At 45.9% G+C, this 259,042-nt stretch overlaps 1 protein-coding gene and 1 pseudogene across 2 annotated transcripts; one reads left to right on the top strand and one right to left on the bottom strand.

The window, feature by feature from the left end:
* Positions 1–18,258: 18,258 nt before the first annotated feature.
* NPEPPS (aminopeptidase puromycin sensitive) lies at positions 18,259–235,939 on the bottom strand. The gene is made up of 23 exons (XM_082271865.1): positions 235,693–235,939; positions 187,140–187,224; positions 149,130–149,207; positions 129,826–129,947; positions 129,600–129,707; positions 117,397–117,597; positions 117,211–117,307; positions 117,088–117,121; positions 100,318–100,432; positions 93,348–93,512; positions 81,909–82,013; positions 78,101–78,161; positions 77,857–77,966; positions 77,670–77,733; positions 77,235–77,374; positions 74,100–74,234; positions 73,560–73,779; positions 72,906–73,048; positions 72,752–72,808; positions 56,290–56,397; positions 32,430–32,585; positions 32,295–32,342; positions 18,259–19,415 (listed from the first exon to the last, which is right to left on the bottom strand). The coding sequence occupies exons 1-23, from the start codon at positions 235,813–235,815 to the stop codon at positions 19,263–19,265; spliced, it is 2,628 nt and encodes an 875-aa protein (XP_082127991.1). The 5' UTR covers positions 235,816–235,939; the 3' UTR covers positions 18,259–19,262.
* LOC309566647 (activated RNA polymerase II transcriptional coactivator p15-like) lies at positions 56,460–56,902 on the top strand (annotated as a pseudogene). Its single transcript has one exon. The product of its transcript is annotated as an activated RNA polymerase II transcriptional coactivator p15-like (transcript).
* Positions 235,940–259,042: the final 23,103 nt, after the last annotated feature.

The raw sequence follows: 259,042 nt of genomic DNA, 5'->3' as shown, positions 1-259,042 counted from the left end.
GTATTGACCCTACCATGTCATATCCTCATTTAAAGTCCCAATTTTTGTCCCCCTGTTTGTCCCAATATTGATATAGGGATGGAAATACGCAGACACCTGTCCACCTTGACCCAGTTATTTTTTCTTTTATAATATCCAGTGTTGTTTCTTTCTTTCTTTCTTTCCCCCTTTTTTTATTTTTTATACCTGCTATCTCTTTCCCATCTTTTTCTTTATCTTTCTCCCTTCATTCTCTCCATTTATTTTCTCTTTTTCCTCCTCCCGCTTCCACCCTTAGTGTACGGACATTACCAATTTATACCTATTTTTCATTATTTTTACTATATTACCATGGTTGTCTGTGGTCTCTTTATCCGGGAGCTGCGATGCGCTTCCGGGGCTCCTCCCCTCCCCCTCAGCCATCCGGCGCCAGGGGTCGGGCGGATACCAGTGGCGCATCGACGCCACGCTCTACACTCGGTATGCGTGACGTCTGGTGACGCCGCACGCCGAGATGTTATTTTTCCACCGGCGTCCATGTGGGGAAGCCAGTTGGCGCCATTTGCCGTTCGGCATGGTTGTCCTACAGTCTCTCCCCTATCCTTATGGACGCATGCGTGACGTTGGGGGGTCGGTTGGTCGTATCTCCATCACTGCCAGCACACCACGGTGGATCTATTTATCACTCCTATGGTTCTGTTTTATCCTGGTCTATCGCACTCCTCTAACTATGCCTCATACTGTATTATTTAAAGGTACTACTTCTCTTATCCTCATTAATTCTCTCTCACCCTATTTTGATTATTTATTTTTCCACTTTTTCACGTATTTAACTTCCATCTTGGGATATTACGTCCTCACTTATGTACCTACCCCCACTCCTTTGCCCCAGTCACTTTTTCACCCACATTTCGTTGCCCATTTTACCCATGGTGCACATTTATATTTATCAATTCAAATCTTCCCCCTTTCACTCTACTCCCAGGCACTACCACAAACCCCATGATTTACCTTGCTGTCAGAGTTTGGGCTACTCCCACGTACCCTATTACCACAGCTCCCGGAAAAGACGTCCCCCAGGCACCAGTAATATTCAAAACTGTATACGGATACTTTGGATACCTTTATAGCTCTGTAAGTATGAGGAGGCTTACAAACTTGTCTTACGTTTCCTTTTCAGCCTGTTTCTTCCCCCCCCCCCCTCTTCTTTTTGTTCTTCACTGTACTACTGGCATATTTATTCAACGAGCTCTTATTTTGTTATAGATAATACATCTACATAATTCGCATCTGCTCCTGATGAGTGAACTTATTCACGAAACGCGTAGAGCTACTTTAGATGCTACATGATATCTATCATACAATCTATTTATATGAATTCGTTACCAATATTTATTGTTTATTATGTATTTATGAATTAATTTTTCATTATGTCCCTCCTCGTTGTATTACTGATAGCTATATGGGTCATTTTATATGTGCAATCATGTTACTCTGTGTCAATCATGTCATTTAGTATGTATTTTGTGGTATCAGTGGTTTTGATCATGTTTACCAATATTACTGTACTATTTACTATACATTTTTTATGTGAATAAATATTGTTTATCTATAAACATTATGGTTCATTATGCTATTATCTTATACACATTTTTACCAGCATATACATATCTGGATACATTTTTATTAATTTCCCTAGATTGCACCTGCGTTTTCATTTAAAGTCCCAAACTCCCTTAGAATTATTCAATTGATTTAGGGATGGAGGTATTGACCCTACCATGTCATATCCTCATTTAAAGTCCCAATTTTTGTCCCCCTGTTTGTCCCAATATTGATGCTTCCTTTGGCCGCAGGGTTCTAAGTGCGGCAGTACCTTAGGGTCCCTTGTTTTGGGCCTTTGGCTGTTTGGGATAGCGTTTTATCCCTGAGTTATTTGTTTTTTCCTGGGTTGTTGCTCCTGTTGAGCAATTTTTTTCATGCTACCCGGCTGGGTTCCTTCCCTTGGTAAGGTTCCTTTCTCTGTTGTGGAGACGGCGTTGCCTTGGGCGCGGCTGCGTTTCCCACCCCTCATGTTTACACTGCTATGGGACGTCCCCATTGGTGATGAATATGAAGGGGCGGCGACTGTCGGAGGACGTAAGAGAAAACTGAATTTTTGTAAAATCTTACCTGTAAAATTCCTTTCTCTGAGTCCTCCGACAGTCGCCGCCCCCGCCCCTCTTTTGGGGTTTGATTATATACTCTACTGCTATTCCACTGAAACTGAGGTATGGACACAGGAAGTAGGAGGGTATTGACTGAGGGGACCACCCCCGTGGGGGTGGGATATGTTAAAAGCCTTAATATTAACATATTCTGTTGCCTAGCTACTCCTACGGAGAGGGTCATTAACCTCCATTGGTGATGAATATGAAGGGGCGGCGACTGTCAGAGGACTCAGAGAAAGGAATTTTACAGGTAAGATTTTACAAAAATTCCATTTTTTTTTTTTCAAAATTTTCAGCCTTTTTTTGTTTGTTCAGCATACAAAAAAAAAAAACCCAGTAGTGATTAAATACCACAAAAAGTAAGCTCTATTTGTTTGAAAAAAAAAATATACAAATTTAGTTTGGGTACAGTGTTACATGATTGTGCAATTGTCTTCCAAAGTGCGACAGCGCTGAAAGCTGAGAATTGGCCTGGGAAGGAAGGGGGTTTAAGTGCCCAGTAGGCAAGTGGTTAAAGCGGAGTTCCGGGCAGAGAAACGATTTTTTTCTTAACATACCCCCGGGACAGTCAGGGCTAGCACATTCCACAATGGCTAGCCTCTGATCTGTCCCGGTTCGCACTTACCTGTAAGAAGAAATACTTACTTAGAAATTTTCTTCCACAGCGTTTCCATCTCGGTTGTGGGCAGCTGAAGCCGGCGCGGTCCTCTTCTCTGTCTTCTTCCGCGTCTTTGTGTCCCAGAATGCACTGCACCGGCCCCTCTCGTCACTTCCGGTGCGGCGCCGCATTCCTAAACAGCTTCTGGGCATGCCCAGAAGCTGTTTAGCAGGGGAATGCGGCGTCGCCCGGAAATGACGAGCGGGGCCGGTGCGGCGCATTGATTCCTGGGAGCTATGACGTTTAGCTCCCAGGAATCATCGCGAGGCAGGAAGTGACGGGGTGAGCCTCGGCGCTGGAGGAGGAAGCTGTCAGAGGTGAGTATTTACGATCTTCAATAAAAAGGTGAGTAAACAAAAAAAAATAAAATAACTATCCAATTCCTTTTCAGGTGAGGCATACCTAGCGGAGGGGCACAAAAAAAAAAAAATCTTTTTTGTGCCCGGAACTCCGCTTTAAGTCTCTTACCATTGTTTTCGAGTTTTTGTCCTGTGTATGCTGCCTATCCTCCACTGATGCACCTCGCTGCTTCCAGTGTAGTGTGAGCAGTGCTGATATTTCTTTTCCAAGAATTTTATTGATTTTTAATACAAAAATACAGTATTCACTGATTTGACAATTTTCACTGATGTAAAAATCAATTACAGGGTACATTGTATCCATGCATACTAAGAACATGACAGGGAACGTGAAAATGTCTTGAAGTGCCAAGAGGAGAGGGAAATACATTAAAGGGTAACTCCACTTTTGTCTGGAAAAATATCAAATAAAGAAAAAATAATAAAGTATATACAATTGCAAGTCATATTGTAATTTAATTATATTAAAAATCTGCAGCCGTTGCAATTTTCTGGAAATGCAATGCAATATGGCTACCTGGAGGTGTTCTGTACACAGAATGTGTACTGACCACACCCCAGAAAAATCATTTCCCACTTGTTTGATTGGCTCCCAATAGGAACAAATCTAAGGGATGCAGACCCAGCAGATTTTTGCATTAGTGCTCGGTAGGTGCATAGCTGATTGATAATCATGAAACCATTCTTATTCGACACAGAGGAACAAACAGTGATTTCTTCAGAATAACAAAAGGTAGGGATCTGCAACAAAGGGCGTTATAATCCTTGCAATGTACAGAGATCACCCAGAGGGGAATGTTTGTTTCTCAACTAAAGTGGAATTATGCTTCAATGCAAGAAAATGACAGCAATCATTACATAAACAATGAGATTTCAAAGGAATATACCAATAGTAGAAAGTAGGATTAGGTATGTAATAGAAACAAGCTCCTGGTCTGAGTACAAAAAATTACAAAAACTCAGCTTAATTTGTTATCTGGAGTTATCGGAATAAGGGCTGCTGTATATATGAAGAAGAAGGGTATTATAAGGCTGAGGAGCCCAATGGGAGGAAAGAAGGGAGATGGGGTGGTAAGACAAGAAATTTGTTAAAGAAGGATGTTGTAAACAGTGGCGTCACTAGGGGGGGGGGGTGCAGAGGGGGAAACGGACCCCCCCAAAATAATGATGCTTTTTTAATTTTATTAAGCACAAAACTTGCAAGACTCGGATTCCCGCAGCCACCGCCGCGCCGCGGTGAAACGCTCCCTTACGGCGCCGCCTTCACAAGTTCAATCAGGGACAGCCAGGCCAGCGACAGAAGGGCTTTCCTGAATCCTGAGTGATGAGGGAATGTCCTGACGAAGTGTGCGCACACGTGGTGCCCGCCCTTCCACCCCTGTGCCTCAAGCCTCCACCTCCACTTGAGGACCTGCCCACACCGGATTGGATCTCGGGGACATGTGAGAAGGATGCGACCCGGCGTCCCTACTAGCGCATACTCTGCATGGAAAGTTGTATTGAGCCTTCCCAGCACGGAGTGACTGCCACCCTGGGAAACATAGGAGACTCGTCCGTCCTGACCCAGCGCCAGCACGCCCAGACTATGGATGGTAAGCGATATTAAAGGTTTACACCTAATGCTTGATGGACATTATCTCAGTCCAATAGCTACATCTCCCCAAACCGTGAGCGGCGCTTTAAGAACACAAATTGGTACGGGACTGTCAAAAGGACTTGAGCCCTCCATTGCTCTGTCTGCAGCCCTCCACAAGATTCCATCACCCTTGTTTCTATGCATAAAGATCCAATCTTTAAGGATCTACTGAGAACAAATTCTTTTGCAGGTGGTGTCCCCCCCTTCCCCACTGTCACTAACACGCTGTCCCTACTATTAGACAATGTTTAGACCTGATTGGTCACCTCCATGATTTCCGAGACTGGGATGCAGTGTGCAAACTTGGCTTATATACAAACTGTTTAATCTATTTCATTGGTCTGACCTTCATATATGGTCCATCACTGAACAGTTCACAAAGAGTGTTGATGGTCAAGTATTTTTTTTAAGTACACCATGTCATCTACATAGACTGTCTGTTTTCTGGATGACTCCGGGGTTATACATCAGGCCTGTCCTGCCATTTAAGAATACAGCCAGCAGGGACTACAGGTTCTGTTCTGTCCATAATGAGCCACTACTGCAATTTTTTGCCTATGCAAGTTATTTTTTGTTATGATTTAAATGCACAGCCTGCAGCAGCACAATTTTTTAGGGCAGGGGTGCAGGGCACAGTGTCAGGGCCCCTTTATGTGTGCATGTGAGTTTGAGTGATATTGTTTGTAGCAGCAAGTCCACAGACTGGTATTGCCACCAGCTGTAGATTTTTTAGCCTGGCATACTGTTTGTCAATCAATTTGTCAATAAAGTTTGTCTTTTTTGCTTTCTTAACCTGACTTGAGCCTTTTTTTGCAACCTTTTCCAGGGGTGATCCATGGTCTTTATATGGCACCCCAACAATTTTTTGGTTTGCTAGTTTTCAGGTTGCTGAGGCTCCCCACTCTTCAATTGACTGTATGGTAAGAAATATCTGTGGAAGTACCAACCTCCAGTACACATGGCTGGATGGCGGTGAGTATTTCAGGATCTACTTTTATGTTTTTTGATGGAGGAGGTGTGCCAGGCCAGCGGCAGACAGCGGGGCAACGTCACAAGAGTTGCAGGCGCCTGCGCTGTGTGACAGCAGAACAGGTGAAGGGAGGAGCCAGCTAGAGCAGAGCAGAGGAGGACACACGAGGCCGAGGAGCGGCAGCAGCAGGCCAATGAATGGATGGATGCCGCCCAGGCAGACTCAGAGGTCAGGTCACCAGTGCACCAGCCTGAGCCCAGGTCTGCTTAGCATACAGAGCCGCGGAAGGTGAAGAGGAGGAGCCAGGCAAGCCAGAGCAGAGCACACAGCACAGGACACGAGGAGCAGCAGCAGGCCAGCATCCATTTTAGAGGTCAGGTCACTGAGGTCAGTCATGGACTACCAGTCTGGTGAAGAGGAGGAGCCAGGCCAGCCACTGAGCCACAGCCAGACAGCACAGGACACGAGGAGCAGCGGGCCCAGGGCATCCATTTTAGAGCGAGGTCAGCCAGATCATGGACCAGTCTGGCTGTGAAGACTGAGGGCACTGCACCAGCCCAGCCCAGCAGACAGAGTGCCGCGGAAGGTGAAGAGGAGGAGACAGCCACTGAGCCACAGCCAGAGCACAGGACATGAGGAGCAGCAGGCCCGGGGCATCCATTGCAGAGGTCACGGTGGCACTGGTGCTGGCGGGAGAGTCCACTACAAATGACAATCTCATATGATTTTACAGCTGTACATATCAAACTTACTGACATGTATTATAGATGTTTGCCATGTTCAGCTGTAAAATTCTGTGAGAGTGTGTGTCAGCCCACATTGTCCTTTGCAGGGTGAGGGTGGGTGATATGACTCATTTCTCCCTCACCCTGCAAAGGACAATGTGGACTGACACACACTCTGACAGAATTGTACAGCTGAACATGGCAAACATCTATAATACATGTCAGTAAGTTTGATATGTACAGCTGTAAAATTCTGTCAGGAATAGTTCATATATATGCGTTTGATGCCCATTGTTTCTTGACAGTGGGCATCAAACACATAAACATGAAATATTCCTGACAAATTCTCAGGATTATTTCATATTTATGTGTTTGATGCCAATTGTCAGGAATATTTCATGTTCATGCCCATTGTTTCTTCTTGACAGTGGGCATAAAATGCATAAACATGAAATATTCCTGACAATTGGCATTAAACACATAAATATGAAATATTACTGACAATGGGCATCAGTTAGGAATATTTCATGTTTCTGCGTTTCATGCCCAGCCCATTGTCACAAATATTAAATTTTTATGCGTTTAATGCCCATTTTCAGCAATATTCATCTAAAGACTTCAATTTGCATTATGAAGGGCCAACTCTTCTTGGTAGTCTTATAGGACAAGCTAGTTCATTAGAGTTGGCCCTTCATAATGCAAATTTCTGTCTATAGGTCATCTTAAAGGGACTCTCCAGCTTCCTTCTCGGAAGTACGCCATAGGGGCTTTTTAGCATCTTGATGAAAGTCTCTAGTCAGATTGAAAAGTTGACGCTCATGTGTATTGTATATTGCACAAATTAAGCAAAGGTGAATTTGTAACAAGACCTCTGGAGTGCATTCTATTATTGAAATATACAGTATATATATATATATATATATATATATATATATAATCACATTTTATAGTCGACCCCCCTACTTTTGTCCCTGTCCCCCATGTGCCCCCCTAAAAATGAAAGCTGGAGCCGCCACTGGTTGTAAACATCATAAGATAAAGGGAAAATGGGGCATTAGGAGGGGAATGGAGCTATTTATGAGTATCGATAATCTAAGATATATTGGTCTGGTGACACTTAGTGCAGGAGAGGTGATATCAGGTATATTTGTTGGGGTTAGGGACATTTGACAAAATAATGAGTGTAGAGGTTCTCCATCTCACAGGTATCAGGATCAGATGAAAATAATAGTCAATTAGGATCTGATGGTAAGGTTAGGGTTGTGAGGTTGAGAATTCTTGTACCTACAGGCCCAGGTTCTGGTGAATTTGGAAGGGTTGTCTTTTGCTATGCTTATCAGTTCCTCCATGCCTGCCCTTTGGTGTATATAACGGTACTGGTCTGTGAGTGTGGGTGGTGTTGAAGTCCTCCATTTCACAGGGTGCTGTTTTTTCATGTCACATGCTCTTCTTAATGCGTACTACAATTCACATACAGTACAACTGAAGGGGTCTGCACATACATTGGAAGTGTTGTCCATCGTAGGAGCAAGCAGTCCATCTTGGGGGGCAAAAGCAGGAGAGGGTGGCTATGTTCACATACACAAGGGTGGGCACGGAGAATGAACAATACAGGAAGACTGCAAACAGCAAAAAAAAAAAAAAAAAAAAAAAAAAAAAAAGCTTGCAGAGAGATGGAAAGGAACAGAGAGAAAGTACATTATAGTTATATTTAGACATATTGCATTTGTTTTATTATATAAAAAGTGGGTTCAGTGTCACTTTAAGAGTGAGATGGGTATTTGACCTGTCAGATCAACAACATAATAGCAGCACAGTGGCTTAAAGTAAACTTTTTTTGTTTTGTTGTGGATAGAGTGGACGGATTAAAATCTCTGTCAGTTTTTATTGCTGTCTGTGTCTCTATTTGTCCTGTTTCCCATTACCATTGCAAGTAAAAGAAAATTCCAAATTTTGGTTTGTCCCCAGAAAAGAGTGAAGAAGGTGTCCCCAGAGAAAAGAATGTACCAGAAAAAAAAAAACACCCTCAAGAGGCAGTGGACTCTGCCACAGCAGCCTGCAAAACTTGGCAAACCTGGACCACTGACGCCTGATGCCGAAAGGCCCAGGAGGTAATAAGCGCCCTTGTGGAATGCGCCTTAGCAGGGAAAGGAAGGACCTGACCCCTAATTGAATAGGCCTGCACCACTGTTTGCCTGATCCATCTGGTAATGGTCACGGCCGGTGCAGCCTGCCCCTTACGAGGGCCATCCATAAGGATAAACAAGGAATCAGATTTTCGAAAAGACTCAGTCGCCATCAAGTAAACCCTGATGGCTCGAACCACATCCAAAGAATGCAAGGCAACCTCTTTTGGATGCCTTGGCTTAGGACATAATGAAGGCAACACAATGTCTTCATTTAAATGAAACCCCAAAACAACCTTAGGGAGGAACGACTGACAGGGACGTAGCACCATTTTGTTCCTGTGTACCACCAGGTAGGATGACCGACAGGACAACGCAGCCTGCTCAGAAACCCTGTGTGCAGAAGTAATAGCCACCCAAAAAGCCACTTTCTGTGACAAGTTAGGCAAGGGAATATCACAAATATTCTAAAATGGCGGTCTTTGAAGGACCGACAGCACCAGGGTAAGGTACGGAGGTACCAGGGACCGCACCGGTGGGACCAGATAGCGAACCGCCTGCACAAAAGTGTGAACCAAGGAATTTTTGTTTTGAACTGTATTGTCTTCCCTCACACTGTAAAGCGCTGCGCAAACTGTTGGCGCTATATAAATCCTGTATAGTAATAAAATAATAATAATTCTCAGCCAATGGCTTTTGGAAAAAAAATTGCCAAGGTTGAAATCTGGCCCTTAAATGGTACCCAGAGCCAAACGCTGATCTACACCTCTCTAGAGAAACTCCAGTAGACACGATACCGAAAAGGCACAGGGGGAAATCCCCTTAGACTCACACCAAGTAATATACGCTTTCCAAAGTTGATAGTAAATCTTCTGAGATGTAGATTTCTTAGCTTTTAACAGAGTAGGAATCACCGATTCTGACAACCCCCCCCCCCCCTCCTTCAACACCTGGCTTTCGATAGCCAGGCCGTTAAAGCCAGCGAACGTGAAGCAGGATAGAAGATTGGTCCTTGGGACAGAAGATCTTCTCTGAGAGGAAGCCAACAAGGGGTATCGGCTACCAGTCTTACCAGGCCCGCGTACCAGGATCGACGAGGCCAGGCCGGAGCCACCAGAGACACCGGAACCCCTTCTGCCTCGATTCTATTGTATATGTAAAAGGCATAAATCAGACGATACCAAACCCAAGGGGACACCAGAGCGTCTGCCAGAGGATCCAGAGACCGCACAACGAATCTCAGAACCTTCCGGTTGAGACGAGAGCCCAACAGGTCCACATCGGGGGTCCCCCATCAGAGACACAGTTGTAGGAACACTTCCGGATGAAGGGATCATTCGCCCGATCACAGATCCTGACGACTGAGGTAGTCCGCCTGACAATTTTCCACCCCTGGAATGTGCACAGCAGAGACCGCTGGAACAAAGCGTTCTGTACCGACCACTTCTTTGGCCGCTAGGGCACTTCTCGTGCCTCCTTGACGATTGATGTATGCCACAGCCATGACGTTGTCCGATTGAATCCTCACTAGACACCCCTGCAGACGATCCGTCCACTGGGACAGACACAACCTGATCGCTCGAATTTCCAGGATGTTGATCGGCAGACTGGATTCCTCCCTGGACCAGAACCCCTGGGTCGTAGCCAAGCCCAGAAACCCTCCCCACCCGGACAGGCTGGCATCCGTGGTTACCACTGTCCAGAACAGGGGAAGAAAGGATATTCCTTGTAGGAGCGCTGAGGAGCAGGGCCACCAAAGCAGCGATCCTCTCACACCCCAACTCAACAGGATAAACTTGTCCAGAGACTGAAGATCCTTGTCCCATTTGGTTAGAATCTCTTTTAGCGAGAGTCTGGTATGGAACTGTGCAAACAAAACAGCTTTTAAAAAAAAAAAAAAAAAAAAGGTAGAAACCATCAGGCCCAGCACTTGCATGCAATTTCTGAGAGACGACTGACGGTTGGACAGCAGGAGCCAAATCACACTTTGCAATTTTAAGAGTTTTGTTTCTGGGAGGAAAACCCGGGCCGAGGCTGAATCCAGTCAGCCCCAGGAAGTCCAACTTGGTGGACGGAATCAAGGCTGACTTTCAAAAATTCTGAGTTCTTACTGTGATGTCCAGATCCTCCTGCAGGACAGAAGATGAGTCCGCCCTCAGAAGATGATCATCCAGGTACTCTAATAACAAAATCCCCCGCTGTCTGGGCAAGGCTGGCACCAGGGCTAACACCTTCGTGAAAACCCAAGGAGCGGAAGCAAGACCAAAAGGGCAACGCCACAACCTGATAGTGCTTCTCGCCTATGGCAAAACGCAGAAAACGTTGATTCCTGTTGTATATTGTGACATAAGGGTAAGCGTCCTTGGTGTCGATGGAGGCCAGAAAGTCCCCTTGATGAAGAGAAGCCACCACTGTAATGATAGATTCTATTCTGAATTTCTGAACCCACACAAAGTGGTTCAGGGCCTTGAGGTCCAGGATTGGCTGAACCTTCCCCTCCTTCCTGGTCACCGTGAAGAGATTTGAATAAAACCCCTGAAACTATTCTGACAGTGGAACCCGGGACTATTACCCCTTGTGCAAACAGTTCCTGCACCTCTCTCAGAAAGCCTTGAAGCCGGTCGGCGGACAGACTCAGATTGGAGGGGGGAAGAACCTTGCCCTGAGCAAGGATCAAAATTAGATTTTGTAAACTGACCGAATCAACACAAGCACCCACTTGTCCTGGATAAACTAGCTCCATGGGCCCGGAAAGAAACAAAGACGCGTGCCCCCCCCCCACCCCTACAACGGGTGACTGCGTCTCTTCAGGCGGAGGAGGGCTTGTATGCGGGGCCGGAAGGACCCGCTTTGGGCTCATCAGCCCAGGGTCTTTTGGAAACCCCTGATAAGGGACAAGAAGATCTCAACCCTTTGACCTGCGACCCCGTGTGGTACTTTTTATAAACCGAAGAGTTGTATGGATGAGAAATGGTGTAGGTTAGTGCAAAGGTATAGTTTTAGGTTTAATGTTAGGGTAAGATTAAAAGTTAAGGATTAATGTTGAATTTTAGGTAGGAGCTAATGTGTTACAATATGGGTCGGGCTACATTTTAAAGTTCAGGTGAGGAGAGCGTTAACTGAAAAGGGAGGCCTAAGGTTAGGGGTCAAGGAGTTTTTTTACCTTTGGTTTTTGGGCTTAAACCATCAAGTAGACCCCTACCAGGAGTTGGCCTTATAGCACTGAAAACTCAGGACAAGAGAATAATTTCTACTGGTTGAGCTATTGCCTTGCCTTCAATGCCTTAACACTCACTCCTCTCAACCTACTTAAAAGCAGTAGTAAATGCCATTTGTGAGCTTTACATACAGGTAAGCCCAAAATGAGGCTTAACTGTATGTAGAGTGAATGACTCCTAAACTTGCAGTGTTTCAAGGAAAAGAAGGTAGCGCGTATGCCTGGATATGGCAATACGTATGCTCTGAAACGCGTTGCCTCCCCCCTCTTGGTGACATCCTACATATGCCCTGTTCCTCCGTGGTTCCTGACGGGAAGACACTGGCTTTCTCCCATGAGCTGCTGCCGGTCGAAACACAGTTTTTGTCCCTGCTACTATATAGGGGAGCCTTTTTTGTATTTTAACCTCTTCCGGGCTGTCCACCATACATTTACTGCGGCTGGGCGGCCCGGCTGCGCAAAGCGTCGTACCTGTACACCACTTCTTCTTGGTTTGGGGAGCACTGCTGGCGACCCACTACCACTGTGATTGGACATCACCGATCTTTCCCAAGAGAGGCAGATATCTTGTTTACATAGGCAGATTGCCGCTGTCGGGAAAAAAAAAAGAAATCTTGTGTTCCTGCTAACCAGGAACACAAATCTGTCTTCCCCCAGTCAGAGCAGGGCAGTGATGGCGAACCTTGGCACCCCAGATGTTTTGGAACTACATTTCCCATGATGCTCATGTACTCGGCAGTGGAGTTGAGCATCATGGGAAATGTAGTTCCAAAACATCTGGGGTGCCAAGGTTTGCCATCACTGCCCTAGGGAAACATTACTCCCTCTGATCGCCCCTGTTAACCCCTTTCCTGCCAGTGTCAGTACAGCAACAGTGCATTTCGTTTAGCACTGATCACTGTAATCTCCTTGGGAAGGAACGGTCTTGGACACTCACTTTATGCGGTCTTTCAAAGACTGAAACTCCTATGTCTGCTACTGCTGGTTCTGCAGAAACTGCAAAGGAGGCTTTCAATAAAGATTCCAACCTTTTATCCACCGGATCTTTAAAAACCGGGGCATTATCTACAGGACAGGTTACATTCTTGTTAATCGAAGAAATAGCTGCATCCACAGTGGGAATTTTCCATCTCTTAGAAAACGTATTCTCCTATAACAATGTCTCTAAGGGCGGAAGTTTAAACTCAGCCCGAACCACCCCCGCAAGAGACTGAATAAACAATCTCTGGGATTAAGAGGCTGATAAAGATTCCTCTGACTCCCCAGAAGTGGAAATTTCAGCTTGACCTCCCTTAGGGTCACCCTAAGCTACATCTTCCACATCCTCTGTCCAATCCTGAACTGAATAAGGGGGCGGCTCAGGAAAGGGGGCTCTAACCAGCTTCTTTCCTCCATGTGGTACTGCAATCATGTCAGCAATCTTACCATCTAATGCCAAATCGTCCTTGGTAACATAAGCTGTGGCAGAAGTACACGGAGTAACTACTATGCCTGACAACCATAATGGCTCAGATTGGCTAGATGCCTCTGGCTTATCAGGAGGAGTAGACACAGTGGAAGCGCAACCCAGCTGCTGCTGCTGCTCTGTGTCCCCCTCAGCCTCTGACAGAGGCTAGCGCATTGCTAACAGTTCCTTTAAATCCACGCCTTTTTATTCTGAATCGCGTCCACGTGCATGCCATTACGTTTGAACCCGCCTTCCTATGCATCGTACGCCTGTTTATAAAAAGCAATGATTCCTGCGCATAAACAATCCTTCCCCACAGACATGGCAGGAAGCGGGTGGCGAACATGCGGACGCTTAAACGCCAAGGCGCAAACAGCAAACAGGGGATGAGAGCAGCTTAGGCTGAATCTGGTTAGCCACAGCTGATACCTTTCAGGTGATCAGCTCAGGGTAAAAAAAACAGTGTAACAATATGCTTTAAACATACTTTGCATACACCTGCTACCATAAATGTAATTACAAGTAGAAATACACTTGGCACAAGTCTCTGTAATCTTATTAAAGTGAACAGTGCATAAAATATTTACAATTTCACCCTTTTAAGGTTTGTTTGCTGTGTAAATATTTAAAATGGTCTCACCAGTCCTGCCTCAGGAATCTGCTATAAGCAAGAATCCAATCTTCACCCGCCAAGGTCCGGATCCCAGGGTCCAGCACCTAAAAAGGACAAAGTTACAGGCAAAACCTCTTATCTGCTTCCCGAGGCTCGGATACCATCTTTTTAGTCCATTGACTGTTTTAGATGGATCCAATAGCTAACCCCTTAGATCCAGTGATCTTTATTTGGGGTATGTTAGCATAATCGTCTTCTTTGAAACAAACTTGTGGAGCACCTCTCCACAGCGACCTTCACCTTTTAGACACTGGAGAAAAAAAACGGAGGTACATCCTGTGTGGGAGGGGCTATATAGGGGGTCAACAATTCTGATTGGTTGCCAGTGTCCTTCACCTATAGGTGGCTATATAACACATATGCTAGGTTTTATGGCTCTGTGTCCCCATGATGTACAAAAAGAAATAGGAATTGATTGGAGGGAAGTTCTCCATACTAATGATTGTGTATGGGGGGATGTAATGTATCTGGCTGTAATCCTGTGTGTATGGGGGATGTAATGTATCTGGCTGTAATCCTGTGTGTATGGGGGATGTAATGTATCTGGCTGTAATCGGTGTGAATGGGGGGGATGCTCGGATGAGCAGGGCAAAGAGGGTGGGGGGCAGAGCAAAGGGGATTGGGTCAGGGACGGAACCAAGGGGAGCAGCGAAATGACATTTCGCCTAGGGTGCCAAAAATCGTTGCACCAGCCCTGCTTACAGAGCCTTTTATTGTCCCCAACAGAGAATTGCAATGCCCCTGAAAGAGCCTTTTAATGTTCCCTAGCAGAGAATTGCAATGCCCCCGACAGAGCCTTTTAATATCCCTAGCAGAGAGTTTCAATGCCCCTGACAGAGCCTTTTAATGTTCCTAACAGAATTGCAATGCCCCTGATAGAGCCTTTTTGTCCCTAACAGAGAATTTCAATGCTCCTGACAGAGCCTTTTATTGTCCCTAGCGGAGAATTGCAATGTCACTGACAGAGCCTTTTTTTTTTTAAATATACTTTATTAAAGTTTTCAGCACATTAACAAGTATAGTAACCATTGAGACAATACATATTGATCATCAGAAAGAAAAACCAGTAGATCAACATGTCAACAGGTGAGATACGGTTAACTACAGATCAAGCCTCATGACAAAGAACAGTGTTCAAGCAAGTAGTGTTTGAGGCGATGCAGGGAGGCCTGTAGCAGTATTAGCGAACAACTTCATGTTGGGGGGGGTAAAGGGGGGGGGGTGGGTGTGACTCCACCTGATAGGATCTGTAGACCAATTGGTTGGGTGGCATGGACTCTTAGCTTAGGAGACGTGGATGCAACTAGGGATGTTAAAAAGGCCATTGGAGAAAAGGAGCTAGGCCTGGTGTCCCCAAGATTAAGTATCGAGTAGGGATGTCACATAAAGGAAGATCACACAGCAATTGGGTTAACATCTCAGTGGACGGTCAAGTGATAGAGTCATGCCAAAGGCAGCTATGTGGACCTAATATGGTGTAGAGTCATACTATCAAAGCATGTAGTAGAAGTTAGTAATGCTGTAGCTCAAAGGCCCGTTGATCTGTGGCATAAGGGATAGGATTCTTGGTCATCCACTAAGATTCACATCGGATTGTGAGTGTAGGAAAGCATCCCATTTGCGGTTGAATTTAGTATAATTGGGTGAGGACAGGGATTTAAGATCAAGGACTTCTCTGGCGTGCAGTTGGCGTAGGCCTGTGGTCACTTCAGACAGAGAGGGGGGGGGGGGGGGGGAGTATTGTGAATCCAATTGGCCAAAATCGCCCTTCTTGCAATCATGAAACAAGTTGACAACCAAATTTTATGTGCTTGGAGCAAGAGACGTTGGTCCTTCGGCAGGACGTTGAGGGGTTTGTCCAAGTTTCCGAACAGGAGCGGGTATGGATCACGCAGAGGTTTCAACCCCGTGATGGAATATGCATAAGTTTCGACAGAGCCTTTTAATGTCCCTAGCAGAGAATTTAAATGCCCTTGACAGAGCCTTTTATTGTCCCTAGCGGAGAATTGCAATGTCACTGACAGAGCCTTTTAATGTCCCTAGCAGAGAATTTCAATGCCCCTGAAAGAGCCTTTTATTGTTCCTAACAGAATTGCAATGCCCCTGATAGAGCCTTTTAATGTCCCTAACAGGGAATTTTAATGTTCCTTACAGAGAATTTCCATGTCCCTACCTAACAGAGCTTTCCATGTCCCTGCCTAACAGAGCTTTCTATCAGACGATAGCAGAGCTTTAACTATTAGCTCCACTCTCTATCACTCCTCTACCACGAGTGATCGAAAATGGCTGATGGCAGGGCTGACGGCTGGGCGGTCTCTCTCACAGACGAGCTAAGTGGTTAGCTGATGGCAGGGCGGGCTCTCTCACAGACGAGCTAAGTGGTTGGCTGATGGCAGGGCAGGCTCTGACAGCAGGGCAGGATTAAGATCACACTCCCGCGATCAGTTGTGAGATTACGGTTGCGCGATCTCTGCTGTTTCCGACCTTCCGAGAACAGCAGGTAGCGGCGGCCATCTTGGATGTGGTGAAATACCGCAAAATACCAATGGGGAAACGCTGCTCTAATTCATGCTGGAATGTGGCAATATCCTAGGATGGGAAACCTTTCTGCAGCCAGATGTTTCAATCAGCAGACCAAAGAGTATATATGTTGCCCTGGTCACAGACTTTTTACACCATATGTACATAATAGATCCTTATTACCTTCTCGTGGTCAAAAGGCTTATAAGCAGATACCTCCACATAGTTATGGTTCTTGCTCTATTATGACATTAGCACCATCCCTTGTAGTTGCGGGAAATTACATTAGGGCATATAAGGTACCAATGAGTCATCTAGAGGACCCCCATCACCCCATGGCTGTATGAAAACGTAAAGCTGTATTTAATACTGGAGATAAAATATGGGCATGGTTTCCAGCAATACTAGGGGGAGGTATAAATATAGTAGACAAAATGGAAAAAGCTCTTTATAATTATAGTTCATCGGTTGACCAGATGTTTAATGAAACTGAAAGTGCAATCAGGGAAATAGCTGCAGACCCAAGATTACTACACAAGCGTACCATGCAAATTAAATTGGCCTTAGATTTCATATTAGCCAAACAGGGAGGCCTATGTGTGCTTCCCAATAAAACTGCTTGCTGTACCTGGTTTGAAAGCCCGAGACAAGACATGATATAAGCCCATCTTCAGATGGTAAAACTGAGGAAGCAGGACATTGATCTCGCCACCCCTGAAAAGGGTAGTAATTAGAATCCATTTGCTGGCTGGAATATCAGTGGGTGGATGGGCTCATGGGTTCAAATTATTTTCGTCCTTGTAGGAATTATTGTCATAGGATTGCTTGCTTATTTGTTTTTCAGGTGTGCTAAATGTGGAATACTAAATATTATTACAATGACAGGACTAAGAAAGATGACCAAGGAAGAGATAGAGTGTTACCAGATAGTCAATTTAGCAGATACATATGATACCAAGATGAGTGATACGAATGAGTAAAGTCTAGTATCCACATACATCCTAAGAAGAACTTTACACCATTTAGCAGTGAAGTAGCACAGTGGACCCTTGGTGTTGTATTAGTTAGGGAAAATAAGGTAGTGACCCCACCATAGGGATCAAGAGGAGGGAATTGAGTAAATATATGGGGGTCTGATAAATGTGTTCTATATACCACATATACTGTCACTTCTGCTTTTTCACTGTCAATTCAATTCAAGAGCTAATGTACACATTTCTGGGAACTGTAGGAAACAAAAGTCTGAACCTGTGATGACAATCCCCACCTGATGAAAACCAACCACCTACCTTCCTGTTTTGATCAACGCATAGACATTTGTGGTCCAAACCAGTTTGAACCAATAACGGTCATGGTGAACTGCTGCTAGTTCCCTTTTTGTGTCAGCCACATGATGTTAACGCCCATTTAACTATTGGCTTGCCATTCAGAAGATATGGACAGTGATTGGATTGATTATATGACCACACCTAGAACACGCCTATGTCTTATGCATATTAATTACTATACTTTAGTTAGCCTAATGTTGTTAGCTAGACGATATACTTCTGCCTTTGCCCAGTTAACTTCAAACTGAGCTTTGTAAGACTATCCTCCCACTGCAATGAATAAATGCACCATTTCTTTCATCAATTTGGACTATCTCATCTTGAAGGTCTTGTTTGAAGACTCCCTAACCGAAATTAACAGTAGTTATAAATTAATATACAGAAACCATAATTCACAAAGACAAGACCACTTTTGTTACACTCACATTTTATCTTTATTAACGCCAACTGTTTTATTTTTTATAGTTTTTATTTTTGTGATTTAAAACAATAGCACAAAAGAGGAATCCGGTAAGCAAGTCTGAGAACCAAGGCCCATGGCCCTGCCACTATGCTTCACAATCCCCCAATCTGGGAAACCTAGAAATTATGAAGGAAAAGGAGAGGACAGGCAGAGAACAGATGTTAAGAACAGGAGCACAAGGCAGTTCACCTTGTTCTTCTTTAGCATAGTTAAATCTAAATTAAGGACAAGTCCATCAGCACCAAACAGGCTGCCACTGCACAAGGCTTTTCAGTACTGAAGGGATTAATGGTCCAGGCCACTGAAAAGTTGGGAGTCCTGGGCATGAGAATGTATTGAGCTCAGACCCCCAAGATTAAATATTCCTTCCAGAACAATGGGTTAAACTCCAAAACAGACAACAGGAAACCAACAGTTACAGTATTCTTATGATGGGAAATACAAGAGGTAATTAAGGGAGCAAACAAGAGGGGATGGCCCTCATCAAAAATAAAGAAGTCTATATACCCAGCCATTTTCCAAACCTGGTCTTGGCTAATTCACACTCTGTAATAACTTGTCAGGTTGCGCTCCCTTTTCTCATAGATAACCACCTACAGTGGTGCCAGATATATCTGCCTCACATAAGCCAATATAAAAGTCCCTCTCCTGGTCTACTCGGAGGCAGAATTTCCTCTGAAGAGCTTTATGGCGATTCACAGTTAGCAGCTTGATGCTGTTTTTTTTCCCATATGTACAGACTGACAGAGCAATTTAATAAAATCCCTAAGGAGGTTGGTTGGGGACTAAGCAGGAGCTGACATGGGTTTCTGTTTTCTGACCAGCTCCCCAGTAGGTGGAAGGGTGTTGAGGGATGAGGGAGGACAAGTACAGAGCCTCCCATGGAGGGGGCCTAGGGTCTAGCCTGTTGGGGCGGTGAGACAGCAGGCGGATGGGAATGACTGTGCACATTCACACAGCAGATGAAGGTGACTTGCGCAGCAGTAGATATTGGTGCATGGCATCACCATCTCTCTTCAGCCAGGCAGCATTCAAGACTATATTTTCACAGCACTGTTGCACCGTTCGCTCTGCAGAGGGCGCTGGATGAGCTTCAAAAAATGCCTAGTGTAAAAGAAAAGCAGAAAAGTAATATGCGCACAAAAACATCTCAAACTATTCAAAGCCCAACACAAACCAAACCTGCAATGAAAACAGACGAGGAGCTGGTAACCTGAAAACAAAATCAAATAGTAATACATATTCCTCTCAAGGTCCCGCCAAACCCACTATGTTGTATGGCTGCACAGCATGAAGTGGGCAAGGAGCTATTTGTAGGCAATTTGTAATTCCAGGGCAGGCCCTGATGCAGAAAAGCCTGGTACGTTTGATAAACAGAAGAGTTGTATGGCTGAGAAATGGTGTTCGTTAGTGTAAAGGTAAAGTTTTAGGTTTAATGTTAGAGTAAATTTAAAAGTTAAGGATTGATGTTGAATTTTAGGTAGGAGCTAATGTGTTACAATATGGGTTAGGCTACATTTTAGAGTTCAGGTGAGGCGAGAGTTAACTCAAAAGGGAGGCCTAAGGTTAGAGGTCAAGAATGTTTTTTGGGCCTAAACCATCAAGTAGACACCTACCAGGAGTTGGCCTTTTAGCGCTGAAAACTCAGGACAAGAGAACAATTTCTACTGGTTGAGCTATTGCCTTGCCTTCAATGCCTTAACACTCACTCCTCTCAACCTACCTACCTAAAGCAGTAGTAAACGCAGTTTGTAAACTTTACATACAGGTAAGCCCAAAATGATGATTAACTGTATGTAGAGTGAATGTCTCCTAAACTTGCAGTGTTTCAAGGAAAAGATGGTAGCGCGTATGCCTGGTTATGGCAATGCGTATGCTCTGAAACGCGTTGCCTCCCCTCGCTTAGTGACATCCTACATATGCCATGTTCCTCTGTGGTTCCTGATGGGAAGACAATGGCTTTCTCCTGTGAGCTGCTGCCAGTGGAAACACTGCTTTTGTCCCAGCCAGTATACAGGTCCCTCTCAAAAAATTAGCATATTGTGATAAAGTTGATTATTTTCTGTAATGTACTAATAAACATTAGACTTTCATATATTTTAGATTCATTACACACAACTGAAGTAGTGCAAGCCTTTTATTGTTTTAATATTGATGATTTTGGCATACAGCTCATGAAAACCCAAAATTCCTATCTAAAAAAATTATGAAAAGGTTCTCTAAACGAGCTATTAACCTAATCATCTGAATCAACTAATTAACTCTAAACACCTGCAAAAGATTCCTGAGGCTTTTAAAAACTCCCAGCCTGGTTCATTACTCAAAACCGCAATCATGGGTAAGACTGCCGACCTGACTGCTCTCCAGAAGGCCATCATTGACACCCTCAAGCAAGAGGGTAAGACACAAAGAAATTTCTGAACGAATAGGCTGTTCCCAGAGTGCTGTATCAAGGCACCTCAGTGGGAAGTCTGTGGGAAGGAAAAAGTGTGGCAGAAAACGCTGCACAATGAGAAGAGGTGACCGGACCCTGAGGAAGATTGTGGAGAAGGACCGATTCCAGACCTTGGGGGACCTGCGGAAGCAGTGGACTGAGTCTGGAGTAGAAACATCTAGAGCCACCGTGTACAGGCGTGTGCAGGAAATGGGCTACAGGTGCCGCATTCCCCAGGTCAAGCCACTTTTGAACCAGAAACAGTGGGAGAAGCGCCTGACCTGGGCTACAGAGAAGCAGCACTGGACTGTTGCTCAGTGGTCCAAAGTACTTTTTCGGATGAAAGAAAATTGTGCATGTCATTCGTAAATCAAGGTGCCAGAGTCTGGAGGAAGACTGGGGAGAGGGAAATGCCAAAATGCCTGAAGTCCAGTGTCAAGTACCCACAGTCAGTGATGGTCTTGGGTGCCATGTCAGCTGCTGGTGTTGGTCCACTGTGTTTTATCAAGGGCAGGGTCAATGCAGCTAGCTATCAGGAGATTTTAGAGCACTTCATGCTTCCATCTGCTGAAAAGCTTTATGGAGATGAAGATTTCATTTTTTAGCACGACCTGGCACCTGCTCACAGTGCCAAAACCACTGGTAAATGGTTTACTGACCATGGTATTACTGTGCTCAATTGGCCTGCCAACTCTCCTGACCTGAACCCCATAGAGAATCTGTGGGATGTTGTGAAGAGAAAGTTGAGAGACGCAAGACCCAACACTCTGGATGAGCTCAAGGCCGCTATCGAAGCATCCTGGGCCTCCATAACACCTCAGCAGTGCCACAGGCTGATTGCCTCCATGCCACGCCACATTGAAGCAATCATTTCTGCAAAAGGATTCCAGACCAAGTATTGAGTGCATAACTGAACATAATTATTTGAAGGTTGACTTTTTTTGTATTAAAAAAACACTTTTTTTTATTGGTCGGATGAAATATGCTAATTTTTTTAGATAGGAATTTTGGGTTTTCATGAGCTGTATGCCAAAATCATCAATATTAAAACAATAAAAGGCTTGCACTACTTCAGTTGTGTGTAATGAATCTAAAATATATGAAAGTCTAATGTTTATCAGTACATTACAGAAAATAATTAACTTTATCACAATATGCTAATTTTTTGAGAGGGACCTGTATAGGGGAGCCTTTTTTGTATTTTAACCACTTACCAACCTCCCGCCAGTTTTACGTTGGTCCTTTGACGCTAAATACCGGGGTTATGAATGCAGATAGCTGCCATAACCCCGGTATTTTTGAAAATGGCAGGCGATCGGCTTTCAGATAAGGGTGGTCCCAGTGGCAGATTCGCCGCGGGATTACCCTTACGGTGCGGCGGAAAAGGTGCCCCCCCTTGTCCCGGATCCTCAGAGACAGGAAGTCGAGTGAGGGCAAGATGGCCCTAACTCAACTCTATGGTCTTGGAGGACCGGAGCAATGTCCAACATCGTTGCCTAGCAAGCGGTTTAAAGGGCAGATTTCTTTTCAACCTTTTTTTTTTTTTGTCTTTTTTAGTGTAGTTGTGAGGTCGGAGGACTTTTTGACCCCAGATCTCACAATAAAGAATACCTGTCATGCCGATTTCTATGTCAAGGGAAGTTTACATTCCTTGTAATAGGAATAAAAATCTATTTTTTTTTTAAACTGTAAAAAAATAAATAAATAAATAGGAAAAAAAAAAAGTAAAGCGCCCTGTCCCTCGCGCGCAGAAGCGAACGCATACGGAAGTCCTGCCCACATATGTAAACGGTGTTCAAACCACACGTGTGAGGTATCACCGTAATCGTTGGAGTGAATGCAATAATTTGAGCCCTAGAACTCCTGTAACTATAAGCTGGTAAAAAAACAAACAAACTGATTTTAGCTTGTAAACACCAAGTGTCAAAAATAGGCCCGGTCTTAAAGTGGTTAACCGCTTCCGGACCGCCCATCACACATTTACTGCCGCTGGGCGGCCAAGCTGCGCAAAGCGTCGTACCTGTACGTCACTTCTTCCTGGTCTGGGGCACAAATGCGCGCCGCCGGCGACCCACTACCGCTGTGATTAGACACCATTGATCTTTCCCGAGAAGCGCAGATATGTTGTTTAGAAAATAAAAATCTTGTATTCCTGCTAAACGGGTTTAACACTTTGATCACCCCTGATGTTAACCCCTTCCCCTTCCCTGCCAGTGTCATTAGTACAGCAACAATGCATATTTTTTAGCACTGATCACTGTAATAAGGTCACTGGTCCCAAAAAAAGTGTCAGTTGTGTGTCCGATTTGTCCGCTGCAATGTCGCAAGTCCTGCTAAAAATCGCTGCCATTACTAGTAAAAAACGGAATTTTTGTAAAATCTTACCGTAAAATTCCTTTCTCTGAGTCCTCAGACAGTCGCCGCCACTTCATAATCTTCACTAATGGGGTAATTGACCTTTGCTCCGCAGGAGTAGCTAGGCAACAAGATTTGTTAATATCAAAGCTTTTAGCATATCACACCCCTAGGGGGTGGTCCCCTTAGTCAATACCTCCCTGCTTCCAGCATTCTCAACTCAGTTTCAGTAGCATAGCAGTAGAGTACATAAACAAACCCCAAAAAGAGGGGCGGGGGCGGCGACTGTCCGAGGACTCAGAGAAAGGAATTTTACGGTAAGATTTTACAAAAATTCAGTTTTCTCTTACGTCCTCCGACAGTCGCCGCCACTTCATAATCTTCACTAATGGGGACGTCCCAAAGCAGTGTAGACATGAGGGGTGGGAAAAAACGCAGCCGCGCATAAAGCAACGCAGTACCCACATCAGAGAAAGGAACCTTACCAAAGTAAGAGAACCAACAACCCAGGAAGAACAAGTAACCCAGGGGTAAAAACACCCCAACAGCCAAGGGCCCAAACAAGGGACCCTAAGGCACTGCCGCACTAAGAACTTTACGGCCAAAGGAAGCATCTGCCGATGCCTGAACATCCACTTTGTAAAATTTTGAGAAGGTGTGAACGGACGACCAAGTCGCCGCCTTACACACCTGGGCCACAGAAGCCTGATGACAATAGGCCCAAGACGTACTCAGAGATCTGGTAGAGTGCGCCCTCACAGGGAAAGGAGGAACCTTCCCCCTCAAAGCATAGGCTTGCACAATCGTCTGTCTGATCCATTTGGCGATGGTAGCAGCCGACGCCGCCATGCCCTTCCGAGGTCCCTCTGGGAGGACGAATAGGGAATCTGACTTGCGAAAGGACTTAGTCGATGACAGGTAAACCCTGATCGCCCGAACAACATCCAAGGCATGCAAAGCCACCTCCTTCGGATGCTTAGGCTTCGCGCAAAGCGAAGGCAAGACAATGTCCTCATTCAGGTGAAACTCCGAGATCCGTTTCGGAAGAAAAGATGGGTTAGGTCGCAAGACCACCTTATCCAAGTGAATCACCAAGTAGGGAGAGCTGCAGGACAAAGCCGCCAGCTCCGACACCCTGCGAGCCGAAGTGATCGCCACCAAAAAGGCAACCTTTTTGGACAACAGAGACAACGAGATCTCCCTGATCTTTTCAAAGGGGGCCCATTGTAACACGGACAGAACCAAGTTCAAGTCCCATGGAGGCAAAGGTTCCCTCCTAGGAGGGGCCAAATGTCGCACCCCCTGAACAAAGGTGCTAATCAATGAATTAGACGCCACTGGGCGCTGAAAAAGAACGCAGAAATCTGACCCTTAATTGTGGCCAGCGCCAAACGCTGGTCCACCCCAGATTGGAGGAAAGCCAATACTCTCAACACAGAGTATGAGCGAGGGGAATACCCCCTGGACTCACACCAGGCAAAGTACGCTTTCCAAGTACGGTAGTAAATTTTTCCCGAAGAGGCTTTTCTAGCCTTAAGTGGGAATGACCTCAGGAGAGAGACCCCTATCCTTCAGGACCTGGCTTTCAACAGCCAGGCCGTTAAAGCCAGAGACTGTAAAGCAGGATGGAATATCGGCCCTTGAGACAGAAGGTCGTCCCGAAGCGGCAGACGCCACGGAGCGTCGACTGCCAGATTTACGAGGTCCGCGTACCAAGACCGGCGAGGCCAGTCCGGTGCCACCAGAATCCCCGCGTGCGGTTCCGAGGCCAATCTGCGAAGCAGCCTGGACAGCAGCTGAATCGGTGGAAAGGCATACATCAGACGATACTGATGCCAGGGCGCCACTAACGTGTCTGAGGCGTCTGCCCGAGGATCGCGCGTCCTTGCCACGAACCTTTCTGCCTTGTTGTTCAGACGAGACGCGAACAGGTCCACATCCGGAAGACCCCACTTCTCGCACAACATGTGGAAGACATCCGGGTGAAGGGACCATTTCCCCTGGTCCAGGGTCTGGCGACTCATAGTCCGCCTGCCAGTTCTCCACCCCCGGAATGTGTACAGCCGTTATCGCCGGGACGTGCGTCTCGGCCCATGACAGAATGCTGTTTACTTCCCGAGCAGCACGGGCACTCCTGGTGCCCCCTTGATGGTTGATGTAGGCCACCGATGTGGCATTGTCCGTCTGAACCCGAACCGGACGGCCCTGAAGCCGTTCCGACCAATGCAGAAGGCAAAGTTTTATCGCTCGCAATTCCAGAATGTTGATCGGAAGGGAGGATTCCTCCTCCGACCAAGTTCCCTGGGCGGAGAGAACGCCCAGACCACCACCACCCCAGCCCGACAGGCTGGCATCCGTGGTGATCACCGTCCACGACAAGGGACGAAAGGACTTGCCCCCCGACACCGTCGGAGACTGGAGCCACCACAAAAGACCCCTTCGGGTGTGGCAGCTCAACGAAAGCTGCCGATCCAGAGATTGTGGACGCCCGTCCCACTTGGCCAAGATCTCCGCCTGAAGACCCCGCGTGTGAAACTGGGCGAAGGGAATCGCCTCGAAAGTCGAGACCATTAGACCTAGACATCTCATACATGTCCGGAGGGACGAGCACTGAGTGTCCCTGAGGGACCTGACCTCGTCCTGAAGTGTCCGGAGCTTGTCTTCCGGCAGGAAGACCTTCGCTTAAGCAGAGTCCAGGATCATCCCCAGGTAGGGAAGACGAACCGACGGACACAACGTCGATTTTGGAAAATTTATCGTCCAACCAAACTCCTGCAGAGTCTGCATCGTGGTGGACAGGTCGTTCACCAGGCCCTGACTGGTCGCAGACCGAAGCAAGATATCGTCCAGATATCCCAAGACAGACGCCCTGGGCTCTCAATAAAGCCAGGACCGGCGCAAGCACCTTGGTGAAAACCCGCGGAGCCGAAGCGAGACCGAAGGGTAACGCCACAAATTGGTAATGATCCTCCACAATGGCGAATCGAAGGTACCTCTGGTGACCCTCGAAAATGGGGATGTGAAGGTACGCATCCTTCAGATCGATGGAGGCCATGAATTCCCCCGGACTCAGGGCAGCCACCACTGAGCGCAGGGATTCAATGCGGAACTTGCGAACCCGCACAAAGCGGTTCAGAGCTTTCAAGTCCAGAATCGGACGCACTTTGCCCTCCTTTCTGGGCAAAGTGAACAGATTGGAATAGAACCCCCGAAACCTGTCCCGATGAGGCACCGGAACCACCACTCCCTGGGCCCGCAGATCCCGCACCGCCAGGTGCAGATCCCGCAAACGCTCCGGAGACAGCTGAAGATTTGAGGGAAAAAATCTGCTCGCCGGCCAAGAGAGAAACTCGATCTTGTATCCAGATCGAACGATTTCCTGAACCCACCTGTCCCGAATGCGGGCCAGCCAGGGTTGAAGAAAACCGAGCAAACGTCCCCCCACCCCAGAACCGGGTGAGGGCGCCCCTTCAGGCCGAATTGGTATGGGAAGCGGACCCGGACTGGCCGGACTTCTGCTTACCTGCCCACGGCTTCTTCTGGGAGCCTTGGCCCTTGAAGGGCTTGCCCTTGTATTGCGACCGAAAGGCATGAAAGGACCCCTGAGAGGGCCTAATCGAGGTATTCTTCTTACCGCGAACAAACTTATTCTTGTGAGTTTGGGGTAAGAGTGCTCTTACCCCCGGAAGTTCCCTTTATCAGAGAATCCAAAGACTCGCCAAAAAAGGCGAGATCCCGCGTAGGGAAGATTAGCTAGAGTCTTGCGAGAAGATTGGTCAACCGACCAACATTTCAGCCATATCAGGCGACGGTTCAACACCGCTACACTGGAGAGGCGCGCAGCCAAAGGGACTTAATCCAAGTCCGCATCACACAAATACATGACACCCTGATGAATTTGATCTACCATAGCCAATGTTGTCGGCGGAGCAGAGTCAGCCACCAGGGTGCGCCTGAGCACCTGCGTCCAATCTGCAATAGCTTGGGCTGCCATAATGAAAGCAAAAATAGGCTTCAGCATAGAACCAGCAACCGTATAAGTATGACAGGCCAGAGACTCCAATCTCCTGTCCGTAGGGTCCCGGGAACACCGGGGTATCCTCAGCAGGAATCGCAGTAGATTTATTCAAAACTGCCACGGCGTGATCCACCTGAGGCGGCACACATCAACGCTCATCAGTGGTGGGTGTAAATGATTAACGCAGCTTGAACTTACTTGGCACAGTAAAAGGCTTCTTTAAATTGCGCCATTGCTCATCAACAGCGCGCTGAAATTCCGCAGGGCAGGGAAAAACCTGCGCTGATTTGCGTTTCCTTTTCGTCCCATAATAGGACATCAAAGCAGGAGGACACCGTTCATCCTGCAGATGCAGTGTTTCCTTGATAGAAGTAATCAACTCATCCATGAGTGCAAGCTCTTCAGGCGAGCCGGGGGGAGAAGTATCAACTCCTTCTACCTCAGCCTCCCCCTCAGACCCCACAAGGTCCAGAGATGAACGAAACCCTGAGAAGGGCACTCCAGCCATAGCAGCCCCATCGCCCTCTGAATCAGAGGAAATAGATAACCTGGGCCGTTTTGCAGATCGATCAGCCATTAGCATCTGCACCTGAGAAGCCAAATTCGCTACAACAGCAGCCAGATCAGCCCCCTCGGGGGATGCAGCAGCCCCTTGGCCCCCCACCAAGGTGGGAGGAAACTTGCAATCCTGAGAATCCATGCCCCAGTATCAACTGAAAATAAAGTACTGCCCCTTTAAGACCGCGGCGAGCGCAGCCCACCGCACACTACTGTATGTACCGACCCCCGCAGGGATAAGGAGCACTGAGCAAGGAAATACAGGATAAGGGAGGCAAAAACCTGGAGAGAGCACACAGCTGCTGCCACCGATCGCTGTTCCAGTGAAAAAGGAAGTGATGCAATGACCGCCCTATATAGCCTATGAAGGCTTCACAAACATGGCCGCTCGGCTGAGGGAATCAAGGCAATAAGAAAATGGCGCCGACATGCGCTTGCAGGAGCGATCGCCGCCAAAATGGCGGCGTTTGGCGCCAAAACACCACGCTGTAACACACAGGGCCGGTCACCAGTTTGCCGAGAAAAATGGCGGGCCGCATCAGCGGTCGCCGCATAGCATGTCTGAGCCCAGTCTGCCCCATACATCTCACACAGCAGAGCGGGAGAGCCCCCCCCCCGCAGCCCACAGAAAGGCAGCTATTCCACGCAGGAATCTGACAGGGAGCTCAGCACTTACACAGACATGCAGGGTCACACAGTCACAGACTGACACCCAAACAGACAGGTCCCCACATAGAAATTTACTTACCAGTTCGTATGGCGTGGGGAGCCTTCTCTAGCGACCAAACCGCTGTACTGAGGACAGGGAGTGTCGCAGCCAGGACGCAGTGGACTGCGGTGCGAAACCGCAAATGGCGTGCGGTGAGGTAGCCACCTCACAGGCAGCATCCCTGCAGCGAACAGGGATGGGTCGTTCAATATGTCAGGGAAACCTGAGCTGAACGTTCGATGGCAGGCTGGGGAAACCCCTGGCTCTCAGCCCTGGGATCCAGGGTGGCCAGACCGAGACCCAGCTCAGCATGATCATCTTCATCCGAAGAAAACTAAACTAATGCTGAGAAAAAAACAGCTAAGTAAAGGAAAGAGAAAAACACTTGAAATAAAATCAAAAAGAGGATAGAAGGCTGAGACTGAAAGCCCCAGCACAGGAACAGCCAGCCACTCCTAAGCTAGGCAATTGAAAACTGAGTTGAGAATGCTGGAAGCAGGGAGGTATTGACTGAGGGGACCACCCCCTAGGGGTGTGATATGCTAAAAGCTTTGATATTAACAAATCTTGTTGCCTAGCTACTCCTGCGGAGCAAAGGTCAATTACCCCATTAGTGAAGATTATGAAGTGGCGGCGACTGTCGGAGGACGTAAGAGAAATTGGATTTTGTCTTACCGTAAAATCCTTTCCTCCGAGTTCATTGACGGACGCAGTCTCTGATCTTCATATCAGTAGGGTTATACTGCCCCCTACAGGAGTAGGACACTAGGCAAAAAAAAGTTCTGGCTATGCCTATGGGCAGTCCCAGGGGGGTATACCCTCTCTCCCATAGGATGCAAGTTTTGTATCAAAGCAGTGTCAGAGAAAATACCAATCCAACTCAAATAAAGGGGCGGGTATTGCGTCCGTCAATGAACTCAGAGAAAAGGATTTTACGGTAAGACATAAATCCAATTTTCTCTATCGTTCATTGACGGACACAGTCTCTGATCTTCATATCAGTAGGGACGTCCCAAAGCAGTGCCATGAAAATAAGGCGTGGGAATAGCAAAAAAAATATTCCCCAAGGCTAAACCATAGCCATCCAGGCAACATAGGGCTCATCGGAACAAGATAAGACCCACCTGAAAAAAACTTAAACACCCTCACGGGAGGCTAAAACACTCTTAAAAACGGCAGCCTGCAAATCGCGGTATTCGGGGGCCCTTTGGGGGACCCCCCAAACACTCATCCGCACCATCCACTTCAGAAGAACACCAGCAAGCCCCCCCCCCCCCGATCATTGAGCACCGCGGACAGCGCACACTCGGCCGGCCCTCAATGCGGCCTGCACACTAGGCCCCAGGCTCAGGTAGGCCCAAACAGTCCCCCACGTGGGGGGGTCAGGGGGGTGGACAGGAGGGGGGGTCACAATAGGACAGAGGGAAACCCAGGAGTGCGAGGGTCCGGCCATCCCAGGGAGAGGGCCCGCGTCCACCCCAAAATCTGCCAGGGGGGGAGGGGGGGGGGGGACATTTACTCACCATACCCGGAACACAGGCGGGCGCCATCTCTTGACAGGACCCCACGCCACCGGAGTAGGGGGGCTGTCAGCCAAATAGGAACGCTGCGACATCAGCCTAGACCCTGTTGTGTGCGTCCTGGCGAGACGTTTAACTCGCAGGGCCAGTCCCCGTCCAGTGGGACTATGTCGCGGCCGACCCAGCGCGGAGCTAAGGCCTGCACGCGCTCGCTGGCCAGACTGGGATGACCACTGGATATGGGGGTCCAGTCTGTCGCCCAGCCCGGCATTATTGCTTGAAGATCCCACAGGAAAAAAAGTTCCGGAGAAAAAAAGGCTAGCTAAAAAAATACTTTATATGCCAGGACCAGAGATCCCAGCAAGGAACTAGGTCCTCACTCCTGACTAGGCAGATTAAAACTGACATCCTATGCAGGAAGAGAGAGGGTGTACCCTCTGGGACTGCCCATAGCCGTAGCCAGAACTTTTTCCTGCCTAGTGTCCTACTCCTGTAGGGGGCAGTATAACCCTACTGATATGAATCAGAGAGAACTGGGTCCGTCAATGAACGATAGAGAAATTGTATTTCAGTACAGCGTTGCATGAACTCCCAATTGTCAGTTAAAATAACCCAATGCCATATTGCAAAAATGACCTGGTCATTAAGGGGGCAAAACCTTCCGGGCTGAAGCTTTTAAACATGTGAGTGGTCCATTTTGGGTCTAATAATAGTGATCAGTCCTACTACACTTCGAGGCGCTTTTTCTCTTTCTTTATTGTGCATACAAAGCCTGCTTCTGCTCTTGGAACAGCTTTGCCCAACTGAATGGATTTCTTTTTATTGGACTTTACATTTAAACTTTTTATTTTTGGGTGGAGGCCAACTTACCCGTGTATGCCTATCTATTTAGTGTTTTAAATTCCCAAATGCTTCCCCCTCCTCATCAAGCTATGTCAGCTCCAGCATCATGACAAGTCTGCATTGGGAGACCGGAGCAGCTACCACAATGCATGGCATATAGGTGGGGAGAGGCGAGCTCCCTCCAGCTGACTGGTTGTTAACCCCCCCCTTAAGTGCTCAGCACTAGATTTCTTCATGCAGAATGAATAAAACACTGAGTATTATTATTGCGGTTCTTGGCGCCAGAGTGTAACCAAACATCTGCTAAAAGCAGAAAGTAACAGATGAGCCCTTTTTTTTACAAAATTTGCAGGACTACAGGGGCATGGCATGATGTATTGTGGCTCTGTTTTAACTTTAACCACTGCATCTTTTAGCTGCATATATAGTTAGATGCTGTGTAGTGTTGACTCCTAATTCCGGATGAGATTTTTCTGGGCCTCGCTTAAAAACTAAACCTAAACCAAAGAAACAATATATCTCACTTACAAGTCCAGATGCACTGGCTGCATTTATATTTCATTTGATTTCACCTTTTTATCTTGTCTAATACTTTCAGTCCTAGGCTGACGTCGTCACTGACAGAGCTACAGAACACCCTCCACCCTCGTCTCTTTTTTACAACATTGGGGACAGAAGTGTTCTGTAGCTGGGAACATTGTGGATAACAGTCAGAGACAAAGAACACAGGAGGTTGGCTCACAGATTTATGGCAGAATCAACAAGTAGGGAGATCTTACCTGTTGAGCTCCCTACCTTGTTCAATGAGTGAACACACTATTTCAAGGTGTTTTGTGAATAGCAACAGTGCTGAGTGACTGACTCCATGTGGTCACTAGCAAAAAAGGAAGCCACTCAGAAACCATAAGATTGTGACTATCACTCTAATAGTGGTGATTATTACAGTGATAGTCACCTTCCCCAGTGGTCCCTCAGGTATAAAATATACATACTTCCATTGGTCCAAGGTGGAACAGTGGTATTTCACTTATTTTCAGATTATTAAATGTATAGTAAATTAATGTTCAACTGCTTCCAAAAGGGGGAGAAGCACAGTTCTATACGTTTTCCCTTTTCAGCTCTCACCAGAATTTTAGCTGGAGTTAGAATGTTAACCGTGTTTTTAAAATTATGTTTAGCCAGTTACAAGCCTCAGAGGTTCTATGAATCTACAGAGGCTTGCCAGTAAGGAATATATCTAGTGTATTTTTAACCTGGAATGACATTAACAGCAAACAGCTAAGCATTTGCACAAAGAATTGCCATTTGGTTGAATGTATGATATAGAACTACTGGGCTATGCAGAGATAGAAAGTATTTATTTTAGATGTGCTAAAGAATATCCTAAAAACAATATGAACCAGTGACAAAGTAAATTAGTCTATGGTGGGAAACGACTGCACTATAGAACTTGTAGGCATGCAACACAGTAAAGCACACTGGTCACAAATGTAGACTACTATTCAGAGAAACACCTTAACCAAGAAGCAACACTTAACCTCCTCACCTTAACTTCTGCAGCCATTTTTTCACTTGCAAAACCATCCACGGAAAGCTGAAAGTAGAAATAATAACAACATCAACCCAAACCACAAGCTTTAGCACTTGTAAATAATAAAACGCAATTGTCTGATCATCTTACTTTTATCAGTCGGGAGATGAGGAAACCACCTTGGTACCGGTTATGTAGTTCTTCCCAGTTTTCCTTCACAAAAGTCCATGCTGCCTTTCTGCCTTGCTTACTAGCCCCTGCAACTCCTCCAATTACAGATACTGTATCTTGTGGGCGTACCTCTTCCTACGGAGCCAAAATAAAATCCTTAGGAACGTGCACAACAACAAATGATTTAGTAGCTCAAGTTTAAGCTGTAAAAAGTCTTAACTATTAATACTGAGGCACGCATCCATGCTAAGACATACCCATAAAATCCTGTGCTTCTATTGTGACCATGAATGGACTGTTGTCACCGTTTGTTTTTCCAGAGTCTTTTTTTTCCCCGGGAGGACAGGAACGAACAGGTAAAAATGATCAGCGCCCTCACAAGGGCTGTGAATAATGAAACTACATAACACATTGATACGTGGCTATTTTAAATGCAAAAAGGCATACAAGAGCCATTAATAGCATATATTAGGCAGATGTATATTTGGGTCAACTGGAATGATAGTCTGTCCTGTTTACTTGTTGGCCTGTTGATGGTGGGGGTAGAGGTCTCCATGAGAGAAAGAATGAGGGATGGTTAACTTGTATACCCATATTTTTCAGGACTATTACATAGTTAGCTTGGCAGCAAGAAAGGGATTGGACACTAGCTTTTGTTAGTTAGCTGGTAGGCAGTTGGTTGTGTTGTGCAGTAAAGCAATCCAAGGATTATTACTATTTTTGGTCTCCGGGTCCAAATTCATTCCATACAAAACTATGTACAAAGTAGCACATCGGGTAAAAAAATAGAATTTTTGTAAGAACTTACCGTAAAATTATTTTCTCTGAAGTTCGACAGACGCAGCTCCATCTAGTCAGAGACTATAGGGTTATGGTCCTCCTATCAGGAATAGGCACTAGGCAGGAAAAAAGCTTAACCACACCTATGGGAGTTGTCCCTGCAGGCATAACCCCACACACACTGCTATCATCAATTTGCAAACAGTGTTTAGAATAGAAAAAAACACATTCACTCAGAAGTAGAGGGGCGGGTGCTGCGTCTGACGAAACTTTAGAGAAAAGGATTTTAGGGTAAGTTCTTACAAAAATCCAGTTTTCTCTATTGTTCATCAACAGACGCAGCTCCATCTGGTCAAAGACTATAGGGATGTCCCAACGCAGTACATTCATGAGGGGTGGGAAGACAACTCAAACGTAACTCCCCAAAGTCTAAACTTAGCCAACCAGGTAACATGGAGCTCAACCAGGAACACCACCTCCGGGTGCAGGGACCACTCCCCTTGATCCAACACCTGACAACTCGGGTAATCCGTTTGCCAGTTCTCCACACCTGGAATGTGTACAGCAGAGGGGGCTGGAATACATTTTTCTGACCAGGCCAGAATCTCAGCCACCTCTTTGGCTGCAAAGACACTCTTGGTGCCCCCCTGGTGATTGATGCAAGCCACAGCCGTGGTGTTGTTGGATTGAATCTGAACTGGACAATCTTGTAGGCAAGTAGTCCAATGGCTCAGACAAAACTTTATTGCTCTGAGCTCCAAAATATCAGTGGTTTTGATTCTTCCATCGTCCAAGTACCATGGGCACAGAGCTTCCCCAGCACCGCGCCCCAGCCTGATAGGCTTGTGTCCGTGGTCACCACCGTCCAAAACAATGGAAGGAAGGACTTGCCCTGACATAGTGCTGGAGACTGGATCAACCACAACAGAGCAGTCCATGTGTTGTGGCTTAACCGAATCAAAGAGTCCAAGGACTTTGGATCCTTGTTCCATTTGACAAGAATCTCCCTTTGCAAAGGTCTGGTATGGAGCTGAGCAAACGGAACTGCCTCGAAGGTTGATACCATCAGACCCAAAGCCCGCATGCAAACTCGAAGAGAGGACAGATTGTTCGCCAACAACCACCGAATCGCCTCCTGCAACGTTTGCAGCTTGACCGGCGGAAGAAAAACCTTGGGCAAGGCTGAATTCAGAGTCAAGCCCAGATAATCCAGTCTCAAGACAGGTGTCAGCACGGATTTCTTGAAATGGATGTTCCAACCGAAATCCTGCAGTGACAGTCAGATCTCCCAACAAGACTGAAGGAGAGTCCGCTCTCAAAAGGAGATCGTCTAGGTACCCCAGTACTGCAATTCCCCCGCTGGTGCAGCAATGCCAATACCGGTGTGAAGACCTTGGTAATAACTCTGGGAACTGAGGCTAGACCAAAGGGTAACGCCACTAATTGATAATGCTTCTCAGCGACCGCAAAGGGAAGAAACCGTTGGTGTCCAGCATAAATAGGGATGTGTAGATATGATTCCTTGATATCTATGGAGGCCAAGAAGTGTCCCTGGTGCAGAGACGCCACCACCGTGGGGCTAGTGTCCATCCGAAACTTCTGTACCCACATGAAGCGGTTCAGGGCCTTGAGATCCAGGATGGGACGCACCTTGCCTTCCTTCCTTCCTTCCTGGGCACGGTGAAGAGGTTCGAATAAAACCCTTGAAAACGTTCCTGAAAAGGAACCAGTACAATCACTCCTTGCGATAGCAAATCGTGTTTTGCCCCTCGCAAGTTCCTTAACCGGACTTGGGATAGTTGAAGATTGGACAGGAAGAACCTGTCCGACGGGCGATACCGTAATTTGATCTTGTACCCATATCAGATCAGTTTGTGAACCCATTTGTCCTGAATCAAGGAGGTCCAGGGTTCCAGAAAGAAACAAACAAAGACCTCCCCCCATCCCAGAATCAGGGGAGGGCGCCCCTTCATGCAGACGAGAACTTGTCTGCAGGACCAGATTGGCCGGTCTTTGCTTTCCCCGACCTCGGCTTCTTGGAACCCCCAGAAGACCTGAATGATTTACCTTTTTCTTGCGACCCAGAGACACCAAAAAGTCATTTATGAGCATTAAAAGGAAGGCCCCCGCCTAGGACGTGGCGCCTTGCCCTTAGCAGATTGGGGAAGAGGAGTGCTCTTACCCCCCGTGATACCTTTGATCAACTCGTCCAGAGAGGATCCAAACAGCTTCTCCCCTAAGAAGGGAAGATCAGTCAAGGCTTTTTTAGAAGCCTGGTCCGCCGACCAGCTTATCAGCCACACCATGCCCCTAATAGCAACCTCCACTACTGATGCCCTGGCCACCAATGGGGCTGAATCCAGGGACGTATCACACATGAACACCAGGGCTTGAGCCAACTGGTCCAGTAGTTCCAACACCGCAGGGTCGAGCCGTTCAGCTTTGAAGTTACTTTTAAGTAACTTCACCCATTCTGTAGCAGTCTGCGCTACCAAAACATTCACAAAAGGTAGTCTTTATTATGTGACCTGCTACCAAGCGTAAATGGTGGGACAAGGATTCCACCCGTCTATCCACGAGATCTGCAAAAGTTGGAGACTCTTCCACCGGTACCAGAGTCCCTTTATTCTACATGGACACCGGGGGATCCACTTTTGAAGGGTACAGTCCACCTAATGGACACTGCCTCCGCAAAGGGGTAACAGCGTGCAAAACGCTTAAGCACCACTAACATGTGCCTAACATGTGCCTAATGCACCGCCATTGTTCATCCACAATAGTATGAAACAATTTTGGGCAAGGGAAAACCTTGCCCAATTTACGGGAGCCAAGACGCCTGTGTACCCAGTGCTGTGGGTTCATCAGCGCAACTATCGGAGCTTTCACCTAAGCGCGTTCCTGCACGGGGGCTGAGGACAGGTCCTCTTCACTGTCAGAATGCAACGACACAGCCCCTCAGGGTGGTCTGCGTCTGCGGCGGCCATGTCTATCTCAAGAGTCCAAAGACCCTGCAGATGGAGGCGAGGCGTTTGCAGCTGGCAGAACTAGCAATGACAAAATCTACCTTCGACATCGAATTTTGCAAAAAACTGCAAACTCTGGCTGAGACTGAGAACCAGAAGGTCCCGCAATCGCTTCCAGGGGGTCTGCAAGTGAAATATTATCCTGGGACTCCATGTTACACTTTTTTAAATAATTGGGCAGTGTCTCTTTAAGACCGCCCTAAAATGCAGTCCCACAATCCCTGGTTATTATAAAATAGAGTTTAGAAAAACCCACAGGGAAACCCAGGAAAACTTTACCAGACCACAGAGGAGACTTTGAGCACGATCTGTGCAAAAACGAAACTGACACTGACTGTACAGGAAGAGGAAACTCAGCCTCTATATTTTAATAAACCATGCCGCATGCCTGTCCAGCCTATGGACCTCAGGAAAATGGCCGCTCATGCATTCTCAATGGGGAATTATAAAAAATGGCTGCCCATATAAACTAATGGGAATATAAAAATCATGACTCACAGCAAAATGGCGGCCCCCACAGCACAAGCTGTCTCCAGGATCCCCAAAAGGGAGCCCAGAACAATAGGCATCAGAAGGTCCCTGCCCAGGGGCCCACACAGGACAAAACTTCCCCCTTAAATAAGCGCAACAGCTGCATTATCCCCCCCCCCAAAGGTAAAAACCTGCTAGGTGAATGCCGAGGGGTACAAAGGACTAGTCCCCTGAGGTGGCAGGGGAACCAAGGGAGTCCCTAAGGTCTGACTATTCCAGGGAAGGGCCCAAGTCCGCCCTGACCACGGTACCAGGTGGGCAACATTTCAAAACAGATCACCTCCCACCCGGGATGGGGGTGCTGTCAGCAAAGGGGAAGCTGCGACTCAGGGCGTTCCAACTTGTGTGCGTCCCAGCAAGGCGGTCCACTCGCAGGCTCATCCCCATCCGTCGGGGCACGGTCATGGTGAAGCCTAGTTCTGGACTATAACCTGCTTACGCTCGCAGGCCAGGCTGGGAGACCTTAAGGATCTAGATTATCCAGTGCGAAACCTCAGCTGGCTGTTGCTTGTAGTTCCTCTGGATCTTGGTCCTCAGGAACTTACTAATGAAAATAAAAAATCACAAACTAACAAACTTTCCTATAATAGCTAGGACCGAAGTCCCAGCAGGAAGCTAGGTCCTATTCTTTAAACTAGGCAGAAGCTAACTGTTTGATGATAGCAGGGTGTGGGGTGGGTTATGCCTGCAGGGACAGCCCCCGTTGGTGTGGTTAAGCTTTCTTCCTGCCTAGTGCCTATTCCTGATAGGAGGAGAATAATCCTATAGTCTCTGACTAGATGGAGCTTCGTCTGTCGATGAACGATAGAGAAAGTTTTTTTTTTTTTTCTCTCCTGGTCCACAATATAACAAGGCTGTAGACTGCTGGGGGCTTTGGTAACGGGATCAAATATTAGTCCACTTTCAAAGTGGAGTAACCTTTTCAAAAGATCTGAAGCACACAGGTAGGTTCTGTCACTAATATAAAAAAAAAAACAAAAAAAAAAAAACTGCAATTTAAAAAAAAAAAAACGTTTGGGATTTTGGCAAAGTATGCATATAGGAATTACCTGTAAATTCCTTTTCTTGGACTATAGATGGTAATAAGACATTTGATTAGTCTTAGACTACAGGGTGATATGCAGCTACATTTGGGTGACTGGACACTGCCAGCAAAGTGGTTAGGACAGTCCTGTATAAGCACGCCCACTCCCAGTTTTATTTTTTTAACATGCAATAAAGGAGTGAAACATAGAAACATAAGGGGACCTGTGTCCTCTATTGTACTTCAAGACACAGTGTATTTAGGTTACTACTTTGACGTTAAATACCGGAATTATGGCAGCAGATAGCTGCCATAACCTTGGTATTTTCTTACATGGCGGGCGGTCCGCTTTAACGTAAAAGTGCTCCCATCGCCAGATTCGCCACGGGATCACTTTTCGGGGTCGTTTTCCTCGCTTACTGGAGCCGTCTGTAGCAGGGAAAAACGATCAGATCCACTCCTCTGATGGGCAGGAAGTCGAGTGAGGGCAAAATGGCCCCCACTCGACTCCATGCCTTTGGAGGACCAGAGTGACGTCAAACGTCACTCCCGACCAACGCCCTTAAAGGGCCAGTTTTTTTTTTTTTTTTTTAATTGCTTTTAAGTGTAAATGTGAGATCGGAAGCCTTTTTAACCCCAGATCTCACATTAAGGAGGACTTGTTCTGTTTGTATTAGAAAGGATGTTTACATTTCTTGTACTAGGAATAAAAGTGATCACATTTTTTTTTTCTAACCACTTACGGACCCTGCCCACCGTGTATTTACGTCGGTACTTTGACGTTAAATACCGGGGTTATGGCAGCAGATAGCTGCCACAACCCCGGTATTTTTTTAAACGGCGGGCGGTCCGCTTTGACATAAAGGTGGTCCCAGCGGTGGATTCGCTGCGGGATCACCCTTATGGGCGGCGGGAGAAGTGCTGTATTCGGTACGCTGTACTCTCAGGTAGTTGAGTGAGGGCAAGATGGCCCTTACTCGACTATGGCCTTGGAGGACTGGAGCAACGTCATACGTCACTTCCTAGCAATGGTTTTAAATAGCCCATTTTTTTTCATCATTTTTTTTTTTTTCTTTAGTGTAGATGTGAGATCTGAAGTCTTTTTGACCCTGGATCTCACATTTTAGATGTCCTGTCATGCTTATTCTATTACAAGGGATGTTTACATTTCTTGCAATAGGAAGAAAAGTGATCAAAAAAATTTTTTTTTTTAAAAAAAGGACAATGTAAAAATAAAAAATAAAAGATACAATAAATAGCTCGCGTGCAGAGCAATAATTTGAGCCCTAGACCTACTCTGTACCTCCCAAACTGGTAACCTGTAGAAATTTTTAAAATGTCGCCTATGGAGATTTTCAAGTACCAATATTTGTCGCCATTCCACGAGCGTGCGCAATTTTGAAGCATGACATGTTGGGTATCTATTTACTCGGAGTATCATTATCTTTCACATTATAGAAAGAATTGGGCTAACTTTACTGTTTTCTTATTTTTTTATTAAAAAAATGTATTTATTCCAAACAAATTGTGTTTGTTAGACCTCTGCGCAAATACAGTGTGATAAAAAATATTGCAATGATCTCTATTTTATTCTCTAGGGTCTCTGTAATGTTCTAATTAAAAAAACTGATTTTAACTTGTAAACAAAGTGTCAGAATAAGGCCGGTCCAGAAGTGGTTAAAGGGACCATGTAAAAATCAAAAGTAAAATAAAAACAAAAAAAAAAATTTAAAGCGCCCCCTCCCTCCAAGCTCGCGCACAGAAGCGAACGCATACGCAAATCGCGCCCACATATGTAAACTGTGTTCGAACCACACGTGAGGCATCCCCACAATCGTTCGAGTGAGAGCAATAATTCTAGCACTAGAATTATCCTCCTCCAACTCTAAACTGGTAACCTGTAGAAAATATTTAAAGCGTCCCCTATGGAGATTTTTAAGTACCAAAGTTTGTCGCCATTCCACAAGCGTGCACAACTTTGAAGCGTGACGTGTTCAGTATCAATTTACTCGGCGTATCATTATCTTTCACATTATAGAAAAGAATAGGGCTAACTTTACTATTTACTTATTTTTTAAGTAAACAAAGTGCATTTTTTCCACAAAAATTGCATTTGGAAGACTGCTGTGCAAATACGGTGTGTGAATAATAGTGTTTTATTTTATTCTCTAGGATCCCTGCTAAGAAAAAAAAAAATTTGATATATATATATATATATATATATATATATATATATATATATATATATATATATATATATATATATATATATATATTAAATGTTTTGGGGTTCCAAGTAGATTTCACGCAAACAATACTGATTTTAACTTGTAAACAACAAGTGTCAGAAATAGGCCTGGTTAATCTTAGACGAAAGGGACATCAGAAGCCATTCCAACTGAAAAGTGGGTAACACAGCAAACACAGACCAAAAGGCCCACGAAACAAAGTCAAGAACTCAAAGAGCAGCTTGAATCACATTGCGGCTGAAGCTGCCATCAGAGAAGGCCTGAACATCCACCAAATAAAAACAGAACAGAAGACCAGGTGGCAGTCTTGTAAACCTGAGAAATAGGCTCTGGGGCCGAAAAGTCCATGAAGCACAAACAGATCTGGCCTTAGTTCTGGAAGCACCCACCAAGGGTCTGCCAGAAGTCCAAGTATGATTGAGTACTGCATCCTCCTTGGCCAGTATGCAATGCGGATCACCAGAATTCCCTCCATTGTGATTCAGAAAAAAAAAAAATCACAGATCCCACCAAAGCATCCACTGCATAGGTCCAAGGATCCCTGTTCCTGGTGACAAATCTGGCAAGTTTGTTAAACATGCATGATGGAAGGCCCATGCCCGGCAGTCCCCACCTGAAATGGAGGTTTTAAAATACTCCTGGATGGGGATCCAGATGTTGAGGACTGAGAAAGTTAGTCAGCCGATCTTCCACGCCTGAGATGTGAACAGAGGTCAGAGCCAGAACGTGAAGTTCTGCTCAAACCAGAATAAGATGTGCTTCTCTTTGAGCTGCGTGAATTCTGGTGTTCCTCTGAAGGTTGATGTAGGCCACTGCTGTGGTATTAGTCATGGGCTGATCCAAAGGCAGGGTCTGATTGCCCCAAGCTGCCAGATTATGGAGGTGTAATATCCTGGCATGAAACTGGTCATACAAAACTGCCTCGGAAGCTGCCACCATCAGCCCCAGAACCTTCATGCAAAAGCAAATGAAGGGATGGCTCTTGCACTGAAGGGTCTGAACAGCAAACAGATAGACGCTTCTCCTGAGGCGATAAGCTGGATCCAACACATACTAAAGGATGAGGACCCAGTCAGTTTCTCAGAATCTGCACCGTCCACTAACATTGGAAGATCGGTCCTGGACTAAGTTTTTTTTTTTTTATATAAACAGATAAACAGATCGCCCAGATACCCCACAATGTGGATACCATGAGATCGTGGAAGAAGAACAAGAACAGGGGCTAATACATTTGTGAAGACCAGAGGATCTGCGGACAGCTCATAGGTAAACACAAGACAGCAAAACGTAAGCAGCATTGGTGGAAGTTGGGGGTTGCACTACAGAGGGATTGGAAAAGGGTATAGAGTATGTGGTTATCAGCACTGTCTCTGCTGATTCACAGTCAGGAGCTGGCCACATCTAGCCCTGCGTGTCACTACTTTGGGAATTGACAGCACTGCCTTCGTTGCTGAAACCCTCCCATTGTGGGCTGCAGTGTGAGAAGGGAAAAGTGAATACGTAAGGCTACTTTTACACTGGCGGATCTGCCTGCTCAGCAGGGGATCCCTCTGCTGAGCAGGCGGATAACAGGTCTGCTTTGCATCATCGGAGCGGACATGGACACAGCCTGCTGTCCTCTATGGGCTGTCGTATGGAAACAGACTGCCTATCCGATCTGCCAGACAGATGGGAGACGGATTGGAAGTCCGCAGGTGTAAACTGACACGTCCATCAACATCTGCCACTCCATAGAGAGCAATGTATGGTCCGTTTTTCAGGCGGACCTGATTGATCCATCCGTGTGAAAAACGGAATTTTTGTAAAATCTTACCTGTAAAATTCCTTTCTCTGAGTCCTCCGACAGTCGCCGCCTCTTCATATTCGTCACATATGGGGTATTAGACTTTGCTCCGAAGGAGTAGCTAGGCAACAGAATATGTTAACAACAAAGCTTTAACATATCCCACCCTCAAGGGGTGGTCCCCTCAGTCAATACCCTCCTACTTCCTGCAACCATATCTCAGTTTTAGTGGAATAGCAGTAGAGTATACATTCAAACCCCAAAAGAGGGGCGGGGGCGGCTACTGTCGGAGGACTCAGAGAAAGGAATTTTACAGGTAAGATTTTACAAAAATTCCGTTTTCTCTTACGTCCTCCGACAGTCGCCGCCTCTTCATATTCGTCACATATGGGGACGTCCCAAAGCAGTGCAAACATGAGGGGTGGGAAACGCATCCGCGCCGAAAGGCAACGCAGTCTCCACATCAAAGAAAGGAACCTTACCAAAGGAAGGAAACCAGCTGGGCAACAGCAAAAATAAGTGCTCAACAGGAGCAACAACCCAGGAAAAGACAAAAAACCCAGGGGATACAAAAAACTATCCCAACAGCCAGGAGTCCCCAACAAGGGACCCTAGGGAACAGCCGCACTAAGAACCTTGCGGCCAAAGGAAGCATCCGCCGATGCCTGAACATCTACTTTGTAGAATTTTGTGAAAGTGTGCACGGTCGACCAAGTCGCCGCCTTACACACCTGGGCTACAGAAGCCCCATGACGGCAGGCCCAAGACGTACTCAGAGATCTAGTAGAGTGCGCCTTCACAGGCACAGGGGGAACCTTCCCCTGCAAGGCATAGGCCTGTTCAATGGTCTGCCTGATCCATTTGGCGATGGTAGAGGCCGAAGCCGCCATGCCCTTCCGAGGACCCTCTGGAAGAACAAACAAGGAGTCCGTCTTACGAAAAGACTCAGTCGATTTAAGGTAAACCCTTATCGCCCGAACAACATCCAGAGAGTGCAATCTCATCTCCTTTGGATGTTTAGGCTTCGTGCACAACGAAGGCAAAACAATATCCTCGTTAAGATGGAATTCCGAAACTCGTTTCGGCAGAAAAGAAGGATTAGGTCGCAAGACCACCTTATCCAAATGAACAACCAGGTACGGAGACTTGCAGGACAAAGCCGCCAGTTCCGACACTCTGCGAGCCGAAGTGATCGCCACCAAAAAGGCGACCTTTTTGGACAACATAGACAACGAGATCTCCCTGATCTGTTCAAAAGGAGCACGTTGTAACAGATAGAACGAGATTCAAGTCCCAAGGGGGCAAAGGATCCCTCCTAGGAGGAACCAGATGCCGCACACCCTGAATAAAGGTGCCAACCAAGGAGTTGGAAGCCACGGGACGTTGAAACAGAACGGCCAGCGCAGACACCTGACCCTTTATCGTAGCCAGCGCCAAACGCTGATCGACACCCGTCTGAAGGAAAGACAGCACACGGGAAACCGAGTACGTGCGGGGTGAAAACCCCCTGGACTCACACCAGGCAAAATAGGCCTTCCAAGTACGGTAATAAACCTTCCCCGAGGAAGACTTCCTCGCGTTGATCAAAGTATGAACGACCTCTGGAGAGAGACCCTTCTCCTTCAGGACCTCGGTCTCAACAGCCAGGCCGTCAAAGCCAGCGACTGTAAAGCAGGATGGTAAATCGGTCCTTGAGACAGTAGATCGTCTCGAAGAGGCAGACGCCAAGGGGCGTCGACCGCCAGATTCACGAGGTCTGCGTACCAGGACCGGCGAGGCCAGTCCGGTGCCACAAGAATCACCGTGCTGCGTTCCGAGTGTAACCTGCGAAGGAACCTGGACAGCAACTGAATCGGTGGAAACGCGTACATCAGCCTGTACTGATGCCACGGGGCCACTAACGCGTCCGACGCGTCTGCCCGAGGGTCGCGCGTCCTTGCCACGAACCTCTTCACCTTGTTGTTGAGGCGAGACGCGAACAGGTCCACATCTGGAAGACCCCACTTCGCGCACAACATCTGGAAGACAGCCGGGTGGAGAGACCATTCCCCCTGATCCAGGGTCTGGCGACTCAGATAGTCCGCCTGCCAGTTCTCCACTCCCGGAATGTGAACCGCCGTTATCGCCGGGACATGAGTCTCGGCCCAAGATAGAATGTCGGCCACTTCTCGAGCCGCTCGGGCACTCCTGGTGCCCCCTTGGTGGTTGATGTAGGCCACCGCCGTGGCATTGTCCGTCTGCACCCGAACCGGGCAGCCCTGCAGCCGGTCCGTCCAGCGATGAAGACAGAGCCTTATCGCACGCAATTCCAGAATGTTGATCGGGAGGGAAGACTCCCCCTCCGACCAGGTCCCCTGGGTGGACAGAACGCCCAGAACACCACCCCAGCCCGACAGGCTGGCATCCGTGGTGATTACCGTCCACGAGATCGGACGAAACGACTTGCCCCCGGACACCAACGGGGACTGGAGCCACCACAGAAGGTTTTCCCTGGTGCGATGACTCAACGAGATCTGAAGATCCAGAGATTGAGGTCGCCCGTCCCACCTGGACAGGATCTCCGCTTGGAGACCCCGCGTGTGAAACTGCGCGAAAGGAATCGCCTCGAAGGCCGAGACCATCAATCCCAGACATCTCATACACGTCCGCAGAGACGAGTGTGGAACGTCCCTGAGGGACCTGACTTCCTCCTGAAGAGTCCTGAGTTTGTCTTCCGGCAGGAAGACCTTCGCCTGCACCGAGTCCAGTAGCATTCCCAGATAGGGGAGACGAACCGACGGACTCAGTGTCGACTTTGGAATATTTATCGTCCAACCAAACTCCTGCAGAGTTTGCATTGTGACAGACAGGTCCTCCTCCAGACCCTGTCTGGTCGCAGACCGAACCAGAATGTCGTCCAGATACCCCAGGACAGAAATGCCCTGGGCCCTCAATAATGCCAGAACCGGTGCAAGCACCTTGGTGAAGACCCGCGGAGCCGAGGCGAGACCAAAGGGCAACGCCACGAACTGGTAGTGATCCTCCGCAATGGCAAATCGAAGGTATCTCTGATGACCCTCGAATATGGGGATGTGAAGGTACGCATCCTTCAAATCGATGGAGGCCATGAATTCCCCCGGAACGAGGGCAGCCACCACCGAGCGCAGGGATTCCATGCGGAACTTGCGAACCCGCACAGAGCGGTTCAGAGCCTTCAAGTCCAGAATCGGACGAACCTTGCCCTCCTTCCTGGGCACGGTGAACAGATTGGAATAAAACCCCCGAAATCTGTCCCGATGAGGCACCGGAACCACCACTCCCTGAGCCCTCAGGTCCCGCACCGCCAGGTGCAGATCCCGCAGGCGCTCTGGAGACAGTTGAAGATTTGAGGGAAAAAATCTGCTCTCCGGCCGAGAAAGAAACTCGATCTTGTAACCAGATCGAACGATTTCCAGAACCCATCTGTCCCGCACACGGGCCAACCAGGGCTGAAGAAAACCGAGCAAGCGTCCCCCCACCCCAAAACTGGGTGAGGGCGCCCCTTCAGGCCGAACTGTTATGGGCTGCAGGTCCGGATTGGCCGGACTTCTGTTTCCCAGACCAGGGCTTCTTCTGAGAGCCTTGGCCTTTGAACGGTTTGCCCTTGTAGTGCGGCCGAAAGGCACGAAAGGACCCCTGAGGGGGCCGAAAGTTTGCATGCTTCTTCCCAGAAGCCCCCTTAGCCTTGGGGAAATGGGGCAAGAGAGTGCTCTTACCCCCGGTGATCCCCTTAATCAACACATCCAGGGACTCCCCAAAAAGGCGAGACCCATCATAAGGCAGATTGGCTAAAGTCTTACGTGAAGATTGGTCCACCGACCAACATTTCAACCAAACCAGGCGGCGAGACAACACCGCCACGCTGTGCACACGTGCAGCCAACGGAATCAGGTCCAGGTCCGCATCACACAGATACATGACACCCTGGTGGATCTGATCCACCATATCCAGGGTCGCCGCCGAGGCCGAATCGGCCACTAGGACGCGCCTAAGCATCTGCGTCCAACTTGCGATCGCCTGGGCCGCCATGAGAGAAGCAAACAGAGCCTTAAGCATAGAACCCGTAACAGAATAAGTATGACGGGCAAGAGACTCCAGTCTCCTATCCGTGGCATCACGGAAAACAGGGGAACCCTCTGCAGGAATCGCAGTGGCTTTGTTCAAAACCGCAATTGCATGATCCACTGGCGGAGGCACACACCACCGTTCATCAGTGGCAGGCGAGAAAGGATAACGCAGCTTGAATTTACTTGGTACCGCAAAAGGCTTGCGCAGATCGCGCCATTGATCCTTAACAGCGCGCTGAAAATCAGCATTGCAGGGAAAAACCTGCGGCGTCCTGCGTTTCCTCTGCGTCCCATAAGCCGCCAAGGCAGCGGGGGGACACACTTCGTCCTGCAAACGTAGCGTCTGCTTAATGGAAGCAATCAACTCATCCATGATTGCAAGCTCTTCAGGCGAGCCAGGGGGAGAATTATCAACCCCCTCAACTTCAGCCTCTACCTCAGACCCCACTAGATCAAGAGAGGAGCGGGACCCCGATAAGGAGGTCCCTGCCAGAACAGCCCCATCACCTTCACCCTCAGAATCAGAGGACAGAGCAACTCTGGGACGTTTAGTAGATTGAGCAGCCACCAGCATTTGCACCTGGGCAGCAAGGCCAGCCACAATAGTGGCTAAATCCCCCCCTGGGGGGGAAACAGCAGTCCCCTGGCTTTCCACCAATACTGTAGGAAACTTGCCCTCCTGAGAATCCATTGCCCCTGTAATGCCAGACAACCAAGGGTTAACTGCCCCCTTTTAGCAAGCGCGGCAAGCGCAGCCCACCGCACCACACTCAGGCACAATGAGACCCCCACAGGGAATATACAAACTGAATACAGGCAATGGATAGCAAGAACAGAAGGATAAAACCTGAGGAGACCCCGCTGCTGCTGCTGCCTCGATCGGTGTTCCTGGAAAGAGGAAGTGATGCTGCCAGGGCGCTCTATGTAAGCCTATGGAGGCTACAAGAAAATGGCCGCCGTGCATGTAAACCATGCGGCCGGAGCGGGCGCCGGTAAAATGGCGTCGTTTGGCGCCGAAAACGCCGCTCCACAGTGCATAAAAACACACACATTACATCCCAATATAAGGATACATGTAAGATCGCCGCAGCGATCGCTGTATATGCCCAAGCATGCCAAGAAAAAACATGCCCCACAGCACACAGCTTCTCACACTGCCCAGCCTGACACACACAGTGTCATACAGCTCCCCCCCCCCCCTGCAGCCCACAGCATGCAGCCGAGAGATAGGGAGACAAGCAGTGTGATTAAAGGCAGGTTACACAGTCCCAGACTGAGACCCCCCCAGACAGACAGGTCCCCACATAAATACACTTACCTCACATGGCGTGGGGAACCCGCACAGGCGAACAAGCCGCTGCACATGAGGCAGGGAGAGTCGCAATTCAAGACGCACACAATGGAGGTTAAGAAACCGCACAGCGTCCGGTGAGGTAGCCACCTCACCAATCATCCCTGCACCGAACAGGGATGGGTCGTTGAATTTGCCAGGAGCGTTACCTGGCTGAACGCTCGATGGCAGACTGGGAAGCCACTGACCCACGACCTGCGACCAGGGGGATCAGCCCGAGACCCAGTCCGCATGATCCTCTTCGTCCGAAGAACTAACTAATGCTGACAAAAATAACAGCTAAGTAAAGATAGAGAGAAAACTCAAACAAAATATCAAAAAGAAGAAAGAGTCTGGGACAGAAAGTCCCAGCACAGAGAGAGCCAGCCACTCCTGACAAGCTAGACATTAAAAAAAAAAAAAAACTGAGATATGGTTGCAGGAAGTAGGAGGGTATTGACTGAGGGGACCACCCCTTGAGGGTGGGATATGTTAAAGCTTTGTTGTTAACATATTCTGTTGCCTAGCTACTCCTTCGGAGCAAAGTCTAATACCCCATATGTGACGAATATGAAGAGGCGGCGACTGTCGGAGGACGTAAGAGAAATGGGATTTTTGACTTACTGTAAAATCCATTTCTCTGATGTTCATTGACTGACAGCTCCTGATTTTCTTAACCATTGGGTTATACTGCCCCCTACAGAAGTAGGACACTAGGCAGAAAATAATTAATGGGCAGTTTCAGGGGGAATACTCTCTCTCTGCTATAGCCACTCAGTTTTGTTACAAGCAGTGTCAGGAGAATTTTAACTCCACAGAGGGGTAGGGGCTGTGTCCCGTCAATAAACAAAAGCGAAAACGGGATTTTTGACTTGCCATAAAATCCTAAAATCCATTTCTCTGATGTTCATTGACAAACACAGCTCCTGATCTTCCTAACCAATGGGATGTTCCAAAGAAGTGTTCAACGTGAGGGATGTTGAACAAAAAAAAATACACAATACACCCTCAAAAAGGAGCAGGTTCTCTTAAACAGGCAGCCTTCAAAACCTTGTGGCCAAAAGAAGCACCTGCAGATGCCAACACAGCCACTTTATAAAACTATGTAAAAGTGTGCACCGACGACCAGGTGGCCGCCTTCCAAACCTGCGTCACTGACGCCTGACGGAAAGCCTGGGAGGCACTAAGCGCCCCAGTAGAGTGCGCCTTGAAAGGGAAAGGAGGAACCTGACCCCTGACAGAAAAGGTCTGAGCCACCGTCTGTCTGATTTATCTGGAAATGGTCACAGAGGAAGCGGACAACCTTTTTCGAGGCCCATCTGTGAACACAGAGGGACTTCCTGAAAGACTCTATAGCTGCCAGGTACAACCTAATTGCCCAGACCACATCCAAGGCATGTAAGGCAATTTCCTTTAAATATCTTTGAATTTCCTTCTGATGTTTAGGCCTGGGACACAGGGAAGGCAACACAATGTTTTAATTCAAATGAAAATCAGAGAGGCAACCTTTGAAAAATGACGGACAGGTGCAAAGAACCACCTTATCCCTGTGAATCACCAGGTAAGGTGGACAGGATAACGCCGCCAGTTCTGACACCCTGCGTGCAGAGGTGATAGCCAAAAAAAAGGCCACCTTCTGGGACAGCATAAGCAGAGGAATCTCCAGAAAATTTTCAAAGGAAGGCTTTTGTAGAGCTTAAAGCATCAAGTTAAGACCCCAAGGCGACAACAGTGCCTGCACTGGAGGAACCAAATGTTGGACACCCTGAAGAAAGGTACGCAACAGGGAGTAAGTGGTCAAAGGTCGTTGGAAGACCGCCAAAGCCGACACCTAGCCCTTGATGGTACTCAAGGCCAATTTTTGTTCAACCCCCCGTTGAAGGAAGGTCAAGATTCAGGCCACTGAGAAGGAGCGAGGAAGAACCCTAAGAGACTCACACCATGCAGTGTACGTCTTCAACGTAAGATGGTAGATCTTCCTAGAGGTAGATTTCCTAGCTTTCAACAATGTAGGAATTACCGACTCAGATAAACCCCTATCCTTCAGCACCTCGCGTTCAACAGCCAAGCAGTCAAAGCCAGTGACTGGAAAGCAGGATGGAAGGTCGGTCTTTGGGACAGCAGATCCTCCCTGAAAGGAAGCTGCCAAGGAAGGTTGGCGACCAGCCGAACCAGATCAGCGCCACTAAGATGACCAGGATCCCTTCTGCCTCGATCCTGCATATAAGACTTGGCAGAAGCTTGAGAGGAGGGAAGGTTTAAATCAGATACTGCCCCCATGGGGCCACCGGCGCATCTGTGGCATTCGCTAGAGGATCCCTTGACCGAGCCACAAACCTCTGCACCTCTGGATAAAAAGGGACCACTCCACATGGTCCAATCCCTGCCGACTGGGGTTATCCGCCTGCCAATTTACCACCCCGAGAATGTGTATGGCGGAGAGGGCTGGAACGAACGGTTCTGCCCACCTTAGAATGCTGGCTACCTCCACTTCTTGTGCCCCCTTGGTGACTGACCTAAGCCACGGCTATGGCATTGTCCGATTGAATGCACACTGGACAACCCTGAAGACAATCCGTCCAATGATCCAGACACAGTCTGCTCACTTGGAGTTCCAAGACATTGATCAGGAGTCTGGGCAGAAAACCAGTGTCCAACTCCCCTGAGCAAAATGCTTGCCGAGAGCGTCTCCCCAATCGGACAGGCTGGCATCCGTGGTGACCACTGTCCAATACAAGGATTGTCCCAGCTGAAGTGCCAGAGAACGAACGAAGCCACCATAGGAGGGACTCCTTCATGCCCGACTGAGCCGGATCTGATTGTCTAGAGACTGCGGAGTCTTGTCCCATTTGGTAACAATTTCCCTTTGCAGGGACCTGTGCAAATGGAACCGCCTCAAAAAAGGTAGACACCATTAGGCCCAGCACCCGCATGCAAGTCCGGAGGGATGACCATTTGTTGGACAGCAGGAGGGAATTGCAGCCTGCAATTTCTGACGTTTGTCCAGAGGAAGGAGCACTATGGCTAAGGCCGAGTCCAGAGTCAGGCCCAGATAGTCCAGCTTTGTGGACAGAACCACAGCAGACTTTTCAGAATCCAGCCAAACTTCCACAGAGTTCGTATTGTGATCTTCAGGTTCTCCACCTGAGCAGAGGGAGACTCCGCTTGCAGCAGGAGATCGTCCAAGTAGCCCAGTACCACAATCCCCTGGGGCTAACACTAGCCCTGGGGCTAACACTTTTGTGAAGACCCGAGGAGCAGATGCAAGACCAAAGGGTAATGCCACTAAACTGATAATGGTCCTCCCCCCACAGTAAAGCGGAGAAAACGCTGGTGACTGGCACAAATTGGAAGGTGGCATCCTTGATATCGATAGAGGCCAGTAAATCCCCCTCACGCAGGGATGCCACCACCGTTCGAATGGACTCCATTCTGAACCCGCACAAAGCAGTTTAGCGCCTTGAAGGTCTAGGATTAGACGCACTTTACCTTCCATCCTGGGAACTGTAAACTGGTTTGAGTAAAAACCCTGAGAACGTTCCGAGGTCAGAACTGGGAAAGTCACCCCTTGAAGGAACAGGTCTTGTACCGCCCCAAACAGGCTCTGTAAGCGATCTGGGGACAGGCGCAAGTTGGAAGAAAAAAAACCTTGCCGGGGGACAAGAGCTAAACTCGATCTTGTAGCCGGATCAAATGACTTTGTTTGGACCCACTTGTCTTGCACCCAGGAAATTCACGGGTCCGGAAAGACATCCCCCCACCCCTGATAAGGGTGAGTGCGCACCTACATGCAGAAGGAGCCCTGTCCCCTGGTCTGGAGAAGCCAGATCTTGGCTTTCCTGACAAGGTTGATTTGGACCCTCCAGAAGAGGCCCTGAAAGGCTTCGAGCCCTTGTCAGTCCACCCTGAGGGAGGAAAAAAGCCTCTGCAAATGCAGCCTGCAAAACTGGCTAGAATGACTAGAATCCCTTCTACCTTGATTCTGCATCCGAAGATGCAAGTACATTCCCCTTATAAAACTTTGTGAATGTGTGTACAGACGACCAAGTAGCCGCCTTGCACACCAGAACCACTGACGCCTGATGATGGAAGGCCCAGGAAGCACTAAGTGCCCTCATAGAATGCGCTTTAACCACTTGCCTACTGGGCACTTAAACCCCCTTCCTGCCCAGGCCAATTCTCAGCTTTCAGCGCTGTCACACTTTGAATGACAATTGCGCAGCCATGCAACACTGTACCCATATTAAATTTTTATCATTTTTTCAAACAAACAGAGCTTTCTTTTGGTGGCATTTAATCACTACTGGGATTTTTATTTTTTGCTGAATAAAAAAACCCTAAAAAATTTTCAAAACTGTTTTTATAGTCGATTATAAAATTTAACAAAAAGGTAATTTTTCTTCTTCATTGATGTGCGCTGATGAGGCGGCCCTGATAGGCACCAGTAGGTGGCACTGAAGGGCACTAATAGGCACTGGTAGGTGACACTGATTCAGCACTAATGAATGGGCACTGATGAGTGGCACTCGTGGGCACTGGCAGGTTTCACTGACCTGCACTGGTAGGTGGTACTGGAGCACAGATAATCCTCTCCTCTTCAGGACCGATGTCCCTCTAACAGCAGCCGGGGATCGGCTTTTTTTTTTATGGCGAACTCCTTGCAAAAAGTGTGAATCAAGGATTTTACCAACAGCCTTTGGAAAAATATAGCCAAAGCGGAAATCTGGCCTTTGATGGTGCCCAGAGCCAAACACTGATTTACACCTAGTTGTAGAAACTCCAACAGGCGAGACACAGAAAAGGAACAGGGAGAACCCCATCCCCAAGACTCACACCAAGTAATGTCTGCCTTCCAGACTCTGATAAACCTTCCTAGAGGTAATTTCCTAGCTTTTAATTACGTAGGAATCACCAACTCCGACAGCCCTCTGTCCTTCAGCACCTGACTTTCAAAAGCCAGGCTGTTAAAGCCAGCGACCATAAAGCAGGATGGAAGATTGGCCCCTGAGACAGAAGATCTTCCCTGAGATGAAGTTTCCAAAGGAGGTCTGCTACCAGCCTCTTCAGGCCTGCGTCCCAAGACCGGCGAGGTCAGTCTGGTGCCACCAGAATGACTAGAATCCCTTCTACCTTGATTCTGCATAGCAGCCTCGACAGAAGTTGTATTGGAGGAAAGGCGTAAATCAGACGATACTGACCCTAAGGGGCCACCAGGGCATTTGCAGTGTCGGCCAGAGGATCCAGAGACCTTGAAACGAACCTCTGCACCTTCCTGTTGAGACAGGAAGCCAGCAGGTCCACATCAGAAGTCCCCCACCGAAGGCACAGTTGATGAAATACCTCCAGGTGAAGAGACCATTCTCCCGGATCCAACGTCTGCCGACAGATAGTCCGCTTGCCACTTCTCTACCCCGGAAAGTGCACATCAGAGAGGGCCAGAACATAACGTTCTGCCCACCTCAACATGCCAGCCTCCATGGCACTCTTCGTGCCCCCTTGATGATTGACATTTGCCATAGCCGTAGCATTGTCCGATTGTATCCGCAGAGGGCGCCCCTGCAGACGATCTGTCTATTGCGACAAAGTCTGATTGCCCGAATTTCCAGGATGTTGATCTGCAACCTGGACTCCTCCCGAGTTCAGACACCTTGGGCCAAACACACTCACCCCCCCGTGCACCGCTGGGGCACCACAAGAATCAGCGCACCCGCGGAGCTGTATACAGCAGAAGAAGGACAGTGTACCCCCAGAGACTCCCCACCTGAGCTGGAGAGTGCCAAAACGGTCTGCCACACTGCTAGAAAGAGGAAATGCAGACCTGACACTAGAGGCCCCTGCAGTTCAGCACTGCATCAGAATACAAGAAAATGGCTGCTGTTAAACTCTATGGGGAAACCAAAAAAACATGGCTGCTGGACTAGACAAACATGGCAGCAGAAGCGGGGAATCCAGAATCCACTGCAAAATGGAGGCACCACGTGGCGCCGCACAGGACCCTGGACTCCAGGGAAGAACACAGACCCGTGGAGGGGGAACTCCCCAGGTATGGACACCCCCACCAGGGGGCTGGCAGCAGCCTTACCCACTACTTCCCAGGCTTGGCACCATACAAGCACCCCCAACCAAAAGCACCCATTCCCCCTAGAGGGGGGTCGATGAGCGCACCTACACAGGTGAAACCCCGCTAAGGATAAGGGGGAAAGTATGAGGTGGGAGGAAGGACACAGGAGGGGCCTACCATCCCCAGGGAGGGCCTGCGACCACCCTAACAATTCTGTAAGAAAGGAGGGGGGACACTACTCACCATACCACAGTCACCAGGCGGGCACGACTCCCAGCAGTCCACTGCACCTTGAAATGGGGGTGCTGTGGCCTGAGATACGCTGTGACTCTGATCATGATTTCTGTTGTGACCAGGGCTTTGCGACCTCACGAGGTGTTTCACTTGCCGGCCAGCCCCCGTCCGGTGAGGCTATGTCACGGCCAACCCAACGCGGAGCTAATCGTTAATAGTTGGGTAGCGTTCGCAGGCCAAACTGGGAAGACCGTAAGGGTCTAGGATATCCAGTGCGTCACCCAGTCCGGCTGTTGACTGTAGTTTGAACAGGAACAGATGATTGAAGTTCATACAGGAACAAAAATAAAAAGTAAAAATTCCATTTAAAAAGGAAAAAATGCCAGGACTGCAGATCCCAGCAGAGAGCCAGGTCCTTACTCCTGACTAGGCAGAAAAACTGGAGTCCTACAGCAGGAAGTGATGGTATACCCTCTGGGACTGCCCCAGGGGCATAACCAAAAAGGTTTCCGCCTAGTCCTACTCATAAAAAGAGAAAGCATTAAGCCCAATGGTCTGAAGACTTGAAGCTTGTCCGTTCGTGAACGAAAGAGAAAACTCCTTATGAGCTGAGAAGGAAGGCCCACGTCTTCGACGAGGTTCCTTGCCCTTAGTAGCCTGCGGAGGTCATCCAGGGCAGCTCCAAACAGGCGATCTCCTTTAAAAGGAATATCAGTCAAGGTCTTTTTTGAAGTTTGATCCGCAGACCAGCACTTGAGCCAAAAACACGCCGAAGGACTACTGTCAAAACAAAGGGCCGAACCATCAGGGGAGCCGCATCCAAAGAGGCATCACAGAAACTGCAGCCCCTGGACCAGCTGGTCCGCCATCTCGGCAGGGGGGAGCTTGTTCACCCTCCAGGTCACAGTGTAGGTGCTTACCTGACTCGGTCAGTTTGTAACACTAGGGCAATGGTAAATACCGGCCTCATTGCCAAACCAGAGTGTACACAGTGCAGGCCACATCCTCTGCCTTCCCGGTCAGCCGGATCCCTAAAGGCCGGGGACTCTTCAACCGGAATCATAGTTGCCCTGTTTAACCTAGAAACCGGAGGGTCCACCACCAGTGGAACAGTCCACTTCTTAAGAGGGAAAATGCCTAGTAGAGCGCTTAGGGATCCCACAGGGACGCTTTGGTTGTCCCCACTCTTTAGCGACGATTCTGTCAAAATAGGCAGGGAAAGGAAACCCCTTTGCCACTTTGGATGGCTTGGGAGTGCCAAAGGGCACCTGCACGTTGCAGCTTCAGCTGCGTCCTCCATCTTCAGGGTCTCACGCACAGATACAATCAATGCATCCACCAGCGCCTTTTCGTGCACCAATCGATCCTCAGCAGAGAGGGAGAGGACCCCACCAGACTCATCACCCATAGAAACAGGCACCTGCAGTCACCAGGAGAATCTGCACTACACGTGCGGCGATCAGGAAATAAAATGGAGTCAGCATCAGGGGATGAGGAGGGGCTCCCACCGCCGAAACCACCGCAGCCATTTCCAATAGAAATAAACCACAAGAAAATGGCTGCCAGACTACACAAACAAGGCCGCCGTGTATAGGAATAAACAGGCTATAACAAAATGGCGGCCCCACGAGGCTTACAGGGACCCAGGCAGGACGGGGGGCTGTGGTAAAAGCCCCCACCAGGTACAATCCCCCCCCCCCGTACAATCGATTGTCTGGTTGCCGGCGGCGCACCCCCCCAACCTCCATTGCCAGTTAGCGCTCTGCCCTCATCCCAGGAAAGTGGCCAGACCACCCAAATAGCCTAAGTGTAAAATGAGCGACTTGGCAAGGGGGGTTGCCTGCAGGAATGAGGGGAACCTAGGGGTCTGACCATCCCAAGGAGGGGCCCACATCCACACCAAAATCCTACAGGGGAAAGAGGGGGGAAGGCTACTCACCATATCAGGAACCAGGCAGGCACCGCTCCAGACAGAACCCCTCTCCATCTAAATGGGGGGCTGTTGGCCAGGAGGAACGCTGCGACTTGGGCCGAGAACCGGTCGTATGCAACCTTGCAAGGTGTTTAACTTGCAGACCAGCCCCAGTCCAGTGGGGCTATGTCACGGCCGACCTAGTGCAAAGCGGAGGTCTGCGCACGCTCGCTGGTCAGACTGGGGTGACCACTAGATCTAGGTTATCCAGCCCGTAGCCCAGTCTGGCATTTGACTGTAGATCTTGCAGGAAAAATCCATGAGAAAAAAATAATGTTGCCAGGACCAAAGAATCCCAGCAAGGAAATAGGCCTTTACTCCTGACTAGGCAGAAAAAAAACTGAGTGGCTATAGCAGAGGGAGTATACCCCCCTGGGACTGCCCATGGGTGTAGCCAAAATTATTTCCTGCTTAGTGTCCTACTCCTGTAGGGGGGCAGCATAACCCAATGGTTATGAATATCAGGAGCTGTGGCAGTCAATGAACAAAAGAGAGAGGGGACTTAGGGAGGATTTGGTTCAGTGAGGGAAAAGTAAGGAAGTTTTTTTATTTACTTTACAAGGTCTTTGCATCAAGTCTGAATGGGATTTCAGACCTGTTTAGACTGTCATTCAGAACCCTTTAAAAGTACTTTAAGGCCAAGTAGAACAAGAAAGAAATAATTATTCCAATAATGGTTTAACCAGAGCCAATGTTTGCCATAACATCTCTACACACATTCTTTAAAAGATTAACATAAAAATGTAATTAAAACGATGAAAACTCACCGATAGGGAAAAACTTAACACCTTCTGGATTAATTCTGGGGAACAAATGGCTCCTAGAACCCGCTCAATCCTATTTCTTTCTTCTTGCATGTCCGCTTGTTTGTGGAGCTGAAAAGAAAGGACGACTAACTTTAGTAAGAAGGCATGTTAAACAATGCTAACCGAGCAAAGTGTGAGCAGGAACAGCATGCCTAAATCAAAGGAGTTGGTTTCCTCAAGCTCATCTGGAAGCGAGTCAGATAGTGAGGCTGACCAAAAGGCAAAGAGAAAAAAGCAACCTCCTCCACCAGAGAAGGAGAAGCCAACAAAGAAACGATCCAGATGACAACATGCATTGATCCAGATGACATGTTTCAGATTGGTAAAATGAGATATGTCAGCGTTCGGGACTTCAAAGGAAAAGTTCTAATCGATATTCGAGAATATTTAATGGAGCAGCAAGGAGAAATGAAGACTGGTAGAAAAAGGTATCTCATTTAATCTGGAGCAGTGGAGCCAGCTGAAGGAACAGATGTCTGACATTGACAATGCAATAAGAAAATTGTAACCTCCATCCACTGGCACCACAACCTCATGTGTTAGTTTTAAGCACTCTTTTTACATTTGCGGTTTTTATTTTTGTTTTACAAGCTCTTGTGCAGTTTGGATTGCAAAGCAATTTGTAAGATGACATTTTTATGGTCATTAAAATTGGTCCGATTTAAAAAAACAAACAAAAAAAAAAATGCTAACCAAAGGGTGAGTTGGGTAAATCACATACAGAAGTTTTTAAAGCAAAGACTAAAAAGCATAAAAATGGCAATGAGCCCCTTCCCCTAAACTTATTAAAAAGTGTACAGATTCTATGCCACTGCTTAATCTCTCGCCTGGTATTTGGAGTACTAAGAACCACCATATTGGCAGAACCCATCCTTAACTGCCTTCCTCTGAATGTTCATTTGAAGTATATGTAAGATGTGATCACTAAAGTTTCATAAAAGCTTTAACAGGTTAATGTAATTTCAGGTCATCAATATTTTTAAATCTGCAGTTTTGAATACCTTCAGATGTTGCCATGAAAGTCGTTGTGCCGGCAATTCTAGTTATAGGATTACAAAGCTCTGTCTGTGTCTTCAAACTGTTCTAGTGTGCTGTCACTGCATCACACTCCCTCAACGCAGACTACAAATAGCTGTGCCAACACACTGCGTCCACTTATCAGAAAACCTTCATTGAAAAATCAAATGCAGCCGTTGAAAAGAGGCTGAAGGAGATCAACAGTACTCATATGTATCAAAGGATAAATTGTCCTTCAGTTGGGGTTTAAATATACTATTATGTTGAAACTATTTTTTTTTTTATTTTAGATTAGGTAGGGCAGGATTATAACCCCTGTAGGGTTTACAACTGCCATCTGTGTCCCATTAGGGAGATTTCCCTTCACTGCCAGGTCCCGTAGCTAAAAGGAAGGGAGAAAATCCCTCTAAAGTGAGGGAATACCTGGTTTTCTCCAGGATAACCAGGACTAGTGTCCCCATTGGAAGATATGCTCAATATTTATGTTATGTGCACAACTCAATTTTTTTACTTTCACTTTCAATGATTATGGTAAACAAGAGAAATGGAAAGAGTATCTGCCTAACAGGGACACAGACCATAATTAAAATACTGGCAGGTGTCCTAATCCCCCTCAACTCTGTCAAAAACGAAAAAAAAGTTTGGACTTTAGGTACACTTTAACCACCTCATTACCAGGCTATTGTCAAAAGAAGTCCTCAGTAGGAGGTGCAACTGGGGTTATGGCTTGCGCAATATGCCATTTTTTCACCCGGAGATTCTCAAACTGATAAAAGTGGTCCGAGTGGTGGATTTCCTTCTGGATCACTTTTAGAGGCGGTGGGAGGGGGTGACCTGGGCTTCCCGGGCAGATTAGGAAGCCCAAAAACTGATCCAGCGGTTGCAGCTGCTGGTCAGAGGTGAGCGGAGGAAAGATGGCTTCCGCTCATCTCTATAGTCTAGGAGAACCAGAGTGACAAAACAAAAATAAAATAGTAAAAAAACACGCAAACGTAGGTCATGCCTACATATATAAACAGTGTTCAAACCACACCATGTGAGGTATCGCCGCGAATGTCAGAGTGAGAGCAATAATTTTAGCACTAGATCTCCTCTAACTCTAAAATGGAAACCTGTACCTGTAGTCAAGTACCGTAGTTTGGCTATTTCACGACTGTGCGCAATTTTAAAGCATGCCATGTTGGGTGTCTATTTACTCGGCATAACCTCTTTCTTAATCACAAAAAATTGGGTTATATATTGGGTTTTGTTCTTTTTTTAATTCATTAAAGTGTATTTTTTCCAAAAAAAAAGAAAATCGCATTTGAAAAAACGTCTGAATATTGAAGGGAGGCTCCTGTAGAACTGAAAGCACCAAGTTCAAATCCCAAGGCAGTAGCGGAGAACGCACCAGTGAAGTCAGAGATCGAACCCCTTGAATAAAAAGGTATGCACGAGGGAGTGCGTGGCCAGGGGTCGCTGAAAGAAGAACGCCAAGGCCAACACCTGGAATGAGGGTGAACACCAATCGACTCACTATGAAATGGATGCTTTCCACGTACAATGGTAGATCTTCCTACAGGTAGACTTCCTAGCCTTCAGCAGTGCCGGAATCACCGAAAGTATGAGAGGAGGAAAGGCGTAAATCAGACGATACTGACCCCACGTGGCCACAGGAGTGTCTGCAGTGTCCGCCAGAGGATCCTTTGACTATGCCACAAACCTCAGTACCTTTCTGTTGAGCTGGGGCGCCAACAGATACACCTCAGGACTGCCCCACCGGAGACATATCTGATGAAACACATCTGGATGAAGGGACCACTCCCCTTGGTGCAACGCCTGCCGACAGAGAGTCAACTGCCAGTTTTTCACTCCTGGAATGTGTACGGCGCAGAGGGCCAGAATGAAGCGTTCTGCCCACCGGAGGATGTCGGCTACTTCCAGGGCTGCTAACACACTCTCTGTATCACCCTTGACATTGGCCACCGCCGTGGCATTGCCAGACACCCCCGGAGTCGATCCGTCCAGCGATCCAGGAACAGCCTGATCGCCCGAAGTTCAAAGACATTGATCAGTAGTCTGGACAGTTCCAGCACCCAACAACCCTGAGCGGAGCTTAGTCCCAGGACATCGCCCCATCCGGACAGACTGGTATTCGCAGTGACCACTGGGGACAAGAAAAAAGACCAACTGGAGAGAAGTGGGCACAATGCCAACAAGGCAGAGTGCAATGGCAGATGTACCGTATCATACAGGCATTAACTGTCAAGAAAAGCAAACAGTCAACAACCAAATTTTGTGATATTTACTGGTGTCGGGTACAAATGTAGTACCGACGGAAGGACTCCCAATCAGTACTAGTGCAAATAGCAAGCTCCGAACCAAGGAGTTAGACAAAAAAAAAAAACTTATAGGGAGTAGACGGGAAGGCCCCAAGTAGCAGGGACAGAGTTTGAAGTATACACAGAGGGGACAACGAGAAAAGGTTTAGAGTATAACATGAGGGGGAGAAGACAAGAAAAGGAAGAAGCAGTGGCAGGGAGAAGAGAACGTGTGAAGGAGGAACAGAGAGAGAAAGCAGTAGCAGTGCCCGGGCCCCCAGACCCACGCCCCCGCCTGAAGCAGTCCCATGTCCCCCATTTGTCCTGTAAAGCACTCTCCCACTTGTACAAAGTGGCCGACAAGTCCTCCATGTCCCGGAGCTCCTTAACTCTGGAGAACCACAGAGACCTCACAGGTGGGACAGTCGATTTCCAACAGAGGGGGATACAGACTTTGGCAGCATTCAATAGTTGAAAAGTCAAGATGCTTTGTATTTTTTAGCTGGCCTTCGGGAGAGATGCAGTAGGCACGCCGCAGGGTCATCCGCCATGTCAACATTAGTAAGCTGTTCGATGGGGTCAGTCACTGCTTGCCAAAAAGGTTCAATCAGTGGGCATTTCTGGAAAATATGAAACATCGTCCCTTTAGTGCCATCACAGCGCCAGCATCTATCCGATACATGGGGGGGAAAGCGGTGCAGCAAGGAAGGTACCCTATACCGCCGCGTGAGGATCTTGCAACCTGTCTCCTGTATCTTGGAGGCAATAGACGATTTTTGCGCAAAGAGAAGGATCTTATCCTTTTGGGCATTCGTGAATGTGGTATTCAGGGGTTAATCAAGGCTGCATAGGTGACAGAGGCTGTGCGGGTCGGTTCTCATCTATGGTATATACGCTCAGTCAGCTGGCGGGAGATGCCGGGAAGGCGAAGGACACCCATGGAGGAAATGCCGAAGCTGGAGACCACTCCAAAAATCCAGCAGAGGGTCCACAGACCTAGACAAAGCCCCCACGAAGATGCCACCATCGCTCCCCAGAAAGTCCACAAGATGGAGATGGCCTGCAGCAGTTAGTCCACGAAACCTGCCACCATCAAGACCTGGGGGAAATCCGGGTTGCCCACCACAGGTACCATCGGCGAAGGGCGCGGGGAGACCATGCGGGGAGACCACAGAGTGCAGGAAAGCGTCCCCGACAACCCAGAGTAGGATGAACATTTAAAGTCCTAGGAAGAGGCGTGGAGATCCACAGCCAGCTTTTTGCCGTGCCACCCGAGTCCTCCAACTCCATATCAACCCACAGCTTTGCTCCGGCACGGTAATGCCAGTCAATTAGTCTGGTCAGGTGGGCCGCTCTGCAGTAGGCTTTGATATTCGGCAAACTGAGAGCACCCCGAGTCTTAGAGAGAGAGGAGCGGAAGTTTGATGCGGGGCCTGAGATGGGACCAGACAAACTCCCGAAAAAGAGAGTCCACCCATTTGAAAAAGCTGGACAGGAGGCGTACAGGGAGAGCCTGTATCAGGTATAGAATCCTAGGTAGAGTAGTCATTTTAAGGGCGCTTCACCTACCGAACCACGTCAGGGTGAGGGAATGCCAGTGTATCAGATCAGTCTTAATTTGCGCGAGAAGGGGAGTAAAGTTTGCCTCGTAAAGAGCCGCAGGGTCAGGTGTGATATTTACGCCTAGGTAACGAATGGAGTCCGTAGCCCACCGGAAGGAGCCAACCGTCCGCAGGCTCTCTATCGTGGCCCTATCGATGGCGATGGGAATAGAAAAAGACTTTGTAAAATTTATGCGGAAAAAGGGCAAGTCACCATAACGCTGAAGGGCCCGTATCAAGGCAGGGAGGGAGGTCAGGGGGACGTGAGAAAAAAAGATCAGATCGTCGGCAAATGCAGCAACCTTATGGGTTTCGGAGGTTTTTTGGAAGCTCGCGACTTCAGACTCCCCTCTAATAGTGCAGAGGAATGGTTTCAGGGTAAGGATGAAAATCAGGGGAGAAAGGAGACATCCCTGGTGGGTCACATTGGCGATCTCGAAGAAATCAGAACAGGTGTCAGTAATTTGATTGCTGCCGAAGGGCATGAATAGAGGGAGAGGATCCAGGACAACCTGGAGGGCCCCAGCCTAATGTTATCCAGTACAGTCCAGATAAACTGCCAGTTGACCCTTTCAAAGGCCTTCTCCGCATCCGTAGATAGCAGGAGATGGGGGGACCTAAAGGATCTGGCTGCATGGATCAAATGGAGGACCCGGATGGTGTTGTCACCCGGCTCCCTAAAAGGGACAAAACCCGCCTGGTCATTGTGAATCAGAGAAGGGATAAGCTGGCTAAGTCTTTTAGCCAGGATTCTGGCGAACAATTTAAGATCCATATTCAGGAGCGCTGGTTACAGCACTGGGTTAGGTCCTTACCATCCTTAGGAATCAAAGAAATATGTGCCCTCAGTGAGTCAACCGGCATGGGTTGGCCTTGACTGCATTGAGGGCAGAGAGCAAGTGAGGGGAGAGAACGTCAGAAAAGGTTTTAGGGGCACTAGCCCAGTCCAAACCCAGGGCCTTCCTGGGTTTGGACTGGGCTAGTACCAAGTCAAGTTCTACAACCCCGCCACCTAAGGCAATAACGACGGCATGCCCGATGCCAGGATATATGATTGGATAGAGGCCATAGTCGGGCAGGTAGGCATCAAGGCAGTCCCCCTCCCTATACCATAAATTCTGTGGCCATGTCTCGCGAGGTAGTCAATTTCCTCCCCCCGGCCAACACAATGGAGGGAATAAAGGTGTTGGTGGGAGAGTCTCTCAAGGCCCTGGCCAGCAATGCGCCAAGCTTGTTCGAAAATTCAAACATAGTCCTGCGAGCCCACACCAACTTCCGTTTCGTTTTATGAAAACAAGTGAGAGCGCAGTTCCTCCCACACCATGACCAGCTCCTGATAAGTAGAGCGTTCCAGAGAGGCCTTATGGGCACCTTCCAGCGTCTGCAAATGAGTAAAAAGATAGTCTGCGAGCTTGGAGCGCTCCCGCTTCAAATGCACTGCGATGCGAATGAGCAGTCCCCTCACCGCTGTCTTGTGGGCTTCCCACACCACCAATGGATTGCCAACGGAGTCACTGTTAGTGGTAAAGTAATCCGAGCGCGCAAACCGAAGTGCGGTACAGGTGTCTGGCGACTGCAGGAGAGCTTCGTTAAGGCACCATGAGGGGGGATTCGGGTGAGATGGGTCAAGGCGAATAGACAAGTGGATTGGAGCATGGTCAAGACAGGTATATGGCATCAATCTGGGCAGATACTACCCAAGCGAGATCTGTGTGTGGAAGCAAAAAGGTAGTCTAGTCGGGAGTAGGTATGATGAACCTGGGAAAAATAGGAATGCTCACGATCTTGGGGATGCAACAGTCTCCAGGGATCAATGGGGTGAAGGAATGCGAGCTCGGACTTTAGCCCCCTCAGACAGGCATAAGAAAGATAGGAGGAACCTCTAGAGACATCCAGCTGGGGGTCCATCGCGAAATTGAAGTCTACCCCAAAAATGAGCAGCCCCTCCGTAAATTCCAAGAGAAACGGGAGCAGGTCCCACAAGAATTGCGCATGACCAGAATTGTGAAAGTAAAAGTTGGCAAGAGTGACCTGGACATCCATGATCCGCCCCTTGAGGAGAAACCTACCCTGCTCATCCGACCGCACCGCACTCAAGGCACGGATTTAGCAATAAGGATGCTGACCCCTTTAGCTTTAGAGATAGGAGATGAGCTGTGGTACACTAATGGAAAGTCTCTGTTGGAAAGCCTGGGGACATTGTCGCTGCGGAAATGCGTTTCCTGTAGGAAAGCAAGTTGCAGCGTAAATCTGCCAGAAGACGGGATCGCGTTTCTGGGACATTCAAGCCCCTTGCGCTAAGAGGTGATCTTCAGCACCCCCATATGGAAGTAATGCACAGGGATAACGGGACACTGCAAAGAATAGGGAGAGGGGCAGGAGGGGCCGGCTGGGGAGCCCAGCAGCACAGAGGCCAAGCCCGAGGGGCCAGCCAAGGAAGGAAGGGGGGGGGGTAGAGAGAAGTAGGAGCTAGAGAGAGCAGAGAAGAGAAACAAGAGGGAAAAGAGAGAGGGAGAATACTAACAGCAATCAAGCGAAAAAGGTCCCCTTGCTGGGTGTTAAAATAAAAAAGCCAGGCAGGGAAACCGCCATAACAGGGGGGGGTGGTAATTAGTGAAAAACTTAGAAAGTAGAAACAGAGATGCATCAGGCCAGGAACAGTGGGACCAGGGAACACCTCATAATATGGTACACATTGCAATAGACAAAATATATATAGGCAGGGTCGTGAGACCAAATACACAAAAAACAGAGCATCCCTGCAAGGTGGCAGCAGAGTTATTCCCCAGCCATCCCCGGCGAGGCCCCAGGAGGGGATTTCAGTCCCCCCATCCCAACCACCACTGGGCACCGCAACCCCGGACCCGATATACAGTCAGGTGCAGGGGCCAGCAAACTTAACCGCATCTGCGGTGCCACATGACCGGCCAAGGGGGAAGGGAAAGAGTGAAAGCCCCCCCCAAACGGACAGGGGGCGCCCCGATATCCATAAGTCAATGTAGTAAGAAAAGGAGTAAAGCCCAGCAGGCAGCTCCATGAGGGCCAGCAGAGCCCAAAGCCACCATATGTTCAGAGTGATGCGGCCGCAGTCCATCTGGCGAAAGGAGTCAGAAATGAAATGCCAAACACCACAGGCTCAGATGTACCTGAAACCACTGGTCTATCAGGAGATGGGGACACCGCCAGATCACTGAACCTGAGAGCGACGCACCTGCCTCCGCCCACTCCTTCTCCCTTCTCGAGCCATTTTAGCTGGCTTAACAGGTAAAACATGTAGCAACTATATTACCCAAAACCTAATACAAAGTCCCCCAAGGATGCAGGCCTAAAACAACGTTGGTCTGCTGCTATGCAACCTCGTAGGTGTGCAAGTATGCCGGTACCCAGATATGCTGTTATGTAGGCACCTAGGTATGCCAACATGCAGGTGATGGGGACAAGGGAACAGCCATTTTATTTATCAAACATGTATTTATGATTAAGCAGATACATTGGATGTATAGGTTGTGAGAAGTCATTGTACAACAGCTGTTGTGTTCAAAAGCCATTTACACCTCCAGCTGTTAGATTGCTATCTAGACATTTGAAGACCTGTTCAGCAAACAAGCTTTGGAAGTGATGTGAATGACCATCCGCATATCAATGAATGTCACCAAATACTCCAATGGGACTTCAAAAGATTTTAGTTAGCTAGGTGCCACCCACTTCAGAATGTATAAATTGTATTAGGTGTCCTAGCCAGCTAGGGCAAATGTTTTCAATCCAACAGAATGTAATCTGACTGAATTGCTCTCCAAACATGTCTGTCTACCTACATGTTTGTCTAATAAATAATTTTCAATCAGGCTTCAACAGTCAAAATGTTACTAAAACCCAAGAGTTTTGGGGTTTCCCTTACACAGGTATACAAGTATTTTTGCTGTTCATGCATTTATCTATGCAATTCAAGGCACATAAGCATACATGTATGCAGTTCAAGGCAAATAAGCATTTACAGTAGCTCACAAAAGTGAGTACACCCCTCACATTTTTGTAATTATTTTATTATATCTTTTCATGTGACAACACTGAAGAAATTACACTTTGCTACAATGTAAAGTAGTGAGTGTACAGCTTGTATAACAGTGTAAATTTGCTGTCCCCTCAAAATAACACACAGCTATTAATGCCTAAACCGCTGGCAACAAAAGTGAGTACACTCCTAAGTGAACATGTCCAAACTGGACCCAATTAGTCAATCCCCAATTCGCCAATTCACAGGTGCGAATGGGGAGCAGGTGTGTTAAAATTTGGTGTTAACGCTCTCACACTGGTCACTGGAAGTTCAATATGGCACCCCACGGCAAAGGAGGATCTGAAAAAAAAAAAAAAAAAGAACTGTTGCTCTACATAAAGATGGCCTAGGCTATAAGAAGATTGCCAATACCCTGAAACTGAGCTGCAGCAAGACCATACAGAGGTTTAACAGGACAAGTTCCACTCAGAACAGGCCTCGCTATGGTCGACCAAAGAGATTGAGTGCACGTACTCAGCGTCATATCCAGAGGGTTTCTTTGGGAAATAGACGCATAGATGGTTGGGACTGGAGGGCCCACAGCCTTAGAGAGGGGATCAGGTGGGGAAATGTGTTCCAGGGACTCCATTAGAGAAGAGGACGACCCACACACACAAAAAAAAAGGGTATAATACTGCTAGAGGCAACCCCACCATGCAGGCGGTACCACAGGGTCCAGCACAGAGCACTACCGCTGCTATAGCAGAGAGGGAGAGAAAACCTCACTAAAAAAAACTCAAAACCACCAATCAGGCACTTAAAGCACCAGGCAAATTGGTCAGGAATAGAAAGATCCAGGAGTCAGCACTAGGGGATGAGGAGGGGCTCCCACCACCAAAATCACCGCCCATAGCTTCAAAAAACATGGCCGCTGCCATTTTCAATGCAAAACCAAAATAAAATGGCTGCCGAGGCTACACAAACATGGCCACCGATCACAGCAAAAAAAAAAAAAAAAAAGGTCTCAAGAAAATGGCAGCGCCATGAGGCTCCCGGGGGGATCCCAGGAGCACCAAACACAAGCACAGAAGGAAGAGGGGCCCTGGCAGGAGCCCCCACCAGGTACAGCCCCCTCCCAGAAATCGAACGTTCGGTCGCCAGTGGCACGCTCCCCCTCGCATCGCTAGCTCAACACCCCAGACCGACCTAAAAAGGTATGGCCCCATCGGGGGGGAGTGTAGGCAGATGGAGGGTAACAAGTCCGCAGAGGACCCCGAAAAGGGGGAGGGGACTGCATGGGAAGGAGGGGAGTCCGAGCGTCCCAGGGAGGGGCCCCCGTCTAACCCAAAAACCTCCAGTGTTAGAGGGGGGGGGGGCAGCTACTTACCATACCAGGAACAGGGTGGGGTGGGTACAGCTCCAGACAGACCGACCACCACTCCATTGGAATAGGGGAGGCTGCCGGCCAGGAGGAACACTGCGACTCAGGCCAAGGCCAGGTCGTACACACCCTCGGGAGATGTTTAACTCGCAGGCCACCCCCATCCGGTAGGGCCACGTCGTGGCCAACCTAGCGTGGAGCTGAAGCCTGCGAGCGCTCGCTGGCCAGACGGGGGGGACCCTCTGGATCTAGATTATCCAGTCTGTCGCCCAGTCTGGCAGCTGATAGATTCTCACAGGAATAAAATAACAAAGATAAGAAAAAAATAGATTTTTGACTTACCGTAAAACCCTTTTCTCTGAAGTTCGACAGACGCAGCTCCATATTCTTCTTAACCACTGGGTTATGCTGCCCCCTACAGGAATAGGACACTAGGCAGGAAAACAAAAAAAACTTTACAACGCTTATGGGGCAGTACCTGAAGGCATACACCCACTCACTCTGCTAAAGGATTCAGTTTTGTTGCAAGTAAAAAAAAAAAAACTAACCCACTCAGAAATAGAGGGGCAGGTGCTGCGTCTGTCAATGAACTTCAGAGAAAAGGATTTTACGGTTTTAGGGTAAGTCAAAAATCCAGTTCCCTCTATCGTTCATTGACACCGCTCCATATTCTTCTTAACCATTGGGACATCCCAAAAAAGCATTTGCATGAGGGGTGGGAAAACAACGCAGAGAAAGACCGTAATTCCCCAAAGGCTAAACTTAGCTAAGCAGGAGACATGGAGCTCAACCAGGAACAACTAGAGCTCACCTAGAAACAACATACACCCTTAAAGAGAAAAAATTGCTCTTTTAAAAACAGTAGCCTGCAAAACCTTGCGGCCAAAACAAGCATCAGAGGATGCCAACACATCTACTTTGTAGAATTTAGAGAACGTGTGCAAAGACTACCGATTTGGCGCCTTGCATACTTGTTTTACTGACGCCTGATGGCAAAAGGCCCAAGAGGCACTCATCGCCCTAGCAAAATGCGCCTTCACAGGGAAAGGTGGAACCTGACATTTAGGTGAATACACCTGTACCACCGTCTGCCTGATCCATCTGGATATGGTCGCAGCAGATGCAGCTAATCCCTTCCGAGGTACTTCCGTGAGGACAAAACGGAGAGTCTGATTTCCTGAAAAACTCAGTAACCGCCAGGCAAACACTAATTGCCCGAACCACAGCCAAAGAATGCAAGGCATTTTCCTTGGGATGCTTGGGCTTAGGACAGAGTGAAGGCAGCACAATGTCTTCATTCACTGGAAATCAGAAACCACCTTCGGAAGAAACGACTGATTAGGTCGTAGTACCGCTTAATCTCTGTGTACCACCAGAGAAGAACGGCAGGACAGCGCCGCCAATTCAGATACTCTGATGGCAGCGGTAATAGCCACCAAAAAGGCTACCTCCTGAGACAGTGCAAGCAGAGGAATCTCCCTAAGTTTTCAAAGGGAGGTTTATGAAGAACAAACAGTACCAAGTTAAGATCCCACGGAGGAAACGGGGACCATATTGGAGGAGCCACATGACGAACTCCCTGGATAAAAAAAAAGTGTGAATCAAAGAGTGTGTAGCTAAAGGGTGTTGAAAAAACACAGCCAAAGCCGACACCTGGCCTTTAATAGTACCCAAGGCCAACCTCTGCGCAACCCCTCTTTGGAGGAAAGCCATTGAAAAGGAGCGTGGATGCACCTTAAATCGATTCACACCATGCATTGTACGATTTCCACGTACGATGATAAATCTTCCTGGAGGTAGATTTTCTAGCCTTCAACAATGTAGGAATCACAGAGTCAGAAAGACCCCTATACCGGAGGGGGGGGGGGGCGGGGATGGAGGGCGGAGTCCCATCCGCTGCTCTATCACCCCGGTCAGCAGCTCAAACAGCCTGGTCAACAGCTCGGTCAGCAGCTCGGACCGCCATTCGTAAGTAGGCCACAAAGCCGCGGCCTAATTTAGGGTCCGGTTTGCGAGTCCGCCGTCAGCTCTGTCAGCAGCTTGGTTAGGAGCTTGGACAGCCTGGTAGGTAGCCCGATCAGCTTGGTCAGTCACTCAGACAGCCAGCTCCGTCAGGCACAAGCCGGGGCCTCAATTTTTGGGCCAATCTGGCCGCGTGAGGCATCCGCCGGTAAGCTTGGTCAGGCACCTCATCTCGGTCGGCTTGGTCAGGCACTCAGACAGCCGCGAGTAGGCCACAAAGCTGCGGACTAAATTTTCGGCCCAACCCAGACATGTGAGACGAAGACCCACGAAGAAGAAACATCCACTCCCCCCCCCCCCCCCCCCACCAAAGCCTATAACAACCGCAGGGAGCCCAAAGGACATCACTGCACCAGTCACTAACCTCCAAGGGGCCAGGAACTTGCTCAAAGACCCCTGTGTGAGATCCAGACAATCCGGTCAGCAACAACCGCATCCACCCCCCATTACTGGAAAAAGTAGCAAAGCCAGCTCATACCTAACCCTGGGAGGGGGGGGGGGGTCATGGGGGTAGGTTGGGGCCCAAAATACCACTGTGACTGTTAGAGGGGCTTGGGGGGAAGGGAACCCGGGGGTCCGACCATCCCAAGGAGGAGCCAACGTCCACCCCGAAACCGCAAGAGCTATGAGGGGACACTACTCACCATACCAATGACAATTGGGTGGCTGCCACTCTGGACAGACTACCTCTCCACTTAGGGTGGGGAGGTTGATGACCAAGGGCACGCTACGACTCAGGCCGAACCAGGTCGTATGCGTCCCGGCAAGGCGTTTCACTCGCGGGCCAGCCCCTGTCCATTGGGACTCGGTCCTGGTGAGGTCTAGCGCGGGGCTATAACCTGCACACTCGCTGGCACACTCTTTTGATCTTAAGGATCAAAAGATATCCAGTCCGAAACCCAGTCCGGCTGTTGATTGAAGTTTTCTCAGGAACATAACTAGCTAAAAAATTAAAATTTTAACAAAAGGTTCCATTTAAAAAAAAAAAAACAAAAAAAAAAAAACAAGCTAAGTGCATTGCAAAAGTATTCACCGCCTTGACTTTTTACCTATTTTGTTGTTACATTACAGTCTTAAAGTTCAATGTTTTGTTAATCTGAATTTCATTTGATGGATCAGAACACAATAGTCTAAGTTGGTGAAGTGAGATGAGAAAAATATATACATATATACAACTGTTTTTTTAGAAATAGAAAACAGAAAATTGGCATGTGCGTATGCATTCACCCCCTTTGTTATGAAGCCCATAAAAAGCTATGGTGCAACCAATGACCTTCAGAAGTCACATAATTAGTGAAATGATGTCCACCTGTGTGCAATCTAAGTGTCACATCATCTGTCATTACATATACACCCCTTTTTTGAAAGGCCCCAGAGGCTGCAACACCTAAGCAAGAAGCACCCCTAACCAAACACTGCCATGGAGACCAAGGAACTCCCCAAACAAGAAAGGGACAATGTTGTTGAGAAGTACAAGTCAGGGTTAGGTTATAAAAAAATATCCAAATCTTTGATGATCCCCAGGAGCACCATCAAATCGATCATAACCAAATGGAAAGAACATGGCACAACAGCAAGCCTGCCAAGAGACGGCCGCCCACCAAAACTCACGGACCGGGCAAGGAGGGCATTAATCAGAGAGGCAGTACAGAGACGTAAGAGTTCCACAGCAGAGACTGGAGTATTTGTACATGGGACGCAAAAAGCTGTACGATCCATAGAGTTGGGGCTTTATGGCAGAGTGGCCAGAAGAAAGCCATTACTTTCAGAAAAAAAAACAAAATGGCATGTTTTGAGTTTGCGAAAAGGCATGTGGGAGACTCCCAAAATGTATGGAGGAAGGTGCTCTGGTCTGAGGAGACTAAAATTGAACTTTTCGGCCAAAGAAAACGCTATGTCTGGCACAAACCCAACACATCCCATCATCGAAAGAACACCATCCCCACAGTGAAACATGGTGGTGGCAGCAGCATGCTGTGTGGATGTTTTTCAGCAGCTGGGATTGGGAAACTGGTCAGAGTTCAGGGAAAGATGGATGGTGCTAAATAAAGGGATATTCTTGAGCAAAACCTGTACCACTCTGTGCGTGATTTGAGGCTAGGACAGAGGTTCACCTTCCAGCAGGACAATGGCCCCAAACACACTGCTAAAGCAACACTTGAGTGGTTTAAGGGGAAACATGTAAATGTGTTGGAATGGCCCAGTCAAAGCCCAGACCTCAATCCAATAGAAAATCTGTGGTCAGACTTAAAGATAGCTGCTATTCACAAGCGCAAACTATCCAACTTGAAGGAGCTGGAGCAGTTTTGCAAGGAGGAATGGGCAAAAATCCCATGTGGCAATCTCAGAGACTTATCCAAAGAGACTTGGAGCTGTGATTGCCGCAAAAGGTGGCTCTACAAAGTATTGACTTTAGGGGGGTGAATAGTTATGCACATTGACTTTTTCTGTTATTTTGTCCTATTTTTTGTTTGCTTCACCAAAAAAAAAAAAAATCTTCAAAGTTGTGGGCACGTTCTGTAAATTAAATGATGCAAATCCTCAAACAATCCTCAAACAATCCATGTTAATCCCAGGTTGTGAGGCAACAAAACACAAAAATGACAAGGGGGTGAATACTTTTGCAAGGCACTGTAGGTTCTACTCCTAAACTAGGCAGAAACAAACTGAATCTTATAGCAGAGTGAGTGTTCGGGGACTGCTCCATAGGCGTGGTAAAGTTTTTTCCTGCCTAGTGTCCTACTCCTGTAGGTGGCAGTATAATAACCAATGGTTAAGAAGAATATGGAGCTGCGTCTGTCAATGATCGATAGAGAAAATTATATTTAAAAAGAAAAAAATTGCCAGGACCAGAGATCCCAAGCAAGGAACTAGGTCCTTACTCCTGACTAGGCATAAAAAAACGGAATGCCTATTGCCGAGTGTGAGAGTATACCCCCTGGGACTGCCCCATAGGCGTAGTCAAGTTTTTTCCTTGCCTAGTGTCCTACTCCTGTAGGGGGCAACATTACCCAACTGTCAAGATATGGAGCTGTGTCCGTCAATGAACGAAAGAGAAATTATGGATTTTACAAACTGTTTTTAAATTTAATGACGGTTGGCAACCCTAGTATGTGCCTGTTCCTGCATTTGCATGCAGCCTGCGGGCCCGACACCCCTGGTTTAGCATACACAAGTTCTGTGTCCCTCAATTGATAGAAAAAAAAATTATTACCGAGCACTTAAAGTGGTGTTCCAGCCTCCCCTCTCCCCCTCCCCCTCCCCCTCCAAAAATGAAAAGTCAGCAGCTACACATACTGTAGCTGCTGACTTTTAATATTAGGACACTTACCTGTCCTGGAGTCCAGCGATGTCAGCACCGCAGCCGATGTTTCCATCGGCTGTCGGGTGTTGCCGCCGCTATTGCCGGTGAGGGAACCCTGCAGTGAAGCCTTGCGGCTTCATGGGCGGGTCCCTAATGCGCATTCGGATTGGCTCGGCGGCGGGGAAAGAATGGGGCCAAACTTCCGAGGGACAGCGCCGAGGTGCTGTCTCCCAGAAGTGAGGAACGGTACCGTTCTCTCCTCCCCCCTGAAAGGGGCCAAATGTGGCACCAGAGGGGGGGGGGGGTGGAAGCAAATGAGCAGAAGTTCCACTTTTAGGTGGAACTCAGCTTTAATGAGCTACATAACTCTGGAAGTGGTACCCTAAAGAGTCAGGCAGAGGGCAGTGGACCAGTCAACAGCATTGCTTTTGGTCACCATGCAGATTATCTTTTTCCATTACTGTATTAACATGACCTGTTCTTTCTATGTTGAGGCAGCCATCTAGGTAGAAGCAGGACTTTCTTCCTCATGTCAAAGCCTTCAGGAGGAACAAAAGTGAGCAGCAAAGCAGTGATATCACTAAATCTCACAAGGACAAGCAGCCAGAAGCATCAGTGCCTTGATCTTACACTGCATATATAGGTATGAAGCTTTAATCGCCCCCCTCATACCAAAAATGTACAGCACTGCTACAGTGTACCTCTTAGGCACGATTCGATCTCAAAGTTTTCCCTAAACAGAGCAAATCTTCAATTTTTTGAGTTCAGTTCCACTTTAACAACATGTCTGATGTAATGACTGACCTTTAGCATTGTATCCAACGTTGAGCTGTCTCCATGCTTTAGAACAGTTACATAAACCTAAGAGGAAAACAAGTGTTCACATTAGTGGTTGTTTCATACATAAAAAAAAAAAAAAAAAAAAAAAAAAAGAAGAAGTGGTAACAGAAGAACTAACTGGGCTTCGGAGATCAGCACTTAGCGTGTTCTTTCCTTCAACATGATCCTTAAACCTTCGGCGTGCTTCCTCCAGGGTAGGTTTATGGCCAGCCTTTCCTAACTTCCCTAATACTAGGCCTCTCAGCAAAGCGTCCAGATGTCCTAAGGATATACACAATTAAAGCCTGCATTAACATACAGAAAAAAAAAAAAAAAGTGACCACATTCTTCAACCAGCTGCAATCACAATGTATAAAATAAAGTGTAAAAACACTTGTAAAAAGGAACTTTATTGAAAAAAAAGCGGGGTGGCAGTCATTCTCCAGAACTGATGTCCATTATTAAGCCACTTTATTCATTTCGTTAACACTAATTAACCTTCTGAAATCATGTAGAAATTGTTCCAGCAGCTGTTTCAATGGTAAAGATTGAATGTTTTTTTTTTTGCATGCTTGCCTACCTGCCTATTCCACCCCTGCTGAAAACAGCTGAGGCAATCAAACAAAACAGTTAAAAAAATTTTTTTTTTTTTAGGCATAACTTCGTTTTGAAGGGATGAGTTGCTAACTGTAATATGAACTAGCAAAACAGTAATCCTGCTCTCGACATGAACATGCTACTTTGAAAAAACAATTTGTGTATGGTTAGAAAAATCGGACCCTCTTGCACTTACCCTCTCCGGGTTTGGGGTCCCAGCACAAACGCTGTCCAATAGGAGAAAAAACATCTCTGATGAAGCCTTGAATTTCCTCATGAAACTCTGTATGAGATAACAAAGTCGATAGAATCCCTAAATTACAACTTAAGTCACTCCAAACAGTGTAATTGGGCTCATTCACAAAGGCCTCCATGACTTTTAAGACTTCAACTGTGCTGATGATGCCTGCCCGAGCCTGTAAGAATACACATGAATGAAAATGGGGCCGTTAGCATTCATAAACAATGTCTTTTCACTATGCTGAAAAAAATGTTCCAAGTTAAAGTAGATGGAGGGGCAAGTACTGAGGAATAAAAATCTCACCACAGACATCGGCCCAGAAAAGATCTAACAGCAACTATCTCAAAACCTGGAGGAGGAAGTACATTGCCAGGCACTTTACCATTACTGGTTGGAGAACTAGCGATGGTGAGAATGCAGTCCCTCACATCCTTCAACTATTTATTCCAAATGGTTCTCCTGTTATTTTAATGCTTGTCCTATCTTTATACTCACCATAAAAAACAGGTCATTCTGCAGCCCAAGCCTGTCTACAGGCTGCAGGGAGAGGTCTCTAATTCCAGGCAGCAAACTCTCCAGCATAGAAGGGCTGTACTGGGTGCGATAGAAGCCAACAGTTCCTGGATTTAACTAGATAAGAGGAGAACAGGAAAGCATAAGTTAGACCAATTAGAATATGATTTTTGAACACACTATTAAATCCTATTCCGTCGGAGCCCATTGACAGATACAGTATGACACTAATCAATCTGGGGTTACACTGCCATCTACAGGAGAAATGGATGCTAGATGGCAGTCAAACATACGAAAACAAAAAACAAACGGGAACCAAAAAGGCATTAAAAAGAAGCTTACAGAATCTTTGGACCAAAACTAGCCTATGCAGAGAAACACACTGACCTGGTAAAACTAAAAACATATGTACAGCAAAGGCCTGATGATGAAAAGCCCAAGAAGAACCTACTGCCCTAGTGGGGCTGGCTTTAACACTATCTTGCAAATGATAGGCTTGTACCTGTCAAACCAACCTACAACCTAGAAATATTGCATAAAAGGCACCACAAAACTGCTTTTAGGCCCTTCTGCAATAAAACAGGGAATATGTCTGCCTAAGCAGAGCAGTCAGAGGTAAATCCTAATGGCTCTTAACACATCTAGGAAATAAAGATGTCCTTTGGGTGAATTGATGCCAGGCACAGAAAAAAACATTATCCTCATTTAGTTGAAAAGCAGAAACCACCGTGGGTAAAAAAGGAGGCCACAGATCTCAAATTAACAAATTCTTTAAGAAAGGGGCTCCCCTACAGGACAATGCTGGTAAATCAGAAAGCCGTCTAGTCAAAGTAATGGCAACGAGAAAGGCTATCTTACAGGAAAGTAATGGCAAAGAAATGTGCAGAATCAGTTTGAATAGGAGTGTTTGCAGCACTGAGCAAATTAAATTTAGGTTCTACATTGGGGGGGGAGATTCCCAACAGGGTGGCAGTATGTAACTCCTCTCATAAAAGTATGAATTAGTGAATGATTAGCAAGAGGATGCCGAGGGATGCTCTTCACAGGGCAGACACCGAACACCTGATGGTACTAAGATACGTTTTTTTCTACCCCCAAGCTGAAGAAAAGAAAGAACACAGCACATCAAACAGACATGGAAAAATCCTCAGGCTCACACTATTAAAAAAAAAAAAAAAAAAAGAAGGTCTGTTTCCAGAATCTGAAATGTCCCTGTCAGAACCTAGATTTCACCAGCCAGATCATCAAAGCCAGCAAACAAGAAAAGATCTGATCGATCTGGTAGAGGCCACAGTAAGTAAAAATATATAAATCTTGCAGCAGCCACCTTAAAATTCCAAGCCTCCCAAGAGTATTCACCATGAAGTCAAACCAATCTCTTAAGTAGCACTCACAATTCTTTATAAATCGTTATAAAGATAGAGTGGTACTCTCACAAATTGGAGTATCTACCTTACAACATAAGATCAGATGCAAGATCCACTTGATAAAGGGGTCTTTACGCCGATACATTGCGATTCCTACCTCCACCTAATCCGCATTCAAGCTGTTAATTGCTTTTTCTTTTGCCTGGATCTCTTTTTGTGCATGTACTACAATATACTACAACATTTTTTCTGAATGAATAAATGCAAGGCTTCCACTGTTTGGCAAAGAGGTGAGCGGATGAGGTCACAAACACTGCCTCAGGTAATCAGAGGACACTTTGTATTCATTCAGAAAATACAAAGCTTCCTATGAATGGCTTGGCAGCGCTCAGCACAAGGAGTCTGAACAGCCATAGTAATGGCTGCTCAGTTGCCAAAATGCAAATGTTGCGCAGTTTCCCCAATTCCTGTCGCCAGCCGTGTAACCAAAAGTGTTACAGACAGGGTACAGTAAGGTACCCTTTTAGGAGGAAAAGGACAAATAAGTATCAGCAGGCTCCCTGTAAATAAGGGCAAAAGCCTTATGCACTGCATTAGAGGTCTTTAAAAGACCCTGAGGTTTACCAAAGGCACACATGAATCCAGGGAACATGTGGCTCCTCTAGTTTTCGCTCCACAGGAGAGCATACCTCTTAAGGGGTCTTTTGGGGAAGGATTCAATCAGATGGGTGCACCACGGCTGTGGACCTGTAAAGCACTCTGCAACTGCCTCCGAGTTGCACATAAGTACCTAGGTGCGATATAACTGCACAAATCAATGCTTAAGGTCACATTAAAGGTCAGCCCTGCATCTTATTTTCAGCAGGATCTAGGTACAGTTTGTGGCAATGATGATCAGCTGAACAAAATTACCCCCTACTGACTTTGCAGCAACTTAAAAAGCTTGCCAGATAAAAATAAAAAACAAAAAAACAAAACCAAACACTCTTTATAAAATTAGGAAAAGGAAAAAGAAAAAGGTTTTCCTTCTCCAAGAGGAGAAAAGGCATACATTCTCCTAGGACACTAGCAAAAACAGAGGCATGCTTGAAGTGGGAGGGGTTATAATAGGCTGTCCTTATAGTTTTGCTAGTGTCCAATCTCCTGAAAGCAGCAGCATAAACCAATGTACCTGACTTACTCCTGTATCCCTTAAAATTCAGAACAGGTATTAAAGTGAAAGTATAAGGAGTATATAGCCATATGTCCTTGGGCAATATATAATGCAACATTGACTTTTGCACATTTTTACTTCTTGTCCATTTACAAATGAAATCTTCCTGCAACCCCACCCCTATGCATGCATACCTTTTTTGCAAGGATTTTCAGTCCAGTCACAATGTCACTGTCAATCTTTTCCACATTCTCCTGTGAGGCCAGGGTTTAGATCTAGATGATGTACACCCTGGGAGGAGGGTTCTTATTGCCCTTGGCTCACAGGAAGTGGGATTAATAACGAGTGGTTTCATTTAGCCCACAAGCAGGCTGGCCCTAGATCTCAGAGTATTGACAGTACTAGAAGAAACCCCCCCAAACATTCCAACTGCATGATAAAGCACCAGTAACCCTAGCAATATTTCACATTGCAGCTTCTATGGGGTGTTCATCAGAAAGCACTGAGTTGAAGTCAAACAATACAAGGTCAGCCCTACTTGCTGCAGTGGCATCTCAATTTTCCACACAGACCAATACACAATGCATTTTGGCTCACCTTCACCCACTGGTCTGAGGTCACTCCTTCTAGTACAACTGTCATCTCTGGCTTGTCCATAAGTAATCTTAACTTAGCAGAGGCCGGGGATTCACTGGTGCAGATGCTGATCGGTACCATCCACTGAGGACTCTCCTCACCTGAGCGAGGGCAATAGGAGGATGTTATATGGAGAGAAGGGCTGGAGGCTTACCCGCCAACCTATCGTCGGGAGAATAAAGGAGATAAGAGAAATAGGAAGAAAGAAAGGTAGGATAGCTTTGAGCTGCTCCAGAAAAGCACAAGAGAGACTTTAATGACAGCATTGTGCCTATTAAAGCACTATATTGTGTGCAACCTGCGATCAGGTCACTCAATGACTGCAGACCACTAATGGGGTCACTCAAAGCCCAGAGGTGGCCACTCAAAAAGCATAGCAGGCCTGATAGGTCTTACCATGGTGAGGACCACTGGCACAAAACTTCTTCTGAGACAGCTTTAGGATCCTGGAGTCTTCCTTCTGAAGGGAAAGTTCAGAGATACAGTCAGTATACTGTTGTCTAATTACTTACAGTGTTTTGCAAATAAAAAGGAAATTAAAGAATAGGAATCTATTAATGAATGGCTTAGACAGCTGAAGTACCTGTTCTGACTCCACGTATATTAAGGGGAAACCCATCTGTTTGGTCCAGGTGCTCATAACATCAGCGATTGGCTTCCCACTGGCCTGCTCTAGAGATTCCCATAGATCCTCTGCAGAAAAGAGTACTCAGTTTACAGCTGTGCCAGAGGAAGCTGAGAGGAAGGGAAAAGGGAAGGTAGGTTTGGGTGGTGGCATCATAACCATCACAAACAGGGTAAAAAGACAAAACAGTGATTAGAAGTACCTGTGGCAGCATTCTTTTCCTGGAACTTAGTGAGGTATTGATTCATGCCATTGCGGAAATCCTGCACAGACGAGTAAAAAAAAAAAACTAAATTTTTTGTTACCTGTACAACATTAAATAAAGACAAGAAAAAAAAAAAAAAGATTATGTTTGGCTGGGTTTGTACAAGTCACTCTTCAGCCATTTGCTTTCTGCTTATTTCAGCAGCAACTATTTTTTGGGAAAGCCATGTGTGCAGCCAGCCTTTCTCAACCTTTTCAACACAGAGGAACCCTTGAAATATATTTCTGGTCTTGGGGAACACCTGCTAAAAATTAAAAACCTACAACTCATGACACATTAGTGTGACAGTCAATAGGAAGGATGCTCCTTACTCTTATCATTGGGAAGACTTGCCTCCTTACCGACAGCTAAAAAGGAACAATGGTGTCATTGGGAACTTATCTGAGAGGCAGAAATTGCTCATTGCTCAAGGAACCCCTCGCAACATCTAGAGCAGGGTTGTCAAACTCAAATTCATCGGGGGCCGCATCAGCAGTATAGTTGCCCTCAAGGGGCCGGTGGCATCTGTAGTTTTGGCGTGCGCTGGGTACAGAGTGCAGGGTTCAGGAGTGCGCTGCATATGGAACGCGGGATTCAGGAGTGCGCTGCGCATGGAGTGCAGAATTGCATGCAGAGTTGCGTACGGAGTGCAAGGTTGCGTGCAGAGTTTTGGCGTGCGCTGGGTACGGAGTGCGGGGTTCAGGAGTGCGCTGCATATGGAATGCGGGGTTGCGTGCGTAGTTTTGGCGTGCGCTGGGTATGGAGTGCGCTGCATATGGAGTGCGGGTTCAGAAGTGCGCTGCACATGGAGTGCGGTGTTGCGTGCAGAGTTTTGGCGTGCGCTAGGTATGGAGTGCGGGGTTCAGAAGTGCGCTGCGCATGGAGTGCGGGGTTGCGTGCGGATTTTTGGCGTGCGGGGCTCAGGAGTGAACTCTGCTCCCATCCTCCCACCTGCCTCCACAGCCCTCACCACCCCACCCCGGTCCCCCCCAAAAAACTCTCTCACATCTGTGCATTATCCTACCTTCCTATCTGTCCCTGCTCTGGTACAAGCCCTGCCTGAGTATTGGGCGAAAAGCCCGCTCTCAGGGTGCAGCTAGCTGACAGGAAAAAAAAAAAAAGGCACCGACACCAATAGCCGGCGCCGCTAGAGGGACTGAGGAAAGAGAGCAGCAGATTGGCCAGCCGGGCTCCAAAGCGACATCTCATGCTCCCTCTGTCCTAGCGCCGCCCTGGCAGATTGAGCTGTGCGCATGCCCGGCCACGCATGCGCACAAACACAGCGGTGCCGCCAGGAGAGGAAGCGTGAGATGTGTCCTTGGAGACCGGCCGGCCGCGCATGCGCTAAGAGGGTGCCGAAGCATGTATTTTTTTGCGTGACAGTGACACAAAGGTGGCAGGCAGCCGCGGGTCGCATGAAAAGGCCTGGTGGGCAGATTCAGCCCGCGGGCCTTGCGTTTGCCACCCATGATCTAGAGGAACCCTAGGTTTCCACAGAACCCTGGTTGAGAAACCCTGTGTGCAGCGTTATTAGAATTAGGACACAGAAAGATTGCTGGTAATGATTGATTATTAAAAGCACACCTGTTATAGGAAAAATACCTGGGCTGCAATTGCAGTGGACCTAAAAATTGTTGAAAGTGTGTCAAGGCTCTGATGAAGGGGGAACACCCCGAAACGCGTAAGCGTTTTTTTGGAGGTCTACATCCTTCCACGGCCTGCGGCAGCTGAGGATGCCCAGTGGAGACCCCTGGTGGTCCCTCATTGCTTATTGCCTGCGATTCATAATCGTTTTGTGAGTATAATGTGTATACATGTCTATTACAATAAATGGTTTTAAAGATAATGCGCTAGGCTGGTGCGCCCTCTGTCCATTTCTCTTTTCCAGTATCTTCTTTGGGTTACCACGACCCGTTGAGTGTGGCAGCACAGCCTGAATTTACTACAATTTGACCTGAATCGCATTTTTCGGATACCAGCCGCAAGGCCACCCCTTAAGCGCAGGAGTGATTTGCTCTTCAGACATGGAAAAGTTGGCAGGAAGCAAAGTTAGAGCTCCTGATCTGCATACATTTTCTGTGTCTAGGACTAAAAATACTGAAGTAAGATGGCCACAGACAGATCTAAATTTTGCCAGTTCAGCAGGGACTGGTTGCACTTCCACCAGTGTGCCGCCATTCGCTTACTCGATTTCTGCTGATGGAGGCGGTCAGAAAATTGTCCTCAATTAGCAGCTGGAGCCAATGATCAGTGTATTTTGACAGCTGCAGGTGCCGCTGTCAGAATACAGCCGTGGCCAAATGTTTTGAGACTGACAGACATAAAAATTTTCACAAAGTCTGCTGCTTCAGTAGTTTCAGGTCTTTTTGTCAGATGTTACTATGGTGAACTGATGTACAATTACAAGCATTTCATACGTGTCAAAGGCTTTTATTAACAATTACTTTAAAAGATGTACAGGATTCTTTTTTTCCCCCCAATTTATACTTACCTAGGTGGAAGCAGGATCGGTCTGATGCTGCATCTGTCCCATGGCGCCTCTACACTGAGAACTGAGCGATCAAACACCGCCGATCACTCAGTTCTGACAGCTCCCCGAGCAGAAAGCTGCTCGACAGCAGCTCTCTGCTCTGCTCCATCCTCGCTGATTGGAGCGCTAGGCTGTGGAGGGGCGGGGAGTTCTGTGGTCATGAGGACACTGCCTGGACTGACTTCTGTGACGTCAGCAGAGAGACTTCAGCCCGCTCTCTGCTGAAAATCGGTCACAGGAGTGCAGAACAAACTGCACTCCTGTGATTCATAGGAGATGTACAGCTAAACGGGCTTTGGCTGTACATGTCCTTTAAGTATATGCAAAGATTAAGCATTTGCAGTGTTGACCCTTTTTCAAAATCTCTGCAATTTACCCTGGCAAGCTGTCAACCAACTTCTGGACCATATCCTGTTAGCATTGGCCACATCTTGTTTACTGTTGGCATGACATAGGATTGATGGTAGCACTCCCCTTTTCTTCTCCAGACAAGGTTTTTCCGGATGCCCCAAACAATTGAAAAGAGGATTCATCAGAGAAAACAACTTCACCCCAGTCCTCAGCAGTCTAATCTCTGTATCTTTTGCAGAATATCAGTCTGTCCCTAATGTTTTTCCTGGAGAGAAGTGGCTTCTTTGCTGCCCTTCTTGACACCAGGCCATCCTCCAATCTTCCTCTCCCTGCGCGTGCAGATGCATTTACACCTACCTGCTGCCATTCCTGAGGAAACTCTGCACTAATGATGCCCCCATCCTGCGGCAGAATCAACTGTAGTTGACAGTCCAGGTGCTTGCTGGACTTTCCTGGTCGCCCTGAAGCCGTCTTCACGAATGCAGTGAAAACATTTTGTTATGGGATTAAGTTCATTTTCACGGCAAAGAGGACCTTTGCAAATTATCTGATCACTCTTCATAAGAATCTGGAGTATATGCAAATTGCCATAATAAAAACAGAACCAGCAGACCTTGTGAAAATTATTTGTGTCATTCTCACAACTTTTGGCCACAGCTGTACAAAGCCCCAGCTTAGGAGGATTCCTTCATTTACCTTGTTTGTGTCTATGGAGGAATCGGTTTAGAGGGTTGAACACAAAAAAAAAAAAGTCTATGGCCAGCTTTAGTGTCAGCATGACTTTTAGTCAGGCAAGTAGCAATTTTAGAAGGTCAGCAATGGCAGACACTTTTCGTAAAATATTGTGAAAAAAAAAAAACCCCACAGCAATCTCCAGCAATTTACCTCATCTCCAATGTAGTCATGGAGCATACGGATCACTGATGCACCTTTGCTGTATGATATGGCATCAAATATTTCATCCACTTCAGAGGGGTGTCCCACACTGACCTAGACACAGAAAGTAAAGAATATATAAGGAAAGATGTTAATACATAACCTAATAAATATCATACACACAAAAAAAAAAAAAAAAAATGAAAGGAGCACTTTTGAAAACACATCAGATCTCAATGGCGAAAAATATACTGGATATCTATATTGATATGGACTGGGTAATGTGTTAGGAACGTAAGGATGCCACATTTGATGGAAATGAAAATGATCAACCTACAGAGGGCTGAATTCAAAGACACCACGCAAATCAAAGTGAAAATATGATGCAGCAGTCCATTTTGATGAAATTTCATTGCAGCAACTCAAAATAGTACTCTGTAGTTTGTATGGCCCCCCACATGTTTGTATGCATGCCTAGCAACGTCAGGGCATGCTCCTAATTAGACAACGGATGGTGTCCTGGGGTATTTCCTACCAGATCTGGACCAGGGCATCACTGAGCTCCTGAAGAGACTGAGGTGCAACCTGGAGGCGTCGGATGGGGCAAAACAATGTCCCAGAGGTGCTCTATTGGCTTTAGGTAAGGCAAGGGTGGGGGCCATTCAATGGTATAAATTTGTTCATCCTTCAGCAACTGGCTGCATACCCAGGACCCAATGCACCAGCATCTGGCCTGACAAGGAGTCCAAGGATTTCATCTCGATACCTAATGGCAGTCAGGGTGCCATTATCTATCCTGTAGAGGTCTGTGCGTCCCTCCATGGATATGCCTCCCCAAACTATCACTGACCCACCACCAAACCGGTAATGCTAAACGATGCTACAGGCAGCATAACATTCTCGATGGCTTCCCCATACCCATTCATGTCTGTCACATGTGCTCAGGGTGAGCCTGCTCATCTGTGAAAAGCACAGGGCACCAGTGACGGACCTGCCAATTCTGGTGTTCAATGGAAAATGTAAATTGAACTCCACGGTACCATGCAGTGAGCACAGGGTCCACTAGAGGATGTCAGGCCCTCAAGGCCACCCTCATGAAGTCTGTTCCTAATTGTTTGGTCAGGCATTCACACCAGTGGCCTGCTGGAGGTCATTTTGTAGGGCTCTGGCAGTGCTCCTCCTGTTCCTCCTTGCACAAAGAAGCAGATACTGGTCCTGCTGATGGGTTAAGGACCTTCTACGGCCCTGTCCAGCTCTCCTAAAGTAACTGCCTGTCTCCTGGAATCTCCTCTATGCTCTTGAAACTGTGCTGGGAGACACAGCAAACCTTCTGGCAACGGCATGTATTGATGTGCCATCCTGGAGGAATTAGGCTGCCTGTGCAACCTCTATAGGGCCCAGGTATCGCCTCATGCTACCAGTAGTGACACTGACCAAATGCAAAATAAGTGAAAAACAGAAAAGATTAGTAAAAAAAAAAAAAAATGTCAGTGACCTCCACCTGTAAAACCATTCCCGTTTTGGAGGCGGTCTTACTGTCGCCCATCTAGTGCACCTGTTTCAATAACACCAAAGCAGTTGAAACTGACTAAGAACCCTCTTAACTGCTACTTAACTGACCAGATCAATACCCCAGGAGTTTAATTGACTTGATGCTATACTGTAATTAAAAAAAGTGTTCCTTGGATTTTTTTTGAGATAGTGAGTGTACAGCTTGTATAAGTGTAAATTTGCTGTCCCCTCAAAATAACTCAACACAGCCAATAATGTCTAAACCACTGGCAACAAAGGTGAGTACACCCCTAAGTGAAAATGTCCAAATTAACCATTTTCTCTCCTCGGCGTCACGTGACTCGTTAGTGTTATAAGGTCTCAGGTGTGAATGTGGAGCAGGTGTGTTAAATTTGGTGTTAATCGCTCTTACTCTCCCACACTGGTCATTGGAAGTTCAACATGGCACCTCATGGCAAAGAACCCTCTGAGGATGTGAACAAAAAAAAAAGAATTGTTGCTCTACCTAAAGATGGCCTAGGCTATAAGAAGCTTGCCAAGACCCTAAAACTGAATAAAAAGTTAAAAAGTGCGAATCAGGGCAAAGGATGTTAGAAAAACGCGGCCAAAGCTGACACTTGGCCTTTGATAGTGCCCAAAGCCAAACGCTGTTCAACCCCTTTTTGAAGAAGAGTCAAAACCCTAGCTACAGAAAACAAGCGAGGGTGCACTTTCAATGATTCTCACCATGAAAACTGGATTTTTGTAGGAACTTACCATAAAATCCTTTTCTCTGAAGTCCATTGACAGACGCAGCTCTTGAGCTTCTTAGACCACATGGTTATGCTGCCCCCTACAGGAGTAGTACTAGGCAGGGAAAAAATGTGTGCACAGATGACTAAGTCGCCGCCTTACAAACTTGCACTACTGAGGGCTGATGGCGAAAAGCCCAAGAGGCACTCAGCGCTCTAGTAGAATGCGCCTTCACAGGGAAAAGGAGGAACCTGGACCTTCAATGGATAAGCCTGAACAAACATCTGCCTTTTCCATCTGGATATAAATTGCAGCAGACGCAGCCAAACCTTTACGAGATGCCTCAGTACGGACAAAAAGAGCATCCGATTTCCTAAAAGACTCTGGATTTGGTCGGGTTTACCTGACGGTCACAGAGAGTGCAAAGCAATTTCCTTGGGATGCTTAGGCTCAGGACAGAGTGAAGGCAACGCAATGTCTTCATTTAGATGGAAATCAGACACCACCTTAGGGAGAAAAGACGGATTAGGTACCACTTTATCTCTGTGGACTACCAAATAAGGCGGACAGGACAGCGCCGCCAACTCAGACACTCTGCGGGCAGAAGTTATCACCACCAGAAAGGCATCCTTTTTGGATAAAGAAAGAGAAATTTCCCTAATGTTCTCAAAAGGAGGCTTTTGAAGAACAGACAAAACCAGATTGAGATCCCATGGAGGCAACGGGGATCTCCGCAGGGGAGCCGGATGACACCCCTCCTGAATAAAAGTGTGAATCAAGGCATTAGCAGCCAACGGACATTGGAAGTAAATAGCCAGGACCGACACTTGGCCCTTGATAGTGCCCAAGGCCAACCGCTGCTCAACCCCTTTTTGTAAAAAGGCCAAAACCCTAGCTATAGAAAACAAGCGAGGGTGCAGCTGCAGCGATTCACACCATGAAATGTACCATTTCCAAGTATGATGATAAATCTTCCTAGAAGTCGCCTTCCTAGCCTTCAACAGGCTAAGAATCACAGATTCAGAGAGACCCCTATCTCTAAACACCTGCCCTTCAACAGCCAAGCCGTTAAAGCCAGTGACCGTAAAGCAGGATGGAAGATCGGTCCCAGGGACAGCAGATCTCCCTCCCTGCCTCCTACAGAGGATTGGCGACCATTTTTACTAGGTCTGCGTAACAAGACCGACAAGGCCAGTCTGGAGCCATCAGAACTACCGGAATTCCTTCCACCGCCACCCTGCGGAGAAGCCTTGGCAAGAGTTTTTTGGGAGGGAAGGCATAGATCAGCCGATACTGGCTCTAAGGAGCCAAGGAGTCTGTGGCATCAGCCAGAGGATCACGGGACCCGGCCACAAACCTCTGGACTTTTTTGTTGAGGCGAGCAGCAAACAGGCCTACCTCCGGAGTCCCCCAAACCTTTACCCATTCCATAACTGTCTGATTCCAGAACAGACACAAAAATCAGTTTCAAGATTGAACCCGCCAACACATGAAGGTAGCAGGAAAGGGATTCCACCCACCTGTCCACCAGGTCCGAAAAGTAACACCGGGGAATCGTCCACAGGCACTATAGTAGATTTGTTAAACCTGGATACAGGGTGATCCACCTTAGGCGGTACCGTCCAACGGTTCGAAACCGTCTCTGCTAAGGGAGAATGGCGTTTAAAGTGCTGAGACACTACTACCACGTGCTGGATGCGCCGCCATTGTTCATTAACAAGAGCATGAAAATTCTCAGGACAAGGGAAAACTTTACCCAATTTTTGGGTTTTCCGGGAGCCAAAAGGACACCCGTGTCCCTGTCGGCGTGGGCTCATCTGACATTTTTAAAGTTTCCCTTACTGAAACAATAAGGGCTTCCACCAAAGCGTGTTCCCGCTATGCCGCTGAAGAGGACAGGTCATCTTCACCATCCGATTGCGAGAACAGCAATCCCTCAAGGAGGGGGCGTCTGTGGCGACCATATCAGCCACTGAATCAGAGGACCCCACCGATGACATTTCGGCTTTTACCCTTTTTCATCACAAAATCGACCTTGGTCGCCAGGCTTTCCAGTGCTGCCAAGGGTGAAACCACTGCCTGGGACTCCATAATTAGTTTAAAATAAAACAGGTGTACTGTCTCTTTAAGAGCGCTGAGCCCGGTCCCCACCGCCAATCACCAGGGAACGTGGAGTTCCGTTAAATAAATACAAATAGAGTGCGCAGGGATATGCCCACAGAGACCTCAGTACTTTACTAGCTGAGAAACCTCCAGAGCCGATCTGTGCAACAGGAAAGCGAAAATAAAAGTCACAGGTTATCACATTAGCCTGGGTGGAATGTGAAAGGTCACGCTGCCTGTGTAGCTCCACAGGGCTACCCAAAAATGGCTGCCAATGCAAATCAATGGGAAGCACAGGGAAAATGGCTGCACAATGCAGGTCAAAGGGGAAATTCTCCATATGCCCACATTAAAGGTGGTGGCCCCCACAGCTCGCCATGTGGTCAGGGGACCCCAAATTGGAGGCCACAGAGGATCTACAATAAGACCCCCAGCAGTAGCGCCCCCGCCCCCCCAGGTGAAAAACGCAATAAGGGGGCGGGGAGGCGGGCAGGGCACAGGGCCAGGTATTCTGACCGGCCAGGGGGATCTTTTAGGAAGTTCATCCCCAGGAGTGGGCCCACGTCCCCCCCAAGACTACTAAGGAATATGGGGGGGGGGTTGCATTTACTCACCATACCATGGAACGAGTGGGCTCCGCTCCGGACAGACCACCTCCCACCCAGAGTGGGGGAGCTGCTAACCGAGAGGTGTGCTGCAACTCAGGGCATTTTAGGTCGTCGCGTCCCAGCGATACATCCACTAGCAGGCTCGTCCCCATCCAAAACCAGGGCTCTGTTGTGGCGAGGCCTAGTGGGGGATTATAACCTGCTCACGCTCGTAGGACAAGCAGGGAGACCTTAAGGATCTAGATTATCCAGTGTGAAACCTCAGCAAGCTATCGCTTGTAGTTCATCAGGAGGAATCCCCCTGAACATTAACTAGCAGAAGTGAGTAAAGAAAATAAAAAAAATATTCTTAAAAGAATAAAAAAAATGAGACCAAAGTCCCAGCAGGAAACCTAGGTCCTACTCCTTCACTAGGCAGAAAAACTGGTATGCTGGAGCAGGGTGTGTGGGGTTATGCCTATAGGGACAGCCCCCGTAGGTGTGGTAAACTTTTTTTCCTGCCTAGTACTACTCCTGTATGGGGCAGCATAACCCAATGGTCTAAGAAGGGCTGCGTCTGTCAATGGGCGATCGATCTTTCTGGAAGTAGACTTCCTGGCCTTCAACAGTGTAGGAATCAAAGTCAGAAAGACATCTATCCTTCAATACCTGGCTTTCAACACCCACGCTGTTAAAGCCAGCGACTGTAAAGCAGGATGGAAGATCGGCCCTTGAGACAGCAGATCTTCCCTGAGAGGAAACCTTCAAGGAGCATCGGCGACAAACCTTACCAGGTCTGCGTACCAAGACCGTCGAGGCCAGTCTGGGGCCACTAGAATGACGGGAATCCCTTCCACCTCTATTCTGCGCAGCAGCTTCGGCAGGAATATTGAAGGAATCAGGGCAGATTTTTTTAAATTGATGTTCCAACCAAACTCTTGCAGTGTTCGGACAGTGACAGTCAAGTCGTCCAACAGGGCTGAGTGAGAGTCCGCCCTTAATAGCAGATCGTCCAGGTACTCCAGTACCCAAATCTCCTGTTGGCGCAGTAATGCCAACACCGGAGTCAGAACCTTGATAAAGACCCTGGGGGCGTAGGCGAGACCAAAGGGTAACGCCGCAAATTGATAATGCTCCTCTCCTATAGCGAAGCGGAGAAAACGCTGTTGTCCAGCACAGATAGAGATGTGTAGATATGCATCCTTGATATCTATGGAGGCCAAAAGGTCTGCCTGGTGTAGGGACGCCACTACTGTGTGAATGGACTTCATTCGCAAACCTCTGTACCTGCACAAAGGCGGTTCAAAGCCTTGAGGTCCAGGATTGGACGCACTTTGCCTTCCTTCCTGGGCACAGTGAACATGTTTGAGATAGGCGCAGACTGGACGCGAAGAAGCTGTCCGACGGTCAAGACTGGAATTCAATCTTGTACCCTGATCGGATCAGTTTGTGAACCCATTTGTCCTGCAACAAGTACGTACATGGTTCCGGAAAGAAGCGAAGACTCCCTCTCCCCCCACCCCCACCCCCAACCCAGAATTGGGTGAGGGCGCCCCTTCATGCAGACGAGGATTTGTCTGCAGATCGGGATTGGCCTGTCTTCGGTTTACCTGACCATGTCTTCTTGGAACTCCCAGAAGACCTGAATGGCTTTCCTTTTTCTTACGACCCGGAGGTACGAAAAAGCCGCCTATGAGAAATAAAAGAAGGCCCCCCATCTAGTACGTGGTGCCTTGCCTTACAGGATTGAGGGAGAAGAGTACTCTTCCCACCCGTAAGGCCTTTGATCAACTCATCCAGGGAGGATCCAAACAAAATCTGTCCCCAGTAAAGGGAAGGTCAGAAAGAGCCTTTTTGGAACCCTGATCCCAGACCAGCTTTTTAGCCACACCATGAGTCTAAAAACAATCCCCACCATAAACATTCTGGCTTCCAGCGACGCATCAAATACAGGGCCTTGCAAAAGTATTCACCCACTTGGCAATCTTCGTGTTTTGTAGCTTCACAACCTGGAATTAACATGGATTGTTTGAGGATTTGCATCATTTAATTTACAGAACATGCCCACAACTTTGAAGATTTTTTTTTTCATTTTACAAATAGGACAAAACAGCAGAAAAAGTCAATGTGCATAACTATTCACCCCCCTAAAGTCAATACTTTGTAGAGCCATCTTATGCGGCAATCACAGCTCCAAGTCACTTTGGATAAGTCTTTATGAGCTTGCCACATCTTACCACTGGGATTTTTGCCCATTCCTCCTTGCAAAACTGCTCTGGCTCCTTCAAGTTGGATGGTTTGCGCTTGTGAACAGCAATCTAAGTCTGACCACATATTTTCTATTGGATTGAGGTCTGGGCTTTGACTAGGCCATTCCAACACATTTACATGTTTCCCCTTAAACCACTCAAGTGTTGCTTTAGCAGCGTGTTTGGGTGCATTGTCCTGCTGGAAGGTGAACCTCCGTCCTAGCCTCAAATCACGCACAGAGTGGTACAGGTTTAGCTCAAGAATATCCCCGTTTTTAGCACCATCCATCTTTCCCTAACTCTGACCAGTTTCCCGACAGTGAAACATGGTGGTGGCAGCTTAATGCTGTGGGGATGTTTGGGTGATGTGATGGGTTTGCACCAGACATAGCATTTTCTTTGATGGCCGAAAAATTTTGGTCTGATCAGACCAGAGCACCTTCCTCCATACATTTTGGGAGTTTCCCACATGCCTTTTCGCAAACTCAAAACGTGCCATTTTGTTTTTTTGCTGAAAGTAATGGCCACTCTGACATAAAGCCCAATGCTATGGAGCGTACGGCTTATTGTTGGCCTATGTACAGATACTCTGGCCTCTGCTGTGGAACTCTGCAGCTCCTCCAGGGTTAACTTAGGTCTCAGTGCTGCCTCTCTGATTAATGCCCTCCTTGCCCGGTCCATGGGATGTGAAGTATGAATGTCTTAGAGGTGTTGTAATATTTGTAGGTTTCAATTGGTTACAGGGGGGTAAGCTGCCCACATCCCTAAACACAGAACACTAGAAAAAAAAGAATTCACTGGGATTTTTGTTTAGGACATACACAAATTAATGTATAAAAGCTTTGTGATTACAAATGCTCTTCGACATACAACAAAAAACAATTGATGCTGTTGCAACAAGTTTGTTGATCGGTATAAACGGATAACTACATTTTTCTGTCAGCCCTTGAGTTGGGGGAACAGAAATCAACTAACTTGCTGTAACCACATTAATGGTTTTAATGCTGTATGTCGAATATCATTTTAATGTGTATTGTTAAAGCTTATCGTGAATTTTATACATGAAGTTGTCTTTTGGTGGTATTTGATCACCACTGCGGTTTTAATTTCTGCGCTAAAGGAAAAAAAAAAAAAAAAAAGTCCAGGAGGCACTGAGCGCCCGAGTAGAGTGTGCCTTGACAGGGAAAGGAGGAACCTGACCCTTGATGGAATAGGCCTGAATCACCGTCTGTCTGATCCATCTGGAAAGCGGACAACCCTTTCCAAGGCCCATCCGTGAGCACAAACCGCGAGTCTGATTTCCTAAAAGACTCCGTAGCTGCCAGGTACATTCTAAATCGCCTGGACCACATTCAAGCAATTTTCTTTGGATGTTTTGGCCTGGGACACAGGGAAGGCAACACAATGTCTTCATTGAAATGAAAATCAGACAACCTTTGGAAGGAATAATGGACAGGGACAAAGAACCATCTTATCTCTGCGAACCACCCAAGTATAGTGAATGACAGGATAATGCCGCTAACTCCGACACACTGTGCGCAGAGGTGATAGCCACCTTCTGGGACAGGGTAAGCAGGGGGAATCTCCCAAAGATTCTCAAAAGGAGGCATCTGGAGGACTGAGCACTAAATTCAGGTCTCAATGCAGCAACGAGTACCACACTGGAGGGGCCAAGTGCCTAACTCCCTGAAGAAAAGAACACACCAGGTAGTATGTGGCCAAAGCCCATTGAAAGAATACTGCTAAGGCCAACACCTGACCCTTGAAAGTACTCAAGGCGAGTTTCTGCTTCTGCTCAACCCCCCATTGAAGGAAGGTCAAGATCCGAGCCACCGAGAAAAAGTGAGGATGAACCCCAAGAGACTCTCACCACGCAACGTACGACTTCCACATATTATGGCAGATCTTCTTAGAAGTAGATTTCCTAGCTTTTACAGCGTTGGAATCACCATCTCAGAAAAAAACTCTATCCATCAGCACCTGGCGGTCAACAGCCAAGCCATCAAAACCAGCAACTGTAAAGCAGGATGGAAGATTGGCCCCTGGGACAGCAGATCCTCCCTGAGAGGAAGCTTCCAAAGAACGTTGGCAACCAGCTGCACCAGATTGGCTTACCAAGCCTCGCGAGGCCAGTCCTGAGCCACCAAGATGACCTGCAATCCCTTTCTGCCTCAACCCTGCGTAGAAGTCTTGGCAGAAGCTGGAGAGGAGGGAAGGCGTAATTCAGATGATACTGATCCGATGGGGCCACCAATGCGTCTGTGGCGTCCAGAGGATTCCGTGACCAAGCCACAAACCTCTGCACCTTTCTGTTGAGCCGAGACGCAAACAAGATCCACCTCGGGAATGCCAATTGAGGTAATCAGCCTGCCAGTTTTCCACCCCAGGAATGTGTACGGCAGAGAAGGCTGAAACAAACCGTTTTGCCCACCTTAGAATGCTGGTTACCTCCAGAGCCGCCAGAACACTTCTTGTGCCCCTCTGGTGATTGATGTAAGCCAAGGCCTTGGCATTGTCCGATTGAGTGCATACTGGACATCCCTGAAGACAAATCTTTTCAATGGTCTGATTACTCGGAGTTCCAAGACATTGATTGGTAGTCTGGACTCTTCCAGTGTCCAGTTTGCCAGAGCAGAATTTTCTCAGAGGACGCCTCCCCAGCCGGACAGGCATTCATGGTTACCACTGTCCAATACAAGGGGAGGAATCACCGAAGAACAAAGCCACCATATCAGGGACGCCCTCGTTCTCCGGCTCAAGATTGTCCAGAGACTGGAGTTTAGTCCCATTTGGTCAGAATCTCCCTTTGCAGGTACCTCATATGAAACTGCAAACTGAATCGCCTTGCAGGTAGAAATCATCAGACCTAGCACCCGCATGCAAGTCCGGAGGGATGACCATCTGCTGAACAGCAGGAGACGAATTGCAGCCTGCAGTTTCTGGAGTTTGTCCAGAGGAAGGAGCACTATGGCTAAGGCAGAGTGAAGAGAGCGAACTTCTACACCCGTACAAAGCGGGGGGGGGGGGGGGGTCTGGCAGGACCCCCCCACCAGGCGGGCACCACTCCAGACAGAACCTCCTCTCCATCTTAATAGGAGGAGAAACGCAACTCGGGCCGAGACACGGTGGTAAACGACCTCGAAGATTTTTTTTTTTGTTGAATATATTTTATTAAGTAAAATCAAGAACAGGTACAAAAGGTGCAACAAGCATTCAACGTTCCCGTAAACAGCGCATAACATACAAAACAAGCGGAGAAAAGTGTGTATATCGTACACCAGATAACTGAATAAAACAAACTAAGCATAATCCAGCGAGCGCGAAGGCTCGCGGAGAGGTAGAGAAAGAAAAAAGAAAGAGGGAAGAGATCTTGCGAGGCATTTAACTTGCAGGCCAGCCCCCGTTCGGTGGGGCTATGTCGCAGCCAACCTAGCGCGGAGCGGAGGTCTGCACGCTCTCGCTGGCCAGACTGGGGTGACTACTGGATCTAGATTATTCAGCCCATTGCCCAGTCCAGCAGGTGATTGCAGATCTCACAGATTAAAAAAAAAAAAAAAAAAACTATCTAAAAAGAAATAAAATTGCGAAGACTAGAGATCTCAGCAAGGAACTAGGTCCTTACTCCTGACTAGGCGAAAAAAAAAAAAAAAAAAAAACCTGAGGACCTCTAGCAGAGAGAGGGAGTATACCCCCTGGGACTGCCCATAGACGTAGCCAGACTTTTTTCTGCCTAGTGTCCTACTCCTGTAGGGGGCAGTATAACCCAATGGTTAATAAGATCAGGCGCTGTGTGTCAATGAATGAAAGCGAAAGTTTTGCCTATAGTTCTACTTTAACTTTGTGCCTAGCCAGTGTTTTCTAACAGTGTGGGAGGTGTTTTTCCTAAGGGAAGGCATTGCTTTCAAGGAACACAGGATCGGTGTCTTTCCTACTGACAGAACAGCGATCTGCCTTGTTTACATATGCCGATCGCTGTTCTAACTCTGTACCAAATGATCAGCAGTTGCTGGCAGACATCGGATGCGCGGGACCCACTGTGTACAATCACAGTGGGAACGAGGAGCCGGTGGCACGTGTACAATACCCAGAAGTGCAGGAGGACGTGTATATGTACGTGATTCTGCACAGCGCAGCCGTCCTGTAGCAATAAATCTACTATAGGGCGGTCGGCAAGTAGATAAAGGTTTTGAAGATATCAACTTTTTACAAATTACCCATCTTGATCGGTTTTAAATCTGTCTTGGCAAAATAAAATGAAATGGAACCTCTATCGGATGGCTGTTATCAAGTGCATCCAGTTCTTGAGCACGAGTATAATCTGCAGAGACAAACTGCGTCCATATGTCATATTCTGGGAAGCAGTGATCCACACAGAGGTATTCAATCCAGGAAGCAAAACCTTCATTCAGCCATAAATGGGTCCACCATTCCTGCCAAAAAGAGGTAAAATTATAAATGTTAAATAATACTTTGAATTAGTGCTTGCGGTTTAAAAACTTCTCAATTATCTAGATTATGGTTTATGTAGGGTGCATACAGTATCACAGAAGAATGTGAAGATGCAATTGAGGATTTTGAAAGCAGAGGGCTTAAAAAAAAAAAAAAAAAAATTTAAAAAAGTAAATCCACAACTTTTACCTCCCTGTCACAAAACCCTGTTTAAGCAGTAGTAAACCGAGGCCTTTCTAAAAAAAAAAAAAAAAAAAAAAAAAAAAAAAAAAAAAAAAAAATCGCATACTAGCACATTAAGAAATAACTTACCTTAGATCAAAGCCCTCCAGAGGTGTGCTGTCATTGCTGACAGGGCTTTCATCTTTCCCTGGGTTTACTGGCTCCGGTCCTTTTAATAGCTAAACTGTGAAGCTGTAACTCCTGCACATGAGCATGGGAGTCACGGTTTATGGCACAGAGCTCTGAAGGCTGCATACAATGTGAAAATCTCAAACAGTTCAAGTTTAGGAGATATTCACTGTACCTACAGGTAAGTCTTATTATAAGCCTACCTGTAGGTAAAAGTTCTAAAGAGTTTAGCAATGCTTTAAGAGAGTGACACAAGACTTGAGAAAACTTCAAAATTGAACAGAACTATATAGATTTATTAACAACTGAACAGAGAAATAGCATTTACTACAATTCCTTCAAAACAAAATGACAAAGAAAAGTAAAAAGATATTTGGATGAATTTGAAATCTCAGAACATGAGCTTAACATTTGTTCTTTCATTATTTTAGATTTAATTTGAAGAGCAATGTTTTTTTTATTTAAGGAGTCAGTCTCCTTCCAGGTACAGGGTTCTGTGATGGGTGCTGCTTGTGCACCATCCAATGCAAATCTGTACCTGGGAGGGTCAGAGTGTGAGGTTTTTGTATCCATGTACCTGTGTTTATCATGGTACAGGTACATAGGGAACATTTTTACGTTTTGGTTAGGGTCCAAATTTTTACTGAATGATCTTTTTCAAATTCAGTTGTTGAAGACAGAGAAAACACTGCAATGTAGGGCAGTGCACAGCGCCAACAAACATTGCAGTGAATGACGTGTACATTCTGTACACTTCAAAATCAAGCTGCTACAAAATGAAAAAAATAAAAATAAAAAATTATTATATATATATATATATATATATATATATATATATATATATACACATACATCCTGTAGCTGCCCCAAATCCCTAATACAGAGTATACCATATGACCAATACCTTTGCAGGAACTGTGCTAAGGATTCAGAGAAGTTGGGGCAGCGATAAGCAATATGATAAACATTTTAAGGTTTAGAACAAACAAAACCTTAAGAAAACAGGAAAGCCTCTCCTCTACAAATTTATAACAAAAATAAAAATGGCAGAATAAGTTGGTTATGGAAATAGTCAGTCTGGGCCAGCTTGGTCCAGACTATTTAAGGCCCTGTCCACACGGGGTGGACTCTGCTTGGAGTCTTCCTGCTCAGTGGTAAATCTGTCCACTGATCCCTGCTAAGCAGGCAGATGGCTGGTCTGTGTCCACTCCGCTGCACTATGCAGAGCGAACAGAGACAGCTCGTCCTCCTTTACTGGCAGTCGGATGTAAACGGACCGCCTGTCCTTTCCCACCCAACTGCCATCCAATCTGTTCTGCTAGACGGATGGGGATCCCATAATCAAACATTTGTGAGCGATTCCAAAATGTCTGAATGTGTGGCTATACTAGTTTGTGTACCACTATACAGTGCATCTGGAAAGTATTCACAACACTTTCCATAATGTGTTATGTTACAGCCTTATTCCAAAATATATTAAATTCATTATTTTTCTCAAAATTCTACACACCATATCCCATAATGACAATGTGAAAGAGTTTGTTTGAAATCTTTGCAAATTTATTAAAAATTGAAAAAAAAAAAAAAAATGGACATGTACATAAGTATTCACAGCCTCTGCCATGACACTCAAAATGGAGTTTAGGTGCATCCTGTTTCCACTGATCATCCTTGAGATGTTTCTGCAGCTTGATTGGAGTCCACCTGTGGTAAATTCAGTTGATTGGACATGATTTGGAAAGACACACACCTGTCCATATAAGGTCCCACAGTTAACAGTGCATGTCAGACCTGGCTCCATCATCCGTGAATGGAAGAAGTTTGGAACTACCAGGAGTTTGCCAAAAAGGCACCTGAAGGACTCTGACCATGAGAAACAAAATTCTCTGGTCTGATCAAAGATTATACTCTTTGGCCTGAATGGCACGCGTCATGTCTGGAGAAAACCAGGCACCACTCATTGCCTAGCCAATACCATCCCTACAGGGAAGCATGGTGGTGGCAGCATCATACTGTGGGGATGTTTTTCAGAGGCATGAACTGGGAGACTAGTCAGGATTGAGGGAAAGATGAATGCAGCAATGTACAGAGACATCCTTGATGAAAACGTGCTCTAGACCTCAGACTGGAGTGAAGGATGATCTTCCAACAGGACAACGACCCCAAGCACACAGCCAAGATAACAAAAGGCCCTAAACATATAGCCAATATAACAAAAGGCCCTAAACATATAGCCAAGATAACAAAAGGACTGGCTACAGGACAACTCTGTGAATGTCCTTCAGTGGCCCAGCCAGAGCCAAACTTTAACCCGGTTGAACGTCTCTGGAGAGATCTGAAAATGGCTGTGGACTGAGGCTCCCCATCCAAAAACTGATGGAGCTTGAGAGGTCCTGCAAAGACAAATGGGAGAAACTGCCCAAAAAAAGGGGGGGCCAAGCTTGTAGCATCATACTCAAAAATACTTGAGGCTGTAATTGGTTCCAAAATTGCTTCAACAAAGTATTGAGCAAAGGCTGTGAATACTTAAAAAATTTGCAAAGATTTCAAACAAACAAACAAACATCTTTCACGTTGTCATTATGGGGTATTGTTTGTAGAGTTTTGAAGAAAAGAATGAACTAAATCCACTTTGGAATAAGGCTGTAACATAAAATGTGGAAAAAGAAGCGCTGTGAATACTTTCCGGATGCACTGTATGTTTTCATGTGTCATTTTGCTCACTTAGCAGCACAGGAGGTGGTCAATTGTTGGTCAGGGGAGGTCAAATGCAGGCAAGATGTGCCAATGAAGAAATTGCTAACCCCAGAAATGTCTCAAACTGATCTAAAATGCAAGCTGAATGCAGTGAAAGAAATGCTCACTACCCATCCACACAAACCCTTAAGAGCACTGAAACTGCTGCCTCCTCTCAGTTCTACTGCTGCTGTTAATTCTAATTTGAGGAGAACTTCTGGTATTACAGTTCTTATAAAAAAAGATACACAGAATGATTTTTTTTTTTTTTTTTTAATACAACACTAATCCCCCTGTTCACACCAGTGCGAATTGTGATGCGATTTGACAGTTCCAAATCGCATGACAAGTCACATCTCACTGCCGCCAAAAGAACCGTTCATATCGCCGTGACTCGTGTCGCAGCAATTGTGAAAGGTTTCTGCTCTACTTTTTTATCAATTTCATTGCAACTTGCATAGACTTATGTTAACTGAAGTCGCAAGCCGCAATGAAAGATCGGCAGTGCAAATCGCACTGAACCAGGGCTTAATTACATATTTATGTCCTCCTGGAGTTCACCTTTTAATATTTGATAAGAAAAATACTGTGCTAAGTGGTCAAATAACAGTTACTACATCTGCATTCCCAAAACAATAATACAAAATGTTACAAATACTGTGATCCAGATGTCAAAATATTGTGCAAACAATTAACAAGTGTAAAATATAATCCAAAATGAAGCTTAATAGTGCTCAACATAACCAATAATGTGTATATTACATCAAATCCAACATAATACACTGCGCAAAAAAATTAAAGGAACACTTTTTAATCAGAATATAGCATCAAGTCAATTAAACTCCTGGGGTATTGCTCTGGTCAGTTAAGTAGCAGAGGGGGTTGTTGTTCAGTTTCAACTGCTTTGGTGTTAAATGAACAGGTGCACTAGATGGGAAACAATGAGATGACCTCCAAAACAGGAATGGTTTTACGGGTGGAAGCAACTGACATTTTATTCCCTACTCATTTTTTCTGATTGTTTTTTACTAGTTTTGCATTAGGCTAGGGTCAGTATCACTACTGGTAGCATGATGCAATACCTGGACCCTATAGAGGTTGCACAGGCAGTCCAACTCCTCCAGGATGGCACATCAATTCATACCATTGCCAGAAGGTTTGCGGTGTCTCCCCGCACAGTCTCAAGAGCATGGAGGAGATTCCAGGAGACCGGCAGTTACTCTAGGAGACCTGGACAGGGTCGCAGAAGGTCCTTAACCCATCGGCAGCACCAGTACCTGCTCCTTTGTGCAAGGAGGAACAGGATGGGCACTGCCAGAGCCCTACAAAATGAACCCCCCCCCCCCCCCGCAGGCCACAGGTGTGAAGGTCTCTGACCAGACAATCAAAAAGACTTCCTAAGGGTGGCCTGAGGGCCCAACGTCCCCTAGTGGGCCCTGTGGAGCTTGATTGGCATTTGCCATTGAACACCAGAACTGGCAGGTCCGCCACTGGCGTCCTGTGCTTTTCACAGGTGAGAGAAGGTTCAACCTGAGCGCGTGACAAACCTGAAAGGGTCCGGAGAAGCTACGGAGAATGCTATGCGGCCTGTAACATCGCTTAGCAAGACCAGTTTGAAGGTGAGTCAGTGATGGTCTTGGGAGGCATATTCATGGATGGACGCACAGACCTCTCCTCTACAGGCTAGTAAAAAGGCACTCTGACTGCCATTCAGTATCGGGATGAACTCCTTGGACCCATTGTTAGACCCTACACTGGTGCAGTGGGTGCTGGGTTCCTCCTGGTGCATGACAATGCCCGGCCTCATGTGGGGAGAGTATGCAGCCAGTTCCTGGAGGATAAACGAATTGATACCATTGAATGCCCCCCCACGCTCGTTTGACCTAAATCCAATAGAAAACCTCTGGGACATTATATTTTGGTCCATCCGATGCAGCCAGCTTGCAACTCAGTCAGTTCAGGAGCTCAGTGATGCCCTGGTCCGGATATGGGAGAAAATAACCCAGGACACCATCCACCGTCTCATTAGGAGCATGCCCCAACATTGTCAGGCATGCATACAAGCACGTGGGGGCCATACAAACTACTGAGCACCATTTTGAGTTGCTGCAATTAAATTTCATCAAAGTGAACTAGCCTGCTGCATAATTTTTTCACTTTGATTTTTGGGGTGTCTTTGAATTCAGCCCTCTGTAGGTTTATCATTTTCATTTCCATAAAAGATGTGGCACCCTTTCATTGCTAACACATTACCCAGTCCATATAAATATAGATATCCAGCATGATATTTTTCCCCATTGAGATCTGATGTGTTTTCAAAGTGTTCCTTTAAATTTTTTTTGAGAAGTGTATATCCAAATTAACACCATATGTGAAAAATAATGAAAAGTTCATCCATGAATATCCATTTATTCGCCCTGTCACACACAGCCTCTTACCGACAGTGGAGACCCCAGATTATAGGCAGTCTATACAGCGCTTAGAGGTGTGCGGACTTGCGGTGTTAAACGTATCCACTTCTGGATCAGAGACCATGCCCACAAAAGACTGCACAGTAAACATCCTTTCAAAGGTATTACCCGGAAAAGGGGATCCTTTTTAGACTCTCTCTAAGTTATATACAGCACTTAAAGTGGAAGAAAAAGTAACTATTCCTAAAAATGTTCGCTCCCACCTCTACCATTTCTGCCTTACCTGTATATATAAAAATAAAAAAAAAAAAAAAGCGTGTCCTTACCTAATTTTAATCTGCTCTGGTCGTCGGCACTCCCTCCTCTCTCCTGCAGCAGCTGCTCACTGACACAAGGGAGCTGCGGGATCACATGACCGGACTAGAGCAGGTGAAAAATAATTAGGTACACACCTTTTGTTTTATACAGGTTAGGTTGGATAGATAGGAGGAAGAGGAGTGGAGAGGGAACATTTTTAAGAATAGATAGACTTAAGGCTTGTTTTCTACCTTAAGGGTTGCAATTGCAGCATAGTGATTGTACTCTACTGCTTTTTTTATTTGAGAGCAAGATTATATCCATATTTAGGGAAACCGTACATTTTTGGTGGTTTATTTTCTCTTAGTAGTTTGTGCAGTGAGGATGCTATCCACAATGCAAATTGCCACAATAGATAGAAGCTACGCATTTGTATAAGCCCTACCGTCAAAAATATGGCACAGAAAGCAGGACAATGTGACTCAAAACTGGTTTTCATGTAAATGTTACAAAAATAAATACTTTCTAAAAATGAATTTTTGCATCCTTATAACTAAGGCAGGCCATAGACGGTGCAAATTTCCACAGGTTGCAGGAAAGGAATTTGCACGATTCCCCCATCACCACAGACCGTGCTGACAGCAGAATCCCTCCCACTGAGCAATTGTCTGCTCCCAGCAGTGGGGGGCGGGGGAGCCATCCCCACTGGGAGAAGACCGTGATGATTGCTAGGGAGTATAGGAGCCGCTAGCGATAATCGCAAGTGAATCAGATAGGCTGGTTCTACTAAAATTGATCAAGCTCGGTACATTCTGCCTGCCCACACAAAGTTTGACTCTCAGCTTGTTCCTGCTGTCTTTGGCCGTCCTAAGAATGGCGTTTCAACAGGGACAATGGAGATTCCAAATAAATTCTAATATGAAATCTGCCTATAAGAAAAAAAAATTGGATAAAAAGTATAAAAAAAAAGAAATAGGAAAATCGTACTTACCATTGTGACTAGATTACCAAACCATTGGTGAGCCAATTCATGTCCAACAACGAGTGCTACCCACTGCCGGGAGGAAGAGCAAGAGTTCTTTGGATCAATGAGAAGAGCGGTCTCCCTACAGTCAAGAGAAAGAGAGGGCTCAATACATTACACAACAAGAAAAAGCTACTAGGGGTCAATATACTGTACGACTTTAGACCAGTGTGAGGTTAGATCTGATTAACATTATGAAATCCAGTTTTACAGATTATTCCCTGGAGCTGGCTGAAAACCAACATGAAATCTCACTGATGTGAGGAAATACTAGTACCGGTAAAACGAGCAAAAATAATAAGCTATTTACTATAAAAGCAAAAAAAATACACACACACTTGCAAAATTACAAAGCAAGTAAAATATACCCTGATGTATCTAGGTATGCAATAAATGTGATACCTTCAGTGTGCTCCTCTTTTTAGGATCCAGTAATAAAACTTATTACCATAAATTAGCATGACCGAAGAAGAGAACCAAGTACATGTTATGCAGGTACCCTCTTAGACCCTGAACGTCCAAACCTGATCCTTTTGGCCCTTAGAGGCCCCTGCAGACAGTAGCCTGTGTTTTCCTTACCTATGCGCTTACTGAGACCATTCTCTAGACTGAGTTCCAGAAGTAATGGGGGCCTTTTTTTTTTTTTTTTATATAAGGTATCTTGCTAAGGAACAATATTAAAGGTGTCAAGTAATTTTAAGGAAGTTTTAGGAGAATGAATATGAGAGTATGGATTTGTAAAAGGACTAATAGCAGTAATCTCTAGCAGACTCTTGTAGTGTATCTCTAGTCTATAAACAAATGGCCAATGCAATGCCCCACCTCCAACTGGCCTTTGCAGCAAGGAGCACATGGAAGTGCGACTCATGTCAAAATCACAGAAAATTCCCAACTCAATTTGCTAACCAGCCTGCAACCAACCACATTATCCTAACAGTATGCGTTAAAATAGGGGTTTAGAGAAAGGAAATCCCTGTTTTAATGCATGATGTTAAACAGGCTAATTCGGTTGTTTGTAGACTGGCCAGTACGTAGAGCTGGGAATTTTTTGTTTGACATGCGTCGCCCCTCCATGTGCTCCTTGATGCAAATGTGGTATATAGGTGCCCATTTGTTTGTACTGTTGGAATACTGGTGAGGTGAAACACTATACACCTTTGCTGCCCCTGTGCCTTTAACCACTTGCCGACCGGCGCAAGTATATATACTGCGGCGGTCAGCCCCGTGCAGGCAAAGTGACGTACCGGTACGTCACTAGCCTGTGAGCAAATAGGGGGCAAGCGCCGGAGGCACGCTCCCGCCCCCGCTCGTTCACGGACACCTCCGCGCGAGTGACCAGCGGACCCGATGTCCGCCGGTCACTTGCGATCGTCAGTTACAGAGGGAGAAAGGCCGGCGGCTAAAGTAAACACAGCCGCCTGTCATTCTCCCCTGTGTAACAGCAGAGATCAAACGGTCCTGCTATGTAGGACCGTAGATCTCTGCTGTTACATGAACAGCCACATCCCTGCACAGTTAGAAACACGCCCCTAGGGACACACTTAACCCCTCCTTCTCCAATAAAGTTAACCCCCTTCCCTGCCAGTGTCATTTTTACAGTAACAGTGCATATGTATAGCACTGTTACTGTAGTAACGTCACTGGTACCCCAAAAGTGTCAAAAATGTCAGTCAAGGGTCCGATCTGTCCGCCGCAATGTCGCAGTCCCGAAAAAAAAAAAAAAAAAAAAAAAAAAATCGAAGATCGCCATTACTCGTAAAAAAAAAAAAAAAAAAAAAAAGAAATCTTTCCCGTAGTTAGTAAACCCAATAACTTTTACGCAAACCAATCAAAATACGCTTATTGCGATTTTTTTTACCAAACATATGTAGCAGAAAACAAATTGGCCAAAAATGTTAAAAAATTTTGATTTTTACTTTTTTTTTTGGGGGGGGATTTCATATAAAAAAATGTGAAAAATATTGTTCTTTTTTCAAAATTTACGCTCTTTGTTTATAGCGCATGATCAAAAACAAAAAAAAAAAACAAAAAAACAAAAAAACCAATCGCACAGGTGATCAAATACCACCAAAAGAAAGCTCTGTTTGTGGGGAAAAAAAAGGACATCAAATTTGTTTAGGTACAGCGTCGCACGACCGCGCAATTGTCCGTTACGCAGTGCCGAATCGCAAAATAGGGCCTGGTCAGGAAGGGGGGTAAAATCTTCCAGGGCTTAAGTGGTTAAGGAGAGGTGAGCTCCCTCCAGGTTTACCTGCCCTCGGCCTACCCATTATAATGCATGTCCTTTTACTATGGAGGCTAAAAAAAAAAAAAAAAAAAAAACTGGCTTTTTGTATTACCGTAAAATCCTTTTCTCTGATGTTCATTGACGGACACAGCTTCATATATTCATTGACAGTTGGGTTGTGATGCTCTTCCTAGGAGTAGGACACTAAGCGGAAAAAGGTTTGACAAAAGTTAACAAGGCTTGACTACACCCATGGGCAGTCCCAGGGGGTATACTTCTACTTCCTGCTCTAGGATCTAAGTTTGTAACAAGCAGTGTCAGAAGAATACATAACCCAACTCCACAGAGGTGGGTGCTGTGTCCTTCAATGAACATCAGAGAAAAGGATTTTACAGTAAGACAAAAATCCAGTTTTCTCTTTCGTTCATTGACGGACACAGCTTCATATCTTCATTGACAGTTGGGACATCCCAAAGCAGTGTCATCATGAGGGGTGAGCACACAGCAAAAAATAACAAAAAGGCTAAACCTAGCCAACCAGGTAATCAAAGAGCCCAACCAGGATCAACTGGGGCTCACCTACCAGAAAAAAATACACCCTCAAGAGGTCGCAGTCTCCACAACAGCAGCCTGCAAGACTTTGCAGCCAAAAGCAGCACCCGCAGATGCCAGGACATCCACTTTGAAAAATTTGGTGAATGTATGCACAGACGACCAGGTACCCGCCTTCCACACTTGGACCTCCGACGCCTTATGACGGAACGCCCAGGAGACACTAAGCGCCCTCGTAGAACGCCCTGACAGGTAAAGGAGGAACCTGACCCTTAATAGAATAAGTCTGCACCACCGTCTGCATGATCCATCTGGAAATGGTCATAGCAGATGCGGCCTGCCCCTTACGAGGTCAATCCGTTAAGTACAAATAAGGAATCAGATTTGTGTATCGCGTCAGTCGCTGCCAGGTACACCATGATGGCGCTTACCACATCCCAGGAATGTAAGGCAATCTCTTTTTGAGGTTTTGGCTTAGGACACAGCGAAGGTAACAAAATGTCATTCAAATGGAAGCCCGAGACAACCTTAGGAAGGAATGACGGACAGGGACAGAGAACCACCTCGTCCCTGTGAACCACCAGGTAAGGCGACCAACAGGACAACACAGCCAGTTCCGAAACCCTGCGTAACGAAGTAATGGCAACCAAGAAGACCATCTTCTGTAAGAGTCAATAGAGGAATCTCGCAAATATCCTCGAAAGGCGGGCAGTTTTTGAAGAACAGATAATACCAAATTAAGATCCCACAGAGGCATCGGGGAGACCTCACAGATGGGGCCATATGGCAAACTCCTTCCACGAAAGTGTGAACCAAGGAGTTTGTGGCTAAGGGGCTTTGGAAAAGAATTGCCAAGGCTGAAATCTGGCCTTTGGTGTCCAGAGCCAAACACTTATCTACACCCCCTTATAAAAATTCCAGTAGACGCGATACCGAGAAGGCACAGGGGGAAACCCCCTGAGACTCACACCAAGTAATAGAAGCCTTCCAAACCCGATGATAAATCTTGAGAAATAAATTTTCTAGCTCACCGAATCCGACAACCCTCTATCCTTCAGTACCTGGCTTTCAATAGCCAGGCCGTTAAAGCCAGCGACTGTAAAGCAGGGTGGAAGATCGGCCCCTGAGACAACAGACCTTCTCTGAGAGGGAGCCGTCAGGGAGCATCGGCGACCAGTCTCACTAACCCTGCGTACCAAGACCGAGGAGGCCAGTCAGGAGCCACCAGAATTACTGGAATCCCTTCTGCCCTGATTCTGCGCAGGAGTCTTGGCAGAAGCTGTAACGGAGGGAAGGCATAAATTAGATTATACTGACTGCAGGGGGCCACCAGTGCGTCTGCAGTGTCTGCCAAGGGGTCTCGAGATCTTGCCACAAACCTCTGAACCTTTCTGTTGAGGCGAAAAGCAAGTAGATCCACATCGGGAGTCACCCACTGGACACACAGTTGTTGAAACACCCCTGGGTGAAGTGACCATTCGCCGGGCTCAGGTCCTGCCGGCTGAGGCAGTCTGCCTGCCAATTTTCCACCCCTGGAATGTGCACAGCAGAGAGGGCTGGAACATGTTTTGTCGATCTTCAAATGCCAGCCACTTCTTTGGTCGCAAGGGCACTCTTTGTGCCCCCTTGATATATGCCACAGCCGTGGCGTTGTCCAATTGAATCCTTACCGGACACCCTTGTAGACGATCCGTCCAATGAGACAAAGGCCGATCTCCCAGATTTCCAGGATGTTGATCGGCAGATCAGACTCCTCCGAGTCCAAATACCCTGGGCCGAGTGTGTGCCAAAAAGGTACCTCCCCACCCGGACAGGCTGGCGTCTGTGGAGATCACTGTCAAGTATAAGGGAAGAAAGGATTTCCCCTGTCGAAGCGCCGGGGAGCATAACCACCACAGTAAGGCAATCCTCGTACCCTGGTTCAACATGATCAGATTGTCCAGGGACCAAGGATTCTTGTCCCATTTGGCCAGAATCTCTCTTTGCAGAGGTCTGGTGTGAAACTGTGCTAAAGGGACCGCCTAGAAGTGGAAACCATCAACCCCAGCACTTGCATGCAAGTCCTGAGAGATGACCAGCGGTTGGACAATAGAAGCTGAATTGCAGGCTGCAACTTTTGCAGTTTCTCTTCCCGGAAGAAACACTAAAGCGGAGACTGAATCTAGAGTCAGCCCCAGATAATCAAACCTGTTGGATGGAGTCCAAGCGGATTTCTGAAAATTTAGCATCCAGCCGAACTCTTGTATTTTCGAACAGTGATGTCCAAATCATGCTGTAAGATGGAGCAAGACTCTGCTCGCAGAAGGAGAATGTCCAGGTACCCCAGTATCACAATTCCCCTCTGTATGAGCAAGGCGACCACCAGGGCCAACACTTGTGAACACCTGAGGAGCTGAGGCAAGACCAAAGGGTAACACCACAAATAAACCCACGGCAAAGTGAAGGAAACATTGATACCCGACATATATTGGGGTATAAAGATGAGCGTCCTTGATATCGATGGAGGCCAAAAAATCCCCTTGATGAAGGGTAACCACTACTGTGTGAATGGACTTAATTCAGAATTTTTGAACCCGCACAACACAGTTCAGGGCCTTTAGGTCTAAGATAGGATGAGCCTTGCCATCCTTCCTGGGGACAGTGAAAAGGTTTGAGTAAAACATTTGGAAACGTTCCAACTCTGGAACTGGTACAATGACCCTTTACGAGAGCAAATCTTGTACCACCCCCATTAGGCCCTGCAACTGATCCGGGGACAGGTGCAGGTTGGAGGTAAAAAACCTTGCCCGAGGCAAGGACAGAAACTCGATCTTGTAACTGGACTGGATCAATTCACAATCCCATTTGTCTGAAATGAAGGAGGTCCAAGGATCCGGAAAGAAGCGAAGTAGTCCCCCCCCCACCCCTTGACTGGGTGAGCGCGTCCCTTCAGGCAGAGGAGGACTTGTCTGGGTGACTAGGGGGACCTGCTTTTGACTTGCCAACCCAGGGTCTCTTGGAACCCCTCGAGAATGCTTTGGAAGATTTTGAACCCTTATCCTGCGCAGGACGAAAGGGCTGCTTGTGGGCTGAGAAAAACCGGACCACGTTTGCAGCGAGGCTCTCTGCCCTTTGCGATCTTACCTCCCGTGAGACCTTTTATGATCTCTTCTATTGAAACTCTGAACAGACAATCCCCCATAATGGGAAGATCTGTTGGTAGCTTTTTGGAAGCTTGGTCCGCAGACCAGCATTTCAGCCAAATCATGCCGCAAAGGGTCACCGCAGTCACCGACGCCCTGCAAGATATACTGCAACCCCTGTATCAGCTGGTCCGCCAATTCTGCCAGCTCAGGAGGATGTTGACCCCCTTCCAAATCCTGGCGCAGAATTCTTGCCCATTCCGTTCCAAGTCTGAGAGACCAAGGTAATGGCGAACACCTGTCTCAAAATTGAACCTGTCACAGTGAAAAGATGGCGGACCAAAGCCTCAGCCTTCCAGTCTGCAGGATCTTTATAGCACAGGGCGTCCTCCACTGGTAGCAGAGTGACCCTATTCAGCCTGGAAACCTGAGAATCCACCACGGCGGGACTGACAGTTTCTTTAGGAAGGACTCCTCAAAAAAGGATACCTCCTAGCGAAACGCTTAGGCACCCCAACCATGCGTTTCGGGGGAAAGCCACTGACTATGTAGTCAAAATAGGCGGGAAAAGGAAACACCTTAATCGCCTTGGAAGGTCTGCGGGAACCAAATTGCACCGGCGCAGCAGATGCAGCACCAACTGTGTCCTCCATTTTTAAAGTTTCAAGCAGTGATACAATCAGTGCCTCCACAAGCGCCTTTTTTTGCGCAGACGAAGTAAAAGAGGACTCATCCTCACTATCAGAACACTCAAAGTGCGTGGACGCAGACCCCGTAGAGTTACTCGCGTCCGCGGCGGCCAGGTCAGCCTCAGAATGTGAGAACGCAAAGGAGGCAGGTGAGAGCTCTTTTTACCATGTCTTTTCTGAAGAGCCAAATCCACTTGACACCAGCGACTGCAGAACCGCTGTCATGGCCACCAGGGCAGACATAGATTCAGAGGGTCCCACAAGCCTCCGAGAGTGAGTCCGGTGGTGACACTTGTTCTGGGGGCTCCATGAAGAAACCTGGGACCACTAGAGTTTTCTCCAAAAAATTGTGTGAAAAAAAATGCTGTTAAATGCACCACCGCTGTATTAGTGGCACTACAGGTCCCAGCACACCGCTACAGCAGGAGGAGGGATCGCATATACCTGCAGAGACTCACCATTACCGCATACAGGGAGAGACCGAAGCGCCAGGCAGCATGCCCTATGCTGTTCAGAAAGGAAGAGGAAACGGCTGCCTTACCGCTAGAGGCCCGCTGCCGAACACCGCTCCTGTGGCTACAAGCAAATGGCCACCCATAGACTGCAATAGGAAACCTACACAAACTTGGCCTCCTAGCTCTCAAAGTGAGCTATGGAAAAATGGCGGCAGGAGCGTGGCACACTGGACCCCAGGGCCTATCATAGATATCTCGGGCGGCAAGGGGGGGGGCTTAGCTAGGGACCCCCACCATGTAAATCCGCGCTGTATAACAGTGGGAACCGCCGCATCACATTCCCACCCCCCTTCAGCCACAGCTCCCGACACATCCCATATCACCAGCACAGCCTTGGGGGGGTTAGCGCAGATGACCCTCGATAAAGATGGGGTACCAGAGGGGGGCGGGAAGTCACAGGAGGGCCCCGCATCCACCAGGAATTTCCCCAAGGAGAATAGAGGGGAACGCTACTCCCCAACCTTCAGAACCCATGCAGGCACCACTACAGGCAGAACGCCTCCATCTTTAAATGGGGGGTGCTGTGGGCCAGGGGTACACTGCGACTCAGGCAACGACCTGGTCATGTGCGTCCTCCCGAGGTGTTCCACTCGCCACCCAGCCCCCGTCCTGTGGGGCTATGTCGCGACCGACATCGAGCAACAGTCTGCACATGTTCGCTGGTCAGCCTGGGGGGACCGTAAGGATCTAGGATATCCAGTGAGTCACCCAGTCCGGCAGTTTATTGTAGTTCTCAAAGGAACAACTTGATTGTAGAAGGAAAAACCCAAAAGGATCCCAGCAAGAAGCTAGGTACCTACTCCTGACTAGGCAGGAAAAAAAAACAGAGATCCTAGAGCAGAAAGTGGGAGTATACCTCCTGGGACTGCCCATGGGCGTAGTCAAGCCTTGGTAACTTTTGTTAACCCATTTTCCGCCTAATGTCCTACTCCTAGAAAGCGCAGCATAACCCATCCGTCAATAAAGATATGAAGCTGTGTCCATCAATGAACGAAAGAGAAATGTAGAGTTAGGACTGCAGATAATACTGGGGTGCTGTGAAGTGGTTCTGCAGCTTACGCATGTATTTGCAAATGTGTGCAAACATTTGTTTTTAACACATACAGTTAGACAGGATGATTAGGTTGGTTGCAGGCTGGTCGGTAAATTAAGCTGGCAATTTTCTTTTTGTTTTGTCTCTGGCTGTCTCAAAGTTGAATTCCAAGAATCCAGCCCCCTTTTTAAAAAGTGAAGGCACATCAAGCAGCTGCATGACATCTTCTGGGGCTCTCTCTATATATATTTTGTGAATGTGTTCACATAATACAAAGGCTTCTGTGAATGGGCAGGAAGAGCAGGGTGGGCACAGCTGCTCCAGCAACTCTGCTGTTCAAGATGCATAGCTCAGAAGGATCAAATTGGGCTCCCATAACTACAGAGATAGCAGCCTTCTGGATGTACTATAAAGCTGTTCGATATAAATAATAGAACAAAGTCCAGGTGGTGTCATGCACCTCCCTGGACTTAACTCATATTGTGCCTTAATTTTATTTTTTTATTTTTAACGAAGGAAAAGATCCCTGTAATTCCGCATTAAAGTATGCCCACAGCCTCTGACCATCTCCTGCTGCAGGTCTGCAGCCTCTGACCATCTCCTGCTGCAGGTCTGCAGCCTCTGACCATCTCCTGCTGCAGGTCTGCAGCCTCTGACCATCTCCTGCTGCAGGTCTGCAGCCTCTGACCATCTCCTGCTGCAGGTCTGCAGCCTCTGACCATCTCCTGCTGCAGGTCTGCAGCCTCTGACCATCTCCTGCTGCAGGTCTGCAGCCTCTGACCATCTCCTGCTGCAGGTCTGCAGCCTCTGACCATCTCCTGCTGCAGGTCTGCAGCCTCTGACCATCTCCTGCTGCAGGTCTGCAGCCTCTGACCATCTCCTGCTGCAGGTCTGCAGCCTCTGACCATCTCCTGCTGCAGGTCTGCAGCCTCTAACCATCTCCTGCTGCAGGTCTGCAGCCTCTAACCATCTCCTGCTGCAGGTCTGCAGCCTCTGACCATCTCCTGCTGCAGGTCTGCAGCCTCTGATGAGGTGGCTGCATTTTTTTTTTTTAGGTTTTCTTTCCCTTTATTTTACCTGGTGATCCAGCCTGCAACAAACTTCCTGATTTATGGTGTCCACATTCTGGATGAAATACTAAATCAGACACCTTTAGACCAGCAGCATCGTAAGTCTGGGGGGAGGGTCGTGTAAGATCAGCAGATTATTTACTATCAAACAGAAGATGAACTCCATAAAAAAAAATAAAGAAAATAGTTCTAGCAAACCATTATTTTCGCTGTTAAAGTGGTTGTAAATCCCTACATATACCCAGTGAAATAACGAGCTTCCAGTGACACAAAGATGAAAAAAATCCTCCTACATAAGTTTTACCCATGTATCTGCAGCCATTTGTCCTCCACAGTTTTGTAAAATTTGGACAAAAAGGAATTTCACAGATTCGCAGAGCAGGGGGCGGGGAGCTTAAGTTACAGAGCGTAGAAGAGCTCTAAGAGTTGACTGGAAGGAAGAAACACACCCCCTTCCTCACAGCACAGATAAAATATGCAGAGCTGAGTATATGAATCATCAATTGTGTGCTGGAGTTCCCTCATCACTTATTTTTTATCTCTTTATGCCTGGAAAACCTGTAAGAAGTGGCTCATATTGATAGAGGAAGAGAAACTCAGAAAAAGAAATGACACTTTGGATAGAGACAAGTAAACACTATAGAAATATGTGCTTTCATGTCAGAGGTTTAAAACTGCTTTAAATGGTTTGTCTCAACCCTCTAAAAGCTACTTCGTCTGGACAGCTTGGTCTGTCCAAGTTGAAAATAACAGATGAGCTTGATCAACAGCTGAAAAGGAAAAACCCTAAAAAAGAAAAAAAAACAAAACTAAGCTAAAAGCTACCACATCTAAGAACTGGCAGCAATGTAATACACTTTTGTTTTTGAGTTTAATACCACTTTCACATTGGCTTTTTGTGCTGACTAGTTCGAGAGTGTGCTGGGACATTTTGCATGTTTCAGTGGATACTGCCATTTTGGGTGCATTAACTTGCTTAGTCAAATTCAGGTCAACAGAACAGACTTTTAAAATGTTTCATGCAAACAAATCTCAACAACATGGTGTTAAATTGATTGCATGAAACAAACAAAAAAAGAAAAAAAAAATGGGAGTTGAGGCATCTGCATTTGTGAATTTGCATACATTTGCATTTTTAGGGGAAAGCTAATCAAGGTCATGAACGTGATACCACTTCAAGGACTTGACCTCCAGAAGGTTTTATGACCCCCTTCATAACCAGGGCATTTTTTTTGCTATTGTGTCATGCAACACTGCAGGCAAAATTAAATTTGTATCACTTTTTTTTTTTTCTCAAACATAGCTTTCTTTTGGTGGTATTTGATCACCTCTGTTTTTTTTTTTTTTTTTTTTTGCAATATAAAAACGAAAAAGGCCCGAAGAACAAACAAACATATCCAGTTAAAAAAAAAAAAAAAATCGAATTTCTTCATAAATGTATGCTAAAATGTATTCTACTACATATCTTTGATAAAAAAAAATTAAATAAGTGTATATTTGGTTTGTGCAAAAGTTAGTGTGTCTACAAACTGGTATATATACACTGGAATTTGCACAGCTACAGAAGCTATATTGTAATAGTGGCGATCAGCAACTTACAGTGCCGACATCGCACGCGGTCACACCTTCGGCTCCGCCCACCACTCGGATATTCACGCTGCTGCCGCCGCTCCTAACAGCTGAAGCTCGCTTACAGCATCCATCCCACAGTGATCGTGGCCATCTCCCACTCATCTGGTCGGCACCTCCACATTTTCAATTGTGTGTTTGGGCATCCTACATCTGCACCTCCTGGAACCCCATGAACTTTGTTCAACTTGGCACGTGAGTTCTGACTTCCAAGCGCTTGATTGCTACTGGCTGGCTGATCCTACTGCTTGCTTGCACCTGCTGCAGCATTGTGCTTTTCCCTGTCTGCTGGGTCTGTGAAGCCTCCTCTCTATTGCTCACCTGGGTACGGAGGGACAATTCATATCATACGTACCAATACCGGGCCACCTGTTGTTACTTCCATCAATTTAGGAGGACTTTGGCCACGGCCCCTATCCTGAGGTAGGTCAGTGTTTCCCTACAAGGTGACCCAGGAGCTTTGAGAGTAGAAGAGCATCACATACTGTTGTAACCTATGCTTGCCTGTCTGCTACATGTTATGCTGCTGAACTTCCCTGCACCGCTTGCCTTGCCATTGCTCTGTTTGCCCTGATTACAATTGGTGCCAATTAAGGATTTTCACCTGTAAATTGTGCCCCAATACCAGAGTTTGATGCTGTGGAGAAATTAAGCCTTTTCCTTGATCCTAGTGGGAAGAACATCAGCCTTTGGAACTTGTTATATCTAGCCCCTCTCCTCTGAAGTTCTAATCATTAAGTCTGGTCCCCAACTCCTGGACTAACTTTGTACATTTCTGCCGGCATCCATTCCTCTGTGAGTCTTCTATCAAGACCCCCGACTGGGATACTATTCAGTTTTTCACCAGTCCTTGCATTTGGAAGTGGGCAGTTTGGCTGAGGTGGTGGGCCATCCAGGTGGCTTTTGTGTTGATTGGGTGGAGCCTCAGTGGGGTGTCACCAGCGTCATCTTAGAGGCAGGATCTACTGTGTTTGGTTTTATCCAGTGTCCATGAGCTATATGTATTTTGTATTTATATATTGCCTTTGCATTTTTATCCTGTTTCAATAAAGTAACATTTCTTTTATCCACCATACACCCCTGTTTGAGCCTGTCTATGCAACTTTTTTCTTACTTTTTCTACAGTGTGACTGATTGGGTTGTGGGCAATCTGGCACTAAGACTATCTGGTCAAGGAAATGGACACTACTAATGACACTGGCTGGGAAGGGGTTGATATCTAGGGGCAATCAAAGGGGTTAACTGTGTGCCTAACAATGTGTAATATGTGCCGCTTTTATTTTACCATCAGGCTGTTTTTTCTCCCAACTTTGCAGATAGAAGAAAATAACCTGATCGCAGTTCACATTACACAGTTTTTTTATTTTTTTTATTTTACAAAACACAGAACTCTCGTATGCGATTGGCCACAGCCGATCAGCTGACTTCATCCAAAATCACTGGAAAACTGCACTCCTGTGATCCACAGGAAATGAGCTTTGGCTGTACTTTAACCACTTAAGCCCCGGAAGATTTTACCCCCTTTTCTGACCAGGGCCTATTTTGCAATTCGGCACTGCTTGACTTTAACGGACAATTGCGCGGTCGTGCGACGCTGTACCCAAATGAAATGGACGTGCTTTTTTTCCCACAAACAGATTTCTTTTGGTGGTATTTGATCACCTGTGCGATTTTTTGATCATGCGCTATAAACAAAAAAAGAGCGACAATTTTGCAAAAATAACTATTTTTCAAATTTTTTTTATATGAAATTCCCCCCAAAAAAAAATGTAAAAATCAAATGTTTTTAACATTTTAGGCCTATTTGTTTTCTGCTACATATGTTTGGTTAAAAAAAAAAAAAAAAAAATCGCAAAAAGCATATTTTGATTGGCTTGCGCAAAAGATATTGCGTTTACTAAGGGAAAGATTTTCATTTTTTTTTTTTTTAAACGAGTAATGGCGGCGATCTGCGATTTTTTTGCGGGACTGCGACATTGCGGCGGACAGATCGGACCCTTGATTGACATTTTTGACACTTTTGGGGGTACCAGTGACATTACTACAGTAATCAGTGCTTTACATATGCACTGTTACTGTAAAAATGACACTGGGAGGGAAGGGGTTAACTTTATTGGAGAGGGAGGAGTTAAGTGTGTCCCTAGGGGCGTGATTCTAACTGTGATTGGATGTGGCTGTGTAACAGCACAGATCAACGGTCCTACATAGCAGGATCGTATGATCTGTGCTTTTACACAAGGAAGAATGACAGGCGGCTTTGTTTACATTAGCCGCCTGCCTTTCTCCCTCTCCACCCGACGATCACGAGTGACCAGCGGACATCGGATCCGCCGGTCACACGCGCGGGCTTCTTAGGGTACGAGCGGGGGCAGGAGCGTGCCTCCGGCGGCGCGTGCTCGCCCCCTATTGGCTCCCAGGCTAGTGACGTACCAGTACGTAACTTTGACTGGGAGGGGCTGACCGCCGCCGTATATAGTTGGGCGGCGGTCGGCAAGTGGTTAACCTACAGAAACACGTACGGCAAAAAAAAGAGCCTTTATGGGGAAATGGTTTTTATGCAAGCAGGTATGCTCAAGAACTATTATACACTGCTAAAAAAAAAAATAAATAAAGGAACACTTTAATCAGAGTATAGCATCAAGCCATTTAACCACTTAAGCCCCGGAGGATTTTCCTGCTAAAAGACCAGGGGGTATTTTGCGATTCGGCACCGCGTGATTTTAACGGACAATTGCGCGGTCGTGCGACGCTGTACCTAAACGAATTTGACGTCCTTTTTTTCCCACAAACAGAGCTTTCTTTTGGTGGTATTTGATCACCTGTGCGATTTTTTGATCACGCGCTATAAACAAAAAAAGAGCGACAATTTTGCAAAAATAGCAATATTTTTCACATTTTTTTATATGAAATTCCCCAAAAAAAAATGTAAAAATCAAAATTTAACATTTTTGGCCAATTTGTTTTATCCTACCTATGTTTGGTAAAAAAATTGCAAAAAGCGTATTTTGATTGGTTTGCGCAAAAGTTATCGCGTTTACTAACAAAAGGGAAAGATTTTTGTCATTTTTGTTTTTTTTTTAACGCGTAATGGCGGCGATCTGCGATTTTTTTGCGGTACTGCGACATTGCGGCGGACAGATCGGACCCTTGACTGACATTTTTGACACTTTTGGGGTTACCAGTGACATTTCTACAGTAATCAGTGCTATACATATGCACTGTTACTGTAAAAATACACTGGCAGTGAAGGGGTTAACTTTATTTGGGAGGGAGGGGCTGTGTGTGTCCCTAGGGGCATGATTCTTACTGTGATTGGCTGTGGCTCTAGCTGTAAGGACACTGATCAACGGATCTACATAGTAGATCCATGTGATCAGTGTCTTTACAGCGAGGAGAAGGACAGGCAGCTTGTTTACACAAGCTGCCTGACATTCTCCCTCTCCCCCGACGATCGCCGAGTGGCCGGCGGACATCGGGTCCGCTGGTCACACGCGCGGGAGCGCGCTCGCTCCCCAGACCCTCCCAGGCTAGTGACGTTAATTAACGTCACTCTGCCTGGCAGGGGCTGACCGCCGCAGTAAATCTACTTGCGGCGGTCGGCAAGCGGTTAAAAAAACCTGGGATATTGATCTGGTCAGTAAATTAGCAGAGGGGGTTGTTAATCAGTTTCAGCTGCTTTGGTGTGAATTAAATTACTAGCAGGTGCACTAGATGGGCAACAATCCAAAACAGGAATGGTTTTACAGGTGCAGGCCACTGTCTTTTACGCTACTCCTCTTTTCTGACTTTTTTTTTTTTACTAGTTTTGCATTTGGCTAGGGTCATTGTCACTACTGGTAGCATGAGGCAATACCTGGACCCTATAGAGGTTGCACAGGCAGTCCAACTCCTCCAGGACAGCACATCAATATGTGCCATTGCCAGGAGGTTTGCTGTGTCTCCAAGCACAGTCTCAAGAGCATGGAGGAGATTCCAGGAGACAGGCAGTTATTCTAGGAGAGGACAGGGCCGTAGAAGGTAGCACCAGTATCTGCTTCTTTGTGCAAGAAGGAACAGAATAAGCACTGCCAGAGCCCTACAAAATGACCTCCAGCAGGCCACTGGTGTGAATGTCTCTGACCAAACAATCAGAAACAGACTTCATGAGGGTGGCCTGAGGGCCCGACGTTCTCTAGTGGGCCCTGTGCTCACTGCCTGGCACCGTAGAGCTCAATGGGCATTTGCCATTGAACACCAGAATTGGCAGGTCAGCCACTGGCGCCCTGTGCTTTTCACAGATGAGCGCAGGTTCACCCTAAGCATATATGACAGACGTGAAAGGGTCTGGAGAAGCTGTGGAGAACATTATACTGCCTGTAACATCGTTCAGCATGACCGGTTTGGTGGTGGGTCAGTGATGGTCTGGGGAGGCATATCCATGGAGGGACACACAGACCTCTACGGGCTAGACAATGGCACCCTGACTGCCATTCGGTATCGGGATAAAATCCTTGGACCCATTGTTAAACCCTACGCTGGTGCAGTGGGTCCTGGGTACCTCCTGGTGCATGACAATGCCCGGTCTCATGTGGGAAGAGTATGCAGCCAGGTACTGGAGGATGAAGGAATTGATACCATTGAATGGCTCTCATGCTCGTCTGACTAAAATCCAACAGAACACCTCTGGGACATTAGGTTTTGTTCCATCCGACGCTACCTGGTTGCACCTCAGTCTGTTCAGGAGCTCAGTGATGCCCTGGTCCAGATCTGGGAGGAAATAACCCAGGACACATCCATCGTCTCATTAAGAACAATCCCGACGTTGTCAGGCACGTGGGGGCAATACAAACTACGGAGTACCATTTTGAGTTGCTGCAATGAAATTTCAGCAAAATGGACTAGCCTGCTGCATCATTTTTTCACTTTGGTTTTCGGGGGGGGGGGGTCTTTGAATTTAGCCCTCTGTAGATTGATCCTTTTCAATTCCATCAAACGATGTGACATGCTTTTGTTCCTAACACATTACCCAGTCCATATCAGATATTTTTCCCCATTGAGATCTGATGTATTTTCAAAGTGTTCCTTTCATTTTTTTTTTTTGAGCAGTGTATTTTGTTAACAGTTAACCTCTCTTTGAATATACTTATCAAGTGCTTTTAGTTTTGTCCATTTACTGTGCCCTAGTTGAAATAGCTATAGGTAGTATGTTGGCTATCGCCTAGGATATCATACAAATATTCTACTTGTTATCTGACCACTGTATCAAAATATCAAAAATAATAATCTGACTTCTATGGTAAAATACGAAAAATAATCGGAATTCCATGGTGAAAAACAGCAATTTCTATCACACCATGATCAGTCTTAAGCCGGCCATACATGGTTTGAAATTCAGCTTGTTGAGCAGGGACTGGCAAAACTTAGGTACAACCAGCCTATCAGATTTCCCCACTCCATCAGTCTTGCAAGGTATAGCAAAGCCTCCACACTGTCAGAATACAATAGCTCAGCGGGAGGATTCCTCCCTTCCACCTCAAAATGTGTAGATGGGGCAATTGAGTCAGTTTTTATTTGTTCAACCCGCTGGAATAAAAAAAAAAAAAAAAACATGGAATCATTAATGGGCTGCCTTAGTGCTTTCTAAAGCGTCAAAGACAACACTCCCGATCACATATCGCGAGGCTTTAGGGAACATCTCATGTAAAAAGGCCGCCATATACAAAAGGGCATAAATAACAAAAAGGGCAAGAACAAGCTTTTGGGCATGGCAATATTTAGCCTCAGGAGATGCTCACAAAAACAGGCAATTTAGATTTACTGGAAGTGAAGAAAAATCTGTGTATGGCAGAAACAGAAAGGGATTCAAGTGTTAACTACAGAACTTTTAGTAAACCAAGATGACAGGGAAGCAACATATGTACCTGTATGTGACCAGGCCCCAGTTTTCCATGGCTCCTGTGAAAAACAAACCGAGAGTAAGGAAGAGAAGCAGAGCAAGAGAAAGGGTGTTGCCTATACAGCAAGCCAGTTAGTAGAAACTTTACCAGCTGCAAAGTCCGCAATGGCGATGAGGTCAATCTTGGGAAGAGGGTAGGGCACATTGAAGTAATCCTTATAGAAAGGCAGAGTTTTAGCAGCAACCTGAAGGAGCAATACACAAAAGTGGTTGGTGGAGGGGCAAATTCATAACACATATAAACAAAATCAGCAGACTCAAAAACAGAACTTACCTCCAAAGCAAACTTTCCCTGTTCTGCTTTTCCAACTGGAGTGTAAACACGAACCAGCACTCCATCTGAAGAACGAGTTTCCACAAAGTCATACTCTCCCACCACAAAGGCCACAAGGTAGGTTGACATTGTAGGTGTGCGAGCAAACTTGACTTCTACCAAGTTATTGTCATCAGGGTATGCCTTACGCTCAATAAGATTCTACAGAACAGGGTACAAAATTGGAGCAAGAAATTAAACATCTTGGAAAAAAAAAAAAAAAAAAAAAAAAAAGCAAATTTGAAATGTCTGTAGGACAAAATGGGATTTTTGTAAATACCATAAAATCTATTTCTCCGAGTTCGATGGACACAGTGCTCCATAAATCATAACTACTGGGTTACATTGCCTCCTCCAGGTGTAGGACTAGGCGGACAAAAAAACACCTGGCTACGCCCATGGGCCGTCCTCAGCTTGGTATACAATCCCCCCCCCACCCCATCTCTGCTCTAGGTAATCAGTTTAGTAGCAAGCAGTATTAGAACTCCTTAGAGGGGTGGGTACTGTGTCCATCTAACTCAAAGAAATTGACTTTATGGTAAAGTACAAAAATCGAATTTTCTTTCGCTCGATGGACACAGCGCTTCATAAATTATAACTACTGGGACATCCAAAAGCAGCGCCAAAAGGAAAATGAGGGGTGGGGAAAAAAAACCAAGGCTAAACCTAAGTGCCCTTAACCAGGACAACAATGCCTTAACCGGGTCACAGGAACCCAGTCTGGAGAAAAAAAAAAAAAGTTTAAAGAAAAAACACCTCAAGAGAGAACAGCCCCTCTTAAACAACAGCCTGCCCAACTTTGTGGTCAAAAAAAGCATCCGCAGATGCCAAAGTATCTACCTTATATAATTTTGTGAAGGTATGCACCGACCAAGTGGCTGCCTTGCAAACCTGCGATATTGATGCCTGATGAAGGAAGGCCCAAGAAGCACTCAGCGCCCGAGTAGAATGCGTTGTGTCAGGGAAAGGTGGAACCTGACCTTTAATGGAATATGCCTGAGTCACCGTCTGATTTATCTGGAGATGGTAGCTGAAGAAGCGGCAAGCCCTTTTCTTGGTCCGTCCATAACCATAAAAAGCGAGTCTGACCTCCGAAAGGACTCAATAGCTGCCAGATACACCTGAATCGCACGAACCACATCCAAGGTATGCAAGGCAAATACCTTGGGATGAGCCGGCTTGGGACACAAGGCAGGCAACACAATGTCCTCATTCAAATGGAAGTCAGACACAACTTTGGGCAGGATTGATGGACAGGGACGAAAAACCACTTTATGCCTATGGATCACCAAATAGGGACTGCGACAGGATAATGTCACCAATTCCGTTACCTGCGGGCTGAGGTAATAGCCACCAAAAATGTCACCTTCTGGGATAACGTAGACAAGGGAATCTCCGGAATATTCTCAAATAGAGGTTTCTGGAGAACCAAAAGCACTAAATATAAATCCCATGGCAGCAAGAGAGACCGTACAGGTGGAGCAACCTCAAACCCCCTGTTTTGACGCAAACTGTTAGACAGGTTAATTTGGTTGGTAAGCAGACTGGCTAGCAGATTGAACTGAGAATTTTACCTTTGTTTGTTTCATGTGTGGAGCCCTTCCATGTGTTCTTTGCTATGAAGGCCAGTAATAGGTGGGGGCAGTGGCCATTTTGTTTGTACGAACTAAAGAGTGCGTGGCTAGGGGTCGCTGAAAGAAGATTGTCAAGGCAGACACCTGGCCCTTGATAATACTCAAGGCCAACGCCTGATCAACACCCCGTTGAAGAAAGGTTAAGATCTGAGCCACAGAAAAGGATCAAGGATGAACGCCAACCGACTCACACCAAGAAATGCAAGCTTTCCACATGGTATATTTTGCTGGAAAGCAGACGTCCTCGCCTTCAACATAGTAGGTGATCACTGATCCACACAAATCTCTATCCCTCAGTACCTGGCTTTCAATAGCTAAGAAAAGTCCACAGAAAAAAAAAAAAAACAGAGGATCCAAGTGGTCCACTAAAGTGTAGAAACGGAAGGGGATTGTGTCAGGCTGTGAGTGCTGTCACTTCGGTTATTGGATCGGATCGTCTATTTGGATTGGCAATCCTTATGCCTGTCTTGCTTCTATTTATGCGAGTGCAAGTCTTTTTATAATACATTTTACCTTTTAAACAGAGAGCACTTAGATTTGTTTTTTATATTTATCCACATACTATTGAGGACTGGTTGTCTTCATGGGGACCTGTTCAAGGCATCCCAGGAGGAATTCTGAGTCCTATCTTTATTTGGAAGTCTGGAACAGCTGGAGTCCTATCTCGATTCACCCATTTGGGAAAGAGTTTGACCTGCTGGTAATACAGAGGTCATCGTTTCCAGGTGAGCACAGTGTGTTCTCTCTGGTGAAGGGTCTGTCATTAGGACACAATCAACTTCTGTTTCTACACTTTAGTGGACCACTTGGATCTTTTTTTTTTTCTGTGGACTTTTTTCATTTATTTTTCCAGATATATTGCACTGCAATGTTTATTGCATTTAAGGATATGGTACAAGTGTACCTTTAGTGTTCAGCCTGCATTTCTAAGTTTATTTGGGGAATCTGTTTTTGCGCTGATTGTAATGATTATATATTGTTTCAATAGCGAAGCCATTAAAACCAGCGACTGTAAAGCAGGATGGTTGATTAGCCCTTGGGACAACTGGTCTTTTGAGAGGAAGCCCCCAAGGGGCATTTATGGCCACCAGGATGATTGGAAGATCCTCGCTCTTGATTCCTCGCAGGAATTGTGGAAGAAGCCTAAGCAGAGGGTGATCCTGGCCTTACTGTGGCCCTTGGACACCTGCAGCGTCTGTCAGAGGACCCCGTGACCTCGTCACGAACTTCAGTATCCTCCTGTGAAGCCAAACCTGCTAAAAGGTGCTGCATGTAGGACTGTGCAAACAGAACTGTCTTGAAGGTGGATACCACCAGACTCAGAGCCTGTATGCAAATCGGTAGAGAAAAAGGTCTGTGTGACAGCAGCTGGGGAATAATCGCCTGTGGTTCCTGAAATTTGTCCAGAGGAAGGACCACCCTGGTCAGAATTAAAATCAGACCTAGGGAAATAAATTCTCTGGACAGGGATAAGAGGGACCTTCGGTAGTTCAGACATCACCCAAAATAAACATTTTGCGGATCTCCTTAACACTCACAAAAGAAGTCCACGGGGCTAGAAACCAGCAAAGATGTCCTCCCACCCCAAAAATGGGTGAGGGCAGACCTTCATGCTGAAGGTGTCTTTGTCTGCTGTTCCCGGAGAAGCTATCTCTAGGCTTACCAAACCACAATTGCTAGGAACCTCCCGGGGAAGATTTAAAAGATCAATTTCCCTTTATCTCCATCCCAAAAGCACAAAATAATTTTCTCTGGGGTGAGAAGGAGGGCCCCCCGCCAGCGACAAGGCTCCTTCCCTTTCCTGGATTGTGGAAGTAAGGTACTCCTCCCCCACACCCCGTGATACCCTTAATGATGTCATCCAGGGTAGCCCCAAACAGGCGATCGCCTTGAAAGGGCAGATCAAAGAGCTTTTTGGTCTGCGGACCGATTCTAAAGCCACCGCATGCACCTAATCGCCACCGCTGAAACAGAAAGTTTGGACAGCACAGGAGCTGTATCCAAAGCTGCATCACTAAAACTACAGCCCATGGACCAACTAATCCGCTTAATCAACATAAGCAGCAGGGACCTGCTCACCCCCCCAGGCCTTGGCGCAAAAGCTTGGCCCATTCAGCTAGGGTCAGACACTAGGGCTGAGGCAAAGATTGGCCGCAATGTCGAACCAGCCATAGAAAACATGCTGCATGCCACAGCCTCCGCTTTCCTGTCAGCCAGGTCCATAATCGGCGGGGATTCCTCTACTGGGATTATGGTTGCTTCATTCAAACTGAAAAAGGAGGGTCCACCACTGGTGAACAAGTCCACCTTTTAAAAAGTAACTCCTCAAAAGGGTAACGTACAGCAAAACGTTTGGGGACCACAAGGGGTAATTTTGGTTGTTCCCATACTTTACAGGAAAATCTGTCAAAATAAGGTACATAATGTAGAATACCTTTGGAGTATGAGGTGACTTATGCGTACCAAACGACACAGCCACGTCCGTGGCTAAATCAGCCGCATCCACCATAAAGTCTCAGGCATGGCAATTTTAAGTGCGTCTACCAGCACTTTCATTTGCTGCTGCGACCATGGAGGAATCATCCTCACGATCAGATGGATATGGGGGTGTGATTTTAAGCCCCCCTGGACTGGCCGTGCCCATGGAGGCATCAGGCTCAAAATCAGATGAGACAGACTGAGCATGGGAAGGCGGGGGGACGGTTCCTCCTGGGCCTTTGCCCACAAGCCACTTCCACCCGGGACACGAAGGACTGCAGGACTGCCGTCAGTGCAACCATGGGAAGCTGGGGTTCTGAGGGATCTGCCACTTCCATGAGGGGGTTAGTGGGGGAGATGTGACCCTGAGGGCTCCATAAAGGAAAGGAAGACCTAGTACAAAAACGATCTTTTGGCACCACTAAAGGATCTCCTTAAGGCTCAGGGTACCTATCAGCAGAGAGAGAGAGGTAACAGGAACCCCCCCTAACGACTTACCCTACTGACCGGAGAACCCCCGAGAATTCGAACCCAGCATCATCATGGGCGCCATCCCTATTCATATGTCTCGGGCATAGGAAGAGGGAACTGAGGAGAAAGAGGAGGAGCTTCAGCATCCCCATGGAGGCTTCAGTCATCTCCAGCGTCTCCCGGACTAAGGGAAAATGGCCCCATGACATCATCAGGCTACACAAACATAGCCGCCAACTGGAGACCAGCCAGACTAAGGGAAAATGGCCACCACAAGGCGAGGTAGCACTTTTTGTTAGCCTGTCATCTGAAAACCACTTCCACCTGGGACACAAAGGACTCCAAGACTGCCGTCAGTGGACTGATAGATGGTTGGGACCCGGAGGGGTCCGCAACCTCAGAGAGAGGATAAGGTGGGGAGATGTGCTCCAAAGACTCCATGAGTCACCAGGGGGACCCCACAAAAAGTGTAACACACTGCAAAGGGACCACCCCCACTGAGCTGGCAGCACCACTCAGTCGCCAGGAACAAAGCACCAAGCAATCCTGAGCAGAGAGGACCCAAACAGACTGGCTACCCAGCAGAAACAGGCATCCGCAGCCACCAGGATAATCTGCACTACATGAGCTGTGATCAGGAAGTGAAAAGATCCAGGAATCAGCACCAGGGGGATAAGGGGTTCCCACCGCCAAAATCAAGGCTCCACAGTCATGGCCGCTGCTATTTTCAATGGCAAACCACCGCAAAATGTCAGTCGGACTACACATACATGGTTGCTGTTCATGGAGCACACAGGCCACCCTGCGAGGCCCAGGAGGATCCCTAGGCCTCAAGGACAGGCCCAGGCAGGACCCCCCACCTGGTACAACACCCCCCAACACAGCCGATAGTCTAGTCACCATCGGTGCACGCCTCCCACCCCGCCAGCATAGCACCCTGCCCCCACCCCAGGTGGACCAGAACACCCACACAGCCCCTCCAGCATCAGTGGAAAGGGGGGGGGGGGGGAGGACAGATGAAAGGGGGTGCCTGATGCTAAGGGGGGAACCCAGGGGCTTGACTGTCTAACGGAGGGGCCCATTTCTAAAACCCTCAAGGGGGAGGGGGGGCAGCTACTTACCATACCAGGAACCAGGCAGGCACCGCTCCAGAAAACCCCTCGCCATCCAAATTGGGGTGCTGTTGGTCAGGAGGAAACCTGCCACTCGGGCCGAGACCAGGTCGTATGCGACCTCGCAAGGCGTTTATCTTGCAGGCCAGCCCCCGTCCAGTGGGGCCATGTCACGGCCGACCTAGCACGGAGCTGAGGTCTGCACGCGCTCGCTGGCCAGACTCGGGCGACCACTGAATCTAGATTATCCAGCCCATCACCCACTCCGGCAGTTGATTGTAGATCTCACAGAAAAAAAAAAAAAAAAAACAGGAGAAAAATTTCCATCTAAAAAAAAAAAAAAAAAAAATTGCCAGGGCCAGAGATCCCAGCAAGGAACTAGGTCCTTACTCCTGACAAGGCAGAAAAAAAACTGAGTACCTATAGCAGAGAGCGGGAGTATATCCCCCTGGGACCGCCCATAGGCGTGGCCAGACTTTCTGCCTAGTGTCCTACTCCTGTAGGGGGCAGTATAAGACAGTTAGGAAGATCAGGAGCTGTTTCCGTCAATGAACGAAAGAGAAATGCTGTTTTAACTCCTAAATCACAGATACTTGCAATAGTCTGTCTTAGACAAGTACACCCTTTTGAAGGTTCTGGTTAACAAGAGTCATTTAGGTATCTTTCCATCTATTTCTTAAAATGTTACTAAACCCAGGACCCTGCATTCATTATATCTGGTCTCCCACAGTACATAGAACATGGAAATGTAATTATTTTAGTATATGTAAACAGCTAAATACCTTTTCTCATCAGCAGTATATAACAGTCTTGTGTCCAGCCGAGCACTGGTTAAAGCTTGTTGGAGGAATTTTCATTCTCCTCTGACTGCCCTATGAGACTGTAGGATCCCTAACAATCTGTCTGGACAGTGTGGAATGGCCCTGCTCCAATCACATGCACGCTCCCCGAAAAAGAAAAAAAAAAAACTTTCTAGCAATACACACCAAACTGAACATGTACAGAGTGCCTCCTAGGGCTCTGTTTTATCTGCACATGAATTGGGACAGTAAAAGAAGGGGAGAGATACAGGATCAAACAGCCTTTTTTCACAATGCAGAGGGTTATCCTCTTAGGTTCCACAGTGAGTATAAAAAGCATGCTTTACTGAATATACAGACTAGGTTTAGTAACTAAGCTCTTGATGGATAGTTTGGCACACAAAAAGTTGGCTCCCTTTTTTGTGTGGTTTGAGCCGTAACAAACACGAATGGACTCATAAGATTCTCAACTGGCGCTGTTCTTGGTTTCCCTCTGGACTGTGAGGGCAGCTGTCCAGAGATGTTCCTGCCTGGTCTATAGTGGGGGCAGGATTGTGGCTTGGACTTTTCTTACTACTTTTGGGGCCTAAAGTCAGCACAAAGGGAAGAGCCACAAAGTTAAAGTGGTGCTCACTTACAAAAAAGCACAAAAAGCTCTGCCAGTGTTTTTTCTGGCGAAGAGCAGCCATCAAGAAATTAACCAAATTTCCATAGGGAACTTTTGTGTATGCATAAAGGCATTTAGAACAGATTTGAACAGAACACTCTGAGCCCTTTATGGTGAGGAACTGGAGTTACCAACTCCTGTGACACTAGGCACTGGAGGACCTGCATAGGTCTGCAGCGTGCTGATGAGATGGGAAGATATGAGGCAAGCAGGAGGAGAAAGAAGACGACAAAACTAGTTTGCACATTGTGGACATTCTGTTCTAAATGCAAGGTACATCACTTTGAGGGGTTGGTAGGGACAAACCCTCAAACCAAAGAGGCCTTGCCAGCAGATTTAGTTTTTTAGCTCAGTCAGAGTAAAAAGGAGTCAGTCCAGAAAGGTCTAATACAGGAGTAAGCAGAGGAAAAGCCCTTTATCAGCAGAGAAAGTGAATGTATCATAGGACAGCTAGTGGCATGCACCTCAGAAAACTTTAAGGATGACTTAATGGTGTAAAAGGAGGCAGGTAGTGTTGAACAGGACCTGCAGGCTTCACACAATCTGCCCAGATGCTGCTAAAGTATGGGAAAGCCCTAACAATAAAACTTCTGTTATTTGTCCCCTCTGCTACAGTTGAGGCATTTTTTTTTAAAATTAGTCCAACAAGTGTGCAAAAAAACAAAACTAAAACTGTGGCCATGCTAGAAATTCAGTGCTGTCCTTTTTCTTTCATCTTCTTGCATCATATGCATGAAAGTAAAAATATAAACCTTGTGTATGATGCTACGGCCACAGAGCCGCTCCCCCGCCCCCAATACTCACCCGAGCCCCCTCTCGATTCAGCGATGTGCACGGGAGCCTTGGCTATCCCAGGTCTCTCGCTCATTGGCTGAGACAAAGCAGCGCTAGACATTGGCTCCCACTGCTGTCAATCACAGGCAGTGTGTTCATGGGGGCGAGTTGTGGCTCTGTGTCTCTTATGCACACAGACCAGGGCTCGGGAGTGAGCACGCACCAGTGCTCCATAGCAAACTGGGAGCAAGAAACCCCGGTGGGGGACGTGAGAAGAAGAGGATTGGGGCTGCTCTGTGCAAAACTATTGCATAGAGCAGATAAGCATGACATGTTTGCCCAGTTCATCTATGTTAACTACAGAACAGGCCCTCACCCCCACCATTTTGGAAATGGGGGGAAGAAGTTATTTAGTCCCAACACACTTCCTGTTCTAGTGTCACAATGCTGCTCCTCCATAAAGTACAGCAAGTGCGGTTATAGATAAGGCAAGCACGCAAAGTCTGCTGTGGGAGTATGTCAATCATGTTGCCATACTAGAGAACTTTCGGGGACACAAAGCAACAAGTGATGTCACTTAAGATGCCACTGACAAGTGCCAAATAGAGGGCTATACGCAAAGTCAGTAAGATAGTGGAGTACACAATCACCCAGGGGACTGAATGGGCTTTGACAGTTTAGGGAGGATGGAAGCTGACACTTACTAACTAAAAATGGCATCACTGCCCTGCTGTAATTCTTGCTGGAGCAGCTTGTGATGAAAAGACCATTGAGCAGCAGAAGAGATCTGCAACAGGGGGTCTGAAGTGTGGGCAGTGGAAGAAATAGATTAAGAAAAACAGCTCCAAAAGATTCACAGCGCCCAACATTAATAATAAAGAGATGGCTACCACCGTAGAGAAAAAACACAAACCCAGCAAATTGAGCAAATAACAGTCTGAAAGGGTAAGAGCCGGTTCACACTACCACGACCAGAAAGTCGCCCCGTGACTTGAAGAGACTTGTTTAGAGACTTGGAAGAGACTTGTGCACTACTTTGAAGGGACAGGCAACTTTGTCTGTGGGGAATGCCTGGCTAATCTCTTTCTTCTTCCTGGAAAGTCTGATAACAAGTCGTGTCAATTAAGATAAGGAGGCGACTCCCATTGAAGTATATGGGACAGTCGGATCACAGGTCGCCTCAAAGTAGTACAGGACTCTTTTCTGAAGTCGGAGCAACTTCAGTAGTGCCAATTAAGACGGCACTGATTGATTAACATTGCTTTTATTATGTCAAGCTACCTGGGGCAACACAAGTCGTCTCACAAGTCGTGCTAGTGTGAATGGGCTCTAAGGCTTCTGTGATCGCAGACTTAAATCTGGCCCTGGAAAATCTGCAGAGACCTGCTGTGTTGACTGTGCTAATCAGGTAGTCTGGTAGGTGCAATCTGTTCTAGGCAGTGCAGATCACTCCCCTTAGGAAGGTCACTGCAGTGAGGAATCAGATGGATTGTCGCAATGAAGTACCGTATTTAGGTCAGTCTGGGAGACCCCCGCGCTAGTTAGCTGCTATAAAGTTGAACCAAAATTCTAGGATCCAGCATGAAACCACCAGTAGCTTCTTGGCTTAGGAAAGTTAGATCGATAAACATTTGGAAGATCTGGTATTAACGGCTCAAAACCGGCGAGATCAATATATGAGAACTTGGGCGTTGTGGGATGTGTTCATCTATTCAGAGGAAGGTAAAACCTTATTAGGTGAGACATCACTGTGATGGCAGACCAATTCCCTCATCGGTAGCAACCAACACAACCCTTTCCCCATTTCCCCCCCCCCCCCTTTTTTTTTTTTTTTTTCAGTATAGCTTATTCTTTTTTAAGATTGCTCCCACATTGGGAATCTAGTGTTTTCTTTGTTTCAGCAGATGGGAGTCGGAATTATCGCCTTAAGATTTGTCTGATGAATTATACAAATTGTATCGAGATAAATATTTCTCTTCAGACATTGTAAATTATTTTATGCTTATGGCTTTGTTTTTAGTGTTAACATACTCATTAGCTGCGGGGCGATTGCCCTCCCCAGCTTTATTACTTGTATGACTTTTCAGTTTCATAAATAAACAAACAATTTGAAAAAAAAAAAAAAAAAAAAAAGGAAACCACCAGTAGCTGCTTCATTGAAGAATCTTTTTCACACTAGTCTTAAACTAGCAAATATAGAGAGAAACATCCTTCCTCTCCAGGACACTAATGCCTCGTTTCCACTGAGCGGATCGGTTCGGGTCGGTTCGGTACGGTACGCTATTTTGGGTGTTTCCATTATGAAAGTGGCCCATACAACCGAACCAAACCGCACCATTCCTGGTCCTGCTTCAGATGTAGGGCCATAGGAAATGGTACGGTACGGTTAGGGCGGAGCTACTGGCGTCACACAATAGATTCCACTGATTGGCGGACAGGGAAACTCCAATGCTCACGTCAAATGAAAGCGCAAAACAAACACCTCATTTGGTGTAAACCCTGCATGGTCCCTGGTGGCCCGACTTGCAGTGGAAACGCTCACCTGAATAGACCGGACCATTCTAACCCTTCCAAACTGTACCGAACTGAACCGTTCCGCTCAGTGGAAACGAGGCATAAGCTAAACTAGAGCCCTCAAACAAGTTTGGAGGTAAAGCCACTAGAGGGAGCTGGCCACTTTTTGATTTGCATAATATATAAAACCTCTGGTTGGCTGTAGTCCGTGTTGGGGTAGTTACTCAAAAAATGTAACTAGTTACTAGTTACTTCTGTAAATTGTAATGAGATTACTTTACTAGTTACTGCATTTGAAAAGTAACTTCACTACTCATTACTTTACTTTCCTCTTTCTTAATTGACCGTGTAGAAGAAGATACATGGCACTCTTTCTGCATAGAGTTTATTATATAAACACAGGCTTTGGGAAACATGAGAACAAAACCTGAAAGAACAGAATAAAACAAAGTACAACAAAAAGTCATAAACTTCATCCCTCTCTATTCTTCGAAATAAGGATTGTATCGCACGGCTTGGGTAACGCAGGAAAGCGCGTTCCTATAGCCTAGTAAAGTAGTGTAGTTACTTCCTATAGCCTAGTAAAATAGTGTAGTTACTTCCTATAGCCTAGTAAAGTAGTGTAGTTACTTCCTATAGTCTAGTAAAGTAGTGTAGTTACTTCCTATAGCCTAGTAAAGTAGTGTAGTTACTTCCTATAGCCTAGTAAAGTAGTGTAGTTACCTCCTATAGCCTAGTAAAGTAGTGTAGTTACCAATATTAGTATTGTAACTAGTTACATTACTTAGTTACCAAAAAAAGTAATGTAGTTACTGTAATCAGTTACTTTGTAACTAGTTACCCCCAACACTGGCTGTAGTATACACATACGTAAAGGATTTGTAGGTGGTGTCCTCCAATGAAAAATGAAAGGAAGTGAAGATCACAGGAAGCATAAATAAAATAAAATAAAATAATGCAATAACTGCTCAATCTATCTGCTCACTATAAGCACATATTTTTACCTCATCTTCCCCCATCACCCTGGTGGTGATGGTGGAGGAAATGTGGATGCACAAAGCAAAATGACAAATCCCATACCAGTCAGTTATCCCAGTTTAACAGTTAACCGATTAAATAAAACAGCTTGCTTTTAGTTACTGTGCGCACTTGTGTCGTGTTGCATTCTTGCAAATAGGGAGGAAACAAATCTGTGCAAGTTGTTTACAAATGAGTGCTCCCAGATAACTGGAATGTAAGAGGTGTATAGAGAGATGAATTATTCACTCTACTTGAGTGATTTGGAAACTGCTTTTTATGCTGAGAGCTTCGCTGAATCCAAGCTGCAGCATCTGTGGAGTTTAGTCTGCAGCTGAGGCAAGCAGCGAGGTATGGGCAAGTGCAAAGATGTCAATCATGTGGCCAGAAGTAATGCAGCACCAGACACCCATATGCAAGCCCATTCACTGATAGTTATTCAAAAGTATAAAATTCAATTGAAACACAGGAGAAACATTATACAAGTGCAGCTGTGGACTTTAACCAGAATTGGCAAACCCTCAGCCTGATAACACTAACATTCTTTTAGGCCATTTACACGGTCTTATCTCTAGAAAGCAACCACACCATGACAGTCCATGTGAAAGTGATTGGATTTAATGGGGGGAAAAAAAACTATTTGTGAACAGCCAATATAGATTTTAAACTTGGTAGTGGAGTAAGCAGAAATTCTTACCATATTCGACAAAGCTACCCTATCCTTAGGGACAATGAGAATAACATCAAAGGTTGCTTTGATAGCAGGCTCATCCCAGCAGGGGAAAGCTCTTCGTGCATCTGTGGCCTGTAAAGAGAACAGATGCGTTCCATGTCACATTCATAATATTTGCAGCGCAGTACTGAGACACAGCAAGGCTGTTTGTAAGTTGCTCTAATCAATCCCTGGAGCCTTGTGTCCTTACCTCAAACTGAGTGACTGCAGCATAGCGCACCTCCCCAGAAGCTGTATTGTATTTACTTCGGTAGAAACCTTTCATTTTATCATTCAACTCGCCGACAAAATCTATTTTCAACATCCCTGTACCTGAAAATACATACATATATACACATAAAAAAAGGTAAAACTTACACTTCAAATAAGAGGGCAACATACTATATATTGCACGATGCTTAACATTAAAGTCTCTACTCAATTTAGAACCATAAAAAAAAAAAAAAGTCAGCAGCATAAAAAAGCCTGCAATTATCTGTAACAGCCAGAAATAATTATCTTCTGTGCCCCGCTCTATAGTTAAAAAAATAAATAAAATTTACAGATTGGTGACTTACACCTCTTAATGCTAAAGAGCCGAATATCTGGCAGGATTGGCCAGTTCAATTGAAACTGGAGATTCGGCCCAGTGTGTACTGAAGCTGGTCCGACAGAAGCCGGCCGAAGGGGCATGACAGAAAAAGGTCTGCCGATCAGCACCCTATTAGTGCTCTCAGGCAGTTGCTGACTGGTGAGTTCTGGCGGGGGGGGGGGGGGGGGGGGAGAGATCGCGGTACTAACATTGGGTTGTTAGTACAGCGGTTCCTCCTAAGCACTTAGGTTTTTTGTTTGTTCAGCCCACTGGGTAAAAACAAAAAAACAAAAACACAAAACTACTCTACTATTGTGTGCCAGGCTTAAGCCTTAAAAACGTTCATGTCCAACAGGATTGTCACAGAGGCTGATGCAGCTTTGTCCTGATGTTAGGGAAAGTAGGCCCTCTGATAAGATATAGATATAAACCCTTACGGACTATTCACCTGCTCTATGTGCAGTACCATCATTGTAAATGGTAAATGCCTTGCAAATGTATTCACCCCTTGATTTTTTTACCTATTTTGTTACATTACAGCCTTAAGTTCAATGTTTTTATGTGATTGATCAGAACACAATAGTCTAAGTTGGTGAAGTGAAATGAGAAAAATATATACATAAAATTATTTTTTAGAAACAGAAAACAGAAAATTGGCATGTGCGTATGCATTCACCCCTTTTGTTATGAAGCCCATAAAAAGCTATGGTGCAACCAATTACCTTCAGAAGTCACATAATTAGTGAAATAATGTCCACCTGTTTGCAATCTAAGTGTCACATGATCCGTCTTAACATATACACACCTTTTTTGAAAGGCCCCAGAGGCTGCAACACCTAAGCAAGAGGCACCACTAACCAAACACTGCCATGAAGACCAAGGAACTCTCCAAACAAGTAAGGGACAATGTTGTTGAGAAGTACAGGTCAGGGTTAGGTTATAAAAAAATATCCAAATCTTTGATGATCCCCAGGATCACCACCAAATCTATCATAACCAAAAATGGAAAGAACATGGCACAACAGCAAACCTGCCAAGAGACGGCCGCCCACCAAAACTCACGGACCGGGCTAGGAAGGCATTAATCAGGAGAGGCAGCACTGAGACCAAAGGTAACCCTGGAGGAGCTGCAGAGTTCCACAGCAGAGACTGGAGTATCTGTATATAGGACGACAATAAGCTGTATGCTCCAGAGTTGGGCTTTATGGCAGAGTGGCCAGAAGAAAGCCATTACTTTCAGCAAAAACTGAATTTTTGTAAAATCTTACCTGTAAAATTCCTTTCTCTGAGTCCTCCGACAGTCGCCGCCTCTTCATATTCGTCACATATGGGGTATTAGACTTTGCTCCGAAGGAGTAGCTAGGCAACAGAATATGTTAACAATAAAGCTTTAACATATCCCACCCTCAAGGGGTGGTCCCCTCAGTCAATACCCTCCTACTTCCTGCAACCATATCTCAGTTTTAGTGGAATAGCAGTAGAGTATACAATCAAACCCCAAAAGAGGGGCGGGGGCGGCGACTGTCGGAGGACTCAGAGAAAGGAATTTTACAGGTAAGATTTTACAAAAATTCAGTTTTCTCTTACGTCCTCCGACAGTCGCCGCCTCTTCATATTCGTCACATATGGGGACGTCCCAAAGCAGTGCAAACATGAGGGGTGGGAAACGCATCCGCGCCGAAAGGCAACGCAGTCTCCACATCAAAGAAAGGAACCTTACCAAAGGAAGGAAACCAGCTGGGCAACAGCAAAATTAAGTGCTCAACAGGAGCAACAACCCAGGAAAAGACAAAAAAACCAGGGGATACAAAACTTATCCCAACAGCCAGGAGTCCCCAACAAGGGACCCTAGGGAACAGCCGCACTAAGAACCTTGCGGCCAAAGGAAGCATCCGCCGATGCCTGAACATCCACTTTGTAGAATTTCGTGAAAGTGTGCACGGTCGACCAAGTCGCCGCCTTACACACCTGGGCTACAGAAGCCCCATGACGACAGGCCCAAGACGTACTCAGAGATCTAGTAGAGTGCGCCTTCACAGGCACAGGGGGAACCTTCCCCTGCAAAGCATAGGCCTGTTCAATGGTCTGCCTGATCCATTTGGCGATGGTAGAGGCCGAAGCCGCCATGCCCTTCCGAGGACCCTCTGGAAGAACAAACAAGGAGTCCGTCTTTCGAAAAGACTCAGTCGATTTAAGGTAAACCCTTATCGCCCGAACAACATCCAGAGAGTGCAACCTCACCTCCTTTGGATGTTTAGGCTTCGTGCACAACGAAGGCAAGACAATATCCTCATTAAGATGGAATTCCGAAACTCGTTTCGGCAGAAAAGAAGGATTAGGTCGCAGGACCACCTTATCCAAATGAATAACCAGGTACGGAGACTTGCAGGACAAAGCCGCCAGTTCCGACACTCTGCGAGCCGAAGTGATCGCCACCAAAAAGGCGACCTTTTTGGACAACATAGACAACGAGATCTCCCTGATCTGTTCAAAAGGAGCACGTTGTAACACAGAGAGAACGAGATTCAAGTCCCAAGGGGGCAGAGGATCCCGCCTCGGGGGAACCAGATGCCGCACACCCTGAACAAAGGTGCCAACCAAAGGATTGGAAGCCACGGGACGTTGAAACAGAACGGCCAGAGCAGACACCTGACCCTTTATCGTAGCCAGCGCCAAACGCTGATCAACACCCGTTTGAAGGAAAGACAGCACACGGGACACCGAGTACGTGCGGGGTGAAAACCCCCTGGACTCACACCAGGCAAAATAGGCCTTCCAAGTACGGTAATAAACCTTCCCCGAGGAAGACTTCCTTCTCGAGCCGCTCGGGCACTCCTGGTGCCCCCTTGGTGGTTGATGTAGGCCACCGCCGTGGCATTGTCCGTCTGCACCCGAACCGGGCAACCCTGCAGCCGGTCCGTCCAGCGATGAAGACAGAGCCTTATCGCACGCAATTCCAGAATGTTGATCGGAAGGGAAGACTCCCCCTCCGACCAAGTCCCCTGAGCGGACAGAACGCCCAGAACACCACCCCAGCCCGACAGGCTGGCATCCGTGGTGATCACCGTCCACGAGATCGGACGAAACGACTTGCCCCCGGACACCAACGGGGACTGGAGCCACCACAGAAGGTTTTCCCTGGTGCGAATACTCAACGAGATTTGAAGATCCAGAGATTGAGGTCGCCCGTCCCACCTGGACAGGATCTCCGCTTGGAGACCCCGCGTGTGAAACTGTGCGAAAGGAATCGCCTCGAAGGCCGAGACCATCAATCCCAGACATCTCATACACGTCCGCAGAGACGAGTTCGGAACGTCCCTGAGGGACCTGACTTCCTCCCGGAGAGTCCTGAGCTTGTCTTCCGGCAGGAAGACCTTCGCCTGCACTGAGTCCAGTATCATTCCCAGATAGGGGAGACGAACCGACGGACTCAGTGTCGACTTTGGAAAATTTATCGTCCAACCAAACTCTTGCAGAGTTTGCATTGTGACAGACAGGTCCTCCTCCAAACCTTGTCTGGTCGCAGACCGAACCAGAATGTCGTCCAGATACCCCAGGACAGAAATGCCCTGGGCCCTCAATAATGCCAGAACCGGTGCAAGCACCTTGGTGAAGACCCGCGGAGCCGAGGCGAGACCAAAGGGCAACGCCACGAACTGGTAGTGATCCTCCGCAATGGCAAAACGAAGGTACCTCTGATGACCCTCGAATATGGGGATGTGAAGGTACGCATCCTTCAAATCGATGGAGGCCATGAATTCCCCCGGAACCAGGGCAGCCACCACCGACCGCAGGGATTCCATGCGGAACTTGCGAACCCGCACAGAGCGGTTCAGAGCCTTCAAGTCCAGAATCGGACGAACCTTGCCCTCCTTTCTGGGCACGGTGAACAGATTGGAATAAAACCCCCGAAACCTGTCCCGATGAGGCACCGGGACCACCACTCCCTGAGCCCTCAGGTCCCGCACCGCCAGGTGCAGATCCCGCAGGCGCTCTGGAGACAGTTGAAGATTTGAGGGAAAAAATCTGCTCTCCGGCCGAGAGAGAAACTCGATCTTGTAACCAGATCGAACGATTTCCAGAACCCATCTGTCCCGCACACGGGCCAACCAGGGCTGAAGAAAACCGAGCAAGCGTCCCCCCACCCCAAAACTGGGTGAGGGCGCCCCTTCAGGCCGAACTGTTATGGGCTGCAGGTCCGGATTGGCCGGACTTCTGTTTCCCAGACCAGGGCTTCTTCTGAGAGCCTTGACCTTTGAACGGTTTGCCCTTGTAGTGCGGCCGAAAGGCACGAAAGGACCCCTGAGGGGGCCGAAAATTTGCATGCTTCTTCCCAGAAGCCCCCTTAGCCTTGGGGAAATGGGGCAAGAGAGTGCTCTTACCCCCGGTGATCCCCTTAATCAACACATCCAGGGACTCCCCAAAAAGGCGAGACCCATCATAAGGCAGATTGGCTAAGGTCTTACGTGAAGATTGGTCCACCGACCAACATTTTAACCAAACCAGGCGGCGAGACAACACCGCCACGCTGTGCACACGTGCAGCCAACGGAATCAAGTCCAGGTCCGCATCACACAGATACATGACACCCTGGTGGATCTGATCCACCATATCCAGGGTTGCCGCCGAGGCCGAATCGGCCACTAGGACGCGCCTAAGCATCTGCGTCCAACTTGCGATCGCCTGGGCCGCCATGAGAGAAGCAAACAGAGCCTTAAGCATAGAACCCGTAACAGATTAAGTATGACGGGCAAGAGACTCCAGTCTCCTATCCGTGGCATCACGGAAAATAGGGGAACCCTCTGCAGGAATCGCAGTGGCTTTGTTCAAAACCGCAATCGCATGATCCACTGGTGGAGGCACACACCACCGTTCATCAGTGGCAGGCGAAAAAGGATAACGCAGCTTGAATTTACTTGGTACCGCAAAAGGTTTGCGCAGATCGCGCCATTGATCCTTAACGGCACGCTGAAAATCAGCATTGCAGGGAAAAACCTGCGGCGTCCTGCGTTTTCTCTGCGTCCCATAAGCCACCAAGGCAGCGGGGGGACACACTTCGTCCTGCAAACGCAGCGTTTGCTTAATGGAAGCAATCAACTCATCCATGATTGCAAGCTCTTCAGGCGAGCCAGGGGGAGAATTATCGACCCCCTCAACTTCAGCCTCCACCTCAGACCCCACTAGATCAAGAGAGGAGCGGGACCCCGATAAGGAGGTCCCTGCCAGAACAGCCCCATCACCTTCACCCTCAGAATCAGAGGACAGAGCAACTCTGGGCCGTTTAGTAGATTGAGCAGCCACCAGCATCTGCACCTGAGCAGCAAGGCCAGCCACAATAGTGGCTAAATCCCCCCCTGGGGGGGAAACAGCGGTCCCCTGGCTTTCCACCAATACTGTGGGAAATTTGCCCTCCTGAGAATCCATTGCCCCAGTAATGCCAGACAACCAAGGGTTAACTGCCCCTTTTTAGCAAGCGCGGCAAGCGCAGCCCACCGCACCACACTCAAGCACAATGAGACCCCCACAGGGAATATGCAAACTGAACACAGGCAATGGATAGCAAGAACAGAAGGATAAAACCTGAGGAGACCCTCGCCGCTGCTGCTGCCTCGATCGGTGTTCCTGGAAAGAGGAAGTGATGCTGCCAGGGCGCTCTATGTAAGCCTATGGAGGCTACAAGAAAATGGCCGCCATGCATGTAAACCATGCGGCCGGAGCGGGTGCAGGCAAAATGGCGTCGTTTGGCGCCGAAAACGCCGCTCCACAGTGCATAAAAACACATATTACAATCCAATATAAGGATACATGTTAGATCGCCGCAGCGATCGCTGTATATGCCCAAACATGCCAAGAAAAAACATGCCCCACAGCACACAGCTCTCACACTGCCCAGCCTGACACACACAGTGTCATACAGCTCCCCCCCCCCCTTGCAGCCCACAGCATGCAGCCGAGAGATAGGGAGACAAGCAGTGTGAATAGAGGCAGGTTACACAGTCCCAGACTGACACCCCCCCCAGACAGACAGGTCCCCACATAAATACACTTACCTCACATGGCGTGGGGGACCCGCACAGGCGAACAAGCCGCTGCACATGAGGCAGGGAGAGTCGCAATTCAAGACGCACAAAATGGGGGTTAAGAAACCGCACGGCGTCCAGTGAGGTAGCCACCTCACCAATCATCCCTGCACCGAACAGGGATGGGTCGTTCACTATGCCAGGAGCGTTACCTGGCTGAACGCTCGATGGCAGACTGGGAAGCCACTGACCCACGACCTGCGACCAGGGGGATCAGCCCGAGACCCAGTCCGCATGATCCTCTTCGTCCGAAGAACTAACTAACGCTGACAAAATAACAGCTAATAAAAGGTAGAGAGAAAAAACTCAAACAAAATATTAAAAAGAAGAAAGTCTGGGACAGAAAGTCCCAGCACAGAGAGAGCCAGCCACTCCTGACAAGCTAGACATTAAAACTGAGATATGGTTGCAGGAAGTAGGAGGGTATTGACTGAGGGGACCACCCCTTGAGGGTGGGATATGTTAAAGCTTTATTGTTAACATATTCTGTTGCCTAGCTACTCCTTCGGAGCAAAGTCTTATACCCCATATGTGACGAATATGAAGAGGCGGCGACTGTCGGAGGACGTAAGAGAAAAACACAATTGCACGTTATGAGTTTACGAAAAGGCATGTGGGAGACTCCCAAAATGTATGGAGGAAGGTGCTCTGGTCTGACGAGTCTAAAATTTAACTTTTTGGCCAACAAAGAAAACGCTATGTCTGGCGCAAACCCAACGCATCACATCACCCAAAGAACACCATCCCCGCAGTGAAACATGGTGGTGGCAGCATCATGCTGTGGGGATGTTTTTCAGCAGCCGGGTCTGGGAAACTGGTTAGAGTTGAGGAAAAGGTGGATGGTGCTAAATACAGGGATATTTCTGAGCAAAACCTGTACCACTCTGTGTGTGATTTGAGGCCAGGACAGAGGTTCACCTTCCAGCAGGACAATGACCCCAAACACACTGCTAAAGCAACACTTGAGTGGTTTAAGGGGAACATGCAAATGTGTTGGAATGGCCTAATCAAAGCCAAGACCTCAATCCAATAGAAAATCTGTGGTCAGACTTAAAGATTGCTGTTCACAAGCGCAAACCATCCAACTTGGGCGGCACAGTGGTGTAGTGGTTACCCCTTTACCTAGCAGCAAGAGGGTCGCTGGTTCGAATCCCAACCACGACACTACCTGCCTGGAGTTTGCATGTTCTCCCTGTGCCTGCGTGGGTTTCCTCCGGGTACTCCGGTTTCCTCCCACACTCCAAAAGACATGCTGGTAGGTTAATTGGATCCTGTATAAAAAAAAATTGGCCCTACTGTATGTATGTGAGTTAGGGACCTTAGATTGTAAGCTCGAGGGCAGGGACTGGTGTGAATGTACAATGTATATATGTAAAGCGCTGCGTAAATTGACAGCGCTATACAAGTACCTGAAATAAACTTGAAGGAACTGGAGCAGTTTTGCAAGGAGGAATGGGCAAAAATCTCAGTGGTAAGATGTGGCAAGCTCAGAGACTTATCCAAAGCGATTTGGAGCTGTGATTGCTACAAAAGGTGGCTCTACAAAGTATTGACTTTAGGGGGGTGAATAGTTATGCACATTGACTTTTTCTGTTATTTTGTCCCATTTGTGGTTTGCTTCACAAAAAAAAAAAAAAAAAAAACACATCTCTAAAGTTGTGGGCATGTTCTGTAAATTAAATGATGCAAATCCTCAAACAAGGAACAAGAGTGAAACTCGATCTTGTAGCCGAACAGAATGACTTTGTGGACCCAATTCTCCTGTACTAGGGAAGTCAACAGGACCGGAAATCAACGAAAGGTGCACCCCCCCCCCCCCACCCTCAATATGGGTGAGGGCGCACCTTCGTGCTGAAGGAGCATTGTCCGTGGTTCTGGGAAAGCATGCTCTTGACTTGCCAGACCAGGTTTATTTGGATTCTCCTCCCGCCTGACACTCCTGAAGGTGGGAACAGAGTGTAAGGCAAGGAGTGGCATGAGTGCCGTAGCGGCTAGCTGGTGGTGTTCACTCCGTAGGTGGGTACAGCTGGTAGTCGCAGTCCTTTGAGCAGGGTGCAGTGGCAGCTTGGCGCCAAAGCGTGGGAGCAGTAGCCAGCGGAAGCCGGGCAGTGAGGTACCGAATCAGCAAGCAAGTCCAGAAGATAAGCCAGGGTCGATAACAGCCGGGCAGCGCAGTACAGGGTAAGCAGGCAGATCAGATCCGTTTACGCAAGCCAAGGTCAGGGTAGTAAGCAACAGAGCAGGAGCACGGGCAGAGGCAAAGTCCAAAGGCAGGCCGGGTCATACACAGATGAGTAGTAACGACAGATCAGGTCTCAGAACCACGGGAACAAGCTAAAGACCATTCAGCAACTGCTCACAGTACTAGAGCAGTTTAAATAGGCCACTGGGAGCCAAATGCTAATTGGTGAGTGCAGGTGTGCAATGTGCATGGGTGTGAGCGAAAGTCCGTACTGGCCTTCTGGTGGAGGAAATCCGGTTTGCCTTACACCTTGTCAGTTGACACTGAGGGATAAAACAAAAAAAAAAAAACCCCACTTATGAGAGATGAGAAAGAGGGCCCACGTCTATGACGAGGTTCCAAGCCCTTAGTAGCCTGCGGAAGAAAAGTACTTTCCTCGTGAAACCTTTAATGATGTCATACAGGGTAGCCCCAAACAGGCGATCCCCTTAAAGGGGAGATCAGTTAAGGCCTTTTCAGAAGTCTGATCTGCAGATCAGCATTTAAGCCAAAAGACACGCCGAAGGACCCCAGCAGAAACAGAGCCGAGCCTCTAGGGGAGTCGCATCCAAAGAGGCATCACAGATAAACTGCAGCACCTGAACCAGTTGGTCCGCCAGCTCAGCAAAGGCAGGGTGGAGCTGTTCTCCCTCCAAGTCACAGTGTAAAAGCCTAGCCCACTCGGTCAGAGTTTGTGACACCAGGGCAATGGTGAATATCAACCTTTTTTTTTGAAAATCTTTTTATTGTTTTAAACAAGTCAACAACATATAGACAAACACTGGTACAATAGGTCCACCAACCAGCCTCGCCACACACGGCATGCGCTGGAAACAGAAATGCATTCAGAGGGGGGCGCCCACGCAGGGGCTAAGCAATCACCGAAACAGCAGTCATAACTTATTAAAATCACGTTAAGGTACAAAAAATTATACACCAATACAGGGGACCCACCAGGCTTCAAACGAGGGGACCCCGCCGTGTCCCCCTGGCAACTAGCCATCGGCCGGGGCATCCCCACCCAGGCATTCAGCAAGGATCGGGATTGCGGAGTCCGCCAGCCACTTGGCCCAGACCCTATCGTGCTTCTTGGGGCAACCTCTGTGAGCATACGTATCCTTATACAATGGTATAACTGAATCCACCAGCGCCCTCCACCGCCGAAGCGGGGGGGGGGGGGGACCCCTGTCTCCAGTGAAGAACAACATTTTTCCTGGCGTAGAATAGAATGAGACCCAGGAGAGTGCGGTCCGCCACCCGGGGCAGCAGATCATCCAGCAGGCCCAGGAGGGCCAACCGCGGAGTGGGGTTGATCGATATCTGCAATATACCTCTGGCCGCTGCGAACACCCGCGACCAATAGTCCGCCAGGGCCGGGCATGTCCAAAAGATGTGTATAAAGTCCCCAGGAGTGCTGCCACAGCGCCAGCACTCCGGGGAGTTAGAGCCATGAATCTTATGCAGGCGATGAGGGGTAAGATACGCCCGATGTGCAATCTTCTATTGTACCATACGGGCCCTGAGCGAGATCAAGATCTTGAACGGGGAATCCCACATCTGCTGCCAGTCCTCCGCATCCAGCTCCGGAACATCCCGGGTCCACCGCTCCCGAAGACCCGTGAGCTCCGGAGAGAACACCCGAAGGAGGTGAGCATGCAGAACGGAAGCCGCTCGGTCAGAACAGTCAAACCGGAGAATCCGCTCCAAGTCCGACTGCACCGCCCCCCCCCCCCCCCCTGCGGAAATTGGGCCCTGAAGGCATGGGACAACTGCAGGTAGCGAAACAAGTGGGATGAGGGCAACCCGTGAGATTCAAGGAGGCGTGAGAATGTGGGAAAGGAGAGGTCTGAGGATAGGTCCGAGACCCTTTTAATACCAAACTTGGTCCAGGCGGCCGGATCCGGCAGAGAGTAGAGGTGAGGCAAGGTAGGATTGATCCACAGTGGTGCACTGGGGGAGACTGCGGTGTCGGGGTAGGCCTCCAGGGCCAGGCCCTGGCGCCAGGCTCTAATCATCGTCCGCATGGAGGAAGTCAAAGGATATGGAGCCCGGAGACCCCGGAAAAGCAAGTGTGTCAACGCCTCCACTGACCCCAGCACCGCAGCCTCCGTCACCACCGCGGAGTTGGAAGCGTCTGGAGACAACCACCACACCGCAGAGACCAGTTGGGAGGCCAAAAAATATTTATGGCAATCTGGGAAGGCGAGACCCCCCTGAGACTGAGGTCTCATAAGCGTGGAGAATTTGTACCTGGGAGGGCGGGAGCCCCACAAGGAGGAAGAAAAGAGCTTATTGAGATTAGCAAAAAAAGCTTTGGGGATCCACTGTGGTGAGTGGCGGAAGAGATACGTCAGTTTGGGGAGGATTTTCATTTTCACCAGGTTCACCCGCCCTAGCAGGGATAGAGGGAGGTTCTCCCATGCCTTCAGTTTAGCCCTGATATCCCGCACAACAGGGTCAAGATTCAGTGAGATAAAGGCCGTGGGATCTTTGGAAACTCTCACCCCCAAATACACAAAACTATCAACCCACTGAAGCTCGAGACCCGACGGGGCGGCAGCATGTGAAGCCCCATCGATCGCCAGCAGCTGAGACTTGGTCCAGTTCACCCGCAGGCCCGTGACCCTGGAAAAACCATCCAGGATATCCAGGGCCCCCCGGAGGGAGGGACCAGCGTCCTGCAGGAACAACAGAAGGTCATCTGCGTACAGAGCCACCCTCTCCTCCAGCCACGCCACACGCAACCCCCGAACCTCCGGAGAGGTCCGAAGTGCCTCAGCCACAGGTTCCATGGCAATGGCGAACAAGGCCGGAGAGAGCGGGCAGCCCTGCCGCGTGCCTCTGTACAGTGAAAAGGGGGCAGACAACCGGCCCCCAAGATGGATCGCCGCCCTGGGGGAACGGTATATAATTTGTAGCCACCGGATGAACAAAAGGGGGAATCCCATTCTCCTCAGCACTTCCCACAGAAAGGGCCATTCCACCGAGTCGAATGCCTTCTCTATATCTAGAGATGCCACCACCCTCGTGCCAGCATTCAGATGCTGCGTCTGTAGATTCGTAAACAACCTGCGCAGATTAATGTCCGTAGACCTGCGGGCCATAAACCCAGTCTGGTCCTGGTCGATCACAGAGGGGAGGATAGGCCGAAGCCTGGAGGCTAGGATTTTGGTGAGGATTTTTAGATCGCAATTAAGTAAGGCGATCGGTCGGTAAGAAGCACATAATTTAGGATCTTTAGGGGCTTTGTGAATTAAGATGACATGGGCTTCTGCCATAGAGGGTGGCAAAGAGCCCATCTCCAGACAGTCATTATATAATGCTGCCAAGAGAGGGGCCAGAACTCCCACGTGAGTGCCATAAAATTCAATAGGTAACCCGTCAGGGCCCGGGGCTTTGCCCCTAGGAATGGACCTAATCACCACCTCCACCTCCTCCGCCGTGACCGGCCGAACCAGACCCACACGCTCCGAGTCAGACAGCCAGCCCAGAGCCACGGGGTCCAGAAGCCCCCGCAGGACCTCCGGGCCGAGGTCACCCGGGAGGGTAGTATCATATAACCGTGAGTAGAAAGTCCGGAACGTCTCCAGTATCCCCGTCGGAGAGGTGATCGCCTCCCCCGTAGGGGAGGTAAGTTCAGGCACCAATGTGAGGGGGGTATCATGATGAGACATGGTGGCCAGCAGCCTCCCATTTCGGTCCCCGTGCTCAAAGAACCTCTGCCTAGCATGATACATGGACAGCCTGGCGACCTCAGACAAGTGGAGATGCAGGTCCCGTTTGGCTGCCTGCAACCCCTCAAAGTTGACCGCCGAGGGGTCCCGAACGTAACGGCCGGAGGCCTCCTCAGCCGCCGACTCCAGGGTCGTCACCGTAAGTGCCTGGCGCACCTTGACAGCTTTGATGGTCGACATGTAATGACCTCTCGTAACCGCTTTGAAGGCATCCCACACCATCCCGGGAGAGGACGTATCCGCATTGATGTCCCAATACTCACGAATCACGGACGGGGTCTGAGTCACAATATCAGGGTGCTCGACCCAATGGGCGCCGAGACGCCACATGGAGCCGTCACGATCACACCCCGTTCGCAGGACGACCTGCAGGGGACTATGGACCGACAAGCCACTGGGGAGGTAAGAGACCCCCTCCACATCCAGCAACATCGACGGATTGGCGAAACCATAGTCAATCCTGGACGCCGTTTTGTAAGTGGCCGAAAAACAGGAGTAGGCTCGCTCCTGAGGGTACTTCCAACGCCAAACCTCCTGAAGCCCCGCGGCCTCAGCCCAACGGAGAAGGTACCCGGAGAAGGTCTTGGGTGGCACAGGTCTATCCAGGTCCGGGGAGAGGATGGCATTGAAATCCCCCAGGAGAAGCACCTTGGCAGGACAGTACTTAGAGACTCTTTCTAGGACGGTGTAGAGGACCTCAGCTTTAAACGGCGGGGGCACATAGATACCCGCCACCACGTACCTCTGTCGCCACATCGTGAACACCAGTACCACATACCTACCAGAGGGGTCAGTATGTACCGCCTCCACCTCGCAGGGCAAGGATTTCCGAATCAGAATGGTGACCCCTCTGGCATACGTAGAATAAGAGGCATGAAAGGACTTTTGTACCCATGGCCTTTTTAGTGAGAGAAGCTTGCTGCCCACCAGATGAGTCTCCTGCAGAATCAGAATGGAGGGGCTATAACGTTGCAGGTATTGAAATAGGAGAGCCCTCTTGAATTTGGAATTAAGGCCCCTAACATTCCACGAAATCACAGAGAAAGTGGACAATTTAGAAGACGCCATCATGTAACATGTGGAATGCGAGCACCCCCGAGGGACCCCAATCAGGATAGGCACCCAGGGAGCAGCAAGGCCTAGCAGACCATGTACCAGATAAACACATACAAAACAGAAAGAAAAAAACAAAAACAAGCAGTTCTCCAGGGGGGAGAACAAAACACCCCAACATAGTATCTTTACCCTACTGTACCCCAGCCCCCTCCTAACAGTGGGGGGGACAGGGGACAGTTTGAACCCCGAACAAGAAAAAACGGTGCAAGCAGGCTCAGCCATCAACCAGCCGAGCCCCTCGTGGGAGCAGGAGCGGGAGCAGAGGCCCGGGCCAGAGTTCTGAGGGGGGTCAGTCCACGACAGTCCGCCAAGGGGACCCCCAACAACGTCAGTTCAAAAAGATCCCAGGAGGGAAGCGGCACTCCCGGTGAGTCTTCCCGACGTCAGTCCTGGGCATGGCTCCGATCCGTAGCAAGACAGGATCCCGTGCTATAGGGCAAAAAACGGCCGGCACCGACCAACAGGGGAGAGGAAGTGGGAAAGGGGGGGGGGGGGGGGACCGTGCCAGTTCAAGGAGACTTGCGGATGTAGGAGCAACCGACAACCAGTCTCAGTCCGGGACATGGGGAAGGATCAAGGGGGGGGGACAGTCACAAGCCCGGGCAGACAAAAAGGAGAAGGTGGTCAAACCTGCAGGTGTAGGCATCCAGGGGATCAGGAGCACCGCGACCGGGCACAGGACCCCCGGGGGAGATCAAGCAGGGAGGTTAACGGACGTCAAGCCAGGCAGCCGCCGCCTCCGGATCCTCAAAAAAGCGCGTGCGATCTCCATCTATCACCCGCAATCGGCTAGGGTAAAGCAGGCTAAACTTGATCCCCTTCTCACGCAGCCGCCTGCGGATGTCCGTAAACATACGCCGTCTTCGCTGGACCTCCGGGGAATAGTCGGGAAACAACATGACCTTGGCATTTTCAAAGCGGAGATCCGGCTTCGTCCTGGCAGCGGAGAGGATGCGGTCTCGGTCCCGGTAATTCAGAAGTCGGAGCAGAAACGGGCGGGGGGGGGGGGGCTCCCGGGATCGGGGGCGCCGGGGGAACCCGATGTGCACGTTCCACCACGAACGTCGGAGGCATATCCCCCAAATCCAGCAAGGAGGTGAGAAACTGCTCAGCGAACTCCGCAGGGCGGGAGCCCTCTGCCCGCTCTGGTAGGCCCAGGATCCGGATATTATTCCTCCGCAGCCGATTTTCGGTGTCCTCCGCCCGATCTTGCAATGCCCGGACCTGCAGTTGGAGGGCATGAAGATCCCTGGAGTCCGCCCGGGTTGAATCCTCTAGCTGGGAGATATGGTCCTCCGCCTCCGACATTCTGGACCGAAATTTATCTAAGTCGTGGCGGATCAAGCTGATATCTGTCGTCATGTAGTCCATCTTGACCGTAAGTGTGTCTTTGCAGACTTTAATGGCCTCCAGAATGTCGGATGGGGACAGATCCTTGCTTGCCCCTGGGCTAGGAGCCTGCTGAGAGCTAGCTGCCATCCTGGAGATGGAAGACCTCGTGGGCAAGATGGCCGCGCTGGAGACAGGACCCGAAGCACCGGACTTCTTACCGGAGCGGAGCTTCCCCGGAGACAGCGGAGGAAGCCGCGTGGATGTCCCCCGTCTTCTGGAACCCAGGGTGCAGGTAAGTGGGGTGCCGGAGCTGAAAAAAGAGAGGCTGGAAGAAGATAATGATCACTGAGGACCGGAGCTCAAGCACTGTGCGACCGCTCCGCTTCACATCCCGGCCACGCCCCGTGAATATCAACCTTAATGCCGAACCAGCTAGAATGTACATATTGCGCGCCATAGCCTCCGCATTCCTGTCAGCCAGATCCTTAAAGGCAAGAGACTCTTCAACCAGGATCATGGTTGCCCACCACCGGTGGAAAAGTCCACTTCTTAAGAGACTCCTCATAGGGATAACGCCAAGTAAATCACTTAGGGACCCCAAGGGGACGCTTTGGTCATCCTCACTCTTTAGCGACAATTCTGTCAAAATAGGCAGGGAAAGGAAACACCTTTGCCACTCTGAACGGCTTGTGAGTGCTAAAGGGAACCTGCGCCTCCATCTTAAAGGTCTCACGCAATCTAAGCTCTAATCAGTGCTTCCACCATTGCCTTTTCATGCGCAGTTGCAGATGTGGAGGAATCATCCTCACTATCTGAGGCTTCCGGGCCCATGGTCGCTGACCCAGCAGGATGACCCACGTCCACGGCTGCCGAATCAGATTCAGGATCTAATGAGACAGGGGAAGGCGGGGGTGCTTTTTGCTGGGCAGTTGCCAGAAAGCCACCTCTACCCAGGATACAAAAGGACTCCAGGACCACCGTTAGTGCATCGATGGATGGTTGGGACCCGGAGGGCACCGCAGCCTCAGAGAGGGAGTAAGGTGTGGAGATGTGGGTCAAAGACTCCATGAGTCAGCAGGGGGACCCCACAAAAGTGTAAACACTGCAAAGGGACAACTCTCAACATGCTGGCAGCACCACCCGGGCGCCAGGCACAAAGCACCAAGCGATCCTCTGCAGAGAGGGAGGACCCCACCAGACTCACCACCCAGCAGAAACAGGCACCTGCAGCATCCAGGATAATCTGCACTCCAGGGGTGGCGATCAGGAAGCAAAAGGATCCAGGAGTCAGCACCAGGTGATGAGGAGGGGCTCCCACTGCCGATATCGCCACCCACAGGGCTCAACTGTCACGACCGCTATTTTCAATGGCAAACAACCGCAAAATGGCCACCGGACTACACAAACATGGCCGCTGTGCATAGAAACACACAGGCTAGAGCCAAATGGTGGCACCGCACGGTACCATGAGGCTCCCAGGAACCAAGGAGGGATCCCTAGGCCTCAAGAACAGACTCTAGGAGAAAGAGGGGCCCTTGCAGAAGCCCCCACCAGGTACAAATCCCCCCCACCCCCGCAAAGCTAATAATCCTGTCGCTGGCTGCGCACCCCGACCCCCATTGCCAGTGTAACGCCCTGTCCCCACCCCAGGAGGTAGGCTGATGGGAAGGAGGGGAACCCAGGGGTCTGACTGTCCCAAGCAGGGGCCCACGTCCACCCCAAAACCCTCCATGGGGAGCAGGGGGGATAACTGCCATACCAGGAACCAGGCAGACACTGCTCCAGACAAAACCCCTTGCCATCGAAATGGGGGTTTGCCGACCAGGAGGAACATTGACTCGGTCCGAGACCCAGTCTTAACCACTTAAGCCCCGGAAGATTTTACCCCCTTCCTGACCAGGGCCCATTTTGCGATTCGGCACTGCGTGACTTTAACGGACAATTGCGTGGTCGTGCGACGCTGTACCTAAACAAATTTGGTGTCCTTTTTTTTCCCACAGAGCTTTCTTTTGGTGGTATTTGATCACCTGTGCGATTTTTTGATCATGCGCTATAAACAAAAACAGAGCGTCAATTTTGCAAAAATAACAATATTTTTCACATTTTTTTATATGAAATTCCCCAAAAAAATGTAAAAAACTAAAAATTTTTAAAGCTTTAGGCCAATTTTTTTTTAAACCATATGTTTGGTAAAAATCGCAAAAAGCGTATTTTGATTGGTTTGCGCAAAAGTTATTGCGTTTACAAAGGGAAAGATTTGTTTTTTTTTTTTTTTTTTTACGTGTAATGGCGGCGATCTGCGATTTTTTTTTGCGGGACTGCGACATTGGGGCGGACAGACCGGACCCTTGACTAACATTTGACACTTTTGGGGTTACCAGTGACATTTCTACAGTAATCAGTGCTATACATATGCACTGTTACTGTAAAAATGACACTGGCAGTGAAGGGGTTAACTTTTGAGAGGGAGGGGTTAAGTGTGTCCCTAGGGGCGTGTTTCTAACTGTGATTGGCTGTGGCTTGATGTGTAAGAACAGTGATCCTACATAGCAGAACCGTATGATCACCATTCTACACTTTGTTTACATTAGCCGCCTGCCTTTCTTCCGGTGTAAAAGACGATCGCGAGAGCCCGGCGGACACACGCGCAGGAGAGTCCGTGACCGCGCGGGAGTGCGCCTCCGGCAGCGCACGCTCGCTCCCTATATCCTCACAGGCTAGCGTCGTAGCCCTACGTCGCTTTGCCTGTGAGGGGCTAACCGCCGCCGTAAATAGTTGTGCGGCGGTCGGCAAGTGGTTAAGTAACCTCACGAGGTGTTTAACTCGTAGGCCTATTCCATCCGGTGGGGCTATGTCGCGGCCGACCTAGCGCGGAGCTGATGTCTGCGCGCACTCGCTGGCCAGATTGGGGTGACCACTGGATCTAGATTATCCAGCCCAGTCCAGCAGTTGATTGTAGATCTCACAGGAAAAAAAAAACAGGAGAAAAACATTTTGACCCAAAAGGAAAAAAATTGCCAGAACCAAAGATCCCAGCAAGGAACTAGGTCCTTACTCCTGATTAGGCAGGAAAAAAAAAAAAACTGAGGACCTATAGCAGTGGGAAGGAGTATACCCCCCTGGGACTGTCCACAGGCATAGCCAGATTTTTTGCCTAGTGTCCTACTCCTGTAAGGGGCAGTAAAACCCAATTGTAATAAAGATCAGGAGCTGTGTCCGGCAATGAACGAAAGAAAATAGATATTTTTTTTTTGTGACTCAGCATAAAATCCCTTTCTCCGAGTTAATTGAGAGACACACCTGCTCTTCATTCTTGACCATTGGGGTTCTTTTGACCCCTCCATTGCTTCCTTTTGAGAATGTGGGTAAGGGCAAAAAGAACCCCAATGGTCACAAATGAAGAGCGGCTGTGTCCGTCAATAAATGTAAGAGAAAGGTGGTCTGAAGAACAGTGTTGTGCATCGCCCAAATTTCAAATTCTCTTAGAGCCGGTTCACACTACTCCGACTTGTTAGGCGACTTGGTCACCTGACAAGTAGCTCCCCATGCTGTGCAATGGAACCGTGCTAATCAGAGCTACTCAAGTCGCTCCGACTTAGAAAAAGGTTCCTGCACTATTTTCTGGGGAAGTCGGAGCGACTTGCATTGACTTCTATTATGAGAAGAAGTCGTTTGCAAGCCGCGATGAAGTCGTGCTGCATGTGCATGGGCGACTTCAAAGTCGCCCAAAGTCGGGGCGACTGAGTCGGATTAGTGTGAACCGGCTCTTATAGGAGAATTGGACGGCACTGAAGAACAAAACAAGGAGCATATGAAAATGAAGACACCCAACAATCCCACAAGCACTTAAAGAGGTAAATGGGAAATGATTTTTTACACAAGAGTTTAAACAGTAGGATACTTGGCTTAGTAAAAACTGTGAAAAGCAAGGACATTGACTTTGGTTTTCTTAGAGAAGACCTCCTGGGCATTCCACAATGGGGAACATGGGAGAAAACGGGAGCCAGGATAGACATTCTAATGAGTGCCATGGGTAGGGTGTAAGGAAGACATGTTTTCCAGATCATACCCGGATTATGGCTACTCATTTAATCAACAGGGTCAGGGGGGACCCTTTAATAAGTTCAAGGTAGCAGAAACGACAATGAACTTATAACAGAAGGGGATGGAAAGGTCGTAAGGCTTACTGAGCTGGCCAGCTGGTATCATTTCAGCTCTGAAGTAGGCTTTATTAATCTATACTACAAATTATCTAGTTTGGCAAATACTGACAACGCACTGATGACATTGGAATACAGCCTCACACACATAAACACCCCTATAAGTACACCAAGTGAGCTCTATTAAATATGGGAAGCAGTTTTATACCTACTTAAGAAATGCATTCTGTAAAAAAAATAAAAATAACATTTTTAGTGTACGAACAGAGTTTCCACTTACCCTTTTGTAGGGTGCTTGGAAAAGACAAGGTCACCTTCTCATCTTCATTCTGGTAATTAAAACCTGTGGCATGAATTTCTGCAATATGAAAAAACAAACTACTTAAGAGAGGTCAAGCACATTTTCAGACATCACACGGTGTCAAATCATATTAGGTATACTTGTCTATATTTGCCCTAATTAGTCAAACTTTCAGACTTCAGATATGTAGGATTCAGACTGATTTTCTTTTTTGGACTAATGTGGACCCCCACCCCCCCAGCAACAACTTTGAGAAATGTGTACTCCAATATATGCAATATGCTCCAATCCAAACACAGAAAGGAACACACTGAAAAAAAATTATCAAAGGCTAACTGAAAATACAACATTTAAAACACACCTGCATTGAGATACCCAAGGACGCTGTCATTGCGTTGCGGACCTCCCCTTCTGAAAAAACTAGCTTTGGCTGCATTTCTGACCCTCTTGCTGCAACTCTTCTACTCACTTACCTAGATCTGCATACTTGTGTTGGCTCAAAGTACTGAAGCCAGTTGACTGGCATAACAGTCAAGCTATATACAGTATTTCTCAAGAAAGAGAAAGATTTAAATAAAAAGGTTTTAAAACAAGGCACTATTAGGGCTGTGTACATATGGGTGTACGAAAAGAATTTATTTTTACATTGGAGAAATTAGCATAAAAAAATGCTTGAACTGGCGCTCAATGTGTACGGCACAAACTATTGTGCTAGTGTTTACAATACATTTGTTCTTGCCACTATACTGAAAATGTGTGTATGCATCATTTATGTACCAGTGCATTTCTTTTTGAATACAAATCTAAAAAACACATCAATTGTGCATACACACATTGGCTAACATCGAGCTGCATTGAGGCATTAAAAGGGAAAAAAAAAAATGCCTCTATGTGCATTAGGCCTAACTTATTAATGCCTTGTTTAAAAATCTTAAAAACTTTTTTAAAGAACGATTTACACGGGTGTGTATGTCATGCAAAGCGTGTTTGTCGCCCAAAAAAGCTCTGTTCCTTTTAGGGTGACAAAGCTTTGTGCATTTTTCCTAATGCGCATTTTGCGGTGTCATTCTGTCACACAATTGTAGCAAAACTGCATTAAAAATAATTGCACACAAATGCAAGTCTTGCCATGATTTGGAATTGCAGGTGGAATCGTGGCAACTCTGCCCAAGATTCCAAATTGTTTAATGTTAACAATGCTTAAATGTATCCAAAAGATTAAAAAATTACATCCTTTCCCTACCGCGGGATATCCGCTAATCCTTATCTTCACTACTTACAAATAATCACCTACCCTTACATCATACTGAACAGCAGCACACATTACACAAACATGAGAAAAAGCTCTAATTGTATTATGGATGCGAAGAATGGTTTTCCTAGATAAAGACCATGCCCAAAATGAGACGCACTGTATAAGTAACCACACACAATATTTGCACATATATTTATAATAAGGGTACCATAAGAAGGCATGTCATTTTTATTTTCGTAAAAACCCTGACAGCTAGAGACTGTGCTACGGATACACAGAAGATGACTGACCGGTCAGTCCTGCTGATTCCAGCAGGAAAGCAGCTTTAAAGTGGTTGTAAACCCACCTTAACTTGCACCTATAGGTAAGCCTATGATAAGGCTAACCTATTGGGTACTGTAAATATCTCCTCAACTTGCACTATTTAGGAGATATTTACATTGCATGCAGCTGATGACGTCATCGGCACATGCGCTCAGAAGGAATGCCTTCAGAGCCCTGTGCCGTGAACGGCGGCTCATGTTTGCATGCACTTGAGTGATGTCAATCAATCAGATGACCGGAGGACGCAAATCAGGAGGGCCGAACATATCGGCCATGTCACCGGTGAGCAGGCGGCACTGCGGGGGCTTCGTTCTAAGGTAAGCATTTCATAATGAGCTAGTATGCGATGCATACTAGCTCATTATGCCTTTGTCTTTTAGGGGTTTTACTACCTCTAATATCAAAGCTAGTATGCAGGCGCTTTAATTCTAGTCTTAAAAGCAGAGCTCCAGTCCAAGTAATTTTTTTTTTTTTTTAATACACTGCTGCAATTTTGGTCACTTTATCTGTAACATTACTATAGTATATACAGCGTAGTCCTTTCAATTTATTTTTAAATAAAAAATACATACCTTGATCTAGGAAGCTGGCAGGGTCTCTGTCCACTGTGGGCATCTGAAGAGGGTATCTCTTTCCGGGATTAGGTGCAGCTGGCTACCCAGCATGCACCTTCTGCCACCATGCGGCACTCCTTCCTCCTGACATGTTGCCATAGCAACTCCTCCCGTTCACGTCATTTCAGGTCGGGAAATAGCGCGAGATTGCGGTATTCGGCGACTCCTATGGACTGCTGGGATACAGGACAATGATATCCCAAGTGTCCATGGGAAGCGCCTAATGACGCAATCGCCTAGGTGGAGGGATTCAATAGTGCTCCAGAAGATACTTAAAGGTATTTAGAGGAAAAGAAAAAAAAAAAGTTACCGTTTTACAAAGAAAATGGGGATGGGCATTTGATTTATTGCATCTTAAATAAATGAGTGGAACTCCGCTTTAAAGCAAAATTCCAGAAAAAAATAAGAATAAAATGATTAGCAATATTTACTTTTAGTCCAGGGCTCTCCCCACCCCACAGTACCTTTTTCCCCCATTACAAGATGCCCTCAGTCATCATTCAACCCAATTCTGTATCCTGGACCTGCTCCTGCCTGTGACTGGACAGCAAAAGTAGCACAGAGATGAGCTCATCTGACACTCTATTTTCATCTCCTATCAGCATGCTCCTTCTCAGCACATGAACTGATTGGCTCCAAGGCTTCATACTCTCTCACTACAAGTCCTACTAAACAGGACTGCAAGAGACCGATATCCAATCCAACAAACTTACAGCGTTTGCATTTAAAAAACAAATGCACAATCAAAATTTCTCAAAGGAGAGGTCAGCGATTGAAATCCCATACTTTTCTCATGTTGGGATCCACCCAGATGCCTGACCAGCTGCTGGCTCAGCCTCTCAACACACTCCTGAGAGCCAAAGCTAGCCGCTTCCATCCCCTTCACAGCCCGACGCTCAGTGCTAGAGGAGTAGCACAAAGAGCAGTGACTGTCACAAGCTCTCTGCCCACTGAAGACCAAGCAATCAGTGGTCTTTCATCCAGTGGCGGAGCCAGAGGGTTAGCTGGGGTGTCAATTGACACCCCAGAAAAAGTCCCTGCCACCCCTGTTGCCACCCCGATCCAGGCTGGCAGCGGAGGAATCACAGGCAGTGGTGGGATGGGATCAGCCGGTTCGCAGAACCGGCTGATCCCTCTAAGCTGGCGGCCAGGGTCAGGGAGCAGCAGAACAGTGCGTCCCGAAGCCGAGCCCGCCCATTCTGTGACAATAGCGAATGAAAATTCGCTATTGTCACATGGATCCTCCTCCGGCCAATCAGGGAGCGGGTCCTCCCGCTTCCTGATTGGCCGAATGGCAAATGCCGTGCCATTGGTCGAGGAGGCGCCGGCGGGAGGACTGAGAAGATGCAGGGAGCCGCGGACCGATGATAAGCTGCTGTGATGACCGTCCGTCCGTGAGGTAAGTAAGCCGGTCTCATGGGGGGGGGGGGGGGGGGGACGACGCTGGCACTCTGCAATGATTGCGGGCAAATGCTGTGGCACTCTGCAATAATCATTGGGGGCAAGGCTGTCTCACTCTGCAGTAATCATTGGGGGCATTGCTGTGGCACTCTGCAATAATCATTGGGGGCAAGGCTGTCTCACTGCAATAATCATTGGGGGCAAGGCTGTCTCACTCTGCAATAATCATTGGGGGCATTGCTGTCTCACTGCAATAATCATTGGGGGCATTTCTGTGGCACTCTGCAATAATCATTGGGGGCAAGGCTGTCTCACTGCAATAATCATTGGGGGCAAGGCTGTCTCACTCTGCAATAATCATTGGGGGCAAGGCTGTCTCACTGCAATAATCATTGGGGGCATTGCTGTCTCACTGCAATAATCATTGGGGGCATTTCTGTGGCACTCTGCAATAATCATTGGGGGCATTGCTGTGGCACTCTGCAATAATCATTGGGGGCAAGGCTGTCTCACTGCAATAATCATTGGGGGCATTGCTGTCTCACTCTGCAATAATCATTGGGGGCAAGGCTGTCTCACTCTGCAATAATCATTGGGGGCATTGCTGTCTCACTCTGCAATAATCATTGGGGGCATTGCTGTCTCACTCTGCAATAATCATTGGGGGCATTGCTGTCTCACTCTGCAATAATCATTGGGGGCATTTCTGTGGCACTCTGCAATAATCATTGGGGGCATTGCTGTGGCACTCTGCAATAATCATTGGGGGCAAGGCTGTCTCACTGCAATAATCATTGGGGGCATTGCTGTCTCACTGCAATAATCATTGGGGGCATTGCTGTCTCACTGCAATAATCATTGGGGGCATTTCTGTGGCACTCTGCAATAATCATTGGGGGCATTGCTGTGGCACTCTGCAATAATCATTGGGGGCAAGGCTGTCTCACTGCAATAATCATTGGGGGCAAGGCTGTCTCACTCTGCAATAATCATTGGGGGCATTGCTGTGGCACTCTGCAATAATCATTGGGGGCATTGCTGTCTCACTGCAATAATCATTGGGGGCATTTCTGTGGCACTCTGCAATAATCATTGGGGGCATTGCTGTGGCACTCTGCAATAATCATTGGGGGCAAGACTGTCTCACTGCAATAATCATTGGGGGCATTGCTGTCTCACTGCAATAATCATTGGGGGCATTTCTGTGGCACTCTGCAATAATCATTGGGGGCATTGCTTTCTCACTGCAATAATCATTGGGGGCAAGGCTGTCTCACTGCAATAATCATTGGGGGCATTTCTGTGGCACTCTGCAATAATCATTGGGGGCATTGCTGTGGCACTCTGCAATAATCATTGGGGGCATTGCTGTCTCACTGCAATAATCATTGGGGGCATTTCTGTGGCACTCTGCAATAATCATTGGGGGCATTGCTGTGGCACTCTGCAATAATCATTGGGGGCATTGCTGTGGCACTCTGCAATAATCATTGGGGGCATTGCTGTGGCACTCTGCAATAATCATTGGGGGCAAGACTGTCTCACTGCAATAATCATTGGGGGCATTGCTGTCTCACTGCAATAATCATTGGGGGCATTTCTGTGGCACTCTGCAATAATCATTGGGGGCATTGCTGTCTCACTCTGCAATAATCATTGGGGGCAAGGCTGTCTCACTGCAATAATCATTGGGGGCATTGCTGTCTCACTGCAATAATCATTGGGGGCATTGCTGTCTCACTGCAATAATCATTGGGGGCATTTCTGTGGCACTCTGCAATAATCATTGGGGGCATTGCTGTGGCACTCTGCAATAATCATTGGGGGCAAGGCTGTCTCACTGCAATAATCATTGGGGGCAAGGCTGTCTCACTCTGCAATAATCATTGGGGGCATTGCTGTCTCACTCTGCAATAATCATTGGGGGCAAGGCTGTCTCACTCTGCAATAATCATTGGGGGCATTGCTGTCTCACTCTGCAATAATCATTGGGGGCAAGGCTGTGGCACTCTGCAATAATCATTGGGGGCATTTCTGTGGCACTCTGCAATAATCATTGGGGGCATTGCTGTGGCACTCTGCAATAATCATTGGGGGCATTGCTGTGGCACTCTGCAATAATCATTGGGGGCATTGCTGTCTCACTGCAATAATCATTGGGGGCATTTCTGTGGCACTCTGCAATAATCATTGGGGGCATTGCTGTGGCACTCTGCAATAATCATTGGGGGCATTGCTGTGGCACTCTGCAATAATCATTGGGGGCATTGCTGTGGCACTCTGCAATAATCATTGGGGGCAAGACTGTCTCACTGCAATAATCATTGGGGGCATTGCTGTCTCACTGCAATAATCATTGGGGGCATTTCTGTGGCACTCTGCAATAATCATTGGGGGCATTGCTGTCTCACTCTGCAATAATCATTGGGGGCAAGGCTGTCTCACTGCAATAATCATTGGGGGCATTGCTGTCTCACTGCAATAATCATTGGGGGCATTGCTGTCTCACTGCAATAATCATTGGGGGCATTTCTGTGGCACTCTGCAATAATCATTGGGGGCATTGCTGTGGCACTCTGCAATAATCATTGGGGGCAAGGCTGTCTCACTGCAATAATCATTGGGGGCAAGGCTGTCTCACTCTGCAATAATCATTGGGGGCATTGCTGTCTCACTCTGCAATAATCATTGGGGGCAAGGCTGTCTCACTCTGCAATAATCATTGGGGGCAAGGCTGTCTCACTCTGCAATAATCATTGGGGGCATTGCTGTCTCACTCTGCAATAATCATTGGGGGCAAGGCTGTGGCACTCTGCAATAATCATTGGGGGCATTTCTGTGGCACTCTGCAATAATCATTGGGGGCATTGCTGTGGCACTCTGCAATAATAATTGGGGGCAAGGCTGTGGCACTCTGCAATAATCATTGGGGGCAAGGCTGTGGCACTCTGCAATAATCATTGGGGGCATTGCTGTGGCACTCTGCAATAATCATTGGGGGCATTGCTGTGGCACTCTGCAATAATCATTGGGGGCAAACCTGTATCCTCTGATCGCCACCTGTATCCTGTCTGTATCCTCTGATCACCACCACCTGTATCCTGTCTTTACTAGTAATGGCAGCGATCATTAGAGGGACTGCGACATTGCGGTGGACGAATCTGACACTAAATTACACTTTGTATATTGACCCCCCAAAATAATACCTAGCCACCCCTTTGCCACCCCTGTTTTAAAAGTCTAGCTCCGCCACTGCTTTCATCGCTCAGTTCTCAGTGTAGAGGACAGATGCAGCATCAGTTGCATGCTGCATCCAGATGAGTATGAATGTTTTCTTGCTTGGTATGTATGTTCAAAGAGAAGTGCTAGTTAAAAAAAAAAAACTAAATAGGGAGTGAATCCGCGCTTACTGACAATAGATGGGTAACAATGTTCAATGCATAGGACAAAGTCAGTTTAGTCCAAGTTAGGCTGGAGTATAATGAAAAGAGGGAAGGAAAAGGCTAGATGAATGATTCCACAGGTGAATAATCAAGGGGACAGACAATAGTAAGCAGTTCCTAAGCAGGGTATGGGATTCATTCCGAAACAAAAAGGAGAAAGGGCCCCAGGTCAGTGTGGGTAACAAACACTTTAATAGCCACTTACATAAATGTTTCTTGCATGCTGTGTGCAGATGAAAGCTAGCAGTCAGGATGGAATGGAGGGCGGCCACCAACAGGCCCAGACCCACTGCAAAGGAAACACCAGAGACGGACTGCGTCTATAGGCCCTCACACACTGCTGCCAGGATGCCAAGAATTGGCAAACCAGCTGGGGAGGGGGCAAGCTTTAGGCCATAATCTAGCTACAGGACCCAACTTCAACCATAGGCATGCCCAGTTCATCATAGACAGCACACAATTTGTATGGAGCACCACTACTTCAAGCATCGGGGGGGGGGGGGGTATCATCATGGGCACTTCTGCACCATGTTATGCCAATCTCACCATGGGTTGGTGGGAGGAGTCATGCACCTGGAGAAATAGCCCCTTTGCAGCCAAGATTATTTATTACAGAAGCTATATTGATGAGGTGACTGTCGTATGGGACGGTCTCATCATTAATTGCTCCCTTTGTTGAACATTGCAATAATAATAACAAGGGTATTTCCTTTACATATGTGCACGACCCTCAATCACTGGTATTTCTAGATCTCAAGTTGTCCCATGCGAAGGGCCATATTGTGCCTAAAACACACTTTAAGATGTCTGCAGGTAACTTGTACCTTCATTTCGCGAGCGGCCATCACTTCAGGTGGAAGCAAAACATTCCAAAAGGCCAGTTTTGCAGACTGAGGAAGAACGGTTTGTTGGACAGTGATCAAATTCCACAAGATACTTATTGACGAATTCCTGGATAAACAATACAACTTTGAATAAGTACACAAAGCCTTTTTGGAGTGTCAAATCACCACCTCTAAAGGCAGACCCTAACCCTCGATATTAGTGCGACATATCCCCCGACATGGGGGGTTAGGTCTGCCTGAAGGAGGCGGGGCATTGGAAACGCATATTTAAAAAAAAAAAAAAAAAAAAGTGGTCGCCCCCTCCCCAGCTGGTGTGCCGATTCTTGCTATCCCGACAGCAGTGTGTGAGAGCCTTAGACACCCCCGGTCTCTGGTGTTTCCTTTGCAGAGTGTCCAGGCTTCTGTCAGTGGCCGTACTCCAGTGTATCCTGAATGCTGCCTTTCCAATCTGCACACCACACCACCCCAGCACACAGCATGCAAGAAACGTTTATGTAAGTAGATATTAAAGTGTTGCTGATCTTACCCACACTGACCTGGCACCCTTTCCCCTTTTTCGTACACCTCTTTTAGGGCCCTGCCCTTTCTTGTGGAGAATAGCACAGCACGAAAATCAAGACCGAGCCAAAATTTTGTGCAGTAACCATGCGCACAGCCTGGTGTTAGCCTGTTCACAATAGAAAGCTGTAGCAAGCAGCCATGTTGTTCAATCATAGGTCAGGCATGAGTCTTGCAGAACACACAATGATATTTAATTCATGGAATGCATAGGTTTTACACTTCAAAAGAGCTGTTGTCATCTCAGACATCAAAACCCAACACTTAGGCCTGTGCAGAGCTGTAAACTGCTAATTGAGTCCTGGCAAGATGTCTGTTTTTTCTGTCTGGGCCTATCGTAAAACTTTGACCAAATCCATTAAGGATAACCAGAACAAATGGGGATCGTAAAAGGCAATCAGAGCCCTGCCCAATTCAAAATTAAATACACACACGATTCAAACTCACACAGGAACATGACACATTAATAAGTATATATTTGGATGAGAAAGGTCATACATGACCACAAAAGCACATATAGGAGGGAAGAGAGCTGTCAGATATTCCCTGGGTGACAAGTTTATCTGAGATATTCTGTGTGTAGTATCCCTGGATGTGAAATAACATGACCTATAACCAATCAGTTTAAAGAATTTAACTGGTAGATATTGGGAGGATATGAATAGTGGTATAAAACTGTCCAAAAAGAGGAGGCACCTGATATGGTCAAACTCAGGACAGCCCACGGCCACTCCGTTTTATTGGTCAGGGGCATCGGTCAACACCCCCTTTGATCCCAGAGATAGAGCCCTAACCAGTTAGTTCTCAGGGTAACATCAAAGCAGGAACATCTGTCAAGTCTGAGGTCCCATCACACCTGGCTCATCGATTGAACTCTGATAATACCCAGGCCATTGACTTTGCATCTTCCGCCTCAATTTTACCTTATTTTTCTATTGCTGAATTAGGTCTCCATTCCTTTGATACACCTTTTTTCTGTAAATATTTTATTAGCACCAACTTTGACCTTTTCATTATTAAAACTTGAAAAAGTGTTAGCTTGCATTAAGAACTTAGGGACAAGGTTAACAAAGAATCAGTCTCTACTGGTATAGTGCTACTGTATAGAATAAATCCTCTAATCCTCTGAACATACCTGTCTGTGGTGACAGTGTGTGTTACAATTATTCTAAAATCATAACTGATATTGCTAGAATTACAAGCTTCCTCCCGCTTGGACAAAACAGAGGTGGTGGCATTGAAAAAGGGTTAATTGCTTAATTAGCCCAGTGACAATCACTCTCTGCCTGCTGGCACCTACATTATGGTCCCGCAAGCTGGAAAATCTTTGCACAGGGTGAAGCCGACAGTGGCATTGTTACGTAAATGACAGCATGTTGTGAGATTGGCCGGTCCTCTCTCACGAGTTAGTGAGAAGGGATCTGATAGCTGCGTCCATCACAGGAGGGTCCACCAATGGTGGACTGGCCCACTTTTTTTTTTTTTAGGGACTACTCAAAAGGGTAACGTAGAGCAAAACGTTTGGGGACTACAAAGGGTAATTTTGGTTGTTACCATTCCTTACAGAAAAACCTGTCAAAAATAAGGCATATAAGGAAACACCTTTGGAATGGGAGATGACTTATGCGTACCAAAAGACACAGCCACGTCTGTGGCTACATCAGCCGCATCCTCCATTTTTAAAGTCTCACGCACTGCAGTAATAAGTGCATCTACCAGCTGCTTTTCATTCGCTGCTGCGACCATGGAGGAATCATCCCTACGATGGGATGGATATGGGGGTGTGATTTTAAATCCCCCTGGACAGACCACGTCCACAGGGGCATCAGACCGCCATCAGTGAAACCATGGGAAGCTGGGGTTCCAAGGGAGATGTTACCCTGAGGTTCCATAAGGAAAGGAAGACCTTGTAGTACAAAAAATCTTTTTGGCACCACTAAAGGATCCTGCCAAGGCTCAGGGTACCCATTAGCAGAGAGATAACAGGGACCCCCCAAAAACTCACCCTTCTGACCGGGGGAGTGCAGAGAATTCAAACCCAGAATCATCATGGGCGCTATCCCTGTTCACATGTCCCGGGCACAGGAAGAGGAAACTAAGGCGGAAGAGGAGGAGCTTTGGCATTTCTACAAGCCTCAGTCCTCCAGCATCCCTGTGACATCATTCGCTACACAAACATGGCTGCCAATTGGAGACCAGCTAGACTAAGGCAAAATGGCCCCCATAAGCTACACTGAAGCATGCTGCCAGCCTCTGTTCGTGATGCTATGTCCCGGCCGACCTAGTGTGTAGCTGTGGTCTGCACACGCTCGCTGGCTGGGCTGGGGTGACCACCGAATATAGATTATCCAGCCCGGCAGTTGATTGTAGATCTCCAAAGAGAAAAAAAAAAAAAAAATGTAAGGAGAAAGTTGCTAGGACCAGATAACCCAGCCAGGGGCCTAGGTCCGACTATTTACCCGTGACTAGACAGATTAAAACTGATTGCCTAGAGCAGAGAGGGGCGTTATATAACCGCTGAGGACAGACCATGGGTTTACCTGGGTGTTTTTGTTCTGCCTAGTCCTACTCCTGCAGGAGGCAATATAAACCACTAGTTATGATTTTAGGAGCACGCTTCAGTCGATGAATGAGAGAAATTCATTTATCCTGGCCACTGAAAATGAAAACTTGACCGCTAAACTTGCCTAAGAGGCGTTCAGCTTTTTTTTTTTTTGCCTAAATTCTCCTCTCCTAAAACGTACAAGTGATTTTTTATTTATTTAATTTCAGCCCCTAAACGATCTTGTAATAGACCTTTAACCTGCATGGCCACATAGACTAACATTTAGAGGCTGGGGGGGAGAGGGGGAAAAAAAATGCGAGCGAGCGTGTGCATTTTTTTTTCCTCCTGCGTGCATGATGTCTGCATTCTGCATGCATGTCTTGGATGTGTTCTGCAACGCTCCACAAAAAAAAAAAAAAAAAATTCAGCATGTTCCACTTATGTTGACTGCACTGGAACACACTGCACTGGAGTGAACTAGGGCCGATGGAATCTATGTACACTGTCCATGCATTTTTGATACAGATTTAAAAACACATTGGACTGCATCTGGTGTGAGCCGGCCATTAGTCTAGGCAGACTCTTCAGTGGTCTAGTCCAGTACATGGCCTCATGCAAACTGGACGTTTTTACGGCTGCTGATTTTGGCTTCAGGCATTTATTTTTTGCAGCCTGTTCACTCCCCAGCATGTTATCCTATGTATCCATGCACACACAGGCTGTTATCAGCATTCATTTGGCAGAAGTGTTTTCGGGCTGGAAAAAACCCAGAACTAGTGGGTTTTGAAGACTGGACATTAAAAATAGCAAACAACTGCTGCAGCAAGTGTCAATGTAAAGTTAACGACACCCCAAACGCAGTGTATTTACCTGCACCAGATTCGCATGATACAGAAGTACCATGCAACCGGTTGCAGCGCAATTCTAAATAAATCTCAGACGATTCCGTGAACGGGTTCAAAACGTACTGCACACAATTTACAAAGGAATGTGCAGCATGCTCCTGTGGGATTCCTAGTGTGAACCAGCCTAGGGAGAATCATTTTGTCTGGAGATGGGTGGTATTTAGATTACCAAATTTAGTGAAATGAAATTATTTTGTGAAATGAAAATGGTGAAAATTCCTAGTCCCAGAACAATTCTCGTTAAATTAAGTTTAAAACATTTTTGGTTTCCGTTATCATAATTGCAATAAGTGTTTTGTTTTTTTTTTGCTCAGATTTACTATAGGTAGCAATCCGCTGTATGCGTTCTGTCTAGTTCCAATAGGTTCAACTCTGTATAGTGTAGAGAACAGGTTCTCTTTAAAAAATACATCAGTAACTAAATATAAATCTACAAACAAGTTGCATTTAAAGTGGTTCAAAATGTACAAGTTTTTTTTTTTTTCATCAAGATAAACTTTATGTGCAGCTCCCCCAGCCCCCCCTTGCATTTACCTAAGACTGATCTCGATCCAGCGCTGTGTTCGAGAACAGCGCTCTCTCCCCACTAGCCATGGAGGCAGCAGTGGGAGCCATTGGCTTCTGCTGCTGTCAATCATAGCCATTGAGCAGCACTGTGTGTATGGACAAAGATTATGGCTCAGGCTCGAGCCTGTATGAGTGTTCCCATACCAAGCAGCTTGCTATGCAGGCGGAGCAAGGTACGACAGCGCAGGACCTCAAAAGAGAAGGATCGAGGCTGCTCTGTGCAAAACCATAGCACAGAGCAGGTAGCTAACATGTTTGTAAAGAATTACTTTTTTTTTTTTTTAACAATCACTTTAAGCCTGAATGAATGGTCTATTTGCTTTAAAGTGTGAATCTCTGCAGAATCAACATCGTCAGCATTGGCAAATAACCTGCTGCTAAGACTGGCATTGGGCCTGATGCCTATTGAAGTCTAAGCTGGCATCAGAAGCAGCGCTGAGATCATACCTGGCAAACCAAGGCACACTACAGCCTCACATCAGCACAATATGACATAAATCCTGGCACAGTATTTGAGATTCCCCACAATAAGGTATGATAGCACATACTGAGGTTTAAGAGCTCAGCAGGACAAACTATGTGCTATTGAACTATAAAAGCCTGTTTAAATTAAATGATTTGATTTGCATACGTTACAGACCATGCCTGCAGTCAGACAATAAAAAAAAAAAAAAACGGAAAATACAACCAAAAATACCTGTGATCATAAAAAAAACACCTCCCATCCCAAGGAAATTAGGGATGTACACTATTGTCAAAAGTATTGGGACACCTGCCTTTACATGCACATGAACTTTAATGCCATCCAAGTCTTAGTCCATAGGGTTCAATATTCAGTTGGCCCACCCTTTGCAGCTATAAGAGCTTCAACTCTTCTGGGAAGGCTGTCTACAGGGTTTAGGAGTGTCTATGGGAATGTTTGACCATTCTTCCAGAAGCGCATTTCTGAGGTCAGGCACTGATTTTGGACAAGAAGGCCTGGCTCGCAGTCTTCACTCTAATTCATCCCAAAGGTGTTCTATCAGGTTGAGGTCAGGACTGAGCAGGCCAGTCAAGTTCCTCCACCTAAAACACACTCATCCATGTCTTTATGGACTTTGCTTTGTGCAGTGGTGTACAGTCATGTTTGAACAGAAAGGGGCCATCCCCAAACTGTTCTCACAAAGTTGGGAGCATGAAATTGTCCAAAATGTCTTGGTATGCGGAGGTCTTAGAGTTCCCTTCACTAGAACTCCCTTCACTTCAAAGGGGCCAAGCCCAACCCCTGAACCCCCCACCACACCTCTACACAAAATCATTTGGGCCAGTGCACAAAACAAGGTCCACAAAGACCAGGATGAGCAAGTTAGTTGGGCTGTCTGTGCAACACCTAGAGGGTCCAGGTATCACCCCATACTACCAATAGTGACACTGACCATAGCCAAATGCAAAACTAGTGAAAAACAGTCAGAAAGATGAGTAGGGAAAGAAATTTCAGAGGCCTCTGCCTGTAAAACCATTCCCGTTTTGGAGGTGGTCTCATTGTTGCCAATCTAGCGCGCATGTTGTAATATTTTATTAACACCAAAGCAGCTAAAACAGATTAACAACCCCCTCTGCTACCTAACTGAACAGATCAATATCCCAGGAGTTTAATTGACTTGATGCTTTACTCTGGTTAAAAAGCATTCCTTTAATTTTTTTTTGAGCAGTGTACATCTATTTATTTCGTTTTTCACATTTTAGAATTGGGTTCCTTGAGATTGTCCAATATTACAGGGTGCCTTGGTTAAAATAAGATTGAGAAACACTGGTGTAAACAGAGTCACACACCTACAAATCTGCCCATTTTCCTCTTTATTAGCGGGACCCTAAAAGGTTTTGGTGGTCAGGTTTCACTATCAATTTACATCTGGAAATATCATATAGCACTTTGCCATTCTACATGCTACATTTCATGTTAGCGATGCACCGAATGTTCGACAACCGAAATTATTCGGCCGAAAATAGCCAAAAAAAAGCACTTTCGGTGTTCAGCCGAATAAGTAAATAGGCCAAATAAATTTTGCCGAACAATGACGTTTTTAATGACGCGGATGGTGGGTCGGTAAGCCCAGATTGCGGGTCCCCAACCGGCGACCCGCCATCCCCGAGCATCACTGTAAACATAGCTGGAGGCACTACAGGAAGCAGAGCGGATGCTTCCGTCACAGGCGGAGTGAGACACGAGAGGACAAGAGAGAGAGTGACACGAGAGGACAAGAGAGAGAGTGACACGAGAGGACAAGAGAGAGAGTGACACGAGGGGACAAGAGAGAGAGTGACACGAGGGGACAAGAGAGAGAGTGACACGAGGGGACAAGAGAGAGTGACACGAGGGGACAAGAGAGAGAGTGACACGAGAGGACAAGAGAGAGAGTGACACGAGAGGACGAGAGAGAGAGGACAAGAGGACGAGAGAGAGAGGACGAGAGAGGACGAGAGAGAGAGGGAGAGAGAGAGACATAGAGAGGACAAGAGAGAGAGAGGACAAGAGAGAGAGAGAGAGAGGACAAGAGAGAGAGAGAGAGGACAAGAGAGAGAGAGAGAGGACAAGAGAGAGAGAGAGAGAGAGAGAGGACAAGAGAGAGAGAGAGAGAGAGAGAGGACAAGAGAGAGAGAGAGAGAGAGGACAAGAGAGAGAGAGAGAGAGAGAGAGAGAGAGAGAGAGAGAGAGAGGACAAGAGAGAGAGAGAGGACAAGAGAGAGAGGACAAGAGAGAGAGAGAGAGAGAGAGAGAGAGAGAGAGACATGAGAGGACGAGAGGACAAGAGGACAAGAGAGAGAGAGGACAAGAGGACAAGAGAGAGAGAGGACAAGAGAGGACAAGAGAGAGAGAGAGAGAGAGAGAGAGAGAGAGGACGAGAGAGAGAGAGAGAGAGAGAGAGAGAGAGAGAGAGGACAAGAGAGAGAGAGAGGACAAGAGAGAGAGAGAGGACAAGAGAGAGAGAGGACAAGAGAGAGAGAGGACAAGAGAGAGAGAGAGAGAGGACAAGAGAGAGAGAGAGAGAGAGAGAGGACAAGAGAGAGAGGACAAGAGAGAGAGACACATGAGAGGACGAGAGAGAGACACATGAGAGGACGAGAGAGAGAGACATGAGAGGACGAGAGAGAGAGACATGAGAGGACGAGAGAGAGACATGAGACGACGAGAGAGAGACATGAGACGACGAGAGAGAGAGACATGAGAGGACAAGAGAGAGAGACATGAGAGGACAAGAGAGAGAGACATGAGAGGACAAGAGAGAGAGAGAGGACAAGAGAGAGAGAAGCAATTTTTTACCGTTTAATTTTTGTAATGGTGAAAAAATTGGCAAAATAAATGGAAAAAATGCGAAACACCGCGTTTGGTATTCGGCCTTTGGCCAAGCATTTCATTATTATTCGGCTTCGGCCAAGAATTTCATTTCGGTGCATCCCTAGTTCATGTTAACTGTTCTGAGCTATGATGATTGTACCTAGGTTTTCACTCTTTTTTTCCCCCCTTTCCTTTGGCCTGAAGAAGCACTTTAACCACTTAAGCCCCGGAGGATTTGGCTGCTAAAGGACCAGGGGTTTTTTTGCGCTTTTTTACTGCGTGACTTTAACGGACAATTGCGCGGTCGTGCGACGCTGTACCTAAACTAATTTGACGTCCTTTTTTTCCCACTAACAGAGCTTTCTTTTGGTGGTATTTGATCACCTGTGCGATTTTTTGATCACGCGCTATAAACAAAAAAAAGAGCGTAAATTTTGCAAAAATAACAATATTTTTCACATTTTTTTATATGAAATTCCCCCAAAAAAAAGTAAAAATCAAAATTTTTTAACATTTTTCGGCCAATTTGTTTTATGCTACCTATGTTTGGTAAAAAAAAAAATCGCAAAAAGCGTATTTTGATTGGTTTGCGCAAAAGTTATCGCGTTTACTAACAAAGGGAAAGATTTTTGTCATTTATTTATTTTTTTTTTTTTTTAACGCGTAATGGCGGCGATCTGCGATTTTTTTTTTCGGTACTGCGACATTGCGGCGGACAGATCGGACCCTTGACTGACATTTTTGACACTTTTGGGGTTACCAGTGACATTACTGCAGTAATCAGTGCTATACATATGCACTGTTACTGCAAAAATGACACTGGCAGGGAAGGGGTTAACTTTATTGGACAGGGAGGGGTTAAGTGTGTCCTAGGGGCGTGATTCTAACTGTGTAGGGACATTCCTATTGGTGTAAAAGCAAAGATCAACCGTTCTACATAGTAGAACGGACAGATCTTCACTTTTACACAGGGAGAACTGACAGGCAGCTTGTTTACACAAGCTGCTCTGTCTTTCTCCCTTCACAGGAGCGATCGCAGTGTGACTGGCGGACATCGAGTCCGACGGTCACACGCACTGACTTGCCTGTGAACGAGCCGCGGCGGGCGCGCGCCCGCCCGCGATAGGCTCGCAAGTCAGTGACAGGCGAGTGACGTACCGATACGTCACTCTGCCTGGCCGGGGCTGACCGCCGCAGTATATAGTCGTGCGGCGGTCGGCAACCGGTTAAAGCCTAGTACACACTAGAAGTTTTTTTTTTTTTTTTTTAACGTTCAACCTGGCGGGCTGAAAAAAAAAAAAAACCTGAAGCGCTCAGGAGGAGCTGCTGTACAAACTGATGTTAGTACAGCAATCTCCCTGCTGAGCTATGGTATTCTGACAGAGGGACGCACCCCCCCCCCCCACACACACACACATTTGGCTGAGAGCACTGATTGGGTGCCAATCAGCAGACCGTTTACGGTCATGCTCCTTCGACAGACCGGCTGCCATACACACAGGCTGAATGTCAGCCGCTTTCTATTGAAGTGGCCAATGCCGCCATTCAGCCCGTGTGTAAAGCCAGCTATGCTCTGAGTTATCAGTATTCTCTCCAAACTCTTGATTGAAGTTTCACTGCACTTACTGTAAACTTTCTTGGAACTTCTGCATAATGGATAATAGTTTAAAACCTTCTGTAAATACAGGTATTAGACAGACAATGCAGTTTCGGGGTCTCCGGAAGGACTAACTTCAAGGAGCTGTATAGTCAGGAATATTTTTTTATCCTAATACATTCTATGCATTACCTTAAAAAACCTTCTGGGTGTAGCAGCCCCCCAAGCATCCACTAATACTAATGTCCATTGATGAGGCTCAGGGAGGCAGGCGAAACAAGTTGACGTAACTTCCGGTGCACCTTAACCATTCACGTCACTTCCTGTTTCTCGGTGGAACGCAGGTGAGACAGTGTTCCAGGAAGTGCTTTGTCACATACTGACTGCTTACCTTATCTGCTCCTTTGGGAGTATATTTGCCTACTTTATATTTAACTAAATTTTACAGTACTTCACTACAATTCCTTTATTCTAATTGGGCTGAGCCCGTCAAGGAAATACCATTTGTCATCTGAAGGGAGCGTTTCTGGATGGTACCTTGATTATATACCCAGGATCCTATACTAACCCCTAAAAGCTACATTCGACCCAAAGAGGGTCTTTATTTTTGGCGAGTAGGGGTGCAAGAGGGGACTGTGGCACCTTGGCACTGATGAGCACTTTTTTTCAAGAAATTAAAGGAACATAAGCACAGTTTGAACACTTTTGCACATTTTTAGGACTTTAATTATTGCATTATTAATGAATTTTTAAACATTATTGCACATTTATTCTTGTGTAGATTTTATGCATTTAGCACTTTATTTCACTTTAGTCACTAGTTTGCATTATGTACACAGTTTTTTTTATACACATGGCTGGCACAGATAGTCATTGGAAACTATATGATCATCATTTCACTAGAGTATGGGGATTTATCAGTAAAGCTGTCAGTGTAGGATCAACAGTACAAGGCTGTGGCATCGTTGTGATTGGCTGTGCTACAAGAATGCAGAGTACAGCAATTTACACCACAGAGAGTTAGTAACTCTGCCAGGCTAATTTAATGTGCTTAGAATTGTAAAGTGTTAAGCCATTCGGCAGCCAACCAAGAAATACCTCTGGCAAGACTAGACTTGTGATGTAATAGTAAAAGTAGAGTATACAAAAAAAAAAAAAAAGAAAATGCAGGCAACAAAAAGGATATCAGTGAAATTCCACAGAAAGGGAGATGATGGAAGTAATCCACTGAAACATATGCTCATAAATCGTGAGGTCTCATGCCAGTGATTTGCTGTTTAACAGATATTACAATGGTGATATATGCGACCATTACCTCACCACACTAACAATGGACAGCCTAAAAACATCCAGCCGATATGGAACAGGGATCACAGAATGCATAAAAAGACCTAGCCAATCACTACCTCAGTAATCCTTGCAAATAAATAACAGTGTCACTTGTATTTTTGGGTTCAAGAAGGTCTTCGAGTAGGCATATTCTTAAATGCCCAGGAATTGCAACACCTTTAAAGCAGTTGTAACCATAAAAAGGAGGGGGAAAAAAAGGGAGCTTCTGTTCCTTTAGCAGCAGCTACTACCATAGTGGTTTGTGCTACATATAGTAAGCAGCAGAGTAGTACCAGCAGCAGAATAAAGAGTGAGCCACATACTGAATCCTTGCCATTTAGAAGAAGCCTTGTATTTTTATCAGTTAATCCAAGGCTTCCTTGATCATGACGTTATCTGCCTATCTCTCTACCATGGCCAGAGGAAGACTTGCATACACTAATAAAAATACAAGGCTTCTCCTAAATGCTGGAGATGCAGTATGGGAGACACTATATCCAGCAGTAGAGGGGAAATCACTGGTACAACATTGAGCAGTGCTTTAATATACTGTAGTAGCCTGTGCTCCATTCAACAGAGCAATTTAATGCACGGTGCACCAACGTATATCAAAGCCCAACATATGGCCAGTCCATTCTGGCATGCGAATAATTTGTTTAGCCCATGTTGGTCGAAAATATTTAAAGTGCCATGAAGTCTGGAATTCTTTTACACCCCATCCATAACCAGGCAACACCACAAGCTACAACCGTCTTGGTGCTTTAAACACCTTTTTATGTGATGTCTGAAGGCTGTTTGGGAATAAACATTCACTTCAGATTTTCCCAGTTATACATAGCAGGATGACACAAAATGCAGAGTGCATAAAAGGATAAGTTGGGCCAGGTTAACCATTTAAGAACCAAGCCTATTTTATTTCTGACACGTTGTTTACAAGTTAACCAAATCAATGGATAATACGGACCTTGGCTAAAGTGGCATATACTCTAACGAAGACTAAGTCAGGCACTATTTGAGACACTCCTTTATCTGATGTTTACCCGGAAAATGGCCTATCCCTATCACATTGCTGATCTCTGGTGCCAAGCTGCTCCCACAATATGTCATGCTACTCTATCAACAGCACCGATTGCTTCCGCTCTAAGTAATGCATATCTCTCCCAACCGGTTCTATGGAGACCTATGCAACCAAGAATCTGGCCTGGTTTATACTTTTACAGGAGAGCTGGAAGCAGCTCCTGCATAAACGAAGCCTGCATTGCAGTCTATAAACACATACCGATCACGCCTAATGATAAACACAGCCCTGCACAGCACTACAGGATACCTGCAGCATACTATCAATACGCAACCCTCTCTCCCCCCCCCCCTGCATTTACAATTTATAAATCCAGCTTAGCTCTGCTCTCTGGCATGGGCGGAAAAGCTCCATTAGTGCATGTGTCTGCTTAAGAAACTGAAACACTAATGGTCTGCAAATTAGTGTCTTGTAGACCAAAATACCCCAACGCCTGAGTGAGAACTTTATGATCAAGCACTTATCAATCTTAAAGGAGAGAGATGCAACAACAATGAAATCTCTATTAGCTGTCCTCTCAAATATCCTAAAAAAAAGGATAGAGTGAAAAAGATTTCAGGACAAAGTACACATTTCTGTCTGCCTTCTGGATCCAATAGTTCTACCAGTAATGAGCGATTAAAATATATTGAAAGGCATACGTTTCCTTTTAGTTTTGGATAGAATGGAGAAGGATTAGAACACCTGACAGGTGAAATTGGATAGGAAATACACAATTAAAAGATATAGAAAAAAAAAAGGGAAAATAAGAATGTTACACAAAGAGGATCTGAAAATAGCAAATGAATGGAGGTTACTTGCAGTCAACACTTCACATCTATACTACCAGAGCCGATCAGATCGGAGAATTTAAATCCAATAGAACGATTATGCAACTTGCAAACAGTGAAACGTGGAGTATCTGGGATTTACAGAATACTCACGGAGATGGGGGGCTGGGAGTGTCTCCATTCATTAGAAAATGGGAAGAGGCGTTGGGAAAAGTGCCGAGAGCTGTATATGGTTACGCGACTGATGCAAGTACAATAGAAATGACAAATGTCTAGCAAGATGGTATATAGGTATATAACATCTGTGAAGGCTCAAAAGTTCCAACAGAGCAAATCCCTCTTATTTTGGAGAGGTTTTAACCAGAAGGGTACTTTGGCCCATATTTGGTGCGTTTGCCCAAAAATAAAAAAGAGTTCTGGCAGGATATACAGTTCTATATCAAGGAAATTACAGGGGAAGAGATCATCAAATGACCCATGGGTATGTTTATTCCATAATACAAATGTCAAACAAGAGAACCATAGTGCCATATTTAATAAACGCAGCAAACAGAATACCCTAAAAATGGTTAGCCCTGGGAAAACCTACAACAGTGTATAGTTCATAAGAATAGAATATATAAATAAAATGGAATACCTTAGTAGTATATAGATGGCGGCCAGGTGAAAGGACTTGCCAGTATATGGGAAAAATAACTGGATGGATTTTAAGAAAACTAGGAAATATTCAGAGATATTATCAGAGTAGGAAGAGGAAGAAGCAGATAATTTGGGGGGAGGGGTGTGGGAAGGAACGGTGGGGTTTTTTTGTGTGTTAGGAATTGAGTGCTATTTTTGCTGCATTTGCCAATGTCAGTTGGTATATGAAAAAAAAAAAAAAAAATCAAAGTTTAAATAAAAAAAAAAGAACACCTGACCAGTTTTTATTGCTGCCTGGGACAAACTGTGCCTTGTTACAAGAAAAGAAATAGAGGAGAAGCTTTCCACCATGGAAATTCTTTCTGGTGACAATCAGGGATTCCCTTCCACTGTTTTTAGCTATGGGAAAGGAATGAAAGAATTTCCCCAACATGACACCGGAATTATCGAAATATAAAACCAAGTCATCAGCTACAGTATTTGTATCTGCCTTTTTTTTTTTTTTACTTACCAGAGCTTTAAGACCATAAGATGTTCATGTTTCCCTACAGGTGTGTAAAGGGGATGTGTCCATTCCCTCCATTATATTTAGCTCTCTGCAGTGTGTGAAGGCAGAGGAATCTCTAATAGATTCAAACAGCAGTCTTTGGCATGCGGAGAGAACTGAATTCAGATCACACAGGGTCACAGGGGAGCACCTAGATGGAGCTACATGACAGGACTCTGTACAAAAGGTTCTAAAGAATGGGAAGCAGGCAGTCTCTGGAATCATATGCACGGAAATCTGACCCTTGATGTTGCTAAGAGCCAAAATGCTGGATCAAGCCTAGCTGTAAAAAAGGTAGGGATTGATCCCACAGACAATTTTTTTTCTTCACACCAAGTATTCCTTCCATTTGTGGCGAAAGATCTTGCGAGAAGTAGACTTCCTATCTTTTGTGGGAAATAGAAAAAATGCCTCGGTTTCTCAAAACCTCAGTTTCAACATTCATGTCATCAAAGACAGTGACCATGGAGCAGAATGGCAAACCAGCTGCTGGGACAGAAGTAACTGGCAGGAGTCTGGTCAGGTTAGAGGACCACATCTGGTTGGGCCAGTCCAGAGCTATGAGGATCACTGGCATGCCCTACTTACTAAACCTGGGGGCATTTAGAGGAAAGGCATTGAAAAGAGCATCCCACTACAGCAGTATTGGTCAACTTGAAAATTATAGCAAATCTCATATGCAACCAGTGATACTTCAAATGGGCCAAACAATAGTGGCATATATCTGTGCAAAGCATGAAGTTAGGCAGCCAATTCAAAATGAATGGGCTGTAATGCAACTCTACACCTGAAAATTTTGGTCTGATGCATTTTCTGCAACATATCGCAAACTGAAGGAAGGAAGTCAAAATAAAGTAAGACCCCATTTATAAAGTAAGAATCCATTTCTCTGAATTCATTGACTGACACAGCACTCCATAAATCCTAACTACTGGGTTATATTGCCTCCTCCAGACTAGGCAGAACAAAAAATACCTGGCTATTCCCATCGGCTGTCCTCAGCTGGTATGTAACCCCCCTCTCTGCTCTAGGTAATCAGTTTAGTAGAAAGCAGTATTACAAATATCAGAACTCCATAGAGCGGTGAATGCTGTGTCTGTCGAAACTCAGAAATGTATTTTACGGTAAGTACTAAAATCACATTTTCTCTTTTGTTCATTGACGGACACAGCTCTCCACAAAACATAACTAGTGGGATGTCCAAAAGCAGTGCCAAAAAGAAAATGAGGGGTAGGGAACATAACCAAAGGCTAAACATAAGAGCCCTTACCTTAACCAGGACACAGGAGCCCCATCTGAAAAAAAAAATTTTTAAAGGAAAAAAACACCCCTCAATAGGGAACAGCCCCTCTTAAACAGCAGCCTGCAAAAAACTTTGCGGCCAAAAGAAGCATCCGCAGATGTCAAAGTATCTACCTTTTAGAATTTTGTGAATGTATGCACCAACGACCAAGTGGCCACCTTGCAAACTTGCAATATTTGTGCCTGATGATGGAAGGCCCAAGAAGTACTCAGCGTCTGAGTAGAATGCGCCGTGAAAGGGAAAGGTGGAACCTGACCTTTAATGAAATAGGCCTGAGTCACCGTCTGCCTGATCCAACTGGAGATGGTAGCCGAAGAAGTGGCCAGCCCTTTCCTTGGTCCGCCCCTAACCACAAAAAATTCTGACTTCTGAAAGGACTCGGTAGCTGCCAGATACACTCGAATCACACCCGAATCACACCCGAATCGCAGGAACCACATCCAAGGTATGCAAAGCAAATTCCTTGGGATGAGCCAGCTTGGGACACAAGGAATGCAACACAAGGTCTTCATTCAAATGGAAGTCAGAGACAACTTTGGACAAGAATGATGGACAGTGAAGAAGATTCACTTTATCCCTATGGATCACCAAATAGGGACTGCGACAGGATAATTCCGCAAATTCCGATACCCTGCGGGCCGAGATAATAGCCACCAAGAATGTCACCTTCTGGGATAACGTAGGCAAGGGAATCTCTCGAATATTCTCAAATGGAGGTTTCTGGGGAACTGAAAGTACTAAATTTAAATCCAATGGCAGCAAAAGAGACTTTACAGGTGGAGCCACATGTCGATCCCACTGAATGAAAGTACGAACTAAAAAGTGCGTGGCTCGGGGTCACTGAAAGAAAATTGCCAAGGCAGGCACCTGGCCCTTAAATGAGCGCCACCAATCGACTCACACCAAGAAATGTACGCTTTCCACGTTCGATGGTATATCTTTGCTGGAAGACTACTTCCTCGCTTTCACCATAGTAGGGATCACCGATCCAGACAGACTTCTATCCCTCAGTACCTGGCTTTCAATAGCTAAGCCAAAAAAAAACAAAGCAACTGTAAAGCAGGATGGTAGATTAGCCCTTGGGACAACTGGTCTTCTTTGAGAGGAAGCCCCCAGGATGATTGGAAGATCCTCACTCTTGATTCCTCACAGAAACTGCGGAAGAAGCCTTAGCCGAGGAGGATACTGGCCTTACCGTGGCCCTTGGACGCCTGCGGCATCTGTCAGAGGACCCCCGTGACCCCGTCACGAACTTCAGTATCCTCCTGTGGAGCCAAACCTGCTAAAGGAGCTGCATGTAGGACTGTGGAAACGGAACTGTCTTGAAGGTGGATACCATCAGACTCAGAACATGTATGCAAAAATAGCGACAGCAGCCGGAGAGTCACGGCTTGCGTTTCCTGAAATTTGTCCAGAGGAAGGACCACCCTGGTCAGAATTAAAATCAGACCTAGGGAAATAAATTCCCTGGACAGGGATAGGTAGTTCAGACATCACCTGAACCTTTGCAGGAATTAAATCCACACAAGGAGACTCGGGACCTAAAAAACCTGAAAAAGGACAGGCTTTGTCCCCCTTTCTGGGTACCCCCAAAAGAAACATTTTGCGGATCTCCTTGACGCTCACCAAAAGAAGTCCAGGGGGCTGGTAACCAGTGATGTCCCCCCACCCCAATAATGGGTGAAGGGTGGACCTTCAAGCTGAAGGAGTCGTTTGCTGGTCCGGGGGAAGCTAGCTCTATGCTTACCCGACCAAGGTTGCTTGGAACCTCCCAGGGAAGATTTAAAAGAGCTATTTCCATTCCTCCCCCACCCTATCCCTGTTTTCCCTCCGTTCAAGTTTCACTGAATTCGTCCTTGGTTCGGTGCAGAGGGGGGGGGGGGGGGGGGCCTTTCCAGTTAGCCTCCTTTTTGTTATTATGATAAAGTACTGCCTGGGTAGGACGGGATGAGAGGGATTGCTGTTACGCCTTTGGAGAAGGCTGCTCCAGCAGTGCTAGTTACTCTTTGTTTGCAGGTTGGGACTTTCACAACCAGTTTGGCTCCTTACTACACATACTAGTGCCTTAATGTATCTCCCCCCTCGTGCATCTGCCACACTGTGCACACTCGATTATCCCTTTTGTATTTCCCCTTTGATTCCTGTTTTGATGTAGGTTTGTTTTTTTTTTTTATTGTATGCGGTTTTCTTAAATAAAGATTAAAAAAAAAAAAAAAAAAAAAAAAAAAAAAAGAGCTATTTCCCCTATTCTCAATCCCAGATGCACAAAATTATTTTCTATGGGCTGAGAAGGAGGGCCCCACATCTGTGACGAGGCTCCTTCACTTCCCTTTCCTTGAAAGTGGCAGGAAGGTACACTTCCTCCTGGGCCTTTGCCCACATGCCACTTCCACCCGGGACACCAAGGACTGCAGGACTGCCGTATGTGCAACCATGGGAAGCTGGGGTTCCGAGGGACCTGCCACCTCCATGAGGGGGGGTCAGTGGGGGAGATGTGACCCTGAGGCTCCAAAAGCAAAGGAAGACCTTGCAGTACAAAAACGATCTTTTGGCACCACTAAAGGATCCCCTCAAGGCTCAGGGTATCTATCAGCAGAGAGAGATAACAGGGACCCCCAAAGACTCACCCTACCGACCAGAGGAGCGTCGAGAATTCGAACCCAGCATCATCATGGACGCTATCCCTTTTCATATGTCCCGGGCACAGCAAGAGGAAATTAAGGAGGAAAAGAAAGAGGAGAAGCTTCGGCATCCCCATAAAGCTTCAGATGTTTGCAGCATCTCTCAGACCAAGGGAAAATGGCCCCTGTGACATCATCTGACTACACAAACATGGCTGCCAACCAAAGACCAGCCAGACTAAGGAAAAATGGCCACCATCTGCTGCAAACACTGAAGCAAGCTGCCAGGATCTTTCCTGTACCCTCTGCAAGGGGAAGAAGGTAGGACACGCGTTTAGGGAAGACTCTGCTGTGCACTCTGCACTGGTCTATGCACTGGGACCCCTGTGCACTATACCCACACTGCAAACAGTAGGGCATGCACCTAGGGGTCCCCTACACTGGGACTCCGCCAGAATACCATTGCGTGACACCCATTATCCAACACCCTTACAGGGTGGGGATAGCGGGGGAAGACGCTAAGGGTTTCTGCTGCATTCTCTGCCCTGAGACCCCCCCAAACGCTAGGTCGAGACAGGGGGGAATGGGGGAAGCCCAGCTCAGTGAGGTATTTAAGAATGGGAGGAAAGAACCTGCAGGCAAGTCTGACCGTCCCTGGGAGGTTACCTGCATCTACCCCAAAGAAAACCACCAAAAAGGGGAGAGGGGGGAATGTACTTACCCTTCCATGATGCAGGCAATGCTCCAGACAGAACTCCTCACCACTGAAGTAGGGAGGCTGTTGGCCAAGAGACAGCTGCGACTCAGACCCAAGCCCGGTCGTATGCGACCCTGCGAGATAGTTAACTCGCAGACCAGCCTCTGTCCGTGAGGCTATGCCGCGGCCGACCTAGCGCGTAGCTGCGGTCTGAATGCACTCGCTGGCTGGGCAGATTACTGAATCTAGATTATCCAGCCCGTCGCCCAGCCCGGCAGTCGATTGTAGATCTCCCGAGAGAAAACAAAAAAGATGTAAGGAAGGAGAAAATTGCTAGGATCAGAGATCCTAGCTGGGAGCCTAGGTCCTTACTCCTGACTATACAAATTAAAACAGAATACCTAGAGAAGAGAGGGGGGTTTATATACCAGCTGAGGAGGTCCCATGGGCGTAGCCAGGTGTTTTTTGTTCTGCCTAGTCCTACACCTGAAGGCGGCAATATAACCCACTAGTTATGACTTCTGAAGCGCTGTGTCCATCACTGAATGAAAGAGAAAAACACTGCTTTGAGCTGTGCCTTGGGCAAGAGTCAGATATTCTAAGCAGCAAGTCAGTTTCAGTGACTCATGAAGGTACAGGATCTTGCTAAAAATTCTGCAAGGTCTAGACCGTCTGGGCTACATCGTCAGCTAGAACAAGCGGCTACTCTCTTCAAAAGGTAGTCCTCTAAATTAGGATACCCTGGATGTGCAGTAAAGTTGGCACAGGGGCCAACTCCTTAGTAAGATAACCGAGGCGCAGAAGCTATGCCAAAAAAGGCCACAAACTAAAAGGGCAGGGCATCCATAGCAAAGTGTAGAAATTGTTGATGTGATGGAATTACGGGGACATGCATTTAGATTTCCTTGATGTGCAGAAGCCAGAATGTCACCCTGATAAGGGAGTCTATGGTGGGCCTGGTGGATTCCATAAGGAATTTCTGGGACCAAATTAAAACATCTAGGAGATGATCACTGATGGGAACAACCAAAAAATTCCCAAGGCTAAACATTAGCCAACCAGGCAAAGGAGCTCAACTGAAAAAAAAAAAAAAAAAACCACCAACAACAATACACCCTCAAAGAGGATCAGGTCCTCTTAAACAGCAGTCTGCAAAACCTTGCAGCAAAAGGAAGCATCAGTGGATACCAGCACATCCACTTTATAAAATTTTGTAAAAGTGTGCAATGACAACCAGGTGGCCGCCTTGCACACCTGCATCACTGACGCCTGACGGAAGTCCCAGGAGGCACTATGCTCCCTAGTAGAGTGTTTATGCGAGTATAAGTGAGTATATTACAATACTGGCAATGGAGAATTTTACTCGTATATACACTTGCGCATCTATAGTTAACATTACTCAGGGACTTTGTCAACAAGTTCCTGAGTAAACATCAGTAAATGATGGACGATCGTGTGAAAGGGACATGCAACCTTCTATATTCTCACTGCATGCACCTTCATTTATGGGTCACATCACAATCATTCTGAATTACAAAAAAACCCTCATTCCATTTGATCTTATGGCTTATTTCAGAATTAGTTACTCATCCATCAAACACATCAGCATCACTTGTCACACCCATCCTTAAAAAGGCTTGTTTCCTTCCGTAAGCCTCAAAGCTACTTGTGCAGATTGCGTACAGCCACTTGATTTGCTTCCTTTCTACCAACTCCCCTTCTTGACCCTTTCCGATTTAATTTTACACACTCTAAATCATACAGACAAGTAGTCTAAACTTTAAGCCTGTACTTACAGGTCTCTGGAGATATCAGTTTTAATTCAGATTCAAGGTCTTTTCAATATAAAAGTAGTCTATATTCATATACAGTTTTTTCCACAGATTCATCATTCATTATCGGTTTGTAGTACAGAGTTCAATTTACATTGCCTTCTCTGAGTAAAACATGAGTAACCTTTTACTTACCAAAACCTCTGCTACCCCGTACCAGTGCGGTCAGATGTTTCCCAAGGTATGCAGAAACCTAATCGAAGAAAAGAGGGCGCACCAGCCTTGTGCATTACCCAAGTAGAATCTTTAATAGTAAATTAATAAGAGATACTCACAAACAAATCAATAATAAAAGCTTATCAGGGTCTGCAATATCCAAAAAAGAAAGCGGCCACTGAGACAGTTCCCAGCAAGCCTAAGGACCTTCTAGATGGCTGTCGCGTTTTGAGGGGAATCTCCTCTTCCTCAGAGCCATCCCCTCTCAAAACAAGTCAGCCATCTGAAAGATTCTCCGACTTGCTGGCAACGGTCTCGGTGACCTGGTTGCTTCATTGTTATTGCGGACCCTTATATGCTTTTAACATTGATTGGTTTGTGAGTATATCTCTTATTAATTTATCATTAAAAGATACCACTTGGGTAATGCGCTTTTCTTAATAAACAGGCAAAAAATTTGGGGGAGCATACCCATGTATTTCCAAAGCTGCTGCAGCTATGAACCAAAAGACTTATGCACTTTTCTTGGTTTTACAGCCTCTCCAATGGGCTTTTAACTCCGACCTGTAGAGGGCAGTAAAGCCTGTGCTTCCATGAGATTTTGGGATTCACCCACTACCATTACATCACCCTTAAGTGCAGAAGATTGTTGTGATTTTTATGCAGAAACCTAGGATAGCACTGGTGCATGATAATAATTTGCCCAGGGCTGTCACAGGGAGGCAGTAAGAGATAGCATAGCTCTAAAGAGCTATAGTGGCACTATAGAAATTATTTGAAATGCCAACAGTTTGTGCAGTGCTTTACAAAATAAGGGAACAGTACAGTTACAATACAATTCAAAACAAGAGGGATAGGAGGACTAGTGTCCTACTCCTGTTCCCCACATGGGAACTTACAATGTAAAAGACGGGGCAACTGATACAAATGGTCGTAGTCATGTAGTTAATTGCTATGACATGGGGCCTAACTGACCAAAGAAGAATGAGAGGTGGCAATGAGAAACATCATCCTAGGTGAAGTCTATATTGGATTTTTATTGTAACACAGGTTTTCATAGCGTTTTAGGATATTATTTTTAATCATTTTGCCCCCAATATATCAACGATTTTTTTATTTATACATTAGGTTAATAGAGATGACCTGTTCATAAGCTAAGCTTAAAAAAAAAAAAAAAAAAAAAAAAGGATAGGTAAACTTTTGAAATCCCTTAAAATGTACTTCTGCGCTTGTAAAAATACATAAGTCTTCCTGTAGGCTTCTGTTGCTTACATAAAGAATATATTTTTTAACCAGGCATTTACTATTCATGTAGCCAAATTCAAAGAGAACATGCTTAGCGTGCTTTAAAGGCCATTACAGTCAACCAAAGATTGTGTGAAAACATTCAACTTCCTTTTTTCAGCTCATCCACACACATTTCTCTTGTTCAGCCTGATAAATATAATGGATTCCCATATCCACGCTAAACAGAGTGTAAGAAGGAATCTCCCCGAACAGATACTGTATTCAGTCGCAGCACCCGTGGATGTCTAAAATAAATACCTTAAAAGAGACTGCATCTGATAAGCTGCTGCTGTCACCCCGTGACTGACAAGTTTCAACCTGTCTCCCTGCACACCAGGATTTTTTCGGCCGAAAAAGTCGGAGTCGGTTGTCGGAAGCACCATACTAACAAGCCAAAAATTGGCAGATCGGACGAAATTTCCCGGCCGAATTTCCCAGCCGAATTTCTTCTCGTGTGTACGGGGCTTTAGTGTCAGGAAAAGCTGCGAGAACTAAGTCATGCTGATAACAGAGGAACCAGGCAGCAGGGAGAAATTACACAGTGCTTTGGAGAAAGACAAGTGCACAGTATAGAAGAATGTGCCTTTTTCATATTTCATGTCTGAGCCACTTTAGGCATTCAGCTATATCAGGCATGTCCAACCTGCGGCCCGAGGGCCACATGCGGCCCAGAACCCCAGGCAATGCGGCCCACTGCCCCCTGCAAATTTTTTTGCTGGGGAGGAAGGAAGTCAGGTCGGGGGCATGGCCACGGCGGCTTCCAACTAACGGTAGGCAGAGGCTGCCTTGAAGGGGAGGGGGGGGGGGGGGCGAGCATGTGCAGTGTTTCTGACTCTTACCACCATGACCACTTCAAATCACTGAAGTGGTCATGATGGTTAGTGTTTTTCTTTAATATCTCTCAGAAGAAGTAAACCTCTGTATACTGATTCCATTTCATTTGATCATCCTCTAATTGTGTTAGCGCGGGGAGGGAGCGGCGGCATTTTATTACTTACATACCTTAACTATAGTATATATTTTATATGCGGCCCAAGAAAATTTCTCTACACTCAATGTGGCCCAGAGAAGCCAAAAGGTTGGACACCCATGAGCTATATAGTGGAGAGAAGCCAGATCAACAGACCTGCAGTGATAGAAGACCAGTGAAGCAGGAAGAAGAGCTTGAGAATTCCATAAGCAACATATGACTGCTCCATCAATGTTTTTATAATAAAAAACTATAGACAGAAAACCTTTTATAAATACAGTGAAGTGATTGGCCTCCTTGTGGAATCCTCCTACATAAAGTTTTACCCGTTTATTTTCAGGATTCTCTTCGATACATCCGATCAAAGTGATCGATGCATCCGATCAAAGTGCAGAATTTATACAGCTTGTCTGAGCTTTCAGAAAGCAGGGGGCTGGAAGCTAAAGTTAGACTGTGCACAACTCTGAGGACGGCTGAATGGAGGTAAGGGACACAGGAAAAGAGCTGAGGCTGTCAATCACAGGTTGTGTGCAGGAGATCCCTCCCGTGTCACTTTTTTCGCTTGGGGTCAGGAAACCCTACCTCAAGTGACTCATGCTAATAGCAGAGGAACAAGGCAGCAGACAGAAATGACACTTAGTGGGCTGGATTAAGAAGAGCACACATTATAGAGAAATATGCTTTGTGGAAGAATCCAGGCCACACTATGCAATAAATCGCCTCCAGATAGAGGAAAGGGGTGACAAAACCAAGGAGGACAGAAAGACTACCTTTTAATCTTTGACCTGGTGAAGTGTTTCCTGCCCTGGTGGGAGGAGACTCTACCTCTCAAATGCTGTCCTGGAAGACAATTGGGGAAATAATGGATAAGCGATACAATCTCAATGAATTGTCACGGCTATAATTGCCATATTTGCCACTTTAGGGTAGGTGGAGTTTTTGGTACAGTGGTGAGGAGGGTGCTGTTACGGATAAGTATTGATAGTACCAGTCAGAGACAATGCAAACGGGCTCAGTACAATACCAGCACATCGTGCCCCTCAGTTACTGTATAGCAGGATAGGTAGAGGTGTTTATGTTCAGCACTGTGTCTGCAGATGGCAGGCAGCTTAGCTTGGCCACCTGTTTTTGGCATGCATCAGGCTGCTGATGTGTCCCTGTTGAATTTCTGTGGGAGATTAATGTTACTACTTTACCTCCTGACACTTCCACCTTTAATCCCCACCTCTGTTCTGCCAGGGGGAACCTTTAACTTCAAGCTTCATAATTTCAGCATCTTTTTTGCCAATGTTACACATTTTAACTCTTCAAAGCATGCACAATAAGAACCTACATATTTTCAGCTCTGCCCGTGTGTGGCCTTCTGTGCAACCACATGCACATGGGTGACCCCCCCCCCCCCCCCCCCCAACTACTACACATGCGCAGCCACTGTGAGCAACGCAATATGATGAACATATACCACATGCGCAGTAGCTAAGTATATATACCACATGCACTGAATGCCACATTGGGAAATCGGTAATATGGCGATGAGATCCTGCACAGTGCTTTACTGGCACATTAAAAAACAGTCACCGCTGTGCACATACGAGATCTCACCGCCATTTCTGACATTACAATATGGCCGCGGGATTCAGAGCAAATTTAGTAGTGACCTCAAATACTATCACACAGTATACTGCTGCCATAACAATGTCATATTAAGCATGCGTGTGGAAGAGTAATTGTCTTAGCTTAAATTAAGGCCTGGGGCAATACTCCCCACGCATGGCTACTATTATCAACTCCTCTTAATGATACAGCCAGCAGCCACGTTGGACAGAAATTACCCCGTTATCAGGGGTAAAGATAATGTGGTTGTAAACCTCAAAATGAAATTTGAACAAAGAGTATTCTACTATGCATGTGTACAAGTGCATGTGTGAGTGCTTGTCTAAATCTAAAGCAATAAGTGTCATTTCTGTCTGCAGCTCTAGTGCTCTGCTATAAGCCAAAGTCACTTCTGACATGTTTTCCTGGCTCCAATCAGCTCTCAGAGTCCCATATTTTTCAGAGCTGAGGAATCCTGTGTAAATTCTGCACTTTGAATGGCTGTAGGGGAAAGACGGGTGTAAATAAACAGGTACAACTTATGTAGGAGAATTGGTTTAATCCCTAAATCACCTGAGGCCAGTCACTTCACTACTTCACTAGGTATATGTTCGGGTTTACAACCGCTTTAACATGTGTCCTTTTTATTTCTGAAGGTTTTTAATTCAACTAAACACTAAAATTTCTCTAACCATCTCTGATGGTTATCCTATAATTTTATTAACCCGAAATTTGCATTTGAACATGAAAATGAGGAAACCTTAGAATGTCTAGCCAATATAATGAATTTAGATGTACTGCGCTCCTAGGTATTTTTAAACCAGTCTCCTTTTAAGTCTGATAAGGCTTACCTATAGGTACTGTAAATATCTCCTAAACATGCACAGTTTAGGAGATATTTACCTTACATGCAGCTAGTGACATCACTGGTGCATGCGCTCTGAAGGAACGGCCGCTGGTGCCGTTCCTTCAGAGCCCCGTGCCGCGACCGTCGGCTCCCATGCGCATGCGCTGGAGTGACGTAATCGCGGGTCCGGCCAATCAGATGGCTGGATGCCGCGATCCCGGAAGACGGGCGACTGAACATGTCGCCCATCATACAGGTAAGCGGGCTGCACGGCGGGGGCTCGTTCTAAGGTAAGTATTTCATAATGAGCTAGTATGCAATGCATACTAGCTCATTATGTGTTTCTCTTTCAGGTTGTTAAAAAAAAAAAAAAACATTTTAAGGAGTTTACAACCTCTTTAATGTGCATCTGTGCAATCACATATTAATGTGTAACTATAAAAAAAATTATAATATCCAACAGATTAGTTCATATTTCAAACTTTGTGAATCGCATCCGTTAAAATGAAATACTATGCTGTATATACGAGAACCGGAAGTGACGCAGCGGGACACGGACGGATTGTCCCCACCGATTACCGCAGCTAGAATACCGCAGATTCCCAATTTAAATGTGTAATAGCCAATTAGCCAATCCAGAGCGTACCACGTCACTTCCGGTCGGTGGAACGCACGCCGGAAGTCCCCCGGAACCACCGCACATTGTTAGGAGCATAGCAGAAGTTTTGAATGAGAGTAAGAAATTTTAATTTATAAAAAATCGTTTACATACTTCACCATGGAGATCCCCTCTCTTTATTTTTGAGTCACGGTGCCACACGGCAACCTGAGCACCCTATACTGGAGGAACACATCCTTACCAGCTACCATTTGGATGAGACCAGGATCTCTATTTAATCCCAGGCGTATGATCTTCACCTTTCTGGTGAGTGGGGTCTCCATAGGGGAGCACCAACTGGAGCACGTTTGCAGCACTGAAACAAAGTTTACTTAGCACTTAAAGCACTGAGAGCACTTTACATGGACTTTTATTTATGTATTTGCTGTACCTGAATATTGGTCATTGATTGTCAGTTATTTATTTATTTACATTCGAGCACAGATATAAGTATATTCATTTATGTTACAGAGTGTTGAAACTACTACACTATGATGCCCCTTTTTTATATATAAAAGGGAACACGAAGAAAAGATATAGACCTACTGAAAGGAGTATATGGGAGAATCTAATTGCTCCCCCCCCCCCCCGCCCTTAGCAGCCTGCGGAGGAAAGGTACTCTCTCAACCCCCCCCCTCCCCCAAGAGACCTTTTATGTCGTCATCCAGGGTAGCTCCAAACAGGTGATCTCCTTAAAAAGGGAAGACCAGTCAAGGCCTTTTTAGGAGTGTGGTCTGCAGACAAGCATTTGAGCCAAAAGACATGCCGAAGGGCCACTGCCAAAAGGGAAAGCCGAGCCACTAGGGGTGCCACATCCAAAGAGGCATCACAAATAAACTGCACCCCCTTGACCAGCTGGCCTGCCAGCTCAGCAAAGGCAGGGGGGAGGTGTTTTCCCTCCAAGTCACGGCGTAAAAGCCTAGCCCACTCTGTCAGTTTGCGACACCAGGGCAATAGTGAATACCGGCCTCAGTACTGAACCAGCCAGAGTGTACATATTGCGGGCCACAGCCTCTGCCTTCCTGACAGCCAGATCCTTAAACGCCGATAACTCTTCAACTGTAAACATGGTTGTCTTGTTCAATCTGGAAACCGGAGGGTCCACCACTGGTGAATAGTCCCCTTCCTAATAATGGACTCCCTCAATGGGGTAACGCCTAGTAAAGTGCTTAGGGACCCCATGGGGATGCTTTGGTCGTCCCTACTCTTTAGCGACAACTCTGTCAAAATAGGCGGGGAAAGGAAACACCTTTGTCGCTCTGGATTGCTTGTTAGTGCCAAAGGGAACCTGCAGCTGCGTCCTCCATTTTTAAGGTCTCACGCACAGATACAATCTGTGCTTCCACCAGCGCCTTTTCGTGCACAGTTGCAGACATAGGGGAATCATCATCATTATCAAGAGGATTCTGGGCTTGCGGTTGCAGACCCATGCAGAGTGACCCACGTCCGCAGCGGCCAATCAGATTCAGGGTCTGATGAGACAGATGAGGCAGGGGAAGGTGTGGGGCACTTTTTGCTAGCCTGTCGCCTGAAAGACACCTCCACCCGGGACACAAAGGACTCCAGGACCAATGTCAGTGCATCGATGGATGGTTGGGACCTGGAGGGCCCTGCAGCCTCAGAGAAGGGATCAGGTGGGGAGATGTGCAACACTGCAAGGGACACCCCCACCGCGCTGGCAGCACCACCCAGTCACCAGGCATAGAGCACCAAGCGATCCTCAGCAGAGAGGGAGAGAACCCTACCAGACTCACCACCCAGCAGAAACAGGCACCTGCAACCCCCAGGATGATCTGCTGGGCGAACAGGAAGTAAAAAGGAACCAGGACTCAGCACCAGGGGATAAGGAATGGCTCCCACTGCCAAAATTGCTGCCCACAGGGCTCCACTGTCATGGCCGCCGCTATTTTCAACGGCAAACCACCGGCAGACTACACAAACATGGCCGCTGTGCATAGAAACACAACCTACAACAAAATGGCGGCACCACAGGACTTCCAGGGACCCAGGAGGGATTCTTAGGCCTCAGGGACAGACCCAGGCAAGAAGGGGGGCCCTGACATGAGCCCCCACCAGGTAAACCCCCCCCCCCGAACAGCCGATCGTCCGGTCGCCAGTATAGCGCCCTGCCCCCACCCCAGGAGGTGGACCAGACCACCCACACAGCCCCAGCACAAGTGGAGGGATGGGGTAGGATGGGGAACAGATGAAAGGGGGGTGCCTGACGGGAAGGAGAGGAACCTGAGGGTCCGACAATCCCAAGGAGGGGGACCACATCTATCCCAAAACCCCCTGGGGGAAGAGGGGGGGGGCAGCTACTCACCATACCAGGAATCGGGTACGCACTGCTTCAGACAGAATCCATCTCCATTGACCAGTGGGGCTATGTCGCGGCCATCCCCCTTCCAGTGGGGCTATGTTGCGGCCAGCCTAGTGCTGAGCTGAGGTCTGCGCGCGATAGCTGGCCAGACTGGGGTGACCACTGGATCTAGATTATCCAGCCCCTTGCCCAGTCCGGCATTTGATTGTAGATCTCACAGGAAAAATCTCACAGGAAAAAAAAAAAAAAAAAACAAAAAAAAAAAAAAAAAAAAGGAGAAAACAAGCTTCCATCTAAAAAAAAAATAAAAAATTGCCATGACCAGAGATCCCAGCAAGGAACTAGGTCCTTACTCCTGACTGGGCAGAAAAAAAAAATTACCTATAGCAGGGAGAGGGAGTATACCCCCTGGGATTGCCCAAAGGCATAGCCTAACTTTTTCTGCCTAGTGTCTTACTTCTGAAGGGGCAGTATAACCCAATGGTTAAGAATATCAGGAGCTGTGTCCATACATGAACGAAAGAGAAAAGACATTTTACTTCCTCTAGTCTTTGCAACAGCCAGAGCAATTTTTTAATGAATAAGTTCACCTTTAGAAGCACGGTACACCCATATTTAGCACGTACCATGCTCCTATACAACCAATTGCCACCACCAGCACTCCCCGTTCTGTGACCGCAGGTAGATTTTCTCCCCGAACCCGCTGTCACAATTTGAAAGCAGCACAGCTGTGTGAGGCTCTGCCCACACATCCAGATTATTCATTCACAGTTTCCTGTAATTAAACTACAGACAGCTTGCAGATCGATTAACTGCAAGGGCGCTGGAGAGTGAGCTCGTAGTTCATTGATTCTTCCTGCAGTTCAGTAACTGTCTGCCTGTACGGGAGGTAAGGGCAGACTGCTGACTGGGAGTGTGCAGAATCCTGGCATTGCACTCGTAATCTGCCGATTGCAGGTGCAATATAAAAAAAGGAATACATTCACATTTCCTTTAACCTGTAAAAAGATGAGCTTTTTTTTCATGGAAAGGTGAACTTATCCTTTAATTTTCTGCGCATGTTAATATGCAAACTTTAGGGGGCAAAAATTTAATTTTTTGAAAGCAGGTAACCGTGTAGAATAAAATGGTGGCAGTTTCATTATTTTGTTGCAATCCATATTTTTTAATTAAAAATACACTTAAATTATTTAAAGATTTAAAGTGATATTAAACGTACAATTTTTTTTTTTTTTTTTTACATTAAACACGTTATACCCCAAATCCTCCTATTTTTGGATCCCCTGCCAGCGCTCTGGTCTCCTCCCCCTGCCGAGTGCCCCCATAGCAAGCTGCTTGCTAGCTGGGCACTCGAACGCATTTATTCCCAAACCGCTTCTGTGTCTATAGGACACAGAGCATGGCTGAGTCCTGCCGCCCACTCCCTATCTGTGATAGCCAATGGCGTCCGCTTCTGTGTCTCAACCAATGAGGAGGTAGAGACCTGGGAGAGCAGCAGTTCTCGTGCATGGGTAAGTATTGGGGGGGGAAGCAGCATGCAGGTTTACCTTTGGAACCACTTTAGGTAGTGAAAAACAATACCCAATCTTTTTTTTTGAGGGGGGGGGGGGGAGGTGTTCATATCGGGTAAACCAATATCAATTTTGTCAAGACCTAAACACACTGCACACCAGTGAAACTGCAAAAAAAAAATTATTTATATATATATATATATATATATATATATATATATATATATATATATATATATATATATATATATATATATATATATATATATATATATATATAAGAAAAACCCAAACCTACATTACCCACAATAGTCTATAGGTGACATTTTAAAGGCTTTTTTTTTTACACTTAATTTCTTAAGAATTACCAGCAAATAATCACTCTAAAAATATTGCACTCTGGCATGTGCACAATCGTTCTTGCACACATGTATAAACTACTACTAATTGTATAAACTTACCTTCATCTCCTTCAGGAGCAAATGAAGCAGTAATGATATCAATATCAGCACAGTTCATCACAATCTGATTGGTAGGGTTTTTTACCTGAGTGGATGAGAGACAATAAAATGTATTAGTTATCAGATATGACAAAGCACAGATTATACATTATACATTATTTGCTGACAGTTTATATCTTGATGCTTCCCAAAAAAATAAAAACACAACCCCAAACAATAGGGCGCCAGGAATCAGTGACCTTAAATGTTATCTGTTATCACAAGGTATACTCCTGCCATAACAATGCCATATTGAGCAAAAAAAGAAAAAAAAAAAAAAAAACACATGACCACAATGTTACAATATTAGTTATGGTATGATCTTTGCTTTTGTTTTTTGCATTTCACCCATGTTAACATCTTAACATCCACAGCTTAAAAATCAATCATGGCCTGTCATAAGTGCTTGTTCACACTCGCTCTGTTGAGCTGTATTGATTTGCATAGATCAAAACAATTGCACGCAGAAAACAATTTTCCCCTTGCCCTCCTCACACCACAATAAAAAATGTAGACAAGTTTTGTTTTTGCATAGCGCAACTCACCAAATGCAATTATATCGCACCACCCCTCACTGCACCTACACAACATAACCAGCCTGCAAGCATTTAGCATTTGGATCAGTGTGATTGAGCCCTAAAGCTATGAACATTTACTCCTACCTACACTGACAACTGGTTTGCAGGACAGCACTTCACAAGTCAGCTCAGGAGCGAAAGGAAAGAAAGAGGACACTTTGTGATGAAGTCATTTCACCGACTAAGATTTACCCACTACCTGTTTGCCAGGAGACAGACCACATTTAAACTGGCCATACACACTGCAAATTACAACCAGTTCCTGATGAAACGGGCAAAATGTTCTACACGAGTGGCCTTATTGAACCCCCACTGTCTGACATTATTTGAAAAATCAAAGAAGCTGGACAGAAAATGTTTTGCCAACAGCAGATGCATCCAACCAGAGCCTGCCATTGTTTGGGTATTCTAGATACAACAGGCATATCAAGAGATTAGTTCAACCACGCTGCATAGCGTGGATGGAGGAATCAAAGTGCAGTGTATAGCCAGCCTTAGCCCTTGTTCACAATTACTTCAGTTTGTATAGAGTGGAGCATACTGAAGCTTGCCGGCATCTTGATTAGGGCTTAGTTTGATGGGTAACGTTTTCTTGTGTCAAAAATGGGATTTTTGACTTACCGTAAAATCTATTTCTCTTATGTTCATTGACAGACACAGCTCCTGATTCTTCTTAACTATTGGGTTTTACTGCCCCCTACAGGAGTGGGACACTAGGCAGGAAAAAGCTTGACTACGCCTATGGGCAGTCCCAGGGGGTATACACCTACTCTCAGGTATAGGCACTCCATTTTGTTACAAGTAGTGTCAGAAGAAAGCCAACTCCACAGAGGGGTGGGTGCTGCGTCCATCAATATTCAGAGAAATAGATTTTACGGTAAGTCAAAAATCCGATTTTCTCTTTCGTTCATTGACGGACACATCTCCTGATTCTTCTTAAACATTGGGACGTCCCAAAGCAGTGTAAAACATGAGGGGTGGGAAAAAAATTTCCAAGGCTAACCATAGCCAACCAGGTAACAGAGCTCAACCGTAAACAACTGAAACTCACCTGAAAAAAACAATACACCCTCAAAGAGGACCAGGTTCTCTAAACAGCAGCCAGCAAAACCTTGCGGCCAAAAGAAGCATTCGCAGATGCCAACACATCCACCTTAAACGTTTTGTAAAAGTGTGCACCAATGACCAGGTGGCCACCTTGCAAACCTGCGTCACTGACGCTTAAGGACGGAAAGTTCAGGAGGCACGGAGCGCCCTAGTAGGAGTGCTCCTTGACAGGGAAAGGTGGAACCTGACCCCTGATGCAATAGGGCTGAACCACCATCTGTCTGATCCATCTGGAAATGGTCGCAGAAGAAGCAGACAACCGTTTGTGAGGTCTGCCTGTGAGCACAACTAGAGTACACCAGGTACACCTCAATTGTCTGGACCACATCCAAGGCATGCAAGGTAATTTTCTTCGGATGTTTAGCCTGGGACACAGGGAAGGCAACATTGAGTCCTCATTCAAATGACAGTTATAGACCACCTTAGGGAGGAATGACAGACAGGGGCCAAGCACCACCTTATCCCAACTTAACAAAGATAGGAAAAATCCATTAAAAAAAAAAAAAAAAAAAAAAAAAAAATCCATCGCCAGGACCAGAGATTCCAGCTAGGAACTAGATCCTTACTCCTGACTAGGCAGGAAAAAAAAAAACTGAGTGCCTATAGCTGAGATTGGGTGTTCTACTCCCTGGGACTGCCTATAGGCGTAGTCAAGCTTTTTCCTGCCTAATGTCCTACTCCTGTAGGGGGCAGTATAACCCAATGGTTAAGAAGAATCAAAAGTTGTGTCCGTCAATGAACGAAAGAGAAATCCTACTGATTTTCAAAAGTACAGCACACAAGGCAGTTCAGAGGCTGTGTTTGACCTGTTTTGCGGTGCACTGCTTTTTTTGTAGATGCAGTATGTCCTATTAAAGTGGTTGTAAAGGCAGGATGTTTTTTTTTTAACCGTATGCATTCTATACATGCAGGTGAAAAACCTTCTGCATGAAGCTACCCCCTAGATCCCCCCCCCCTCTTATACTTAAATGAGCCGATTTCCATCCAGCAATGTACAGCAGAGGCTCTTGGCTCTGATACAGCCTTTGGCCCCAGCTGATGTCAATCACAGCCTGTGAGAAGGGAGCGGGGGTGCACAGAGCAGGGCTTGGGAGGGAGCAAACATGCATGAGTGCCCCTTCAGCAAGCGCCTTGCTAAGGAGGCACTGAGGGGGTAGGAGGAGGTTTGTTCCTGCCCTGTGCAAAACCATTGCACAGATCAGGTAAGTGTAACAGGTTTACTATTTTTTTTTAATCTGTGCCTTTACAATCACTTTATAGGGTTCATGTTAATAGGCGATGTAGCCAAATGCTACGTTTTTCATTTGAACACATGCAGCTGCATTTAATTGGAAAAAACAGTATTTGACAAGAAAAGGCCGTGCTTAACTTGCTTTGCCTATAGTTGAAACTCACTTTAAAAAAGGTCATGCTGCATTCAAAGAAATGCAGCACAATGAAAAGCAGGAGAAACAGCCCCTGAACAGACATATGCAATGCTCAAATAAAGTCAATGGGACTTTGTACTGCACTTGAAAAGCTCAGTGTCATCTTTAACCACTTAAGGACCAGGCCTATTTTTGACATCAGTAAAAAAAAAAAAATCAGTATTTTTTTGCTAGGAAATTACTTAGAATCCCAAAAGATTATACTTTTTTTTTTTTTTTGCAGAGACCCTAGAGAATAAAATGGAGATTGTTGCAATACTTTGGGTCACACTGTATTTGCGCAGCGGTCTTAGGCTCCATGTACACGGGACGCTGGAAATGGCCGTTTAGGAGCAGTTGGGCGTTTTTTTTAGAAGCCCCTGAACCCATCTACATTTTATCTTATCTGTCCATGTACACAGGGTCGTTTAGTCATTTGCAGGCAGTTGAGTTCAGGGACGTTTTTTGGAACGCAATTATTTGCTTTCGAACGTGTGTTTCCTGGCGTTTGAAACGCAGAAACGATATACGTTTTTTTTTTCTTCCATTCAAAATCAATGGTTCCCTATGGGAGCCTATTGATTTGAATGTAAGTCGCACTGCAAGTCGGATCAGGATGATCCGACTTGCGCTGTGAGAATCTTAAGGGGGAACTCCACGCCAAAAATGGGGAAAACGGCGTGGGGGTCCCCCCCCAGGTTCCAAACCAGGCCCTTCGGGTCCGGTATGGAATTTGAGGGTAGCCCCACGCCGAAAAAAACGGCGTGGGGTCCCCCCCAAAATCCATACCAGACCCTTATCTGAGCATGCAGCCCGGTAGGGCAGGAAGGGGGAGGGGACGAGCGAGCGGCACCACCCCCCCTGGACCATGCCAGGCCACATGCCCTCAACATGGGGGGGGTGTTGGTGCTTTAGGGCAGGGGGAGCTCTGCACCCCCCACCTCAAAGCACCTTGCCCCCATGTTGACGACAAGGGCCTGTTCCCCACAACCCTGGCCGATGGTTGTGGGGGTCTGCGGGCTCATCGGAATCTGGAAGCCCCCTTTAACAAGGGGGCCCCCCAGATCCCGGACCCCCTCCCTATGTGAATGGGTATGTACCCCTACCCATTCACCCCATAAAAGGCAGTGTATGTAAATAATGACAGGAGACGTTTTGAAAAGTTTATTAAAAATCTTCATCCGGTCTTCTCCTGCTCTTCTCCCTCTCCGGTCTTCTGCTCTTTTGCCCTCGGCTCTTCTCTTCTTCCTCCGGTCCTCCTCCGACGAGGTCTCTGGTCTCTGCAGCTCGTTAAATAGCATTGTGGGCGTGGCCTCCCGATGACGTCACCGGGAGGCCACACCCACAATGGCTATATAACAAGCTGCAGAGACCGGAGACCGGCATAATCACCGGAGACATCGTCGGAGGAGGACCGGAGGAAGAAGAAGAAGACCAGAGGAGGCAAAAGAGCAGAAGATTGGACAGCAAAAGAGCATGTGAGCATTTTTCACTTTGATTTGTATCCACTTGTGCAAGTCACTATTCATTTTGGAGTAATCACTATCCACATTGTTCACCACATGGACTCATTTTTTTTAGTTGAAATATTTTTTTGGTTTCATATATCCATGTGTTTTTTTTTTTTTATTCTATTCACGTCAGCAGGTTGCTGATACACTGTATCATCGCCACTTTCACTCTTGCACTTAGTCACCTTGGTATTATTATGTGCACGTTTATATAGTTATTCAGTTCATTATATCTGGATTTATCTACGTTTTCACTTCACCAGTTATTGTATTCTTTTATCATAGTAGTATATCGTTGGATTTATTCTTTGTGTATTTATCCACCTGTACCATATATTTTTTGTGCATTTATCCATCTGTACCTTGCACCACCACTGCATCTTCATTGCCATTTTCTTTCACTTCTATTCAGTGAGGACATCTACCATCACATCTGATTAGATATTTTTTCTGTCACTCACCCCCATATATTTATCATTTATCAATCTGTACCAGGAATCTGCGCCGATTTTGCTCTTTTTTATATTTGGTTTTACGGTGGAGACACCGATTAGAATTGGCTGCTTTTCCGTTTGTGGTACCCATCTCATCCACACATACTTCACATTCTTTATCACTTACCTTAGGTAGCGCATTGGTCCTTCCCTCCATCGATGGATGGTAGGGACCTGGAGGGCCCCACAGCCACAGAGAGGGGGGTCAGGTGGGGAGAGGTGCTCCAAAGGACCCCATTAGTCACCAGGGGGACTGCACAAAAAATGTAAAACCTCGCAAAAGGACAACCCCCACTGCGCTGGCAGCACTACCCCGTCGCCAGGCACAAGCACTAAGCGATCCTCAGCAGAGAACCCCCCCCCCCCAACAGAAACAGGCACCTGCAGCCACCAGGATTAGTCTGCACTCCACGTGTGGCGATCAGGAAGTGAAAAGATCCAGGAGTCCACACCAGGGGGCGAGGAGGGGCTACCACCGCTGAAATCGCCACCCACAAGGCTCCAGTGTCATGGCCGCCACTATTTTCAAATGACAAACCACTCAAAATGGGCGCCGGACTAAACAAACATGGCCACCGTGCATAGAAACATGCTACAGCAAAATGGCGGCCCACCACAAGGCTCCCAGGGACCCAGGAGAGATCCCTAGGCCTCAAGGACAGACCCAGGCAGGACGGAGGGCCCTGGCAGGAGCCCCAACCAGGTACAACAACCGCCCCCTGCACAGCCAATCGTCCAGTCGCCGGCAGCGCATCCCCCTGGCCCCCCCATCACCAGCACAGCGTCCTGCCCCCTCCCCAAGATGTGGGACCAGACCACCCACACAGCCCCAGCATAAGTGGAGGGCAGGGTGTAGGATGGGGGACAGATGAAAAGGGGGTGCCTGATGGGAAGGAGGGGAACCCAGGGGTCTGATCGTCCCAAGGAGGGGTCCACATCCACCCCAAAACCCTCCAAGGGGAGAGGGGGGCCAGCTACTTACCATATCAGGAACCAGGCGGGCACCGCTCCAGACAGAACCCCTCACCATCAAAATGGGGGGGGGGGGGGATGTCTGCCAGGAGAAAACGCTGTGACTCATGCCAAGACCTGGTCGTATGAGACCTCGCGAGGTGTTTAACTCAAAGGCCAGCCCCCATCCAGTGTGGCTATGCCACGGCCGACCTAGCGTGGAGCGGAGGTCTGTGTGCACTCGCTGGCCAGACTGGGGTGGCCACTAGATCTAGATTATGCAGCCCTTTACCCAGTCCGGCAGTTGATTGTAGTTTTCACAGGACAAACCAGGAGAAAAAATTTCTATCTAAAAAAAAAAACATTTGCCAGGACCAGAGATCCTACATCCTTGGGTCTTTCGTTCAATAATGTTGATCTGTCAAGACCTGAGGATGTAGGAGTGGGTAATAATACATCATTCATTCCATTCATTACCACATTCTCAACACAGCATCATAGTGTGAAAAGGTTGAATCATAAACATTGGCATATATTGGGTAATGATACAGAGTGTTGAACTCGGTCTAAGCCAAGAAGCATCAGATCATTTTTAAAGGGGCCCCCTACCTTAAGGACAAAATAGCTCAGAATGTACATAATCCACCTTTGATTAAACAAACTTTTTTCACAACTTCACAGGGTTCCATCAATGTAAAAATGTCAGGTGTGTACTTATTGTAAAAGTAGGAGAATTGGTTGTTTTACTTCAACGAGCACTTCCCGTACCTTTCAGATCGAGCCCTTTATTACATGCTCCACTGTAGGAGTCATCCATTTGTTGCAGTGCCCTTGTGGATATATGCAATATGTGGGCAGAACAAAGAGGGCTCTACAAGTAAGGTTGAATAAACATCTCGAATATCAGAAAAGGGTTCAGTAGCCACTTAGTATCTAAACATTACGCTGTGGCACACAACAGGGACCCCACTAATACCTTATTTTTAGGCATAGATAAATATAGACCTCATTGGAGAGGTAGTTCTTTAGTTAGGGAGATTTCTAAGTCTGAGATGGCCATAAGACTTCAACCTATATATCCAGGCTCTCATGGCCTAAATGTGGATGTTCATGTCAACGCATTTATTAATGCATAGGTATTTTTAATTATTGATATTAATGTTTATTGAGCTTACTTGTGAACTCTGTTTTGAGCCTTGGCTGGCCTGAATTGGAGGTCCATTTAATATTAGCATTTTGGAAAGATATTAATTGGAGTATAATTTATCTAGATTTAAAATCACAATGTTTAGACATGCGCTACTATTTAGTCTAATGCCCAGTACACACGATCCGAAAATCGGGCGACGTTCCATCCGTTATTTTTCGTATTCTAGCAGCTCTCAATAATATTCGCTAACGGGAGAGGTTACTCACGATACAAATTTTCTCGGACGATAATTCTTAGCTTTCGGTATGCGTAACCACGCTGTAGCGTGTGAGGGGAAAATGATGTCTACTGCTCATGCGCTGTCTACTGCTCACCATTTTTTTTTGGATGAACAACATACTGATAATACGATTATCGTACGATGTGTTATAATACAATCAAAATTTTTATGCTTGCACGACTGGATAATATCGGGTGAACTGTCATGATCGCCTCTCGTAAGCTGTGTACTAACGATCCGATTATCGTCCGATCCTTTCACAAGCGTTAATTTTCGTCCGATTTTCGGATCGTGTGTACGGGCCATTATGGTGATCGCTTTTCAAGTCTTATTTATTTATTTTAATTCAGTAAGAAAATCACTGACCTATAAAATGTTACACCCCTAGGGGTGTGGCCTAGCACGTGGTGGAGATGGCTGCCTGAAGACCAAGCTCCAGAAGACCTGCAGCCTTTTAGCACTCCTCTGGCATTCCTTCCACCCTAGAATGAGCAGATTGCTGAGGCATTCCTCCGGGACACGCTCTCGCCAGTCATTAGTGACTTCCAACCCCCGCAACATCCAGGAGATCTTTAAAACAAAGGTTCTGGCCATGGCACACCAACCAAAATAGCACCAACGTGAAGGGAGGACGAATTTAGTGAAGGCTCCGGTAAGCGATGGGGAACTCAAACCATCCTCTTACACTGGCAGACATGACCACAATAGCCGCAGACCTCAAAAACACTTTTCTCGGCCATCACTGACCTAAAAGGCGGATTTACTGTCAAAATGGCCACAATGGAAAAAGCAGGAGAGATCGGGCTAAGTCAGGCATACCAGTCAGGCAGGACAGACCTGCCTGACTGGTATGCTGAGTTCCGAACACCTCCAGTGGAACGCAGTCCTGTCAGCACGCCACATTCATCTCCAGCCAAACCTTCAGTAAAGAAAGGTAGATATGGCAAACAGGCCCTGGAGCAGACCATTCACCATTCCCTTCTAAGCAATCCAGATACAGTGACCAGACCTGAAGGACAAAAAAGCGCACACGTACAGAAGGGTTTGACTTAATCATGGTGCTCGCTGATTTGCACCATCTCCTTGTTTACCCGGTTACTAAAGACAACAATGTGTTATGCTGCAGCCTGTTATCTATTACTATAAACGTGTATATAATGGGTATGGCGCTGCTCTGCAAAATAATATAGGTTTATGAAAAGGATGTACATATATATGCCATAAAGTGTCTGGTGCTGGTAATGGATTCTCTGAAAATGCATAGCAGGTGACTAGTGCTTATAGAGGGGAAAAAAACCTAATACATACAGGCAGTCCCCAGGTTACAAACATCCGACTTGCAAAATGGAGGGAGACAACAGGAACTGAGAGGAAATCTAGCCCTAGGAAGGGAAATTCACTTCTGTAAGAGTTATCGGAAAAAGGTGTCTCAACTGAAGATTTGCCACTAATCCTTGTTTCCACAACCCAAAATTTTAAAATCCAGTTGTCATAGGGACAGAGAGTGAGGTGAAATCTCCTGAACAAGGGTACAGAAAGCAAAAGAAATGGTACAGGGGTGTTAACCCTTCCCTAGGCTATCCATAAAACGTTATTCTTTTGGCTGGAGCAAAAAAAAAAAAAATGTACCTTTTCCAACTTACAAATTCAACTTAAGAACAAACCTACAGACCCTATCTTGCTTGTAACCCGGGGACTGCCTGTAGCTAGTACATAATAAACAGAAATAAATGTGCAAAATCAAACAGCAATTTTACATACTCGAATATGCTGCATTAAATGAGTCCTATGCCAAAAAAGTGACTGGTGCTTTTTAAAGTGCTTCATAATTATGCATATGAATTAAAGCTGCTAATGAGCAAAAAAAATATTAAAAACTGGTTCATCGGAAGCCTGCAATACTAGTTGTTGCAGGTAGATACTCTAACTTGTTTCTATAGCCCCTGTTCCTACAGGGGTTCTCCGTGCTGTGTTTTTGTTTTTTTTCCCCCACAGGGTCATATTAGTATAGCTATATGTTGAAATCATGGCATAATCATCCTTAGGTCAGGGTCCCACCCTGATTTCACACAACCTTCAGGGGTTGAACACTCCTGAGAAACAAACATCTCTTCTCAGAGAACTTAAAAAGGCTAAACCTCTTTTCGTCTTCCTACAAGAAACGCATATTCAGTCAAGGAAAATCCCAACTGTAAACCATAGATATTCCCCTGAAGTATATCACACCACTAACTCGGTGGCTAAAACCAAAATGGTGTGTATTCTTATTAGCAAATATGTTGGATTTGAGGTTACCCAGCAACTAGCTGATCCAGAAGGCAGATTTCCATTCCTCAAGGGTACATGGGGGGGTCAATACCTTTAACCCAGGCAAGCGTTTATCTTCCCAATTCCGCACACATTTCTTTTTGCAGGCATTTCATTGAGGAACGGAAAAGCTTTGCCTCAGTGTGTACTGTCTTAGAGGGGAGATTTCAATGTTCCCCTAAATACTCTCCAGGAAACCTCATTTGGGAAATCTAGCCTAACATACCGTACCCTAAAAAACGCATCAAAGTTCTACTCCAATCCTTAACCCTCGAGGACTCATGGTGCATGGTGAAACCCGACGGGTAAGGATTACACCTACTATTCTGCACCTCATGACAAGTACACCCGCATTGACTGTTTTTTTACGCAGAAAGATCTCCTGATCCTGCATGATGCACCTATCGGCATACATATAAACTCAGACCATGCGCCTATTTCACGCTAAATCGTCCCCAAAATCAAACTAAACCCCTGCATGTGGAGATTAAATCCATCCTTACCGAAACACTGACTCAGTCAAAAAAGTGACTGAAACACTAGGTAACAATTTTTTAGAAAACTGCACAGAAGACCTTTCTCCTCTAACAATTTGGGAGGCACACAAGTGTGTTCTCAGAGGAGAGCAAACAAGCGTAAACAAGAACCCAAAAGACAAGTTGCAAATTTGGCAACCAAGATAGCTCAGTTGGAGGCACACCACAAACTCACGTGGAACACAAAACAGCCATAAAACTTTTGGTGGCCCGCCAGGACCTTCAAAAATTTACTCGAACACAAAGCCAAACGCTCCCTTTTCTCTAAGAAATTAATTTTTAAGAAAACGGATAAAGGAGGAAAATTCCTGGCTAGAGCTCTGAAGGAAACTTCCATGTAGACCAGTATTCTGGCAATTAAATCTGGGGAGGGTGTACTAGACCAGTGGTCCTCAACCCTGGCCTACAGGGCCCACTAACAAGCCAGATTTTAGGTATTACCTTGGGGAGATGCAGACTAGAGTACTGCAATCACTGAGCAGCAAATGATATCACCTGGGATGTATTTCAGTTATCTTGCAAATCTGGCCTGTTAGTGGGCCCTGTAGGCCAGGGTTGAGGACCAAGGCACTAGACAATTGCACGGAAAAAACTGCCACAAGCTTCAAATGGTACCATTTCAAATTTTATACCCCAAATGCATAAACCCCCTAACCTAAAGGGAAATAGAAAGCAAATAATTCAAGACTCTCTGGTCCAAAGTGGTATGCCCACCCTTTCTAACGAGGATGCAGAGTCCTTTGAGAGTCCGATTTCCTCTAAGGAATTAAAGCCTCAAGCCTGGGAAAAGTCCTTGTCCAGATGGCCTTACGGCACATTACTATAAGACCTTTAACATCCTTGTGCCCCCATTAGAGCGCACATTAAACTTCCTAATGGATCTCCGTCAATTCCAAACTCATTCCTGACAGCACATGGTTACAGCGCTTCCCAAATCTGGCAGGGACCCAACCGATTGCTCCAGCTATATCCCTGCTTAATCTTGACCTGAAACTACTTGTTAAAATTGTCACAAAAATTTCTTCCCCCAGCCTGAACACCTTTGGTTCATGCCAGAGAGGGAAGCAAGGGGTAATGTGACAAAGGCCCTTAACCTAATCCATCACTGCCATCAAGCTGGTTTTCAAGGTTTTCTCCTGTCAACCAACACGGAGTAAGCTATTGACAGGGTGTGATGGGACTTTTTATTGGCTAACTGCTCCCACATAGGATTTCTTCTTTTGTATCAGAATCCTATAGCTAGATTGAAGATCAATGGCACCCTGTCAGAGCCAGTATCCATTTAAAAAACGGCACTAGACAAGGATGTCCACTGTCATCCCTGTTATTTATACTATAGCCTTAGAGCAATTTATACGTACAGTTAACATGACCTCTCCAATCACAGGTTTCGAGATAGGTAATAAAACTCATAAAATTGCCGCTTACACAGACAACCTGCTATGCTTTTTAACACAACCGCACAAGTCTATCTCTAATTTACTATAAGCCTTTACCATCTTTGGATATATCTCCAACCTTAAAATAAAATTACACCAAACCAGAGGCCATGAACCTTGCTCTTTCCACATACATAGTGGTATGGGCACAACAGAACTCCTTTAAATGGGTGACTAGTGCGCTTAAATATTTAGGGGTTTGGCGCACACCCATGCTTAATTTTACACACCATTTTAAAACCAATGCTACGTCAGATTAAACAGGATCTTTCAAAATGGTCACCTAAATATTTTTCCTGGTTCAGCAGAGCTGCCATTGTTAAAATTACCATACTTCAAAGACTGATACCTTTGTCACAAGACTGATACCTTTGTCACACATTGCTAATTAACTTACTGGCCAGTTTTTTTTTTTTGAGCAGTTACAATCCGAAATTTGGAAATTTCTGTGGGCACACAAAAAACCCTATATCCATCTACACCTACTCACGAAACCTATGGCTGTGGGAGGCCTAGGTTTTCCAAACTTTAGACTACACTACTCTGCCACACATCTGGCAAGAATCATCAACTGACACTGACATTCGGCTAATAAGGACTGGGTGTCCCTAGAGGAGAGTACCACAGAGGTTCCTTTGAAATTCTCACCATGGATTCCCTGGTCTAAATGCCCTACACATCTCAATCATCCAAAAATTGGAAATACCTTGAAAGTTTTTCACAAAACTGCCCTATGTGGTCATATATCCACATTCCTGGGGCCACGAACACAGTTTTTCAATAATGCTGACTTTCCTCCGGGCCTAGGCTCAAAATTATTTTCCACAGGACACACAGCACCCTAGCCTTGCACTGTGTGACCACAGGCCAGATTCTACCATATAATAGGTTACAGAGTAGCCTCTCACCCTCTGCCTTTGCCTTCACATACTGGAGTTATAGGCAAATTTGTCACTACACTCTACCTTCCGATTTACTCATGTCTCCAACAATCAGATGCTGCAGATGCATCCAGATTCAAAAGCCAAATACATTTCTCAGACCCACAGTGGGTGAATGCATGTATCCTAGCACATAAATGCTCAATTTGCACAAGATTGCAAGAAAATGCTAACAAACTTATCACAGTGGTACGCAACACCAGTGAAGGTGAAGAAATGTTACCCAGTGGCATCTGATCTGTGCTGGAGATGGAGGGGCTAGAGGAGAGGAGACTGCATATCTGGTGGGAATTGTCCTAAAATAGCCTCTTTTTGGAGTAAAATCCATGAACTGATCCTTTACATTACTGACACTAAGCTTAAGTTCACTTCAGCATGTTATCTTATACATTTCTAATTAACCCCTAGGTAGATATAAGCAAACACCTCTTGAACGTTGCAAAATCTTTGATCCCCAAATACTGGAAATTGTCGAAAGTACCTTCAGATAATGAGCCTGTACAATAAACCATATTTCCAAAATGGAAGAAACGCTTGCTATAGCCAAAGAAACTTCCGACAGGTTCCACAAAACATAAACCCCTGTTTTCAGCTCAAATATTCCAAAGCTTATGATAGTCTGACAACAGGGTGGGCAAGCTCCTCAGCATATGTTGTACCATTTAGAAGCCCGACCATCCTACATCTGTTATCCATGATTCACATTAGTAGAGCATGCTTATACTTGTGGCCCCTTATTGGGGTAATTTTGGCCCTTTATTCTTCTATTTACTTTCCATCTGGATTTCACACTATCCTTTACATTTTTCTTTTTCTTGTCTCAACTGAAGTCCTTTGCTTCCTTTGTATCCAAGTATAGAGGTGTGTGGGTTATGGGACTTTAACGGTGCTCATGTGATACAACAAGAAAAAAAAAAAAAAGGAAATAGTAATGTATAAAAAGTATAAATGTTTGTTACAAGAGATAAAACATGATTTAATACACTTCTTGAATATATGCATTTGCCACACTTTTCTTTTCCAACCGGTTTCGCCATTTCAGGCTTCTTCAGGAAGAGCAGACATTAACCTGGCTGTAGCATGGAACACCGAAAATGACTGTAGAGCAGTGTATTTGGGTCCATTCATGAGGGCCACTGGCATCAGCTAGATGTGAGGGACAACTCCACCATACTAGGTCTCCCGCAGGGGGGACATCCAGCCAACTACAATATCCAGATGTCAAAAAGTAGCGAAAAGTAGCTCAAGCCTGTGAACAGTCACGTGCTTTAGGAATTTTTGTTAGAGCAAGGGTCACTAAAAAATGCTGGGAATTATCAATGCTCTGCAGTGAACATATCACTATGTCTATTCAAGGAATACATCTCCCCCTTCAATGCGGGAAAGACAAAAAGGGACAGCACCTGCCCTGAAGCAATCACTCGACGGGGCTCCAAAGTACCCTAGCTGATGCCAGTGGCCCTCATGAATGGACCAAAATATACCGCTCTACAGTCATTTTCGGTGTTCCATACCAAAGCTAGATTAAGGTCTGCATTTCCCTGAAGAAGCCAACACAGCAAAAACGGTTTCGAAAATAAAGTGTAGCAAATGCATATATTCAATAAGTATTTATTAAATTATGTTTTATCTGTTGTAATAAACGTTTATACTTTACACTCTATATACACACACACGCATACATACCATCTTCCTAATTTTTCTTGTTATATCACATGAGAACAGTTAAAGTTCCACACACCTCTATACTTGAGTATTAGGGATGCTGGTGCTCAGATGATACCCAATTGCTCTCATCCACGATCGAATAGATGCTGGTGCTCAGATGATACCTAATTGGTCCCATCCACAATAGAATTGAATCGTTCCTTCGTATCTACTGGAAGTGGTGAACTTCATTCCAACAAAAGAGTTGTAAATCCTAAACATATACAAAAAGATTATCTTCAAAAATTTCCTGCTACATCTTTTATTGATATTAAAGTGATTGCTACCCCAAAAGAAAAAAAAAAAAAAGTTAATACTTCAGTTCCTCCTTTAATGTGCAAGCTATAGCAGGGTTTTCATTTTTCCAACTAGTCCTTTGTATCTCTTACAATACCGGTTTGATCCTGCTTGGTCCTGACTCCACCCCCCGACAGCAGACCACGTTTATCATGGCTGTTGTGCTATCAGATCGTGGTCCAAATATGTGTCTCTGTAGCGCTGTGTATCTCTCCATCTCCCCTCTCCCTCTCGTAGTCAGGAGTGAGAAAATTCTCCTCTCCACTCCCAGCCTCACCCCGTCCCTCTCCTCTTGTATGGACTTGAGTACACTGTTTTTTAGCAGTCAAAATATTGATTTAAAAGCATACGTTTGTTCTGCAATTAAACTGTCTGATGCACTTATTTTTTTTATTTATTCGTTTTTTTGCATGTCATGTGACCAGTGCGCCGCCAATCGGCCACAGGGTCAAAGATTGCAGATTCCTCTTCTGGCGTATCTTGCATACGTCAGAAGGAATCTGGGCCCCTCCTACTCGCCTCCAGACAAGAATATGAGAGGGGAACACGTGACTTCAAGAGCAAAAAATAGGAGGCATTTCCCATCTGGGAAAAAAAAAAAAAAAGAAGGATTAAACACTGCACTGCTTAGATAATAATGTATTTTATTATAAAGTAATTTGGGCCACTTGAGGTTGAGGAACAACCACTTTAGGTTCATATTACTTTACTGATGTTGATGTATTTTGTTAACATTTTAATTGTTTTACATGTGGCTCACTATGATCAGTAAAACTTTTTTTTTTTTTTTTTTTTTTTTTATTATTGATAAATGAAATGTTACACCCCCAGCCAAAGTATCTCTACCTGATGTAGCAGTAGTTTGCATGTCAATGTAGGCAAACCTATCACCAGGATTACTCAAGCCATAAAGGAGCTAACAAGAATACGTTGGTCCTCTAGGTTTGGGTGGGGGCATAGAAATAGATAACCCATTGTGGCTACCCTATTCTAAGTGTTATATATTAAAAGGTGGATTATGCAAAGAAGTGGCTTGAACACAAGAGATTCTGGCTTGTTTTCAACTTTCTATTTCAGCTTGCACTTGCCTGTTTCCTATCAACGATGTCCTCTCCCCTACCATGCTCAATGTAGCGTACAACTCAAACCACAAATGACTGTCGATAAAAGATGTTGCTTCCATCAGTGTTTCACTAGTAATACTGTAGACTTTCCAGTGCAAACCACCTGCAACTTAAGTCTATACCTGCAATCTGTCACACCTCATTAGGAGGCATTTCTCAACAGGTCTACAACAGTTCTCACCCCCACCCATAAATACCTTGGTTTACTCATGAGCAAACCTGTCAACCCTCTACCTAGCACATGACTCAAATGCTCCCCATTTCTTTACCCTCCGGTATTCTGGCCGGTTCAACTACAGTATATTACTCTGTACTCCCTCTGGTATCCTTCCCACAACATCCTGTAATGTCTCCAATCTGATCATTTTATGTTACTCAAATTATCCAATCGGTCATCCTATACCCTGGGGAATCTTAACTCCTCTTTAGGACCCTGCTCCTCTGGGTGCTGCCCTGTACAACATACCTTACACAAGCTATATACACTCCTCCACCCCTCAGATTCTTACTGTGCATTCATCTGAAAATTCCACTATATTGCTCATCTTCCAAGTCATACCCAGAAGTGAGACCTGTACCTGCACACATTGCTCCCTCCCCACCATCTATGGCACATTTTCTCTCAACATATAAGCACCCTTACCAGTACCACAACAGTCTGATTTTTTTTAATATACAACTTAACTACTCTAATTTTCTGCTTTAACTTTCACTCCAGTCATAGTCATGCAACCATCACATGGTCTTCTGCCTATACATCACTACTATTGTGGCACATTATATATGTATGTGTATAATAATAATAATAATATATATATATATATATATATATATATATATATATATATATATATATATTTATTATCAGGGTTCATACACATTTTCACCAATGAAATTCCATGACTTTTCCATGACTTCACGTAAATATTTCATGACATGTTTCATGAAATGTCTATGTATACGTGCTAAATAAGAAGAAAATCGATGTCACACCCAGCATATTTTTACTAATATAAATGACAAGCTTTGTAGTGTACAGTGGAATATGAAATATTTATTTAAATAACGCTTGCACGGTAACAAGGTTTCATAACATAAACCCTGAGAACCGCTTAGAAATGGATTAACGTAAGGTGCAGGCGGACTGGTATGGATGGCACAGACAGTGAGATGCACAAAATGCAGCACAGTAATCTTTTTAGGCCCAAGCCACAGTCATTATAAGGTGCAGGCGGACTGGTATGGATGGCACAGACAGTGAGATGCACAAAATGCAGCACAGTAATCTTTTTAGGCCCATGCGACAGTCATAAGGTGCAGGCAGACTGGTATGGATGGCACAGATCTGATGGTGCACAAATGCGGCACTTACTTTTGGGAGAAAGACCAGTGGTGCTCCTGCTTGCCCAAATAAAGCTGTTCAGGTGGCAGACATGAAGGTGCAGCTGGACAAAATGCGGCGCTTACTATTCTTAGGCCAAACCTAACAGTCCCATGAGGCAGAAAAGAGTTCTCACAGAAAGGCGACTCAGGATTGGATGCTTAATTATTTATTTACATTTATTTTTAACATTCCCGTAGGACTGGTACAGTAGGTGCCCGCAGTTTGCCCTACGGTCGGTCACTGGCCAGCAGCAGCCGAGGAAATGATCGTGCACCAATGACAGGCAGCGGGGAGGGCCGGGCCGTGGTTTGCCTGGATGTGACTGGCCAGCAGCAGCAAACCAATCACAGGCAGCGGAAGCGTCACTGGAGAGCGGGCCGGCCGCATGAACGTGATGACGCGGGGGTGCGGTAACTGAAACGGTTACCGCCCCCTTCCGCATCATCATCACGTTCATGTGGCCCGCCCTCCAGTGACGCTTCCGCCGCCTGTGATTGGTTTGCTGCTGCTGGCCAGTCACATCCAGGCAAACTGCGGCCCGGCCCTCCCCGCTGCCAGCGATTGGTGCTTAGTGCATGATCTACTCCTCGGCTGCTGCGGACCCAGAAATCAATGTGCACAATCACATAAAATAAAATACATTTGCAATAAAAGTTTTAAAGTTATAAAAGTTTTAAGCATCCGCTCCCCCCGCCGCTGCCCGCCGCTCCCCCCCGCTCCTCCCCAGATTTCCATGACTTTTCCAAAGCATTTCTAAAATCGTACTTTTCCATGACCTTTCCAGGCCTGGAAAGTGTCATCTCAAAATTCCATAACTTTTCCAGGTTTTCAAGGACCGTACGAACCCTGATATACATATATATATATATATATATATATATATTACACACATACACACACACACGAGATGTGCCGGTTTTCGATAATGCGATATTGCATACGCACAGTATTGTTACCGTGGGCATTTTTCGTGCCATTCACTGCTGGGCTGCCTCAGAGTTTCCCTGCTGTGTCCGGACTCCCGCCTCAGTTGTCCTTTACTAGAACGGAGCCGCTACATCCTGTATTGGTCCAGGTCACAGGTGGAGTGATATCAGATGCACTCCGCCTGTCACAGGAGGAGCCACACACAGGAAGCATCGGCTTTGCTCTATACTGCAGCCGCATGCTTCCTCCCAGGCTCATCAGCCACAGAGTGCCTACAAGCAACAAATCTCTGGCTCTGCAAGTACCTACCCACTACTATAACTGTGTGTGGATAGATAGATAGATCTATCAGAGATAGATAGATAGAATTCTGTTTCTTTCATACGGTTCGGATCTACAAAACGCTCCCCCCATTCACTACACCTATTGATGTCATTCCGAGTGAGGATTTTACTGGAGAATATTTGCCAATAACTTCGAGGTGGATCCTATTTGGTAACCTGTTTGATGATCAGTGTGCTTGGATGTGACTGCCCCGTTTATTACACCCATTACCCCTGTAGGAGAATTGATTTCCAGTGAGTGCGGTTAACATTGGAAAAAGGGAGCACCACGTCTATTGCACCAGCACAATCACCCCAAGGATCACCCCAAGACCTTCTAACCTGGGATATTTAAAAATTATTCACTTGATGGACTATTGTTTTCTATGCACCTGGTCATCTATGCACCAGTCAATTTATTTACTCAAATAATTTAATTTTCAATACCCTATCACTATCTTTTCGGTCCAATTAATTTGTGGGGACCACTCACTTGTATCACGGTCAATATATCTCCCTTTTGTTCATGTACCTAATTTTAGTCAGTCACTCTGGACACCTTACTGCAGTGACTTTAAATTCTCGTAAACCTATATATTGATATCCACTTTATTCATTAATTTCCTGTGGAGTTTTTTTTTTTTTTTTTTAATATCATTTTGTAATATTTATTCAGCATATTGCGTATGCGGGTCCTCCTGCAGGTTTAACCACTTCTGGACAACAAGGATTTGCCTCCTTAATGACCAGGCCATTGGACTGGAGCTGGGCGCCAGGACCAGTAATCACAAGGTAGGCCAGACACTGCTTGATGGTTTATTTTAGGCCTGGTTCACATGTATGGGGGTTGGCGACCCACATTTGCACAGGCATAGCAGCCCATTGATTCGAATGGGCTGCTATGCCTGCGTTTTCGGCTTAAAAAAAAGGTACACGCAGCATTTTTAAAAAAGTGCAGTGGCCATAAAATCCATCCTTCTTTTGCACCATGCGACTTACCTGCAGTTCCTGCACACGCAAATGGTTTTTAAATGCTGGGCAGAAAGCTTGCCAGTGCAGGAACTGAAGGTAAATCGCATGGTGCAAATGCAGGATGGATTTCAAGGCCACTGTATTTTTTTAATACCGTGGCAAAACCTTAATCAACTAATCGCAGCATGGAAATCTGAACGTCACATGCCTAACACACACACACACACACACACATACACACACACACACACACTTTATACATACGGAAAGGATTTGATCCCTGGCAGATTTTGGAAGTTTGCCCACTTAATGAAATGAGGGGGTCTATCGTTTTTATCATAGGTGTATTTTAAAGAGGAAGTAAACCCTCCTCTACAACTTGTACCTATAGGTAAGCCTATGATAAGGCTTACCTATAGGTACTGTAAATATCTCCTAAACATGTACCGTTTAGGAGATATTTACCTTACATGTCGCCAGTGACGTCACTGGCGCATGCGCTCTGAAGGAACGGCCGATAGTGCCGTTCCTTCAGAGCCCCGTGCCGTGACTGTCGGCTCTAGCGCGCGTGCGCGGGAGTGACGTCACCGCGGCTCCGGCCAATCAGATGGCCGGATGCCGCGATCCCGGAAGACGGGCGACTGGACATGTCGCCCGTCATAGAGGTGAGTGAGCGGCACGGCGGGGGCTCGTTCTGAGGTAAGTATTGCATAATGAGCTAATATGCGATGCATACTAGCTCATTATGTCTTTCTTTTGCAGGGTGTAAAAAAAAAAAAAAAACTCAAACGAGTTTACAACCTCTTTAAATGATAGAGAGAATATCAACCAAAAATCCAAAAAAAAAAAAAAAAAAAAAAAAACAACAACACGATACAAATGTTATAAATGGAGTTGCATTTCAGTGAGTAAAATAAGAATTGTATCTCAAAGCAAAACATGACTTAGTACTTGCTGGTGAAACCCTTGTTGGCAAGCACAGAGATAAGAGGTTTCTTGTAGTTGGTGACCAGGTTTGCACACATCTCAGTAGGGATTTTGGTCCACTCCTCATTACAATTCTCTAAATCCTTAAGGTTTCTTGGCAACTCAAAGTTTTAGCTCCCTCCATAAATGTTCTATAGGATTAAAAGGTAGTGTAAAGTCTATTTTCTTCCATTAAAACAAACATACTCACCTCCCTGTTCAGTGGTTTTGCACAGGGCAGTCCAGAGCCTCCTCTTCTAGTGTCCCTCTTCGGTGCTCCTGGCCTCTCCCTCCTGCTGAGTGCCCCCACAGTAAGCAGCTTGCTATGGGGGCATCCAAGCCACAACTCAGTGTATCCATTCAGACCCAGAGTTGCCGTTCCACCCCTCCCCTCTGATTGGCTGAGTTTGACAGCAGCAGGAGCCAATCCATGACCCATCTTCAGTTTTCTGGCTGAGGTAAAAAGGTTCTTATTCAAGATTTTACAATACATTGCCCCGTCTATTGGCCCCTCAAGTCGGCTTGTACCCTAAGCAGAGAAACAGCCCCAAAGCATGTTTCCACCCCCGTGCTTGACTGTAGGGATGGTGTTCTTAGGGTCATAGTCCGCATTGGTCTTCCTCCAAATATGGGGAGTCGCGTTCATGCCAAAGAGTTTGGTTTCATCTGACCATAGCACTTTCACCCAATCCTCTGAATAATTTAGATGTTCATTGGCAAACTTCAGATGGACCTGTACATGTGCCTTCTTGAGGAGGGGGACCTTGTGGATGCTGCAGGATTTCCATCCATGGCGGCATATTGTTACCAATTTTTTGGTGAATATGGTCCCAACTGCATTGAGATCATTCACTAACTCCTCCCTGGTAGTTCTGGGCCGATACCTTACTTTTCTCATGCTCATCCATTTCCCATAAGGTGAAATCGTGCACGGAGCTCCAGATCGAGGGCAATCAAGGATAATTTTGTATTTCTAACATTTGAATATAAACACTAACTGTTAGCTCCTTCTCACGAAGCTTCTTGCTGATGGTCTTGTAGCCCATTCCAGCCTTGTGCAGGTCTACAATCCTGTCCTGGCATCCTTTTACAGCTCTTTGGTCTTGCTTATGATGGTGGGCTTGAATGGAAGAAAGATTCTGTGGACATGTGTCTTTTACACTTTTTCTCATTAGAAGCACTGCCTTAAATTGAAAGGACTAATCTGTATACCACAGGAGCACATACTGTAGCCTGTTTGTGGGAGTCAGAATTGTTGGTTGTAGGGGATCAAATACTTATTTTACTCACTGAACCGTAACTCAATTTATAACATTTGCATCATGTTTTTTCTGGATTTTTGGTTGATATCCTGCCACTAGCATTTACCCACTTGCCGACCAGTCACATTGACTGTACTGCGGCAAAGTGGTTCGTTATCGTCCAGCGACGTAGACCTACGTCGTTGGACTCCTCCCCCTGTAGGCAGCGCTGGAGGCGCGCTCCCGCTGTTTTCAGTCACAGCAGGAGTCGGGCCAGGGGAGGAGCGGCGGCGATCGCCGCTGCTCTTCCCCGATCGTTGGGGAATAGAGTTTGGAGATCCGCCCGCTTGTGTAAACAAAGTGGGCAGATCTCAATGACAAGGAGTCATAGCATGAACATAGCATAGCTGAACATGTGATCTGTCCTTATGTCACTCAGTCACCTCCCCCCCACATGTCAGTAAGCACCAGGCATACATTAACCCCTCCCTCTCCAATAAAATTATCCCCTTCCCTGCCAGTGTCATTTTTACAGTAACAGTGCATATTTATAGCACTGATTACTGCAGTAATGTCACTGGTACCCCCAAAAGTGTCAAGGGTCCGATCTGTCCGCCGCAATGTCGCAGTCGGGAGAAAAAAAAAAAAAAAAAAAAAATCGCAGATCGCTGCCATTACTCGTTAAAGAAAAAAAAAAAAAAAAACACCAAAAATGACAGAAATCTTTCCCTTAGTTAGTAAACACAATAACTTTTGCGCAAACCAATCAAAATACGCTTATTGTGATTTTTTTTACCAAACATATGTAGCAGAAAACAAATTGGCCAAAAATTTAAAAATTTTGATTTTTACATTTTTTTGGGGGGGGGAATTTCATATAAAAAAATGTTTTAAAAAAATTGTTATTTTTTCAAAATTGTCGCTCTTTTTTTGTTTATAGCGCAAAAAGTAAAAATCGCACAGGTGATCAAATCCCACCAAAAGAAAGCTCTGCTTGTGGTAAAAAAAGGACGTAAATTTCGTTTGGGTACAGCGTCGCATGACCGCGCAATTGTCAGTTAAAGTCGAACAGCGCTGAATCGCAAAAAGTCGCCTGGACGTAAGATAGCAAAAAACTCCGGTGGTAAAGTGTTTAAAATACACATGATAAAAAATTACAGACTTCATTTCTTTGCAAGTGGGAAAACCTACAAAATCTGCATGGGATCAAATACATGTTCCCCACTGTAGATCCATCATCTCCACCTAGCAGGGGGACACAGCAGCAACAACTTAACAGGGGGGGTTCCAAAACTTTCACATAAAAAAAATGTGTATGTATGTATGTATGTATATATATATATATTTTTTTTTTTTTATTTATAGGATATGGTCATGTGTGATAGATGGATATATATATATATATATATATATATATATATATATATATATATATATATATATATATATATATATATATCTATCACCCACACATACATACCAGAGGCATTCCTCCGAGGCACAGGTTTTTTTTTTTTGTTTTTTTTTTACCTTTAATGTGTAGAAGGCAAGAAAGTAAAAAAAAAAAAAAATCCTTAAGGATTTAGGATCACTATTACCAGTTTACATGTTATACACATATTTAAGGTGTAACATGGTGCCAAGAGAAATCACTCCCATCCCCTCGAGTCCTAGAAGTGATGGTTTGGCCCCACAGAGCCCTGACATCAACTCCTAATCTATTTGGGATTACATGAAGAGACAGAAGGATTTGAGGCAGTCTACATCCAAGGATGATCTGTGGTTCTTCAATACGTTTAGAACAACCTACCTGCCGAGTTCCTTCAAAAACTGTGCCTAGAAGAATGGATGCTGGTTTGAAGGCAAATGGAGGTTGCACCATACATGGATTTGAATTGTTCTTTTACTTTCCATTTTGTTAATTGATAAAAAATAAACTATTAAAAACACTCCTATTTCTGAAAGCATTCTTAATTGACAATTTTTCACACCTGCCTAAAACTTTTGCATAATAAATGAACACAACACTACTGTGCAAAAGGTGAACTTAGGATGGTATACATTATTCTTGTACAATTTTCTTTTAGATTTTCCAAAACAGTATTAGGCCTCATGTACACTGCTACTTGTAAACGGACGTTTAGGAGCAGTTGGGCATTTTTTTCAGAAGCCCCTGAACCCTCCTCTAGGTTATCTTATCTGTCCATGTACACTGAGTCGTTTACAGTCATTTAGAGGCAGTTTGAGTTCAGTGTCGTTTTTTGGAAAGCAATTATTTGCATTCAGGATGTTCAGAACGTGCGTTTACCGACATTTCAAACGCAAAACGCGACCGAATGCGGTCACCCGCGTTTAGCGCTTGTGTTTTTACTGTTTAAAGGGGAATGATTTTTTGACCTCTAAAAAACGGATCTGAGCGCAAACGCCTGCTAAATGCCGCTAAAAGCGGCTGCAAAAAGCGACACAACGGACGTTTTAAACATCCTTTACATAGCTGTAAAATTCCAGCAAAGGACTTTTGGAAACGTCCCATGTACATGTAGCCTTATAGAGGAAGTAAACCCTCCTCTGACACTTTTACCTATAGATAAGCCTATATTAAGGCTTACCTATAGGTACTGTAAATATCTCCTAAACATGTACCGTTTAGGAGATATTTACCTTAGATGCAGCCAGTGACGTCACTGGCGCATGCGCTCTGAAGGAACGGCCGCTGGTGCCGTTTCTTCAGAGACCCGCGCCGTAAATGTCAGCTCCCGCGCGCGTCCCGGAAGACGGGCGACTGGACATGTCGCCCGTCAGAGGTGAGCGGACAGCACGGCGGGGGCTCGTTCTAAGGTAAGTATTTCATAATGAGATAGTATGCAATGCATACTAGCTCATTATGTGTTTCTCTTTCAGGTTGTAAAAAAAAAAAAAAATTTAACTGAGTTTACAACCTCTTTATAGTTCAAACCTAAACACTTAATTTGTATGTCATCAGTCAGGCTCTTGCACTACATAGTTGAGGGTAAATCTAAAAAGAAACTGAAGAAAATTGTATAAGGTAAGGCCAGCTTTAGCCGTCACTAAAAGACAATAAATAGAGTCTGAAATAGCTTTAGGTACATTCTAAAGTATGAATTCAATTTTCTTAACAGTCAAATCTTTCTGCCACACTTTCATGACAGTGAATCTCAGTCAGATCTCCGAACACAAACCTGAAGACACATTGGTTTCCCAACACAGAATTTTGCTTTAGATTTCCTTTATGTATTCTATGTAAAGCACCCATCCCTAAACAAGTCTTGACATGGGAGCACAGAGTCCCAAAGGTAACTGCAAATTAAAGATATATGTTGTAAGAAGCATATGTATTCAAACCCACAAAGAAAACTCATTACATGACACATCGTAATTTCGATAAAGAGATATTCACAAACACTAGATCATGTCTGTAGAAAAAGGAAAACTCCAATCTATGCAGAGATTTGCTTATACAAAAGGCTTAAAAAAACTGTCACTTTGAATAAGAAAGTAACAAGAGTCTTTAACAATCAAACAGTATTTTTCAACACTAACAAAGATAGTATTTAATAAAACTTCTTATTTCATAACTTTACATATATTTTTCTCTTAAATGCCGATCAAGATGTCCACCAAAAGTGACAAGGCTGGGCCAAGCTAACATTTTCAAGAGTGTTTAGGATAAATTAAAAGACCCCATCACCAACTATTACTTCCAAAGCACAGGCTGGAAACTGGCATCAAATGCACCACTTTTCAAGCTTTTAGTTGAAAGCTAGCTTCCTCCTGAGCGAATACTTCTGTATGAATGCAGCTGAAACGCACATTTGTGAAGTGTTGGAATGCAGGATCTTTTCTCTTGTCCTGCCTTATGTCACCACCTACAGAGTTGACTATTAGGCTTAAAAAAAAAAAAAAACACACACACACACACACACACACGTTTTTGCTTTAACCACTTAAGGACCAAGCCTATTTCTGAGATTTGTTGCTTCAAGCTAAAAATCTGTATTTTTTGCTAGAAAATTACTTAGAACCCCCAAACATACATACATACATACATACACACACAAAAATTACTTAGAAACCCCCAAACATATATACATACACATATATCATTTTTTTTAAATAGCAGAGAACCTAGAGCAGTGGTCCTCAACTCCGGTCCAACTAACAGGCCAGATTTTAAGTATTACCTTGGGGAGATGCAGACTAGAGTACTGCAATCACTGAGCAGCAAATGATATCACCTGGGATGTATTTCAGTTATCTTGCAAATCTGGCCTGTTAGTGGGCCCTGTAGGCCAGGGTTGAGGACCACTGACCTAGAGGATATGGAGATTTTTGCAATACTTCGTCACACCGTATTTGCGCAGCGGTCTTAAAAACGCATTTTTTTTGGTGAAAAACACACTTTTGTTAATTAAAAAATAACAGTAAAGTTAACCCAATTTTTTCTATAAATGTGAAAGATAAATGTTACGCCGAGTAAATTGATACCAAACATGTTATGCTTTAAATTGCCCATGCTCGTTGAATAGTGACAAACAACTTTTTAAACATTTATACAGGTTACCAGTTTAGAGTTAAGAGGTGGTCTAGTGCTAGAATTATTGCGCCGATACCTCACGTGTTTTGAACACCGTTTACATATGTGGGCGCGACTTGCGTTTGTTTCTGCACGTAAGCTCCGAGGAACAGGGCGCTTTAAAATCTTTTTTCTTATTTAACTTTATTTTTACACTGTCCCTTTTAGAAAAATGTTTTTGATCACTATTATTCCTATTACATCCCTTATAATAGAAATAAGCAGGACAGATCCTCTTTAATGTGAGATCTGGGGTCAAAAAGACCTCAAATCCCACATCTACACTTAAAAGCAATATAGAAAAATAAAAATAAATAGGCTCTATAAGGCCATTGGGCAGAAGTGACGTCTGATGTAGCTCCAGTCCTCCAAGGGCATAGAGTAGAGTGGGGGCCATCTTGCCCTCACTCAACTTCCTGCCCAGCACTAGAGAGGATCGGATCGTTTTCCCCGCTACCGTTGGCTCCAGTAAGCTGGCAAAATGACCGGAAAGCGGCGAGAGGGAGGTGGGCACCCCTCCCACCGCTCATAAAAGTGATCCAGCGGCAAATCCGCCGGCTATCTCCTGCCATAATTCCAGTATTTAATGTCAAAATAATGACGTAAATACACAGTGGGCGATCCAGAAGTGGTTAAAAATGTGCCTAGAGTGCTGTTGGTTTTTGGGGGCTATAACATTGGAGGCCTTTCCAACCCACACACGTACAACTAGGGCATAAATGAAAACTGCATAACAAAGATTAGGTATCACTGCACATGGAGGAGGAAAAAAGTTATAGGGCCATAAATAATGGTTAAAGTACAAGTGTAGCCCTTACACAGTTTTCCATTATTAATCATCCTGGATCAGGCCCAATATTCACTGTGCAGCCCTACTCAGAGACCCACAGCCTTTTCCCCCCAAAAATGGCCTCTTCAAATGTTACATTGGCTTTGCAGCCCTATTCGCCCAAATGCTCATAGTGGCCTCAACCAGTCACTCACAGTACTGCTTTTCCGTGGGCAAAGGTATTGCTTCACTTGCAAGAAATCCACAGGAGGGCACAGAATTGTCACCACCTTTTCCTATCAGCATGTTCCTTTTGGTATGTTAAAGTGGAACTTCACTCTGTCAATCAACAAGGACTAGGTTTAATCCTTCTGCTGCTAGCATTAGTAAATAGATAAGAATCCATATATCATATTTACTCGTTTTAAACTATTTTTTTTTTTTTAAAGTTTTCTTTATACTTCCTAGTTCGCAGGCCTAGGCAAACAAACAATCTCATACATTCAAGAAGTCTTCAGGAGGGGTGTTTTCTCCGCTCAACTCACCCTCCTGCTGCACTATGCTAGGAGCGCTTTGATTCCAGGAGAAAATTCTACATCAATCATCCGCCCTTACTCAAGATGGCCATGGCCTGAAATGGTAGGGGGGGGGGGGGGGGGGGCTTTTCAATGTGATTTCTCAGCAAAAGAGACATGGATGGGCAGGCAAGTTTTCTTTGAATATTAAAAATGAAATGGCGATTCTGGTACTCAGATGCAATGTACTTCTGCTTTAGGAGGAACTTCACTCCATGTATTTCTCCCTCACCTTCCTTACCTTTTTTGTTCGTATTACACGCAATTCACATACTCCGCCACCTAGTAATCCAGCATTCTCCTACTAAGGTCTGTCATGCCAATGCCACATGCCAGGTCCCACACAGCCATCTCCATTTGGGCTGTCATTGGGGCTGGTGTGCGGTGTGATGACAGCAGTGCCAATCCCAATACATTGCATATTTTATTTTTCTGTGATTTTTATTCACACAGTAAAATGCTGTGCATTGTGCAGCATTGACACAGTAGTGCATGTAGTTTTTTTTTCAGCACACACTACTGCAACGTGGTGGTGTGAACCGGTCAGGTAGGAGACCATGCATTTTGCCTTGTCTCAAGGTGGGACTGCGCCCAACACAGTCTACCGCACCTGCTGTAAATCTACCTTAAAGCGGCCCCTTGTATCATATAAAATACCTCCCCCCTGTGAACTGACCACGGTTTATCATGGCTGCTGAGCCCAGACACTGTGGTCAGTATACATGCCTCAATCATCCACAGCTCTCCTGTCCTGTCCTCTCCCTCTCCCCTCCTGCTGCTATCATAACTCCTTGTTTTTTCTACAATCCCCTCTGTTATAGTAAATAATGTCTCCAGTATAAGCATTGTTTTTTTTTCGTTTTTAATTAAATAAGCCGCTGTATACCTTTTCAATAGCGCCGCTCGTGTGACCGGCCGCCTCTCTCCTCCTCCTGGCTGACATCAGTGGGGGATTCTCAGCCCAGCCCGCTGTAGCTGTCAGATCGAGAGAGGTAACTGTTCATAAACAGAAATTGGGTGGAAAGTTAACCACTTCAGCTCCGCAAAGTTTTACCCCCTTAATGACCAGGCCATTTTTTGCAATTCGGCACTGCGTTTCTTTAAACGAAAATCAGTGCGATGATGTACCCAAATACAATTGATGTCCTTTTTTTCGCCACAAATAGAGCTTTCTTTTGGTGGTATTTGATCACCTCTGCATTTCTTAAATTTTGCGCTATAAAAACAAAAAAAATAGAAGAACGACAATTTTGAAAAAAAAAAAAAAAAAAAAAACACACCATTTTTAACTTTCTGCTATAAAACATTTAAAACATTCCCAATAAAAAAAAATTATCACTAGGCTAATTTGTATTCTGCTACATATTTTTGGTAAAAAAAAAAAAGCCAAAAAAGTTTACTGTATTTTAATTGGTTTGCGCAAAAGTTATAGCGTTTACAAACTACGGGATAATTTAGATTTTTTTTTTTTATTAGTAATGGCGGCGATCAGCGATTTTCAGCGGGACTGCGACATAGGGGTCCGATCTGTCTGCCGCAAACTGACATTTTTTACCCTTTTTGGGGACCAGTGACACTAATACAGTATTCAGTGCTAAATAATATGCACTGTTACTGTATATGACACTAGCAGGTAAGGGGTTAACACTGGGGGGTGGAGGCTCTGTGACAGGCACAGAGAGATCGGGGTTGTAGCTTAGCTGAAACTCCTGATCTCTCTCTCTCTCTGCCTGTGTGACAGAAGTTTCTCAGACGATCGCAGGAGGCTGGCGGCAATCGCCGCAGCTCCTCCCGCTGTGTCTAAACACAGCAGGAGCGCGCCACCGAGACTGCGTGCACAAAATCACTTAGATCTATGTGATGTCGCCCTGCCACAGTATATTTGCGTGGGGTGGTTGGCAAGCAGTCAATATCCATCAACAAGATGCTGGCACAATCCCCTAAGAGTCAAGTACATCTAAAAGTAAACTAAGTCTGACAAAGGAAAAACCCTTGCAGACGAGGAAAGTGGGGATTTTAATGTGCCAAAAAAAATCTCAGTAAAAGAACAAATTTATAAAAAATATATAAATTTGATTGAAAAAAACATAGCATATAAAAAGGGTGTATCATAACAGAACACATCCTACTGTGCAGTGGATTGACGTGTTTCACCCGTAATGTGGACATCTTCAGGATCCGGATGTGTAATAAATGGTTCAAGAAATATTATATATATATATACACACACACACACACATACACACACACACACACACACACACACTCAACACTCAATAAAACCAAAGATTAATCTCATGTGCCAAGCCACAAGATTTAGAATAAGACTGGAAAATAACCAAATTGGTCTAAGCAGGGAGGAAAAGCATATGGTCCACTACATAAAATATTTATCCAACTGAGGATGAATACAATCAAATATAAAGTGCAGATGAACAACGAACTCAGAAAGCATATAACTATCAAACATCACCAAGAATATTGAGTAAAGCTTATCCAGTAAGGGAACATTTCCTTATGAGGAGGGTCAGAATGCCAGCAAATCCCTGCTACACACAAACTGGCCAAAACCGTTCACTTGAGGACAATAAACTAAGGTATACAACGGCTTTTTTTTTTTTTAAAACACCATAGACTGGGAACATTATTTACTATACCAGAGGGGATTGTAGAAAGAACACCTAGTGGCTTAACCCAGGGCTCGACAAACCCCCGGGGACCAGGTCGCATTGGCGACTAGAATTAGCGACCTGGCGCCTGGGGTGCCCTGCAGGAGGTGTCCTGTCCCTTTTGCGCCCCCCAACCTCCTCCCTGAGTGCACGGACTACCGCGCCGTCCGAAAATTGAGGGCCCTGCTTTTAAGCCTTCTTCTGTGAGATGAGAGAGGCTTCCAAAGGGAAACTGGCACCCTCTTGTGGTGGCCAGGAGTTTCACAAGCAGTCACTAATGACTGTTTCCACTGCCTGTCCATCTCCTTCCCAAGAGGAGATGAGATGGAAGTTTTTGCAGGCTTCATCTCCCTGTCCACTTACCTTTGCTTAAAAGGTAAGTGGACAGGGAGTGTGGTTATTTATTTTATAAATTAAAAAAAAATAATATTATTATTATTATTATTATTAATTATTTCTTTTTTTTTTTCAATTATTGAAAAAAAATTATTTTTTATATATTTATATATTTTTTTTTTTTCTCATCTCCCTGCCATGCCACAGCCACACAGGCTATCTGATCAGGTCCGCCTGTCAGTTTCTCAGCCGGACCTGATCGGACCCTTCAGTCTCCTCTATGGAGCGGTAATCTGCCGCCATCTGATCCTGTCCGCCAAAAACAGATGGCTGGTGGTTCTATTTTCTGTCCATCCCGTGGATCGGATCAGATGGCATCGGATGGAAACAGACGGTCTGTTTCCATCTGATTGCCCTACAGAGGAGAGTGAGGTTCTAGTCGTATTTATGTGTAAATTTAGTAGCAGTTTTTATTTTTAAATAAAGCTTGGTTGTTAGTTTAACCACTTGCCGACCGCCGCACGACTATCTACGTCGGCGGTCAGCCCCTCACAGGCAAACTAACGTAGGGCTACGTTGCTTGCTTGTGAGGGTCTAGGGAGCGAGCGCGCGCCCCCGGGGGCGCGCTCCCGCGTGGTCACGGACCCCCCCGCGCGTGTGACCAGCGGACCCGATGTCCGCCGGTCACTCGGCGATCGGCGGGGGAGAGGGAGAATGTCAGGCAGCTTGTGTAAACAAACTGCCCGTCATTCTCCTCGCTGCAAAGACACTGATAAAACGGATCTGGTATGTAGATCCGTTGATCAGTGTCCTTACAGCTAGAGCCACAGCCAATCACAGTAGAAACCACGCCCCTAGGGACACACACAGCCCCTCCCTTCCAAATAAAGTTAACCCCTTCACTACCAGTGTATTTTTACAGTAACAGTGCATATGTATAGCACTGATTACTGTAGAAATGTCACTGGTAACCCCAAAAGTGTCAAAAATGTCAGTCAAGGGTCCGATCTGTCCGCCGCAATGTCGCAGTACCGCAAAAAAAAAAAAAAAAAAAAATCGCAGATCGCCGCCATTACGCGTTAAAAAAAAAAAAACAACAAAAATGACAAAAATCTTTCCCTTTGTTAGTAAACGCGATAACTTTTGCGCAAACCAATCAAAATACGCTTTTTGCGATTTTTTTTACCAAACATAGGTAGCATAAAACAAATTGGCCGAAAATTTTTAAAAATTTTGATTTTTACATTTTTTTTTGGGGGGAATTTCATATAAAAAAAATGTGAAAAATATTGCTATTTTTGCAAAATTGACGCTCTTTTTTTGTTTATAGCGCGTGATCAAAAAAATCGCACAGGTGATCAAATACCACCAAAAGAAAGCTCTGTTTGTGGGAAAAAAAAAGGACGTCAAATTCGTTTAGGTACAGCGTCGCACGACCGCGCAATTGTGCGTTAAATTCACGCAGTGCCGAATCGCAAAATACCCCCTGGTCGGAATGGGGGTAAAATCTTCCGGGGCTTAAGTGGTTAATAAAAAAAAAAAAAAGGCTCCTAACTTTTTTAGCTGGCTCCTAGATTTCAGGCAAATTTGTCAAGCCCTGGCTTAACCACATTAAGTGCCAGTTCACAGCATAATGTGGTGAGGGAAAGGTGCGTTTCCCACACTGCAGGCGAAAACACTGCCCTTGCTAAAACATGTGGGTGCCAATGAATTGATAATGGTACCCAAACGCAGTGCATTTGCAGCCACCAAATCACATGGTATCGCAGTACCATGCGGTTTGATCTGAAAAAGTAAACACTTGCACTACGTTTTACACGTTCCAGTGTGTATAGCAGGCCATGCAAATGAATGGGCTGTCAAAACCAGACCACAAGGGTTGGGTTAAAAAAAAAAAAAAAAAAAACACGCTTCGAGTGTGAAAAGCTGCCTCTAAAAAATATCAAACATTTTCAGAATAATGTTCCTCAACATTAAATTGCAAAAGACCTTAAAAGCAGTGTTCCAGCTAGGGATTTTTTTTTTTTTTGTCAGCAGCTACAAATACTGTAGCTGCTGACTTAATATATTAACACTTACCTGTCCAGGGGGCCCGCAATGTCGGCACCCCTGCCGAATTTTGGATCGCTGCCGGGTGCTGCCATTCGTTGTAAGGGAAACTGGCAGTGAAGCCTTTTCGGCTTCACAGCCAGTTTCCGACTGCGCAGGCTCGAAGCATGCTTTGCTTATTTATTGGCCTGATACCAGGAGAAGGAGGAGGGGGGCCGAACTCTCCTGGAAGCGGTGCCTAAGGGTACCTGTCAAAAAAAAAAAAAAAAAACACAACACAGGTACCCGTTTCCCACCACCCGAAAAGTGCCAAATGTGGCACCAGAGGGGGGGGGGGGGGGGGGGGGGGAGCACATCAGCGGAAGTTCCACTTTGGGGTGGAACTTCGCTTTAAATATCATCTGCAGTACATATCAAAAGATTGAGAAATCTTTGTGAAGGGACAAGGCCAAAATGCAATATTGGATGCCAGTGATCTTCGGCCCTCAGGCACTATATTAAAGAGAGTCATAATTCTATGATGGACATCACTGCAGAGATCTGAGAGCTAGGCTCCTCTCACCCACCTGGAATCAGAAACAATTATCCACCATTCTAAATATAGAGGTCATACCTGCATCCCACAGTATTAACTCACCAAAGGAACTCCTAATAAGCCTTTGTATCGGAGTAATGTTCTGTAGGGTTGCTTAGGGTGGGAACTAGTTCTGCCCTGGAAGACTTCTCAGAAAGAGTTACCAGGTACCTATTTTCTCTAATCGCCTTCCAAGGCAGCATCTGAGAGGATGTAGCAAGCAATACTTACTAGGTAGGGGACAAAGCCTGCGGCACTTTGCGACCAAATGTCTGGTCCTGACTGGACAGGCAGATGATGCGGTAATGCCTCGCAAAAGGTACGGAAGCTTGACCATGTCGCTGCCCTGCAGATCTGCTCCGGTGTTGCCCAGCCAATGCCCTCTTTGCAACTGAGGCCCATGCTCTGGTCGAGTGGGCTTTGATTTCACATGGTAAAGGGGGGGGGGGCGGCAAGACTATGCTTGATAGCCAGATAGAGTAAGCTGGCTATACAGTCAGCCTATCGTGTTTTTCGAGGCTTGTTTCCCCTTGTTAATCCCTGACTGGACTACGAATAGGAGTGGCAGCTGTTTGCCAGTCTTTGGTTCTTTTGAGGTAAGCTATAAGCATTTTTCTGACGTTTAATTTAGCGTATGTCTCTTTTTGTGGTTCATTTAAGCTGGGAGAGAGGGGATAACAATATTCTGTGTTATGTGAAAGTTTTAACAAACCTTTGGTAGGAAGGCGGGGTCTGTCGAAAGGGACTATTTTATCCAACTGGAATAAAGAGTAGGATTCCAACATGGATAGTGCCTGTATTTCACTTACCCTTCTAGCAGACACTAGGGCCACTAAGAGTAGTTTTTAACATAAGGTATTTGTCCGAACATTCTTTGAGTAGTTCAAATTGGAGGAGAGTGAAGAACCCTTTAAGGACCATGGAGAGGTCAAATACCGGGACTGGGCTGGACTTCGCGGGCCAGGATCTTAACGCCAGGAGGAATCTTTTTATAAGTGGGTCTTCTGCCAGTCTGATGTCAAGGAAGGAAGATAAAGTCTCCACTTGGACCTTGAGAGTCTTATGGGAGATATTTGTCTGCCCCCCTCTGTATGTCTTCTCACATTTCAACTTAGGAAGTCTGCCAGTGTGTTGTCTATCCCCTTCAGATGGACAGCCGAGATGGAGCCTATGTTTGATATGGCCCACGATGGTATCAGCCGCATTAGTTGCGGAGACTAATGTTCCTCCTTGTCCAGATATGCCACGGTTGTTGCGTTGTCTGACTGGATTTGGACATCTTTTCCCCGAATCGCTGCTTGAAACGACCGGAGGGCTTTCTCTATGGCTTTTAGTGGCCTTATATTTGAGGAGGCTCAAGACAAGTGCGGATTCCATTCCCCTGTGAGCAAAGATCCGCCATGTGTGCTCCCCCCCATCCCAGGTACTACTAGATTGCCCTGCTTCGTCCTGTGCAGCAAAGAGGATTGAGCCACCACCGAAGCGCTCTTGACTGAGTGTTTAACCGAAATGGTCTTCTCCAGAGAAGTTGGACTGCCATCCCAGTGGGCCAGCAGATGATTCTGCAGAGGTCTTGTGTGTAGCTGTGCCCAGGATCGAGGATGTCATTAATCCTAGTGCCGCCATTCCTTGCCTGATGATCATAGATTTGACGTGCATCAGAGATGCTATTGCCTCTGATTTTTTGTGTCTTTTCTTCCGTTAGGAAAGTTTTCGTCACTCTGGCATCTAGCAAATAGCCCAAGTATACAACCCTCTGGTTTGGGACCAATTTAGATTTTTCGGCACTCACTATCCATCCTAGGTCTTGCAAGTAGGAGACGCCTCTCTGCTGATTCTGCGAAGAACAGGTCGTCTAGATACGGCACCACGCATATGCCCTGTTGCCTTAAATTTTTCAGGGCTCCCATTATTCTTGTGAAGATCCTGGATGCAGAAGAGATGCCGAAAGGCAAGGAAGTGTACTGTGGGTGCAGGGTAGTTGCCGCCCCCTAGACTGGAAAACTTGGGTATCTTTGATATCTTCTTTTTATATTGGCACATGGAGATAGGAGTCTTGGAAGTCTATCGTGCCCATAAAGACTCCTGTCGGTAGGACATTCCTGATCAAATAGATGTATTCCATCCTGAACCTCTTGTACTTAATCTTTTTGTTGAGCGGTTTGAGGTTTCCTGATGTTTCTCTCTCGCAAATATGAGCGAGTAAAAACCTGATGATGATTTTTTCTTCTCCCGGGAGGATAGGGTAAAATCACTTCCTGAGTCAGTAAATTTTCCAGTGAGGATAGGATGGCCTCCGCACTGTCTTTGTTTCTTGGAAGCGTTGTCACCAGGTATTTGGTTGGGGGGTGGCTGGAAAACTGTTGAGTAACCCTCGGCTACGGATAACGAATTGGTTTTCCGTGCGTTTCTCCATTGCTGCGCAAAGGCCTCCAGTCTGCACCCCACCTGGAGACTGTCATTGTTTTTTATTTCTGGTACAGAAAGGCTTGAGAATGAAGTCTTCCTTGTCTTTTCTTTTTTGCAGGGTCCAGCGCTTCTTTGCTCCCGCATTGACGAAAGGGCGCTTTCCCTTGTTTCTTATTGGCCGGAGGGAAACCTTTATTCTTGGCTGCAGTCCTGTCCAAGAAGATTCCAAGCCTGGTCCTTACCATGAGTCTCCCGTAAAGGGAATCCCGCATAATCTATTTGAAGCGATATCCCCTCCCCATGACTTCAGTCACAAGGCACTCCTGGCCAAGTTAATTAGGGCATTGGTTCTTGATGAAATTCTGACGATTTCCACCGAAGCATCTGCTAGGAATGCTGCTGCTCTGGTTAGCTTTGGGATGGTCTTAATTAACACTTTCCTCTCCGTATTACCTTCCAGCAATTCTTGCAGCCAAGTCAGCCATACTAATTGAATACAAGTGGTGCATGTAGACACAATTGCTGCTTTACTGTGGCTGGTGTGAAGAGCTTCTTTTCTGGCTCTTCCCATTCCTTTTTGACTATGTCCTTCAGGGTCTAATGTACCTGAAATGTTCTCGGGTTTTTCGGGTTGCAGGCCCTTGTAAATTTTGTCATGCAAAAAGTTCCACGATTTTTTGTTCCTTGATGCCCAGGGTGACTGCAAAAGCCTGCAGTAGATTTTCAGTGTGCTCTGAAGGGAAGAGGGTACCCTCCCTCCAATGCAGAGTCTTCCTCGTCGGAATCTGAGCATAGACCATCTTCTGACTCAGAAGCTGGGTCATCCGAAACCGCTTCCTGCTCTGCTTGATCCACCTCCTCCCCACTACAAGGGAGGGATGCCCTGCTAGTAGATGGGGCACTGGCCTAGCTAGTACTTGCTGGAACTTCCAGCTTCTCTATGGCTGAGTGCAGTGGTCCAATGGCACATATTTCCTTTCTGAAAGAATTAAGCATATCCCTAACAAAGCCTTGGGATTTCATGGCAACCATTTTGTTAATGCATTTCTGGCAGAGTGGTTACTTCCAGTCTGCTGGAAACCTGTGACTGCAAGAGGCCCATGCTTTGCTGCTGGTCTTTGCCCTTTTCTCTTCTGGGGCCTTTGCCTGCAAATAAGCACAAGGGGACCCAAGTGAGATTAGGGGGTTGCTGTACCCAAACGCAGTGTAACATTTGAGGCGATGTCAAGACAGGTGACCCTTGAGTGCTCTGGCTTACCTTGGAGCTTTCCTGGTTAACAGGATCTGCAGGGCAGGGTGGTGAAGATCAGATATGGTCAGCCACACTGGGACACTGCCTAGTGCCCTTTTATCTGCTTCAGGTCCCAGTTCCAGCCCCGTCACCAGCTGACCCTATGCAGGTTGGTGGACACATCTGCAGCCTTATGCAGCTGCTCCCCAGTGTCCGCAGAGCTTCCCTTGCTTTGTTGGTAATTCTCTTTATTTATTTCTTATCCTTGCCTCCACCAAGATGGCTGCGAACCGGAAGTCGTCTGGCGGACGTGACACAGAGGACGGAAATGATGCGTTTACAGCCCCGCAGCCATCTTGCTGCTTCCAGCGACCTGACAGACTTCAGGGGGGTAGGGTGGGGGCAGGAAACCTGCTGCAACGCCCTTTCAGCTGGGGGGATGATTGCAGAACCCCCTTAGGGGACGAAATCTTAGGGAAATGAGACGACTGGTTCTGTTGCTGCCCCTGACCTGACACTACCCAAGCCCCGCAGGACCAAAAGGGAGGCCGGCCAGGGAGTCCCCTGCAACAAGCACTGGGACTAAAGAAAAACAAAAACTGGTGCAGCTCCTGTGTGGTCCGGAGGCAAACACAAACTGAGGCACGCAGGTATGACAGCTATATTTTATAACGGTGGACAATTGTGTTTCCTGTTACAGGTGGGAGGACCTCTCTCAGATGCTGCCCTGAAAGAGGATTAGAGAAAATAAGACAGACGACCCAAGACTGTTGAGCAGTTAAGATACCTATATCAGGCAAGAAGGGGCAACATTCCTCTCCCAAAACTCCAGTAACTGGTCACCCCAGTTCCCAGACGTTTACAGTGTTGGTAAAAGAAGAGGGGATGCTACACTGTGGTAAACATGGAACTTTCACAACTTTTGAGAGAGGTGTTGCTGCCATAAATTCAAAAACTACCCCCCCCCCCCTTAAAATAGCACATTTTCTCAATTGAAACATTTGATCTGTTTTCTATTGTAAATAAAATATGGGTTGACGAGAAATGCGTTATGTAGATTTTACAGTGTCCAAACTGTATTTGGAATTGGGGTTTTACAAAAATATATTTTTCGTTTTGCAGTCCCTCAAGCTCAGCAACCGCCATCACCCACAGTCGTTTTCTATGTGCCCTGTTCATACCACAGGGTTGATATTATGTAAGGAGCGGTGTGGAAAAACGTAGATGTGCTGCATACTTCCTTGTTCCTGCATTGACAACACACTGTGCTGCTCTGCGGAGACATGAATGAAATGTTACTAAGCGGTACTTCAAATAAAGTTAAACAAAACAAAACCGTGCAATGTGCAGACAAGCACTGCACCATCCCTTGCCAGACCTCACAGACACGAGCCTGCACAGTAAAATGTTGCAACTATGCAGGCTAGCGCTGAGCCCTTGGTGACACGACACTGCTTTCTGCAGCATTCTTCTGTGATCCTAGGATGATCTTATGACGTATCCCCCCAGGGAGCTCTTTCCTTTTGTCAACATGTTCCGCAGCACATGAGGTGTGCAGCAAAATGGATTGTATTCCCAGTTTGAGCTTTTAAAAGCGTATATAAAATGTGTGTTAGAACCATACTATCTCACTTTATAGGGTAAAGCACTGCACGCACTGTAGATGCCATATAAATCATGTATGATTATAATAACTTTTTAAGGGGAAGTAAAGCTTCCCCTGTAACTTGTACCTATAGGTAAGCCTATGATAAGGCTTACCTATTAGGTACTGAGTGTAAATATCTCCTAAACGTGTACTATTTAGGAGATATTTATTTGAATGCAGCCAGTCACATCATTGGCGCACGCGCTCTAAAGGAACGGCCGCTTGTGCCATTCCTTCGAAACCCTGGCGGCTTCCATGCGCGGAAGTGACATCATCGCGGCTCCAATCAATCAGACCGGAAAAATCAGGCCGGAAAAAGCAAACCTAGAAGGCAGACGAGTTAACACGTCAATCGTGTAAGTATTGAGCGGGCGGCACTGCGGTGGCTTCGTTTAAGGGTATTTCATATGCATGCATACTAGCTCATTATGCCTTTGCCTTTCAGGTTTTTATTTTAAAAAATAAATAAAATTTTTGGGGAGATTTACAACCTCTAATGAAACATCTGCATGAATAGGATTTCGTCCAAGGCTAGGTATACATCTGCGAAAATGCGGTTAATGCATTTTTGCATCACATTTTGCATTTTATTCATGCATGTTTATTATGTGTTTTTAATGCATTTTGTGTTTTTGTTTTTTTTTTGGGAAGTGTTGATGTTGCTAGGAGGAGGTGTCTGTTAAGCAAGATCACATGCACATGCTTTTTATGCAATTCCACTGTTGTCTATGGAGCCAAAAGCTCACTGTGCTGGGTGTAAAGAGTCCCTGCACCTTTCCAAAAAACTCATTACAGGAAACTGCATAGATGTGAAGGGGACCCATAGGCAAAGAGGTTAAATGGATTTTAGTGCGTTTCTGAGGATCTGCAAACGTTCTATAAAACACAACCTAGCTCTAAATTTTCCTGAGCTCTTCATACTGATGTCAGCTCTCAATGCTACTTTTTAGTGTTGTCAAGTTTTGCTTTTCTCCTGCCTCTGATGGCACCCTTAGTGCTGCACCTCACTTTTTATTGTTAGGGTAGCTACTTCCTCTTGCAGGGTTGTATGGAGCCATGCTTGTATGCACACTTCCCCCGGTACTATGGCCTTTGTTACGTTGCCTGTGTGTGCATATCAGAGGCTACCCTGAAGAAGGGATCAGTATGCAAGCCCAGCCCCTGCTGCTCCTCCAATGAATGGCTGTGAAAAGATGTAGGACGACAAGGCATAGCGATATGGATGATGGGATGTGTAGTCCCTAAAGAAGGTGATCCTATGCTCTTCCTTGAGTGAAGCTTGGAGAAGCGCTATTGAGCGACCTGAAGCCACTTTCACCTATGACCAAAGAAAATGATTTACAGTGGATTGCTTTATTAGTAGGTAGTAATAGATTGAAATGAAAAGGACGAAGACTTAAATCCCCCGCCTTTAAGGCTCGGTTCACATATATGAGAATGGGATGCATTTTGATCATCTGATTCACATAACATCTGACCCAGACCGGCTTTCAATGGAGCCGGTAACATACGTGGGTTGCGGTACGAACTAAAAAACAGTCCTGTGTGTTTTTGTGTCCAGTTCAGGTGCACTTGAATTGTAAAATTTGACATAAATCGAACCTGAACCGTTGAATGGAAATCGCATCGGGCTCTGCAGAGTCACACGAGTGCATATGTACACACACACAGCCTAAGTGGGCCCTAAAGCCAAACTCCACTACTGTCTACATGTTACAACCATAATTTAGTGTGTAACATTTTGAGAACCTCTTTAGCCCCCGTGACAGCATGTGGGTTTTCTTCTCTGCAGCAGCTGTCACTTTTAAATCCCTGAGTGCACATGTCTGCTGACACCCACTACTATACGATATGATCCGTGAAATACAGATAGATAGTAACCCTATTTACATCCGTCTGGAAGATCGGATTGGATAAAATGGACAGGAGGTGCATTTTCATCCAATCTCCCCATAGAGGAGAGTGGGGCTCTGACAGGTCCGTCTCTGCACAGTGAGCGGAGATGGGCCTGTAATCCGCCTGCTTGGCAGGGATCAGCGGATCGATCCCCCACTGAGCAAAGGAGTCGTCCGGCAGGCTGAAAGCCCATAAGAAAAGGGCCTTATAGTTACCAACCCACACCATGCAGTGAAAATAGGCAGAATGAATGTTTAGGTTCAAATATACAACACATGAGAAACAGTAGTTATTACCACTTATTAACCCTTTCCTATAGCAAACTGTTGCCTATAACATGTAGATTCTTAGTGAGTATACTTCTAGCCAGTAAATTAGCAACTTCAGGCATCCCTGCCCTTTACAGTTACCAACCTGCACCATGGCAACTAAGAATCCTTAACAGTTTGCTATACAACACCTACTACTTTCTAATGTGTTGTATATACTGTATGAAGCTATTTTGGACCTGAACATTCATTCTACCTATTTTCACTGCATGGTGTGGGTTGGTAACTATAAAAGGACAGGGATGTCTGAAATTGCTTATTTATTGGCTATAAGTGTATACTTACTGTGCTGTAACCCCTTCGTATTATATAAAGATTATGGAGGTTTTTTGGGATCCGACAAACGTCCAAAAAACACTGTACTGTAGCACTAAACCTAAGGGCACTCTTCCAAACACACTTCTTTCCAAAAATGCCCCAAAGGGTACAGCTCCTTACCGACCGGGAAAACCTCAGAATCAACTGCAAAAAAAAAAAAAAAAAAAACAACACAGGAGGGCGCAACCACCTCATGCATTACCATAAGTAACTTATTCATACATATCGACAAATGAATACTTACATGCAAGTAAAAACAAAGCAAAACATAGCTGGAACGCAATTCAGCATCTCCTGGGAACAACTGGCTGGACAGCTGATGCATATTGGGGGTTATGCCCCTTCTCTAAACTCTGACCCCCCGAAACACGTCAGCTGTCCAGCCAATTGTTTCCAGGAGATGTTGCATTGCGTTCCAGCTAGAGCGGTGAGTATCCATTTGTCAAGAAGTATAAATAAAAGTTACTTACTGCAATGCACGAGGTAGTTGCGCCCTCCTGTGTGTTTTTTGCAGTTTATTTTGGGATCGACATGGTTATTTTCATAGATAACTAGCGTTAGTTGTAATGCTGTCCAGCTTCTTAAAAATTTATTAAAAAAAATTAAATAAAAATGTATATGTATATATGTATGTATGTATGTATGTATGTATGTATGTATGTATGTATGTATGTATGTATGTATATATATATATATATATATATATATATATATCCAAATTGGGCCCAATTAGCCATTTTCCCTCCCCGATGTCATGTGACTTGTTAGTGTTACGAGGTCTCAGGTGTGAATGGGGAGCAGGTGTGGTAAATTTGGTGTTATCACTCTCACTCTCTCAGGCCTCTTTCACACGGGCGTTCAGTATGTCCGTATATCACCCCATCCGTTTGCGGGTGATATACGGACATAATGTAAGTCAATGGGATTGCGGATGTCAGCAGAGGACCATCCGCTGACATCCTATTTGTGTCCTTTCAGTTCTGTTTTTTGGAACAGAACCTTATTTTTCTTCTGTTTAAAAAACGGAAAGGACGCAAAATCGGATGTCAGCGTGTCATCCGCAATCCCATAGACATACATTATGTCCATATATCATCCGCAAACGGATGGGATGATATGCGGACATACGGACCGGATGACACAAGTGTCATCCGTGTCCGTAAAAAAAAAAAAAAAAGTGCCGGAGCGGATCACAATACGGCCCGCTCCGTGTGAAAGAGGCCTCATACTGGTCACTGGAAGTTCAACGTGGCACCTCATGGCAAAGAACCCTCTGAGGATCTGGAAAAAGGAATTGTTGCTCTACCCAAGCCTGCAAACAGTTTGCTGAAGACAAGATGACTAAAGACATGGATTACTGGAACCCTGTCCTGTGGTCTGATGAGACCAAGATAAACTTATTTGGTTCAGATGGTGTCAAGCGTGTGTGGCGGCAACCAGGTGAAGAGTATAAAAACAACTAGGTCTTGCCTACAGTCAAGCATGGTGGTGGGAGTGTCATGGTCTGGGGCTGCATGAGTGCTGCCAGCACTGGGGAGCTACAGTTCATTGAGGGAACCATGAATGTCAACATGTACTGTGACATACTGAAGTACAGCATGATGCCCTCCCTTCAGAAACTGGGCCGCAGGGCAGTATTTCAACATGATAACGACCCCAAACACACCTCCAAAACGACCACTGCCTTGCTAAAGAAGCTGAGGGTAAAGGTGAAGGAATGGCCAAGCATGTCTCCAGACCTAAACCCTATTGAGCATCTGTGGGGCATCCTTAAACATAAGATGAAGGAGGAGCGCAAGGTCTCTAACATCCACCAGCTCTGTGATGTCATCATGGAGGAGTGGAAGAGGACTCCAGTGGCACCCTGTGAAGCTCTGGTGAACTCCATTCCCAAGAGGGTTAAAGCAGTGCTGGAAAATAATGGTGGCCACACAAAATATTGACACTTTGTGCCCAATTTGGATGTTATCACTTAGGGGTGTACTCATTTCTGTTGCCAGCGGTTTTGACATTAACCCCTTTGAGCCTAAACCTTTTTCTGACATTTGTTGCTTACAAGTTAAAAATCTGTATTTTTTGCTAGAAAATTACTTAGAACCCCCAAACATCATATATATATATCTTTTTCTAGCAGAGACCCTAGATAATGACGATCATTGCAATATTTTAGGTCACATGGCATTTGTGAAGTGGTCTTTCAAATGCAATTTTTTTGGGAAGAAATACACCTTAATGAATTTAAACAGTAAAGTTAGCCCCATTTTTTTGTATAATGTGAAAGATGAGGTTACACTGAGTAAATAGATAATATGTCATGCTTTAAAATTGCGCACATTTGTGGAATGGCAACAAACTTCGGTACTTAAAAAATCTCCATAGGCGACGCTTTAAAAAAATGTTAACAGTTACCAGTTTAGAGCTACAGAGGAGGTCTTGTGCTAGAATTATTGGAGTCGATTGGACAATGGTGGCGATACCTCACGTGTGGGCTTGAACACCGTTTTCATACGTGGGCGCGACTTGCATATGCGTTCGCTCCTGCGCGCGAGCACGGAGGGGTGGGGCGCTTTTATGTTTTCTTCATTTTATTTTCACATTATTCTTTTAAAAAAATGTTTTTGGATTACTTTTATTTCTGTCACAAGGAATATGTAAACATCCCTTGTGTCAGTAATAGGCAGTGACAGGTGCTCTTTATGGAGGGATATGGGGTCTAAGAGACCCCAAACCCCTCCTCTGCACTTAAGCCATCAAAATGACAAGTTTGGCTGTTTTGAATGCCTTCATTTTTTTTTTTTGTTTACATCAGAGACCTGTTCAGGATACCAACCAGCTGGCTGACGTGCTGGCTGGTGACTCGGGCCTCCTAGTGGGATGGGAGACCCGGGCAAAAGCAGAGGGGGGGGGGGGGTCCCTCCCACTTCTTGTAATGACAACCGATACAGCTGAGCAGCCATTACAAGAAAGCCGACCGTCAGGTATAAACAACAGTACCGAGATGATGCCTCTAGCTGCAGGCATCACCCTGGTACAATCCCTTAAAGCTGAGGCCGCCTATATTGTGTCACGTCTGGAATTAAGGGTTAATGGCTGTGTGTTGAGTTATTTTGAGGGGACAGCAAATTTACACTGTTCTACAAGCTGTACACTCACTACTTTACATTGTAGCGAAGTGTCATTTCTTCAGTGTTGTCACATGAAAAGATATAGTAAAATATTTACAAAAATGTGAGGGGTGTACTCACTTTTGTGAGAAATATTTATTTCAGTAATTAAATTCAAAAAAGTGAAACTCAAATTATATAGATGCGTTTCACGTAGTGATATTTCAAGCATTTCTTTCTTTAAATTTTGCCTATTATGGCTTACAGCTAGTGAAAACCCAAAATTCAGTATTTTACAATATTACATAAGACCAATGAAAAAAGGAATTTGATTACAGACAAGTATGTCTAGTATGTCAAATAGTATGCACTCAATACTTGGTCAAGGCTCCTTTTGTGTGAATTACTGCATCAATGCGGCGTGGCGTGGAGGCGATCATAAAACACAGTGGACCAACACCAGCACATGACATGGCTTCCCAAATCATCACTGACTGTGGAAACTTCACACTGGACCTCATGTAACTTGGATTCTGTACCTCTCAACTCTTTCTCCAGAATGTGGCCTTGATTTCCAAATGAAATGCAAAATGTTCCACATTCAGTGATGATTTGGGGAGCCATGTCATCTGCTGGTGTTGGTCCACTGTGTTTTATCAAGTCCAAAGTCAGCACAGCCCTCTACCAGGAAATTCTAGAGCACCTAATGCTTCCCTCTGCTGATAATCTTTATGGAGATGCGGATTGCATTTTCCAGTAAGACTTGGCACACTGCCCACACTGCCAAAAGTACTCCCAACTGGTTTAAAGATCGTGGTAGCCTTGTGCTTGATTGGCCGGCAAACTCGCCTGACCTAAACCCCATAGAGAATCTGTGAGGTATTGTCAAGAGGAAGATGAGAGACACCAGACCCAACAATGCAGACAAGCTGAAAGTCACTATCAAAGCCACCTGCGCTTCCATAACACCTCAGCAGTGCCACAGGCTGATCGCCTCCATGCCACGCCGCATTGATGCAGTAATATATGCAGGAGACCTGACCAAGCATGGAGTGCAAACTATACTATACATGGACATACTTTTCAGTAAGCCAACATTTCTGTATTAAAAATCCTTTTTTTTTTTTTTTTTTATTGGTCTTATGTAATCTTCTAATTCTCAGAATTTTGGGCTTTCCCTAGCTGTAAGCCATAAACAGCAAAATTAAAAGAAAGAAATGCTTGAAATATATCACTCTGTGTGTAACGCATCTATATAATATATATGCAAGTTTCACTTTTTGAATTACTGAAATAAAAAAAATGATATTCAAATTTGAGAAAAAAATGAAAATTTTAAATATATAAAAAAAAATATATATATATATATATATATATATATATATATATATATATATATATATATATATATATATATATATATATATATATATATATAGTTTTTGGGGGTTCTAAGCCATTTTCTAGCAAACATTTATTTATATATATATATATATATATATATATATATATATATATATATATATATATATATATACACATACTTTTTTTTTTTTTTTTTTTCTTCAGCAAAGACCATGGGCTAGAGAATAAAATCGTGCTCATTGCAATATTTTATGTCACACTATTTGCGTAGTGGCAGGCATCACTCTGGTACAAACAATCGAAGCAGAATGATGTACAGGTACGCGATTTTGCAGAAAGTGGTTAAAAAGTCCAGGCAAAACTAAACGCTAAACCTGCTCTCTGCCACATTCTAAACTAGGGATCGACCGATTATCTGCAAATACGATATATCGGGGGTCGATATGCCCTTTTTCCCGGATATATCGGAATCAGCCCCTGAGGTTACCGATATTTCGGGAAAGTGCTTGTACCGGAGTCATACCTGCAGCTAGAGGCATCACCCCAGTACCGGTGTCCATAGTCGACGGTTGGCTGTCTTGTAAAGATAACCGATGCAGCTGAGAAGCCGCTTGGCTGTCATTACAAGGAGCGGGAGGGGACGCCCCCCTCCTGCTGCCTACCGTGGCTCACCCAGGTCTCCCATCCCACCGGGAGACCCGGGCAACCAGCCTGCACGGCCGACAAAGAGAAGACCCGATCAAAGCTGCATTCGGCTCTGATCCGGTCTCCATGTAAAAACCCAGAAGGGATGTCATGAAGCCAAATTCAAAAAAATTACAGCATTCAAAACATTTAAACTTGGCATTTTGAATGCTTTTAAGTGCAGAGGAGAGGTTTGGGGTCTTTCAGACCCCCAGATACCTCCACAAGAGTACCTGTCAAAAAAATAAATAAAATAAAATATTTTTTTTATTTAACGTACAAAAATAATCGGCCAATACCGGTATGTGATGACCAGAATATCGGTATCGGTAATAAAAAACTATATCGGTCCATCACTATTCTAAACCTAATCTAACCCTGTAAAGCAAAAATCGCTGCACTTACCTATTCTGCAGCCAATCCTGTCCTGAGCGGCGGAAGCGATGGCGGTTGTGAACAGAATGGGAAGTGACGTCACCCATAGACTATGGGGATTCCGTTGACAGATGCCTCTCCTGCACCCGCCCCCACTCTGAAGCCGCTGCTGGCACCCCAGCATGGGAATGCACCGGGTCAGCTGCAGCATAGGTAAGTACAGTGATTTTTGCTTAAAGCGGAGTTCTGCCTTCACCTCCAAAAATTAAAAGTCAGCAGCTACACTTACTGTACACACTGTAGCTACTGACTTTTAATATTAGGACACTTACCTGTCCTGGAGTCCTGCCATGTCGGCACCGCAGCTGATGTTTCCATCGGCTGTCAGGTGCTGCCGCCGCCATTGCTGGTAAGGAAACCCGGCAGTGAAGCCTTGCGGCTACACAGCCGGGTCCCTACTGCGCATTTCTAATGGCTCGGCGGCAGGGAAAGTAGGAGGGAGCCAAACTTCCCGGGACGGACGGACGTGTCCCGTAAGTGGGAAAGGGTACCTGTCAAAAACAGGTACCTGTTCCCCCATCCCCTGAAAGGTGCCAAATGTGGCACCGGAGGGGGGGAAGAGCAAAAGAGCGGAAGTTCCACTTTTGGGTGGAACTCCGCTTTAATATTTTTAGAATGTGGCACAGACCAGGTTCTGCCTGGACTTTTCTTTTTTTTTTTTCCAACATCTGCCTGGACTTTTCCTTTAAACTGTCATTTTGCAGGTTCAGCCAGTGTCACAGCTGGTCACATGGTACAGCACCATGGAAACGGCAGATTAAACAGAGGCTAAGATGGCAGTGTCCCGGTGTTCTATCAGATTTCCCTACCCCATCAGATTTCCCTACCTACATAATTTCCGGTTGAGATCAGCTGTGGATTCGTCATACAGCAGCTTGTAGCCGTGTCACACGTCCTATTGGGCATGCGCAGAATAGGTAGGGAATTTTGATAGCATCGTAAGGGGTCAGACAAAAGTCCTAGTGTGCATGCGCACCAACTGGTCGGGCAGCGGGATCTCTTATAACAAACATCCATCCGATCTCCATGCCCCACACTGCGCTGACCCGACGATGAGACCGTGGGCATGCAGGTAGGGAATTTGGCCCATTGTCGGCTCTGCGCAGTGTGTGCCATGGAGATCGGATGTAGATTTATTAAAAGAGATGCCGCTGCCCGATCCGTTGGTGCTCATGCGTCCGCTCATGCGCAGTAGGACTTTTGCCTCACCCCTTACGATATTATCAAAATTCCCTACCTATTCCGCGCATGCGCAGTAGGACATGTGACGCGGCTACAGCTGGTGCATGACGAACCCGCACCGGAAATTACGTAGGTAGGGAAATTGGATGGGGTAGGGTTTTCTGACAGAACACCAGTCTGTAAAGAATAGGAGGGTTTAGGTACACTTTAGATAGGAGGGTGGATTTTCTTCCCAGTCACATGACCACCATGGCTGGCTGTCACATGATCAGGAGCCTGTGGTGTCACCTCCTGATCAGTGCTATAGACTGGGAGATGATTGGAGTTCATCTGTAAAATGTCAGGCTCAGAATTATTCACTGTTATAGAATACCTACAAAAAAGAAATGAAGTTTATATAGAATTGTACAAGCCATTGGGGTGAGAATGTGAAATATATATATATATATATAGTCATCACACACACTGCAGATATGAATAGTGGTATGTGTGCAGTAATATGAGGAGCGGTGTAAATCCCAGGAATGTGTAGTCAGGGTGTCTGTGGGTGCACAGTCATCTCTCCACACACACACAGCACAGCCTATGTCTCTGCCCGCACCGAGATTACTGACAGTGACACACATAGACAGACGTGCTGCACATGACCAGCACAAGCCCCCCGCTCTCAGCTGCCCCAACCACTGCCTGTCTCCAGCCATTCTACCTCCACAGTGGCCTCCAGTTTCCCCTCGAAGGTGAAGTCTATGAGGTCGGGCTTCAGGCACAGCCCGTAGTTGACGGGCCTGACGTCCTCGGGCAGTCGCTCGAAGGGTCTGCGGTCCGGCATGGTGGAATTCCAAACTCAGCAGCCTGACACGAATAGAGAGAGAAAAAAAAACCCGCTGACTGCACCGTACCGACCCGACCGAGCCTCCCTACGAACACACCAACTGACTGACTAGGGGCGGAGCCGCGCAAAAAAACGCAACGTCATCACGTCAACTCGTTTCTTAGCCAACCCCGTGTGGGCCCGCCTACTGCGCGAGGGAACGCCCAGTACGGACCGCCGCGCCCACCATTGCGCTAGTTACGCCCCGTCCAGCCGTCAGAGTTGCGCCTAAAATCACAGCTCCAGGGATCAGAGGGCTACGCCCATATCTATGGGACATGCTCAGTTGGCGCGCTTTTTCCTCAGTGTGGTGCCTCTGGGTGTGAGGAGAGTGAGTAGTCATGGTGACGTGCGTAGGAAAACGCTGAGCCATGATGCTGGCAAGAAGCATTTTGCCAATATTCTCACTGAAATAAAAAACAAAAACAGAGGAAAAAATAAAAGAATATAAACTAAGTGTTCAGTCCTAATATTTTCATGTTTTTATCTCTTTTTTGAAAAATCTTATTTTTTTTGTGTTTTTTTTTTCCTTTTTTACTTTTTATTTCCTGTAATTTTTTTTTATCTCTTTTTTGAAAAATCTTATTTTTTTTGTATTTTTTTTTCTTTTTTACTTTTTATTTCCTGTAATTTTTTTTAACCACTTAAGCCCCGGAGGATTTGGCTGCTAAACGACCAGAGGGCATTTTGCGATTCGGCACTGCGTGACTTTAACGGACAATTGCGCGGTCGTGCGACGCTGTACCGAAACGAATTTGACGTCCTTTTTTTCCCACAAACAGAGCTTTCTTTTGGTGGTATTTGATCACCTGTGCGATTTTTTGATCACGCGCTATAAACAAAAAAAGAGCGTAAATTTTGCAAAAATAGCAATATTTTTCCCTTTTTTTTATATGAAATTCCCCCAAAAAAAAATGTAAAAATCTAAATTTTTTAATATTTTCGGCCAATTTGTTTTATGCTACCTATGTTTGGTAAAAAAAATCGCAAAAAGCGTATTTTGATTGGTTTGCGCAAAAGTTATTGCGTTTACTAACAAAGGGAAAGATTTTTGTCATTTTTGTTGTTTTTTTTTTTAACGCGTAATGGCGGCGATCTGCGATTTTTTTTGCGGGACTGCGACATTGCGGCGGACAGATCGGACCCTTGACTGACATTTTTGACACTTTTGGGGTTACCAGTGACATTTCTACAGTAATCAGTGCTATACATATGCACTGTTACTGTAAAAATACACTGGTAGTGAAGGGGTTAACTTTATTTGGAAGGGAGGGGCTGTGTGTGTCCCTAGGGGCGTGATTCTTACTGTGATTGGCTGGGGCTTCAACTGTATGCAGAGTGATCAATGGATCTACATAGTAGATCCATGTGATCAGCTCTCATACAGAGAGGAGAATGACAGGCAGCTTGTTTACACAAGCTGCCTGACTATCTCCCTCTCCCCCGCCGATCGCAGAGTGGCCGGCGGCGATCGGGTCCGCCGGTCACGCGCGCGGGGGGGTCCGTGACCACGCGGGAGCGCGCCTCCGGCGGCGCGCGCTCGCTCCCTAAACCCTCACAGGCGAGCGACGTAGACCTACGTCACTTTGCCTGTGAGGGGCTGACCGCCGCCGTAGATAGTCGTGCGGCGGTCGGCAAGTGGTTAATGTTTTAATTTTTTATTTTTTTTATCTCTTGCTATATTTAAGAACCGATTCACACTATTACGACTTGCCAGGCGACTCGGTCAACCTGGCAAGTCGCGGTATGTCGCGGCTTATTGAGTAGTACAGGGCCCGTTCTAATAAGAGCGACACAAGTCACTCCGACTTAGAAAAAGGGTCCTGTACTACTTCGGGGCGACCTGGAGGCGACTTGCATTGACATTCATTATATGAAGTCCTTGCAAGTCGCACCGAAGTCGCGGTGCACGCGACTTCACAGGTCGCCCCCTAAGTCGGAGCGACCTAATGTGAACGGGGGCTATTCCCTTCTTATTTATTTTATCTCCTTTTATTTATTTTTTGATAACCAAATGAATACAGATAGATAGAGCCGGCAACTCCGAAAATCCTTGCAAATGCTTTAACCACTTGAAGGTTTTACCCCCTTAACCACTTTACCACTGGAGGATTTTCCTGCTATACGTCCAGGCCACTTTTTGCAACTTGGCCCTGTGCGACTTTAACTGATAACTGCACGGTCCCAACGCGGTACCCAAACTAAATTTACGTCCTTTTTTTCCCACAAACCGAGCTTTCTTTTGGTGGTATTTGATCACCTCTGCGCTTTTCATTTTTTGCGATATTAATAAAAAAAAGCGAAAGTTTTGCGAAAAAATTGACATTTTCTACTTTGACAGTTAAAAAAGATCCGATATATTCAATTTTTGTCATATTTTTAAGCCAAAATGTATTTAGCTACATGTCTTTGACAAAAAAATTCTCAATGAGCGTATTTTTAACCACTTTAAGACCGGAAGATTTTACCCCCTTCCTAACCAGGCCATATTTTGAGATTCGGCACTGCATTACTTTAACGGACAATTGCGCGGTCGTGCGACATTGTACCCAAATTAAATTTATGTCCTTTTTTTCCCCCACAACTAGAGCTTTCTTTTGGTGGTATTCACCTGTGCGATTTTTAATTTTTGAAAAAAAGAGCGACAATTTTGAAAACAAAAACATTCTTTTTTACATTCTGATATATAACATTCCCAAACAAAAAATTTAAAAATCAAAATTGTTTAACATCTTAGGCCAATTTGTTTTCTACATATTTTTGGTAAAAAAAATCACAATAAGCGTATTTTGATTGGTTTGCGCAAAAGTTATCGCGTTTACTAACTACGGGAAAGATTTGTCATTTTTATTGTTTATTTTTTTTACTAGTAATGGCGGCAATCTGCGGTTTTTTTTGCAGGACTGCGACATTGCGGCGGACAGATCGGACCCCTAACTGACATTTTTGACACTTTTGGGGGTACCAGTGACATTACTACAGTAATCAGTGCTATAAATATGCACTGTTACTGTAATAATGACACTGGCAGGTTGTGTGTGGGGGGGAGGGGATTGTGTGACACAGATCGCAGGTTCAGCTATGCTGAATCCTGTAATCTTTGACTGTCTATCACAGAGGATTTCCTCACTCGATCCCCGACGATCGGGGAAGAGCGGCGGTGATCACCACCTCTCCTCCCCTGACCCGACTCCCGCTGTGTCTGAGTAGGTCTACGTCGCTGGATGATAACGAGCCACTTTGCCGCAGTACCAGCTCAGTGAGCGGTCGGCAAGTGGTTAATGTTTTAATTTTTTTTTTGTATCTCTTGCTATATTTAAATCTCTTCTTATATATTTTATCTCCTTTTATTTATTTTTTGATAACCAAATGAATACAGATAGATAGAGCCGGCAACTCCGAAAATCCTTGCAAATTCTTTAACCACTTGACGGTTTTACTCCCTTAATGACCAGGCCATTTTTTGCAATTTGGCACTGCGTTACTTCAACAATTGCGCGGTCATGCAACGCTGTACCCAAATACAATTGATGTCCTTTTTTCCCCACAAATAGAGCTTTCTTTTGGTGGTATTTGATCACCTCTGCGTGTTTTAGATTTTGCGCTATAAACAAAAAAAAAGCAACAATTTTGAAAAAAAAATATATATATTTTAATTTCTGCTATAAAACATTCCTAATAAAAAAATTTAAAAATGGCTGTCCACTTACGCCTGCTCAGCGGTTCAATGTCTGTACGTTGGCACTTAAGACTCCTACCTGCACAAAATTACAAGAGACCAACTATAAAGTGCTCACTAGATGGTACTGAGTCCCCTCACTTTTGCACAGATTCTACCCGGGTACTTCGGGGGAGTGTTGGAAATGTCGGGAGGAGGAGGGTATATTGCTGCATGTTTTTTGGTCATGTTCTAGGATAGCTGGATATTGGAGGGCTGTTAACCACTTGCCGACCGTCGCAAGTACATATACTGCGGCGGTCAGCCCCCCCTGGGCAAAGTGATGTACCGGTACGTCACTCACCCACGAGCCTCTAGGGGCGAGCGTGCGCCGCCGGGGGCGCGCTCCCGCCCCAGCTCGTTCCCTGACATCGCTGCGCGAGTGACCGGCGGCTCCGATGTCCGCCGATCACTCGCGATCTCCCGCAGGAGAGGGAGAAAGGCAGGCGGCTGATGTAAACAAAGCCGCCTGTCATTCTCCCTGAAGTAACAGCAGAGATCATACGATCCTGCTATGTAGGATCGTATGTCTCTGTGGTTACATCACTAGCCACGCCCCTTTACAGTTAGAAGCAGGCCCCTAGGGACACATTTAACCCCTGCATCTCTAATAAAGTTAACCCCTTCCCTGCCAGTGTCATTTTTACAGTAACAGTGCATATTTATAGCACTGATTACTGCAGTAATGTCACTGGTACCCCCAAAAGTGTCAAAAATGTCAGTCAAGGGTCCGATCTGTCCGCCGCAATGTCAAAGTCCCGCAAAAAAAAAAATCGCAGATCGCCGCCATTACTAGTTAAAAAAGAAAACAATAAAAATGACAAAAATCTTTCCCGTAGTTAGTAAACGCAATAACTTTTGCGCAAACCAATCAAAATATGCTTATTGTGATTTTTTTTACCAAACATAGGTAGCAGAAAACAAATTGGCCAAAAATTTAAAAAGATTTTGATTTTTAAATTTTTTGGGGGGGAATTTCATATAAAAAAATTGAAAAATATTGTTATTTTTTCAAAATTGTTGCTCTTTTTTTGTTTATAGCACAAAAAATAAAAATCGCGCAGGTGATCAAATACCACCAAAAGAAAGCGCTATTTGTGGGGAAAAAAGGACGTCAATTTAATTTGGGTACAGCGTCACACGACCGCGCAATTGTCCGTTAAAGTCACGCAGTGCCGAATCGCAAAATAGGCCCTGGTCTTTGAGCCGCCAAATCCTCCTTAAGTGGTTAAAGACCTCATAGGGGAACTTTCTGATCATACCTGATCATACTATTCCGGACACTCCGGCGTTCTTCCTTCTCCAAATATTGGACATCCCGATCTCCAGCTATAAAAAATCGATCGATCCTTCCTCACGTTCTGTGTGCAGCCAAGGCGTGCATCCCGATGTACTGGAAGACCCCTCACTCTCCTACTATTGGCGATTGCATGCGTAAACTGGAGGAAAGTAACAAAATGGAAGATTTAACTCTCCCAGCTCAACACAGGCGTGAGCGAAATGAGAAGGACTTGAGTTTCTGGAATATGTTTATCCTCTCTGAACGGAGGAAGTCCCCGATGTGTTCGTGGAGCCCTACTGGGGACACCTGAGCATTTTCTCTGCCGCTAATATGCCTAGGCCCTTCTTCTTTGGCTCATCCATTCCTTCCCCTTCTACCCCCCCCCCCCAAAACCGTATTATAATTGGTTTTCGCAAAATTTATAGCGTTTACAAACTACGGGATAGATTTTTGGAAATTTTTATTTATTTTTTTGTTTTTATTAGTAATGGCGGCGATCAGCCTTTTTTAGCGGGACTGCGACATTGCGGCTGACAGATCGGACCCCTAACTGACATTTTTGACACTCTTTGGGGACCAGTGACACTAATACAGTAGTCAGTGCTAAATATTATGCATATTAATGTATAAATGACACTGGCAGGGAAGGGGTTAACACTGGGGGTAATCAAAGGGGTTAATGTATACATAAATATGCTTACTGACTGTGGGGGGGGGGGGAGGGGATGGTTCTGTGACAGGCACAGAGAGATCGGGGTTGTAGCTTAGCTGAAACTGCTGATCTGTCCCTGCCTGTCTGAAAGAAGATCCGCCTGCTTTGTTTACATAAGCAGGCGGGTCTTCTGTCAGTTTATCTGACGATCGCGGTCTAAACACAGCTGGAGCCACCAAGACCTCGTGCACGAAATCACGTAGTACTATGTGATTTTGCGTAGCCGAGCCGCCCTGCCACAGTAATACTACATTGGGTGGTCGGCAAGAGGTTAATAATTACATGACAGTGAGTAAAAACAGGGGCTAACGCGTTTCACCAGGTGGCCTCGGTCCCAGCAAGGATTTTTAGAGTTGCCGACTGTATTATTTCTTTGGTTTTCTGCTAATTGGTGGAGGAGAGGACATCTGAGCCTGAGCACCCATTTGTGGATTCCATCACCCACTCACTTAAAGCGGAGTTTCACTGAAAAGTGGAATTTCCGCTTATCTGTCTTCTCCCCCGTCTGGTGCTACATTTGGCACCTTTCGGGGGGGGGGGGGAGGTACGTCAGAAGTTCGGCCCCCTCCTCCTACCCCCTCTGCTTCCAGGCCAGTAAGAGAGCGGAGTGCGCTTTGCGCATGCGCAGTAGGGACCGGACCGCGAAGCCGCAAGGCTTCAGGGCCGGGTCCCCTTACTGGCAATGGGGGCGGCAGCATCCGACAGCCAATTGAAACATCGGCTGCAGTGTCGACATCACTGGACTCCAGGACATGTAAGTGTCCTAATATTAAAGGTCAACAGTTTGTGTAGCTACTGAATTTTAATATTTGGAGGGGGGGGCGGAACTCTGCTTTAACAACTCCACTGTTCAGAGCAGCATCTGTCTTTTATTTTTATTTTTTTATCAATCTCTCTTTTCAATCACTCCTTCAGCTCTAATTATCTCATTTTATTTTTTATTACTTTTATTATTTTTGTATTCATTATTTATTTATATTATTATTATTTTACCTTTTTTAATCTCCTTTTATTTTTATTTTTTTATCTATTGTTACTTTTAATTTATTTTTATTTTTTTAAATCTTTTTATTTTTGATATATTTTTATTATTAATCTCATTTTCGCGAGCGCGCACCGCCCCCACTCGGCAGCGGGGAAGCCGATGCACGGGGCAGGTGCCGCCTGACACCCGCGATTGTTCCCTGCTGAGAGGGAAGAACGGTCAGTTGTTGTAAACACAGCTGACCGTTCTTCTCCCTGGAATGATCATAGAGCCCCTGTGATCCTTCTATATAGGATCACATGTCTCTGTGATCATTTCGGAAGCCACGCCCCCCCCACAGATAGAATCACTCCCCTAGGCTCACATTTAACCCCTTGATCACCCACAGTATTAACCCCTTCCCTGCCAGTGTCATTATTACAGTAACCGTGCATATTTTTAGCACTGATTACTGTAGTAATGTCACTGGTCCCCCCAAAAGTGTCAAAAATGTCAGTTAGGGGTCTGATCTGTCTGCCACAATGTAGCATTCCCGCAAAAATCGCAGATCGCCGCCATTACTAGTAAATTAAACAAAAAAAACAATAAAAATCACATAAATCTTTCCCGTAGTTAGTAGACGCGATAACTTTTGCGCAAACCAAACAAAATACGCTTACTGCGATTTTTTTTACCAAAAATATGTAGCAGAAAACAAATTGGCCTAAAATGATAAAAAAATTAGATTTTTTTTTTTTTTTTTTTTTTTTTTAGGGAATGTTATATAGCAGAATGTGAAAAATGTTGTTTTTTTTTTTTTTTTTTTCAGAATTATCGCTCTCTTTTTATTATTTTATTTATAGTGCAAAAAATAAAAATCGCACAGGTGATCAAATACCACCAAAAGAAAGCTCTATTTGTGGGGGAAAAAAAGGACATCAATTTTATTTGGGTACAGCGTCCTGTACTGTACTGGGTACAGTGTCCATTAAAGTAACGCAGTGCCGAATCGCAAAATATGGCCTGGTCATTAAGGGTGAAAACCTTCCGGTTCAGAAGTGTTTAAACGCCTTTTATATCTGTGTTCTATGGATATACCCATGTATATCGGAAAAAACCCCGCGCTTCTGGTGTGTCTAAATAAATTATTAAATAGATTATTAAATAAAGTTTGTGAATAAATATAAAAGAGTAAAAATATATATGAGTAAAAAATATATATCATTAGCTGCTAGCTGCAAATAAAGTGCATGTGCCTTTAAAATATGAAACCAGTGTTGTGCAGCGCTGCTAAAAACTCAATAAATATCAAAAAATGTGCAAATATATCAATGCATGTGTGAACATGTGCAAACCAAGGATGTGCAAATTTCTCAAATTGCTAAACCACTGATCACAAATAATAAATAAATAAATATTGATCAAATATGACCATCAAAGTGCTAGTGACTTGTGCATAATGTGCAAAAGCAATTCATAGCTGTAGCTCAGAGGACGCCGTGATTGGACGGCAAAGCGCGTCTAGCGATTGGCTGAGCGGACCTGACGCCACTTCTGGCCGGTGAGGCGCACGCTGCGAGAGCAGCAACCACCGAGCCGAGTTCCCATGTTGCTTTTATTGAATGTTTGTTTGTAAGTATCAGTCCCTATGCTTAACTCCCTCCCATCCGCGCTACAGCCTATATACGGCTGCAGCGCGGACTTGAATTTTCGGGAGGCCGTTTTTAAACGGCCTCCCAGAAAGACTCTCCCCGCCCGCTCCCGAGGGACACGGCCGATCACAGATCGTGGTGAATGGCCAATCACAGCGGCCATTCACCACGTGATCAAGCCGTCCAATGAGAGATGATCTCATATGTAAACATATGAGATCATCTCTCATCGCCGGCGCTCCTTCCTCACACAGACACTGCAGTGTGAGGAAGGAGGGGGAGCCGCCAGCCGCCGGGGACACAGACAAATGTAATCAGGGCACCGATCACCAGTGCCCTGATTACTAAAGGTAAAAAAAACACACAAATTGCCCCCTCATCAGTGCCCACAGTGCCCGCCATCAGTGCCCCCATCAATGCCCACAATCAGTGCCCATAGTGCTGCCAGTCAGTGCCCATCAGTGCCTGCTCATCTAGGCACTGATGAGCACTGACTGGCAGCACTATGGGCACTGAGTGTGGGCACTGATGGTGCTGCCCATCAGTGCTCATCAGTGCCGCCCATCAGTGCTCATCAGTGCCACCCGTCAGTGTCCATCAGTGCCATCCGCCAGTGCCCATCAGTGCCGCCTATCAGTGCCCATCAGTGCCGCCTCTCAGTGCCCAGCAGTGTCACCTCTCAGTGCCCAGCAGTGCCGCCTATCAGTGCTCATGAGTGCCGCCTATCAGTGCCGCCTATCAATGCCGCCTATCAGTGCGGCATATTAGTACCTCCTCATCAGTGCCCATAAGTGCCACCTCATCAGTGCCCATAAGTGCCACCTCATCAGTGCCCATCAGTGCAGCCTATCAGTGCCCATCAGTGCCGCCTCATCAGCGCACATCAGTGAGGGAGAAAAATTTATTTTCAAAATTTACTCGCAGAAAATAAGAAAAACTTTTTTTTTTTTTCAACATTTTCTGTCTTTATTCTTTTTTTTTGTAAAAAATAAAAAACCCAGTGGTGATTAAATACCACCAAAAGAAAGCTCTATTTGTGTGAAAAAAATGATAAAATTTTCATATGGGTACAGTGTAGCATGACCGCGCAATTGTCAGTCAAAGTGTGACAGCGCTGAAAGCTGAAAATTGGCCTGGATGGGAAGGGTGTTTAAGTGCACAGTAGGCAAGTGGTTAATAAAACTAAGTGAAACGTACTTCATCATGTTTGGCCTCTATTTTGTATCTGAGGACATATGAAGCAATAAGGACCACAGAAGGGATCTACTCCAACAGGATTGGGAAGGCAAGCTGCTATGGGTTATTAAACCGCTGATGACCGAGCGTTTTGTGGTGAGTACATTACCACAAGGGGGTGAGCACCCTGAGTGATCAACACAGTGGATTTATCAGCACTTGATTGGACAATTATGAATTGCTTTTGCACATTATGCACAAGTCACTAGCACTTTGATGGTCATGTTTGATGAATATTTATTTATTTATTAATTTATTATTTGTGATCAGTGATTTGGCAATTTGAGAAATTTGCACATCCCTGGTTTGCACATGTTCACACATGCATTGATATATTTGCACATTTTTTGATATTTATTGAGTTTTTAGCAGCGCTGCACAACACTGGTTTCATATGGATATACCCAGCCATCATGTCTAGGAGCACCTACCTCCCAGTGTAGCAGACAAGAGGTATGTTCTGATGGACCTTTGGAAGCCCACCCTACTCTAACTTCAGTGGCTGGTCACTGGTCCTCCTCCTATTCCTTCTGCAAGGAAACTAAGGGTTGGGCATGAATGCAGCCAGCGGTGAGACTTGGACAGCGAGGTGGGAGCAAGCCGCTGCACCGACCGCAATCACAGCCAAAGCCAGCTCCCCCCGCCACCGCAGCCACACATGACGGAGTGCAGCCAATTACAGAGGGCGCCCGCTGCGGAGCCTGGACAGCTGGGGAGGCTCGGGCAGCGCTAGCTCGGATTATGGAGAGCTGCGGAGGCGGGGAGCACAAAGTGGCTCACTCTGGTGTGGGGACAGCGAAAGTCGGGACTTTTCTGCGCCCCTCTAGATATAGCGCCCAGGGCCACCATTCCCGGCAGCCCCCCCTCAGGCTATGCCACTGGGCATACCACCCCGCCCAGCTACATCATTTCCTGCTTATGTGATCAGCTTCCAGAATTTCAGAGAAGTCAGATACAAGTCAACTTTTAGGTACCTGCAATAGCAATTTCAGTTTTGGTGAGATACTTCCCAAAGGTTAAATACTTTTACAGGGGTGCTGACACTGCAGCTTTTTCATGTAAACACAAGACAGTGTAGAATAAAAATGTATCCCCTTTTTTTTCCCACAAACAGAGCTTTCTTTTGGTATTTGATCACCTCTGCTTTTTTTATTTTTGCACTATAAACAAAAAAAGTATCGACAATTTTGAAGAAAAAAAAACAATATTTTGAACTTTCGGCTATAAAACATATCCAATAAAACATATCCAATAAAACATATCCAATAAAACATATCCAATAAAAAAATGTAAAAAAATACAACTTCTTCATCAATTTAGGCCATCATGTATTCTGCTACATATTTTTGGTAAAAAATCCCGATAGGCATATATTGATTGGTATAGTGAAACTGCTGCTGTGTGATCCAGCGAGGAGACAGAGACCCAGGAGAGTCGCTGCTCTCCTGCACATTGCTGGATCAAGATGGGCTCAGGTAAATATAAGGTGTCGGCTGGAAGGGGGGGGGGGGAGCTGCACCCAGAAGGTTTTTGACCTTAACATAAAGAATGCATTAATCACTTCCCGACTACCCGCCGCCTTTTTACTGCGGCAGAGTGGGGCAAATCGATCTAGGTCTACGTCGGTCGCATGCGGGCAGCTAGGGGGCGAGCGCGCGTCAGGCGGCTCAAATTGCCGTCTGACACCCACGATCGCTCCCCCCTGAGAGAGAATGGTTGTAAACACAGCTGACCGTTCTTCTCCCTGGAATGATCACAGAGCACCTGTGATCTTTCTATAAAGGATCACATGTCTCTATGATCATTTCACAAGCCACGCCCCCCCACAGTTAGAATCACTCCCCTAGGCTCACATTTAACCCCTTGATCACCCATAGGGTTAACCACTTCCCTGCCAGTGTCATTATTACATTAACAGTGGATATTTTTAGCACTGATTACTGTAGTAATGTCATTGGTCCCCCCAAAAGTGTAAAAAATGTCAGTTAGGGGTGCGATCTGTCCGCCGCAATGTCGCAGTCCCGCTAGAAATCGCAGATCGCCACCATTACTAGTAAAAAAAAAACAATAAAAATTACATAAATCTTTCCCGTAGTTTGTAGACGCAATAACTTTTGCGCAAACCAATCAAAATACAGTACGCTTATTGCCATTTTTTTTACCAAAAATATGTAGCAGAAAACAAATTGGCCTAAAATGTTAAAAAAACATTTTTGAGAATGTTATATAGCAGAATGTGAAAAATATAGTTTTTTTTTCACAATTGTCGCTCTTTTTTTGTTTATAGCTCAAAAAAAAAAAAAAATCGCACAGGTGATCAAATACCACCAAACGAAAGCTCTATTTGTGGGGAAAAAAGGACATCAATTTTAGTAGTGCCGAATCGCAAAATATGGCCTGGTCATTAAGGGGGCAAATCCTTCCGGTCTTAAAGTGGTTAAAGGGGATGTAAACCCTATTCATGAAATCTGACCCGGGCACATATATCTGTAGTGTTTACTTATCTCTCTCTATGTAAATAAGGCTGATCTCCACTCAGTCAGTAGGAAAGGCATAGATCCTGTGTTCCTGCAAAGCAGAGACAAGGATACTGTACATGTCTTCCCCTAGTAAAAGCACCTCCAACACTGTACAAAAACACATGATAGGCACAGTTAACCCTTTGATCACTCCTGATGTTGAACACTTTCCATCCAGTGTCATTAGTACAGTGACAGTGCATATTTTTAGCACTGATCACTGTTAGTGTCACTAGTTCCCAAAAAAGTGTCAGTTAGTGTCCGATTTGTCCATCGCAATATCACAGTCCCACTATAATTTACCGATCGCCGCCATTACTAGTAAAATAAATAAATAAATAAATAAAAACTTCATAAAAAATATCCCATAGTTTGTAAACGCTATAACTTTTGCGCAAACCAATCAATATACACTTATTTGGATTTTTTACCAAAATATTTAGCAGAATACATGACCTAAATTGATGAACAAATTTTTGTTTTAAATTTTTTATTGGATATGTTTTCTTGGATATGTTTTATTGGATATGTTTTATAGCAAAAAGTTAAAAATATTGTTTTTTTTCCTTCAAAATTGTTGGTCCTTTTTTGTTTATTGCGCAAAAAATAAAAAAAGCAGAGGTGATCAAATACCAAAAGAAAGCTCTATTTGTGGGAAAAAAAAGGGCATACATTTTTGTTTAGGTACAGCATCGCACGACCGCGCAATTGTCAGTTAAAGTGACGCTGTGCGGTATTGCAAAAAATCGCCGGGACATAAAGAAGGGTAAATCTTCTTTATGTCTTCTGCTCTAATTGGCTCTGTGCCTTTAGCTTATGCTTTATGTTGTCTCTGGGTCCCTGTGTGTTCCCCTGGTCCCCCCCACACTGTGCTGACCTCCCCCCCCCCACTCCCCACTGTGCTCCCTCCCCTCTCCTGCCATCTGCTGCAGGGGATATGTCACAATAGAGAACCATGAAGGGGTCGGTAAATATGTGATTTACCAGCTCCTTCCTTTTCTGAATGGACAGAGTCATAGTCAGTGACATTGTAATAAAATAAAATAAAATTATAAAAAATAATACAATTAAAATACCAAAAAGGGGAAGGATAAATAAACTTTCATTAAGGACAAGATGGATTAATTGCCACTGATATATGGGGGTTCTTTACTTTCTTATATAAGAGAGCAGTATAGACAAAATCCAATACCCACAACCACTATCTAACTTCAGGAATTGTGACTCCTCCTACCTGCCATGTAATCGTCATTTACAGCAAGAAATATCGGTATTGCTCGGTCTCTCTGGCCCTGACGAAGCCTGATGCGAAACGCGTTGGCTCATTGGGACCGACAAACCGAATATCATCTAAGACTTCACGCACCAACATCAGCTTGAAGCATGTATTGTTCCCAATAGGGAAATATTTCTGTGCTGTGGTTTTTAACATATGTGTTGCATATAAGGGATGTTCTATATGTATTTTTGTACATCCCTATATGTATATCTATTCTGGTTTAATACATTTAATAAATTAATTTAATTTTTATTGTGTTGGTCCTCTGGTCTTCCTTCTTCCAATCAGCCTGAAACCCCTACTTTTTCTTTAAAATAGTTGTGATTAAAATACTAAAAAATAAAAAACTACTGACACCAGTGGATGAACTTCCATGATCGCAAAGGTCTCACCCTCAACCGGGCCCTGACATTCCCCCACCGTGGGGAGGCCCCAAGATGGCAGGAAGGGGGCCCACTGCAGAACTTGTGAAAGGGTCCCACTGCTGGACCGTAATAAAGGGCCCCGTAAGGAGACTAAAGGGCCCCAGGATCAGTGGGAAGAGCCCAAGCCAGAGGTCCGTGGGGCCCTTCATGGTTTCTTGCACCGGGGCCCTGAAGGTTCTAGTTCCACCTCTGCAACAGCCGAATATAAGGTTGTAAATAAATGCCCCCAGCCCTTATTACAGTACATTTTCTGCTTATAACGGCTTGCTGGAAATGTTTAGAAATGATTGGAAACTATGCTTTTTGGGTTCTCTGTTAACATCAATAAACACAGATGAGAACCAATCCTGAAGAACAGCTTGGGTGATTGCCTACTCTCAGAAGGTGTCTTGCTCATGCAATGGACTAAGCATTTTCAGGGCACAGTCTTCCGGGATGTTTTTTTTTTTCCGTAGCAATACAGTGCCTTGGGTATAGGTTTCATTTCTGCACAGCACATGACATCTTGAGATTACTAAGACTCTGCTGCTAAACGGACATTCTGCCAATGGTGTCATCCTTTACAGTTATTTGAATGTGTGAAAGGAACGAGCTATGTGGGCTTCCCAAAAATAACTCATATTAACAACTTCTAGGTTTCCAATCTCTTGAATTTGTGATATTTAAAGCGGTAGTAAACTGCAGGTGCAAAGCAATGTCATAATGTGCTAGCATGCATCACATACTAGCACATTATGAGAAACGTACCTTAGAACGAAGCCCTCCAGTGCCACACTGTCACCGCTGAGAAGGCTGACATCTTCCCCCGGTCTTTCATGCGAGTTCCCTACCACCAGCTACATGAGTGGCCAGGGGCACAATGATGTCACTCCCACGCATGTGCGCGTAAGACACTGTTTACAGCATAGGTTCCGAAGGTCCAGCACTGTAAGCCGGACCTTCAGAGTGCATGCACCAGTGATTTCACTGGCTACATGCGCTCTAAATATCTCCTAAACTGTGCAATATATACCTGTAGGTAAGACCAGTGAAGCCAAGATGGCCGCCACTTGTCTATATGCCCTTGGAGGACCGGAGTGACGTCTGACATCACTTCCATTTTCCGAGCCATAATAATAATAAAGTATAAAAAAATATAGGTTTTTTTCTTTTGCTTTTACAGGTAAATGAGAGATATGGGGTCTTTTTAACCCCAGATCTCTCAAGATAAAGAGGGCCTGCCATCCTTATTTCTATTACAAGGGATGTTTACATTCTGTGTAATAGGAATAAAAGTGCTAAATATAAATAGGGACAGTGTAAAAATAAAAAGTAAAAATATATTTTTTTAACCACTTTAAGACCGGAAGATTTTGCTGCTTAAAGTGGAGTTCCACCCTATTTTTATACTTACCTCCATCTTCTCGCTCCGGGTCACCTGAAAAAGAAATGGATAATCGCATATTTTTTTTTTTTTTTACTTACCTCGTAGCGAAGAAAATATACTTACCTTACTTCCTTCTTCCTCCTTCCTCGGCCGCGGCCCGTCGTCACTTCCTGGCTCTGCAATGATTCCTGGGAGCTGGACGTCATCGCTCCCAGGAATCATTGCGCCTGCACCGGCCCCGACGTCAGTTCCGGGTCGCGCGCGTCATCCCCTTCTAAACAGCTTCTGGGCATGCCCAGAAGCTGTGGAGGGGTGACGCGCGCGACCCGGAAGTGACGTCGGGGCCGGCGCAGAGCATCGTGGGACCACAGAAGGCGGAAGAAGACGCCGAAGAGGACGCGCTGGCTTCAAGCTGCCCACATCTGAGATGGCAGCGCTGGACAAGACGTTTGCAAGGTAAGTATTTCGTCTTGCAGGTAAGTGCAACCCGGGACAGATCAGAGGCTAGCCATTGTGGAATGCACTAGCCCTGACTGTCCCGGGGGTATTAAAAAAAAAAAAAAAATCCAGGGTGGAACTCCGCTTTAATGACCAGGGGGTTTTTTGCGATTGTTTACTGCGTGACTTTAACGGACAATTGCGCGGTAGTGCGACGCTGTACCTAAACGAATTTCACGTACTTTTTTTCCCACAAACAGAGCTTTCTTTTGGTGGTATTTGATCACCTGTGCGATTTTTTGATCATGCGCTATAAACAAAAAAAGAGCGTAATTTTTGCAAAAATAGCAATATTTTTTCACTTTTTTTTATATGAAATTCCCCCAAAAAAAATCGAAATTTTTAAAAATTTTCGGCCAAATTGTTTTACGCTACATATGTTTGGTAAAAAAAAATCGCAAAAAGCGTATTTTGATTGGTTTGCGCAAAAGTTATCTCGTTTACTAACAAAGGGAAAGATTTTTGTCATTTTTGGTGTTTTTTTTTTAACGAGTAATGGCGGCGATCTGCGATTTTTTTTGCGGTACTGCGACATTGCGGCGGACAGATTGGACCCTTGACTGACATTTTTGACACTTTTGGGGGTACCAGTGACATTACTGCAGTAATCGGTGCTATATATATGCACTGTTACTGTAAAAATTACACTGGCAGGGAAGGGGTTAACTGTATTGGACAGGGAGGGGTTAAGTGTGTCCTAGGGGCGTGTTTCTAACTGTAGGGGGACATGTCTCCTAGTGTAAAAACAAAGATCAACGGTTCTATATAGTAGAACCGTCTGATCTTCATTTTTATACAGGGGAGAATGACAGGCGGTTTGTTTACATAAGCCGCTCTGTCTTTCTCCCGCTGTACCGGCGATCGTAGTGTGATCGGCGGACATCGGGTCCGCCAGTCACACTCCCGCACTCCTCTGTGAACGAGCCGAGGCGGGCGCGCGCCTCGGCGGGCGCGCGCTCGCCCACTATTGGCTCTAAAAGGAGTGACAGGCGAGCGACGTAGATCTACGTCACTCTGCCTGGCCGGGGCTGACTGCCGCAGTAAATATACTGTGAGCAGTCGGCAACCGGTTAAAGTGCCCCATCCCTCAAATAATTGTATATGGTGTTCAAACCACACATGTGAGGTATCGCTGCAATCGGTAAAGTGAGAGCAATAATTCTAGTACAGGACCTTCTCTGTAACTCTAAACTGGTAACCGGTAAAAAATTTTAAAGCTTCGCCTACGGAGATTTTTAAATACTGTAGTTTGTCACCACGAGCGTCCACAATTTTAAAGCATGACATGTTAGGTATCTATTTACTCAGCGTAACATTGTCTTTCACATTATAAATAAAAATTAGGGTAACTATTGTGTATTTCTTTATTTTTTTAAATTAATTAGTGTATTTTCCCCCAAAAATTGTGTTTGAAAGACCGCTGCACAGATACTGTCACATAAAATATTGCAATAATCACCATTTTATTCTCCAGGTTCTCTATTAAAAAAAGAAATATATATATATATATATATATATATATATATATAAACAATGTTTGGGGGTTCTAAGTCATTTTCTCTATAAAAAAAAAATATAATAATATATATATATATATATATATATATATATATATATATAATTTTTGGGGGTTCTAAGTCATTTTCTAGCAAAAAAATACTAATTTAAACTTTTAAACATAAAAGACCTGATCTTCAAGTGGTTAATGTCTGTGGTTTTTAAGTAGCAACAGCAGCTGTTGCTTTGAAAGAAGCATTAAAGTTTTTGGGTTTAAACTTCTGTGGAGGGTGAAGGAGTATATAGACATAAAATATGAAGATCAGTAGAAGCTGTTAGGGCTCATTTACACTTTTTTTGCTTTTAACACTCATTAAAATGCCTACCACATTAACATGAATTTTTGATGCTTCTGTGATGCTTCTGTGATGCTTTCTTGAAGCATGAAGCTTGGCAAATGCCCTGTGTGTGTTGATTTTTTATTCAATTTAAAGGGGCTCAGTAGAACTCTGGCTCAGTAGAACCCCCAACTCAGTAATACCCCCAGCTCATTAGTAACCCCCATTCAGCAGATTTCCAGATCATTAGTACCCCCATTCAGCAGATCCCCAGCTCATTAGTACCCTTGTTCAGCAGATCCCTGACTCAGTAGTACCGACAGCTTTTCCAATGCCCCACTCAGTAGTAACCTCCAGCTCTGCTGATTCCCACTCAGTAGTAACTGCCAGTCTTTGCTGATCCCTCACACAGTAGTAGCATCAAGCTCTGCTGATCCTCTGGTTTGCTGATCCTCCTCTCTGTTCAGTACCAGCACCCCTCCCACTTTATTGCTTCCATGCTGCACACCAGGTGTGACATTTGCTAATTTCTCCTGCCCTGGTCCCCCAGTTCTGTTGATTCTCTGCCTCTCTCCAATCCCTGCTCACCTCCCACTATATTGCTCCCTTGCTCTTTACGATGTGTGACATCTGCTAGTTTCTCCTGCTCTGGTCCCCCAGCTCTGCTGATCCTCTGAAAATAGAAATATATGGCGCTCAAGGTAACTTTTACACGAAAGGACAGTAAAACCTGGATTATAGGTATGAATAGAGAGAAACTATTATATATAGTCATATATAGTCCAAAAGTCAATGGGTAGGTGAGTCAATGAAAGGAGATGGATGGGCTTCAGATGGGTGTAAACCAGAGGCGTAACTAGAACCTTCAGGGCCCCGATGCAAGAAACCATGAAGGGCCCCCCAGACCCCTGGCCGGGGCCCTTCCCTTCAAGCCCGGGGCTCTTCCCACTAATCCTGGGGCTCTTTAATCTCATTGCATGGCCTTTTATTATGGTCCCGCAGCAGGATCCTTTCACAAGTTCTGCAGTGGGCCCCCTTCCTGCAATCTTGGGGCCTCCCCACAGTGGTGAAATGCCAGGGCCCGGTCCCAAGTGTGACCTTTGAGATCCTAGAAGTTCACCCACTGGTTTGCTACCGGGCCCCCTGGAGCATGGGGCCCGGTAGCGATTGCAACCCCTGCAACCCCTGTAGTTACGCCCTTGGTGTAAACAATTACGTGCAACAAGGGCAAGCTCTTCACAGGAGTGAAGTTGACTCTGTAGATCAGGAGGACAAAGAAGGACAAGAAGAGCGCCTCTAAGTGCAGTCATTTCCAGACCCCACCTTAATGGATAATGCACAAATGTACACTCACATTGGGTAAATGATAATCAGCTTGTCAGTGCAGTGTATAGTTGATCCGTGTGGCGGTGTGTCTGAAGATCCAACGCTGTAGCTGGGATGGTGGTTGGCGGTGAAGAGAGTGCCTGAGCTCTTGATCTTCAGGGTCAGCTGACCGTGACCAGCCTGGACTGCAGCGCAACATCGCGTGACGTTACCAACGGGCAAAGGGGAACACAACACATTTCCGAGCATGCGCATCGGCCCCACTGCGCACTCCTTTTTCAAGTGTCACTCTCTTCACCGCCAACCACTATCCTGACACTATATCTTCAGACACACTGCCACACGGATCAACTTCACTACTACTATATGTAACAGAATACATGTTGGCCTAAAGGCCCGTACACACGTACCGATCGTCGGCATACAAACGTCGGCGGACGAAAGATCTGCCGATTGTACGCGTGTTAGTATGGTGCCTCCGACAGATGTCTGCGCACAATCCGCGGACAAAAGTCTTTCGTGCAAACATGAAAATTTTTGTCTGCGGACACCAGAACGGACGATTGTTCGCCTGTCAGTACAGAATTCGGCCGACAGACCGCAGATTTGCAAGACTGGGCATGCTCAGAAAATTAAAAACACAGGGAAAGTTAACCATTACATGACATCACTTCTGCAGTCAGCTGAAGTCTGCGGACAAAATTCTTGTGCTGTCCTTGTGCTGTCTTTGCACTTTTCAACAGACACCGACATCCCGGGGAGAAAAGACGAACATTTGTATGCCGACGATCGGTACGTGTGTACGGGGCTTTAATCTATAAAAAATTTCAATTTTAAATTTTTTTTTTATTGGATGTTTTATAGCAGAAAGTAAAAAATTTTGTTTTTTTTTTTAAAATTGTCGCTCTTTTTTTTGTTGTTTATAGCGCAAGCAATAAAAAACACAGAATCAATCAAATACCACTAAAAGAAAGCTCTGTTTGTGGGAAAAAAGGACATACATTTTATTTGGATGACCACACAAATGTCAGTTAAAATATTGCAGTGCCGTATCGCAAAAAATTGCCTAATCATGAAGGGGGGGGGGGGGGTATATCTTCCGGAAAAAAACATGTGTCCAAAGCCACATTTTGAAGCAAGTGTAAACTAGCCCTTACAGAATCTCTTCACTCTGACCAGAAATTATTTTCATAGGGTAGTGCAGCACCCCAGTCGTATACCTCCCAACTTTTTAGGATGGGAGTGAGAGACACCTATTCACAAAAAGATGTAGGCATAGGACACACCCACTTAAAAGAGAATTATACAAAAAAAAAAAAAGATTGGTTTAAACCCACAAGTGCTTTTTTTACTCCTTTTATATTGACTTTGATATTTACAAATGTAGCAAAATAGAAACTTGATAAAAGGTTAGCCCTATAAACAATTTTGGATAGATAAATAGTGCATTTTATATACGATGAGGAAAGAGGGACAGAGGGACTTTGTTCCAAATCAGGGTCAGTCCCTCAAAATCAGGGACATTTGCGAGCTATGCAGTCGCATGTTTAATGAGTTAGGGCTCACGCACACAGGACATTTTTACAGCTGCTTTTAGGGGCGTCTCTTTTTTTACTGCCTCTGAACTCTCAACCATGATAATCTATGTGTCCATGCACACATAAACAGTCAGAGTTTCGAGGAAGTTAACAAAAAAGAAAAAAACGATTGCCTGTGCGTCCAGGAGCAAAGGCTGTTGGCTGTAAAAACGCAAAACGCCAAAAAACGCTGCTAAACGCGGCAAAATACCGCTAATTGCGGCTTAACGCTTGCAGGGGAAACCCCAAAACATATGGGTTTCAGTAACATTTTGACTGCTGAATCCAAATTGAAAAGAAAAATGTCAATTTTCTACCTTTTTTAGAAATGGTAAAGAAGGACTTTGACTCTATACTGACCCATGAGCTGTCTTGGTTGGGCAGAGTGGCGGCATTTAAAACGATGACTCTACCAAAAATATTGTACCTCTTTAGAACTATCCCCATCCCTCTTCCTGACAAGTTCTTTAGCGACTTCGATGTCATGCTCAGAAAATTTGTGTGGAGGGGAGGCAAAGCCAGAATTTCATTAACTACCCTGATCCGGCATAAAACCACAGGAGGGGTGAATCTACCACTGCTGAAATACTACCATTATGCCGCCAGTCTTGACCAGGTGCAGTCCTGGTTCTCTCCTAAACTGGACAAACTATGGATTAATTTAGAGAGGACAAACTCTAACCAGCAGCTCTGCACCCAGACCTCCGGTGTCCTGAATCTCCATCCATACAGGTCTCACTGGAGGCCTGGAGAACACTTTGCAGCACAATACCTCCTAGTGCAGATTCCATTCAGATTCCTATATCTCTTAATACATTCGAACACCTTATCCCATCCTTAAATGTGACCCAGTGGTTGAAACCTGAAATTACCTGAGATCCCAGAGAATCTTTGGGAGAATTCTTGCACGAAAATTCAAATTCACTATTTTCATACCAAATTTCCGAGTAAACTTGTGACACTGGACCCTATAATATGGAATTACGTAGAATACTAAACAAACGCCAAAGGGAGAAATTTCATGGTTCTACAATGTACTCCAATTCCCAGACCTGAAACAAAAAAACCCCAGCCTTTCTTTGCTGGGAGAATGAACTAAATAAATCTTTCTCTATTCAAGACCGGAAGGCTGCAATTAGACCAAACGTTTGCGCCATTAGATGCACGGATCATTGGGATCATTTCCTAAAGATTCTGCATGGGGGTATTTTACGCCATATAAATTGTCAAAAATCTACCCAGACTATTCACCCCTTTGCTGGCGTCACTGTGGAAACATTTGCAACCTCATTCATATCCTATGAGAATGCCCTAATGTGCATAGTTTTTGGAGGGCGGTGTTTATATTAATATCACAACTCACGGTTGTCCTGACAAAGCCTACACCAAGCTTAGCACTACTAAACCTTCACATCTCTAAATTCATTCACCAATTTAGAACTGTTGTGTCCAGGGCCATCTTTAACCACTTTACCACCGGAGGATTTTGCTGTCTTACGTCCAGGCCACTTTTTACGATTCGGCGCTGTGCGACTTTAACTGACAATTGCGCGGTCGTGCGACGCCGTACCCAAACGAAATTTATGTCCATTTTTTCCAATAAACAGAGCTTTCTTTTGGTGGTATTTGATCACCTGTGCGATTTTTACTTTTTGCGCTATAAACAAAAAAAGAGCGTTTATTTTGAAAAAATAACAATATTTTTCACATTTTTTTATATGAAATTCCCCCCCAAAAAAATGTAAAAATCTATTTTTTTTTTAATTTTTGGCCAATTTGTTTTCTGCTACCTATGTTTGGTAAAAAAAAAAATCACAATAAGCGTATTTTGATTGGTTTGCGCAAAAGTTATTGCGTTTACTAACTAAGGGAAAGATTTCTGTCATTTTTGGTGTTTTTTTTTTTTTAACGAGTAATGGCGGCGATCTGCGATTTTTTTTTTTGCGGGACTGCGACATTGCAGGGGACAGACCGAACCTTTGACTGACATTTTTGACACTTTTAGGGGTACCAGTGACATTACTGCAGTAATCAGTGCTATAAATATGCACTGTTACTGTAAAAATGACACTGGCAGGGAAATGGGTTAATTTTATTGGAGAGGGAGGAGTTAATGTATGCCTGGTGCTTACTGACGTGTGGGGGGGGGAGGTGACTGAGTGAGCCAGGGACAGATCAGATGTTCAGCTATGCTGAACACTCCGATCTGTCACTCCCTGTCACTTAGGAGATCCGCCCGCTCTGTTTACACAGGCGGATCTCCAAACTAGATTCCCCGACAATCGGGGAAGAGCAGCGGCGATCGCCTCCGCTCCTCCCCTGGCCGGACTCCCGCTGTGAATGAAAACAGCGGGAGTGCGCCTCCGGTGGCGCGCGAGCGCCGCCTACAGGGGGAGGAGTCCAGCGACGTAGGTCTACGTCGCTGGACGATAACGAGCCACTGTGCCGCAGTAGAGGCACAGTGAGCGGAGTTAAAGTGGTTAATATTGATTGGACCCTGGGCAAACATTTTCTTGGGCCCTCCCGAATTCACTTATCAATTATTTGCAGACAGTGCAGGCTCAAGGGGCAGCTGCTTTGGGCCCCACAACAATGACTGGGCCCGGGACAGCTGCCCCTTTTGCCCTGTGTTAAAGACAGCCCTGGTTGTGTCACATATATTGATAGCCTCAAGGTTATCACTAAAAAAAATGGAAGCCCAACTATGTGCCTGAAATATCGGAGGTTGTACACAGGATGAACACTCAGCGCATACATGAAAGAGCAATAGCTTGCAATCACAACACTTTGTGTTCC

This window comes from Pelophylax lessonae (assembly GCF_965119305.1).
Source record: "Pelophylax lessonae genome assembly, chromosome: 11".
Lineage (NCBI taxonomy): Eukaryota > Metazoa > Chordata > Amphibia > Anura > Ranidae > Pelophylax > Pelophylax lessonae.
Note: the sequence above shows the minus strand (reverse complement) of the source record. Positions and strands in the feature narration are given on the sequence as shown.

Excerpts from the sequence above, each read along its gene's own strand:
- NPEPPS (XM_082271865.1), bottom strand. The coding sequence starts at position 235,815 with ATGCCGGACCGCAGACCCTTCGAGCGACTGCCCGAGGACGTCAGGCCC. Across the intron at positions 100,433-117,087 it reads TGGGGCCTGGTCACATACAG|GGAGACCGCTCTTCTCATTG; the intron begins GTACATATGTTG and ends TCTTGACTGTAG. Across the intron at positions 77,967-78,100 it reads GGAAAAGAATGCTGCCACAG|AGGATCTATGGGAATCTCTA; the intron begins GTACTTCTAATC and ends TCTTTTCTGCAG.